This window comes from Lates calcarifer, linkage group LG16_LG22, assembly GCF_001640805.2.
Source record: "Lates calcarifer isolate ASB-BC8 linkage group LG16_LG22, TLL_Latcal_v3, whole genome shotgun sequence".
In the NCBI taxonomy this organism is placed as follows: Eukaryota; Metazoa; Chordata; class Actinopteri; family Centropomidae; genus Lates; species Lates calcarifer.
In genome coordinates, this window is record NC_066848.1 from 1,920,838 (window position 1) to 2,191,029 (window position 270,192).

General features: G+C 42.7%; 23 protein-coding genes and 5 long non-coding RNA genes across 37 annotated transcripts; 18 read left to right on the plus strand and 10 right to left on the minus strand.

The window, feature by feature from the left end:
- The first annotated feature begins 14,857 nt into the window (after positions 1 to 14,857).
- On the plus strand, positions 14,858 to 26,732 carry pik3ap1 (phosphoinositide-3-kinase adaptor protein 1). The gene is made up of 17 exons (XM_018681002.2): positions 14,858 to 15,077; positions 15,873 to 16,298; positions 16,733 to 17,007; positions 17,134 to 17,278; positions 17,373 to 17,515; positions 17,595 to 17,727; positions 17,829 to 18,025; positions 18,223 to 18,400; positions 18,484 to 18,546; positions 18,627 to 18,878; positions 18,987 to 19,043; positions 19,970 to 20,163; positions 20,249 to 20,318; positions 20,470 to 20,637; positions 23,116 to 23,186; positions 23,894 to 23,994; positions 26,302 to 26,732. The coding sequence occupies exons 1-17, from the start codon at positions 15,047 to 15,049 to the stop codon at positions 26,417 to 26,419; spliced, it is 2,622 nt and encodes an 873-aa protein (XP_018536518.1). The 5' UTR covers positions 14,858 to 15,046; the 3' UTR covers positions 26,420 to 26,732.
- Positions 26,733 to 28,570: 1,838 nt separating this feature from the next.
- On the plus strand, positions 28,571 to 70,216 carry LOC108886258 (sorbin and SH3 domain-containing protein 1). The gene is made up of 27 exons (XM_051076809.1): positions 28,571 to 28,740; positions 38,730 to 38,772; positions 38,949 to 39,035; positions 39,394 to 39,510; positions 40,238 to 40,344; positions 40,509 to 40,647; positions 43,785 to 43,927; positions 44,053 to 44,113; positions 44,256 to 44,330; positions 45,844 to 45,879; positions 46,023 to 46,125; positions 47,559 to 47,673; positions 49,655 to 49,738; positions 53,782 to 53,831; positions 55,624 to 55,802; positions 57,686 to 59,149; positions 60,251 to 60,315; positions 60,472 to 60,642; positions 61,491 to 61,537; positions 61,815 to 61,929; positions 62,462 to 62,587; positions 62,667 to 62,861; positions 63,038 to 63,559; positions 64,200 to 64,295; positions 65,502 to 65,689; positions 65,797 to 65,903; positions 66,838 to 70,216. The coding sequence occupies exons 3-27, from the start codon at positions 39,002 to 39,004 to the stop codon at positions 66,903 to 66,905; spliced, it is 4,407 nt and encodes a 1,468-aa protein (XP_050932766.1). The 5' UTR covers positions 28,571 to 28,740; positions 38,730 to 38,772; positions 38,949 to 39,001; the 3' UTR covers positions 66,906 to 70,216.
- Positions 70,217 to 71,991: 1,775 nt separating this feature from the next.
- Positions 71,992 to 78,284, plus strand: pdlim1 (PDZ and LIM domain 1 (elfin)). Its single transcript, XM_018680995.2, has 7 exons — positions 71,992 to 72,270; positions 73,146 to 73,297; positions 73,695 to 73,779; positions 74,779 to 74,963; positions 75,732 to 75,880; positions 75,968 to 76,085; positions 77,437 to 78,284. The coding sequence occupies exons 1-7, from the start codon at positions 72,178 to 72,180 to the stop codon at positions 77,621 to 77,623; spliced, it is 969 nt and encodes a 322-aa protein (XP_018536511.1). The 5' UTR covers positions 71,992 to 72,177; the 3' UTR covers positions 77,624 to 78,284.
- On the minus strand, positions 78,038 to 79,650 carry neurog3 (neurogenin 3). The gene has a single exon (XM_051076682.1). It carries the CDS (start codon positions 78,870 to 78,872, stop codon positions 78,273 to 78,275), a length of 600 nt encoding a protein of 199 aa, XP_050932639.1. The 5' UTR covers positions 78,873 to 79,650; the 3' UTR covers positions 78,038 to 78,272.
- A 3,987-nt stretch (positions 79,651 to 83,637) lies between these two features.
- On the plus strand, positions 83,638 to 93,220 carry sgpl1 (sphingosine-1-phosphate lyase 1). Of its 2 annotated transcripts, none has more exons than XM_018680992.2 (14): positions 83,638 to 83,807; positions 86,229 to 86,394; positions 86,901 to 86,968; positions 87,344 to 87,491; positions 88,137 to 88,216; positions 88,408 to 88,536; positions 88,615 to 88,703; positions 88,800 to 88,908; positions 89,007 to 89,105; positions 89,209 to 89,355; positions 89,542 to 89,780; positions 89,867 to 90,013; positions 90,104 to 90,224; positions 91,048 to 93,220. In XM_018680992.2, the coding sequence occupies exons 1-14, from the start codon at positions 83,796 to 83,798 to the stop codon at positions 91,189 to 91,191; spliced, it is 1,698 nt and encodes a 565-aa protein (XP_018536508.1). In that variant the 5' UTR covers positions 83,638 to 83,795; the 3' UTR covers positions 91,192 to 93,220. The 2 variants fall into 2 exon arrangements, with proteins under 2 accessions (XP_018536508.1, XP_018536507.1); XM_018680991.2 differs by lacking the exon at positions 83,638 to 83,807 and adding an exon at positions 85,446 to 85,839.
- A 289-nt stretch (positions 93,221 to 93,509) lies between these two features.
- pcbd1 (pterin-4 alpha-carbinolamine dehydratase/dimerization cofactor of hepatocyte nuclear factor 1 alpha) lies at positions 93,510 to 96,260 on the minus strand. Its single transcript, XM_018680994.2, has 4 exons — positions 96,104 to 96,260; positions 95,263 to 95,394; positions 95,100 to 95,180; positions 93,510 to 93,976 (listed from the first exon to the last, which is right to left on the minus strand). The coding sequence occupies exons 1-4, from the start codon at positions 96,104 to 96,106 to the stop codon at positions 93,884 to 93,886; spliced, it is 309 nt and encodes a 102-aa protein (XP_018536510.1). The 5' UTR covers positions 96,107 to 96,260; the 3' UTR covers positions 93,510 to 93,883.
- A 105-nt stretch (positions 96,261 to 96,365) lies between these two features.
- si:dkey-192p21.6 (uncharacterized protein LOC565246 homolog) lies at positions 96,366 to 121,354 on the plus strand. The gene is made up of 18 exons (XM_018680990.2): positions 96,366 to 97,136; positions 97,442 to 97,536; positions 98,423 to 98,544; positions 99,461 to 99,570; positions 101,407 to 101,476; positions 101,587 to 101,653; positions 103,371 to 103,453; positions 106,439 to 106,515; positions 107,770 to 107,800; positions 107,889 to 108,049; positions 111,060 to 111,172; positions 111,449 to 111,570; positions 112,024 to 112,147; positions 112,247 to 112,333; positions 113,554 to 113,631; positions 117,116 to 117,186; positions 118,217 to 118,329; positions 119,008 to 121,354. The coding sequence occupies exons 1-18, from the start codon at positions 97,055 to 97,057 to the stop codon at positions 119,187 to 119,189; spliced, it is 1,788 nt and encodes a 595-aa protein (XP_018536506.1). The 5' UTR covers positions 96,366 to 97,054; the 3' UTR covers positions 119,190 to 121,354.
- A 1,484-nt stretch (positions 121,355 to 122,838) lies between these two features.
- ret (ret proto-oncogene receptor tyrosine kinase) lies at positions 122,839 to 141,617 on the plus strand. The gene is made up of 20 exons (XM_018680989.2): positions 122,839 to 123,132; positions 132,777 to 133,013; positions 133,207 to 133,500; positions 134,071 to 134,309; positions 134,393 to 134,588; positions 134,679 to 134,878; positions 135,533 to 135,812; positions 136,018 to 136,149; positions 136,553 to 136,663; positions 136,759 to 136,872; positions 136,966 to 137,210; positions 137,298 to 137,445; positions 137,561 to 137,668; positions 137,753 to 137,967; positions 138,068 to 138,190; positions 138,282 to 138,352; positions 138,775 to 138,912; positions 139,027 to 139,126; positions 139,665 to 139,812; positions 140,619 to 141,617. The coding sequence occupies exons 1-20, from the start codon at positions 123,069 to 123,071 to the stop codon at positions 140,774 to 140,776; spliced, it is 3,321 nt and encodes a 1,106-aa protein (XP_018536505.1). The 5' UTR covers positions 122,839 to 123,068; the 3' UTR covers positions 140,777 to 141,617.
- A 912-nt stretch (positions 141,618 to 142,529) lies between these two features.
- Positions 142,530 to 147,972, plus strand: csgalnact2 (chondroitin sulfate N-acetylgalactosaminyltransferase 2). Of its 2 annotated transcripts, none has more exons than XM_018680987.2 (8): positions 142,530 to 142,681; positions 144,411 to 145,250; positions 145,328 to 145,544; positions 145,657 to 145,758; positions 145,844 to 146,022; positions 146,105 to 146,199; positions 146,279 to 146,360; positions 146,439 to 147,972. In XM_018680987.2, exons 2-8 carry the CDS (start codon positions 144,599 to 144,601, stop codon positions 146,729 to 146,731), a joined length of 1,620 nt encoding a protein of 539 aa, XP_018536503.1. In that variant the 5' UTR covers positions 142,530 to 142,681; positions 144,411 to 144,598; the 3' UTR covers positions 146,732 to 147,972. The 2 variants fall into 2 exon arrangements, with proteins under 2 accessions (XP_018536503.1, XP_018536504.1); XM_018680988.2 differs by lacking the exon at positions 142,530 to 142,681 and adding an exon at positions 144,053 to 144,244.
- Positions 147,756 to 154,782, minus strand: sec23ip (SEC23 interacting protein). Its single transcript, XM_018680985.2, has 18 exons — positions 154,522 to 154,782; positions 153,484 to 153,992; positions 153,190 to 153,403; positions 152,898 to 153,091; positions 152,722 to 152,811; positions 152,507 to 152,627; positions 152,222 to 152,311; positions 152,002 to 152,143; positions 151,710 to 151,918; positions 151,514 to 151,611; positions 151,203 to 151,376; positions 151,016 to 151,111; positions 150,763 to 150,939; positions 150,519 to 150,674; positions 149,990 to 150,092; positions 148,986 to 149,168; positions 148,740 to 148,902; positions 147,756 to 148,395 (listed from the first exon to the last, which is right to left on the minus strand). The coding sequence occupies exons 1-18, from the start codon at positions 154,652 to 154,654 to the stop codon at positions 148,314 to 148,316; spliced, it is 2,934 nt and encodes a 977-aa protein (XP_018536501.1). The 5' UTR covers positions 154,655 to 154,782; the 3' UTR covers positions 147,756 to 148,313.
- A 362-nt stretch (positions 154,783 to 155,144) lies between these two features.
- mcmbp (minichromosome maintenance complex binding protein) lies at positions 155,145 to 161,955 on the plus strand. The gene is made up of 16 exons (XM_051076665.1): positions 155,145 to 155,342; positions 156,007 to 156,098; positions 156,206 to 156,346; positions 156,487 to 156,528; positions 157,130 to 157,217; positions 157,327 to 157,467; positions 157,781 to 157,926; positions 158,004 to 158,101; positions 158,181 to 158,353; positions 159,056 to 159,179; positions 159,258 to 159,375; positions 159,473 to 159,638; positions 159,753 to 159,886; positions 160,540 to 160,707; positions 160,794 to 160,882; positions 161,739 to 161,955. Exons 1-16 carry the CDS (start codon positions 155,285 to 155,287, stop codon positions 161,863 to 161,865), a joined length of 1,905 nt encoding a protein of 634 aa, XP_050932622.1. The 5' UTR covers positions 155,145 to 155,284; the 3' UTR covers positions 161,866 to 161,955.
- A 911-nt stretch (positions 161,956 to 162,866) lies between these two features.
- On the minus strand, positions 162,867 to 175,830 carry inpp5f (inositol polyphosphate-5-phosphatase F). 2 transcript variants are annotated; one of them, XM_018680983.2, is made up of 20 exons: positions 175,296 to 175,830; positions 173,427 to 173,507; positions 172,815 to 172,951; positions 172,027 to 172,155; positions 171,695 to 171,880; positions 171,553 to 171,609; positions 171,117 to 171,315; positions 170,784 to 170,963; positions 170,581 to 170,648; positions 169,880 to 170,004; positions 169,682 to 169,759; positions 169,476 to 169,596; positions 168,469 to 168,597; positions 168,259 to 168,376; positions 167,972 to 168,170; positions 167,467 to 167,538; positions 167,311 to 167,384; positions 167,000 to 167,128; positions 166,829 to 166,916; positions 162,867 to 166,714 (listed from the first exon to the last, which is right to left on the minus strand). In XM_018680983.2, exons 1-20 carry the CDS (start codon positions 175,390 to 175,392, stop codon positions 165,556 to 165,558), a joined length of 3,426 nt encoding a protein of 1,141 aa, XP_018536499.1. In that variant the 5' UTR covers positions 175,393 to 175,830; the 3' UTR covers positions 162,867 to 165,555. The 2 variants fall into 2 exon arrangements, with proteins under 2 accessions (XP_018536499.1, XP_018536500.1); XM_018680984.2 differs by having other exon boundaries at positions 171,695 to 171,862; positions 175,296 to 175,829.
- Positions 168,606 to 172,941, plus strand: LOC127143409 (uncharacterized). The gene is made up of 4 exons (XR_007814788.1): positions 168,606 to 169,221; positions 169,430 to 169,607; positions 171,707 to 171,911; positions 172,806 to 172,941. It is a non-coding gene; the product is annotated as an uncharacterized LOC127143409 (long non-coding RNA).
- Positions 175,831 to 176,794: 964 nt separating the features above from the next.
- Positions 176,795 to 181,974, minus strand: bag3 (BCL2 associated athanogene 3). Its single transcript, XM_018680976.2, has 4 exons — positions 181,739 to 181,974; positions 179,396 to 179,737; positions 178,947 to 179,297; positions 176,795 to 178,855 (listed from the first exon to the last, which is right to left on the minus strand). The coding sequence occupies exons 1-4, from the start codon at positions 181,937 to 181,939 to the stop codon at positions 178,031 to 178,033; spliced, it is 1,719 nt and encodes a 572-aa protein (XP_018536492.1). The 5' UTR covers positions 181,940 to 181,974; the 3' UTR covers positions 176,795 to 178,030.
- Positions 181,975 to 183,929: 1,955 nt separating this feature from the next.
- tial1 (TIA1 cytotoxic granule-associated RNA binding protein-like 1) lies at positions 183,930 to 193,245 on the plus strand. Of its 5 annotated transcripts, XM_018680977.2 has the most exons (12): positions 183,970 to 184,256; positions 184,701 to 184,797; positions 185,019 to 185,117; positions 185,266 to 185,320; positions 185,407 to 185,494; positions 187,346 to 187,421; positions 187,709 to 187,817; positions 188,434 to 188,529; positions 188,672 to 188,756; positions 188,932 to 189,055; positions 189,216 to 189,358; positions 190,115 to 193,245. In XM_018680977.2, the coding sequence occupies exons 1-12, from the start codon at positions 184,228 to 184,230 to the stop codon at positions 190,239 to 190,241; spliced, it is 1,128 nt and encodes a 375-aa protein (XP_018536493.2). In that variant the 5' UTR covers positions 183,970 to 184,227; the 3' UTR covers positions 190,242 to 193,245. The 5 variants fall into 5 exon arrangements, with proteins under 5 accessions (XP_050932627.1, XP_018536493.2, XP_050932623.1 ...); XM_051076666.1 differs by lacking the exons at positions 183,970 to 184,256; positions 184,701 to 184,797 and adding an exon at positions 186,544 to 186,613 and having other exon boundaries at positions 185,023 to 185,117; XM_051076669.1 differs by lacking the exons at positions 183,970 to 184,256; positions 184,701 to 184,797; positions 185,019 to 185,117; positions 185,266 to 185,320; positions 185,407 to 185,494 and adding exons at positions 186,544 to 186,613; positions 186,832 to 186,906.
- Positions 193,246 to 194,141: 896 nt separating this feature from the next.
- Positions 194,142 to 200,782, minus strand: pkd2l1 (polycystic kidney disease 2-like 1). The gene is made up of 14 exons (XM_018680981.2): positions 198,651 to 200,782; positions 198,339 to 198,452; positions 197,417 to 197,544; positions 197,056 to 197,309; positions 196,758 to 196,982; positions 196,446 to 196,674; positions 196,185 to 196,355; positions 195,907 to 196,088; positions 195,703 to 195,823; positions 195,527 to 195,625; positions 195,322 to 195,443; positions 195,120 to 195,237; positions 194,866 to 194,996; positions 194,142 to 194,334 (listed from the first exon to the last, which is right to left on the minus strand). Exons 1-14 carry the CDS (start codon positions 198,937 to 198,939, stop codon positions 194,142 to 194,144), a joined length of 2,376 nt encoding a protein of 791 aa, XP_018536497.2. The 5' UTR covers positions 198,940 to 200,782.
- A 31-nt stretch (positions 200,783 to 200,813) lies between these two features.
- On the minus strand, positions 200,814 to 202,515 carry atoh7 (atonal bHLH transcription factor 7). Its single transcript, XM_018680980.2, has one exon. The coding sequence runs from the start codon at positions 201,709 to 201,711 to the stop codon at positions 201,280 to 201,282; it is 432 nt and encodes a 143-aa protein (XP_018536496.1). The 5' UTR covers positions 201,712 to 202,515; the 3' UTR covers positions 200,814 to 201,279.
- Positions 202,516 to 204,805: 2,290 nt separating this feature from the next.
- mypn (myopalladin) lies at positions 204,806 to 221,430 on the minus strand. 3 transcript variants are annotated; one of them, XM_018680972.2, is made up of 21 exons: positions 221,143 to 221,429; positions 218,372 to 219,466; positions 214,550 to 214,725; positions 214,404 to 214,455; positions 213,888 to 214,293; positions 213,722 to 213,796; positions 213,497 to 213,638; positions 213,118 to 213,141; positions 212,626 to 212,742; positions 211,774 to 212,536; positions 210,056 to 211,129; positions 209,840 to 209,972; positions 208,708 to 208,785; positions 207,613 to 207,834; positions 207,389 to 207,538; positions 207,224 to 207,303; positions 207,015 to 207,141; positions 206,732 to 206,939; positions 206,480 to 206,645; positions 206,260 to 206,393; positions 204,806 to 206,169 (listed from the first exon to the last, which is right to left on the minus strand). In XM_018680972.2, exons 2-21 carry the CDS (start codon positions 219,463 to 219,465, stop codon positions 205,991 to 205,993), a joined length of 5,400 nt encoding a protein of 1,799 aa, XP_018536488.1. In that variant the 5' UTR covers position 219,466; positions 221,143 to 221,429; the 3' UTR covers positions 204,806 to 205,990. The 3 variants fall into 3 exon arrangements, with proteins under 3 accessions (XP_018536488.1, XP_050932385.1, XP_018536490.1); XM_051076428.1 differs by lacking the exon at positions 208,708 to 208,785 and having other exon boundaries at positions 221,143 to 221,430; XM_018680974.2 differs by lacking the exon at positions 213,118 to 213,141.
- LOC127143387 (uncharacterized) lies at positions 207,035 to 227,079 on the plus strand. Its single transcript, XR_007814755.1, has 3 exons — positions 207,035 to 207,158; positions 220,086 to 220,132; positions 225,926 to 227,079. It is a non-coding gene; the product is annotated as an uncharacterized LOC127143387 (long non-coding RNA).
- cacul1 (CDK2 associated cullin domain 1) lies at positions 222,036 to 225,566 on the minus strand. Its single transcript, XM_018680978.2, has 8 exons — positions 225,091 to 225,566; positions 224,860 to 224,986; positions 224,649 to 224,751; positions 224,472 to 224,567; positions 224,278 to 224,380; positions 224,053 to 224,142; positions 223,805 to 223,943; positions 222,036 to 223,307 (listed from the first exon to the last, which is right to left on the minus strand). The coding sequence occupies exons 1-8, from the start codon at positions 225,440 to 225,442 to the stop codon at positions 223,268 to 223,270; spliced, it is 1,050 nt and encodes a 349-aa protein (XP_018536494.1). The 5' UTR covers positions 225,443 to 225,566; the 3' UTR covers positions 222,036 to 223,267.
- Positions 227,080 to 227,180: 101 nt separating the features above from the next.
- Positions 227,181 to 230,787, minus strand: sirt1 (sirtuin 1). Its single transcript, XM_018680975.2, has 9 exons — positions 230,354 to 230,787; positions 229,859 to 229,981; positions 229,532 to 229,767; positions 229,284 to 229,436; positions 229,045 to 229,192; positions 228,883 to 228,962; positions 228,326 to 228,509; positions 227,708 to 228,241; positions 227,181 to 227,614 (listed from the first exon to the last, which is right to left on the minus strand). The coding sequence occupies exons 1-9, from the start codon at positions 230,688 to 230,690 to the stop codon at positions 227,319 to 227,321; spliced, it is 2,091 nt and encodes a 696-aa protein (XP_018536491.1). The 5' UTR covers positions 230,691 to 230,787; the 3' UTR covers positions 227,181 to 227,318.
- A 387-nt stretch (positions 230,788 to 231,174) lies between these two features.
- On the plus strand, positions 231,175 to 234,839 carry dnajc12 (DnaJ (Hsp40) homolog, subfamily C, member 12). The gene is made up of 5 exons (XM_018680979.2): positions 231,175 to 231,564; positions 232,236 to 232,314; positions 232,584 to 232,723; positions 232,796 to 232,940; positions 233,905 to 234,839. Exons 1-5 carry the CDS (start codon positions 231,487 to 231,489, stop codon positions 233,985 to 233,987), a joined length of 525 nt encoding a protein of 174 aa, XP_018536495.1. The 5' UTR covers positions 231,175 to 231,486; the 3' UTR covers positions 233,988 to 234,839.
- Positions 234,840 to 236,852: 2,013 nt separating this feature from the next.
- Positions 236,853 to 243,555, plus strand: LOC108886245 (uncharacterized). The gene is made up of 3 exons (XR_001961406.2): positions 236,853 to 237,066; positions 241,876 to 242,023; positions 243,383 to 243,555. It is a non-coding gene; the product is annotated as an uncharacterized LOC108886245 (long non-coding RNA).
- Positions 243,556 to 244,524: 969 nt separating this feature from the next.
- Positions 244,525 to 246,605, plus strand: LOC108886312 (homeodomain-interacting protein kinase 2). Its single transcript, XM_051076429.1, has 4 exons — positions 244,525 to 245,594; positions 245,707 to 245,790; positions 245,885 to 246,057; positions 246,151 to 246,605. Exons 1-3 carry the CDS (start codon positions 245,475 to 245,477, stop codon positions 246,053 to 246,055), a joined length of 375 nt encoding a protein of 124 aa, XP_050932386.1. The 5' UTR covers positions 244,525 to 245,474; the 3' UTR covers positions 246,056 to 246,057; positions 246,151 to 246,605.
- Positions 246,606 to 255,014: 8,409 nt separating this feature from the next.
- Positions 255,015 to 255,937, plus strand: LOC127143427 (uncharacterized). Its single transcript, XR_007814824.1, has 3 exons — positions 255,015 to 255,182; positions 255,285 to 255,377; positions 255,806 to 255,937. It is a non-coding gene; the product is annotated as an uncharacterized LOC127143427 (long non-coding RNA).
- Positions 255,938 to 257,516: 1,579 nt separating this feature from the next.
- Positions 257,517 to 262,099, plus strand: LOC108886307 (homeodomain-interacting protein kinase 4-like). Its single transcript, XM_051076638.1, has 5 exons — positions 257,517 to 257,535; positions 260,245 to 260,378; positions 260,464 to 260,646; positions 260,738 to 260,916; positions 260,992 to 262,099. The coding sequence occupies exons 1-5, from the start codon at positions 257,517 to 257,519 to the stop codon at positions 261,212 to 261,214; spliced, it is 738 nt and encodes a 245-aa protein (XP_050932595.1). The 3' UTR covers positions 261,215 to 262,099.
- Positions 262,100 to 262,107: 8 nt separating this feature from the next.
- Positions 262,108 to 263,048, plus strand: LOC127143421 (homeodomain-interacting protein kinase 2-like). Its single transcript, XM_051076758.1, has 4 exons — positions 262,108 to 262,416; positions 262,529 to 262,612; positions 262,707 to 262,879; positions 262,973 to 263,048. The coding sequence occupies exons 1-3, from the start codon at positions 262,297 to 262,299 to the stop codon at positions 262,875 to 262,877; spliced, it is 375 nt and encodes a 124-aa protein (XP_050932715.1). The 5' UTR covers positions 262,108 to 262,296; the 3' UTR covers positions 262,878 to 262,879; positions 262,973 to 263,048.
- Positions 263,049 to 264,192: 1,144 nt separating this feature from the next.
- On the plus strand, positions 264,193 to 267,222 carry LOC108886311 (uncharacterized). Its single transcript, XR_001961421.2, has 3 exons — positions 264,193 to 264,360; positions 265,317 to 265,393; positions 266,491 to 267,222. It is a non-coding gene; the product is annotated as an uncharacterized LOC108886311 (long non-coding RNA).
- The last annotated feature ends 2,970 nt before the right edge of the window (positions 267,223 to 270,192 follow it).

The following is a 270,192-nucleotide window of genomic DNA, read 5'->3' on the forward strand; positions in this document are numbered from 1 at the left end:
GCATCTCTTTCTTTGGACTCACCTGTCACCCAAAAGCACTTATCACAGCAGTGAGCGATGAGTTGTGTTTGAACTGTTTTACAATATTGATTTGGAAGGCATGACATTTTAATTAATACTGGGTGTTAGCTGTCATATAGGCAGCCAGCCTCATTGGTTAGAGTATGAGACAGGCGAGGTGGGGGCAGCGGAGATAAGACTAAAGCACTTACTGTGAAAAGGCTGTAAAAAGGGATCAATGTGGAAAGGAGAGAGACAGTCATGGGCTGAATTTAAGGTGGAAAAAACAGTAATATCTGTTCCCACTGTATTCCTGTCAAGGTCTATTCTCTGCGCGATAACACAAATCATGGAGACACTGCGTGCCTTCTGGTTTTCCACAGGTTGCAGAGTACACGATGTCGACGAAGAGAAAGAAGAGAGAGAGAGGCAGAGACGACCAGGGGGGAAATTAGGTAACTTTGTAGCACTCCATTGAACAGCAATAAGCTTTTAGGGCTTAGCAAGCATAAACACATTAAACTGATGAGATTCATCAGCACTCTTGTGTCAAATCTGTTGTGCCCACAGGCAGAGCTCAGCAGCAGCAGCAGCAGCAAACTGCAGAGCGAGGGAAGACAAAACCGAGCGCTGTGTCTTCTGGATGTTTCCTGGTTTACCCCAAACTGAGTCAGGTGATCTTAACACACCTTTGGAAGAGCAGAGATATTTTAATATTTTTAATTACTCAATAAAAGACAGCCTCAAATAATATTAATAATAGCAGAAGGCTGTTAGTTAGCGGTTTCCAATCTTTATTGGCCAAATATGTCGACACACTTAAGGACAATGCACAAATAACAGAAGTTGTAACCGAACAGCAGAAATCCAGAGCCACACGAGGCATCTGTTCTCTCACAGTTAGTTCATCATATTTGATGTTTAATTGGTGTAATCTCAGAGCTGTAAAGCTGGAGGACCTTCCCCTGATAAAATAATACATTTAAATTGAATATTTCTTCTCAAAGGTAAGAAGGCCCTTCAACTCCATTTCACCATTTATCTGTTGTCTCTTCCTTTCCAAATCATTATAGCCTCTTTGCCTTTTGGATAGTTTCACTGCAGGCGACCAGATCAGCATGAAATTAGCTCAGTTTGAATCTTTATATGGTCCAATCAGATGAGCTGAGATTTAATCTCGGCTGGCCTGCCCTACCAGAGTCCGACCCCTCGGATGAAATGGACTACATATTCATAGGTTCACTTGCATGGTTGATTATAGCAGCGTAGATGGAAGGTACAACCTTTCTTCTGTTTATCTTTATTCCAATTTCCCTGTGTGAGAGGATGAAGATTGAATGTTGAACATGAATTCCCTCCAATGATTGAGTCCAAATCTGGGGACACAGTGACATGGTGCTCATCTTTCACACAACTCAGTCCATCCTTTATTGATTGTTTAACTTTAAATATCTCCTTTTTAATAACTCTCCCAGCCGTCTACTTTCTCATTTAAACTGACTTCCTGTGTTGTATTTTGTATCTAAGTCGTGTGCGTGCCCTCGTAGCTGTTCATTAGCTAGCCTGACATAAAATAATACCTCGGAATAATGGGGAATATTACCTGATGAATTAATTACGATGATAGCATCTTATGGTAGGAGGCTTAAATGCCATCCTGAATTACATGCAGAAACTTTCAACTTGTCTCATTTGCATAAAAAGAGCAGATGTACACATGAATGCGAAGGCTTTCTTTGGACAGAGACGAGTGTTTCTAAAGATTATATTGTGATTATTTTGACAGATATTGTGATCACGATGTGAGTCACGATTTTAGCGGGAATTTACAGCACGTATATGCAGGTATATCAGAGGCAGCACCCTATACACTACATTTGTTTTCACAATGAACCTCTGACAATTTTCCCATTATTTTATTTGAATGTCAGAAGTGATTGTCTCCCGCAGTAGTTCAGCATTTTTAATTGACTTAAAGCACAAAATGCCAATTTAAAAACAGGAAATGAAAGCGGTCAGTTCCCAGATAACATAACGCTCACTTGTACCAAATCAAAATACTGATTGTACTCTTTCATTATGCACACAAAGCACAGAGGACTAATAATATAACATGTAGAGGAGGTGTGGTGGAGGAGACTGTCTATCTTGTAGCTCTTCCTCAGGTAAATAAATAATAGTATAAATATGTAAACAAGCTCTTTTCATGATAAAAACAAATGTGTGTGTCTTGTCTTAAAAAAACATGATTGTTATGCTTTAAACGCGCCCTCCTGACCTCCATTTATCACATTAAAATGATAGCTTTAGCGTTTGAGTTGATCCATTTTGCCGCCACTTTCTGCAGCAAATGCTTGTCACCTGCAGATAGATCACACAGTAACGCTCATATTCAAAATGTCTCCCCGTGTGCTTCGGTGTCGTATTTATTTTGCAGAATAAATAATCTATTTTTCCTCCCTCACAAAAGAACCCACTGCTAATTAAGCTCACGTGCACCCACAGTACAGTAAGTTCACAGGTAAGCTCTCCATCACGGCATCATGGCACAGCAGAAGGAGGCAAAAAAAATATATTGTGGAAATCTCCTTCTCCTTAGAGAAAGAGAGAGAGAGAGAAAGTGGGAGAAGGAATGCCTTGCCTTCCTCATTACACTGCTGTCATTTACTCTTCATCCCCCGTACTCTTTAGTGGCATTAAGACGGGATGTAAATTTGACAGTTAACGCTGTTAGAAAATGGCTAGTTCAAGAAGGGCAGGAATTAGAGATGGGCATTAGGCGCTGATAAGCTCCTTTCCTCTGCCGCGGCGGCTGCTTAACATTCATGGGAAAGTCATCATCAAACAACGTTATCACAGCTCTGTTGACGGCTGAGGAACATCATCACTATGATAATTTTTTTTATAGCTGTGAGCCAAAAAAGCACTCTTTTATTTCAGCGGTTTGTTAATGAGATAGGAGCTTGTTGGTATGGGCAAATGCAAACTTGCCACTCTCCAGCATTTGTTTGAGTCCCTCACCCACAATCCGCCCTCCCCCTTCCCCATCTGAAAATGCCTCCCACTGCACCCCCACCCCCCTACGCTCTGTTTAATGTTGCAGGAAAGGGAGGGGAGGAGGGGGGGGGCATTTTTATGTACTCCTATCGAAGTGCTGTGTGTACATTGTTGAAGGAGGGCCTTTATGTGTACCTTTGCAGATCAGTCGCTCAAAGAGAGGGAAACACGGTTATATCAACAAACGCTCTCTCCTAACAGCCCTGTAGCTGGCACCTGTCACTCACCTGGGATTTAGCCATAGATCTGAATAGAGGGAGAGTGTTGATGGTTATTGAAGCTCAGTAAACTCCCACCACTAGCAAAAAGCATCGAGCGATCGACTCTGCTTTTAATCATGAAAAGGCGACTTAAACGCCCGGATCTTGAGGCCCTCTGTAAATTATTTGCATTGTTTTCTTCCTATTTAATCATCTGGGCTCTTTAGCAGCTCGGTTCAGAGGTTTCTTGCACTGGAGCAATTCACATATGTGCTAGCTGCCAAGGCTAAGCAGCTTTCTTATGGATGGGGATGCAAACTGTGGGCTGTAGATACCAAAATCTGATTTTGGCTTTATCGCTGTTTGTGTTTGTGGAGTGGGTTAAGAGAGATTTAATCTGGAAATCCTCACCAGGGGGAGACGACAAACCATCTCTGACTTGTTCTAATTACTTTAAAACTTTTTTGTTTGCACTACAGTTAGCAGGCGAAGGTGAGATGGTGTGTAATGCAGTCGTTAGACTTTAAGTTTCATTATTAGTATGTTGGTGACAGATAGCATACCTATTTTGCTTCTGCTACACTTGCAGCCATTTTTATGCTAGCTCTGGGCGATGCAGCCACAATTTTCATGTCGGTCAGTGTCGATAATTATCACAATAAATGTCCAATCATTATTTATTTCAAGTTTAAAGGTTGATTTTTGCTCGTGAGCGACATTTCTTTATGTTCAGAATGTGACAAACAGTGGAATATTTCACAAATCTGAGGAAGAAAAACAATAAAATCTAAGCTAACTAATCTAAAACCGAACCTGTTCCTGACTAATTTCCGTTCCATTTATTAACATTTGTTATGTTTGAGGGAAATTGTACATTTTACGTCGTAATAATTATCGTTTATTGCCCAGCCCTGTGTTATGCTTTTATGTTCGACAACTGATAAATGATCAGTTTCATAGTCTCTTGGTCAAATGTTATTAAAGGGAATTTCAAACTGTAGTTGGAGCCATGTTGGCTTATAATAAGGAACAAGTCAAAGCATGAAGTGGAAGAGAAGAAAGACCAGACCATACTTTATTAGAGGTTAAGTATTCAGTGAATCCACTTTGGTGTCAGAGCTACATCTTTACACATTTACTTTTTTAAATTCTTATGGCACACAGCACCAACATCTCAAACCCAGGTAGGAGAGCACACGGCAGCAAAATCTGCCACGTCTCCACGATGCAGCGAGGCTCTTGGTAATTATTGTGGCAGTTGTAAAAGCAGCAGAAGTCAACTCTGTCTGAGACACAGTATTATATGAGACATGAAAATTTCACCATGTCAATTAATATTCCGTGCTCTCAGGTGCTGTGGTGTTAAGAAGTGCTTTTCACAGCTTTTTGATGCAGAATTCATAATGATAATTGTGTGCTGCCTCCGTTTATAGGAGTTAAGCTAATGAATGAGCATTAAAAGAAAGGAAAACTTGTGTGATTTATGGCTGAAAATCCACCGGTTTGTTGCCACATTAATGTGCCTTCCTGAGTAGATAATTTGACAGTATTTGGGGCATGTTTTTGTACCTTATATGTGGTATAATAAGTGCTTCTAATTGAGCAAGTAAATGAACATTTCCAGTCTTTCAACTTAAGCAAAACTAAACTGATGTTATTCAGACTCCACAGAAGAAACAAGTCATTTTGCTGTTTATTCATCACTGGATTTATTTATGAACTGGCAGATATATTTCTGCCCTAATGTGCTTCTTCAACAAGCGATTCGAGTCGTGACAAAGCCGCAGTGTTGTCGTTCTGTAAGTCAGCTTGTTGCAGGAGTTTGGAGTTGTTTCACTCCTTGGAAAAACGAGCACAATGCAAATGAATTGCAGATGTGCCACAGTCCTTTTTGGACCCGCAGCAATTCTGTCTTTTCAGTCGATCCCGCAGCATTATCTCCACTTTGTAGTGGTCTCTGAGCCCTTTGTCATGTTAGTTCAATAGTCCTCTGCACTGTAGACCACCACTGCTCTGTTATGTACTGCCACTTTGGTAACAGGGAAACAGGACAGAGCTTGGTCTTGATCCTTTTTCTTTTTCAGTCCTGATACATGACTCCTACACATTTAATCAACCCGTTCATCTGTTTAAATGTTTGTTATTGTTAAACTATTCAGTGCGACTGACCAAAATCTTAAAGGAAACCAGCAGAATAAAGTCAATGTGTTGGAGGATCTGGGCTTTGAGTCTTGTAAACTCCTCACAACTAAGCCACAGTTTGGTTTTCCTTATTTATGATAATGAAATGTAATTCCACCCTTCATTGACATGCAGTGCTCTTACACTTGAGTAAATTATTCTTCTTTTTTTTACCATTGCTTCCATATTTTGAAACCATTACTTAATCACATTGTCAAAATCCCCATTTCCTCTCATCAATCCCACATTGAGCTTTATTTGTGATCCTCTCTTTCTTTTGCCCTCACCAATTTTATTCACTCCATTTCTCTCGTTCAATTTCGCTCCACATTGCTGTTTATTTATTTATTTATTCTTCTTAGGGATGACTGGATTACCCCTACTGAAATAGCTGTTACTCAGATTTTAGGTTATCTACCAAATCCATTAGGGGAAAATATACAAATAACCCCACTTTTCTCTGCCATTCACAGTGGTCTGCTGTGTCTCATCTTGTGGCTGCAGAGGCTTACAGTGCTATTAATAGTAGGTAATCTGCAACTATTCTGTCTCCTAATATATTTATGGTTATTGTGTTATGGAAAATAAACACTTCATGTGGATAAAGGCTGCGGTTTAACCGCCAGTGACCAGATACTAAACATTACTGTGTCACATTATTACTAATAACAGAGCGGGCTGTAGCAGTTCTTCCTAATGTATTAATTTGTAATTAGTGGTTTAATGAAACTGATACTGCAATATGAGTTATTAGGTGTACAGTTTCAACAGAAACAAATCCACTCATTCAGTACAATAAAAGTGGCCACATGAAAGAAATAAAGTGAAGAAGCAAAGAGCATTGAAGCTAACGAAGTGTATTACACACTTATTAAAGTAATTTTCACTTTGCCTCCCAGACCTGGCCAAAAACACTTTCAAATTCTCATTGTACTCCGAGGTAGGCTATGTGGAGGTTTTTTTTTTTCCTTGTTAACTTTGAAGTAAGCTCAAAAAATGTATAGGTAGACAGGGGTGGCATCAAATAATCAGCAACTTCAAAAAGCATGCTGCCACTTAGCACTCCTAAAGCTAATGTCCCCAAGACATTCAGAATGGAAATTATTCAAACTCATTTAGTGGCAGCAAATTGGTCTAAGTTCAATCAGAAAACAGACTGACACTGAACAAGAAGTGCAGCCTAATTATACTTGTTTGTCAAATGAAAATTTCATTTGGGCAGAAATGAAACCTTCGAGCAACTTCTTTTAAGGTGAGCTCCTAGTTGTATTATCAGCTAAATGCAGTAAAATCCATAATCATATGATGATAATGAAAATGGAGCCAATGTTAACATTCAGGCTTCCAATGCCCCGGGCACATGGCGATAAAAATTAAGTACCATAGTCCTCTGCCAGGCACGCTGACACCCGGGCTGGTCTTTAGCCTCTTAGATGCGTTTTTGCATTTTAAAAACTTTATCAAAGCACTGTTGCAATGTGGAAAATGTCAACGTGAAATGCACTGAAGGCAAATTGGAATTTCATTAATAGTAAAATTATTGCTTTTGACTGATGTATTACTATGCTTGTTAGGAGCTGGAGAGTGGAACGCTCGTCTGTCTGGTCGGCAGTCTTGCCTCTTCTTGTCCCATGCCATTTGCTGAAAGTTAGAGATCTAGTTTCCGACTGAAAATGGAAAGAGGAAGTTGCTAAAGTTGCAGGGGCACGTATCTAGTTAGGAGCAAGTCTCTAACCAGGATACATGTGAAGATACTGAGTGAAAAAGAGAGGATAAACAAAGGCTCTCTGGTGTTAGATAACTGGGTTGTTTCTGGAGCTGACGTTCACCTCATGATTGACCAACACAATGTGGATTTGTGCTGCAGAGCAGTGAGGTGTCTTCTCATTGTTAAGCATGGTGACATCTAATCTTAACCACAGAGAGCGGGCCCCGGAGAGCCCTGCTGTGGATCGGTATCACAGGCAAATAGACCTAACCTGGTGTGAAGGTATCACTTCACCGAGACTTGTGCTCATTCATGATGTTTATTGATTTACCTTGTAATCCTCTCAGAGTCAATGCCGTCAGTGATGGAGGAGGAAACGGGGACGGCGTGTCAGATGGAGGACGTTTTCTGACGGCAAAAAAAACAGACAACAGATTAGCTTTAATGGGATACTGGTATTCATGTTCTCCTGTGGGGTTTGGGCTATGTGGCTCTCAATCTGCAAGTGGACCGACGGTGTTAGCTTGAGAACTGTTTTTAAAAGGTTTATATTGCAGCTGGCCTGGTGGAGAGGCTAATCAATGTACAGTATTAATATTTTATAAGAGTGTAAATAGTCATTTTGTATTTTTTATGACCTCCATCTTTAATTTTCTATGAGAAAACCTGAAAACATCTCAGTTAGAAGTGAAAAAATATGAATTAGCATCACTGCTTTAAAGCACTCTAAGGTAAAAACTAGTCATGCTAAAAATGTTGTATGTATCAGACTTAAACAAAAAGAGAAACCAAACATATTTTCAAATTAAATAAACAAGATTTACAAGAGAATTAGCTCACAGGCTAATGTTGTCAGACTGAAGCTGTGGCTCTTTGCTAATTAAAGAAACAGGACGTTTTGCTGAAATGTTAGAAATGGCTGCTGCCTGTTTCTGTTTCACCAGCTTAACTGAGCTTGTGTTTTTAATTTTGGAAAGTTTTCATGATACAGGAACCGCAAATCATGATTTGACTTGACACTGTCTCAGACTAGGTTTCACATCTGCACTGTCTTTCTCTGTAACTGTTCACCTGAAACACACAAGTATTTGTTAAATGTTAGTTTCTGTTTCATATTTATTATTCTTATATATTCTATCACAGAGTCAGAAGAAACAAATAAAAGGTTTTAATAAATTACTATAATGATATATAAACAACAATAAACAACATATTCCTTCTTTCAGGCTCTTTTTCAAACTGAACCTTACTGCAGTGTTTAACACCCAGACTGAAGACACAGATTAGGACCTGTTCTATATTATTATATTAATATTTATTGTATTATTTTTGTTTTAAAAATAGAAACACAGGCTACAGTAATAGGCTTCCCTGTGGAAATACACAGATATATTACATAAAATAAATAAAGCAAATAATAACAAGCATGCAACAAAATGCTGAATATTTTTCTGTCGGTTTATCAGCTACAAATAAAGGTTTGTCTCCTGTGTATTAACAGAGGTTTTTAACTTGAAGCCAGTATTCTCTTTAACTTTAACTCGACTGAAATGAACATTTTATAAACAAGACTGATTTTACTGATCAGGATTTAGCTTCACTCTGCAGCTACATGTTAGAAACACAGCAGTAAATACCAGTCAGTAAAGCTTAAAGCAGCAGCAACGTCTACATTTAAACATCACTTGATAACTTAGATTGCTACCTGGTGTGCTGCAGCTCTCTGTAATTTAGAAAGAAATTTCAAATCACCCATTATTGTCACTCTTTTCTATCTAGTTTAATGACACTATTAATTGGATTTGTAATGATGTTTTAAGCAAACTTATTTCAGCAGACATCTTTCAGGCTTTGCCCTTAATGATAACGATGAGCAGTGCTCGTCTGGCATACACTCGCTGTGGATTAGACACCAGGGTATTTCACAGCATTTGCAGTGGAGCTCTGACCTCTTGTGCCTTATTGTGGAAGTGCAAAATCCTCATGCTACACTGGCAGTGGTGGCAATAACAAGCTCTGTAATACAATATCTTTGTAAGTATGCCCTTTAATTTAAAAAAATTAAACCTTCTCAGTGCCCCCCTTTCACAGCTCCTCCATATGCAGTACTTTATGAACCCCTCAGGTGACGTCCAGAAATCCTCCATAGTAGTCTCTGCAGGAACAGGTTGCTGATATTTTTTTGTAAAAAGCCCAAAGAAATGTTCCATAAGGATCCATTTATGGGCTGGAACTGTGAAGGACCGTCATCAGTTACCGGTGCAGGTCGAACCAGGCGACTGCTCCAACTTGTAATAAAAGAAAATTTCATCATTAAATCTGCTTTTAATTAACGCAGGTCGAGTGGTGGCTGTTGCTGAACGTGGTTCGTGACCTTTGCTGTCTTGTCATTCTTCCTGTCGCCCTCCATTCGTCACAGTTAAAGCATTAAACATTCCTTAATCCTCCAACAGAGCTGCTTTAAGTCCTGTTAGATGTAATAAAGCAGCGGGATAAGTGACCTTTTTTCCCATTTCTCTTGTTTTATTGTCGCTAACTTGGACAAACAATCCCTCCTGGCTTTACACCAACCTGTAAAACAATGGAAGTCTGTCAGTGATAGTCTCTCAGAGGCCATAGATAACTTTTTAGAAACAGACCAGCATCGATCTCGCAGTGCTGCATGATTTTAAATGCACCAGAGGACAAGGTGAAGCACTGATGCATGAATGGGTGAATGTGACCTGTTGTGTAAAGCTTTGAGCGGTCAATGTGACTTGGAAAATGCTGTATAAGCGTCAAACATGTCTGTGATTTGCTGCAAAGTGGCCACAAAAGTAAAGTAGACGCTAAAGAATGAAGAAAATACAGAAAAACAACAGGAGAGTTACGACATTTACAGTTGATTCTATACGATAACAACAATATAGTCTAATAGTGTTAGTGCTAAACCATCTAGCTTGTGATGGTTATTAATATTAATAAAAAACAGTTAAAATCCCAGGAAAGCTGGTCACATTCTGTCATATTGTTAGGCCTCTTATATATCCACAAAACACGACCTCTCAATTATTAAATATACAGCTCAAAATACCTCAAACCTGGTGAGTTTTGTTTTGAATTCAAAGAGAAATTTGCTTTAAATTTGAAACATGTAACACATCAGAGGTACTTCTCTTAAACGTTATGTTTTATTGCGTGAGAATTCATCTTTAGTCTCCTGCTGTCACCTGCGATCTGTAAATCTCAGGCTGTAAAGCACGTATTTAAACCCGCACAGGGAAAAGTAAAGAGATTCATGGAATCCTGCATATTGCTTTTGCTATTGTTGATTCATCTCATGAGTCCATCTCTGTCGGCCCGATGAATCCTAATGAAGCAGAAATCTGTCACATTTGCTCCACAATGAGGGTAGCTGGCAAACTTTCTCTGGAAAAATGAAACTATTATCTTCCACTAGACACGCACAGGGGCTCAATATAAATAAATAAAGTCACACTTATCTAGTGGCCGGCGTGATTACTGTAGCCAGAGCTGACATCCAAATTGACTGTCTTATCGTGTCGAAGTGATTTCAGCCGAGTGAAGACTGTAGATGAAAGCGAAATGATCTTTAAATAGTAGTTAAAGATGGCTGCTTGATAAGTTGTTCCACAACAGTTTTGATCAATGAAGCATGCATTCAATATATTGCCTATTTAGATATGTGAGATAAACTTAACTGGTCCTCTAAATGATTCATAAATTATATTTCCTTCAGTGCAAGGTAATGACTTTATGGCCTCGTTGAATCCTGAACACTGGGCACATTTTGAGCATATATTTCCTCACGCCTCAGCTTTTAATGCACGATAAAGTGTTTCACTTCTTATTTCACAATAAGATTCTGTTCTTGAGCCACACATATAAACGCTGACCACAGGTGGAGTAATTGAAATGGGCCTTTAAGCAAGTATTTCAGGCTTTGACTACCTCATGTCTAAAAGCCCGTGAATTGAATTTGCCGTGCTCTCCTACGACAAAGCCTGTCAGGTTTGGTGGTGAGCTCCGGCTGTGGAAAATGTCAAAGCTATTTTCCTCTTTACTAGTCAATGCAATGCTTGTTTAATAGTAATTGGAATCTTATCCTGCTGTTTGCTCATCATTTCCTCTGCCTAGTTATTCCACACCTAAACTCCATTTAAGTTTTTAATAACATTTTAGAATAGTTCCCATTCAGGTAAACAGAATCTGATTACCTTGATGGATTGAAAATGTATGTCTGACGGTAGTTTATTTGATTTATTTATTCAGGGGGCCTCAAATGGAGGCACTTTAACTGAGGCAAACAAATGGTGGCCGTACCTTTTCCCAGCAGCAGAGTGGTTCAGGGAAACGGTGAGATTTTATATTTTGTTAGCCTCTGCACTTCTCTGTTCTACACTGGGAATGAAAATAACGTCAGTCAGACTTGTTTTGTTTGTTCAAGCACTCTTTGTTTTTTTTGTTTGCAGCATAAAATGATGGGTTATGTCGTCTCCACCTGCCCCAGAGAAAAATACCGTCCGCTGGAGTCATTTGTGCGACTTTAGATATGTCTAAAAAACCAAATACATGCACGCCGAGTGGCTGAAGCCAACGAGCAGGAGTCTAAAACTATTCTGTGATAGTTTTGGATTTCCCTCTCTCCATAAGCCTCTCATTGTGTTGGAGGACCTGCTTTGTACGACTGCTTGCCAGCTGCTTACCAAATGAGGTTATAGTGTTTCCCTATCAACTGTAAATTTCAATAATTTGTTGGAGGGGCCTCTCACTGTCAGTTTTTATCATATTATCAATGACGACTCAATTTTCCTCTGCCACTCCATCTCAAGCACTGACCCCCGGCCCTATTACAGTCCTGTAATGAAGTGCAATGGAGTGGTAATTGGTCCACATTATACCAGATCAGGTAACATTAGACTTATTTTCTTATCACAATGAGCCCTGCTGGTGACTCTCAATGAGAAACCAAACACAGTTCCTTTCTTATGCAGGCTATCATCCAAATAACATTTCAGCTCTCGAGACCCTTTCCCCATTTCAGTTTTCCATTTCAAGATTGCGCTCCATCTCCATCTCCGTGTCCTCGGACTGTGCTTTGTTTCCCGTTTCCTGCGCTTTAAAAGTCTCCCCAAAAAGCAGCCTCACAGGCAGCGCAGATACGAGGTAGAGCTTTCCCGGGACGAGGGGGAAGTACAGTAAATGAAGACGGTAACATGACCATTATGTCTGCGATATTAGACTGGTACAGTTCCCTGCTCCCCCCTCCACCCACCCACCTCTGTTACAACCTCCTGCCTTGCTGTGCTTGGTGCTTAGTAACTCCAGTTTTAATATTTGTAAGATTACGCGCTTCTTCACGAGTGTTTCAACGTGCAAAAAAGCCACGTTAAAATACGGCTGCGTTTCCTCTGATATTACCTTTGTGGAAATATAAATATGTTGAGCTGGAGGTGCATCAGTAATCGTGTTCATGTCTCAGAGAAGCTGCAAAATAATTTCTGCCCAATTATCCAAAAACATTAAAAGTGCAGTTTCCATTAGAATAAACCAAACACAGTCAAACAGAGTCACGAGTCAAACATGTAGCCAGTTTTCCTCAGGTGGAGGGAAACTAAAAAATAATGGTCGCCTCGGTCAGCGTGAACTTTTGTGCTCTGCGAGGGCAGGATGTCAGGTCTCTGTTGTGAACTGACGCACAAGCAGACTCGCTCTGTGTGCTGAAAACACGCCGAGCACTGAAAAGACAGGATATTGGATAACAAGGTTAAAATTATAGGAGCAAAAATATTCTCTTATTAAACTCAGGCTGCAGGGATTTGATTTGAGCCACCTAATAGATAGTGGTTTCAAGGGAGCCCAAACAAAAGGTAACGGGCCGGTCATGCTTTTGGTAGCTAATGGCAGAGTTAGAAGAAATTAGGGGATTCTTTTTCTACAGGAAATTGTACTTAAAGACGGGTCATGGATCACCCTGCTCTTCACAGGCAGCTTCAGAAGTCGAAAGAGGTCAAATCAGAAACAAAGCTAATCGTATTATTGGAGAAAAGCAAATGTGCAAATTGATTTTGTGGCTGAAATTCATGGTGAGACAAGTGAATAAACTCTTGTCTTGTGATTTTCTAACTGTGATTAAAGAGAGAGGGCAGGGAAAGCCAGCACCTTCCTGCCAGAATAAACCAAACCCCAACAAGAAGCTTTAAACCACGAGCCACAGAGAGCAGCTTCTTGGCTTCGACTCGAAGTTTTGTTGAAGTAATTCTGCAAAAAGGATGGTTTTGGTGTTTTGTTGATGGCAGAGGAGAAAGCTGTTGCAGATGCTGCGAGCGCTCTGTGATCGGGTTCATCAATTCTCCTGATCGCTCGTGATTGCTGGCGTTTACCTCACCGTCTAATTGGCTCAGTGGGTCTGAGGCATGCCAGGAAAATGTACCTCCAGTGGTGCCTTCAACGCTTTTCACATGCGGCATAAATATGTGTAAAAACTGAGCCCAAAACTACCTGCTCGCATTTTAGATTTAGCCTCTGCTCAGCTGATTTTATGCACAAATATCACTGAGAGCAGACACAGCCATCCAAAGCTTCCCCTACTAAATAAAAAGTTCTTTTCTCTAACAACATGTCAGTCTCTCCAAAGAAAGCGTACTGAATGTCCATGTCCTTCCAGATGGATGTAGTCATCCTCCTGGCCTGCACACGTCCAAACAGTTCCCCTCTGCTGATGTGCTGTGAGGTGTTTTCTTTGGTTCTGTCTTCCACATCAATATTAGGTTTTTTTTCCAGTGCACAAACCAACTCCCTGTAACTCCACAATCTCTGATATCTCCTCAAGTAAGATTCTGTTTTAATGCTCACCTGTACCTGGATCCCTCACCTGTGTTCCCTCTGCTGTCTTCAGGTTTCTGCCTGCACAGCAGCCGGTGATGTGGACCGTCTCCCAGCCAGTGTAAGTGACTGTCTGCTGCCCTCTAGTGGCTTTTACAGCCTGGTGACTCGTGCTGTTGCAACCGGGTGTTTCATGTCAGAGGAGAAATGTTCTCGGGGGGAATCTGGACAAATAATGACAACACACACGATTCATTCAGCTCATTGACTCATTCAGGCATGTGTTCGCGTGCTTTCTGGCTTTTGCAATGCGTTGCATGACTGTGTGTGCGTACAGTTGTGGTACACTGATGCTTATCACGTGTTTAGTTTCACATTGCAGTATGATTAAGTAGTCAGGCTTAATCTTTACAGTGACCCAGCGACAGTGAACATGTTAGTAAACTGAAATATAACGAGAGTATCACCCTAACTGTGAAACACCTTGTTAAGGAAGTGAAAAAACGGAAGAAGCATGTGACTCAAACAACAGGTGAACTGATGCACTGTGTGTGTGTGTGTGTGTGTGTGTTTGAGTGTTTGAGAACAGAGAGCAAACGCATGTCAAAACAATTTCCTACATAAAAGACTACAGTCTTTGTGTTTGTTCTGTTCCTGCACGTCTCCAAATTCAACACAGTCACTCTGACCTGCACGACTTAAAAAAAAACTTCTATACATATATAGATATAGATATATGTTTTTTTTTGCTCATGAATGATCTCCAAAAAGAAACAGCTGAGGGCCAGAGCTGACAGCAAGTGTAATCGCAGACATGTTGCACGCCCTTTACTCTGTGGTGCATTTTCTCACTTCTTCAACTGTTTCAGGAAGTGGGGCAGTGTCACCAAAATCAGGAAACTAAGTGTTGCTATTAATACAACTGAGCAAAAGGCTGAAGCTGGTGAAAGCTAATGTACTCTCAGTTGAGGAGGACAGCGGTTTCAGTAAACTTCAGAAACTAAAAAAGGGTACATTTGGGCAAATGATGCTCCTCGTGGGGTGATTTTTGGGCACTTTCAAGGCTTTTACGACCATGGACGAACCCATCACAAGCACTGAATCAGGTAAATATCTTCTACAACTGTCTTTCAAGTTAGTTTCAGGTGTTTGGATGCAGCCAGAAGACATATTTACATAAAAAAGGTGAATTATTAATTACAGATGAATTATTCTTTAAGAATCTTCTCTTTTGAGATATGATGTGTTTATTTAATTAACTTTTTTTAACTGAACTTTCATTGAGAATTCTTCTGTGAGCTTATATTTTAAAAAAAAAGAGGAAGCAAACACTTTAGCTTTGGTGTGCACTCATATTCATAGGTCAGTTATGTTATAATTTCCCACAGGTCTAAATTTAAATCAGTCACGTTATTGCTCCATTAATAAACAGATGGCAGGTCTGTGTGCCCCGGCCGTCAGTGGGAACCGTGATGAAGGTGAACGCTCGCGTTGGGTTTCTTTCCCAGTTAGCGTGTACAGAGGTGAACTTGACCTGATTAAACACTGTAATGAGTCAAACAAAATTACTCTGACCAGTGTTGACACAGTGCAATGTTTGCACAACTCCTTGTTGACTCTGCGCTGAAATATCAAACAAATCGGACATTCATTCTCTAACCACAGTCACCTTGACGTTCCACAGCCGGACAGCTGGTACGTTGTGGATGATTTCCACGACAAACACTACCTGCTGCTACATGGAAACCAACACAGAATATCAGCAGTGTTGTATCATTAGTGTAATGTCTGAGCTGATTACAGGATTGTAATTCATGCTTTAAGAGTAACTGATGATTAAAATTTCCAGGTTAATGTTTTGGTAAGGCTCTCATGAGGCTGTAATGTGTTCTGTTTTTCAGCAAACTCTGAATCCCGTCCAGCACATGAGCTGTTAATTCTTCACACAGCCGAGGCGCAGGAATGGGCGTCATACTTGCAGCAGATTTTAAAATCCTCTAGAAAGTTCCGCAAAAGGTCTATCCTGCTGTACGCGGTCGGCCCGGCGGATCAGCTCCATGGATATAACTTTGAATACTTCGACAGCTGCAAGTGCATCGTGCTGCTGCTCACCGGAGCCTTCCTGGACATGCTCTATGACCCTGAACTGCACGGAGCGCTTCATAGACTCCTTTACCCGCCGCACAGAGTGGTGGTGCTGCTCTGTGGCATCTCGGACGATGACGTGATGTCGGAGAGTTTCAAGGACTGGCAGAGCTGGAGAAAACTGTACGCCGACGACGAGCCCCCTGTCTACATCACCACCATTTTGGAGTCCCTCACTGACAGTATGCAACATTTAATCAGACTTAATTATTTAGTTCTTGTGCCTTTAAAGAGACAAATTACAGGACAGCCGCAGGCAGATACCAGTTTTTAAAGCTCCACTACAATGGAGGTGAATCCAGTTTCTTCTGTACATGATGGTAAAGATTTGACAGCAAAAGCATCTTGCCTTTCCAGAGGTAACACCCTGGTAAATCAGGTTCATCCACAGAACAGTTTTCACTTGGACTTAAGAAATAGAAATAATAAATAATCAGTGGATTATTAAATGTCTTGAAAAACATAAATGAAACTCAAAACTATCTTCAGAGCTGCGCCATAAAGTGAGTAGTTTTGTGTGTAGACTGAGCCTCTAGCTGTTCCTGAATGATTAAAGGCTGCAGAATGATTAGTTCTTCTAAAAGTGATTTATTTCTTTATGTCTTTTTACTTAAAGGCAGGCGAGCGGCGGCTGAACACGCGTGTGAAGCTGCAGCCGCGTCAGAGTCGCACATCACAGCAGCAGCAGTAGCAGAAACAGAAACAGCCTCTCTGACCGAAAATCCCACCACAGCTGAAAAAGAGGAAGTGGTGTCAGAAGAGCAAAAAGAAACTGTCCTAGAGGATGAAGAAGAACCTGCGAGCACGGGGAATTCAGCAAGTGAGGAAATTGGTGCTACACCTCCACAGCTCACCTGTCTCACCGTCCAACCAAACAGAGTTCTCTGTGGGGTAAGACTGAAGTAATTACATGATAATATGCAGATACTGAGTGTAATGAGTGTGTTCTTAAACATTCATTCTCCCCTTTTTTAAATACATTTAATAGTGTGATTCTGTTTCCCCGTTTTGTTCCAGGAGCAGGAGACACTGTTCATCATTTTCACACAGAAATTAGACGATCAGTCGGTGCCAGAGGTGGAGTTTAAATCTGAAAGTGAAGACGCGAAAAGGGTGCCATGCAGGGTGGAGAACGAATACACAATAAGTGTAGCTGCACCTGGCAAGTATCTCCAGGAAGTGACGTGACCTTAAACTGTTAACCTGAGCTGTTAGTTGAGAGAGAACGTGAATCTGAAATCACTGTTTTCATCCAGATATGCCTGCTGGAGTGGTATCACTCACCATGTACACTGACTGTTCCTGCATCAAACTGCGTCCTGTTACATATTACACCAACATGGGTGAAGTCAGTCGGTATCTTGAAAATGCTTCTGATCCTATTGATTTCATCTGCCAGGTGAGACATCAGGTCTTACAGTCTGTAGCATTGTTAGATAAAAAAGCTCCTCTAGTTACTTCTTATTTTTTACTTTCAGGCCTTCAACTTGACGTCCAATGCAACAGAATCACTGGACACCATGCTAACTGACTCGCTAAAATCCAGATTGCCTGCGACTGGTCTTCAGCTGTTTGGCATCCGACAGATTGAAGAGGACAATATGGCGGCATGTGAGTATACGGCTGCACAAGAGCAGCAGCAGCTGTCAGCCAGTCAACACGCAGTCGTGTGAATGGTTCTACCTGTTTTCTCTTTGTGCGTCTTCGTGCAGATCAGCGTGACGAGGAGCTTCCCACACTGCTCCACTTCGCTGCTAAGTACGGCCTGAAGAAGCTGACCACCACTCTCCTCCGGTGTCCCGGGGCTCTGCAGGCTTACAGTGTCATGAACAAATATGGAGACTACCCCAACACGCTGGCAGAGAAGAGCGGCTTCTCTGATCTCAGACAGTTCATAGACGAATTTGTTGTAAGTCAAGTGATAAAAGCTGTGTAGCATCCAACAATGTGCTGCATATTTTCCTGACTCTGTAACTCAGTTCATTGTATTTTAAAAAGCTGCCTTTACATTTGCATCCTTCCTGTAAATGCCTGCGAGGCTGCATCGAAGGTTCTCGCGTTCCTTTAAACGGTGTCTGCTTGTTCCCCGTGTTCAAACAAATCTAGGAGACGGCCGACATGCTCAAATGTCACTTTGAGGACACCGTCAACACAGAGGAGGTTGCAGAGGTGTATGAACTAATGTCAACTACATCTCAGGACATCATGATGAAGTACTCCGGCTGCTCAGAGGACATATACGAGTCGATGCTGGGGATCGACCCTGAGTGTGCAGAGGACTTATGTAAGGTTTTGCTTATTGGAGCTTATGATAATGATAAGAACATGTGATTAGACTGTTACTGATGATCACGCTGTGTTTATCAGATGAGGTGATGACTGCGGTAGACGAGAACCCTGAGGAAGCTATGCTCAGGAAGTTTTTCCAAGGTACACCTTTGAATGAAAAAACAGAAACGCTGCTTATCTGTAATATATTAAATCTAATGTGATTATGTTCCGTCTTCCAGCGAAACCTCACGACAGCGTAGACGAGGACCACGACGAACACCTGAGAAGTGAAGAGGAGGACAAAGACAGTCACAATGACTTAGATCAGATTGAAGAGGAGGATCCATACAACATCTGTCCAGAGGATATCTATGATACTGTGGATGAAAAAAGCACCTATAACCCAATAATCCAGAACCGTCCACCAGCCCCCATCCCCAGACCCGAGTTCGAGCCCGAGGCTGAAAAACCCATGACCTACATCTCTAGAGGTATCCTGTAGTTTAATTTATTTTTATATCACCCAGTTTTCTTTGTAAACATCAGATTTGATAAAACTCCTCTCCAGGCAAAAATAGATAACTTGATGTTTCTGACAGTATTTTCAGATAAATGTACGACCCAGAGTAAAACGATGGAGCCGGGATATCCTGCAGGTAAAAACCCAGTAATACTTCACTGCATTAGAAAGGTGTTTGAGTCCAGTATGTTCTCAGTTTTACCTCTCTCAGTACCTGCTAGCTCTCATTTATTTGTGTGCTCCTGAGTGTATATATGAAAACAACCTTTAATCGCTTTAATGTGAACTTTGCTACCTTTGTGGTATCAATGTTGTGAGATGAGAGGCGGTCAGATAAAGCTTGCTCGCCCAGTGGTTACAGCTAATTGTGTGTTAGGGGCTTTTTAGCGTCGTCTCTAAGAGCGTGTGGCACATTTTGACTTTTTAAAGCAGGTGAAACGCAGGTGTAAATAACACTAATAACACTCTCAGTCCGTGAAATGTTCCAGTTAGTCATGACAACATGTCAAGATGTCTGCCACAGTCCAACGTAAAACTATTTTTGCAAGCTTAGCTGAGGGGGAAGCAACAAGAAGGAGGAAAGAAAGAAATGTTAATTGTGTGGAGACGACTCCTGCAGAGTCTGTCGGCTGAGAGAGCGAGGGAGGTGGAGGAAGGGTCTTATGGATCAGCTGCTAATGGTTGGTCAGGAGCAAATGATCGGTCTTGGGCTCGAGGTGTTGGGGGAGGCCCAGAAGGGTCACCAGTCTACCACAGGTCTGACATATAGAGACAAACAACCCTCACACCTTCAGAGTCACCAGCTAAACTACCTTGCATGTGTTCGGACTGTGGGAGGAAACCAGAGCACAGCTGGTGGCATAATCACCTTCTCGCTGTGAGGCGGCAGCGCTAACCACTTCACCACCCACAAGGCACAAACACATCATACTCTAGACGAATAACCAAAATATGTAGCTGTGGAGCAGACAAGCCCTTGTATGTTGCAACCAAATAAAGCTGGATAAACCAAACTTTTATTTTTTTATTGTATTTTTTACGCGTTTTTATGCTCACGTGCAGCTCGGCCTGTGTCAGAAGCCCCGACGCCACCCTATGACCCCTACGCCGGGATGAAGACCCCCGGACAGAGGCAGCTCATATCTCTGCAGGAGAGGGTGAAGGTCGGGGAAATTACCGTGGACGAGGCCGTCCAAGAGTTCAAGGCTTGGCAGTTTGACCATGAGCGGAGGGCGAACTCCATACGCTACCAGCAGGTAGATCAGCCACACAAACTTTATGGTCTCTCAGGTGTGGATTAATGGTGAAGGAACTAATGCGTGCTGTTTTTTTTGTCCTAAGGAAAATCTGAAGAGATTACGGGACAGCATCACCAGGCGTCACAAAGAGAGAGAGAAGACAGGAAAGGATGGTAGAGCAATTTCACTGTATCACACATATCTCCATGACGGACTGATTATCTTGATCGTCTGACTGTCTAATTATGAGCAGAACACAGAGGGAAGAAAACATCCTGTTGTTTTCACAAATGCTAATATTTGATGTGGCTTCCCCCCTCATAGATTATGAGATAAGCGCCCCGCTGCAGAGGAACACATACTGGGGCTCCAGTGTGACATTAGAGTGTGCCGTGTACGAGCCGGCGCCCCGAACGGTGGCTCCGCCCCCTCCTGTGGCTCAGGCAATTCAGAGAGGCAGCTGGAAGACGGGCAGCACGTCCAGCACATCCAGTGAGTACTAAGCCTTATTTTCTTTTCATTATGATGATATTTTTTGTCCCCAAATACAAGACTAGATAAAAACCTAGTATCCACGTGTTAAGTCGTGACGTCATGAGCAACGAAAACACTGTTTCCGGGTCCAACTTTCCAGAGACTCTCCTGGTTTTCAAATGTGGCAGTGCTGTGCCCTGTGTTGTTTAAATAGATCTGAGTCCAAAAACCCATTCAGAAGAGAAGTGGAAATGGCTGTAATTGATAAGGTAAGTTACAATTCTTAACTGATAAAGTTTGACAGTAGTGGGTGCTAATGTTAGCGTATCTAACTTAGCTAATATTAGCAACTGTTGGTAAAAGTGGGTACCCCTGATACAAGGTGTTTCTTGCTACGAGTCCATATCTTTGTGTTTCAGTTGTCAGTCCTTTTCTGCACTGCCCAAAAATAGCAAAAATAGCTAGCTACGGCCGTCTGTTTTCACCGAAGCTGGATGAAGATAGCTAGCTAAGGCCAGCTTTATTCACCTTATCTGGACAGCGCAGAAAAGGACTGACAATCAAAACATGAAGATGTGGGTTCATAGCAAGAAACACCCTGTAAAACCCACAGCTTATATCAAAGGTACCCACTTTTACTTTTATTTGCTAGGTTAAATTTGCTAACATTAGCGCCCGCTAGTGTCAGACTTTGTGAATCGGTTAAGAATTGTAGCTACAGCCTTTTTTTGGACACATACCTTTTTAAACAACTCAGGACTCTGTGAAGTTGGACCCTGAAACAGTATTTTCATTAGGTCAGATAGGGCTGGAACTTGTATGGGTGTGCAAAGTTATGGAAGTGTCTTTCCTGCCGGGCAGAGTTATCAGCTGCTGTTAACTCACCATAACACTGGAAGTTTCTGTTTTAGCTGTGGACTTTCCTCTGAAAGTGTTGTAATAGAAACTGTTGCTGCTGGATCATTTTGACAATGGGAAAAGTCCAACAGCCGGATGATCAATAGTGGAACTCTAACTATATCACTCAGTTAGTCAAAGCAGCAGGTTGAGGCAGATGTCTGCCAACCCTGAGTCTCATTCTGCTTAATTTCTGCCTCTTAAAAGGAAGTTTTTCCTCACCACTGTCGCCTAGTGCTGCTCATGGAGAGAATTGTTGGGTCTCTCTTTTGTAGATATAATAATTTGTGCTTCTGGTGCTGGCCTCGCTGTTCCAGTCAAGCTAAAAAAGTAAGCAGGGACTACTGTAGATTACAATCCTGGTCATCAGCCAAGCCTTTCTTTACATCACTGTCAAGGTTGTGGCTAGAAGAATCTCAGAGAGGATGCAGGAGAAAAGGTTTCTAATCACATGTTATTGGTGGAACTTGGAGGCAGTGATGATATTGGAAGCACCAGATGTGGATGCTGGGTGCAACCTCTTGAATCCATCAGATTAATCCAAAACTAGAAGAAGTGAACAAAGCGGGCTTGACTCAAGACTGTTTTTCGTAGCCTTTTCTCAACTTTGCTACACAATCAAAACACAGAACATTCCTTCGCTTCTTTATTCTGTTTTATTACAGTCTAGTTTATGATGCATCAGGTAAACAGAAGCAAATTAAAGTTTTCTGCAGGCTAAGGACATTGTTGTTCCATCTCTCCCACCAACCTGATTTGATAGATTTCTCACTCGGTTGATTTACAGTATGTGCTCTCAGTGACCTGTACCTGAGTGGGGGCATTTCCTCAGTTTCAAGAAAAACTCAGATTTCCTAGAAATAACGTTGTGAAATTTCTGTTAATCACAAGTTACACCCACCAATAATTTCGAAAATAGGTCACCCTCTGATCTCGACAGATGTCCCGTAACGTTGACGCCCATTTCTATGATGTTTGTGAATCCGTTGATGCTTCCTCTGGGAATGCAAAGTAGATCGAATGGTAGAAAGAACAGGGAAGTGAAATCTGTCAGGAGCTTTGGATATTTTGGTCTCAAGGAGATTCATGCATGGCATGCACATCTCAAATTAATGTCATTCACATGCCCAATTATTCATAGACAGAATTTCGCAAGTGATTTCCTGAGAACTCTTTGGTAAGCATGTCTGTGCCCTTTGAAAACTGGTCTTAGACATTAACATTTGTTTGAGATACTTCCTCTAGCACAGTTAAGCTAAAAAAATTCTAATGTTCGGGAAGAAGCAGGAATTTCCCACAGTCACATTAAAGTTTGGTGAAGGCGTCTTCATTAACAACAGACCTGATAAGATCTATCAAACACTGTGCTTTCACACGCATTTATAAGTTGTCTGTGTTGTTTCTTCTACTTAATCTCTCTCTAGTCACTTTTCTGGATGTGTTGTACAACTGTTTGTGTTGTGCGACTATTTTTATCCACATTTGGCGAAGTGGTCTTACAGCATAATTCACCACAAGCACTAACCTCAGAGAGTCTTGAAATCACGTGTTTTCTTGCCACATCAACCTGCTTTTTTTTTTTTCTTCTTCTTATGTCAGGTACTGAAAGCAACAGGCTCAGCACTCACAGCGCCTTCAGCTACAGCAGCGGGACCGAGCCCGACTTTGAGGTGAGTTCAAATTAACAACAGAGGCGTCACCATCCTCACTGCACGTAGTAACGTGAGAAAGAGCCAGACTCAGCTCCTTCCCCTCAGTGTCCATAAACCAAACTGAGCCTTCACTTTCTCTTCTGCTGCTTCACATTGTGACATTACTGCATGTTGCAGACAAAGAGTCTCCTTCACTTCTTCAGATCCTGAAATACTTACACAGCTACTGCTATTTTAGAATTACGCCGGCAAAGACTCCAACTGCAAGACCCACGTTTTTTTGTCCCTTGTGAAATCTTTGAATCTTGGCGCACACGTTGCTCAATGCTTTCTGAGAAATCACTTGTCGGAGTGTGATCAGAGCTGCAATGTTTTGTTCTGCGTATTTTAATTTTGACACTCTAACCCCGAAACCCCCACTCATATCACGAACATCTCACTGTATCTTAAGAAGGTAGATAAGCCTGTACACTACTATTTGCCTCATTGATTTATCTGACGTCACATTTTTTGATGACATGATTAATCACAAATGTCAGAAAATGTCATTGCAATCCCATAAAACTCCTGTCCAAAGATTTTTTGATTAAACTATTTATCAATTAACAAAAAAAGTTTAATTTAATTTCCTTTTGATCCATTAATTTATTAGTAAAGGTGGAGCATTGTGTTTTACGTGTGATCAGAGTATATATTTATTCTTTTCTTCTTCTTTTTTTTTAAAGGACTCAGTAGAAAATTTCCCTCCTCCACCACGACCTCCGCGGCCGTCTGATGCTGCACCCGTCATTCCTCCGCCCAGGATTCCCCCACGGATCCCAGAAAGGTCAGCCTAAAACCACTGATTCAGATTACTGATGCTACTTTGAAGAACAGTGCAGAACTGAGCAATATAATACAATATAACTGTATACAAAACAATAAGCAGTTACATTTACTTTAAAGGATACCTCAGATACGATAGAAATCTTTAGGAATTTTATCTTGCTCTGTTTTCTGCTCTGTAAAATTCCTGTTTTTGTCAATGGAGTCTGGTATTAATATATAGTGATGTTTCAAGTAACAGAAAAAGGATCTTCCTCTTTAATAAAAAGCTCTGTCTCTGTAGGAATCCTATCCATAATGTTTGACATGAATAATAGTCCATTGGTGGTGGCTGGGTACACAGTACTGTCGCTATTTTACATCAGCGACAGTACTGTGTCATTTTACACCCAAAAAGATGGGAAAAAAAGGTTAAAAAATACCAAAGTTATTCTTTAATGAAGGTTATAATGTTCAGTTTTCTGTGACAATTGCGTGTATCATGAAATGTGGCAGTGACTAATACCAATTATAACAGAGGTGTAGAAACGAACAAAGGGACCAATAAAGAAACTGCAGTGAGTGAGACGCTAAGAGGAAACGTTCACCCACCAGTGATTTGCAGCTGTGCGTTAGTGATGAAGGCGTTGATGTTCATGCTGTGTGAAGATATAAATATCTCCCATAGAACGAGGCGACAGAGTACATACTGAAAACGTTTTAAAATAAAAGCTAAAACTAAAGTGACTCTAAAGGTGGTTTGATTGTCTGAACGAAGGCTTTGGTGAATTTCTGTAACTCTGAGAAACACTGCTATCTGATCATTTCAAATGATAGCATTCTTATCTCTCTAAAACATACTGTGCGTACTCTTGATACAGCTTTATATGATATTACATACATGAAAAATCTTACTTTTTTGTGAATAGAAAGTTTCTTCCAGTTTTTTAAACCATTAGAACTGCAAATATAATTCTATCTGTGTGTTTTAGAAAGGAAAAATGTATAGTTACCACATAAATATATCAAATAAATAAAATATATAAATATATTATGGTTCCGAAAAGCACAACGATTTAAGTTTAATATTTAGAAAACAGTTTTAAAATCAGTAAAGTTCAATAGAGATTTTAGTAACATTTAAGTAACATCTCTTAAATACATTAAGGGCTATAATAATGGAAAAAAGTTAACAGACAGCCAAACCATGGCACGGAAGTTTGAGGTGCTGCAAACAGTGTGGCAAAATCTGCCCATGTGGGTTTCATGCTTGCTAGTTTCACCAAGTCTTGCTGAGTGTGTGTTCTCCAAGTGTCTAAATGAGTTCAGACAGAAATGTATAATATATAGCTGTAGCTTTTAACATTTTCAGTTACTTTAAAACAAAGCTAAAAACCAAACCACAGTAGTTGCACTCAGATTTGGTCATTTGTAGACGGGAGAACACCACATGCACTCAGAAACGTTGATCTAGCTTAAACAAAAGGGCTCCATCAAGTGAAAGCTAGCTGCTGAGCTAACCATGCCAACTAGCCTTAACTAATGCTAAAGCTGAATTTACAGATTTTACCCTGTAATAGCTACTGTTTATAAGTTTTAAAAATAAATATATATGAAGCAACATCTTGGTAATTCAGTTTATTTCTCCATATAGCTAAATGAGGCAGATGCTAAATTAAAAAAAGATGTAGGGAAAAAACTTAGCTACGCTCCCGCTAAAGCTAACTAGCATAGGAAAGTAGCAGTAACCAACAAAAGAGCTTTCATCTCTAGTGTGAATTATGTGATTTGTTGCAGTTTAGCTACTTTTTCCTGTCAAATCACACATTTAATGTGAAAATACAAACTGTTAAACAAGTTTGTTCAAATGAATTGGAAAGCTTGAGCATTCTGAAATAAAACATTTTGTTTGTAGAAACTTTGTGTTCTTCTTTTCATAACATTAATGTCCAAAGGCAAAGTGCTGTATCTGCATATTTCAATGTAGTGTAGGCTCCATTGCAATGATTTTGGTGGGTAAAATTACCATCCTTTAAAGGTATAAAAGGCTTTATAAGCTTTTCACTGCTTCTGTAGTAACTGCTCTCTGCTGCTGTGAACCAGAAGAGAAGAAGAACAATCTAAGTATAAAAATTCTGATTATAAATATTAAAAACTACCACAATTATATACACTGTTTGAAGCACTAGGTTCAGAGTCTGGCCGTATGCTATTTTTGCTGCTGCCTTTTCTTTTTTAATCACAAATCAGAGGTCACACCTCACCCTCCCTCTACTGTATATTTACAGCTTTATCAGTCACTAACTTTAGTGCTGTCTCTCTCTCATAGGGTGCCAGAGAAGATGATGAACGAGCGCTACATTTCCTACCCAACTCGAGCACTTCCCCAAAGACCTTCTCACAGTCAGTCAACCTCAGCACCTCCCATACCTCGCCGCCTGCGGTGATCGACATATTTTAGAAGGATGTATTGGAAAGACAGTGTGTTGTTCTATAAACGACCATCGGGATTTAACAGGACGAATCCACACAGAGACTGTACTTTTTTGTTTGTTTGTTTGTTTATGTGTGTTGCTTTTATAAATTGTATGTATTCATTTACCTTACAGAGTGATTCAGTTTATATAATATTTCATTGTGTGTGTGTGAGCCTGTGTCTTTGTGTATGTGTGAGAGAAATTTTTTACTGTAAAAACTTGCAACTGTAATAGAACATTTTTAATTACTGTGACATAACAATAAAACTTATTATAGGTTTTATTTAGTAATTTAATCATGGCTCTGATTGTTATTATAAGTGCCTGACAACATTATGGATAAGATTCCTACAGAGACAGAGCTTTTTGTTAAAGAGAGAAGTGACATATAGTGATGTCTCTGGTTAAACGAAAAATGATCTTACCCTGTTGGAATCCTAACCATCATGTTGTCAGACACTTATAATAGTCTGAGTCTGTCAGAATTTTGTCTGTGTCAGTCATTTACACAAAAACCCCAGAAAGAGTTATCCTTTGATGCATGATATTCCTGTTTATTAGTAGTACTTAACTGTGAGTTTTAATGCCATTATATTCCACTTATTTTTTCACAACACCATTATACTATTATATATAGTATCTTTGAAATTTTATGATATATAATAATCTTTAGGGAGTGTCTTTAAAAGGTCTGTTTTGTTGTACATCAGATTTCAGGTGAAATGTGATCATATTCTTTTATTTTATATATATTATATAGAGAGATTTATTATATATATGTTATACACTTCAATGCACCCTTACCTTAACTGGCTCCTGTTCAACCAGTGTTGATTTATTTCTTGTGCAATATGAGGTTTGGTCACTTGATGGTGCTCCATATTCTCTCTTTGACCTTAAACTGATTGACTTTTTTTTCAATGTATGTGAAAACTTTTTCCAGGTTGATTTTATCTCTCAAGTATGCAACGGTTTAATCATATTATATGTTTCTTAACTGATATAAATGTAAAGGAACAGTGACTGCAAAATCGTCCCCTCTGAGAAATAGATGTGTACAAAGTCTGAAAGAGTGTAGCCAGGTAGGACTTCCGGTCAAAACTTTCAAAGTAAAACCTTTACTGATACACACTACATAAAAGTGAAAAGGAATACAAGAAATATTATTCAAATATGGTTAACTTATATTGAGAGTCTGCGTGTAGATATGTGTCTCATGAACCCATGCAGACACCTGATGGATATGAGGTGATAAAAAAGTGTATTACAGTCAAAGCTGAGGGAAAAAATTATTTATTGATTGGAATGATTGGAAAGCAAAGTCTTAAAATGTATTTATTTTCGTTTATATCACAGTTTACCAGTTAAACGGATGTACTGTACAGAGATTGTCTTAAAACAAAGATGGCCGTTGTATATTTACCGGAAGTGATAGTCGTCATATGTAACAGCGATGGTCGCCCGCCAAAATATCCCCCAGCTTCTTTGCTCACTTGACTTTTAAAAAAATACGTTTTGCTTTCTTGTGTGTGCCTCCTTGTTTAATGCGACGTGTAAATTACGCAACGCCGATGACGGGTCCTCTTTCTGCAACCGCCATTTTCACAACTTTTGAAATTATGTTGGTGGTACAGATCGGGCGCTGACCCTTACATAGCCAAGATGGCGACCGTTGAAGGTGAGAAATGTTCGTCGTTCTACACTGAAAATTTTGACCGTTGACTGCACCATCCGGGTACTTCAGTCTGAAGGCAGTATGCTCTGAAAATAGCAACGCACAATTAGACGTTAACAGCTAGCTAGCGAAGCATTTAGCTGCTATAGAGTAAGATATTATTCTCAGGAGTTGGTGGCGACCCAGATTTGTATGCTAATTGCCAGAGAGACGACTTGGAATAGGCCTAAACGCTAATAATGCTGGCTGTGTAAAGGTAACGAGCTGAAAATACGTTAGCCCTTAAGTTTATACGGTGTGTTCACGGCTTGTTCAGTTGCCGCCGTGTAGCCACCACTATTTAATAAGTGCTACTTTAAGTAAGAATACTTTACTGAGGCTACAACTCCAACCTTTTTCAGCATGAAGTAGCTGAGTCTATGCTTTTATTGTGAAGGGACAGCGGACCGCCCCCACCGGTGGCCTGTGGTTGTGTTGTGCGGCGGTGTTGACGCAGCCGGCGCCGGTGAGTGTGAAGCGCTGACGGGACGCTGGTGGAGAGAAGCCGTCGGCGCACAGAGCTCAGTGAAGTGTGTCTGCTGCAGCGAGTACAACACTGGATTACCAACACACAGAGGTAAGCCTGTCCCTGCTCCGGATCTCTGCTCCATGTGGCTCTTTATTGGTTTTTATTTATTTGTTTTCTTATAATCCCATGCCCTCATTTATTTATTTATATTTTACCTTGGCACCGTAACAGCTGACTTTGTGTTATTATCGCATGGTGCAAAACCAGCACCACTTAATGTATTTCTTATTAATCACCCAGTCTTTTAAATGTCAATTCAGCACACTCAATCAAATACAAGTGCTTCTATGAGTCAGTCGATTTTTATTTATTTAATTTTTTTAACATCTCAGCAGCAGATAGGAGCTCTGGCTTTGGGACAGTTACTGCAGTAGAGTCAGATCCATACAGTGGAAATGCGACCCGCGCCATGGGTGCCGCACTCTGAAGCCCAATACCCGAGAGAGAGAGAGAAAAGCCTCAAATACCCAAGTCAGGGAATTAAAAGCCTCCTTTAGATTAATCCTCTCTGGTGCGGTTGTTTCTTTAAGTTGGCAGGTAGCAGTGGAGCGTCACTGTCAGAGGTTGTCATTGTGAGTCATAGGGAGCAGACTACTCCACATGCATACAATAAGGCTGTGGCATCAGGACCATGCTCTTTAATGGCATGCATATTATGCGGCATGCAGGTGTTGGGCAGAGTTTATTGAACTGTATTTATCACAGTGTTGTCAGATTAGATTGTAGCCATTGCCACGTTTGATTAGATTATTCTGAAGGTGAGAAGCGTTGAAATGCAGAAGAGTCCATGAGATATGTTAGCAGCTGTTCAGTGCTGCATTTTGAAGTTGTGATAAATCAGGGTGTAATGTTATTTTAGAGGGATATCTTCGACTTCTCATTCCAGTGGCATCTTTCTAGCTGAGCAGCTGTTATGTAACAGCACAGTAGTAATAGTGTGAGTATTGTCTGCAGTTATTGACACAGTGGACAAACAGCATGTGACATGAACGAGTGTGGACTGACAAAAAGTGAGGCAGACAGTTAAAATAATAGAGCATAATATTGTTCACATATTGTGGTATTTCAGAGCACTGTCAGAATACATTTCTAAAGTTATTTATAACAAGTGACACATTCTCAGTGTTGGGAGGGTTACTTTTTAAATGTATTTCACTATAGATTACAGAATACATGGCCTTAAATGTAATTTGTTATGTATTCCTTTAGATTACTCAAAGTGAGTAATGTATTTTAAATACATTGGAATATTTTGATGTCTTCTTAGTAAACTGAACCCAGGAGTCAGTCTGCATATTTCTGTGTATTTGTTGTCGATATTTCATATAACTGAAGAATAACTAACAAACAAACAAGGAAAAACCAGCCACTTTACAACATACATGATGTGTACTATATATTTGGACAGTTATTTAATTCTAATAATGTTTATCTACTTTCCTAAATGTCTGTGAACTTTTAAACAACTGTTTGAGAACTACAGCGTTTTGGTAGATAGCTAGCTTCCTCGCTCTATGTAGCATTTAAAACAAACTTTTCTGGTGCTATTTTTATTTTAAGAGGATGAAAGGAAATGTGCTATGGAACTGTAAATTATCATAGTTTTATTTTCCATTGCGTTATATTGGAGTGATAACTGAAAGATGAAAATAAAACTATGTGACTATGCTAACAGGCTAATCTGCGGTCAGCTAGCAAGGAGGCTAAGAAAGCAAAGTTATGTTATATGTATTCTGGTACTCCCCAACACTGCACTTTCTACACAATAATATGAATTTTGAATAATAAGTATATAGAAAAATGTTGATTATTGTGAGTTAAATTGACATCAAGGGCTAAAAATGTTACACTAAATGGTTTTTATATCCTAATATGTCCCTTCATCTTATTTCCTAGTCCAACAAACATGAAGCAGGAACTCTCCTTTCACATTAAGTGTGCTTCAGTTTATTAATGCCATTAAGTCCCAGTAGAAAATGGAAATAAATCACCCACCTATTTGCCAGTTTCCTCTGAAACCCAGTGGACGTATTTATCTCTGTCTGTGTTTTCATTCATAATTTTACCACCGTGATTATTTCTTTTTTTTTCCTTTACTCTAAGGGATGTGCGTAACATGACGCCACACAAGCTTGATTAAATATTAACCCCAACACAAATAATTAATCAAACTGCTTCGAGGACAGAGACAAAGTAGTCAGACTGATTTTCTCAAAACTACCTGTTTCAGTGTTCTGTAATGTAGATTATCACGCTCTTATCACATGGTCACTGTTATTAGAGGTACTTTATCTGGACAGTGTTTACTCAGAAAGAACAGGACATTCATTAGCTTCCTACATCTTAAAGGACTTTGTGTTTGTGTTGTGTGACAAAGCCTCAAAGAGTTATTGTTATTATTATGTTTAACTAAAGTATTTTGTCGCTGAAACAATATTTAAACCTCCCTGAAAGTACAGCTTGTGTTTCTGGAGGACGTGTTTTTCAAGCCCACAGGAGTATTTACTCAGTAGTAGTATGAAGCAGGAGTTGCAGGGGAAGGTAAAGGAGTTGTAGGTGTTTACACAGAGATAGTGATGGGTTTGCACAGACACATCAGTCATTAGTTTGGTACCCAGCGGCTCAGAGAGAGAAGCCAAACCCCTGTGACCTTTTGCACATACTGTTGTGCAATTTAAAGCAAGTAAACTATAAACCACGTGAAGTAGTTAGAGGAGTTACAAGAATACAGTTTGTCTTTCGGAGCAGGTAGTACCTGTTTATTTTAGATTAACTCTTGGGAAATATGTCTCAGCAGGATCTCAGGCTACAGAGTGCTGCTGCACAAAAAAGCAAAATATTAAAACAGAGTATGAACTTTGCTTTTATAAGCAAGCTCTTATCTTTTCAAAGCCGCAGAATAAATCAAGGTCAGAGGTGTTTTCAGTGCGTTTCAGTCTTTTAAAGCGTGATGTGACAAACAGAAGAAGATGGGACCTGTTGGTATGAACCCAGCACAGTTGTTAATATTGTATGAAGCTTGTTCAGAGTCACGTTACACAGATCCCCCAGATTTGAGAGGAGCGACCCTCAGAAACATAAATCTCAAACGGCAGCTGGCCTCCACATCAACCAGTGTTGATTTTACAAGATTACCTGTTTGTTTGATGACACATATGGCAAGACATTGCCTTTGCAGTGAAGGCCTGCTGCATCCAAACTGGTGATTAGCCTTTATTCAGTGCAAGTCTGAAGGGAATACAAAGTTAAACTGGACCATAGTGGAACAGTTTGATGAAAATCAGCCTTATTCATCAGTCTGAGTTGATGCAGTGTGTGTAGTGAAGTTGGATGTTAGCATGACAGGGACAAAAACCTCTGTAGTAGAAAGCAGTGAATAACGGATGGCTTTGGATCAGGACGGATGTTTGAGCCAGACACCAGGTTTCTGTTTTCACTCCATGTTAATGTTACAACAGGTTGCTCAGCAACCCCCTCGCCCCCCGCCTTTCCCCCGACCTCTTCTCCCCCCCGCCACCGCCCCCTCCTCGTCCACTTTCTCCATCTGCTACCATTGGCTGAAGTGGCTGGTGAAGTGAAGTGTTATACTTCGGCTTTTCAAGGTCCGTGACACAAAGAACCCCCCCATCATGGATGCATGTAAACAAGGCAGTGAAAAGACAATTTATGCTTTGGTGATGGATTTAAGCAGCACCCCCCCTCCCCTCCTCCCCCCTCCAACTGATGGAAAACAACAGCGTCACGACAGTTGTTGGCAGATATTTTAATAAGAAGCAGCATATGTCTGCACTCATCACCAGACGTGACACTGATGCACCGCAGGTTTATAAATCACTCACCATAAAATATAATAAACAAAGAAAATCTGATATGTGTGCTGCCACCTATGAAGCCCGGCCTGTTATTGATGGAGCTGCCTGTTGTGTTTGTGTCTGGGCGTAGACGTGACGGGACAGAGTCAGAGCGGGGCCCGGCATTCCTGAAATAGACGGATGATGGGGACCCGCTGGAGTCCTGCCGCACGCTCATTTCACACGAGGATACCTTCATAGCACTTAAAATTGCTGGATTATCACATCGCTGTTTATATTCACGTTTAGCCGCCATATCCTATGACTCAATTATCAAGTAGTCCTGTCGCACAGGCGCTCGGAGAGTTATATTAGGGAACACACTCAGAGCTTCCAATCCACACCGGAGTCAAAATATCCAGCAGAGATGAGGAAACGCTTTCAGCACTCTCTCAGACAATGATTTGAATTGTCATCGCAGCTCACCTAATGTGCAGTACGCCCTATTATCTAAGCCGGGAGGAATCTCTTGTGCACAGCTGAGCTCATTATCTAGTGATGACATTAAACGAACATTGTGCTTATTCATATTCCCAAATTAAATGCCGCTGCATTATCTCAATAAACTCATCTTTACATTCAGTTTTTCCCTCCGTTATCTCCTCATTTGCTTATGAGCTGTTCTTATTTTTAACTTTTCACTCAGCACCTACAAAAGTAAACTCTCTAAGAGTCCACCCTGAGGAGACGCCGCAGAGCTACTAGAATATTCAGTTGGATGTTTATCCTCACTCCGGGTCTGCGATCCAAGCTTTCTCTCTCTTGGAGTGTAGCCTGGAGCCCTCGCTGTGAAGATGTATCGTCCTGGGTAAACTGTCAGCTCCCTGACATTCTTATTACGCTGGCTCTAAAAGCCTAGCAGGCACGTTACAAGCAGCCTGACTCCCTTTAAACCAGCTGCGAGGAACCTTCACACGTGCCAGCCAAGTGTTCCCTGTCCCAAGGACCTGGCCATGGTCATGTCTCATGGACACACTGGCAGGCTTCAGGCCTCGCCAAGCACAGAGGAGGGTGTTTATAACCTGAAAAAAGGAGATTTTATTCTGATTTTACTCCTTCAAATATGACGGTACCATTACGTCTGTGTGTCTGTAATTCAAAGGCATAGAAGGAGGCTTCCTATAGACTCGCCTTAAGCTCTGTCCATTATCCTCATGAATGTATAATCCTGACCGCCGTGTGTAAGTTACATACATTTCCTTTTATGCTGCAGTTGTTTGAAATGAACTTCAAATAGCTGGGTAGAGGAATGTGTAGAATCCCAGGCTGCTGTCCACTGTGGAGGCTGTTTATGGAAGCGAGCTGGGAGGGAGGGGGTGGATGGGGGTCTCTTCTCAATTAGGAGGCGGAGGTTGGGGGGTGGATAAGCTGCTGCTCCGGAGCGGCCCTTTTCGAGCCATGTTTGGAGCTGTTTGGTGGGATCCACGCACACACAGCGCTGGATAGCTTCTCCCCTCTCTCTCTGCCATTTGTTGACAAAGCAGAAGTCAAACGACGTTACGTAACAGGCCTTTCTCTCCGGCCATGGTACAGCTGAGCGTGTGATGAGAGCCCTTTTGTGTTAACATAGCATAGACCCCCCCCTCCCCTTCATGTGAAATACATCATAGTTCAACTTGGTGCCACCACGCCTTTGAGAATCCAGAGAATCTGGAGCCAGTTATTGAACTCAGAAATCAATTTTTATAAAAATGTACCGCATCTACGACGGTTAGATGAATTTGTCACCATCCAGTTTATTTCCTCCCACATCTGATAAGTTTCAAGTTTCTCCCTGATCAAAAGCAGCCTTCGTTTACTGCAATTTAATGCTTTAATAATGTTTCCTGGTAAATGATTTCCTCAAAGTAAGTTCTGAGTGTTTTTCAGAAGGTGTGGTTAGTCACACAGCTTCATTAAAGACAGACACCAAAGGGGGAAATTAATTTTTGTTGTTAGATTTACAGATAAAGGTGCAAATATCAGCTTTGATAGAGACACACTGTCAAAACAACATCTATTTTAATGTTGAAATTAAAGTATCTTCCCTTAATGTGAAGGAATAGATGGGGAAATACACTGTTTCACTTTCTTGTGGCTTATCAACACTTCCAAAGCTCACTAACAAACACATTTTTCTTGTTGGTTTCATTCAAACACAAACACAAGTTGTCGGGCCAGCTGTGTCCTCCTGTTTCTAGTCTTTACTCCACAGCAGAGTAATGTTGATCCTCTTCAAAGCAAATAAACGTTCCAAAATAACTGAGTTTATCTTATGAAGCATCATCAGAAATAAAAGTTTAATGTCAACTGACGTCGATGATCATCAGGATAAATGTTAAATTTAAAGGCTGAGTTTTGCTCCGGAGTGAAAGTTAATGGTGGTTTTTATGGTCCGAACCTGATAAACACCTGAGAAACAGGTTCACAGATCTGAGGTAGAAGAACAAACATGACGATAAAATCTAACTGAATTAGTCTAAAACTTAACTTGTCCAGTGCTTACTTCTATCCCTGCAATGTGAGTCAGTTCATGAGCATGAAATGAATTATACTGAATATTAATCAACCATTTCTTATATTTTGAGTGTTTATTTCCCGGCCTGATCGCTACGATTCTTATCTGATCGCTCATTAACATGCAGTCCTCACATTGACTGAGGTTTCGAGACCTTATGGGCGGCTGAGTCATCCAGTAGCAAATTCCTCCACTGGTCTGTCTGTCTCTCGTCTACTGGCCCCTGCAGGAGCATTTGGAAAGGGGGGGTGAGGAGGAGGAGGAGGATTTTTATATGGTAGCCTGCACAGTTGTTGAGTGGGTGCCACATTCCCAGGTGGCATGTGGTGACAGGTCCATCTGGGCACGGCTGTTGTCAGAAACAAACAGACCCCCTGCTGCATAGCGAGGGTCAAGGTCAAAGCTGGGACCGTCCCTCCTGGATGAAACCCCTCAAAGCTCAGCCAGACGACTCAGGGGGGCTTCAGAGGGACCTGGACTCCGCTGTGCACATCACCAAGTAGGTAATGCATCTCCCTACATCCACTGTGATGCTTGTGCTGCTTGTTTTGGAAAGGTATTTTAGCTTAATACACCTCCCCCTGAGATCATTCAGCTGGAGATTTATGCATCTGTTTGTCACGTAGTAGTGTGACTGAGAGCTGTGGATGGGATGAATCATCCGGCCTTTGCTTGCGTATTACTGCTTTTAGACAGATAGAGCTGGGAGGAAGTTTCATCTGCTGTGATTTCCTGCAGCCTTGACTGATAATTTCACCGCACGGTTTGTCAGTTCAGAGAAATTTGCTGCTTCTTCTGCGCTCAGGAGGACTGTAATATTCTCCCTGTTAGGAGCCTGATGTCGGTCTAGACCCTGAATGTGGGCTTGAAAAATTAAACACATCTAACTTTTGATCTTTGTTTATCTGCCTATCTCACTGAACTTTGAGCTCCCCTGCTTTAACTTCACATCCGTTCAGCCCACATTGATCCTCTTTGTGGAGCGGAGACATCTAAAAGTCTCCTGGATTATACGGAGTGATGGTGCATTTAGGTAAACAGCACTTTTACAGGAGTTTGCCTGATAACGTCTCGTCTTTATTTTCCTGTTTGTCTTGGCCCGAGCGCTGCAGCCCGTCACAGAGCTCCTGTACCACTCTCCTGGATTGATGGCGTTCTCTGTGCCCGGCTCTGCTACCGAGGCGTCTCTTCCTAAAAAGGCCAGGGGGTGATCTCGGCCCTCCTGTGTTTATACAGTGAGCTGAGCGCTGCAAGCCGTCATCTTCCCATTATCTAATATATGTGAGAGGCTCAAATACTCCCACGTCTCTCTCTCTACTGTATATTCACCATGTTGGGGTTCGTCTGAGGATACAGCGGAAGTAGTAGAGTTGAGATCAGTGTGAGCGCTTCTCAAAGGAATGTCTCTTAATGGTTTTGGAAATGAGATCATGGATGCTTCGTCTCTCCGGGATGCAGGGGGTCAGGAAGCAAGCTGATGTTACTAAAGAGAGAAGAGAAATAAACACACAGAGTTTCTGATGCCTGGAAGATGTTTTAAAAGGTTTTTGCTTCATTTCCCCGTGGGACTTGTTTGGAATCGCTCCCATTTTCCCTCATCCATTTAGGCCTATTTGTGGAGGTTTCCAGCCGGAACTTCAGTCCCCTGCGTGTTCTGCAGGTCGGCTTATTTACTGCCATGTGTAAACATAGTGCGCACAGTTTCACACAAACCACAAGCAAAGCTACGACTTTAAACACAGCCTGAAGTTCATAGATTGAAGTCTAGATGGATTTCTACTTCTGAAAATGCAGTTTAAGTGTGTTTGTGTGCATGCATGAGTGACTGCATGAGTGCCTTTGTTTGTTTGTGTTTGTGTTTTGACTCAATCAGCCCTTTTCTTGGCATTTTAAACGGCGATGTCTCCTAAATTAGCCGTCCTGGCCGAGCCGGGCGACGAGGGAAAGAGTTTCACAGCTTCTCCTCTGGTGGCCTTGGTGTTTCCTCTACATGCTTCACTGATGCAGCTCAGATTAACATATGTTTGTTCTCTCTCACACTCACACACACCCTCTCCCTTTCTCGTCCTTAAAGGGGAACACAGATAAAGATTCTGAATTTGCATCAATGGTTCAACGCAGGTCAGACTTCCTCCCAAAACCAAAAGAGTTAAAGGCGTGACGTCAGCAGAATAAACTCCTCAATGAGCTGAGCTTTAACTAATTAGTGTCACCATCTTCAGCATATTTATAGCTTTCAGTGTCACATCCTGCATGAAAACACAGTCAAGACATAATCCTGAAACAGGCGTGTGTGTCCTGCCTTTTCTGTGACCAATAAAACATCATTATAGGTATTAGATTTAGTTAAATCAAACACTAGAGGTTATTGCTTTGATTTTTATTAAGTTTTTTTTATTAATGATGCAGCTCAAGCTCTGTGTCGCTTTGTTCTAGACTAGATTTAAACTGATGATTTCCTGTCTGGCTGCATTGTATTTTATTACAGTGTGTAACCCAACCATAGGAGTTTTACTGCAATTTCATTAGCTGTAAGCGTTCCCCGACAGCTTTCATTGCAGTGACTCCACTCTTTCTACGAGTAGAGGCTGAGAAAGTTTTCTCTGCTGCTTCAGTGCTCACTGTCTTTCATAAGTAAAATACTCTGCTGCACCAGAGCACTGGTCTGGTTCCCAATCTAATATCAGAGTCCATTTGATTTGAAGTTTCCTGAGTCTGATGCAACCGGGAAAAACAAGTTACAGAGCTTTTACATCTCCCCAGCTAAGGTCACGAGAAACCTGGGTGTCATGTTTGATGATCGGCACCAGGTCACATACAACGTGAGAAAAGTCAGGTTTTCTGACGGCCAATATGTCGGTTAATATTAAAGATTATAGAACAACTACTGGATATTACTTTAAATAGCCATATAGCAATTTACATTTAAACAGCAAGAAAGCACAAATGTTATGATGCAACATATTCAATTTATTTAAAGACGTCAACATGAATGAACTCTGCTTAACCATGCTGAATGTTAATATACGAGTCGAGCCGAGTCACATGACCAAACACATAATATATGTTTATATGTAAAAAGGAGTAACTGTTATCTTTGAGCTTGGATCATGGTTTTGGGTGTAAATGATTGATGATAGATGATTATAATAATTATCTGATGACATTAAGGATATGATTCCTACAGAGATTCACCAGAAACATCGCTTTTTATCTCAACCAGACTCCATTGACAAAAACAGTCATTTAACCAAACAGAATACATAGGCTGCTGCCTTGATCTGTTAGTTTGTGTGACTTTCTGTGGTGGAAGAAATATTCAGATACTTTACATAAGTAAAAGTACCACACAATAACACAAATAAACTAACTGATAGAGGCAGTGGTGTTCCAGCAACTCTTGTGTTTTTCTCTGTAAAATTACTGTTCTCGATCAATAACGCACCGATTCCAACAATTCAAAATCACATGTCGTCTGGGATTTTCCATTTGCGCAGCTGTTTCTTAGTAAAGGCTCAAAGAGAAGTAAAAACAGAAAAGCTTGAGTATAACAGTAATAACAGTAATGTAGATGTGATTATCTTTGTCTGCAGGCTGATTTTTATTGACGTATCACACTGACTCTCTCCAGACGTCCACTCTCCTCCTTCACTTCTCTGTTTCTTGTCTTCCTTGTGTTTCTTCCTCAGAGCTCTCCAGCAGAGGGCAGTGTAAGACCGAGAGCATCCCCCAGTGAGTCACCTCTCAGTCTGACTCCAGCACATATCTCAGTGAACTTATATAACCATATCTTTCATACCAGAAGGAAAATTGGGTGCTACAGCTACTTCCTAGTGCACTTGTTGTTTCGCTGTTTGTGAACAGGTGATAATGAGGTTTAAAACATTTTTCTTGTGTGTGTTTTAAAGTCCCACGAGGTCCTCGATCAGTCTGCGCTGTCAGGATCACTCCTCTGAAAACCATGAAAGGCTCTCCTGACCTGATTCCTGCCGCAGGTGACGTATCCCTCCGCCTCATCAATCTTTCAGGGCCTACAACTGTGGGACACCTCATACTCACAAAGAAAACCTAGAAGGATGCGTTGGTGTCACCGTAAAAAACATACACGACGAGCCACTCCAGCTGCTCCACTTCCAGCTCTGACAGTGTGATCATTGCAATTAGTTTTACAGGCCCACAGGATATTAATTTGGTGGCCTGGTTTTGATGTTACAGTTCTATTTTGGTCATTTGGGGCATGAGGTAGCAGATAACCAAGATTCCCAGCAGCTCCTCTGTAGAATATAACCCTGCTATGCCTTGAAAAACAATGAGGAGCTGTGGAAGTGAGGCTCTTATTTCGGATGTTTTCAGATCTGGACCCCAGCAGAGTGTGCAAGGGGAAAGGAGTCGTGACTCTACGGGCCACCCTCGTCCACATAGATGATGAGGGCTGCATCAGCGAGGAGCCAAACGTCATCACAGCGCCAAGTAAGTCAGCCTGAATGCCCCAGCTGTTTCCTAACGTCTCCGAAAAAACATTTGGAGGACGGCTACATGCAGAATGTGTACGGAGGATGTGAATGTTGCTGTGATTTAAAAAACATTTCATCATGTTCTGGCGTTGTAGAAATTCCTCACATGCCTCCCAGAGTTCTGTTTTGATGGCGGGATTATATAACTCGTCACGTTTTGAAATCTATGCTCGGGAGTTGCGATAAAGGGCGATTGCTCATATTTTCACGAGAGCGTCAAAGAGCTCTTTTGTTGCGGCCTGCCCACACTGCACTTTGGAGCAGGGGGCCTTGACTGTGGGCTTGTTTGTTGCGTCGAAGCACATTGGAACTGGACTGGAGGCCGGCCAAGGCTTTTGGGGAGATGCTTTAATTGTTGTAGAGCCTGAACATAAAGGCCATCGGAACAAATGGCCTTTGCAGCTCAGTGAATAGCTGCTTTGTTCTGATGACAAAGTTCAGAGATTGTGGGAGAATCTTTTTTTCTCCCCTCTCTTTCCTGGGGATATTAACAACCCAGAGCATGAAAACCACCAAAGCAAGCATTCACACCCTGTGGAATGAAATGGAGATTTATTTGATCTGTAATTAGCTATTATGGTTTTCTGGTTTCCTGCTATAAGTCGGCTGAAATGCTGTACTTTTTAGCGTCCACCTCTGTGTTTTTATTCTGCCAAACTGAGAGGGATCTGGACTCTTTTTAGGTGGCTGGACAAGCCAGATTAATGGAGACAGCTCTAAAGCAGGATTGGCTGAGGGAGGCAGCAACATCACAGCTGATTTACCCCCTGTAAACAACACTCAGTGCCAGGTACGTTTACTTCCACCCCATTTAACACGGGGTCTTTGTTGGGCTCTGTTTGGTTTTACAATCATGAGAACTGCATGATCTCCTTTATTTGATTTTCAGTCAAATTCCCGGGACACGTTTAAACACATTCATGAATTTTAAAGTGTGTTTTCTGTCGCTTTCAGGCCAACTCACCAGAAAGCCTAAAAGAAAACCAGGCTCCTTCCTCCACTGACTTTCAGAACTGCATCACATCGTCCAGCTCCGTCTACCCCAGCACGAGCACAGTTAACCCCACCATAGTCCTGCTGCAGCACAACAGAGGTGAGCACACCTGCCTGTGAGGTGGTGTTAAACTTTATACATCTGTGTGACGTTTTTATCAGCTAAGCTTTATGGCACCGTCGGCTACGTCTTACTGTAACTGTGTCTGATCCATTAGCCTTGTCTTGCTCTCTTTAACACATAATCAATGCTTTCCACGTTTGCTTTCATTGCTCTGTCACATTTCACTGTCCTGTCCTTGTCTGTCTTTTTCTAACAGAGCAGCAAAAGCATCTTTCTCATTTGAAAGGTATGCACCGAGGATATTTGTAATTATTACAAATATCCATTTGAATGCTTGTTCCAGTTTATTTATTATTATTTGGCGTCTCTTGCTGGAATGAGTGGGAATAATGGGGATAAGCTTCCTGAGAAATATAAGCCCAATCGGCCAGATGGTGGCGCTGTAATTAAGGCTCAAAAACATGGCTGCCATCAATCGAGGTGTCAACCAAAGTCTTAATCACCATATTGACTGGTGCGTGATGGCGTCGTCAGCTGGAACGAGCTAGAGACATGAAACTGTAACTAAATAATATCCAAATGCTTCACAAAAAATATGATCCCAATCAGCCCAAAGGTGGCACTGTAAATAACAGTCAACTGACCCTTCACTGTTGACTGAGAATGCATGTTTATCAGTATTACTCTGTATGTGTGTGGTGGGCTGAGTTTGCTGATACTAGACATGCATCGTAACCAGTAGAAGTTACGTAATCAGAAGTTTTTCCTCAATACTTTTATTTGAATTTTATTTATTAGCACACAAGTGAATGTAAAAAAACAAACGTAGCAAAGATTGTGCAGGAGATGTTAGAAACCTACACTGTAAAAATGAAGCCCATGGACAGTGCAGATAGAATAATTACACGGACTAATGTTTTTTTTTTTGTTTTTTTTGGTATTTATTTAATTTAATTTAATCACATATCACATGTCAGTTGGTTGTACTTACCCGTGGTGTGTACCCGGTTCAGGCTCTCACACTCTCTGAGAAGTCGAAGCAAAAACTGGCGCTGACGTTCACAAACTTAAAGGAAGTGGAAGAAACCTTGCAGAGATAATGGTCGTGTTCTGATTTAAACATTGGCAGAGAGGAGGGGTACGCCTGTATGGATTGCCAGTCCAATCATTCACACTCATATTCACACCTTCGGGCAATTGATTTGAGCAGTTAACCCTAATGTCTTTGGATATTGTGGGAGGCAGCCGGAGCACCCGGAGAGAACCCACGTAGGCACAGGGAGATCATACAAACTCCACACAGAAAAACTGTAAGGCGACAGTGCTAATCACTGCCCCACTGTGCCGCCCACTTTTTGTAACCCAGTGGCCAAAAAACCTAAACAACCACTGAATTCAGCTTTGAATTCTTAGTCATCTGATTCGACACGAGTCACAAGTGCAGAAGTTAATGAACCTCCTCCACTGTGAAGTCCTCCTCCTCTCTGTTGGTGTCGCAGGCAGCTCCTCGCTGCATCCACAGCTCACCTGTGAGGGCTGAGGTGATGGGTCAACCCTCACCTCCACCTTGATGTCCTGCTGCTCGACATGTGAGCTGCTCTGTGTTTCAAGTGTCAAGTTTTCCTCTTGCGGAGCAACCATATCTTCCTGTTTGGTGGTTTCTTGCATGTCCTTTTCCTCATATTGCGGTGCTTTTATTTTGTTGATCTTCTCCTGGCTGCTCTGACTTCCTGTGTCCCGGCAGGTGTTCTCCACCTGCCTCTCTTGTTGCTCCAGTTTTACCAATTCGTCCCGTACCTCAGTGGGGAAGCTCTTCTCCTTTTTCAGAAACAAACTGAGATCTTTTTCCAGAGCCTCCCTCTGTTTTTCATGCCTCTCGAAATTGTCACTGATCGTCAAGAGCATTTTTGCCACATTGTCCAGTTCCATGTTGAAGTTCTCCTCCCTCTCCTTTGCCCTCAGTTCTTCCTCAGCTCTGGAGGCTTGTTCGTTCTGCAGAATGTTTTTTAGGCTTTCAATTTCCTCCAGTAATACTGTCTGCTGCGTTGTGTTTTCCTCTGTCTGCGTGTCGGCATCACAGGTTTTTATTTCCTCTGGGTTCCTCTTTGTCTGCCTGATGATTTCATCAAATGTGATAAGCATTGTTTTCATCCTCTCCAGTTCCTGTTTGAGTTTTTCTTCGTTCTCCTTCGCCCTCAAATTTTCTTCAGCTCGTGAAGCTCGTTCGCTCTGCAGAGCTTTTTTCAACCGTTCAATTTCTTTCATTAACGCATCTTCTCCTATTTTATCTCCAGTTTCGCTCTCACACTTTTTATCCATCTTGGTTTTCCTCAGTGTTCATTCCGTTCAACAGAGTGATTCGTCTGTGTTCTGTCAATTTGTAATGTCAAAGGCTAGGGTAGGCTTTTCTGTAGGAAGGAATTCAGTGTCAGGAGGGTTGATGATGTCATAAAGAACCAATGTCACACATAAGTGATGTCATATGTCATATATGTTGCATTCCCTTTACAACAGAGGTTGGATGTTGGAACTGGGAATGACAGCGTTCGAGTTGAGAAGTCAGAAAAACATGGACGCTCACAGATCCTTTATAGTTGCTCTTTCGGAGTATAGACGGCTTCAAAACAAATATGCACTCGAGCTGAAGAACACCTCAGTTATTAACGTTAGGGTTAGGGTCGGTGGGGTTGCTCTGACTTTCCGAGTTGGAAATCTGACTTCAGGGGCGTTCCAGTTGAAACTTCCGACTAAGAACTTGGAAATTCTAACTTCCAAGTATAACTGGAACGCACCAGCAGGCTGCATGTGTGTGACAGCATATTTGTGACTATGATGTCATACATGAGGTAAACTAGTCATAAAATAGAGAACACAAATGATTAATATTGTATACCTAATTTTTAAAAATCTTATTTTATTTATTTTTATCGTTATTTTTTGAACTGTTGTAGTTGTAAGTCAGAGAAGTAAACATTTTGTGAATAACAAAAATCTCTTTTTTCTTTTTAATCCCTATATCAGTATTAACAATTTAATAATGTCATATAAAATCATAGATCAGTAACAGCAGACATTTTATTCCAGAATCACTGCTTTTTCTGCTGATACTTTAACTACATGATTGGAACGTTTTGTCTGGCTTACTCTTTTTGTGTTGTTTTTCGCGTTTATAGACCCAACTCCAGAACGGGACAAAAGCCCCGATCCTGGCAGAGACTCAGTGAGTCCTGTCCCTGATATGGACGGGAAGAGGCTGCGACTATCACTGCACTCCCCTGTCCTCAGTCCTCTCAACAAGCCCATTGTGCCTGTACGGGTGAGCGACAAAACCTACTGTCCAATATACAGACTTTATCAACTGACTGCAGAAGCTTAATGGCTGTTTTGTTACTGTTGTTACTGACATGTTATTGATTAAAAATGTCCACATCTTAATTCCAGAACACTGAAAAGTCCAAAGACTGGTATAAGACAATGTTCAAACAGATACACAAAATACCCGGTAAGAGAGTTCCTGATCATTTCAGCTCTTTGTACGTTTGATTTGTCATGTTTCTCTGTTGGTGTCCAAGCCCTGTGTATGTCTCTATATGTGTTTGAGTGTTATATCACGCTGTGCTCTGTCTCTCCATCACTGTGCTCAGAGCCTATTGAGGAAAACCCTTACCGCCCCACCTACATTTTCCCCGAGAACATTGACATTCAGATGAAATCAAAAGGTATCCGATGGCACTGTCGTTAGCTTTACTAATCTGCAGCCATCCTGGGCCCTTTCAAATACTTGAGCTGTGTTTAATCTGTCGTACAAGTACAAAACCGCATCCCTTGAAGATGTCCAAAGTATTTGAAAGGATTTACACCCATCAGCCACAACATTAAAACCACTAACAGTGTTACAATACAGTGTTCTGCTGGGGTCCTGACGTTTATCTGCCTGGTTTCCCAGCAGAACTTTGTACTGTAACTTCATCTATTGGTTTTAACGTTGTTGCTGATCAGTGTAAACTAACCTTTTTCCTCTCCACTTTTCACAGTAGAGCTACTGTTTCCATCAGTTTTAAGTACATTGCAAGTTTCGTGCTAATCCTGATGTAACTTCAAACTCAGAAAGCTGCTGTTTCTGGGACATTTTCCAAGATCAGCAGCTGCTGAATGAATTTCATGACACAAATACAGTCAAAGACACAATCTGTGATCCAGACTCTACCAAAAAATACCAAAAAAAGACATAAAATCATACTGCAGTCACTCTTAAATGGACTGGCAGAGTTTTAATACAATCATCAACACTTAGCAGCAAGTATGCAGACATGGGTAAAAGTCAGACACATACATCTTTTTACTTGTCTGGGAATTTACTGTAAAAACACAGATTTCCTCGAAGATTTAAGGAGGATGCACGAAGCCTTGTAGTGTCTACTTTTACTAAATGAAATAATAACATATAACGTATTCATGGCCTTCCTCTTTTTTTCTGCTAATCATCTAATATTAGAAATCTCCTAAATATTGCATTAATTGTAGATGCTAATTCATGAGCATGAGCCTGTAACCTGCTCTAACGGGGATGTAGTGCAGGGTCATCGCCACTAGGTGCTGCTGCAGGCCTGCACTGCAACTGGACTGGTTGTGGACGGAGTGGAGGAGGCTGCACATGACCCTCAGATTGTTTGTTGTTCATAATGAGCTTCACCAATTAGTGTTTGGGTTTAAGTTCTAGATGGTTATGGTTCGGGGTTTGGTTTATGGTTTATGGTTTATGGTCTATGGTTTTGGATCAGCGGCGGAGGCGAGATTTGCTGCCAGACCTCTTTCTTCAGTCTCAGCTCGACACAGTCACTTCCATGTGTAGTTGTGACTTAAAATATTGTCTCACAGATAATATATAACTTCTGCACAGTTCACTCTGAATGTGGCGGCTGTGGCCGTCTTGCTTTACGGTGCATTACTTATTCAGAGGCCTTGGTGCTCATCGATGCTCAGATCCTGTTTTAGCTCGGTAATGCTTCCTGGAAAATACTTTGATTTGACACTCTTTGATTTAATTTGGTGAGCCTGTAATGCCTGGCCCTAATGGAAGGTGTGAGGCGGGGGGACAGAGGCAGGAAAAGAGTGTTTTTAATGTCTTTTGAATAATTTAGCATCATGCTATATTCATTACTTTTCAAGTAACAGAGCTAGGCGCAGTGAAAGATCATAATAAATGACTCTTCTTTGATTGTTTTCTTTCAGATGATGGTCCCACTCCCTTTGGTTACTTGGAGGATGGTGAGTTCTGGTTCTGGAGTTCTGTCGTCCATCATTAGTATTCAGCACCCAGGAGTGCTGTCTCTTGCTTAGGTAACGTTTCAGCTACTGCATTAATGCACCTGTGCGTCATCCCTGTCAATATTTATGTGCCTGCTTTTCAGTGAAACCGGTCCCACGCTCGAAAAGCGACGCCGCGGTCGATTCGAGAGCCCGGTCGATGCCGGTGCCGACACGGTCCTCTTCCCTCAGACCCACCACCAAAAGGTCAGTGTCCTCCATCTGCTCCAAACCTTCTTTATAAGATTCAGTTTGATCTTTACAAGAGACAAGAAACGAGCTGTTTACAACTCAGGATACTTACAACAAAAAATAGGTAACTTGTCATAAATGTCTGTTTCTCTAACAGGCAGTGGTGATTGATAAGTTGGTGTCCTAAGGCAGAAGGAGATGAGTTAAACAGCTCTCCTTAAAGGCACGTACAGTTTAACTCTGTGAGTGATTCTGCAGAAAGTTTGAAGTTAATAACTTCTGTGGTTTTTCTGTTTCGGGTCGTTGAAAATTAAAAGTCAGCTCTGTCTCAGAAAATGGTCCACAGTGGCATCTCTGTCATCGTCACTGTCAAAATGGCGACTGCTGAGCTCCTTCTTCATCTTGGGGAAGAGGTAGCAGTCTGAATGGCCATATCAGGTGAACAGGGCAGGTGTCAGTAGCTATAAAAATGATAATGACAGTTATAATTGTAACAGCAATAAGACTAATACATGTGGGAGCAGCAGGAGGCATGACGTCACAGAACAGACTCTACAGCTCCGGCAGAAAGTGACAGGAGAGAGACAGAAAGTTATTCACTTCAAACTTTGTGCAGAATCACTCAAAGAGCTGAACTGTACCTGGATTTAACTAAAGCTGGTTCTATCTTAGGACACCAACGTATCAATCAGCCCTCGTATTTACACACAGTGCAAGCAAGTATGACTAAACATGACTGTGCATAGCAGAGCAAAAATCATCCTCAGTGGCCTTCGCTGCTGCTGCATCCTACAGTTATGATACGAAGTGTGATCAGTCCTCGTCCCTCCACACGTCAGCACAGGATGATCAGCTCCCATAGAAATGAGTGATAGAGTGATGAAGGAGGACAGGTGACGGAGGATAAACTGTTGCCCTCCGGAGCTGCAGATGACATGTCGAGGACTGACCTTCCTCCTTCCTCACTGGTTATATATGTCGGGCTGTAATGCTGCTGGATGTTCCTGACAGCGACAAGGAATTTCATTCATAAATAGGTGAATTGTGTGTGGTGAGATCAGGTGTAATGTTTGGTATTTCTTATCTAAGAGTCTCTTTTCAGTCTTTTTCTGAGCAGTAATTTTAGCGTCGGCTGTCCATTAAGAAATTCTCTCTGGAAATGAGGCGCTCTGTTTTTTGTCACTGGGTCCAATCTAGTTTACCTGATTGAATTACTGATTTGGCTCAACTGTGAATTGGATTTTCTGTCGTATCATCATTAGAGGAAGAGAGGGACACAGAGAGAGGGAGAGCAGGGATAACGAGGACAGACGTCATGTTTAAATTAAAATAAAAAAAAACATCTTAGCCTATGCCGGTTGCCATGGAGACTACTTGATAAGGATTGGCTCCCTTCCCGTCCCACACCCCACCCCTCCCCTCCGCGACGCCCGCCCCTCTCTCGACAGGAACGAGTGGGAGCCCCCGGATAAGAAGGTAGACACCAGGAAGTACCGCGCCGAGCCCAAGAGCATCTTTGAATACGAGCCGGGGAAATCGTCGGTGCTGAAGCTGGAGAGAACGGTATGCTAGCCTCCTGCCTCCTCACCCCTCTCCCTCCATCTCTCCCTCTCTTTCTGTGTGCATGCCGTGTGAGCTGTCCCCCACTCTCTCCCCCCACCTCTGTATCCAAGCTCCCGGGTGGCAGCTTCACCAGCAGCTTGGGAGCCGATGTATGTGTAGACTGATTCACCATGTGCACCACATTCCTAAAGGGTGTCCTGTTGCGGCGACAGATGATCCTGCTTGGCAGCGGTGGGTGGGGGTATCGCTTACAAGGATAGCCTTTGTCTTCCTGTCTTCAATTTAAGGTTATTGGGCTGAATCGGCTCGGTGCGAGAGGATCCCAGCGCTCTGTCTTTTCTTACTTTCATCTCCAGCTTTAACACTTTGCGTTGAATCAGACGCTGCAGCGTTATTCAGTGTCCTTGAGGGGCTGTCTTCTGAGGATTAGCATTGTTACATATAGTAGAGAACTGGCAGCTGCTGCCTGGATGCACAGAGTCATAGTCACCTAAAAGAAGGCTCATTTCCTCTGCGTTTAGCTTTCTTAAGTTTTTATATTTCCCTCTTACATAATAGGAGAAACTGGGATGCTCAGTATTGTGGTTAAATAGTTTGTTGATTATGTAATTATTCTTTGTCGGACACTCTGACATCACGCTAATAAATGTCGTTAGCTAAGATCTGGCTCGATCCCAGTGCTGACAAATATGCTCATTAGAGTTCGCTCCAGTTCATCCTGGGACCACTGTTGTTTTTCAATTACAAGCTCAGTTATCACAGGTCAGTGTCCCCATTGCTGGAGCAGGTCATTTATTATCTTTACTATGTGATGGCTTAAGTTTTGTTTCGACCCTCCAAAATATATATATTTCACTTAAACATGGTTATATCACATCGAAACGTAACATGTTTGCATGTTTTGTTGGTCTATGTCTGTTGATTACATAGATTAAAATTAAGTCTGTAAATATATCATTCACATTAAGACTTGTTTGAAGGATAGGGTCATATTTTTCAAGTGTGTTTTGCCACACTCATATACCTACATGTACACTGACTGAACCAGTTTCTGATGGCTGTAAACACAGAGATCCCTTCCTGAAACAATAAGGAATAATACGAAGGCTTTAGCTGTGTGTCTTCCAAAGTTTAAGCCTTTCTGATATGAAATTCCCTCTTTGGATTTGATCGGACCGTGTTGTCATTGCTGAGCAATCGTAGCATCCTGTAACTTTCTTAATATACATGTAGGTATGTGAGTACAGTATTTAAAGTTTGACATTTCTGCTTGTTTGTTTTCTTGCTGAGAGTTAGATGATGTCCATTAAATATACAGTATACAGACAGGTGACAAATTAAAGGAAAAAACCTGGAAAATGAGTGGAGAGAGACGATGAAGGATCTGATGAGCTCTCTAACACCATCATCTAAACACCACACGAGGGAGTATCTTTAGAGAGAATGGTGTCCAATCCCTCTAGTAGACTTGGAGAATCAATACATGGCGGCTCATCACGTTACTAAGACACCTTAATGTTGTTTTTACCTTTAATTTGTCACCTGTCTGTAGCTAGAGCCAGAGGCCACTTAGCTTAGCACGGCACAAAGACTGGAAACAAGGGGCACGGTGAGCACAAGACTAAACAAGTTAGATGATGAGCTGCTGTGCAGAGCCAGGCTAGCTGTTTCCCCTTGTTTCCAGTCTTTATGCTAAGCTAAGCCTCATATTTATCATACGTACGACAAGAACTCAAACACATTTTCCAAGAATATCAAACTAATCCTTTAAAAAAGACTTCAGAGAAACGTGAGCCAATCCTTTACTTTGTCATAAAGACATCAGGTATCCTTCCTCACTGATGATTCACGGTGTTGTATAGAGACATTGGCTCAGTCAACAATGTGTGCTAGGCTCATTAGCTCAGGTGTGTATTTGCTGTGCTGTCTGAACTGTCTTCTCTTTGTCTTTCTCCTCCTCTTCTTGTCGCCGTGCCCCTAGACTCAGGATGTAAGTCCAGAAGATGTAGATTTAGAGAATGAGCCTTGGTATAAATTCTTTTCAGAGATGGAGTTTGACAAAGCGGTAAGTGGTCACTGTCTTTAAGTGACTATTATACATATGTATATATATATATATATGTACATATATAAATATCTCATTGCATGTGATAACATCCATGTCCAAATAATGCCTAAACAAACTGTCTGTCTATAAAGACTACCCCAGTTTCTACTCCTATGTTTACACTGAATAATTTTCTTTTTAATTGATCCTGCACATGTGAAGTTATGTGACAGCATGTGTAAGAAGAAAATTTATTTCCTCTTAAACTAAATTTACTACCATGTGTCTTATCAGCGTGGTTTCATAAGACCACCCCTATTTTTTTGTCATAATTTCTCATATTTTTTGTTCTTTTTGCCATTTTTTCTGGACAGCAAACATTTCTTGATGTAGCTGCTGTCGTTCCTCATCGCCACCTCATACAATTTAAGGATTTTGTCCCCCAGTAGAGTCTAAAATAGTCGAGTGAGATCTATTTTTGTCTCTTTCAAAAGTGTCTCTCAGCAGTTTATTTGTATCTGTGAGGCTGAGTGAGCACAATCAGCTCAGGCAGCAGAAACACTCTGACCTGTTGTGTTAGCCTTTATCCCTGCCTTTTATTAATTTTTAATAAGACTGATTATTGATTAGGATTCATTACACTCTTGTAGTAGCACAGGTGTCCACGATAAAGGGCTGTAGGGATTTTTATCACCGTCGTATTTTCTCTTGCCAACCGCGGCAGCATTCCCCGTTCATCCGTGCCGTTAACTCAACACCCAAGAGCCACACTTTGTTTTATTCTTTTCGATATGCACCCTGCCAACTAGAATTCATATCATGAGCCGGAGGCCTGGGCCGGGTGATTCATCCAGGAGTCACTCTTCACTTGGAGAGCCTGCAGTTCCAGGCGAGCACCGGGCTCCAGGGTAATCCCAGACCCTTGAAATAATAATTGCTGCCCGTCTGCTATCTGCTAGATTTACCAAAATATCCAAAGTGGTGCGGGCGTGTTGAAGTGGTGTACGGTGTCATGACAAATCTACGCCTCGGGGCCGCGGTTGGCACCAGACCGGCCGCCCGCCAAAACAGATGTTGCTTCTCCTCGCTCTCTGTCAAGTCAGAGCCACGCCGCCCCCACCCTGGATCATATGAGGTGGCACTGCTAACTACAACATGAGGTCATGTCCTAGCATCAGCCAGAGCCTCCTGTTCCCAGGTTAGCGTATATGTGGAGGAGGTTTAGCTGCGGAGGCGGGCCCCCGGACTCTTGTCTGCCTGTCTCATAGCGGCCTGGATGTTTGCCAGATGAGCCGGGCTTGATGACTGGCTCCTGTTTAATGTCAAAGTCACTTCTAAAGCTGCACCTGGTATGTGCAGTATTTGACCTTAAGGCTCGGCCAGACACACTGGCTCATTGGGGTGTGATTGACATATCAGTACTCACACGGTATTTACCGGAGGAGAGATATAGCTGTGAAAAAACGACAGCGTTCGGGAGTTAACTGAAGCTACGCCTCTCTGGCTCTGCTCCAGTTTACTCCTGTTCTTATTAATAACCTCTGAAGTGCTGAGGAGAACCACTTCGACTAATGAAGGGAAACTGCTCCACAGTATTTAAAGTTCATCTTTATAACAATCTCCTTGTGGTTTCACATGGCTAATTAGCCAAAAACCTCTAAAGAGCAGGCTTACTGTCAGTAATCTGTTTGATAATCCTACAACACTGCACTCTTTTACTCTTCCTCTTGATCCTGTCCTGTCAGATCATCATTACTTGTCCACTAGCAAGTCATCTAATAGCCGCTGAGCAGGAGTGACACCTGTGCATAATCACAGTAATGGTCCCCTTGATTAATATTAACGACATCTACATTCGAGAAGAGTCTGGAAACACCTCCAGAGACAGTTACGGTCAAACAGAGGCTCAGCGATGACGAGCCGGAGCTGGAATTCCTCACATAGCTCTGGTCAGGACGAGCGTTTCAGGCCCCCTACGACCGACAGAGTGACTCCATCTGTCGAGCATATGCTGACGTGGGGGCTGCTGCCACACTGTCTCAGCGCCGAGCTACACACCACCTGACATATTCTAAAGGAGGCAACTCCGTAAGCCCCGCCAGCTCATTGTGCTTTCATATTTAACCTCTGTTATACACTTAACCTTTACCTTTAAGCATTTAGCAGGGAGATGAGACGAGGGCGGGGGGGGGTGAGCAGCTGTAACAGGCCCCTCACACTGGGGGAGCTGTTTGTTTTCATGAGAACATATCAACACAAATAAGGCGCTGGAAAGAATGGGATTCATGTTACCATGACCTACTCATGATCGCTATTTTGAATATGAAAGCGGCACACACAGGAGCCGGAGCTCTGAGCGTCCAGGAGCACCTGTTAGGAAACATGCACATGAAATTCTGCAGAAACGTAGTCATCTGCGTTCCACTGACTCACCATCAGTCATGTCCTTATACAGCTTCAGACCCTTCACACTGCTCCTGCTGTGAGCCAGTCGTCTCATCCTCCGGTTTTAGCATCTTTTTTTTTTTTTCTTCTGGATGAAAAAATGACGCAACTACCTCAGAGCAAAGTGATGTTAAGTGATATCAGTGTGAGATTAGTTTGAAATTTACCTTTTATATAAAGAAAAGTTCACATAAACTGACACTAATCAGGCATCTTGTAAATAACCAGATTAAGACTCCATCCCTTTACTCCAGATAAGCCTTCCATGCTTGTTTCCTGTTTACTTTCCACTCATGCTGTGTCTGTGTGTAAGCCCAATTACCCATGGGTGTCAGAGGACACTATCTCCTCTCCACCCCCCCTTGATATCAGATTTGAGGGGGGGTACAAGACGTAGCGGCGGCAAGGAAGAGCTGCAGATTATTCAATGACTCTGGCGTGTTCTGCAGGTCGACATGGAACATTTGGCTTTAAAAATAGATCAGTGTATAGACCTGCCAGCCTGATGTTCTGCTCTTATAAAGATAGGCATTTATTCTGAAGGGTTATTAATGATAGTCCTGCCCTGGCAACTAAGTGGAAAGGCATGTTGTGGCAGCCGAGAATGCTCCTTGTCTGGTCATCGGTGTGTGGAAGCGGAGGCTCGGGCCGTGCCGCGGGGAAGTGGATGTGGTATTAACAGCAGGGCCGGGCTGGCTGGCGGATGAGGGATTGTGCAATCGTATTTGCAAACAACACTTGCGCTCTTATTCATAGTGCCCGTGTCACGTCTGTTATTTTTACCTGCTGTGACGTCCGAAAGGAGGAAAGCAACAGAAACAGTGGGCTAAAATTAGTGGGCTCTAAACCATTCAAAATGCTAGTGGGTGCCACCGCGCTGAATGACCACCTCTCTCTGTGTGTTTTGAAGATAATATCTGCCCCTGAGTAACAACTGTCTTTATTCTTACAGCCCTTTAAACATGTATTCACTCACTCTCTTTCTTTCTTTCTTTATTTGTGCTTTTCTGTTTTTGTTTTGTCTCCATAACATCGTTATAATTACATTTCCTCAATGAAAATGTTTTGTTTCTTTAGCCTCTTTTTGACTCTGTAAGTGTGTGAGATAGAGTGTCGAGTGTGTGTGTGTGTGTGTGTGTGTGTAATTCGGCCTGCTCGCACCACCAGCTGGTTAATTGTCCCCTGGTCTGGTCCAGTGGTAATGAGAGCGACTCAATACCAGACAAAAGAGACGGGCTTCACTGGGAGACAGCAGCTCATTGGCTGAGTCTGTGACAGCCCCCTCCCCGCATGGGCGCCCCCTGACCGATGCACGCCCACCCTCCCCTCTCTCCCACCCTCCCTCCCTCCCTCCCCTGCTTCCCCCACTCTCCTCACTGCCGCTTGTTTTCTCCAACTTGCATGCAGGCCAAAACACACGCTTACTCCTCCATGCCAAGCCCAGTCCAGAGAAGCTAAGAACCCCGGGTGCTCGAGGCAGAAACCCAGAGCAGCGAGCGAACACAGAGAGGAAGAGAAGAGAGAATCTGGCCATAGCTAATGCTCCTGCCTCTGTTCTAGCTGGAGGAGACCTTCCTGTGGATCTATCAATGACTTCTTTGTTTGGTTTGTTGCAGAGTGCCCCCTCTTTCAGCCCCCTGGAAACAGCCTCCGACCTGCAGCAGTAGTAAGTCCACGCTTCTCCTTCTTATTCGGACACTTGTGCTTTGAATCTTGCCTCTTTTCTCCCAGGATATAGATGATAATTTAAGACACGTTACGAGGATAAATGTCAGTGAGAGATTTCTCCACCCTGTAGAGCTCGCCCGCCTACAGCAGGGGGGACTCCTGCTTCCTGAGGAGATCCTGTTAATAAGGCAAAAAGCTACCAGAACAGTGTGTCCTCTGTGTGTGTTTCATGGTGTTTTTAGAGGGGGTGGGTGGTTGTAGTGAGGAGACATGGCTGCTATGTGGCGATTTATTTAAAGACAGCAACCTGGATGTCACTGGGATAGAGGGAACTCGCACAGCTGCTGCATAACTTAAAAAACCGTTATCTCAGTCTGAATGGGTGTGTGTGTGTTTGTGTACAGAACTCCAGCAGCTGGATTATGAAGGATGATGCCAGCTCACGTTAAGACAAAGCTCTCGATCACTTTTGTTTTCTGTCTGCCGAGACAGGCTGACATCCCCTATTTTTGTTTGTGCAATAAAATGTAAGGAATTCAGGAGCGGGCCATGGTGACTGTCTCTCGCTACAGTCCAGAGGAAAATAAAATAAACTTCTCCCTCCTTTTCTGCTAAGAACTTTCCATCTGCTGCGATCATTATATCATCCTGGCCAAGTTTTTGAAAACAGATTCCTGAGCCAACTTTTTTTAATCAGCTGATTTGCTGTTAATTTTGCGGAGAAGTCATAAACTGACTTCTCTCAAAGTAACATATGTTAAAGGCAAGATGGTTTTTTTTCCTCTGGAGTCAGGATTTTCTTGTAAACACAATATTCGTAAAATGCCGAACCATATGTGCCTGTGTGGTGCCTTTAGATGAATGAATGAAGGTCTAAGTAGATGTGTATGTTCTCAGGCCTCGGTTAGACGCCCCGCTGTGTGTGCACGGTAGTTATTCTCACAGAAAACGCCAGAAAAAGCTGATATTTATCCCCACAATAGAAGCTGTCATCATAATCCAGCTGTAGCAATCAGCTTGCATCACTCCAGGTAAACTTTACACTCAACCTGCAATAAGCACTGTCACTGCTTCTCTCCCAGGCTGCTGATTTCACCAGAACTTCCCCCAAGACATCGACTTAAATCTTGCATGGCACATTTCCTGTATAGCATTTGTGTGAATTCTTGTGAGAAACCTAGAACCAACATGATTTTAAAGGCTCTCCACAGTCAGCAGAGCACATGTTTTTTTTCCCTAGGAGCTATGAAAGAGCTTCTTGTTGAGGTGGGAGACAGGGAGAGTAATGTAGCCATACATTTATGGAAGCTTGTAAAAGACATTTTCCTTCCCCTAAAATAAGGGTTTTTATTTCCCCTACATGACACTGCAGTCCGTGCAAATAGAGGAGCAGCGGGAGTAACACATGAGCGGGGTGATAGGGAGTAAACCTGAGAGTCGTACAGGTGCATGGCAGGGGTTGATGCACCATGTGGGAATGTTCAGGGAATATTTATAGAAATGTGTCCTGTTGGCCTCTCTGCAATGCCAAGATATGTGTGGAAGCTGATGCCTTCTCTCAACATCAGCCTCCGAATTCTGCAATCTCAAGTTTGGCTTTTTCTGTCTCTGATTATTTTGTCTCCCGCAAGTCTGCGGAAAAGACAGGAATTACCTCAAGATATGCTAAATAAGAACCATATGACAGCTCATTACTCAATCTGAGTGCCTCTGTTTATCATAAAAAACGTGCAACACAACTCCTCGACTGTGTTTAATTAGCTGTCTGCGTTCCTCTCGCCGCCGTCTAGCTCCTCGAGCAAGTCCGGACACAGCGAGGTGGAGAAGGACAGAGGATCATCCACAGGCGAGCCCGCGGCTCCAGAATGCGACCGCCATGTTTACAAGAGCGTCCTGGAGGGCGGCGACATTCCCTTACAAGGTCTACGGGCCCTAAACAAGCGCCACGGCAGCTCCTCCTCCTCTAAAGGTAGGAAATCAGCCACTTTACACATGGAAGGTGTGTGTGTGTGTGTGTGTGGACGTGGATGTGGGGCTAGACAGTACAGCAGGCCGTTAAAAGGCCTTTCCTGCTGAGACAGAACCAATGAGTTACAGACTCTGATGTTGGACCGTGTCAGACAGGGATACATGTGTTTCCGTTTACCTTTCTGTTGGAATCCACACATTTTCTTTGCTCCCAGACCTCACAGCATTGGCCCGTCACCTCGCAGCATTCATTCCCCTCCGCAGCTTTTGATTTATTATTGATGCCATGGGTGTTTTCATCGAAACGTGTACTGGCCATCTGCTTTGGAAAACTCATGCAGGGAGCGAGGTTGTCTTGCTAAGTCGATGGAAGCTAACCTTGGGGATTTTCCCCCCCTGCCTCTCCCGCTCTCGCCCTCTCTCTTTCCCCTCGCTCTTGCTCCAGTTGTGAGCGGCCAGTCGCTAGGCAGGCTTTAGGGCAAGTCTCCAGAGCGTTCCAGCGCCAGGGAGCGGGGATGGACGGAGGAGGGGGACGAGCGAGATAAACAGAGCTCTGCTCCTCGCAACCCCCGGGCCAGACAGGGGTGAGATAAACAGGAGGGACACAGAGGGTGGGCAGGCATGAGGAAGTCAGCTGTCAGTGTGAGGTCAGGGGCTGGAATGCCTGAGCACATGGCCTGGAGGAGGAGGAGGAGGAGGAGGAGGAGGAGAAAGGAAGGGACAGTGTGACCTAATAGGTGTCATTACAGTACATCTGGAAAGACACACAGCAGATGTCAAAGTTAAAGTTTGGTTTATTCCCACATTAGTAACTAAATATGAAGGAGTCGTTCATGTGAGCAGTCGACAGTACATCAAGACAGCTGTTGTTTTAGCTTTTACCCAGACGAACCGTGGAAAGACGCAGTAAACGGATTTGGCGCTCCAGTCAAATGACTAGCACGCTCTTTCATTAGCCTCCTGCCAGAGGCACCACCTTGATCATTAGAGTCACTCACTGTTCGCCACACACAAGGTAAAGAGAGAGAGACAAGCCCAGAAACCAAACACTTCATCATGTGTTTCTGTCTTGTGCTCAAAAAAAATATCTGTATAAATCTTTGTGTTTTTAAAGACCTGAGTCTCCTCGAGGGGCCCGAGTGATTAACTCCTTACTCACTACTTTCCGTGGATAAAATATCGCGCTTACTTCCTCAGTGTGTGTTTTCTCTGGCAGATACCAAGGCGACAGATGGATCACTCGTGCTACAGTAGTGTTTCGCAGCATGTGAAAGTGTCGTGTCATTTCCCGGCTCCATCTGTAGCAACATACTACAGCCAAGGAACTGACACGAGCATTTCTCAGAGGTCGTTAACGGTTGTATTTTATCGGCGAGGTTGAGTCAGGATACAATGTTTTTTTAATTTTATTTACAGCCGTGCAGAGGGCTCACTTCAGCTGCCTGTCTAATTGTGTAGAGTAGAGGTAGAGGAGGATATATGGAGGAGGTTAGAGCGGGACATGCAGCAGTTGTTTTTGAATTATATTCCTATAAGACGCCCAACATCACATGACATTTCATGGCATATTGCTGTTTTAAAACTTTCTGTTTCACTTGTTATGTTGCTGCTAACACTGATGCTAAAGCAGGAATCTATCAGACAGTAAATTTCATCCTTGCTCCATTTTTACAAAGCATAATCCCTCACTGCAGTACCATGCTGTTAGTATAAGTCATCTATCACTTGATGCTCAGTGCATCAAGTCTGCTTCCTCTTCTCATCTACTTTTGATGGAACTTACTTTAGAGATGTGCCTGACTCTGTTTTAGTGTGTATGTGTGTGAACCTGTGACCATTGTAATCTAATATGTTGTTTATTCTGTTGTCCTGCATGCTTGCCAGTGGATTATAAAGGTGGGAATGGCTATATAATTTCACCCTGCTCCTCTGTAAATAGTCGATCGGTTCTTGCCAGTAATGCAATAGGTAACCAGTGTAAGAGTAAGAAGCCTCTCTCTGCTGCCAAAGCCTGCATACCCCAAATCCTGCCTTCTAAGTTCAAGCCCAAGCTGCTGCCGCCCAGTGGTGACAGTCAGGAGAGCAGGACTAAAGCTGTCAGGCACCCAAAGGCCCACAGCTGCGAGGACCTGTACACCGGGCCATGTGACTCGGACTTTGCCGGAGCAGAGGAGACGGAGAGCGGTCAGTGCTCGGACTCCAAGTCCAGCTGTGGCGGCGAGTGCACGGACGGCCTCAGGAATGTTTCCCCCGCCATCAGGAGGAGCACGTCCGAGTTTTCCAGCCTGTACAGGAGCATGCATCACATCCAGAGGCCCAGCTCGGTCGGCTGCAGCCCCCACGGCAGCGTCCGGAGCCTGGCCTCCCTTTTTGAGAAGACGAAGGCCGACGGGGGCGAGAGGTCAGAGGGCGAGGACGGGGATAACATTCCACGGGATGCGGTGTCGTCACGGGTCAACGAGTTTGAAATGATCATCCAGAGGTCCAGCTCGGCGCCCAGCCGCTCCTCCTCCCTGCCCACCCTGAACTCCAGCCACAGCCACAGCCCCGACCACGTCCCCGCCCACCTCTACATGGCGTCTGCGGTGTCAGCAGAGTCCCTCCTGGTGGCCGACGCCGCCCAGACGGATGCCTGCTCCCCACCGGAGGCAGAGGGCAAGAGCTCCGGGGAGGAGGCCGTGTCGCCGAGCAGCGTGGCGGTGGAGGAGGCCGCTTCCTCCTCGGATGACGGACACAACATCAGGGCTGAGTCGCCGTCCAACACTGAGGCCGAGGTCGAGCAGATCTTCAGTAAAGGCTCCCCAGAACTGATCCACCAAAACGACGGCGCATCAAAGAGTCCGGTAGCACGGCTCACAGCGTCCCCACCGCAACACAACCACCTCCACCACCACCACCACCTCCTGCACCACCTGAACCACCAGCTCCTCCTCAAACCCAGCAAATGCAAAGGCTCCTGCCCGGCCTCCTACACCCGCTTCACCACCATCCTCAGGCACGAGAGGCAGCAGGCCACGACCCAACAGGAGAGGCTGCCGCCCCCGGAGAAGAAGACCACGCTGCCCGGAAACCTCTTCCTCATGGGCCCCACTCCCTTCAGGCCGCGTAGGAACCTGCAGTCCCAGCAGACTCGGAGAACCCTGTTAGCCACCAAGGTGACTATGAGCACCCAGAGGCCCTGCAGCCTCTCCCCCGAGCCCAGGCCTCTGATCCCTCAGCGCCTGTCCTCCCTGGAGGTCTTGGAGAGGCTGAGTAACGGAGAAGGAGGCAACACTGACCACCTGAGTAACGGGCAGGGCTTGGACGCCAACGGGAACCTACTGCAGCCGCTGGCAGCTCACCGCAGAGGTGGCTATCTCCATCACCTTCACCACTGTCACCTCCTCCTCCTCCTTCCTTCTGTGGTCACTCATTTACCTCGACTCTCTCTTCACCTCGTGTCCCTGTGTTTTGTGTTTTTGTTTTTTTCCCCTTCCACAAAAGCGCTGCCGCCGCCACTCCTCCATCTCTAGTCTGTGTGGTGTTGTTTACAAAGTGACAGGGAAGCCTCCATCTCATTCTGAGTGTGCTGTTTTGGTGCTCTTCCATTTTCACAAACGCATCAAAAAACGTCACTGTAGGAGGTTCAGGCCGCTTTTGGTAACGTATATATCTCCTGTCGACATCAGATTTGAGTTGTATGCAAGAGTGCTGGAGCCTGCATAAGCATTACCCCGATTCAAAACCTTAAACTACAAATCCCAGCATTCACCTGTAATGTTTAAGCAGGATATTATACAACATTGCATACGCTCTCTCAAACTGATGCCTCACCATGTCTGTATTTCTACTTTATGATTTATTTTTCTGCTTTTTTTTGGGGACTGTTCACGTCTGCCATCTGTCATTCTCTCACCATGAAGGGTTTGTTTTAGCTTTAGCCGGTGCTCGGAGCATCAGACACAAACCTGACACATTGACGATAGCTGTTTCCTCGTGGTTAATAAGGAGAAACTTCAGTAAACTGATGGATGCTGGTTGGTTGATCAGTAAAACACATGATGTTTATTTGTTTTCTTATGGCCGAGAAACAGTAGGTTTCATGTTTTCCCTCCTGCATATATTTTTTTTGTGTTTTCATGAACACACATCGGGTCATTCTGTGTTCATTCCTCTGTGCATGCAGGATTACATTTGGCTTTTTTTGATGTGTGTGTGTGCGTGCATTTTGTTTTTAGTGCCTCAGAGATGATGGTGTTCATTTAAAGCATGCATGGTCGTACAGTAGTTATGATTCTGTTGACTGGAAAACCAGGAGGAGGATTAAGGAGTTGACTTGCAGTATCATCATCTTGTTATTGGAAAGTTTGTTGTTGTTGTTGTTTTTTTGTTCTTTAACATGATTATGTCTTTGAAAGGTTGACGATGAAACGGCTTCACAGCGTAATCCTCTTTCTGTTTCTGTTCCAGACTCGTCCCCAGCTCACGGGGAGAGCCAGGATGAAGTGCTGCGGAGGCGTCACGGGGACAAAGAGGTGAATTTCCCTTAAAAAAAAAAAACCCAGACTTTCTCTTTAGCGAAGAGAGCTGTGGAAATCATATATTATACATAAGAAAGAATGAATAAAAGAGTAGAAGCGACCCATCCGTATCTGGAGGGGACAAACGGTTCAGTTGTGGTTTCCTGGCAGAAAATCTTGGAGGAGCAGCGGCGGCTGAAGCGGGAACAGGAAGAGGCTGACACGGCGTCGAGGCGACACACAGGCATCGTCCCGACGCACCACCAGTTCATCACCAACGAGCGCTTCGGAGACCTGCTCAACATCACAGATAACACAGACAAAAGGAAATCGGGCGTTGAGGTACAATGCAGGGCTTTGTCTTATCCTTCTGTAAGCAGAGGAAAAAAGACGACAGATGCTTTGTCAGTTTGTGTGTGACTCAGGCTGCAGGGGGGCGGGGGGGGTGGCAATGAGGGTGAGGAAGGGAGGGGAGGGAGGGGAGGGAGGGGTGAAGGGCTTGTCAGCAGGATTTTTGTAGACACAGATGGCTTTCTCCTCTAGGTCAAAAATTCAGAGGGTGAGAGCGGCGACACAGAGGAGAAAATGCCGTAGATTTCCACTCTGTTCACCCATCATGTAACTGCATGTAACAGAACTGGTACTAGTTGTGTTTACCAAGGTGTGTCCGCTTCTCTGAGAGAGTAAACAACCCCACAGCAGCTTCTAACTGGGCATGCTCCATAGGATAAGTAACCCAGTCAGTCACAAGCACGTCATTCCCGTCATTGCTGGAATATTTACGTCGGGCAGATTTTCAGCAACACCACAAGATCTTTATGAACACCGATCAGCCACAACATTAAAGGTCTGACCTGTCGGGGCGTGGACATGTGACCTCTGGATGAGTCACAGATGCTGGATCAGATTCAGGATCTGGGGAGTTTGGAGGCCAGGTCAACACCTGGAGACATTTCAGAGCAGTCTTTTGTTCTGTGGCAGGATAGTATCTAGAACTAATACTGATATTTAGGAGGATGGTGGGTGTCAAAGTCACTTTACATTAATGACAAATCACCAAAAAGATGAAGGTATATATATATTATTATATATATATATTATGAGATATAAGAGTGTTTAGTCCTTTGGAAAAGTTTCATTAAATCTTTATTTATAAAATAAGAGTAAATCAAGCTTCTTCTTTTTTTCAGAGAACTCCAGCCATGGCTCGCTTTGACTTCAGAGCAGAAACTCTAAAGTAAGTGGAAATAATCAGGATTCACTGCAGTCCATCCAGTGATGTTGTAATATCGCCTCCACCCTGTGTATTTTTACTCATGAGCAGAGGAGGCTTTACTTCAATGATTACTGGCTTCCCTTTTTGACTTGGAGTATCTCTGAGGTGGAGCTGGAGCCAGAAAATCTGACAATTCCAGGAAATGACTGTTCAGAAAAGCAGAATAAAAGTTAGAAAGAGTTATTGGCAGTGTGAAGCAGCTCCCCTGTCTCTAATGATCTCTTTTGAATATTTCTAGGGAGTTACCGTTTCAAAAGGGAGACATCGTGTACATCATTCGACAGGTGGATCAGAACTGGTTCGAAGGGGAACATCACGGAAGAGTCGGGATTTTCCCTCGAAGTTACGTTGAGGTGCGTGTGTGTTGTTGTTCACATTTACTGTTATGATATCTGATATCTCAGGATTAGAATTTGGTGGTTACAGGTCAAAAGGTCAAAGGTTAAAGGTCACCGTGACTGCATGAAACACGTATCTGGCCATAAGTCAAGAAGTCATCCGCCTGTCGTGATGCAATTTCACACAAATGTCACAGTAGGATTAAAATGAGGAAGTGAGGACATTTTATATCCAAAAGGTCAAAGGTCAATGTTCGGAAAAAAAACTCTTCTCGCCGTAACTCAGGAACAGATGGAGAGATTGTGACATATCAGAATCAGGATTTATTGAGCATGTTTCTCTCAGTGATCGTTCACACTAATACAGCAGAACAACAGCAACAAAGTCAAGTAAAATCTAATTTATTTCCTGCAACTTGACAGGTTGGCGGAGTCGTACAGCCGCGAGGCAGTAATTCTAGTCTGTAGCTGCGTTGTTAAAGATGTTTTCCACAATATGAGCCTCATTGTTCTTTCAGTTTGGTTTTTTGTTGTCTTCTTGTTGCAGCTCCTTCCCCCCACAGAAAAAGCCCAGCCAAAGAAAAGTGCCCCAGTTCAGGTCCTGGAATACGGCGAGGCCGTCGCCCGCTTCAACTTCACCGGGGACACAGTGGTGGAGATGTCCTTCAGGAAGGTGGGAGGCGGGAATTTGACTCAACACTGATTGTTAATTTGTCCAAAGAGGGATTTTTTTAACAGTATTTCTTGCGCAGGGAGAGAGGATCACGCTAATCCGTCGAGTCGATGAGAACTGGTACGAAGGCAAAATCTCAGGCACCAACCGCCAAGGCATCTTCCCCGTCACCTACGTAGAAGTGCACAAAAGACCCCGCGTCAAAAACGGCGTGGAGTATCCCGACCCTCCCGTCAGCCAGTCGCCACAGCGCAGCACCAACGCCTCTCCTCAGGTGAGGACTCAGAGCCAAGCTGGACTGGGTGGGGGTCAGTCCTGGACCAAGAGAGCTGACCCAGATTCTGTGCTTTCTTTTTTTGTGTGTTCAGCCATCTTGAATTCAAGTTTTTGTTTCATCTTTCGTTTCCTTTTCTTCCTCTCATCCCTTCTTCTTCCTGTTGCTCTAAAAAGCTGTATCGTAATCGCCTCACCACCTCCCCCCTGCCCCTCCCTCGCTCCCCCCGCCGCTCCGTGTCCCCCGAGGTCCACGCCGTCTCCTCCGAGTGGATCTCCCTGACGGTGGGAGGAGGGAGCCCCCCCGCCGCCCCTACCCCTCCCCTGCCGCCGCTGCCCACCGTGTCCTACCGCTGCGGCGAGTACCTGCCCCCGCCTTTCTCCGCCAGCCCCGTGCCTCCCATCACCGGCAGCCCGTACTGCGTCTCCCCCATGGCCTCCCCGTCCGTCTCCCCCCTGCCCCCGCCGTACCCGCCCAGACCCAGCTCCACCACCCCCTTCCTCACATTCACCCCGCCGCAGGGCGAGGACTTCCTGCTCTCCCCGCCCTCCCAGCGGCTGTCTCGCAGCGTCAGCCCCTGCGGCGGGCCGGTGCTGGAGGGCTGGCTGAGGGGGGAGAAGGAGTTGACAGAGGGGGAAGGCACAGAGGGGGACAGGGGCCGCGCAGCCCGGGGCAGCAGGCGAAATAGCCCTGCAGAGGTATCTCCTGCATGGTGTGTGGTGTTGCATCTCAGGCTGGAACGTGGGCTTTTGGCCACAGTTTGATTCCCTAAAACGGATGAAGTGCTGAAGACGTGACTAACTTTGATTTGACCTGGTGTTGATTTTTGAATCTGCTGGTTTAGTGAAGTCAGAATAAGTTTGTTACACCGCTTGAAGCTGCATGTTGTTGTGTGTGCTCCACTAACACGCAAATGATTTACAGTGTTTGTCTACTTCTATAAAAGACTGAAAGGGGAGTTACTGCCCTTGCATTTCCAGGGTTTATTTGCGAGCTCGAGTTACTTTGTCTTCATAAAATTCAGCCTATGGTTGCATGTTGTTGTTGTTGTTCCATACAGAGGCGTCATAACATGGATGCCACTGGAGGGTTGAAGTTTATTTAGGACAGTGACATATTTATTAGTGAGTATTTATAGGTTTCACGTGTTGGCTTCTGTTTCAAAAGCTGCTGCAAGGTTGAAATTTCCACCTACGTGGAGGTGCAGCCTGACTGTCCCTGAAGTATGACAGGAATTTACAGCAGGTGGATACGAGGAGCGGTCACCAGAGGAAAGCGATCATTTTGAAATGTCAATGAGGCTCATGGGACTTTTTTTTTTTTTTTTTTGCGTTGCAGTTTGTGAAGAATGAAGCCGACCATCATGGGCGGAGCTCCAGGAGCCCTGTGATGCTGTTTGACATCCAGGATAACAACAATGTTAACTCATTTGCGGTAAGGTGGTACAGAGTGACTTCATCTGTTTAACTCATCACCTTCAAAAATCCATTTAACTCATCTTTAACTCCCATGATGTCCTCCATATTTGTGTTACATGTTAAACATGTGAGATATTAGAGGGCTTCCTTTTATTAAAGGAAGTGTTTGATATTTTAGGGAAATATAATTTGACTTTCTTGCTAAAAGGTAGAGGAGAAGGTCAGTATCACTCTCACAGCCAGCTAGTTTTAGTAGCATAAAGACTGGGATAAAATCCACCTCTCAGCACCTTAATAATAAACATGATATATCTTGTTTGATCTATTTAGAGACGATCCTAAATAATTCATAGGACCTCTTGAACAGCCACTTAAATCATCTAAACAACCTATAGAACAACCTTAAACACCTTTAGAACCACTAAAACATCCTAAACTATCTGTAGAACCTCTTCATTGACCACTTAAACTTTCTAAATGACCCCTAGAATACCCTGAAGGGCCTTTAGAACCACTAAAACTATCCGAGAACCTCTTCAGTGACCACTTAAACTTTATAAACAACCTTTAGAACCACTAAAACATCCTAAAACCATCCATAGATCCACTTAAACCCTCTAAACAACCCTTAGAACGACCTTTAGAACCACTAAAATATCCTGAGAACCTCCTCAATAACCACTAGAACCTTGTAAGGGATCCCTAGAACCTTTTTTAGCTTCTGTAAATAATGTACTGATGTCAAGCAAAACTTAACTCTACTTTTATCGCTGTTTTCCAGCCGTTATCTGGCTGACAATTGGTCGACAGATATGAGAGTGGAGTCAATTTTCTCATCTAACTCTCAGCAAAGAAAGACAATAAGTGTATTACTTCCTTTAAACTTCCCTTTAATTCTGCATGTTCACACTCAACAGTATCTTGTAAAAAAGTGAACTAATATTTCATGTTTCCTGTCGACATGCTCTCACTCTGGTGTCTTGCCTTTTCATGCCTCTCCTCCCGGGCTCCACCAACATCTCTGCTTTTTCCTCCTGGCTTTTAACGGATCACTCCCCTTTTCTTCCTCGCTACTTACCGGACTTCCTGTCTCCCCCCCCTCCTCTCCGTCTAACTCCTCACCTTTCAACCCCCCACCCCTTCCTTCAACTTCACCTTCCGGGACTGTCGGTGGGCCCGCTGTCTGTCTGTCTCTGACGACTTCACCTGCTACTACTACTAGGAGGCAGTGTGTAATGAGATCTTGAATATAGCTGAGACCTCGGTGAGGTACTGCAGCACCCTGTCCCACCACCCTCATGACTCTGTCCATAGACTGCACCCCCACCCTAGTAAACAATCTTTCATCATTTCCCAGCAACCCCAGTCCCACAGCAGCAGTCCGGAGCCGGGTCGTCTCAGCTGTGGAATGTGAGTAAGCTCTGCGTTTCAGTTCCCTGATTTCACATTTTTCACAGTCTCCTCTGCTTTTTCTTTTTCGTTTTTTTAACGAGCGTATCCTCTGGTTTATCGTCCAGTTTCCAGGCTCTGTACAGTTACGTGCCGCAGAACGACGACGAGCTGGAGCTGCAGGAGGGCGACCTCGTCAGCGTCATGGAGAAGTGCGATGACGGCTGGTTTGTCGGTATGTGACGCATTAATCCATATAGGGTTTCTGCAGCACGACAGCAGAGAGCTGCAGGCGTGCAATGTGCATGCTCAGGCCTCCTGGAGAAGTAGAGTCATCTTCACTGTGTCACATCCTTCCATATAGGGTTTCTGAAGGATGACAGTGGATGATTGACTGTACATGCTTGGGCCATTTTAAATATAGCTCCGATGTGTTATTCCAACCTTTAGGGGTGAAACGACGCGTAGCGATTCAGATAACGCGACGATACGAAAAAAAACGTACCGCGAAGCGACCCATGAAGTGAGTGCAGACCGCTCGCTCTCCTGGTGACCTCTGATCAGCTGACCTCTGATCAGCTGACCTCTGATCAGCTGACTGAGTGACTGTAGTGACAGTTATAAAGACGTTATTTCCTCTGTGGCAGCAGAACATGTTACAGCAGCTTCACACACTCCTGCAGGTTAAACTGAACTAACCAAAGACTTTTAAGGCGGATTAACTTGGAAAAAGTTACAACCTCTGTAATGAATGAAAACGTAACTGAATAAAATATCAGACAACTCAGGGGAAAGAATATTGAGTTATATTACGGCCAATACAGTTCCTTTCTTTCGCTCTTTAATCTGCAGAATTAATTTTTACATTTTAATGTGAAACAATAAAACAAACAGTTGTTCGGGCAACAAGAGATTTTATTTTTGCAGTTTACAGTCAGAAGGAATAAATCAGAACTCTAAAGGTCTTGTCACACACAGCACAACACGAATAAAGAACGCAAAAGAAAGCAACAGTTCAGGCCTGAAGATCTTAGATTGTTTTCTTTCTTTCTTCATTAAATATCCTTAGATATGTCGAACTGAATCCTGAGTCGACTGTATCATTATACACCCACCAGCCTTTTACTTTCTTTTTCCTGATCAGCGTTTCTCTTTCTCTTTCTCCACAGGAACCTCGAAGAGGACAAAACAGTTTGGGACTTTCCCGGGGAATTACGTGAAGGAGGTGAAACTGTAAAGACGTCTAATCTGGCTGTAACACGCGGTTGCCTGTCAAGCTTGGGAAGTCATTACTATCACGCATGGCTGTTGGTTTAGAATAGTCGTTTATCCAGGCGAATCCATTTTGTCTGGGGGTGGGGGAGGCAGGGGAGAGTGGGAGGGGGGTGGCAAGTGATCAGTCCGGCCTGAGGTATGTCAAAGAGCACGAGGCGAAGACGGGAGGCGGCTCACTGCCCAAACCTCGATCACATTTCACACACTTTTGGTGACAGAAAACGTCCATCTCCACACGCAGGATTCCTTCTATCACAAATCTAGCTTTTACTGTACAGATAATAGCCTCCATGTCATTTTACAGTACACAAGTGTTTACGTAGCACCTCAGTCTTGGAGGGCCCGGCAGCAGAGCGGTGTTTATGGATCAAGGAGAGGATCTTATTAACCTGAACTGGACTTTGGAGGATGCAAAGAATGCATATTTTGTGTGTGACGGAGCTGTTTGTCACGAGCTACCTTCCAGGACCAGAGGTGTTTAACAAGATTAGCTAAAAAAAAGATTTAAAACCTTCAGTGTTTGGAGTCTCCTCAGTTTCAGATTTAAGAATTTGCCTTATGTACGACTCACTGTAAAGTCAGTATCGGCTCCTTTTCAGTTACATTTAAAAAGCTTTAGATACCGGTTCAGTATTGCCTTCATTTTCTATCCAAAGGTTGTTATACAACAGTTATTACAGTCATGTGCATGACTAGAAACAGTAAAATGTTGAAGTGTGCTTTTAGCTTCTCTTTTTCCTCACGTCAACAACACGTGGACGGTGTCGCATGTCTCGTAGAAGCTGTTTATTTGTCCTCCTCTGTGTGTTTGCTGATGCCTGTGAGGTAGCTGCCTGGCTTCAGCTCAACCACAGGACAGGCGTGGTAGCACTTAACTTCCTGTTTGGTGATTTAGGGAGATCCCACCTTAAAGAAGATAATAGAAGATTAATCAGCGACGACACAGCGTTTGAAGTGAAAGCCAGAGAGGTGTCTTAGAGAATAATCATACTGATTTTTTTTAAAAAAGATTTTAACCCGCGCCCTTACTGACAAGACTGTATGTTTAGCCATGTAAATGTGTACAGAGAACTTTAAGAGGCCTTCTAGATATGGCTGCATATTTTCATATGTGATGACGACGACAGTCAGTGGATTGAAAGGACAGCATGCACTGAGATCGACAAATCAAATCGGAGCATGAAACCCTATCATGTTAACGTAGAGGAAACAGAAGCGATGACAGAGCTGCTCTCTGAGCTTCGTCTTCCACCTGATGGAAGAGACTGGTTTGAATTCGGTTATCAAAGCATCAGAGGAGAAGAGATCTCCCACATCTCCAGTAGTAGCTATTGTTTATTCATCAGATTCCTCGTTGTCATCGATGTGATCATCAGTCCTGTCAAATCGCACTTTCTCAGCTCTTGTCACGACCTGCTCCGAGCTGCAGGCGGGTGTAGTTTGTAGGGAAATTGCTGCAAAAGTATTTTAAAAGCCAGATCCCGTTTTTTTCCCAGTTTCCAATCAAACGGTGCCAGACTATCAGCGATCCTACCTTTTAGTGTAGCTCTGACACACAATCTGAGGCGCCATGTGAAGAGTAGACAGATAAAACAGTAACACTCTGTAGATTTAAAGGCGTTTGTTTACTATGACTTTGTTTTTATGCACAGACAAACCAACCACAGACAGACGAAGTGAAAACTCGAACGTTCTTAAAAACCTGCTCAAACTTAACTGTTTGAGGAAAAAACAAACGTTCAGCCGATTCAAACGTATCTCTTGTCATTGCTAACCATTGTTAGCATTAACAGTTGATAACAACGCTCTACAAACAGATAAAAACTGAGCAGTACCATGTGTATGATTGACTTTAATTAACATTAGCAGAGTGCTCACTGTTGTTGATGTGAGAATTCTTATGTCGGGGGTTGGTGGGTTTTCTCCGACTTTCTGAGTTGGAAATACGACTTCAGGGGACGTTCCAGTTGAGACTTCTGTCTAGGAATTCAGAAATTCCTACTTGTACAACTTGAACGCACCACAAAAACTGACCAGACCTCCAGACTCCTCTAGATCCCAGTGTGATCCACAGATCCAGATAACGTCCAGATGAATCCCAGGACAGCAGAACATTGTATTTCCTCTTCGCCTGTCAGTGATTTGAATGTTGCTGATCAATGAAGTTTAATAATCAATGAAGTAAATTAATTTAACAGAACTCAGTAGCAGTGTTTCATCCTCTCTGTTTGCTGAGACAGAACCAGGTGTTGGTTAACAATCCTGCCAACATCAGCGAGGAATTATTGTCTCAGCAGGATAAAACAAAACATAATATATTGTGGGTTTGCTTGATGTAACGTTCAGGTGTTTTGTTACACCACAAAGCATGTTCACGTTGTTTTTCTCTTCTGCCGCTGCTGGCTAAACATTTTTTTTTTCCTGTGTAACTCCAGCTCCTCATGAATGTGCTGATCAGTCGGGAGTCTGTTGGTTTTTTCTTCCACGACAGAACAAAAGGAGAGAGGTGTTGTTCTGTCTCAAACAAATAATCACTCAGTTTAGGTCGTTTCTGTGATACTGTGCTCTCTGTAAAACATCACAGGATGTATGAATGTATGAATATATGAATGTGGCGCAGACTGTGTACACATAATTTGTATAAAAAAAGAAAAATAAATCTTGAGTGACTGAGCAGCACGGCACAAGAAGGACTGTAAATATGTAAAATAAAATATATACTGCGAGCGACAGGAGTGTCTCGGTGTCTCGCAGCGGTTTATTTACCTGAAGGATTTTTTTGTTTGTTTGTTTTTTGGCAAAGCACAGAGTGGAGCATTTACTGAGCACAGGAAGTTTGACGCATATGAACATTACGCTGCCATTTGTGAGGATCATAATGCCTTATGTCAGATGCAAAAATCGTGCCTCATTTTCATTTAATTCTTGTTTTGTTTTTTTGGTTTTCGACTCTCACTGAAATGTATCCATGACATATTTAATGTAACCATGGTTTTCCCACAAGTCCTAGTCTCTGTGATTGGGAGAACATGTACTAAAAAAAACTTGTCTGTGCAAGTACCTAAAAAGTGTGACACAATGCTTCAACCTTAATGATTAATAATGATAAGAATGGACTAGTTTAATGGGACGCACAACCCGCAACAGGTTTGGTTGGTTTGTTTTGCTTCAATTTGCAGTGCTGTTACATTGACAATATTAAAATAAAGATACTATCTATACACTGCTGTGACTTCGGTATTATGCAATATTTAATAAACCATTTAAACCATGTGGTGTGTGTTTTAATTTCTGTCATTTGCACTTAGTGTTTTTACACTGGTGTTTTTAAACCTGGATCTTGTCTGTCAACATTATGGATAGGTTTCCTACAGATAGAGGCCTTTATATTAAAGAGGAAGTTCCTTTTTGTTTAACAGGAAACATGCTATCTTTCAATACCAGACTCCATTGACAAAAACAGGAATTTTACCAGGCAAGAACACAGGAGCTACTGGAATACCACTGCCTCCATTTATTAGTTTTTTATGTTATTGTGTTTTACTTGAATTTATGTAAATCATCTGAATACTTCTACTACCTCAGAAAGTCACACAACAACACAAACAAACTTAACTGTTTAAGGCAGCAGCCCATGTATTCTGCTCGGTAAAATTCCTGTTTTTGTCAATGGAGTCTGGTATTGATATATAGTGACGTTTCTGGTTAAACAAAAGAGGATTCCAGAATCAGCACTTCCTTTGTTTTTATTTAACAATCAGGGGCAGATGTAACTCTCACTTGAAAAGATCTTGTACATTATTAGGGCCTCACTTTTAAACAGTTTCAAGGACACTTCTGGTCCAGCCTGAGGGCCTGTTGTAGATGCATGTAAACCCCCACAAGAAAGGACGTGTTTCATTCAGTCTGTCTGCTTTTTTCTCTCCACTTTCAGCAGAGATCCTCTGGCAGGAATTCAAGGTTTGGGAGCGGCACATTCCACATCCTGGGATTTAGCTCTACCATAAATGGTAAGCTCGCATATAACACGGTGACGTACCGGCAGACCGACATCCCTTAAACAAATACTGGAGCTCATCTGAGAGGAGCACGAAAAAAGAGAAGAGGGATCACTCTGCTCTGCTTTCACAGTACTTTATCACATGGAAAGCTAACTTGACAGAGGTCAGATGGATAAATTTCAGTTGTTTATGTCAACAAATCTCATGAAAACATCAAACTTAACAATGTAACCCAACTGGGCGTTTGTCCATTTAAATGTACATCTGCCAAATTGCTTGTTTTGTAACTGACATGCTCGGATTGTCATATGAAGTATCTGACAACATTATAGATATGATTCCTACAGAGACAGACCTATTTATTAAAGAGTAAAATCTTTTTTGTTTAAACGGAAATGTTTAATGTTAATGTTGTTTGTGTTATTGTGTATTCAGATCATGTACACAAGTTAAAGTACCACACAATAACACAAACAAACTAACAGATAGAGGCAGTGGTATTCCAGCAGCTCCTGAGTTCTGCTTGCTAAAATTAATGATTTTGTCAATGGAGTCTGGTATTGATATATAGCGATGTTTCTGATTAAACAAAAAACATATTTATCTTTAATAAAAAGATCTATCTCTGTATGAAACATATCCATAATATTGTCAGGCACTTATAATAACAATCTGAGCCCGTCAGTGGCAAAAAGAAGCAGTTTAATGGATGTATACTGGTGTGGACAAAGTTGAATTAAATTGCACTGATTCCAAAGATTTTTGTCCCCTTAAATCATTTACCCAAAAGAAAATAAAGAAAATATAAATAAAGTTTAAATAAAGCAGGTTTAAAACTACACATATAATACATATAATAAATTATTATTTGATTGTAAATTCTTTAAATCTGTGAAAATGAGTGAATGCGGAAGTTCCTGGTGTCACGTGACTTGCACTTGCTACGCTTGGTGGAGTGATACATCTTTACGTCAGGCGATCTTTGCTCTCTCACTTATCAGCGAGGAAACTTCAAAATCGATTCGTCCAACTGTAACCTGAGGGTCCACCCCCCTCCTCCCTGACTCCCCCCTTCTCCTTCCCCTCTGATGCTGCGGAGCTGTGCTCGGGCTCAAACCCACGACCAGTATCGATCACTGCACATGTCATACGCGGCGGTAGGAAGTGGACTGGTGGCGCTGAAACGAGCTCTTTAAACACACACAACTTAACTCCGTTTAAAAGTTCACCGACATGCCTCTCCGGGTGGTCATGCAGGGTCCCGGACCCTGGGGGTTCCGGCTGGTCGGGGGAAAGGACTTCGAGCAGCCGCTGGCGATTTCCCGGGTGAGTTAGTTTTGCTGTTTTTAGCGAGTTTGTGAACCACACCTGGGCGAAACTTTCACCTCCCGCCGCCTCCGCTTCTCCACAACTTTAGCTAACGTTAGCTTCAGTTTAAAAATGGCTACCGTTACTTCACACGAGCTAAAATGCTATATATTTAATTAAGCTAACATTAGCTAAAGTTAAGGAGACTTTTAGCTACAAATACGGTTGTTTATGAACCTCCTCATTACCCGACACAAGATATTTAATTCTTACCTTTTAGATAAAAGTATTTTTTAAAACTTTATCTTAATTTTTTTACATTAAATAGTATTTTTCTGTGCCCTAACTTCAAATTAAACTGAGGATTAACGGTTACCTGTCTTTTATTTTGACATCCCTCTGTCAACAAACCACTAATCCCTTCTTTCTTTCCTGTAAAGAGGACAGCTCTTTGCAGCCATTGTCCACACCAACACTAAGCTTTTAATAGGCAGCATTACAGTGTGACACAGGTAATGAACCACACATTATGGCTCTCCACTGTGTGTACTCAGTGTAAGTGGAGGGAGGCTGCTGCTCACCTCACCCCCTGCTCCTGTTGTAAATGTGAAGAGTGGTCGCTCCACTCCACCCATGGAAAAGTGATTAGGAATTCCTGGACTGTGCCAGAGTCTTTTCTCTCTGCTCCGAGGCTTTATCTTTGCTCGAGAGGCTGAAAACACCTCTCTGCAAGTGTTTACTGTAAACAAAGAAGTGAGTGTAAAGGTCCTGCAGGGTCGGGGTTAAATGGAGGAGGAGCAGTAGGTTCTGATTAGAGGAGACGCTTTTGGAAAGTGGGTTTAAATCAAATTAATCAAGTTATTTAATGCTGCAAAATGTCTCCCGTGTTGCAGGTCACCCCCGGGAGCAAAGCGGCCCAGGCCAACCTGTGCATCGGAGACATGATCCTGGCCATCGACGGCGAGCCGACGGAGAACATGACTCACTTGGAGGCGCAGAACAAGATCAAGGGCTGCGTGGAGGAGATGGTGCTCTCCATAGACAGGTACAGATGTGGCAACACGGTGTGCGTAGCCGCGGGCCTGAAAAACACTTGTGAGTAATGTGAGATGGCTCAGCCACAATCCAGGTGTTCGGGGGGGGTGACGTTATGTTTATTCATGCTTTTTAAAGGGTGGGGCTGCTCTTAAAACCTGAGCTTGAGGTTTGAGACGTGTACGTAGGCCTGGCTTTACCGCGGAACATCGTCATTTTCTGGTGGGCGAAGCAGCAGGGATGTTGAAACGGATTCAACAGGCAGGTTGAAGCAAATGTGCTCAGGTTATGAGAGAATCCGTCGGAGGTGAGGCGTGGTAAAGCGTCAAGGAGCTGTGATGCATTTACAGACAGAAGTAGGATGCAGGAAAACACCGTTTTATCTTCTCTTTTCCTTTGCTCCTCAGGTCAGAGACTAAACTGTGGTCGCCGCTCTCATCGGAGGAAGGGAAGACGCATCCGTACAAGATGAATCTTGCATCAGAGCCACGGGTGTGTGTCACCGCCGCTGCATCTTTAAACTTCCTCCCAACTCTGTCATTTAGATTAAAATCAGGGGAAACCCTCATATAGGTGGCTGCATACAGTAGTTTCTGGAAGCCAGCACATTCTTTTCCCACCACGCCCGCAAAGGCTTGTGGCTCTCCCTTTTCTTTTTCCTTTTTTTTTTTTTTTTTTAAACTTCCTTGATAGTGCCAATGATGAAGTCATTGTTTACTTCCCAACAGGAGGTTTCCTAGGAGACGGTAGTTTATCAGCCAAGCTCTGACGCAAGCCTCAGTTCCTGTCCGCTGAGTGGAAAGTTGAGGCCAAAGTGTGAATTCATGTAGGAAACGGTGTGATGCGTGTTTCACAAGTCACAGATGTTGCGTGTTTTATTTTCTCACACACACGTTTGTCTGGAGTTTGTCACTTTGATTTCGCTGTATCGTCGTGTTTTTTAAGCTGCTGTAACTGTGTTTTTCTGTCTGTGCTTGCAGAGACTCTGGGGTATTCTGTAATTTAGATGTCAGATGTTTAAAGCATGAGCTATATTTGGAGGCATTTCCGTGTTTCCACTGTGAAGCATGAGCTAGATTTGGTGGTATTTATGTGCCCGCTTTGATGGCATGCCAGCGTCATGACGTGTTTGTCTTTAAGGACCGTTAACCGGTTCGCTATAATTAAGGCCAGAGTACACAGTCGCACATTATCCTGATAAATTATGTGTGACTCTGCATCAAACTAGAAGCAGCAGTTTAAGGAGAAGAGACTGTGGCAACGTTTCCAAACCTCGTTGCAACATTACAGCTGAAAAAAACAAGTGGTTATGTGTTAAAAAATGTTGTGAAATATTCAGAAATCACATGATATCGACTGCATGTTTGTACATGTGCAAGGTGTCAAACACCACAACCGCTGCATCTCATTTCCACTACGTGTGTTGCATGTTTCAGACGGTCGTATATTTCATATCTGCACTCACAACCTTTCTTTTTTCTTTCTCCACAGGAGGTGAAACACATCGGCTCGACCCACAACAGGAGCGCTCTGCCCTTCACCGGCTTCGGCTCCAAAGTCGTCACCAACCAGTACAACAACCCGTCCGGTCTCTACTCCTCAGAGAACATCAAGGACTTCAACTCGGCTGTGGACGAGGTCAAGACCATGGCTACGGCCAACGAGCCCAACAACAAGTAAGAAAAAAACGCTTCAAGTGAAGATATAGAACCATACCAGACTCCCTTGACAAAATCAATGGTTTTACAGAGCAGAGCAGAGGAGCTGCTGCCTCGATCTTTCAGCTTGTTTGTGTTATTGTGTGGTATTTTTACTCATGTTAAACATCTGAGCACTTCCTCCACCACTGACAGTCACACAATAACACAAACAAACAACCAGATGGAGGCAGCAGCTCCTACGCTCTGCTCGGTAAAATTGGTGTTTTTGTCAATGGAGTCTGGTACTGTTATATAGACATTAAATTAGAAAGAGCAGGTTAAAGTTTAACAGCATTTTCTTACTTAAACTTTAATGTTCCATGTAGCACACTTATTATTATTGTTGTGTATTACTTGTGTTTCACAGTTAACAGATTCAACATTATTTATAGCCTTTTAACTTTAATATTAAAGCTTTAATATCTGCTGCTAACTGCTGGAATAAGCTGCTTGATTAGCAGAAAATGAGCTCACAAGATGTAGGCTGGCTCCCAAAAGGCAGGGTGATACATGTGTTTACAAATCATTAGTAATGTGGATATGAAGGCTGAGAAAGTAGAGCGCACTCAGCCACAGCCGGATTAAATTAAGAAACTTGTAGCAGCATTAAAGAGCAGGAACAGTCTCAGCTGTGCCCAGGTTTTGTGATCTCTTGCTCGGGGATAAAGAACAGACTGTTTGCCTCCTCTCTCGGGTCCTGGACGCCTGCAGACGGACTAAAAACAGACACATTTTACTTTGTAGAGCTCCATCAGATCCGTCAAAGACGGCCAAGCGGCCGCCGGTGGCTGCAGATTCAGAGGTCTACAAGATGCTGCAGGAGAACCAGGAGTCCGACGAGCCTCCTCGACAGTCGGCTTCGTTCAAGGTGCTGCAGGAGATCCTTGAGACCGGTACGACGTCTGACGCTTTTAAATTCAGAACCGATCTCTTGGGGTTCTTCTCTGTTTTTGACTCTAAACCTTGTCTGATGTTTGCAGGCGACTGTGATAAACCGTCAGGGTTCAGGAGCGTGAAAGCGCCCACGACAAAGATCGGATCGTCGGTGGGGAACGCGGAGAAGTTACCCATCTGTGACAAATGTGGATCTGGGATTGTGTAAGTATTTTACGATTCCTCAGTTAAAGATATGAGTGAGTGGTTTATGACTTCTTAACCTTCAGTGTCGTCGTCTCTGGTGTGAGTTTGTCTCCTCCTGGTGGCTGAATGTGGTAAAAGCTCAGTCCACAGCTGTTTTCCTGAACAGCTGCTACCAAGACTTTTTTTTTTTTTTTTTTTTTTTTTTTAAATTGCAGTGAAATTAACTTTAATTGGTTCAGTTTCCCTGTAAATATTTCCACCTTTTCTTAATCTGAGTGGACGTACCTAAAAATCTGCACTGTTATTTGAAGCAGATGTTTTTCAACAGACTGTATAATTAATATTTTTGCTCGTGCTCAGTGTAGTTAAGATCCTCTTACTGACTTTTAGGGGCAGTTCACACCTAAAGCTTGTTGTTAGATAATTTAACTGTATTTTCTCATGTTTTTTTATAAATGTTTTATGACATTATGGAGAGAGACGGACCTTTTCATTGAAGAGTAAGATCCTTTTTGTTTAACGAGAAACACTGCTAATATATTAATACCAGACTCCATTGACAAAAACACTAATTTTACTGAGCAGAACACAAGAGCTGCTGGAATACCACTGACTCCATCTGTTAGTTTTTCTCGGTTTCTGTGTGATACTTTTTACTTAAAGAAATGATCTGAATACTTCTTCCACCACTGAAAGTCACACAATATCACAAACTAAGAAACAGATGGAGGCAGTGGTATTCCAGCAGCTCCTGTGTTCTGCTCGGTAAAATTCCTGTTTTTGTCAATGGAGTCTGGTAATGATATTTAGTGATGTTTCTGGTTAAACAAAAAAGATCTTACTCTTTAATAAAAAGCATCTGACAACATTATGAATAGGATTCCTAAAGAGACAGACCTTTTCATTAAGGAGTAAATGTCACTATTTTAATACCAGACTCCATTGACAAAAACAGGCATTTTACCAAGCAGCCACTGGAATAGCACTGCCTCCATCTGTTAGTGTGTTTGTGTTATTGTGTGACTCTCAGTGGTGGAAGAAGTAATCCAGTCCTTTAAATAAGTAAAAGTACCACACAACAACACAAACAAACTAACAGATGGAGGCAGTGGTATTCCAGCAGCTTCTGTGTTCTGCTGAGTAAAATTGCTGTTTTTGTCAATGGAGTCTGGTGGTGATAAAAAGTCTGTTTCTGGCTGAACAAAAAGGATCTTCCTCTTTAATAAAAAGCTCTGTCTCTGCAGGAATCTTATCCATAATGTTGTCAGACGCTTGTGATAACAATCTGTCTGTGGTAAAAACAAACACTTTAGTGGACGATGATCCATAACTTGACTGGTTTAACATGATCTCTACGTCCATGTCTCAGGGGGATGGTGGTGAAGCTGAGGGACAAGTTCCGTCACCCTGAGTGCTACACCTGCACAGACTGCGACGTCAACTTAAAACAGAAGGGACATTTCTTTGTGGAGGACCAGATTTACTGTGAGACGCACGCACGGGAGCGGGTGACTCCGCCCGAGGGCTACGACGTGGTCACCGTCTTCCCCAAGTAGAGCGGCTCGCTGCACGGGCTCGGCCTCGGACTGCACGCCCCCCTGTAGGACACCCACCACATAATCCAAGACATTTAGCTCGTGCTACTCCTAAAGAAAACGGTCTTCTCTCACATTCTGCTTCAGCACACTCACCTGTAGGCAGGACTACGTTTTTAAAAAGATGATTTGCACATTAACTTTGGCTTCAAAAGGAAAATTACTGAATATTATGACTCATTTTCTCTCCCTCCTCTGAAAAAATCTCCTCTTTTTGAATGACAGCTGCTGTGTTTTAGTAATATTTGTCCTTTTACATGTTTGTTATGTTCCTTTGAATCATGGAAACAACGGAGAACCAGACTGCTCTTCACCCGCTTCATGTTTTTACAGTTTTATTAAATAAATAGACCTCCTCTTATCCAGAAAACCAGCTCAGAAACACATTTCAATCCATTAATGAATATTTTAGCTTAAACCTGTTGTCTTGTCCTGCTCCTCTTTTAAATACACGTAAACAAAGAATGAAACAGGTAGAAAACGCTGCTTCCCTGCTTTGGTTTGGGCTCATTTCTTGCGTCACAACAGATGAAACACCTGCTGTGACGTCGTTAATCAATCGCCACCTTTAAGTTTGTGTTGTTAAAATGTAAAAATGGACAAATAAACATCAGTAGTGCCACGTGTTGATGAGATGATTCTCACCACATAGAGATGTGAAATAAAAGGTGACAGGAAACGTGTTGGATTCACCTGTTCGAACAGGTTTACAGCTCATTTCATTCACAGGTGTGTAAGAGTTTCTCGGGTCGAACTCGGCTGAGGTCAGGTAACCGGACTCCGCGGATGAGACACTGGACGGACTCCCCAGGTCCAGCTCTGCCGCCGCCGCGTGTCCGTGTCCGTCCGCCATGCGCAGGGTCTCGGTCAGAGCCCAGATGTAGTTGTGCGCAAACCGCAGCGTCTCGATCTTGGTGAGTTTGGCGTCGTCGGGCAGCGCCGGCAGGATGCTCCGCAGCACGTCCAGAGCCGAGTTCAGGTTGTGCATCCGGTGACGCTCCCGGTCGTTCGCCTTCATCCTGCGCCTCCCCCGCGGCCCGGACCTCTCGCACTTCCTGGGGCTGCGGCTCGGCGGGGACGCGTCTCCTCCGAACACAGCCGGCAGTTTACGAAGATAAGCGTCGCCTGGTGCGTTCACGGGGCTGCGGAGCGTCGCTGAGTCTCTGGATGCGCGCAGGTCATCGGGTTCACACCGCACCAAAGGAGACATCCTGAGCAGGTAGAAGGATTATTGATCAGAGCTTTTCCTAATATTTCACAAAGTTTAGCAATAAAACAAAAACATCTGTTAATGAGTCATTGAATCAAACCTGTGTCCAGAGTCTGAAAGTCAGATTTCCTCAAACGTAGCATACTGCTCAGGTGAGTTCACCTGTTTCCAGTGCAGCTTTTTACCTTTTTAAATCATTTAAATGATAAAAAATAAAAATAAAAAGCGGCGCTGCTGTTTGTAAAATCCACGTGAGGAGGTTCAATAACTTCCGGCGGATGTAAATATTTACTCTTACCTGTGTAGTCGTGCCAGGTGAAGCTCGGATGAAGCGTGGCCGTCGTTAATCGTGGAGGCAGCAGACAGTGAGGGATGGATGCGCATCTCCTGTCATTTTATATGGCCGTTATCTTATCTCTCAGCCTGAATCAACAGCGCCTGTCAAGTGGCCAATCAGCTTCCAGGGAGCGCCTCCCTCACCCTCTCCCTCCCTCTCTCTCTACTTTATTTCTTTGTGTATTATTTGTTATTTTGCATGAATTAAATGTGGGTGAGGAGCTGTAGATGAAGCACATGTTAGAAAAATAATCATCACATTTTATCGCATTTTCTAGCAGAAAATAAACATCAAACATGAAACAGAGATTTTCTTGATTGTTTTTGTAAAAATATTGTTAAAATCAGACCAAAGCTGCTTCTGAGCTGCTGCACTGATGATTTTTATTTCTATTATTTAGTGATTAATCACATTTATCATATAAAAAGTGGTGATAACATCTCGTCTCTCGTCTCTCTCCATCTCACAGCGTCAGCGCTGAACGTCTTCTTCTGTTTCTGATGCACAGCACAGAGACACACACACGTGTGTTTTACGCTGAGTAAAGTTTACCTGCTGTTCATGAGTGAAGCTGCAGATCTGAAGCTGCTCATGATGTCGAGGAAACAGACGCTTAGATGAAGCTGGTTTCTTTCTCTGAGCTGCAGCTTTGAATTGTGGGTAAATATTTGGTTTGTTACTTTATTTTTTTAAAGGATGAAAACACTTTAAGCTCCAGGTGCCAGTTTGTTTTTGCAGATGTAATCAGATCTCTCTCGCGGAGGGCTACTTGTGGTGCCACATTTTACGCACTCGGGTTGTTGGCACGTGTCGTGCAGGCTGCTGCACAGCGCGGATGGAAACTTGGGAAACTGGCTCCTGGGATCAACTTCAAAGTCAAAACAGCGGCGTGAAAACAACAGAGTCTTTTCAAATACGCTGTTTCATGAAATATGAAGTTGCGTATTTTTTAAAATCGTGCGCTCATCACACTGAGCTGCAACGTTTGGCTGTAAAAGAACTTGAAACTGCAGTAAAAGGTTCCCAGCTGGGAGTTATTTTGAAGGAGGGACTCGTGTCTGTGTCAGCTCAGGAAATCAAAGCTGCATCAAAGATAAAGTTCATTTTAATCGCAGCACATATTCAGACAAACGTTTGCTCTCTGCGTTAGAGCGCAAAGCTCCGCTGTTTGGACAAAGACAATTACGCATGAGGCCACCCAACAAAGAGGAGCTGCCGGGCTGAAACCTGCTGTGTGGACCGACAGAACAAAGGCTCCTGTCGTGTCTCACAACAATAAAAGCTCGATTTCTCCCGTCGTGTGAGCCCGTGTCTGTGCGCCACGACATCTCCAAACACATGCCCACTGCGGCCACAGCTCAGCGGCGCGTTACACTTTTCTAAAGTAACGCTACTTTGAGGAGGTTAAAGATCAGTGGACATGTCAGAGTCGCTGAGGGGGAGAGGGGGGAGTGTGGCAGAGCTCCAGCATGATTTACAGTTTCCAACAAAGGATCACACGAACTCTCTCTCACTAACTTTCTGTCTAAATATGTGTTTTGGGAACAATCTGATAACCATATGCTTTCAATAAACTGGACAAATACGCCAGTGAGATAGGAGATGGTGCCTTGCTGTTATAAAAGGCACGAAAAGTCTAAAGTAAACTGAATATTACCACTTTACAAATAATAATCGATGCCAAATCCATACTGTGATATCGTGGACAGGTGTGGGTTTGAAGCTGTCAGTCTCTCTCCTTGATTTTTTATCAGTGTGCTGTAGTGTCCTGCTTGTTATGCAAAGTGAAGGCAAACAGAAGCGGCCAGTTGCTGTGGAAATAGCAGATATCGGAGCAGACTTGGTACGAAAAGTGATTTAACAATATTTAACAATAAACTGAGCAAGCTCCGGAGCAGGTGATACCTGCCCGACTCTCCTGATTAATACTTCCTCTACTACTTCACTTTACAGTCTCTTTTGCTTATTTATTAAACGAAATCTATTTATTATTATTTTAGCAAACAGAGGTACCAGGTGGGGCTTTATTTTCGTCTTCAGCTTTTTGTTTGAAGGACGTTTTGAGGAGGGCAATCAAAAGTCCAACAACTCGCTGACCAGATTGTTGTCATCCCAAACTAGCAGCGAAGCCTTTCAATGCGCCCCCTCCTCTTGTCCTTTCTGGCAAAGAGCTGCTGGGAGAGGAAAAAAAGAAAAAGGAAACTTCTTCAAGAAAGGAAAACATCTTAAAAAACATTTAATTGCAACCCGGATGCCATATGTACACCTCTTGTGAAACCCCTCAACAATGTGACTGCCTTTTAGAAAGTATGGAGTGCGCCTTTGGAGACGTGTGCGCTTTTGGAGAGGTGCGCGCGTCGTGACCAGAATGACCCCGAGCACACTTATAACAAGAAGTAATTCACATTTAATGTGCTTTGGAGTTTCCTTTCACGGGCAACGCATTGTACCTCTCACCTCAGCTTTTGAAGACAGTGTACACCAATTACAGTGGAATAGCTGTCCTCTGGAGGCAGTTTGTCTTTTCATAAAGATTCAACATTTTAAGCACGAATGAGTCTGTGGCTGCACGTCGCCTCCTTTCACATTTAAACTAATGCAGAATGTGTTTTTCTCTTTCTGCTCAGAGCTTGTTTACGATGCTGGACTTTTCCTTCATTAGTGGCTCTTTGTGGAGGAAAAAGAACAAGTGTGCATTTCCTGTAAATGGATGAACTCCTCAGAGGAGCGACATGAAACCAATGTTCATCTGTACATTTAAAAGTTAACAAGTGAACGCATCAGTGTGTTGTTTTTTTCCATAAAAAGCTCATTCACCAACAGGTTTTTTTTTTTCTTGTTGAGCTTTTTATTTGAAAAGTTTCCTCCAGAGATTCTGTAAATCTGTTTCTGACTGCTGCTAATTAAACAGAAAATGCCTCCAATTAAGCATTTTCTTATTTAAATTTCTAATACTCTTCACTGACACTGAATAAACAACATAAACAACCACTGACTGCTCAGAATATCTGGACCTGGACCTACTGCACTTTCTCTCACAACTCTATAAGTCAGAGAAAAGGTGAAATCAGAAGAAGAATTCAAGAAAATGTAAAGAGCAACAGCCTCTTATTAAACATTTAATTATAAAAATCAACTGTAATTAACATAAATGTGTATTTTTAACACAAAAAAAGAAGAACCTGACAAATAATAATAATTTTCCACATGTGCTCACAGATCTCAGTTTTATGATAAAACACATTCAGAGATATTTAAAAACTATATAAGACAACAAACCTGCCTGTAACAGGGTTCATGTGTTAATGTACAGTTACAGTGAGACAGTCAGACTTCACTGACTGTTACAATATGTTGCTTCATCCATTTTACACCAGAAATTATAATTTGACTAAGTTCCTCTGTAGTTTGTGATAGAAAGAGACAGAAAATAGAAAAAAACAGCTGCATTAATATTAAAAGAAAAACATTTGTTCCCTTAAAAAGACGTGAATTTATCTCAGGTGGAAATAAAACTCATGTCTGCAGCATCTTTATCTTCATCGTGTTATATATTGTTGGATTTACAGTTGTAATGTCGCTGCTCGGCTGCGCTGAGGCGCTGTTTCCACTCCTAACAAACATTAAACATTTCACGCTATTATAAAAGAAGCACCAAATGATGCCTTCAGGTAATGTGGGACATGTGGTATCTATAAGTAGATTAAAGGTGAACATCCCAACCCAACAGCAACAGCTCTTAGTTCATTGATAAACTTTAATGTCAGACACATTTCATGGTCACAGAAGAGTAGCTCTACCACGTGATCAATCTGAATCACACTTATCTCAGCTATGTTCAAGAGCAGTGTCCTGGGTAAATCTGTTTTATATTCTGGTCCCACTATTTTCACTTTTGACTGCTTTTAGACCAAAAATAACAAAATAAACAAGTAAAAACAATGAATAGATTTGTTGTTTCTTCATCAAATTATCATTTTTTAATCATTAATTTTTTTCTAAACTTGATGATTTTGAAGTTGAGGTAAGAAAGAAAAAGAATACACAAAGAGAAAATGTAAAACAACCTTGTAAAACGCAATGAAATGGTGATAAAATAAGTTAACTTTATTTTTTGTTTCTGAGGCAGGAAGGACTTGGATTCGTGGCCTCAGTGTTTCTAAAATCCCAGCTTCAGCTTTGGTTGTGCTGTATTTGTAATAATTCTCATTAACTTCTCTGGAAGCTGGAGTTTTCGTGGAGCCTTTGAACGCAGCGTCAGCTCTTTGCTAACTCATCCAGTCGCGAGTGTAAAAGCCACGCGCCGCTCCTGGTTCTTTAAAATGGCAGATCTATAGATCTACGCGTCACCACGCGAACAACGGGTTCCCGCGTCATTGGCCCCCCATCCGCAGCGTTGTCAGATCTACGCATGCGCTGGGCGCTGCGGCTACTTCCTGAATCGGAGCTAGCTTAGTGCTGCTGTGTTTGTGGTAGCAGCATGTAGATGAGAGAGCGGAGGACTCACAGGCAGGCTGCGGGAGGTGACTTTCCCGGGGAGCAGACGACAAAAAGAGAGGTTTTCGGCGAGAGTTAGCCTCGACGACATGGATTACTGGGTAGGTGTCGCTTTATTTTTGTCCGTTTTCACGCACGGGACGGTGACAGCGCTGCTACAAGACGCTTGAAAAGGGGGAGGACTTGTTTATCAGGAGTGAAGTGAGGCAGCCAGCCGACTTGTTTTGCTCTCAGGGATGCTCCGAGTCCACAAACAGCGACCTGTGTAATCTAAACCTTCCGTTACAGAGGAAACACTCAGACTACATTGATACTTTAACCCCTGGAATCTGAAATGGGACATGAGATGAGCCACATTATGTTTCCAAACACTCATTTAACACTGTTAATTAAATGTGCGATGTGTGCATTCGTATCTTTATTGAGCAAAAACCTGATTTCTTTGATGATACAGTGAAGTGAAGTGAAGTGTACTTCCCCTTTAGAAGGTCTAAAGCTCCCTCCTATTGTTTATTGAAGCACCCAGTGATTTAAAATTAGAGATCCTGTTCAACATAAACCTGCAGGAAGTTTTAAACAAAGCGTTACTCTCACAGCTGAGGCCACAGATCTGCAGGGGATTTTCTTTTTCTTTCTTAAAGGAGCAACTTTTATTTATTAGTCAGACACCAGCAGCAGATGAGACAGACAAAAGAGTCAGCACTAGAGGGCGGCTCGTCTGACACAGATCTGCTGTCAGGGCAGAAATTAACCCCCTCAGTCTGTCACTGTCTTCCTGAAGTGGTTCAGAAAGCTTTGGGCTTAATGTCAGCTGATGCCATGATAACCCACAGGCTGTGCAAACTTTTCCAGCCGGCACAGCTGTAATTACCCCCTCCCTCTCCTCTCCTCTGTTCCCTGATTGATCTCCCCCTTTTTCCCTATAAGCCACGATGATGTTGATGTATCCAGGAGCAGCCACCTCACGCCCAGTACATTTCCATGAGAACCTGACCTCCCCTCTGAGACAACAAAAGCTCTCCTTACAAGAACAGTCGCACGTCGTACGAGGGGGAGCAAAGGAATGGGCGTCCACTGCTTGACAATGAGCGAGGGACAATGCTGCTACAAGAGTCTTTGTGTGTGCGTGAACTCGGTTTGAAGTCTTCCCTGAGGCGAGGATGAAGAATTGAATGGATTTGGGAAGAGGTGTGGGTGGGACGTGAGGACAGAAGATGTGTTGGATCACAGAAACAGAGGCCTGTTAGATAAGACGGTTTAATCTTCTCTTTATGACCAGACGCATGACAGCGATCACAGACACCTGTACTCCACATTTGCATACGTGTAAATACTCCTCCTGACATGTCAAGCCCTCCCAGAGCTTATTTTCCACTGGTTTCCACTCGTCTCTACGCGACTGATCTCGCCAAACCTGTATGAGAACATGTTATCTGAACAGGCAGGTATGACGGCTGCAGTCCTTCATTCACTGAGAGAAACTCTGCAGATGATGCCTTTAATGACCAGGCTGAAATAACACCTGACATCCTCTCAGGTTGGAACAAAGGTGGAGAATCTCTCTGACATAATAAACAGAGGGGGACTCGCCTCATTGTCCTGTTACAGCGTGTTTATTCCAGGCTCTGATTACTTAAGATGTCGTCTTTTGAACCTTAAGCTTTTCCTCCATCTGATTGTGGCCTGAATAAGCGCCCTCACTATCAAGACCGCCTGCTATTGTGTTGTAAACGCACCACAGGGGGAGAGATAATGAAAAGATAATTCTGCTGCACTTATGAAATAACATTCATGAGTCATTTAGTCTGATTTTCAGCTCTGTTAAATCCTCTCAGGCTGTAAAAAAACATCGTACTCAGGCTGCTGCAGAAACATTTCAACACCTGATCAGGCTCAGAGCTGAATGTACAGCATAAGTCTGCTTAAACTTCCTGCCTTGTCTGATCATGATCGATTGCAAAACATCCTCTCAGCCGCTGGGGCGGGGGGGAGGAGCCTGGCGATAGTCGTCCAGTCAGCTGAGAGCGGCTCTCTTCACTCTCACCTGGGAGGACGAAGAGACGTCTGTCTGAGAGACAGAGTTAGTGTGAGGAGGAAACTGAGCTCTGTAGATCTGACACAATGACTTCTGATGTAAGTATTGATGTTGTTAGTTAATCATACTTGTGAGTTAGAGTCACTTCTCCGCTGCAGATATCCTTAAATCACGTCAGAATATGTTTAATATTAGTTACTTGCCTCTAAAAGTAACTAATTACAAGTCTGCTCTTCCTTAAAAGTGACATAAATGTGTTCAAATCTCTCTAACTTCAAGAATGATCACTGAATAATCTATTGCACATCAAAATGGAGGTCTTGACTTTAGCTCTACTTTAACATCCTTGTATCTGAGCTTCAGAGGGAAACATGAAAATCAGGCGTCTTGACTCATAAAAATTCCCCTGAAATTGAATTCCTGCATCATTTTGAATGATGACGATCAGCATGTCGTAACACATGCGTCTGTGTGTCTGTGTGTTCAGAGTGCCTTGGAGGTGTACAAGGAGATGGTGCTGCTGTACCTGGAGGAGGGACGGCGACAGGTGAACTCGCGCTGCGCCGACCTGGAGCCGTGGCAGATCATCGGGGCGACGCTCATCACCACGCTGGGGGCCGTCTGGATCAAAGGCTTCCTCTTCCAGCAAGAAAGTAAATCTGTGTGGGATCAAAGCTGCAGGCTAAATCAGAGATGCTGAGCCAGCAGTCTCTCTGAGAGGCTTTTGAGTCGTGCTGTAATTCACTGAGCTGTTGACATCAGGTTTAAGCTAACTTCTCTGTGGAGAAACGTGATCCGAGCTGTTAGGTGAATGGCTTTTTAATGAAAACCTTTCATGCTCTGCTACAGTGCTTGTTTCTCCTGTACGTGCGACAGAGAAACACCTCCTATCAACAAGACTTTCTAGATCTGCTATCAATCAATCAGTGGTTGAATTCCTCAGCAGCAGGGTCAGCTCCACCCGCCGTGCTCCCAGCTCTAACAGAGTGAAAGTTGGTCAGAGTGAGACTAGCTGCTCGTCTTCGAGGCTAAAACGCTTTGCCAGAGTGGCTCAGATTGGCGTGTGATTATAGGTCACAGTCAGCTGTTTTAATATCTGTGGTTGAGCGTGTGCCATGTTTCACCACAGCTGCTTGCTTTGTCTCTTTTTGCCCGACAGGTCTCACATCCCGAATCAAGAAGCAGTGCTTTCGACTCATCAGGAAAATACCCTTTGTTGGCGCGTCAGTAAGTATGAGTGGTGAATCTGTTCCTCCTTTTTTTTTCTTCTTCTCCCCCCCCCCGGCAGATGTTCACTGACTCTGTTGTCTAAGACTCTTATGAGTCACTCTTGGATGACTGTTTACAGCATGCATGAGGTGGGGGGGAGGAGGGGGGAGGTCAGACCTTTGGCTCATACTCTGGTGATAACATTCGGTTACTTCTGGTCATTATGTCACCAGCTTTTATCAAGAAGTATTGATAGCACAGTGGACATGTTGTCACGTTTAGTCCTGAACACGGTTCCTTCACCTTTTATCCATTTTACTAAACAACTTTTTACCACATCCAGACACAGTTTATGCCTGTAAAATAACTCCACTCTCTCTCTGTTTGTGGCAGATTCAGAGCCAGCTGAACAAGGCTTTGGATGACATGTCTGCCAGTCTGTGCACTCTGAAGAACGGGATGAGCTACGCTAAACAGCTGCCATCCAAAGGTCTCTCTCAGAGCCAAGTGCTGGACAAAATCAGAGAGTACGAGACCCTGAGTAAGTCTTTGTTCCTTCCTCAGCTTTGCCTCACGGTTCATTAACTTTGAAGCTGAGTCCCTGAGGAGTATTTCTTATCTGTTCTTCTACCATGTTGAAATGAGGAGGAGTAGATTTTGTATGCCAGAGTTAAAAGATAAGTCTGGTATTTGTGCCAGAAACTTCACGATATATCACTACCAGACTCCATTTACAAAAACGGGAATTTTACACAGGAGCTGCTGGAATACCACTGCATCCATCTGTTAGTGTGTGTGTGTGTTATTGTGTGGTACTTTTACTTATACAAATGATCTGAATACTTCTTCCACCACTGAAACTCCCAAAATAGCACAAACAAACTAACAGATCAAAGTAGCGGTCTTCCAACAGCTCCTGTGTTCTACTTGCCAAAATTCCTCTTTTTGTCAATGGAGTCTGGTAGTGACATATAGCGATGTTTCAGGCACCGATTCCAAAGATTTTTCACCTTTCTAATTTATTATTTACACCCACAAACATGGAAAAATAACTACATAACTACACCATAAACAACAATCTGAGTCTGTCAGCGACAAAAAAGATTAGATATAAAAACACAAACACAAAGAAATCTCAGCGGACCTTTTATTGAGTGATTTCTGATGAGACATTGTGTCGTTGCAGATGAGGTTCAGTGGGAGAAAGGGTGTGTTTCGGGCGCAGTGTACTGGGGCGATGAAACCCTGACCAAACTCCTGGTGAAGGTGCGTAATCTTTGTACACAACAAGTAAAGTCAAGGTCGAACTTGAGTACATTTTGACAGAGTTAGTTACAGTTACCAGTTATTTTTTTGTTTCTCCTGTTTGTCTACTTACTGCTGTGCTAGTTTGTGTGTCTGTAAACATTTGGAGTTCAGGCAAATCTTACTTTTCTTTTGTTTGATTTTGCTCCCAGGTGTATGGAGACTTTGCATGGAGCAACCCACTTCACCCAGACATCTTTCCTGGCGTGAGAAAGATGGAGGCGGAGGTTGTTAGAATGTCTTGCACGCTCTTCCACGGCGGGCCGAACTCCTGCGGCACCGTAAGTCATCAAACTGCATGAGCCAGCAGAGCCAAAATGGAGGAAAGATGGATTTAATATCTGTACTCCTGCTTCCAGGTGACGTCAGGAGGAACTGAGAGCATACTGATGGCGTGCAAGGCGTACAGAGACATGGCGTATGAACGAGGTGTCAAGTACCCTGAGATGTAAGACGGGCTGTGTGAGATGAGGGGCTTGTGTCGAGGCTTGTTGTTTCCTCAGAAGTTTTCTTACGCTTAACACATCATTTTTGTGTCCTGCAGTCTCGCCCCCGTGAGCGTCCACGCCGCCTTCAACAAAGCAGCACATTACTTTGGAATGAAGCTCGTGCACATCCCGCTCGACAAGAAAACTATGAAAGTGGACGTGAAGGTGCGAACACAGCGTACGCACACACACACACTCATGCTTGAACTGACTCTCTATCCCTAAACGTCACTTACTCCTGTGTTGTTTCTTCTCTTTTCAAGGCTATGAAGAGAGCCATCGGCAAGAACACGGCCATGCTCGTGTGCTCAGCGCCTCAGTTCCCTCACGGAATCATGGATCCCATCGAGGAAGTCGCCAAGGTCAGACGAGACACATTTTCCTCTCTGGATACGCTCTGAAATGAAAACAGAGGAAGTCACATCTCTGACACTTTCCCTCTGTGTGTGTTTGTGTGTATTCCAGCTGGCTGTGCGATACAACCTCCCGCTGCATGTGGACGCCTGTCTTGGAGGTTTTCTCATTGTGTTCATGGCCAAGGCTGGTTATTCGCTCGCCCCGTTCGACTTCAGGGTAAAAGGTGTTACCAGCATCTCTGCAGACACGCACAAGGTAAGGAGTGGCTGTTCTTTCGCTTCAGACCAGCGCTTCTTTTTAATCCTGCTTGTCTTTAAGCTGCAGACAGGCTCTGTGTTTAATGCAGCAGTCATGGTATGTTTACTCTCACTCTTAACTGGCACAAAGCCATACTTTTATAGTTATTTTAATGCGTTGTGCATGTGTCACATTCCTTTCCAGTACGGCTACGCCCCCAAAGGTTCCTCTGTGATCCTCTACAGCGATAAAAAGTACCGTCACTACCAGTACTTTGTAGCTCCGGACTGGCAGGGGGGGATCTACGCCTCACCCTCCATAGCTGGCTCCAGGCCAGGGGGAATCATCGCCGCCTGCTGGGCGACCATGATGCACATGGGAGAGAACGGATACATAGACGCCACCAAGAAGATCATCAGCACAGCACGCAAAATCAAAACAGAGTAAGACTCAAAGGAAAGCACCTGAACTCCTTTAACCGCTGTTTATCTTGTCGCCTCTAACGTTTGTTCTTTTTTCTCATTGGCAGAATCCGTAAGATAAAAGGAGTGTTTGTGTTTGGGGATCCGGAGGTGTCGGTGGTGGCGATAGGATCGGATGTTTTCGATATTTTCCGTCTGTCTAATGCACTGACGTCAAAGGGCTGGAATCTGAACACGCTGCAGTACCCATCCAGGTACACAAGGAACCAACAACGACAGAGATTTGACAGGTTTAATGGTTCGATAAATGTTCAGTAGTAACTGTATGATCTCCTGTGTTGCAGCATCCACATTTGCTGCACAGTCTTGCACACCCAGCCGGGGGTCGCCGATCAGTTTATTCGTGATGTCAAAGAGCAGGTCGCCATCATCATGAAGAACCCCAAAGAGAAAACCACGGGGATGGTGAGCTATGCATATGAATCCATACACTAAATATACACAATACACTCAAAGACAGATGTTTTTATATCACTACCTCTAATAAACGTCCATAAATCCACTCAGAAATCACAGAAAGAAGACACTCCTATGACTCAACAATGTGTCTGAGGATCATTATATTTCCTCTGTATCAAGTTATCAAGTGACAGGAAGCAGTCAGATGAAAAAGTTGTTTATTCAGACCTCTGTTGCAAGATTTGTACCTAAAACGAGGAAGAGAAACCATAATACTGCAGTTTTAGCTCCACTCCACTGTCCCTTTTAGAATAGATATAAAGGTTCTTTTACTTCTTTTCCCGTTTTCATTGCAGACTGTCTGTCCTCCTATAATCCATCACAAGCTCCTGGGCCTTTTAATCAAACTTTATTTAAACTTTGGAAGTTTTATACAAACATAAATGGCAAGTTACAGTTCTATACAACTTCAAACAGACAAAACAGACATTAGTCATAAACAAAGAATGATCACATACACAGTATTGAGGGAAGGGGGAATAAATTAAATAGAAAAATAAATCCTCTACTGCTTGGTTTTTAAATTCATTTTAATTTAAATTTATATGTAAAAATACAAGCAGCGCTGCTTTTTTAAAAAAAATAATGCTTCAAAACTGTGGATCACCCTGCCAAGAACTATAAGAGATGCCAACAACTGAAAGCTTCTTTACTTAATTTGGCTTTTAGTTAATGTCATTCACTCCATTCACTCTTGTTTCCAAGCCTAGACCATGATTCTTACTGTTTATACTATTATGAACTCATTCATGTCTTTGTGCTTCCTCAGGGAGCGATCTATGGCATGGCCCAGTCCATCCCAGACAGATCCATGGTGACGGAGATCTCCAGAGGCTTCCTCGACTGTCTCTACAGCACTGAGGTTTCCAAGACAAACACCAGCCACATGAACGGCAACGGTAAAGCCCACTGAAACAGGATTGGGCCCTCATGGTCCGACCACCGCCACCAACCCCACCACCGACACTGCACGCAGGGAAACACGCTCGCCTCCTCCCAGAGCTCTGAGATTATCACTCAACGGTTGCCTTATCTCGCATACCTACAAACATCTGCAAAGATCCTGTGAAGCACAAGCCATCGTCATTTTTTAATCAACCCGGAGAGAGAAGTGGTGACTGGTTCCAAACGAGTTTTAGTCTATTCATTTGATTTTCTTAACGTCGTAGAAGTGTGTTGAGTTGTTTTATTTGTTTTTAAAACGTTCATTTCAATTACAGCTTTTGTTAAATGTATAAATCTGTCATAATCTCTACTGATTTCATAACAAGACCATTCAGTTTTTCTTTTTTTGTTGTTGTTAAACTCCAGTACATTTCAGCTTGCCATCACTGCTTCAATATCTGTGATGACTCAGCAAAAACACAGACCACTGAAAGCTTAGAAACGCTGCGCTGCCCTCTAGCATGAAACCTGATGTACTGCACCAGACTGGCTCCACATGTGGAGGTCCGTCAAAGGTTATCAACTATCATTAACAGTTCTCTGGAAAATAGCATTTTGAATGAAAAAAGCACTGCAATGTCCTGACAAGAACATATCAGGTTAATCTGTAAATCACTTGAAACTACAGTTCTCTTATGTTATTGTATACGTTTTGTTTGTTAGCATGAACGTGTCGGTTCTATCCTTCTTTGTTAGCACTTAGTACGACGGCGTTCTGTTTTGTTTTAAGGCTGCATTCATGGTCCATGTGCAGTGGTTGGATTTGTAGACAGAGGGAGAATGATTTGGATACTGGGAGCTTTTAATGTCATTCATTTTCAATAAAATCCTCTTTACATTGAAATAAGGGAGAAGTGGTAACCAGGGTGGCCAAAGAATCCAAAGATTATCAGCCACTTTGATTATTTTAGTGATTGTCTTCCAGAATTGGATGAAGTAGTTGGGTTGTAAAGTAAAGCAACAGACCGGACTGAAGGCAGTTTCCAACCCTGGTTTACTATCAAGCAGCAGACACTCAATATTCCCTCTGTAGTCTGCATCGTCACCTGTGTACTACCTTTATATTTTAATAATTTGTCTCCTAATTCAATCTACCTCAGTTTCTACGCAGTGCAAATGACATTTATTCATCCACTGAAACACATTCTAACAGGGCAACTGTTTTATTTTTCCAATTTCTAACATAAACTTCACAATGTTAGGGCATTTGACAAACTGTATGTATTAAAGTGTTCTTACATTTACTGATACTGAAAGGAAACTGTCCACTGTGGTGGACGTCTCCAGCCCGTCTGAATGTGGATATACTTTGGTTTGAAATCCGTTCAGCAGGATATGTACACATCTACTAACAGGCTGATAACTCAACAAAACATACTGTAACACCAAAAGGACCTTGCTTTTCCTAATGTTGCGTGTTTAAATTGTGTATTTCCACGAAATAATTTCCATGTTTGTGCAATATGTAACTTTTCCTTTTGATGAATGAGAAACGAAGGGGAATGCTCTACTATTAATGTTTAAGAGAAGTTAGAAGCATAGCATTGAATGACAGCTTATCAGCCTCGTTGGTGTAATTTAACCAATTGTGTGACCACTGGGTGTTTTATTAATCACTTAATTTGTGAGTCTTTTTTCCTTGAGTCTTTGTGTTTTTACATACTGAGCAGTTTTAAAGAGATTAGACATGAATGTATTTAGGTTCTTACATGTACGGGGGATTTTTTTCCCATGTTTTAGTCAGTGCCTGGTGAAAAGACTGATGACAGACAGAGGATTTATCAGCACCCCCAACCACCACCAATGATTGAAGCTCATACCATCATCCGTGTCCATCCATCCATCTTTAAATTCATGACAGGATGTGGCCTGTGCAAAAAAAACAAAAAGACTTTTCCAACAATGACTCATCCTGTTTGGTTTGGAGAAATATCCTCAAAATGTGTGACGATTGAATGGCAGAGAAATCTCTTTTGAATAAAAACTTTTAATGCAAATTCTTGTTTAAGCATTAACCAACGGTGATTAACCTCTGTAACAGGTTCTACACAGAAAAATATTTAATATTTAATCTGTCCTGGGTTTTGCTCTTGTATTTCACAGTAATAATGAGCATTCGCCTCTGATGTACACAGGGTGAACAAAACACACTGAAGCATATTGCAGTCTAATTCAGCAGCTCACAACAAACAAAACCTTGTGTCAGGCTTGTAAATGTTGAATTTTGTGGAAACTGTTTCTGAAGTACTTTCACATTGTAATGTTGGGCAGATGAAGTGAATAACATTGATCGTTTATTTAGTCTTTAATTATCATCTGGTCATACAAAAACATTTGGCACATAAGACACTAGATGCAACAAAAGGACATGTACCTGTAAATTTTAGAACACCTGGAATGGTTTTTTAGGAATTACATGGATCCTCCATTTCCTTTGGGTTGATAATCTCATATTCACCATGTGCAAAACCAACAACAGCATATTTTCAAAAACACATTGGGCTCTTTACAGACGGCCACATTACTCGCAATGAACTCAAAGTAATTGGTTCGTATTCATTGGGTTTTGCAGGTCATATCTTCATAGAGTGGAATGAGATAAAGGTCTATGATTTCCACTTCCACAGTTTTCACAGTTGAAATGACTGATAACATGTTGGTCACATCAGAGATGCTTGGTCAATGAAGGTGGCCAAAGTGATGTCTCGCTGGGACAAACCTCCACAGTCATGGGTGCTAAGAGTGATCTGGACCTGGTGGAACAGAAGGAAGTTGACCATGTCTATGACTGATAGCCAGAAATTAAGCCTGAAGATAGCTGGATGATAAACTAATCTCACTTCTGGTAAAGGCTCCTTTCATTCATCTCTATTTTAACAGTCTAAACTCATGAAAAATTGTGTTTACGTCGTGTCAAATCCAGTTTTGCTAGTTTAATGGCGGGAGGAAACGTCGCAGCGCCAGGCCTTTTGTTCAACTATCTTTTAATTAATCATGGGTGTGTTTATGGCGTAACATGAAATAAACCGATGGCAGTGCTATCTCCCATTTTTAATAATATTTTTTTAAATGACATAGAAATACTGGGCCAGTTACTTAAGGTTTTTGTCTCCTGGCGCTTTCAAACAGACCGCCATTAGCAACTAGCACTGTGCTAGCCGTAGCCGCTGGGCTCGGTGGGAGAATCGCGCGCGCGCAGCGGTCAAAGGTCAACCGGGCTGAACTTTGACCGCGGTATGCGCGTGAGTTCGCCGCGGCGACCAACCGTTATGACGCGTCGTGTCTGAAAGCTAGCAATGTGCCGGCTAAATAACATCAGCGCTGGACGGGAAAACAGCGTCAGTCTGAAAGTAGGGAGTGTAAAGATAGGGCCCCCATGTTTCCTGACAAATGTAAGTCGACTGTTTACTTTTTTCATTTTTTATTTCAGCTCTGTTTTGGTCTTCGCCGGCTAGCAAGGGAAATATCTGTCCCTTTAGCCCCCAGTTCACCAGCTAGCTAGCTTAAAAACGTGAACCGAAACGGAGAAGTTGCAGGCCAAAAAAACTAAAACAAGAAGCTGAAACACTTAATAGTGTCCTTTCATAATTCACACAGTCATTGTTAATGTAAAAACACAGGGTATAGCAGCTTCAGTGAGTCCTGAAGTGCAGTTTAGGTACAAGACGCCTGCATTTGCAATTAAAATAGCTTAGCACAAGGCTCACACTTTCCCGAGAAGATATAATATCATACACCTGTGTGAGCTTGTAGGTTTTGAGACAGTAATCTCAGTCATTTAGGCATGGGGTGATGACAGGAGCAGTTTCAGTTCGCTGATGATCAGAAATAAGGACTGTAATCTGTTTTGAATGAGTCATAATTAGTCTTTTATACCTTATTATAGACGTTGAACCACTCAGGGTGATGGTCCATCTTCTCTGCTTGTAGAGCCACTCTGGACATGAAGCCAAAAGCCTACAAAGGTAAGAACATCATGCCTTGAAATCATGGAGTCATGTATATAGATAACACACAGTAGATATGAAATATTACAAACCTGATTGAAGTCTTTAAATACAAACTCTTTGTAGATGGCGTCCCGCCCCACAACCTCCACCCACTGAGCGTTGCGGAGAAGGGGGAGTAGGTGGGCCCTCTCTTCTTCAGTCAGAGTCTGAATCTTACCAGCCTGGTGGGACAGAGCAGGGGTAATAGTGTGAGTGAGTTTAGAGGGGGCAGTTTCACAAACACAAACTGTGATTGGTTGCACAGGAACGCATCTGGAAACAATGAGAAGCTGCATTCCTGGTTTAAAAAACTAGCCAGTTCAAAGGTATGTGGTGGTGGTGGGAGGGGGTGGGGATCCCTTTTTGGTCACTCAGTCCCTAATCTGTCACATGATGCAGAGTCACATGTTTTTAAAGTCAATTCTGCTCATTTTCATTCAGGCTTCATTACCCCTCTCCACCTTCCTGTACTGTCAACATTGCCCACATAGATGCAACTTCATTGCACAATCAAGAGGGGACTTTTGAAGGCTTTGTCCCCAGATGAGTAAACAGATGTCATGGCCACAGGCTGAAACAGCAGTGACATCAACAGGTATCATAGCAACGGTCTAATCTGATCTATCTGTGGAGCGAACAGGCTGCACACAAACAATACCCACCGGTTTAAACCTCATCTATTCATCTCACGGAGTGGCTTAATGCATGGACAGAGACATGGCATGTGTGTTAAATTTATCTATGTGAATATCTGTTTCTCAGTCTGTAGTAAAACATTATCTAGTGGATTTTTAAACTTGCCAGATTAAGTAAATGTCAACAGGTGTGCGAGGCAGTGAGCAGACCTGTGTAGCAGGTCCAACACACAGCGTAGAGAGGTTGTGTACTCACCATGTTTGCAGAGTGTTTTCATACACAGAGGAGGTGCACAGCTCCAGCTCCAGCTCCCTGTTGCACAGAGGCAAATCTGCTGTGGCAGCCAGTGAGAGCAACTGGAATGAATCCATCTGACACATGAGCCTTGGGTCCTGCTTAGCTGCCCCTGCGGAAGCCTGAGCAGAAATCCTCAGTGCTGATAGGTTACACGGCCACCTGTCAGCATGGGTTTAATCATCAAACTGTCATCTGTTGCACAAGGCATTCATGTAGCCAGCTATTGTAGCAACACAAAGGCCTGTGCAGCAGTGTTTACTGTGTGATGAAAGGATGAATATCTCTCCTGTACTCTCTAATAATCTACTCTACATTGTATATGCACATATATTAATCATGACCTTAAACTTCAGGATAATAGCCGACTGTAAATAATGTCTCCGTTCAACAGGACAGCAGATTTTATAGCAAGCTCTGCTCTTCATCTGAAAGGAGTTCATGTCAGAGGTTAATGAGGTGCTCCTGTGAGATTGCCCCCGGTGAACTCATCTGTCACAGCGAGTGCTCAGGGAAATGAACTGGTTAATGAAATGAGAGGAGGGAGAGGATGTGACAAGTGATCAGCATTTAACAGTCGACTGGATTGGGGAAATGAGAACGGTGCTTTAGTGTTTAGGTTAGAGAAGAAAGCACAAATTGTGTTTGGAAATGTAGAATATGTCTGACGTCTGCACTAACACACATATATGGAAAGAGTTTTCACTCAATCTTGTTTTATTTATCATCCCTTCCTCAAGTTATCCCAGTCCTTATTGATTATTTCTGGCCCAAAACTGACTCCAAACATATACATTAACACCAGCTAAAAGGAACCACGCATGCATTCTGCCCTTTGACCGATTTTTATATTGGTGTGAGAGTTATAAAGATGAGCAGCGGCTGTGTAGTGGCTGTTTTCAAGTTGACACCATGGAGCCCAGGATACTTCTACACACATGTCTAACTTTGTTAATCCTCGTAGCCAGCAGCTATGGACGACACTCAAAACCAGGTGAGTCTTTTGTTTGATTTGTTAGATGTTCAGGTGTCCACTCTTACACAGCCGGACATGGAAATGTTCCTGCAGTGGTAGGTTTAATTCCTTTTATGCTAATCCAAACAATATTTGTGCTTTTTTTAGCTTCTCGTGTCAGTGTTTGGTTCTCATAATCAAGGTTTAAATTCATTTATATCAACCAAACTTACTCATGTTACCATATTGAGTCTGTGATATGATCTGTGATCTGATACACCCTTCTCCTATCTCGTATTTATGATGTACAAAAAGCTTTGTGTACCAGCTGTAAATCTTTACAGGACCTGAGCTGAAGATGGATCAGGCTTTAATAACATTTCATAACCAGCTGACAGAAGAAGTGCGGGTTCTTTACACATCTGATTACTGCTACAAGGTAAAGAACGTCCACTGTCTCTCTGTTTGCATTTTCCCTCCTCCTCTGTCTTAAAGTTCAGTATGTTCCTCGTGCTGTTGTTGCTGCAAACTCCATTGAGAATTCTTGATATTTTCAAAGTTTCCTGGCTGGATATCAGAGATAAATGCTGTTTTTTTAATGACTTCTAAGTCTTTTTAACTGATCTACAGTTCAGCATCACTCTGGAACTTGCAGTTTAACTTGACTATCACTTAGTTAGAGGGAGATCACACCTGAAAAAACAAAGTTACATAGAGCAAGAACAGGTGTTCAAATTACAAAGGCTCCATTCTCCCTATTACAAGTCAGTGCACCGTCAAATGATTCTGAAGCTGTTGTTTTAGGGTAATTTAATGCTTCAGACTTCATAAAGACTCCTTCAAACCACAGAATATATTATACACCTAGGTTAAATGGAGTTTTAGAATGTAAGAGAAGATCAGCACCTGCTTTTCTAACATCCATACCAGTCATTCCCAACCTTTTCTGACAAGTTAATTTCTACTTGCGAGCCATTGCTACAAGTTCTGGTCCAACTGCACACAAGCATTTTTAACAGTTCTACTAAAAAAATGACCTTTTTCCTTTTAGATTGTTTCAGCTAAAGGGACTTTAGGAGCCCTAGGAGAATATTTCACAAGAAAAGGGAAAAAAAGGAAAAAAGTTGCAAAATAAAAGTATATTTTTAAAGTATATTTCTTCAGTAAATTCATTAAGTTGTCACTGATCTTTATTTTTAACACTTGTCTTTCAGTACATTCTCAGGAGCAGCCAAGCCTTGTCCTAGACCACAGGCTCTGTGATGGTTTTACATCTGAGTGTAAACTACATTAAATCAGTGTTTTGCCTCTTTTTTCCTTCTCAGTGTTTGTATCAGCCTTTGGTCTCTGTGAAGCCCAACAACAACAATGCATCTGTGGTGATCAGCACTAAATTCACTCTGACTCTGCGCGTGGACTCACAGACTGCGAATGCGACTCTTTGCAGGTAAAAAGTTTAATATTCTAACAACAACAACATCAGACCAGCTGTTGATTTACAGTCCAGAGAGGTCAAAAACTGCTGATTTGTTTCCGGTTTACTCATAATAACTCTGCCTGGGGGGAGTGTACTCTTCTTGTCTGCAGACATAATATAGTGTGGTGGCATCCGATGATTGCATCAGCAGTCAGTGTGATTATTTACAGGGGTTGGAGTTGGGGGGAGTAATCCTGACCTGCTTTCTGGACCTGAGTGATGCCCTCCCTTAAACCACCTCGCCGGGTATCGATCAGGAGCCTTTTTGGGGTTAATAAGACCCGACATTCCAGTATTGATGAAAAGGGCTCATTAAAGCTTCAAAGCTGCAGGTCCTGTGGAAACCTCAGCAGGGCTGTTAACTGGAGAAGACGGCTGCCATATTTACAAACAATCAGGACTGACAAGGTAGCAGCGGCTCAGCTCCATCTGTAAAAACACGGTGCCCGGGATTCAGTTGCAACACGACAAGCCTCTGGTCCTCCTGCCCTCACAGAGGCCTCCTTAGATCAATGCTGAGGTCTCTAACCAGACTGTGCTGCTATTGATTTCCTTCTCCCTTTGAAATAACACTCCAAGTGATAGCTAGTATGTCATCCCAACAGTGGATCAATACGAATGTGTAATGCATGTTTTTTGGGGCCTGAAACTGGAGATGGTGAGCGGGCAAAATGATTTAAGCCCACGGACACTAGGTGGTGCTCCTGAGCTTTACAGCTGCTGGGAAATCTTCAAGAGGAAAACAGCAGCAGTGGCTGGAAAAAAAAGTAATTACATGTATTGTGCTAAGGAAATGTAATCTCAGAGGGGATCAAATAAAAACAGCCTGTAGTTTTATGTGCTTTTGAGGGAGGCATCTCTCCATAATTCACTGTTTTGGATGCAGGTGGAGTCAGATATATGAAGAGGGTGGTCATTACTCTGTGAGGATCCAGGCCAGCAGTAATCCCAGCTGCACTCACAGCGTGGATAAAACGCCACACAATGCATACCTGCGTAAGTGCACAACACACGACATCTGGTAAACAGTTTTGAATAAATGACTGAGACTGAATGAGACACAGTGACAGTAAAGACACTGGCGTCCACGCTCAGGCCCAGGCCTTTGATCCGCTCTCTGCTTTAATTGAGTCAGCAAAGAGGAGAATCACTCGGCCGGTCCACATCCACCGAGCAGTAATTCTCATCCATCTCTCGGGACATGATGTGTATTGATCAAATAAGACGTGCTTTCTTGAAAAGGGATAAAAGAAAAGCTTTTCTGTTTTGTTTTGAAGGCCTGGCTCCGCGCGTGGAGGATTGTGGGAAATACATTAGGGAGTGTGGAAGGATTAGGAGCGTAATGGGATTTTGAAAGCGTCTCCCTCCATAATGTACACTCTACTTAACAATATTGCAGATTATGTTGTAGATCAGACTTTTAAGGCCAAGTAGCCATTATCCAAGCAGATATATGGTCAGTGTGACTGCACCCCTCACAGTATGATGAGCTTCCATTAGCTCCGCAGACCGGTGATTATACAAACTCCCTGTAGGACTTGCTCAGCTTAAGTAATGGTCTGGTCAGCAGCTCAAGACAGGTTAGAGTTGCCCTGCTAGGGAATTTCAAAGTTTACTTCAGCGTTCCTGATTGATCGGCCGCAGACCTTCATGAGGTCATTTGCTGGGCGCGGTATTCTTCAAGGATGTGTTTCCGTGCAGCAGCTATCAGATCCACCCTTTAATCGCATTAGTACTGTATTCTGCATTGTACCACAAACCACAAGTCACCTGCCCGAGGCCTTAATTCTTACAAAGAAATCCAAGATATCGACGGTTATTAAGTGTTTGACTCGACGAACTGAACTTAATCTGGTTGTTTCAAATGCCTCCATTAATTTTCTACTCGTTCTGACAGTAAATAATAGAGGGAGCGTGGCCGCCGCAGAGATCTAGTGTTGTTTCACTTCAGGTGCTGAGAGGTTTATGGTGTTTTTATGAGTGGACACGAGAGATGCCAGGACTTTCCCAGAGGCGATTAAGTGACCGCTCTTTGTTCAGAGTGGATGTCGTGGATATAGTGTGGATTCAGCTCGGGGTTAAAATGGCTTCTTTTTGTTTGTTTTTCCACTAAAGACAAACACTGCACATACTGCCCCTTTATTCCTCTGTGCTTTGACGCAAGAAGACCTCGCTGATATCTCCTGAGCTTATGTGTTATAGCTTTATAATCAGTGGCACAGCTGTTTAATGTCTCACTGATGTTTCAGTGCTGATGTGCGAGCAGTGATGCATTTTTGTTTGCAAGAAAGATGGTTTATGTCTAAGTTATGCAGTTATACAGATACAGGAACATAAGCTTTTTGTTTTACCCCAAACAAAAGACATCCAGGCCACCGTATTTGTGCCCTCTCGTACTGTAAACCTCACCCTGACCCCGATCCCATCTCCGACGCCCTGTGGCAGTCCAGCTCCTTCCCCTCTGTCTTTGTGTTCATCCTCCTTGTTCCAGTGTAGTCTTACATCTTCCCTTTTCGGACGCCCGTGGGTTTAGATTACCTGGAGTGATTGCTCTGTGATGGATCGACCGAGAGTTTTCCATTAGCCTCTTGTTTGTCACTTGAGGGATCCCCTCTGACACCGTTTGATTCCCACAAGGGAGCCTGGAGGCGAGTAATGCAGACAGTTTGGACTGGTTTATCAGGCCTTTTATCCCCCAGTCAGATTCTATTCTGATTAGAGATGTACAGTTTAAAGCGCCTGACATGGACGTGCAGATAGAGAGGCCATAAATCAGGGTGGTACAGTTCGATTACACAATGTAAACATTAACTTTTTGCATTGTTTTATCAGCTCTTCTGGTGGCAGCTCTCTTACTGTCCATAATTGCTCTCTTATTTGTTGTGGCACCCTACATCTACAGGTACCCATCTGCTTTATTTTTTTAAATAATCCCCAGTAAAATCACCATCCTACACTGTTTACGCCTCCATCAGAACCATGCAGACCAGACTTGTTTTCCCTTTTTTACAGGAGGCGTTGTACATCAAACTTTATTAAGACCATTTGCTGCCAAGGCCCTCGCTACTCAGTGGATAATGTAAGTAAAAAGGCTGCTGCTTCTGATGAATGCATTAGGTTAATATCTTAATAAATGCAATGAGATGACACAGAGGCATGATTTGATTGATTAGATTTAGATCAATCATAAACCAATCAAAGGATTTCCATCAAACGAGTGCTTAAGTGGCAGTCTCGTCAGTGTCAGCTGAGCGATTTTAAGCTGCTAAACATCTCAATATGCTCAAGATGCGACATGAAATCCACAATTTTGCTCGATAATAACGTGTTTATGAAACTGGTGTGTTTGGTATCTTTATTCCTGAAATTCCCATTTGTTTTTCCAGGATTTAAAGCCATTCAGAGACACATAACGCGAAATAACTGCACCATCTTTATTTCCTTACTGCAGGAAATGATTGACTTTATGCTTTTTTCGTAATCAAACATTAACATTGCCTTGATCCAACAGTTACATTGAATTATTTTCATTGGCCAACTCCGCAGCCAGAGATGCATACCAAAATTGCTCAGAGACTCCAGTTATCAAGCCGTTTGGGAGACACTAATGGAATGATTGATACAAATGTTAGCAGAGCCAATTGTACTGCAGACTTGCATAGAAGCGAGACCCGCCGTGTATTTCTGGTGAGCATGAATGGCTCCTCTCATTCTTCCAAGCAAGATGTCTCGGTCTTCCATATGCTGTCTGGATGGCAAGCAGATCCATCATAACGTATTAGTGCGGGTGTCTTCCTGCTCTGGCTCTTTAAACCGCTGCATGGAGGCCAGCGAGTCAGGCTAATCCAACTGAGAGGGCAACAGGCCAGAGTCCTCTCAATGCTGCCTTCACAGGGAGACAGGGAGGGAGGGGGGAGGCACTGCTACCCCCCCCCCCCCCCCCCTACCCCACAGAGAATGACCTGAGACATAGCGATGTTCAACATGATTTTGAGAGTTTCTGACCCGTGTGGCATTTTGGGGCTTTTGTTTTTGTCAATGTTTTTACATCTGAGAACAATTATAGTTGCGTAAAATCCTCAAACTGTTTAGCATTTATTTTTTGTGCAGTTGCCACAAGTACACAGTAAGATTGTGGACTTTAATTATAATTATATCATAACTAATCTCGGCTCCAAACAGGGTGATTTTAAATTTAATGGCAGTTAGCAAAAGAGGTAATCAGCAAACTAGGAGAAAAAAGTATTTAAACAATAGTCTTATTTTAACACAGGATGAGCTGATGAGAATTATTACCTGACTGCAGTTTTCCTGTTCTTCTTGACCTTAATTCCAGTCAGTGGTTGGTGTTCATGTACAGAAAACAAAGCTCTATCAATCTCTTGACTGGAGCTCTGACTGTGCAGTCCCACTCATTGAACGGTGTATATTACCCATGATCCCCTTCTCCATCTGGAGCAGGAAGTGCTGTTGCTGTAACAAAAACACCAAACTCCATTGAGAATTCTTGATATTTTCAAACTTTCCTGGCTGGATATCAGAGATAAACGCTGGTTTTTAATGACTTCTAAACTGATTCCAGAAGTTTAAGCCACTGACTATCACTCAGTTAGAGGGAGATAAAACCTGAAAAAGCAAAGTTACACAGAGTAAGAGCAGGAGTGGGAATGACAGAGGCACCTAGCATATGCTAACATAATTTAACTGAAGTCAGAAGTTGAAACAACAGGGTTTTTTGTGGCATTGTGTACAGTAGCCATACAGTCAATAAATGTTCCCCTCTGTTGTTCCTACAGGACAGAGCGCAGGCTTGTGAAGCAGAGCACAATGCCACCAAAGCTAAACCAACACGTCTGCGCTCGCTGGACACTTTCCGAGGGTATGTACTCCATCAACAACCATCCTGTTTATCAGTCTATCACCACATGCGGCTCGTTCACATGCTAATTCTTTTTGGAGCAGACCGAGGCACGATGAAGATCTACAGGCCTGGCATAAAGAATAATTACAGGGGTCACAGTCTGGCCACATGCTCCCCCAAGCTTTTGTTATCAGGCCGTATAGCTCTGGGCATGATTTCTGATATCAGCGCGTCTCGGGTTTGGAACAGTGTGTTTCTGTTGGACAGGAGTGATGCATGTGATTGAATCTGGGCTCCCTGCTAGCCTTAATTGTGGCCTGGGGGTAGACACAAAGCACGCCTCTCTGGAAACAGGATGCTGGTGTGGCTTTGACCTCCCCCTTGCCAAATAATTGATGTAATAATACCGTCAACATATCAGCACACATCCACACGGCCATAGATCTCCTGCCAAAATGGAGAGCAAGAGGAAATCCAGCAGCACAGAGGCAGCATCCAGCAGACGATTGGCATCTTCTCCATCTGTGGCTTCCTTTTGGATGAAGAGCCATCTGAAACCGCTGTGCATATGTACTGAATTCAAAATACAGCATCGTTTCTATGTAGTTGGGGATATTCACCAGAATTTGCAAAGGTTCAGGGAGGGGATACATTTCAATTTAATATCCTTTCACTCACACTTCCTGCCGCAGCACTGCTCAATCTTATTAGCTGAAATGTCACTCTAGGGTTACAGATATTTGTCCCATATTGATGTCCTGATTGGTAATACTGGAAATTCTCATACCTGACAACACACTTAATCAAGCTGTGACTCAGCGCTCAAGATTAACGCTGCGTGTGCCTCTTCAGCCCTGTGACTTATGATCCATACCCCTGGTAAGTAACAACTTCCTACAGAGAACAGACACATCAGTCATCTGCCATAAATGCTGAGACATTTCTGATGGCAAAAGGCTTTTCTTCTGAAGCTGAAAGGTTTTTCTGGTCATTGCTCAGGCCTCCACTGACATGATATACAGAGAACAGAGCGGGTTACAGTTAATTTTTCTAAAAGGATTTGGATTTTAATCTTGTGCCACACTGCTAAAAGGCTGTCGCCGGTTTCCTTACTGTTGGAAATCGCACCGTCAGTAGTTAGCAGAGCCATACAACTGAGGGAACAACTATTAGAGCAAAACAATGGATTGTCGGCTGCGTTTAACACCAGGTGGCTGACTCATTCTGTGCCTTATTTTGACTAAGCTCCAAGTTTTCCTCCGGTTCGGTTTCAGATATGCTCTCTAATGTTTGGCCACAAAAAAGAGAACCCTGGCATTTCTACTCAAGTGGTAATTTATTATGACTAGATTGGGTGTCCGTGTACATGATACGGCCATCACAGCAGGTAACTCAATACTCTGCAGTGATAGAGTGTAACTATCCATTTGCAACGGGGGAAATGTACTAAGCTAATACTCTAATTGGTAAAGCATGTACAGTGATTCAAATCAAAGAAGTCCATCAGCGTCTATCAGTGAGTCATAACCAGTTGTCACTGCTGCGAGAAAGACACGTCAGTCTGTAATCTGTTCGCTATAAATCATATGCTGGTTCCCAGACATGAATTAAATCTATTACTGAAGTGACAAATGTTCAATGGAGAGGCTTTAGAGGGATATTTACAACTTAAACCCGATTATGAACCGGGAAACGACGCCTGTTGTGCCTCAGCCTGGACATTATCTTCTCCTGTATTAACTTTGGTGCCACATAAAACAAAGTGATCTCCGCACACGTTGTATTAATTAAGCTCTTATAGTTTCCCTTAATCATAATTAGCAGGTACGAGTGCGGCGCATGTGTGTGGCATTCGTAATGCAATCTGCCTAAAATGGAGCTCTTATTCACAATCAGACACCCGGGGTGTTTTAATCAGAAAGATGGCCAATAAGCCACGATATTGCGGTGATTTTCACTGGGTCTCATCTGGATAGTGATTTAACCTTTGTCTTTGTCACTATGGCAACTAATGGATATGTTCGTCAAAAATTAAACGATAGCTCCTGTGTGTGTGAGAGAGAGAGAGAGAGAAAACGAGCACATGGACACATGCACCAGGGTTTAGTCTACTTTAATAGCCCTTTTGAGATGATAGTGGCCGATTAAAATCTTGTATCAGCAGGTTGGGGCTAAAAGAGCAGTAATGGCTTTGGTGCACCTCTTAATTGAATCTGGGCAGAAAAACAAGAGGAGGCAGAGGCAGATACAGTGCACCTTATCAGACAGTCTCATTCTTAGAGGTTGTGCTAATCTTGTTATGCCTCTTGAAGCCCCCTTTATGATTTATTTTTTCCTGTTTTTGATTAAATAACTCATGAATCAAAAGCATAAATCCAAGTATTTAGGATGGTGAAAGGATGGAATCCGCCCCGGGAGCAAACCTCTGCAGCTTCTTGCTTTGACCATTGCAGGCATTTACATTTGGTGTTGTGTAACGGCACCCACATGCAACGCAAACACCTTTTTTTTTTTAATTAATTTTTTTTCCTCCCTCCTTCCTCTTTCCCAGGGTCTGATTCAGTGAAGCACTCCATCACGTGTGCTGTGTTTTTTTTGTTTTTTTTTCCAGCAGTCTTGGCCGGTGCTAAAGTATAAAGTGTATCATATATTAGACGCAAAGCCTTTAGTCAGCACTCCTGTGTGAGGAGATCCAGAGGACAAGTGTTCATTTCCTGAGTGATTCATAATGCTTAGATTGCATTACCTTGCATTTGGAGTGTGACAGAATTAAAAAAAAAAAACCCACATACTCAGTTAATACTGAATCAGAATCAAAGTGTTGCTGCTGGATTTTAAGAAGAGGGTTGGAAATGATTATATTATTATGAATTTCATGTTTTTTTTAATCACAATCGTCCATTTTCACACGTTTCCTTCATTTACTCTTAACTGATGCGTGAAGGTTAATCCCATTATTACTGATTTACCAAGTAGTGCTTACTCATTGTTCTGTCTTTGTAGGTTTGCCCTGACAGTGATGGTTTTTGTGAACTACGGTGGAGGAGGCTACTGGTTCTTCCAGCATGCACCATGGAACGGTTAAGTAAAGTCACAACTTTAAAACCGCTAACAGGTGATGATCTCCTGCAGAGACACACTGGGTTCTGGGATGCATCTGGATGTTTCTTTGACACCTACCACCCACCTTAACATTAATGTAGACAGTGCTTCCACCACGCTACAAAAACCGCTCAGAAATGTCTGGTAGTTTTGTTACAGCCTCTGTGGAGCAGAGTGAAGGGAAATTAAAACTACAGGGACCATGATCCTTTGCGCTTCACTTGCTCCCTCTTGAGTGAAGCTGCCTTGTTCATTCGTCAGCAAACAGATTTTCATTTCCCAACTTTTTTGTCAACTTCTCATTCAATGATTTTCCTTTATTTTTTATTATTTTCTACATTGTAAATGGGGATGACATTCTCTCCTTTCTTTTGTAAAGGAAGCTCCAGTGTCTCCTCTGCTAAAGGAGATAAGATAGGAAGCACTGAAGTTCCTTTTTAACATTTAGAGATCTGATCATGGCCGCCACTGAGATACTTCTGCGTCTTTTCACTCAGTTAGAAACCTTCTTAAGCAAAAGAGACTATTCAACCTGTGTTTTACAGGCAGAGCAGCTCAGTGGCAGCTTTCCCCTCATGTCTGCTGTGTTTTCTGACCTGTTGTTGCTAATTATGATAAATGCCGTCTCAAAGCAAAACACGTGCTGCAATCCATAGATGTTTATTGTCATTAACAATCAGGGAGGAGAGAGGAGGAGGAGGAGGAGGAGGGATGAGTGTTTAAACGACAGCTGGGAGAATATGGGAGGAGGGTGGAGTGAATGAGTAACAATCCTCTGCCCTTGAGCAAGGCACCTGTGATCGACAGAGACAACTGCACAGTCCCTTTTTTCCCCCCTGGGTGAATGAAAGTTTTTTTTTTAAAAATACAAAAATGTCACTACAACTTTTATGAAATGCATGTCATCGTTAAGGGGTGTTCTCAATTTAAATTTTATAATGGGCTCCTCGCCACGTCTACAAGGCTGTATTGATTACAGGGGCGGTTTGATTTATCTTCTCTTCGCTGCAGGGCCGCCACTGTCACAGGAGCGAAGATATTTATTAATCACACCTTTTCAAAATGGAAAGTTAATAACAGAAGCAGCACTTTTGAGGACACAGCGTTGTTCTTAATTCATCTTGTTGTCCTTTAGAGGAGGAGGGCAAGAACTGTGAACTCTGTGTAATCAGCATCAAATTCAAGCATGTGTCTTGTCAATTAATATGAATTTATCTCTGGATTTGCTGCAGGTTTAACTGTGGCAGACCTTGTCATGCCATGGTAAGTGGTGCTGGTTTTTAACACACATAAATATGCGTAGTTTTGCATGCACATAACTGTGTTTTAATGATTCTGCCGTGTCCTCCAGGTTTGTCTTCATCATTGGGACGTCGGTGGTCTTGGCTTTCAGGTCCATGCAGAGGAGAGGAGTTAACCGCCTCCAGCTGCTGCGCAAAATCACCTGGAGAACAGTCGTCCTCCTGATGCTTGGCTTCTGCTTCCTCAACTATTCTCCAAGAGATGGACCACGTATGTGCAAAATATTCAGCACACACTGTAGCTGTTAGTGTATTTATACTTGTTACTTTTAGTTTGTTCTGTTCAGACGCCTGTGTGTCTAATAATAGGTCCACTTATTACATTTACAGCGCTGAAAATCATTAGCACCAGTGGAGAACAAATAGAGACGTGTTAATGCACAGAAATTAGATCACATTCAGTTTTTTCTGCCTGGTGTGGAGCTGTACAGAGGTTTATTACAATGTTTAGTTATGGTCACACAGTGTGCATCTGCAATAGGCCCCTGATAGTTTGTGGATGTGCAGACTGTTACTGTTTGTGTAAAAGGTACACAGGTGGAATGGGAGGGGGCAGTCACAGAGCCGAATAGAGTGGTTCAAGAATGAGTCCTAAAACCAGGAAGTAAGTTAGCATGTTAGCATGTTAGCTCTTCCTGTTCCCTCGTCCCACAGTCAGTGTGTTTCTGGTTAAATATCTGAAATAAGGTCTGTGGTTTTAACACAAGCTCAAGACATTTTCAGGTTTGATTCTCCGACATAAAATGGGTCAGTAAATCCCCCACTCCTGATGTTTGAAGCTTTTACGTGTCTTAAAAAAGGCGGTTGCTAACGAGTGTCTAAATAATTAATTTAAACACCAGAAATGTGGTGGTTTGATGGTTCAAGCTTCTAAAATGTGATAAATTGTGATTTTTTTAAGCCATAGTATTAAATTAAACTGATTATGTTTGGGTTTTCAACACGTATAATGACACAAACTTGGGTATAACAAGGATTTTTTTGTTTTCTGATGTTTTATAGACTAAAAGTATAAAGGATGCATCAAAATAAAAGATCAGCAGATTAATTTATCATTAAAACGTCACACGGGACAGGACTAATATACCGTACAGGTGATATTCATAATAGGAACAAGAGAACCTGCAGTTAGTCAGGTGAAAAAGACAATATGTTGAGATTCACATCTGTGATAAAAGCCAAAGCTGCAGAGAAAAGAGGATGAAAAATCCCCATTTTGTCATTCACCTGGGGATGCACTGGGCGCCCCTCACACATTAGCCATCCCCAGTGCTAATGGACTTTTTCGTGGGTGGATGTCTTCGTAACTGGGTTAACAAAAATATTGTTATTGTGTGTGCAGTCTTAAAATCCAGCACCAGGGGACACTTAACCGAGGCAGATTGAGCAAAAACAACCGCTGCGGTAATGGACAATTATAAACAGATAGTGTTACACCCTTCAGCCGACGTGCAGCTGCTGTAGAAGCTGCTGCTGCTGCTGCTGGAGCTGGAGAGCAGTGAGTTTTACCATAAACTGCAGCTCTGCCTTCGCGTCTCCAAGGACGTCCTCGGCAGTTCAGTCACCGGGGTTTGATCTAATAAGAGAATGGAGACATATCAGCTCAATATGTTGAACCGTTTCAATGTCAGATGAGACAGAAGAAGGTGTTAACCTTTGACATCAAGTATGAGTCATTTATAATAAATCCTGTAATGGTTATATGGTATAAATCACAGTGAAAGCAGCAGCAAAAACCCCCAGTTTGAGTAAGACTCACACTCTATTTTAACTGATTCACAAAAATGTTCTTCTAAGATTTTATCTCTGACCATCTGACTTTGTTTATTCTTTGCTGGATGGTGACAAGTTACAAAAATAAGATTCAAACCTTGCTCTACTTTTACTCAGTTCTGCTCACTTCCACCACAGAATCATTATTTTATTCAATCTATCACTGAAAGTGCTCAGGGATGGGAAGTAGACAGCACAGCTCTCACTTCTTAAATGATATTGAACGTCAAAAAAAGGTCTCAGTTTCCCACAAAAAACTACAGACATTGATCAGGAAGTGAAACAAAAGGTGTCACGGTGTCCTGCAGTTCACCTTAAAACTGTAACTTTCACTATGATTTTTATTTAAGTGACAGTTTAGTCGGCGGACGTGCAGTAAATTATCTTTGAGAGCGGCTGAAACCTGCATATTTAACAAAATGTGTCATTAGCAAGAGCTTCCTCTTTTCCTGTGAAAAGAGAGATTTCCGCCTCTTATTTGATTTGAACGGATCAATGATTGGGATTACACTGTTTTTACGGCGCCTCGTGTGGCAAAGAGGTTTTCAATTAACTAATGTGCAGATTACCATCAATCTCTCAACCAGAAGCCGAGCCGATCCAACCCAATTTGTCGAAGACCAAGAGATAAGTGGGAATCTTTGATTAGCTTCCTACCTTCTCAACGTGTCCCACATCCTGACGGCTTGCACCGTTTCCGTGTGTGTCGTGCAGTCCGTCATCCTCCTTCAGGAAGTAGAGGTGACAGGATGATTGATGAGATGTTCTCACGTTCAATATCATAAAACTCCTGATTTATAATTTGCTGAAATCAGCAGGAATAAGTTCTTTTTATTAAAGAGTAAGATCCTTTTTCTTTAACCAGAAACATTGCTATATATCACTACCAGACTCCATTGACAAAAACAGCAATTTTACTTCACAGAACACAAAAGTTGGTATCTATTGCTGCCTTGTTTGATTAGTTTGTTTGTGGTGTTTTTACATGAGTAAAGGATCTGATTACTTCTTCCACCACTGAAAGTCACACAATAACACAAACAAACAAACAGATGGAGGCAGTGGTGTTCCAGCAGCTCCTGTGTTCTTTCCCAGTAAAATTCCTGTTTTTGTCAATGGAGTCTGGTGCTGATATAAAGTGACATTTCTGGTCAAAGAAAAATGAAAGTATGTCTCTGTAATCCTATCCATAATGTTGTCAGACATTTATAACAGCAACCTGAACCTGTCAGTGGCAAAAACAAGAACATCAGTGATACTTTAATGAGAACAGTTTGTTTACATTGCAGCAGCTGTTTATGATGGCTGAGTGCACTGTTTGCACAGATTGCTAAGATTTTTGTCTCTATCAACCATTTATACCCAAAAACATGGGAAAATAAGGCCCAGGTTAGAAAGTACTTTAAGGTGCGCAGTGCTGTTGTGAGTATTGATGCTGTGTGTTGTAGTGTCCTGGTCCTGGCTGCGGATCCCTGGAGTGCTTCAGCGTCTGGGCTTCACCTACTTTGCTCTGTCTCTCCTGCAGACTTTCTGGGGCCAGAAAGAAATCCCTCTGAGATCGGTGAGCTGCTCTGTCAAGTTCAATTTTGTCATTACATACGAAAGAAAGGGGAAAAAAAACACACACACATAGAAGAATCTTAAACAACCTGAAACACACACATTTAAACTTGGCTGTACTTCAGCAAAGCGGTTGTTTGACTTAGCGCCAGCATGCTAACATGCTCAGAATAACATGCTAAGGTGTAGCAGGTGTGTTCACTATCTAAGTTTAGCATGTTAGCAAGTGTACTGTTATATCTTTTGTGACTTTTAACAAGACTTGTTTATGATGCAGTTTCACTGGTGGAACCCCGTCCAGGATCTGGTCCTGTACTGGCCCCAGTGGCTGATTATCATCCTGCTGGAGACTCTGTGGCTGTGCCTCACCTTCCTCATGCCTGTGCCCAACTGCCCCACGTAGGTCCAAGCAAAACTGAAGTAACCGACCGAGCCCAGTCTGCTCATTAACCCTCTGTACACATGCTAAAAGAGTAAATTTCACCCGCCTCTCCGTGCTGAGATAATCTCCAGTTGTGGGGCTGTTGCGCTGCAGCCGAGGCGTTAGTGTGCACCTTGTGTTGCTGGTGTTATGAACCGCCGTGATTTATGGGCCTGTGGTGGATGCTTCAGAGGGCATAATTAGCCAATCTCAGTCTGTCATGTGCAATAAGAGCAGCAGAGGCAGAGGATCCATCTTCCTCGCTCTGTGTCTTCTGCTCAGTGCTGCTTTTTCTGTGTTTTTCCCACCATTTCTGTGACCCTGCATGGCGCACTGAGTTTAAATAGTAGCACTTTTCTCCCCACAGCTTTTTTTATTTGCATTTTTTACTCCTTATTCCACTAATCATGATTATTATTGTTTGTTATCAGAGGGTATTTGGGAGCTGGGGGAATCGGAGATAACGGTCTTTACCCAAACTGCACTGGAGGCGCAGCAGGATACATCGATAGACTGATGTTTGGTGATAACATGTACAGATACCCCACATGCAGAGTAAGATCCTCTTCACACACCATTCATCATTAAACCTTGCAGGTGGAGTTAAAGCCATTAAAACATCCTTACTGCTTCTTTTCATTTTTCTTTCTCCAGGAAATGTATCACACCACGCAGCCGTTTGACCCCGAGGGGGTTCTGGGTACAATCAACTCCATCGTCATGGGATTCCTGGGGATGCAGGTCAGAGTAGAAGAAATGTTTTTTTTAATTATGGCACTTTATTTTGCAAATATATAGGTGAGCTTTAAGTAAAATCACACTTTTTATTACAGAGTAAGATCCTTTTTGTTTAACCAGAAAAAATACCAAACTCCATTGACAAAAACAGGAATTTTACCAAGCAGGTGCTGGAATACCGCTGCCTTGCTCTGTTAGTTTGTTTGTGTTATTGTGTGACTTTCGCTGGTGGAAGAAGTATTGAGATCATTTATTTAAGTGAATCTACTTCACAAAAACACAGAAAAACTAACAGATGGAGGCAGTGGTATTCCAGCAGCTCCTGTGTTCTGCTCTGTAAAATTTCTGTTTTTGTCAATGGAGTCTGGTACTGATATATCGTGATGTTTCTGGTTAAACAAATAGGATCTTATCCTTTAATTAAGAGGTCTATCTCTGTAGGAATCATGTCTAAAAAGGAAAAGCATGATTTTGACTTAAGTCTTGACAATACTGGCACCTGATTGGCTGAGAGCCTCTGCTTCTTTTATTCAAATGGAACCACACTTTCACAGTGAGGATTTCTTTAAGAATAAAAACCAGAACCATGTGTAGCTAAAATGTTAATTTCTTAAAATGACTCCATTCATTGATTCTTCTATAACATTATCTTAGACCACCTCATAGGCAGTAAGACTCTCTGTGCTTAAATGAAGGTTATGTGAAAGACTCTTTGCCGCCTAATTTAAGTGCACAGCTGCCGTCCTTTATTGACAAAATGTTGTCACAGAGCGAGGAGAGTGCTTTTGGTCTTTAGACCCGAGTCTCTGATGGCAACCGTGTCACTTATAACCATTTGTGTTGTGGGAAGTTGCCAGGCAAAAGCAGCCACATTGCTCAATTCCCAGTGGGCGGTTAGCACTGAGCCCTTCAGTCAGCGAGTCTTAGGCGACACGCCAGGTGTCCGCCGCCCTCCTCTGCGCTCGCCCCGTGCTAATGTCCTCAGCTGAAACGTATATATCATCACCAAATTAATCAGAGGGTGCGGATGACTTACACCCAACATCTGGCTTGGCTGGATGTGAGAAATGCGACCGACACGTCAGGGACGCAGCATTGACGCTCACATCCCAGGCCTATTTGGTTACCGGGGGGCAAATACACGGACGCGCCGTTTGTTGGTGTTTACATTGTGTTTCTCATTAAATATACGATCGAACTGTCTCTGCTTCCTCTCTCCACAGGCTGGGAAAATTATCATTTCCTACAAGGGGATGAACGTCCACATCCTCTGCCGGTTTCTGGCATGGGCCGTCATCCTGGTACGTTACATCATCACAGCTGGTAAAGTGAAAACGAGCATATAAGTGAATTGATCATTTAAAAAAAAAATCAACAAATCACTTAAAGCATCTTCCAGCTCCTGTGACTCACACATATATGAGTCTTTTACTGAGCTTTTACTTCGCCTCGCAGGTAAACTCTGCAACGTGGTTTCCAGCCGCTCGGGTATTAGTCATAGCCGCCGAAGCCATTTATTAGCAGGACTTAGGAGAGGACATGTGTGTGATCTCAGCTCAATTAAACAACATCCATGTGTGGCTGTGTTTCCGGGCAGACATGGGTATCCAGCTGCTTCGGGGGGATACACACTGTCTCTCACTGTCTGTCTGTGCCTCACATGTGGTTTTAGATTCGAAGAGTGTGGATATTACTTACAGTCTTCTGCAGGCTGTATACAAGCATTTGATTAAGAGGCAAGATCAATTAATTTATCTGCAGGATAGGTCATTAAAATCCAGAATAAAGTGTTTGTTTTGGATTTGTGCTCATCCTGGGTGGTCTTAGAGGCAAGCTGGCGTTTATTTTGTTTAGAGGGGCAACATGTCCCACAGGGAGCAGCCTAGTGTTATGCGAGATGTCCTGTTTTGCATCTCTAAACCTGTGACAGGAGGCTGTTAGTCTGCTCTAACAAGGCCAGACCTCTGTTGTATATATGTACGTACAGTAAGATGCTGCAGAGATGTAGCTCTCTGCAAAAATCGGGGTTAGTAGGAGCCCTGCATGCTGTGGAGGCAGACATCCTGAACTGGCAGTCCTGTGACCTGGAGCGATGATGGAGCTGCAGGAGCTGGCTGCGTCGCTCAGCCTTGGAAATCAAACTGTGCAGGATGAAAAGAAGAGGGAGGAGGGGACTCAGCCAGTGAAAAACACACAGAAAAAACAGAGACAGATCCCATTAGTTTGAAGTTATGTAGCTGATGCATACTCCAGTGCCTTTCTCTGTAATTTCAGATTTCAGATTCCTTCATCCCTGGCGTGTGTGCGCTGTAACTGTGTGGGATTCATTTATTGGACCCATGTGTTTAAACAACACTGAAGGTTCTTAAATCAAGGAAGCAGTTTCATTTGTTAACTTTGTCTTATCAGCACTACAGCTGTCAGGTGGTTGGGTTTGTCAAGTCAGATCAAGTTTATTTGTCTAGCTAAATATCAGACGCAATATCTTAATGGGGTTTACAGGCCCACAACAGTAATGGGTCTTCGTCCAGGCCATAATTTATAAAATGATAAGAAAAAACTCCCCTGTTTTCTCCCAGCAGAATAAGAGGGGGTAGCAGCTCTGTGAGACTGTACTTAAAGCAGAATCATGCAACTATTTTAACTTAAAATAACAGCTTCAAAGTCATTCTGATGGCACTGACTTGTAATAGGGAGAATGGAGCCTCTTTCATTCTCATTCCAGGACCCAAACGCCTGTTTTTGTTCTTTGTATCTTGGCTTCACCGGGTACATCACACATCACCAACTATGGGGCTGTAGTTAGCTATAAGATTTGGTTAAATGTCTGAAATAAGGTCTGTGGTTTTAACACAAGCTCAAGACATTTTCAGGTTTGATTCTCCGACATAAAACGGGTCAGTAAATCCCCCACTCCTGATGTTTGAAGCTTTTACGTGTCTTAAAAAAGGCGGTTGCTAACGAGTGTCTAAATGAGACTACAGAGGTTGTCGGGGACGTTAACATGAAAACCCATCTACTCACCAGTCCACCTTTACAGCCTCGTTGTGTTTCTACTCACGCTCTTTCAAACTCTCACTAACTTTCTAAGAAGAAAGGCTTTTGTAGAAGAGCTCAGAGCTAAATGAAATGACCAGTTGGAAGCTTAGTGGTGGAGTTTTATTTTCTGGAATAATCCAAAACACAATGAAAAAATCCCATTGGCTTTTTGTTGAGGGAACCAGGCTGATACTAACTTGGACTGAATGAACAGAAAACTGGTTGAAATATAAAATACAACATGATAACAGGTCTAATAGATATGTAGTAAAGCAGTAGTGCAGAAGCCCAAAAATGTGTCTTTTGTGTTTGGAAGAATCTGCTGCTTATGTAGGTGCGAATCAATTGAAATTCTGTTGTGAGAATTTAACATCATTAACCTCAATTCTTAAATGACAAATCTCCCCCATTAAGTCTCCTGCTGTTGAATCTTATTGACTATTATTGTGGAGTCAGTGTCCGGAGGGAGGTGAAATAAATTGGATCCATTTGGCTTCTCCCAGAGGCGAAGAAGAGGTGATAAAGTAACACACGACTAAATAAATAAACATAAGGCTTTTATGATTTTGTATCTCAGGGTTCACCCGTTAATGCTGCTCAAGATTATGATGTTGGAAACAACATATTCAGGATCATACAGTGTTCAGTGATGGATCAATACAGGGACTTAAAATCCTGGTTAACTGAAATAGAGAATAACAGTAAAATAGATTTTCTCACTTTGACAGAAGGAGCCTGTTTTTTATTGATTTCTAGGAGCAGATACAGACCTTGTGTTAAAGCATAAATACAGTAAATATAACCGTCCCTGCTCTGCTTTTGTATATTTGCTTTGGTTTTCCTCTGTAATCCCTGTGGCTGGATCTATTTTTACTCCCAACAAAGTGTTTTCACCCAACACAGAAAGCAAAATTAGTTTTAGTGATTGGCCTGTTCTTTGATATCGACCTTTCTAATACTATTTCGGCTCAGAGGGGAGGCAGGAAGCGGGGCCCAAGCCGCCTCTTGTCTCAGACATGTGCTCTTGACATTAGCGGGTCTCCTCGGCAGGAGGAAGGGGAGCTCATTTCTGCACGCACCCAACCACAGGATTGGCATTGCGGAGCACCAGAGAGCTTTTCATACAGAGTTTCACACCAGAGTTCACGGATTGATATTCAGGGGCCAGCCATGCATCTTCTTCCTAATAAACAACAGGCCCCCCCCACACTGTTAATTAAAGTCCAACGATCAGGCTCCAGAAGTGAGAGATTGAAATTGAGCGATTGCCCCACATACCAGCCCCATCCCACATCCTGCTGCCTGGATAGCCTGGAGACTTAATCCTGCCCCGGCTAGGCTATTTCCACACCATCGATTCTGTCATCTATACACATGATGGATATCCACCTAACAAGCATGTTTGGATTCTCATCCAGCTCCCTGGGTTTTTCTCTCTGGAGCACAAAATGTCCTGAGTATCTAAATCATATGTAAAGGTAAATAAATGAGACAATAAAAGCTTTTATTGATGTGGAGTTCATCAGATATTGTTGTTGATAAGCCTGTGGAGTCAGCTGGGCTCCACATGGGTGTGATTGTACTGTAGGTGGCTCTGAACAGTCCAGTGTTTGCAGTCCGATACTCTCAGATAATCGGTTAATCTGCCGGACTTGCTTGATTCTGTTGCCTCGTGTTTTAGCAGCTTGCTTTGCTTTGCTTTATCGCCCTCCATCGATTTGAAATCTGTTTCATTTCCACCCTCAGGGAATCTCCGCAGCCATCCTTTCTAAGTGCACACGAGACGGAGGATTTATACCTGTCAATAAAAACCTTTGGTAAGTGCTTCCTGACCCTCTAAATCCAGCCACTTTTCCTCACAAAAGAAAGGGATGGGCTTCCAACACGGCACAAATCAAGGCCGCTAAAACATGCGTTTACTTACCTCTAACAACAGCTACGACTGTAAATAATCACCCGGGCTGTCGGGAGTGTGAGGTGGAGCGGTTACACATCCTCTCGACATGATCAAGGATGCTTTATCCTCTCCACCCCAGGAGCACTCACTACATATTTCACCAGCCCTGCGTGATGGGCTCTGGGAAAAGCATCTGTATGAACATAGAGCAGCTTAACTGCTCCCAAACTATCACATGCCTTTTTGGAAAAGACAAGCCACAGCATCTTGATAAATGTTTGTAAAGATTTTGCATGAAATACGGCGCAATTACTACCTCAGACGGCAGATTACTTTACGACCTGTGCATTTGTTCCACTCCCACATTACCCTTAATATGATGTGAATCATTTTAATGTTTCAGCAGGAAGAATACCATTTCATCTGTGATGTGTAAGCAAATTCCTCATGATGTTCCACAGGGGCTTCGCCGCTAACACTACGCTCATCCCTCGCCATTACCTGCCTGGCTTTTATAGGCAGTTCATCATGCTCAGGTTATTGAGCTCTTGAGTACGAGTCCCTGCCTGGATGTCTAGAAGTAATTAACTCCCAGCCAAGAGTCCTTTTTGGCCCCACTTCAGCTGAGATATAAAAAAAAGCCCAGTGAAAGGAGGCAGCCATTTTACATTAGATGATATTACATCAAACATTCTTGCACTTAAGAACAGACAGGGACATGGCTGGTTGGCATGTCTCCATGGGGCACATGCCAAAGGATCCACTGCTGATGCTTTAGACCAATCCAACAAACTTGGATTGGCTCAAGACCCCTGGGTGTTATTTATCCGCAGCAGAGGATTGATAGACTCTGTGTTTTTACACCCTAGTTCACTAACATTTTAGTGATTCCCAAACGTACAAACGAGTAAAACATTGCTGTTGTTGTAAAGCATTGTCTGTTTCTGCAGGTCTTTGTCTTATGTGACATGTATGGGCTGTTTCTCCTTCCTGCTGCTGGGAGGCATGTACTTTGTCACTGACATTAAGGGCTGGTGGGGCGGACAGCCATTCATATACCCAGGTACTGTTTATTTTCTAAACAAAGGGACAAACAAATGTTCCCACAGACTAAATGGACATGGAGTATGGAGGAAGGAAAATATATAGAGTTACAAAATGTTGAACAATCATCAGGTTTTTAGATGTGTTGCATTTTGTTGGAATTAACTGTTTTATACACTGATGACTTTATTTTATTATACAGTAAAATAAACCTTCATAGTTTATTTTTTACACTAATCAGGTCCTACTGATCTGAAACAGCCAGGAGAAATTAAACATGCAGACAAAATCAACGCTCAGGTCTTAGGAGGTTGTGACAGTTTCCCACTATCACAAAATATCAGCTAATGCAGGTTTGAAGGCAAATTCAGGGTGGTCTTATTTGCATAATTGCAGCCTCTTTCTCAGCACCTTAAGCTAACTTTTCACTCTCCACCTCCACTGAAATTATTTGGGAAATTGAACCACAGGTTTGTCAGGGCAAATTAAATGTCAAAAATCATTTTGACCAAAAGTAAACACAGAAATTAGCTCCCTGCATTAGCAGCTTTAGCTAACTGCATAGAGATCTAACTCCTGGGGCAACTTGCCAGCTAACCAAGCTAGCTGTCTCTTCATCTGCAGCAATAACAAACAAAGCTTTTAAAAGCTGGAACATACTGAACTTCTGTTTGTTTCTTCTCTTACCCCCCCCCAGGGATGAACTCCATCTTAGTGTACGTTGGCCACTCTCTCCTTGGTTTCTACTTCCCGTTCAGCTGGGAGATGCACATTCAGCAGAGCCACTGGGAGTGGCTTTTCCAAAGCCTGTGGGGAACTGCCCTGTGGGTGCTCATCGCCTACCTGCTCTACAGGAAGAAATTCTTCCTCAAAATATAAACAGGACGATCATGTGTCCCCCTCATACTCTGTGGATGTCATTATTAGTTCTATTAAAAACAAACAATATTCATGGTAAGGTAGATCGATTATTTTAACATCTGTGGGAGTTTTTAAAAACCCGGCCCACTCTCCTTGGCCTAATCACGTCAGTTTACTTTTCGGTGATGCACATTCAACCCACGGACATTTAAATGAATTATACCGATGCTAATATCCAAGTCATCTGATGAATTAAGCAGCAAAGAAGAAGAAGCTTGAAGTTTTTATCAAACACAAGCTGTAGCACAGAGGAAAGAAGTATGAAAAGTATGAAAATGCTCACCCATTAAATCACCCTGCAGTTTCTACAGAAGATGTCAGTGTGGGCAGAGTGAGGTTTTATTTGATGCCACTTGTTTTGTGCACTGAATACACTGATTAAATCAAATATACTGAGGTGCTACTTAACAAATTAGGCCGAGTGATTCCACTACACACCACGCCAGCCATTATGAGTCTGTTGCCATGGCCACTTCTTCTATGTGTGTGGTGTGTGTGTGTGTGAGTACCATCTGCTGTCCGAGTGACAGTACTTTAATAGGGGTCAAGATGCACAGCTCACAAAGGAGTGTCATTAATGGGACTGAAACCTCTTGCACTCATTGTATTAGAAAATCAGGGAAATTACACAAGTCTAATTCATCAGAGGACGACGACGACAACTTCAAATTCATCCTGAGCCCTCTACGCATTTCACATTTTATTTATTTAATACAAAGCTACTTAATTATTGAAACAGTTTATTCTCAGACTCTGATTATAATATTTCCATGTGGTCGTTCTGGCAACAGCACTCCCCAATGGCAGGGACCTCCCAACTCAGTGCATTTAGGCTTGTAGACATGGTTCAGAAAACCTGCTGAAGTCCAAACCGAGCATCAGAATGAGGAAGAAAGGTGGTCAAACTGGTTTCTTGAACATGACAGTGAGTTCACTGTCCTCAAATGGCCTCCACAGTCACCAGATCTCAGTCCAGTAGAGCCCCTTTGGGATGTTTGGGACCAAAATCTCTGATGGTTTTTGTGTAGGTGCTAGAAAAGGTTCATGGTTGTGAGTCCTGTCTGTGTCAGACTTTTCGTGACCAAACTGGACAGTCAAAAACTGCTCAGGAATGAGCCTCCAAACTCTGCAGATCCCCAGATGTAGGTCCCCCTTGTGCCGCCAAAACAGTCCTGACCCGTCAGGGTGTGGACACAGGACCTGTGGTGGTCAAAGTAACATCTAGATGAATCCCAGGACCCAAGGTTTCCCAGCAGAAGGTTGTACTGTAACAAGATGATCTGTGTTATTCACTTCATCTGTCAGTGGTTGTAATGTTATGGCTGATCAGCCCTGCACAGATGAGAGTGCTCTCTCTTTAGAGTGAAGTCATATTGCCCTTATTCCTCAGAAGCCGTAAGAACATTGCGTAATACACATGGCGTAGCGGTTTTGGTAATTGTCTTATGCCTTCTGGAACAAGACTCAAGTCCATTACTGCTTTCCTAAACTACTGTGCCAGCAATGGAAATGCTCAGATGCTTCTTCATGGGATGGAAATGAAATCGATACAGATTCACCACAGAGATCTAAAGATATCTTTTGTGTGTGCATTTGCATGCAATGATAAAGCTTTTCTACTTAAATGTAAGCACCGAGCCGACTCACTCAGAGTGAGTTACAGTAACAAAAACCATCATAAAGTAGCTGTTAGCAAAGATCAAAAGGGTCAGAATAAGAGCGTCTAGACTGTGGAGGTGATGAATATTCTGCTTTGATTTCAGATTGAGTTTCTGCTCATCTCATCCTGCAGTGTGCTGAACTTCTTGTCGCTCGTCAGAAAAAGCCCAGTGTGGTCCCTCATACCACACTTCCTTGCCTTTATTGATTCTCACTGAGCATATGTCTCAGGATACCTATAGTCTGTCATATGGAAACTTTATCCCAGATGCAGTGTTCTCATGCAGACCCGCTCGGCTTCTTATATTCACATAATGATCTCCCTTGATACGGCTATCAGTGCTACATTTAGTAAGCGAACATTTGAGCACAGTATCTGTTTATCAGGTCATTTATTACAAAACGTATTAACATCAAACACAAATAAAGACGTGAACATGATATTTTGAAGCAAATAACAACTCTCAGAGCATTTTTTAAGCCTGTAACTTTATTTGTAAATGTATTTCCAGGGTGCCATCCACCTCCATGGCAACAGCACTCCCCAACAGCAGGGGCCTCCCCCAACAGGACGTGTGGTACGAGTCATAAAACCCAGTGTACACTGCCTGACCAGCACCAGACAAACAAAGTTAGCGACTAGATAGCCAGATATTCCCCTTGGTGGAAAAACAGGAAGAAGGAAAGCAAATATTGAACTGTGAGGTGGCCAGAAACACGATTCCAAATGAATGCTAACTTTGCCAGATGTGTAAATTAGCAGCTGTTTGCTAACGAGTTCACGATTTCAACATTTTTTAACCTCCTGAGAAACTATCCTTACATGAGGACATTAGTTTTTGGTACATTTTGCTAAACTTAAGACTTCTCGTCCTTGTTAGCTGACACTTTTTTTGTGCAATCAATGCACTCAGCAGAGTAAAAAACAAAATGGCGGCAATCCCAGTCAACACATTCAACAGCTGAGATCAAAAAAGTACAAGAAGAGCAAAAAACGACCAGAGTTTATGGTTGAAAGGTGTTTTTATGTTCACTAACATTTGTTGCTTGATATCACAACAGAACATTACCACCATGAGCAAGCAGAAGGTGATAGTAAAGAGGAAAAACCTCCTTTTAAGAGGCAGAAACCTTGAGTAGTAGCGGGCTAACGGTGGGCGGCCATTTGCCTCGACCGGTGGTGGTTGAGAAAGGGACATAGCATAGTGCAGATGGTATTAATCGTCAGTTATAGTAGTAATAACAATAATAGTGATAAGACTGATGAGTTCTGAATACGTGTAGATAGTCTGTAAAAGTTGCTGGAGCTCCTGAGAAGAAGCCCCGCCGTCCTGCTCTGCAGCCCAGTGAGCTCTAGTGTTATTTTTTCCGCTTCATGCAGAGACATTGATTGGAGAGCGGTTCCTGTGTGAGTGACTGGTGTCCTACCCCCCCTCCACCACCTCCTACCCCGAGGCTGCAGCAGTGCATCACTCCACACCATCCAAGCCAGTCTTAGAGAGAGATCACCACACTTTAACACAACCCTCAGCCCCCGGACGCGCTCTCAGACCTGAGAGGAGGAGGGATTTTCGTGTTTGGGAAATTCACCTGATGCTTGGCCACTTTTAAACCCATTAAAGTAAATGTATTAATGCTCCTAAAGCTGGATTAGACGTGAAATCATGATTATTTCAAAATAAAACTCATGCATAAATGATCAGAAGTCTGTTTCTAATGAAGCAGCTGATGCGCCTGTGCCTTTTAAAACGAGCCATTACACATTTAATGATAATTGTTAATAATTTTCCCCCCGCAGAGTGTTAATGACATGACTGACCTGCTGTTAAATTATGCTCTTAAATTTCCTGTAGATGCCTGCTGCTGCTGCGGAAGCGGTGGAGCAGTGAACCTCCTCCTCCTCCTCCTCCTCCATCCCCTCCACCACCACCACCACCCCCCTCCCCTCCGGTCAGCCAGTCAGCCCCAGCAGCAGCAGCAGCCGCCGCACACCAGCCCCGGTCTATGGGACACTGAGGACTTCATCTGGCTCGTCCCCCGGAGCCGCGCAACCCGGGACGCAAACTGGTTTATATACTTCGCCCTTTTTTCCCCTTCCTCCTCCTTATTTTTTCAAGCAAGAGGAACTTTTTTTGAATCGCGTTTTCATTCAGAAACTTTTACTTATGGTTCGCGAATATGGGGTTAAGTTGTGGTTTCTCTCGGGGAAACATCGCTGTGGTGCTGCTGCTGCTTCTGGAAGGTAAGGTTCACCTTCAGTTTTTACCGTTTAGACATGAAGTTGGATTTGACAGTTTAAAATTATATTCTGCACTAAAGTATGCAGCTGGAACAGATAGGACTATTTGTGCAAAAATAAAATAAGAAGATTTAAATTTGTGTCCCTGTTTGAGACATTATCTCTTCTGTCAGCTTCATTTTTTATTCCTTTTAAGCATCTTCTTCATCTCTTGCTCCCCTGTTGTTCAGAGAGGATATTACTTGTGGTGCGGGCACAGCAGAAACTAAAATATATTTAGTTTTGGATGCACTTCAAATACGCAAAATTTATGATTCTCTGCAAAACTAGATAAAGAGAAATACAGAGGGGGGAAAGATTTCAGAGCCAGTGGAGCTGAAGTCTAGATGGCAGCTGACAAATACACATGTGTGAGGCTGAATTGCAATATTTTGGAAGCTGAGTGAGTTTTTTTTTTCCTGTAAGTATCTGAAATAACAGGAACACAATGCCAGCACTGTTTTCACGCTGCAGAAAGTGATACTTTGCACTGTGCTGCTGCTGCTGCTGCTGGCCGTTATGCGTGGTATGGCACACTGAGACCTGGAGTCAAATGAATGCAGCCATATATCATAATATTATAATCCCATTCACAAAGCCCACGGCCCAACTGTACCAACACTGTCCACCCATGCAGTCTATATTTAAAGTGTCTGTCATAGCTCAGGAGTGTGCAGCAGCAGCAGCAAGTATGTCAGATGTGATGCTTGGACAAATATAGGCCACAGTGTGGAATTTTTTTAGAATTTGTTTCTGGACTTAAAATGTGTTTTAACAGAGGGATGCAGAGGTTAAAAATAAGATTATCATCACTGTGTTTTAGTGCAACTGAGAGGCGAGAGAAGCGGGTTAAATGCAGCCGCCCCAGGGAGCCGTTTTCCTGCAGAGTTGTTAAAATGATTAATGAAAATCTTAAAGGTGTGCGTAATGCTCTCTGATTGTTTTTCACTGTGGCAGACAGAGGAGAGTGGAGTTCTCAGCAGAAAGAGGCTGAGAGATGTAGATCTCCCATCACACACACCCCATGCGAACATTTACATCTACCTTGTGTAGCTGTCAGGCGACGCAGCCAGGGTCTCCTGATATTTATAGAGGAACACAGTTCGATTTCATGTGTCAAGGGCGAGACGGGTAATTAAACGTGGTGCTGAAACCCACGCACCCCTACGTTCGAACGCCGGTCGCCCCCCTCCCCAAAGAAAAACCCATCACCTGCCTGCTTTGTTGGCTGGAACAAAAGGAGCCAGACTTGTTCAGGGGAGGAGAAGAAGCAAAGCCACGAGCGGGCAGGTGTGCAGCAGCTGCTCCTATCTCTGGGCAAACACTGGCTGTTTGTTTTCTTTAGGAAAATATCGCCTGTTATACAAGTACACACACTGTTCAGATTGCAGGTCGGACGTTAACTGGACTCAAAACGACACATCAGATTGATTTAGTTGTTTACGTTCAGGCTGGTGATTTTGTCCCACGTTTGGATGATGCTCTGATTGTTGACATCTTTAACAGATTATCCACTTCCTGCTCTTTTTAAAGTCGCCAAATCATTTTACAGATGTCCCACTGCTCGTAATCTCAGTAATTTAATTATGTGTTGATGCACTTTTTGTATCACATAACCTCTAAAGTGAGTCTTTGTCACATTAAAGTCGTTTAATTTTAAGAAGTGGTTTGTTTAGTTTGCAGGAGGCAGAAGTTGCACCGTTACAGGTTACTGATTAGGTTAGTTTTTTCTTGCTGAGGTAATCAAACAAAGGAAATAGGCAATCAGAGCTCAGTATAAGAGCAATCAGCATTTTTAAATGTGGCTGCGACGTCGCCCTGCACTTACGAGTCGAGCTAAGGAGAAGTAAAGCAGCTCAAGACATAAATTAGGGTGAAGTGGAAGCTGGAGTCGTTGCAGTTTGGTTGTGAAAAATGTTTCCTTGTAGTCGTTAAGGAAAAGATCTAAAAAGGCGGTGGAGTCTGTTGGTGACTCACGGCTTTGTTAATGTTTGTGAGGAGAATATGGACTTAAAACGCTAGAAGAAGCTGGTGAAAGCCTTTATTGAAATGAACCAAATCCTCTCCTGTGTGATCCATCACCTCCTCGAGCAGATGTTTTCACATAAAAGCATTGATCGGTTTATCTTCCGCCGTGACCTTGCTACTCTATCTTTGACCCTGCTTTGACCTCTGACCTTTGAAACCTTAACCAAGTGGTAATCCTCAGAGATGACCTCCCTCTCCCCGCCTCCCTCCTCCTTCCATCCCAGAGGAAGCAGCCTCTTTAGCTGCTCCTCCTCCTCCTCGCATTAGAATGATGATTTTCATCAGCATCTTTTGCTCCTGAGAAGGACCAGACCAATAAATCTCATTTGATACATGCTGCTATTTGATTTAGCTCTTTATTACATTATATGATTTAGTAAAGCCTCTGTCTTGTGTTGCCTATGGATGCATTATAAATCTTGTCAATTTTCCACTCCTGTTGTCACTACGTCTCTTTTAGTATAATTGGAAAACATCACGGTACAAGTCGTTTGCTGGAGAGTTTGTCTTTGATGTTAAATTCCACAGGGCTCTCTATTAAAGCTGCTAGCAAAAAGAAACATGGGAAGGTTTTTTTCCCTTCAAGTTTATTCATTTAGAATAAAAATTTGGCATACGACGCTCGTCTCACCATGTGATATAAAACCACAACCATCTGGCCTCGGCTTCCCTCCACTCATTTCATCTCCACCCTCCCAGCGACTAAAAGGGCAGTTAGCTACGAATGCGAAGAAAATCTGCCAAGGAGAAAAAGAAGTTTTAACATTTTTATTTATTTATTTAACAGGGAAATCAAAAACTAATTTAATGAGCAACAGTGAACATGATGTCTGCTATAAATGCAGCAGATAGCTCTTGGGACAGTCTGTAAAATCATCAGCATCTTCTTGCCAAGTTTTATCAGGAATCAGAGCCGTGATGCAGCAGTTTCAGCCTTTTAAAGTTTGATATCTTTTTGCCAAGTTGTGCATTTTTAAATCAGCAAAAATGCTGGCACAAGTGCACCGTCCCGTTTGGTTGTTGACCAAACTGGACTTGTGTTATTTGAAATATCACGTTTGATGTAGAGACGCCGCCCCAATTCATTATCTGCCTTCTCTGCGAGTCCCGACCTCTTAACTCTGGACTGTTGCTTCTTCTGCTGCTGATGCTGGCGTTGTTGCGTGGATGCTGCTCCTACCTGTCAAAGCTCTCTCCCTGATCCTCTAGTCAGTTCAGGGTCACACTTCCCTCTCATGCATGGGTAGAATCTAATTTGCTGTGGTGAAAGGACAAGGAGACATTGATTGAAATTTCGCCCTCGGGGCATTTAGCTCTCTCGTTTCACATGGGTCTTGACAAGTTATTTTCCAGTCGCCTAGCGGTGCACGCTGCGTTTGACCCGTCATTTACAACAATCAACGAAACAAAGAACAAGCTCAGCTCATTTGAATACACATGGTTCGTTTGATCCTGCAGAGCTGAGCAGTTTTTAATAATAAAAATCCACTTTGCAGATTTATCATAATTCTCCAAACAAACTAAACCATTATGGCGAAAACTTGCTGCTCCACATTTTTCCCATCAACCCTGGTGCTTCTTATCACAAAGAGGAATGTTTCTGCTCGGCCCTTCCTCTGCCAGCCGCATCCTGGCATCGCTCCGTGTCCATTTGTTTGATCCCTCACTTTACAGAAAGTGGGTAAACATGTTGGAAATTATTTTTCCAACCGCGTTCCACCGCCACGCCAGGGCCAGAAACTCTTGAGAGCTTCGCTTTCATTTGTGCTGGAGGATCATCGTCCTCTATTTCTCTGCCACGAAGCAACACCCCTCCCTCTGTTTCCATAATGTAATCCATCATCTGCAGTGATACCTGATGTGGTGACACACGAGCAGTCGGACAATAACAAATAATCACTGCTCATCTCAACCGTGTTGTTTTCAGTTTCTCTGATTTTTCATTAAAAACTTTAAATTGATTGGTTCCATTAAAATACATAAGAATTTTTGAGCATTGGGTCATTTAGGTACCAGTGATCCACTAATGAAGGTCGTGCCTTTTATTAAAAACACAATTTTTGTTGCTGTGCTTTGTGTCTATATAAAGCCAGCACATGAAAGTTCTTCGGAGACAAAAATGGCTAAAACAAGGAACCTCCTGAAGATACAGATTCTCAGCCATGAAGGGTACAGCTGCAGTCCTTCAGCAGTTGGATACACTCTGCAGAAATACAGACGAACCAACAGCTTGAAAGACAAACCAATATCTGGACGTTCACCCGCACTGTACGTGGCCGACTTTTAGATCATGGCTTAAGGTCCTACAAGGCTGTCTAGATGCCCCTGATCAATGAGAGACCGAGGTCAGCCCGGTGTCGTTGGGCCCAAGCACACAAGAACTGGACAGGCAGGAATTGGAAGAAGATTCTGTGGTCAGATGAGTTCAGTTTGTACAGTGCCTACTGTCAAGCACAGTGGAGGCAGTATCATGGTTTGGGGATGCATGAGTGCTGCTGGTGTTGAACATTGAACTCTGCCAAGTACTGTGCCATTCTCGAAACCCACATGCTCCCTTCTCCGTCGGGGTCAAAACTGGATGTTTCAACAAGATAATGCCCCTTGCCACACATCCAGGGCTATGAGAACCTGGCTGCAGGAGCACAGTATCCAGGTCTTAGAGTGGCCAGCTCAATCCCCAAACATGAGCCCCATTGAAAATCTGTGGTGGATTATCAAAAGGTCTGTTTCAAAGCGTAAACCAAAGAATTTAGAAGAATTAAAAGCAGTAATTCAAGAAGAATGGGACAAGATTACCCCTCAACAGTGTTAAAGGCTCGAGGGGAACATGGCAGCCAGGATTTTAGCTCTACTGTGTGCTAATGGCAGCACTACTAAATATTAATTTGATGATGTGACGGTTTATTTATTTTTTGTTCACCAAAAAATATTATTTGTGTTTGTGTCTGTCTGATGCAGCCACACCTTTTGAAACACAAATATTTCATGCTAATATTTGAGATTGTGTAAAATTTTAAGGGTGTCTGAAAACTTTTTTCCACCACCTTTAACTCATCATTCTATTCTTTGTTGTTGGTGCTACTTTGCATGCTAACATGCTAAACTATGAACATGGATGTGATGAACATTAAACCTGCTAACCATCACAGTGTTAGCATTGTCACTGTTAGCATGCTGAGATTAGCATTTGAGCTCTTGTGCTGCTAGCCTGTTTAGATCTTCCAGTTTCCTTGGACACAAAGGTTTTGAAGAGTCTGTTTCTCTCAGTAATGATTGTACAGATGTTTCTGGAGACTGTTGAGTGAGTACTGGTCTCAAAATCAGTCATCTAGTGACCTGAAACCTTCATTAAACCCGTGGCAGTGAGCCATTTACACGAATATAAACGACTTTATTTTACTTTTGCTACTTCCGTGTACATGTCCGTTCCGATGAGGACAGAGATGTTTTATCAAGGCAGTCTAATGACTATTGCATCAAGCTCGTTCAGGAGCTCTATGATGCACCACGTGTTCAATTTTTGATGCCACTGTCACCCCCAGAGGAATCCTTAAACTGAATTTATACTCGCAGCTAACCCCTGAAGAGATGTTCTATTAGATTTCTTGATGACTGATGAACATGGTTCATTGGATCTCAGCTCTTGTATTCTCTGAGGGCTAATTGGATTACATTATAGGGTAATTGATTATTATGTTACGGTATGCATCGTGGGGTAAACTGAGTAATCTACCTGGAGCCTGACTCCCCCACCCTCCCTCTCCCTACAAACTGAGATCAGATATCGTATTACCCTGATGAAAAGTTTTGATGGCTGTGTCATCGTGACAGGAAATGACTTTCTTTTTCCTCATTACACCTCATTGTTTCGGGATTGAAAGCAGGACTATATCAGAGCCAGGTTCTGTGCTGGCACAGAAAACCAAGAGGGAGAGATTTCAAAACATTATGATCAATAATAGCTTTCATAAGTGGAATTACAGCCCAATGTGCAGCTTTTTACTTAATTGAATCCTTGAGGAGAACCATTCCCATAACTGTTACATCTCTGGAGGCAATCACGATAAGTTTCAGAGTGATTATGATATTTACTGTATTTATATCACCGTGATATAACAGGCTGATATGCTCCTTAATGCTGCTGCTTTGTAACGCATGATGGATTCTTTGGAAATGTGGATATTGATGGGAGCCGGAGCAACAGAGATGATTTGCTCACATGCAGCCATCGGCCTTTCTCCTCGTCTGTCTCATCAGTGGAAAACAATCAGCATCACTGTTGATTAGTACGGTTATTGATTGGTCTGCCGCCAGATACCACGGCCTTTCCAATAGGTCGTTACCGGGCAGTGGTGGAGGGGAGGTTGACCTTGGGAATCAGAGAGGGGGCAGCATGTGGTCGAGCTTTGGAACAAGATTAGCGAGGGGGGGGTGGAATGAATCATAACAGCAGCCGGGACTGGTTGCTCTTGACGAGGACGTCTGGGTTGTCCACGTTGTGTTTCACTGAGGTAGATCAGTAAGCTTTGAGGGTTACACATGAGCTCATAGCTGGTAAATCTATCAGCCGAAGCACGCATTGAGCTAATTGAGTTCCTGTCTTTGTCTGGGACGACGAGGAGAGAGGGAGGGCGTTCCACCCTATCGGCTCTGACCGGTCCCAGACACGCTGTTGGTCTGCGGCTGACTGAGCACGCGTGGTTTCAGATTTTGTGACGAGTTTTTGTCCTTTTTGTCCTTCCGCTGTTAAAAAATGAGACACAAACAAGACACAAGCCATAATTATGTCAAGGAAGCTGCCGTCGTCAAAGACAACCCCGGTTTCTTCCCCTCTTGTTGTTTTTCACCATTGCATGAGTCCAATTTCAACATCCACTCAGCAGTACATGATATCTTTTGTAAACACAGATTGCTACAAGAGTTCCCCCCTGTTCAAACACCGACTCTGTTTGCAAAATGACCTCCTCTGCCTTTTGAAGAAGTGACACTGTCTGCTGCAGCCGAGCATCAGTTTTATAGGTGTTCGAAGGCTGTAAAAGCTCTGCTTATGATGGGACTGTTTACACTCTTTTCTTGAGTTACAGCACATCAGAGCTGCTTCAAAATCAGAGAATATTTCTCACCGTTCCCAAGACATGTAGCAGTGAAGTAAAACAACTAAATCTTTATCCGTGTGTGGTATTCAGAGGTGAAATGTCATCGCTACTGGGTTTTTTTTCCGTCATTCTCGTGCATGATTTGGGGAAATAATGAGTCATGCTTCACAGACACAGGAGAGAGGGGCCCTGCTTGCTTGATCCATTCAATTAATTAGTTTTGATATAAACTCCTTGCTCTCGGTTTGGCTACAGTCCTGGAAAGAAATTGGATTTTGAATGATATAAACGAATTGTGTTGCATGGGGGTCCAGCAGCAAACCATGGCTTTGAGCCAAGGCCTGCGTTCATGGTTAACACGCTGGACCTTCTAGTTTTATTTTCTAGAGCTGCTGTCATCTGGTCTGTTTGATTCACGGCTGTATCATGTGTAAGATCAATTTCCTTTATTTATCTAATGCAGGGCTGCAGAAAGTAGTGTTTGTCCAGCTTGTTAAAAACACAAATGAACACAGGATCTTTAGCTTCTTATCAAATTAGCACAGACATCAGTCTAATAATGATAAATATTAAGGATCTGTTTCTAGCTATGGCAGGTTTGGCCCTGTGTTAGTGTGATAATAGCTCCCTCTAAAGGCCAATTTAGGTACAACACCAAGATTTCACTTCTGTGTAATTTTGCTCTTATATATTAATATAGAGCACATTCAGAGCTCATGTGAGTCACATTTAAAGTGTTTATTTAACATTTAACAGGAGCTAAACCCTGCTATATAAATATAACAAGGCCAGGCATCCGTGTTGAACCATTTTGTTTGTATTATTTTATTACATTAGAAGAAGAACAGAGTTATCAAACAACCTCAGGTGTGCGTCACTGAACAAATAGTCCCTCCTCCAGGTGTGGCTACGAGATCAGGACGCGTAATTCTCCACGCCAGACAATAAAATGACAGTAGATTCAATATTGAAACCACCCTTTACGTCATCTTCATTGTTCTGGTTTGTTATTTGTGGGTCAATAAAACCATATACATCTCTGCAAATAATTTAAGAAGAGACGTGTCCACTTTTCAGACAGAATGTAAATGAGAAATCATATGTTTTATTTTTACATTTATTTTAAATATGCAAATGGGGTGCTATCTACTTAAGTATGCTTTAGTTTGCATGTATTTACAGAACAGAAATCTGAGCATTGCATAATAATTCAAGCTGTTTCTGTTTGTTGAGTCAAAGGTTTTTACACAGGAGGATTTTGGATATCTCTTTTTATTACTCCATAAATCAGAAAACACTGTCAACAGCCATAAAAAAATCCATTTTCTTCATGTTTTTTTAGGAATTAAATGTGGTATACATCAGCCTGAGACTGATATATGACCAAACCTCTCTGTACAAACCTTCAGAATATAGACAAAAATGATAAGATAAAAATGGGAAGTTTGGTGAATGTAAGAGCTGCTGAAGTGGAGAATTGTAGAGTTGTAATTGAAATCTTTAGATGTAAACAGACAAAATGGAGTAAAATAAACACCTAAATGTGTATTTTGGATGTTTTCTTTCCACTAATCTTGCCCAAAATCTCCTTAAATGTTTCTACCTGTTGTGGCTAAATCAAAACAAACTGAGGACGACCTTAACTCAAATAGAGTCTCAGTACATGAGCACAAGTGGCTCTAACTCTGTTGTGATAGATTCAGTAAATGGGACTCCATCCCTAAAACGTTCTCAGTCGTAAAACTGACTCCCGGATTAACAAACAAGTGCCGTGCTGTTTGTTTGTTTTCTTTTTCTCTCAGGAACACTTTTAATAAAAAGGCGTCCGCAGCCTCCCCGAGTGTATCTCCATCTCTATCCTTCAGGAAGGACGGCCACATTTTATCCATCAGCCCGGCCTCCTGTCATCCAAGCCCGGCGAAATTAAATCAATGTCTGAAACCAGAGCCAAACCCTCAACTGCACCAACAGAAATAGAAAATCTAGTTTTGCTGCCTGCTAATGACATTAGTGCGTTCCCTAAATGGTCGCCCACTGTCGTCAAAGAGGAACATAACAGGGATATAATTACAGGAGGAACACTCACGTCTCCATTTTCCTGTAAAACACACAGCCTGCCATAGCTCTTACTAAACACACACATGCACACACACTCCCCTCTGGCAGGTAATGATTTATTTATTCTGCATATCATGTTATCCCTTGTAATTAAACTTCTCAAGGTGAATGCAAGGAGAATCGGAAACCACATGTTATTGGGCATATGAGAAATTCATTAAAGCAGCTGCATAAGTGTCATTTGAAACCCTCCTTTCAATTTCCGCTGCCGGGAAGACGTATCGGAGGAGAACCTGTCATATTCCATGTATGTGTTAATTTCCATTCAGAGCCCAGACAGCATTGTGAGTGGGTATTGTTGTTGCGATTAAATATCCAGGAGAAGATGTCTGATAGCTGCTGTAATAAGAAGTCTTCTCTCTGCAGGAGTGACGGGGCTGTACTTCCCCCAGAATGAGTACACGGAGACGGTGTATGTCGGCCAGCCCGCGGGCGCCCAGATCCTCCAGGTCCACGCCATGCTGGATCTGGACTCCGAGCGGCCGCACTTCTACCTGTGCTGGAGCTCCCTCAGACTCTACAGCTCCTGGTTCCACCTGGACGTCCACACGGGGATACTGTCCCTGAACAAAACCCTGGAGGAAAGCGACTTCATCTCCACAAGTGAGTTGGCCTCACTGCTGATGTGTATTCCTGTTTCAGTGCCAGGTGTGCTGCACACATGAGAGTGAATTAGTCTCCCTCTGTGCATACTAATACCACCTTGGCTCAGGATGATAATGTAAGTGCATCCAGGCTAAAAAAAAACAGAGCACTGACTGAGATTAAAATGTGTTTTTGTTTCGTGTCTCCTCAGATCAGCACTCGTGGTCCGTGAAGAAGTTGACCCTGCACGCCATGGTGTCACCCGACTTCATCAAGAGGTCCCACTGCATCAACAGAAACGCCCTGCGCATCACCCTGGACTTTGTCAACGCCTCGCTGCCGCAGTGCGCTCGGACAGACATGAAGGAGCTTTGCTTCCCGCACAGAGACACGTCCAACCCCCACATCAAGGAGAACAGGTTTCCCGGGGCCATTCGGCAACTCAGACGCCTCACCAGAGTCAACGTCTGCCCCAACTACACCATCTCCTACAGCGTGGAGTCAGGTTAGACACCGTAAAGAAACAACACATTCAGCCTCTTACAGATGAAAAGCTGAATTCATAAGCAACAAAATGAGCCACTGTTCACTTCAGTGCTCTGAGTGGTTTTCCTGCTGCAGCCTCACTTGGTCTGGTGTGACCTGTAGCTTCTGCTAGCATTTTAGCACTTCCAGTTCCCTTGTCCCAGATGTCGATGGGTTAACACAAGCTCAAGACATTTTCACATTAATTCTACATCATTAAAAGCATCAGAAAATACTCTGAAAAAAGATGGTTGCTAACAAGAGGCTAAATGAGACGACAGAGGTTGTCAGGGACGTTAAACGCCAACGCCTTTACACCCTTGTTGCGTTTATAGTCAAGTCAACTCACTTGTCACGTAGAGCAGATCTAGACTGCTTTCTTTATATTATTATAATTACAAACAACAGTTCCCTCCATGAGCAAGCAGTTAGGCGACAGTGGGGAGGAAAAACTCAAGGCTGCAAGCTTGCAATAATCCAGAAGCTAGGTGGCTTTTTTTGGCGGGAACCAGGGTGATGCTAACGTCTTTGTTCTTCCTCATGTCCGCAGAATCCCCCGCACCCTTCGCCGTCAACGAGAACACCACGGAGCTGGTGGTCACCGCCCCGCTGGACCGCGAGGAGAGCGAGTGCTACCGACTCCTGCTGGTCTGCACGGTGCGAACGGACTCGGTCATCACCAAGGTGGAGACCTCGCTGGACGTTTTCGTCAATGATGAGGACGATAACGCCCCGTACGTGAACGGGACAGACATGGCGGACATCGTCATCAGCTTCAATCGAACGAAGGTGAGAAGAAGAAGAAGACACTGCTCAGTTTTTATGTTTTATAGACACAACGTTGGCTAATCACTTCCTTGTTTTTCTTCCAGGGCGGCTCTTTTGGAACCTTGCTCGTCTTTGACAGGGATTTAACCCCCCTCTATCAGATAGACAAGAGTCACAATAAATATGTGGGAACCTTGCTCAGCAGTGATCCATGGATAAATAAAACATTTGACATTAAAGGCACCTTCAGGGAAAAGAAAACTGCACCTGGAGGCATTCGAGAGACTGTCCACGAATACCGTAAGTCACCCAGGAGGAGGAGGTAACTAAAATTCATCTGTTTTTAAGATGCATTTTACACATATCCATGTTTTTTTCTTTGATTTTCAGAGCTCGTCTTGAAGAGGAGCTTGTACGTGAATGAGACTCGCACCTTGCAGCTGGACTACCTGGTCAACGACACAACCTATCCCGGATTGGAGGGAACGGTGTTGCTGCACTTCAACGTCACCGTCTTACCGGTTCACGTCCGCTTCGCAAACATCACGCAGATGTTCACGGTGACACGCAGAGCCTCCGTTTACGCACAGGTACCAGACTTAAAGAGCATCCTCAACGTACCGACTGTGAAGCTCCGTCCTCATGTGATTTCAGTTCAACTGATGAACAATAATTCACATCCTGGCGTCTGTTCTGAATCCAGCTGCATGTCGTCCTCTTAAATAAATAAATACTGGGCAACATGTGTCTGAGGCTGAGAGGTGTGTTTGTATAACACATTTCAACAACAAGGGAATTCAAAGTGCTTTACATAAAATATAAAAGGCATCATTAAGATAAATAAGTACTAAGTAAAAGCAATAAAAGACAATATAAAAAAGCATCCAGGCTGAGATTAAAAAGAGACAAGTGGAGAATAAGAAATGCAGGATTATAAGTCACAGTGCAGTGTAAGAAATAAGTGATTATTTATTATTATAAATAAAAGTCAGGGGCGAACAGAAAGGTCTTCAGCCTTGATTTAAAGGAAATGAGAGTTGCAGACAGAAAACAGACAGAAAGCAGACCAGTCCCTGGATGACTTGAGAGGTCTGGATGGTTCAGAACTGGACCGATATGATCCACTTTCTTGGTCTGGCAGCGCAAGAAAATGACTCAACTTGACTTGACTCACGTTGCCTTCCGACAACTTAATAAAACAGCTTGTAAATCAGTTTTCAACCTCTCGTTCTGTTTCCTCTCAGGTCGGCAGAGTCTGCGTGGAGAACTGCCAGCAGTTTGACGGCTTCAGCATCACGTACCGGCTCGAGGTGCCGGATAAGAACGCGTCCGCCGACTTGCACTCCTGCTACTCGGCCGTAAGCATCACCCAGGCCCCCGACGCCATGTGGGGGCTGCTCTACGTGAACGACTCGGAGGCCTTGCGCAGGCCCGAGTGCCAGGACCTGCAGTATGTCGTCGTAGCCCAGGAGGAGCACACGCAGCAGGAGACCAGCATGCAGATCCACATCATACTAGATGAAGGTGAGACTGAAACAGCCAGGGTTAAAAACCTTTAATCTGCACGCTCGTGTATCGCTCTCTGTTATTCAGGAGACAGCTTGTGTTTCATTTCCTGACTAATTCAACACAGCCCACAGCCACAGACTCTTTTTGACAGTTTTTCCCCTTCTCCCAGATGCCTTTTAAAAGATTTGGTTATGTGTGTTCCTGGCTCTGTTGTGCATAGCAAACAAGGCCAGCCAGGAGAGCCAGCAGTTCCTGTCCTGTGCCGAGAACAGACGGCGAGGAGACTGTGAGTCTGTCCGAGGCCTGGGGGCGACGACGGGGAGATGCCAGTGGAGGCAGGGCACAGAGAAAGGTGCTTTTTATCAAATTAACACCCAGCATCAGCAAATAAAAGCTGTTATTTTTCTGTAGCGTTTTTAACATCGCTTAATCACGTCTGTATTAATTATGACTAATTTAACCAGAACCAAATGAGACCATGACTGAGAGCATGTTTCCCTCAGTGGAACAAATTAAAGTCCCCAGATCCAGCATGTGTACTCTTTTCACTTGCATCCTTTTTGCAACAGGAAGCAAGAGTCATGGAAAATGTGGTTTTAATTTTGATAAATACAAGCAGAGATCAGCCAGAGAAAGCCCCCACAGTGATGTATTTCTGTTTAAACCGCTATGTTTTCTGACTTTTTAGGACTTTGTTCCAAGACGAGTGAACCAAACCAAACGTCATCTGTTTTTACCCCCTTTTCATATTTCAGGAATATCTGAGAGTTACTCGACCTGCTCCCCTGACCTGCGGACATGCCCTGATAGCTTCTGTGACGCGGTGGAGAGCAAAGACGCATCAATATGCCCGCAAGACTGCACGAGTATGAAACACGTCTTTTCCTGCAGATGCTTAAAGATGAAACATGTGTAAATGTATAAATGAGACCGTGTTTTTTGTTTTTGTTTGTCCCTGAAGAGGAACCTGTTATCGGAGGTCACGAGCGAGGCTTGGGGAACGGGATCAAGGCCGGCTATGGCACCTGCTACTGCTACTCTGAGAAATGCTTCTGTGAGAAGGAAGACGTAGAGGGTGAGTTGTTAGAAATCACGTAAAACCCGTCAGGAATAAAGTGAAAAACTGTCCCCACAAAGGCCAGAAAGTGACGGCTGCTCTCTCCTCCAGAGGTGATATGTGACGACATGTGTAAGACCATCATCGCCACGTCGCTGCTCCTCTCCTTCGTCGTCTCCATCCTCCTGTCCTCGTACTTCATCCACCGGTACCACAAGAACTCGCCCAAGCCTCCCATCGCCTCGGCGGAGATGACCTTCCGTCGGCCGGCTCAGGCCTATCCCATCAGCTTCCCCGCGAACAACGTACGCCGAGGCTCGCAGGAATCCATCGAGACTGACACCTTTAAAATACCTGTAAGCCGCTTCTGTCTACCTTTTCACCCTCCGTGCTGACTCCTGGGTGATTTGAGGCGTCAGAAATGTCATGTTTTCTTTCAACAGGAGGATCCAAAGTGGGAGTTTCCTCGTAAAAACCTGGTACTTGGCAAGACTTTGGGAGAAGGAGAGTTTGGGAAAGTTGTCAAGGCGACCGCTTTCAGGCTAAAAGGAAAAGCAGGTTACACCACTGTGGCTGTGAAAATGCTTAAAGGTAAGAAAAGCCAGGCAAAGACCGGACAAGCCTGGAAGTGATGGTGATATATGAGGAGTGAATGTCTGAAGAGATGAATGGTTTCATCATTATAGTTCTTCCCCCCCCCTCACAGAAAACGCCTCGCACAGTGAGCTGCGTGACCTGCTGTCAGAATTCACTTTACTGAAGCAAGTCAACCATCCGCACGTCATAAAGATGTATGGAGCGTGCAGCCAGGACGGTGAGACCTCAGTCCTCCTGCCATCCTCTCGCAGGGCATGTGTGTTGCACATGGAGTCCTCTAAGTGCTGTTTTCTCTGAATAGGCCCATTGTATCTGATCGTGGAGTACGCCAAGTACGGCTCGCTCCGCAACTTCCTGCGCGAGAGTCGGAAAGTTGGCCCGAGCTACATGGGCAGGGACACCAACCGAAACTCCAGCTACCTGGAGAACCCAGACGACAGGGCGCTCACCATGGGAGACCTGATCTCCTTTGCGTGGCAGATCTCCAGAGGCATGCAGTACCTGGCTGAAATGAAGGTACTTGACTAGAAAGCTAGAGAAGGGTAAATTTTCTGTGCAGTATGTGGAGTTAGGATGGAAGGAGGCAAAGAGAGATTGAGTGTTTTTGGTCTGACAGCTTGTTCACAGGGACCTCGCGGCACGAAACGTCCTCGTAGCCGAAGGAAGGAAGATGAAGATCTCCGACTTTGGCCTTTCCAGAGATGTGTATGAAGAGGACTCGTACGTGAAGAGGAGCAAGGTAAAGAAAGGAAACAGAAAGACACAGATTTTAGCTTTATTCCCCGAAATGTTTAGAATAAAAAATAACAAGGTTTCTGTCTGTTTTCCAGGGTCGTATACCTGTTAAATGGATGGCAATAGAGTCGTTGTTTGATCACATTTACACGACGCAAAGTGACGTGTGAGTATAATCATCGTTTAAAGGACAAGTTTAACGTGTTGGGGAAAATGCAGACAAGAAGATTGATACCAATCATGTCTGCATGGTCAATATCAAGACGATTAGCTTAGCATGTAGCAGGAAATAGGAGGAAACGCCTAGCCTAGCCTAGCTTAGCTAACAGAATCTGCTCACCAGCACTATTAAAGTTCATTTATATGTTTTAACTTGTTTTTTAATCCATACAAAAGCAGGAAGTAGAGATATCATGTTAATTAGTGAGGTTTAGATGGATTTGTTACCTTTGGACAGCTGTTTCCAGTCTTTATGCTAAGCTACGCTAACTGACTCTCAGCTGTAGCTTCATATTTAACAGGCAGAGCTGTATCTGTTGGTCTATTCCTTTAACACACAAGTTTAAATACTCTTATATTTCCTCTAAGCTGGTCCTTCGGGGTGCTGCTGTGGGAGATAGTGACACTGGGAGGAAATCCGTACCCAGGTATCGCCCCTGAACGCCTCTTTAACCTCCTCAAGACCGGCTACAGGATGGAGAGACCGGAGAACTGCTCGGAGGAAATGTGAGCTCCACTGTTACTCCTCGTTTTGCATTTGTGGAAAAACGACTCCTCTGTGGGGGGAGGATTAAATCCGGCTTATTTCACCCACTGTGAAACCTTTTTTCCCCTCTGTAGGTATAACCTCATGCTTCGATGCTGGAAACAAGAAGCAGACAAGAGGCCGACGTTCTCAGACATCAGCAAAGAACTGGAAAAGATGATGGTGAAAAGTCGGGTATGGTGAAGCTATACAACACATTATAATAAGTTATTCATAATCGTCCACAGGAAAGAAATGAGGGGAGGTTATTAATCAGCCTCTTTCCGTACAGTTTGGACAAACTCTCAGCGATGCATCATTGTTCTCTGGCAGTCAGACGTTAGACTTTTTAGCTTTCCGCTCCTTTTTGGATTTGAATCCAGCCCAGAGTGAGCCGTACATCATTTCTGCTGGACAGCGTTTGCTCGTTAGGAGTCACATACACACCGACACATGCTGAAAGATCTGTCACTCTTCCCAGATGCTTTAGATACCATAATTAGCGTTTGAAGAACGATCCCTAAAATGTGGCCTTGGGCAGCGTAATCACAGAGCATTCCAGCTGGGCTCCTGCTAAATATAGAGCAATTTAAGGACAAGGGAATGCAGACGTCCCCAGAGTGCAGCAGGGTAGTTGTTCGCAAAAAGAGGCAGTAAAAGAGAAGGTTTCTGCAGGATCTGTGTGACCTTTAACCTCTCCTTCCTTAATCACATCCTCATCTGCTCTTGACAGGATTACCTGGACCTCGCGGCGTCCACGCCGGCCGACGCCCTCCTGTACGACGACGCCCTCTCTGAAGAGGACACACCACTAGTGGACTGTAATAACGCCCCTCTCCCTCGAACCCTCCCCTCCACATGGATTGAAAACAAGCTCTATGGTAGAATCTCCCATGCATTTACTAGATTTTAGAAACAGGACACACAACACAAGCTCTCTTTTTTGGCAAGTTGTGATTGGCTTTTTCCATAGTCCAAGTGTGTGTGACTGTGATCTAGGCATGCCTTTTGCTGATTAACGCTGACATATCTCCCATTTCATCGTAAATGAGAGGCTCAGTGAAAAAAAAAAGATCTTGTGTCTTGACTTTTTTGTTTTGTTTTATTCGGACCTGCTTCTAATGTACATGAGAAAATCCTACATTTGTAAATACTGAATATACCCTTCATCCTAATTTATACTCCATTAGACTCGTGCTTCACCTGCATTTTATTTGTACATTTTTCCCCCATTCCATCTCATCCCAACGTCCATTATTTGTTTTGCATTCGGAAGAAGCAGTGTGTAACATTTGAAACAGGTCCTCGCTGAATCAATCACTCACTGTGGTTTGAATTCTTTCTAATGTATATTAGCTCTTTAACCTATAATGATTCCACAATGCTGAACAGAGAAACAGTAAGGCTTTTGAACGCAACTCTGCAACAACATGATTGCACGCTGACAATCTGCATTTCTGAGCAGTTACAGGAAGGCAAACACAGGGATTTTAGCAACATTACGGCCTTAATTTGTCAGAAAAATGCTGATATTTTCTGTAGCAGACGCACATAAGCCATAACTTTACAACCCCGAGAGTCGAACCGGGACTCGTTTCACTGCAGAGTTTGATTTGAGAGCCTTACTGTGTCTGCACGCTGTTTATCTTTCACTGAGTGCAGAAAAATGATATGTTCTCGTTTTTAGGCATGTCATACCCGAACTGGCCTGAGAAGAGCCCGGTACCGCTCAACAGACATGATGCCACTAATCCAGTCTTTACAAGATATGCCAATGATAGTGTTTATGCAAACTGGATGGCTTTGCCTTCACCCGCAAAAGCTGTGGACAAGCTCGATAGCTAAAGACAAACCAACACTGTAGAAAAGATGACTAATTGGTAGATGTATATATTTCTATAAGACTGTACATATACAATCTGATGCTAAAGTTGGTTCCCTTTTATTTCTGTTGCATGGGTATTCAAGGTTTTAAACTGAGGTCTCGGCTGGATCAACATAGACCATGCTTCATTCTGCTCTTCACTATGTTAATTATTACCTCACGGGTCATGTTGGCCAAGTTGTATCACTGCATGACTATTGTACCAGATTGTATGTCAGTGTCAATGTCTCTTAAGTGCCTGTGCCGCTTCTACAATAGCCTCCGATTTGTTGTTAGTGTGCGACTGTGAAGATCTCGCTCCAGCCCAGGAATTAAAAGGGGACGTCTTTACCATCACCTGTTGTAGACAGCTGAGATTGAGTGGACAAAAAAAGCTGAAATGCTGAAGTTGTTCTGAAAAATGTAAAGTTTCTACTGTAGGAGGATTGAGCTCCTCGCAAAAGAAAAAACAAGTCAAACACCCATTTTGTGTTTCTCCCACAAGATGTTTTTGAAAACTGTTGTTGCCAAAGAAAAGTAACGCAGACATGTTCAGTGAACGGTTTTCTCTCACTTTTGTTCTTGTTCTTTTGTTTTTTGTTTTTTTTTTATATGAAAAATATCAACTAGTGAGTGCTACTCCAGTGTACGGACATGACACTTAATGTAGATTGTAACCATGTCCACCATGTGTCAGACTACAGTTTTGATTCACTTTAACTGCAATCTTTGTGGAAAAAGTTCAATTATGTAAACTAATGAGTGTTATTGTTATGTTATTATTTGATTATGTTCCAGGTAATAATAAACATTAAAAACGTGCAGTACGTCTGTTCACCTCACAGTACACCTTTGTCATGTTTGGTATTATTTACTGTAGAATGTTTAACCTCTGTCGGCCTCCACACACGATTTCTTCATTGATTATCTCTAAATCATTGTGAAATATTTGCAGTAGCGGCCTGACCTGGTGAGCCGTTTCATGTGTAAATATTCAGTGCTGTGGAATAATGTAAATTTTGTGTGCCTTTTCCAGTTCCACTGCGTCTCCTCTCTGGCTGTAGGTAAGGATTTTATTTTGAAAAACTGATAAATTTGGATTTTGAATGTTTTAGAGGCACTGTAAGTACAATCTTATTATTTCTGTGACATAAAACTGGTATAAAAATCAGGTTAAGTTTTGAATTAAGGTTGGAACTGATCCTGAGATGATCAGAAAAGAAAGAAAATTAGTTTAAAGCACTGATTGAAACAGGCCCGTCTGCCTGCCACCCTTAATGCAAATTAATAAAACCAAATTAACAAATGAATAACTAAAAATAGAACCTCATGGGGACATTTCCTCGTTTACTTTATGCACCACGGTGATAAGGGAGCCCATGTTTGTGCACAAAACAAGCAATCTGTCTCCAGTTACAGTCCACTTCACTGGTAATGCAGTTCAGAGTTGTCAGCTAATCTATCATCACAGATAAGAGGTTTGTTTTGCTGGTTAGGGAAATGCAGAGGAATACAAAACAGAGCAAAGAAAAACAAGTTCATAAAAAGAGGAAAAAAATCTGGCACCTTAACAATTATTGTAAAAAAAAAAAAAAAAAAAAATATATATATATATATATATATATAATTATTATGAACAAGGCTGTTAATTATTATTATTATTATTATTATTATTATTATTATTATGAACAAGGCTGTTAAGCGTGTTTGATGACGACATTCCCTCCCAAGCCTCTCATTGGCTACTTGTTGACCGGAAGTAAGCTACGACCCACTCTTTTCTCTTTGCTCCGTGGCATCTTGCTACAGAAGCTGCCCGCCGCCGCTAGTTTTCCATTAAACCCGCGGCTCTGAACACAGGCAGGAATGGACAAAGACTGGAAGAGGTGAGTAATTTATTTTTTCGCTCGCTATAACCCGGTTAGCAGGCTCGCTAACAGTCATAAAATAACACGAAAGCGGAGCGAAGCTCCGAGCGTCGCTAAGCTAGCTGCACAACCGCGCCGATATCCGGTTGTGGGTTTTCAAAATAAGTGCGCACAAAATGTATGGCATCGCAGTAAATAAAACCAGACAAACCAGATGTGATCATTTTAAAGACATAAGTTAGGGATTAGGCAGAATTACTTGTAGAAACCACAACTCCTGTGCTTCTGAGTAAATTGTGCAATAATCTAAACGCAGTTAAAGTCAGTGGAATTTATGAGTCCCTGCTGATTTGTGTAATCTTTAATTTACTGCCACCAGACAGAAGAGACATTCATACCAAGGTGATTGTATCACTGCGATCATTCACTGTAGCTGTTAAACAGCAGTGTATTTGTCTCTGTCCTTGTCCTTGACAGCCAGAAATGAAACAAAGCTGAATAAACTGAAACAGTGTCTGTTATGATGAGTGGGAGTTTCATGTGAATTTTTTTTCCCACTGCGTATGAGGGCGTTACACACAAACTGAGCTGTTTGTTTAGTTAGCATTTCCTACGTAGGATTAGTTTGGCTTTAAAAGTGACGGAGATTAAATGAAGTGTGTTTAGTATGACGATCATAATCCAGGTGTTACAGACAGATTGACTGGATTCTACTGGATTTAACATGTCTCTGTTTGTGTGACTGTACTTTGGGAAACATATGACTTCCTTTTTTTTGAAGTGTGAAGGGACTCTGCATAAAAAAGCCAAACAAGCATCTCTTAAAATACAGGTTTTGGTATTGTTTCCTCTTTTTATTTTTGACTATTTAAAACACTGACACTTTGCAGAATGACTCCTTATTTAAATTGTTTCTTAAGTTAGAGTTAAACAGCTGGGGCTCTGTATGGATTTGACCTTAAAATCAAACTTTCAAGCAGGAGACAGAAGCTGGCACCAACAGTTCTGTGTACTTTTGGATTAGAAAAAAAGAAGTATGTAGGTAAAACAAACAAACAAATAAATAAATAAATAAACCACCTTTTCCTATGAAGCTACAAAGAGTTTCCAGCCCTGGCGCCTCAGACTCCTGGAGTCTTGCTGGTTTTCATTAGAGCTGTCTTGAGACTGATTTACACCTGTGAGTCCAGGTGAAGACTTCAAGAAAACAATTGTGTCGTATGTGGTGGACAAAGGCTAAATACTGAAGACACCAATCAGAAAACGTGTATAAATAACAAGATTAGCAAGAAAACAGCTTTAAATATGGAGTCTAGCTGTTGTGGAGTGTGCCGCGCTTTTATTTTGAAGAGGGCTCCGTTCGGCCGGAAGTCGACCGTTAGCAGCTTTCTGGATGTGGCTGAGCTCGCCCACCAGTTTTCCTCTGTACTGTTGTTTAGCTGAGAGCTAGCCGCCGTGTGCTAGCCTGCCAGGACAGCCCAGGTGTAGGTGATTCCTCGGTCTGTCTCTGCTTCTTCCTCCGGCGTTAAATCGAATATTTAAAGCGTAAAATCGTCGTGGAAGTCAGCGGTTTACTGAACGGTACAGAAAAGTGATTACTGATTGATTGAATGAGATTGTCAGTTGAATGGTAACACAGTGTTGTATTATCAGGTGTGATTATCTGCTGCTTTAATCTGATTTAAAGTGAGTTTCCTGTGTTCTAAAATGTTTTTGTCTCATTGTTTCTGTGATTTTTTTCCCCCAGGTGATCACACATGGACCAATGTTTGAAGACAGTGATTCATCAGAGCCAAGAGCCAAGACCTTCACAGTAAAATGACATAAACAGCCATCCAGATCTCCTAAGATGCTGCGCAGAAGCTGGCTGTAGGTAATGTGATCCGCAGGGACAGGGAATGCAGACTTGTGAGCTATAGCTTGTATGTGAGCGTGATGCCCAGGCGGGGGTTGCCGCTCCAGGGCCGGGTTCGCTGGCTCTTCCTGGGGCTCTTCCTGCTGCTGGTGCTGCTGCTGTTCGCGTACCTGCTGGAGTGCACCCCTCCGGCGGACGTCAGCCTGGTCCTGCCCGGCCTGGCGGGAGAGAGCTACGGGAAGGAGTATTACCAGGCCCTGCTGCAGGAGCAGGAGGAGCGCCACCTGAACCGCGCCGCCAGCCTCAAGCGGCAGATCGCTCAGCTCAAGCAGGAGCTGCAGGAAATGAGCGAGAAGCTGAAGCTCCTGCAGGACAAGAAGGAGCTGCCCGGGGTGCAGGGCCTGACCGAGACTAAGGACCAGGAGCCGGGGGATCTGCTGGAGTACCTGCACTCTCAGATCGACAAAGCCGAGGTCAACACGGGGGCGCGCCTGCCCAGCGAGTACGCCCTGGTGCCCTTCGAGAGTTTCACCTCATCCAAGGTGTACCAGCTGGAGATGGGGCTGACGCGGCACCCGGAGGAGAAACCCGTCCGCAAAGACCGCAGGGACGAGCTGGTGGAGGTCATCGAGGCCGCGCTGGACATCATCAACAACCCGGACGAGGAGGACGGCGTGGAGGACGACATGCCGATGCAGAGACTCACCTACACCGAGGGTCACTTCACTGAGGGTAAGAGACACAGCTGCAGAGCAGCGACTGCAGCTGATTCGTCCTCTCACTGTTTTTCATCTTTTCTTATTTGGCAGGACTTTACAGGACAGAGCGAGACAAAGGGACGCTTTACGAGCTGTTCTTTGCCAAAGAGGATTCCAGCAGCTTCCGCCACGTCACGCTCTTCAGGCCCTTTGGTCCCTTAATGAAAGTCAGGAGCACATCTGTAGAAACATCAGGAATGATTATTAACATCATCGTGCCGCTGGCGGGCAGAGTAGAAACTTTCACACAGTTCTTACACAACTTCAGGTGAGAGGCAGCGTGCCGCAGCGTGTTCACCTGCAGACGTGTTGTGAAAGAAGTGACGCTGTGTTTTTGTTACCAGGTTGTAAAAACGTTTAATGTGTGCTAATGTTTCCAGGGAGGTGTGCATTCAGCAGGACAGACGAGTGCATCTCACAGTGGTTTATTTTGGGCAGGAGGGCCTACAGGAGGCAAAGTCATCATTGGAAAAAATGTCAAGGTTCGTCCTCTCGCTGAGAAAAAGCTCGTGTGCTGTTTCTTTTTGTGCTTAATGTGTCATGGGAGTTCAATAACTTTGTTTTCAGGGAGGAGAGCTTCTCCAATTACACCCTGATTCCAGTGGACGAGGAGTTTTCCAGAGGTCGGGGTCTGGATATCGGAGCCCACGCCTGGAAGAGAGGCGACGTCCTGATGTTTTTTTGTGATGTCGACATCCATTTCACACTGGAGTTCCTCAACACCTGTCGACTCCACGCCGCCCCGAGTAGGTTCCACGCAGATTTATGACGTTTAAAGTCTTTTTGAACCTGGACTGTGGCTGATATTTGGTTATTTCTGTGCTGCAGACAAGAAAGTCTTCTACCCAGTGGTGTTCAGTCTGTACAATCCTGCCATAGTCTACGGAAATATGGAGCTGGCTCCACCCATTGAACTCCAACTGGTGAGGACTGTGACAGCTCTGATTATTACGTTTTTCTTTATGTAAAACTTCAATTCAGTGATCGTCTGTTTTCAAATAGATTCACAAAAAAGATGCTGGATTCTGGAGAGATTTTGGGTTTGGAATGACGTGTCAGTATCGCTCAGATTTCCTGAACATCGGTAAGTTTTGATTATTTGTTTCATGAAATTAAATTAAAGCAGAGCTTCATCTCACAGACGGGTTTATAATTCCTCCAGGAGGGTTTGATCTCGAGGTGAAAGGCTGGGGCGTGGAGGACGTCCACCTGTACAGGAAGTACCTCCGGAGCGACCTGATCGTGATCCGGACCCCCGTGTCCGGCCTCTTCCACCTGTGGCACGAGAAGCAGTGCGCGGACGAGCTGACGCCGGAGCAGTACCGCATGTGCATCCAGTCCAAAGCCATGAACGAGGCCTCGCACTCCCACCTGGGCATGCTGGTGTTCCGCGAGGAGATCGAGGCTCACCTGCGCAAACAGGCCTTCAAGACTCAGAGCAAAGCCGAGGACTGAGGGAACCTCCGGCGTCGACTCGAGACTCTGAGGTGCTGAACCATGTTGACACGTTACAGCAAAGACACGTTTACATTGATCTTTCTGCATTTCACCGCACAGCTGTAGACGAATGAATGTACAAAAAAAACAAACGGCGATCAATGTTAAACTACAGCAGCATCAAACACGAGTACACAATCAAATAATATTTAACCTGCTGAATATCTCTCAGATTTAGGGGCTGACATCGTATCTTACATATCGCAGCATGCAGTTATTAACTCGGGATACATTAAACGCCTCATTACGCCATCGCTCCTGCTTTAAACACAGTCTCTCCACCGTGTTCATCCCTCTGCTGCTGATTTCAGTAAGAAGTTGCACTTTCTCAAAACAGAAGTTAGAAAAGATTCCCACTAGAGCCAGTAAGTTTCTACTGATTCTCCAGCTTTCACTTTATACAGTATCTTAGCAGTTTGTTTATGGAGCCATACTGTTCTGTTAGTGTTATATATACGGTATATATACACCTGTATTTATAGGATGTGTCAGGCTGGTGATGTTATTTTAAAAAGGGACCTTTTTGTGTGTTTCTAACGTGACGGTCGGTCACTTATCTTTCCTCTGCTGACGACAGTTGAGCATGTTGGAACAGTTAAAGAGCCAGGAGCTAAGATCTGCTTATAGCATGCAGCGCTACGATTATCAGGACTCCAAATAAACAAAGACCCGTCAATACGATTCCTGACACCGGACTGAGATTGAATGTTACAGCCGCTCTTCTTGTAAATACTTTTCTAATGTTCCTTCCGTTTCATAACGCGTGACTTGAATACTTTTGTCGTACGTGCCTACGTGCTTTAAGTGACATGAAGTGTGTTAAGGGAAGCCGTTTGTTTTATTCTGTTTCTTAACAACGAAGGTTCAGTCGCGGAGGTCAGAGGGCGCGATGTTAGCGAGTACAGCTGTCAAAAAAATCGTAGGTGGAGCCGGCAAGAAGTGCTTTATTTTTCTCACAAAGAAAGCAGGTTACTCTTGCATCTCATCTTGTACTGTAATTATTTTTAATCAATGGTTGTTTTTTTTCAATATTACAGCTTTTTTTTTGTAGATAGTCTTAAAAGTCTCCTCGTCCTGCAGGAGAAATGTTACATGTCTTCCTCTCAGCAGTTCACAACAATTCAAACAGAACTTGTGCAAGGAAATGATTTATTTTGACATTTTGGCCGTGAAATAAAACTTAAAGAAGGCTGCATTAACTGCTGCTGCTGCGTCATTTCTCCCGTTGGCATTTGATTTAATGATACATATTTTTCAGTAAACGTCATCAGTTCTATAATTTATACTATAAAAATGTCATATCAAACCCGTCAAAGTGTCTTTGAATCTACCAGCTCATTCATATGTTTCTTAATTTAAGACAAATGGCATAATACAATTGTATTATTCATCTGTATACAATAAACTACATGAATAGAAAATAAAAGAGGGAAAAAAATAATAGAAAAAAAGCATAATTGAAATCCAGGAGAGCTGACATGAAATAAACCAGATGGGAAAGTTTCAGACAGGCTTATTTTCATCTCAGGTACTTCATGTGTTAATGTGCGATCTGCTCTGGATGGATCCCCATGGTGTGGTAGATCTCTTTGAGGATGAGCAGAGCAGTGTCTTCAGATTGCCTGCAAAATAAGAACATGTGTTAATTACCTCAGAAAATTAGAAGAAGAAATGAGATTATTTGTGAGCAATTTTTTTAAACATGTCTGAGTTCGTCTGTAGTAAACGTCTGACTGATTGCAGCTTAAATGAAGAGGTTATTTTTGTTGAAATGTTGCTACAGAGCTGCAGGAATGATCCTAAAACCAGGAAGTAAGTTACGTCATGTGACCGTGGTGTAGTTGGTTTATAGCCTAACATTAGCTTTTTACTTCTGGAGGTTGGATTTAGGCTTCAAACATCAGAACAGTGGTCATTTTTGAAGATTATCTTAAGAGTTTATTTTCTGTAATAATTAAAGCTGTACCAGTAGCAGAGGTGACTCTGGAGGGCGAACAGGTACTCGTTGAAACTCTCGATGGGCTTCTCCTGCAGGACGTAGTCGATGCGATTCCCTCCGTTCAACATCCCGATCTTCACCTGAGGTTCCTCGTCTTTTTGTGGCTCGGGGCTCTCTGGGATCTTGTGCTCTGTGATTCAGAACAGAGTTATTCATCTGACACGATGCAGAAATAACTCGATTCAGGAGTCACAGATCGGGGGAGAAACTCACCCTCCTCCGCTTGCTTCTCCTGCTCTTCGATCTGATTGGCCACGATGGCCAGCTCGGCCTGAAGCTGGGCGGACGAGGTGTGAGCGCGAGCGAACTCGTTGAGCGTCTGCCAGGCGCTCCTCAGGGAGCTGATAAAACCCTGCTTCAGGTCTGAGCCCATCCTGGAGAGACTCTCCTTCAGCTCTGAAACACAGACACATAACATTACTTTACCACTCTGCATTAAATAGCTTTTTTAAATTAGAACCAAAACCAATTTCTTCCTTTACTAATTAAGTGCTTGTTTAACGAGAAGATCACTACCAGACTCCATTGACAAAAAGAGGAATTTTACCGAGCAGCTCCTGGAATACGTCTGCTGTGATTTTTTTAAGTGTGTTGGTGTTGGTGTGTGGCTTTCACTGGTGGAAGATGCATTCAGATCCTTTAAATAAGTAAAAATACCACACAGTAACACAAACAAACTAACCAGATGAGGCAGAAGTATTCCAACAAACTGTTTTCTGTTCTGTAAAATTCCTGTTTTTGTCAGTGGAGTCTGGTAGTGACATACAGCAATGTTTCTGGTCAAAGAAAAAGGATTTTACTCATTAATAAAAAGCTCTGTCTCTGTAGGAATCGTATCCATGATGTTGTCAGACATTTATAATAACAATCTGAGGCTGTACTACACTGGAGTTTTCCTTTTAATGTTAAAATCTAAAAAACAAGAAAGAGAAACTTCACTTTGACCTTCAGCTTATGAGTCTCTGCAGAGGCAAGAGAGAAATCACTGCTGCTGTTTTGCCACTTTATTGCACCATAGCATTTTCAATATAAGAATAGGTCCTTTGTATTTTGCCACCACAAAAATTAGGGCACCCCACCCATAAAGGGCAGAGGACTGAACTGAGGACTCAGCAGAACTAGTCAGCAGCTCAGTTTAGTTTCTTATGAAGACGTGTCACTGTGAAAGCATTTAGTATCAGCTTAGGACGAGAGGGAATAAAGAGAGAGTGTCGCACCGAGATGAAGCCTCTTCCTTCCTTTGTGATGAGGGATCAAGACAGGCTTCAAGTCCAAGTCTGGTATTATCATGGGCTCGATCCTGTACGCCACCGGGTCCAACTAAAAGAAAGAGAAGAAACTATTAGTTCATAAAGTAACTCAGCTGCACTTATTAAAGAGTAAGATCCTTTTTGTTTAACCAGAAACATCACTATTTGTCAATACCAGACTCCATTGACAAAAACAGGAATTTTACCAAACAGAACACAGGAGCTGGTGGAATAACGCTGCCTCCATCTGTTGGTTTGTTTGTGTTGTTGTGTGACTTTCAGTGTTAGAAGAAGTATTCAGATACGTATATACCACACAATAACACAAACAAACTAATCAAATGAGGCAGAATCTCCTGTGTTCTGTTCTGTAAAATTACTGTTTTTGTCAATGGAGTCTGGTATTGACATATAGTGATGTTTCTGGTATCTTCTGTAGGAATCCTTTCCATAATGTTGTCAGACACTTGATGTACAGGTTGGAGGAGCTGCATACCGGATGGTAAATATTGAAGAATCCCTTGCAGGTGGGCAGCTGGTACGTCTCCTCAATCTTCTCCAGTCCTCGGACTGTCAGGAACATGCCGATCGGAGAACCCAGAGCGAAGAAATTCACCGGCTCGAAGTCCAGAGCGTGGTAGACCACCGACACCTGCAGAGCAAATCGAACATCCAGGCAAATTCAGCACCTTTAACAACTTTTTAACAAGTTCTGTCTTTGTGTTTTAAGCCACGTTTACCTGTCCAGTTCCGACTTCAAAGTAATTATAGTCGACGTGGATGGAGGAGACGGTGTTGCCTGTGGGAAGCTTCTTCACAGCGGGATCAGGGAGAGCTTCGGCGACTGGTGGGGGTGCCGTGACCTGACTGACCTCCTTGGCTTCTGCCTTCTTCTCCTGTGCAGCCTGACGAGCAGCCTGCGCACAGGAAAGCCGCGGTTAGCCATCGCCACGGGTTCGCAAGCTGCACGCAAAGAGAGAAAAAGAAACTTACCTGCTTGCTCACTCGTTCTTTGACAAACTTGGCGATCTTTTTCCGCGGGCCCAGCGGGATTCCCATCTCTTTCAGGTCCTCGATCGTGCACATGAGCTGAGAGGACACGAGAGAAGGGGATAAAATTAGACACCCACCTCATCTTCTGTCAAAAAAAAAAAAAAAGAAAAATCCTTCCTTTTCTTACAAAAGATTCAACGTCAATCTTCTCCTCATCGAAGGTGCTCTTGTACTCGGACAGCCCCAGGTGTTCCAGCATCACAGAGAGATCCTCAAACTCCTCTCCGTCTTCTTTCGCCTCCTCCTCGACGGGCGGTGGAGGAGTGACGGTGTTACTGCTCTGTGTAACAGGAGCTGCCACCTGATAGGAGAAGCAGAACTATGGACATCAGGAGGCCAAATATCTGCATGTATCACACTCAGAGGGGAAATAAAAGCACTGTCTCTTAGCTGCTTATGTGATTAGCAGGATTGTAATTTAATGAGCTGGTGTCTGACCTGTTTGGTGTCTCCGTTAGAAGTGGGCATGACTGGCATAGAGAACGGAGGAGAGCCGTTCTTCTGATTTGAAAGCAGGTCAAAGAGAATCAAAGAACCTGCGAATACAAAGGAGAGAAACAACAGAATGAAGGTGAAGAACAGAAGTGACGACAGAGGAACCAGAGGAGCTGAAGCTACAGAGCTGGGTTTGTACCTAAACTGTGTCCAGCCACTGATATTCCTCCTTTGTAGTCCGGGTTCCTCTTTAAGAACAGGGCGTAAAGTCTGTTAATCTCCAGGGCGACTGTGTCCATGATGGTCTGGCAGTAAGTGGGACTGTTGTAGAAAAGCACATCTAACAGAGTCTCATTGGTAAAGTGACGTAACCTTCCAGTGCTCGGCAAAGTGATCTTCTTTATCCTCCTGCAAAGAGAAATAAGTTAATTAATGGTGTGGTGCTCTCTCAGAAACCCCCTACAGGTCGCGTAAACCCGGCCTCGCCTCACCTGTCCACCCCAGTGGCATCTCCGTGCAGAGCCGTGTGCCACTGGACGGGCAGGAACTCCACCCGGCTGATGGCGCTCTCATCCAGGGGTTTCTTAAAGTGACTGTGCAGCAGCTTCAGTGACACGTTGCGAAAGTCGTCCACTGAAAACACACGGATTCGTTTAGTTTCGCCGCAAGCACCAGCACTGGGAAATAACGGCACGACTGTGCGGTACTCACCACACTCCACCATGCTCCTAAACCTCAGGTCGCACACGGGGCCGATTCCATGAACCATGAACACGAGATGATCCACCTTGGCGAGCTCACCTGGAGACGATCGATGATCTTTATGATCGTGTTACATTTACTAGCAGACGTTAAAACACATCTCACAGTTAAATATGAATTTATTTCCCCTATTTTCCCCTTGCTATATATCAATACCAGACTCCATTGACAAAAATAGTAATTTTACTAGCAGTAACACAGGAGTTTCATGTTTTTGAGGAGCAGCTTCTCTACCATCGGGCACTTCATCGAGGTCATCGTCAATCCCCCGCTTCACCACTCTGGGTCTGGTCTGCCCGTCCTGAGTCGTGCCCCACTCGTCAGGCATGGAGGAGGGTTGAAACTGCACAATCACCTACAGAGGGAAGAGAGAGAACAGTCGTCACCGCTCCTGATAGGATTAATCAACTCAAGAACACCACTTAGAGCAAATCAGACGACGGTTTTACCTTTGGATTGTGCATGACAATGGTTTCTCCTGATGGGAACTCCAGTCTACGGTGCCACTGGTTTGTAGATACAGCTTTCTTATACTCTGCCTGTGTGTGAAGAGACACGTTTGACTGGATGTTGCATTTTCCTAACGTGGAATCTGTTCCCGGTCAAATTTAGCAGCGACACAAACCTCCAGCTTGTCGCTAAAGTCCTCAGAATAAGGGATGAAGCGACTGTCTGTGTCTCCTTTGTAGAACCAGGAGCAGCGGCGGACCTCTGTCGGCTCCTCCTCCCAGTAGACCGCAGTCCTCATGCGGTCGTAGAGCTGCACGTCGTAACGGCCTCCATCCGTTCGCACGATCACATTTTCTGGGTCTGGTTGAACTGGAAGAGCAAAAAAACAACAAAAAACAGGGACACAAAAACTTTAGAGAGCACCGGCACTGTGAGGAGTTTCTCTGGATTTTAAAAACTCATCTTACCTGAGTTGTATGTTTCCTCGAGCTGCAGGGAGTCGATGATACTGAAAGGAAGCCAGACGCTCCTTGACTCCACTTGCTTGCAGTAGAACCAGTGAGGCTGAACAGGTTCGTAGACATTGTAGTTGTATGGCATCATGGGGCCTGCGGGCACGATCGCTCCAGCTGTGGTGGCTGGAGGCGGAGGCGCAGGCGCTTGGATCTGTGTGGGAGGAGGCTGGGAAAAAAAAGCATCCTGATTACATAAACTCCCTCTTAAACGGTCTAATCATTAACTTAATGAGTTCTTCTCTCTACCCTTGTGAATGTGGGTCCTGACGGCGGGAATGCCTGAGGTGGAGAGCTGAGGGAGTAGGGGTTCTGCGGAGGTGTGTGTGTTGGCGGCAGGATCTCCGGAGCTGGAATATAAGGACTGGCTCTGCTGCTGGTGGGGGTGTGTCGGTATGGATTATGACTCTGCGGCTGCATCTGAGGAGGCGGTGGGGTCATTGAGGCGGGGGGAGGTGTGTGACGTCCCATGGGGCTGTGGTACAACGCGCCTCCGAAAGCTGGAGGGGGAGCGGGGTTCATGTGGGAGCCTGTTGTGGGCGGCGGAGCCATGCTGACGCTGCTGGGAGCAGAAACCAGGCCTGTTGTCGTCGGCGCTGCTGACAGGGTTGGTGGAGGGCATGGCGACTGTCCGATGGAGGCAAACGGATCACTGGTGGTTACAGGGCTGGAGAAGTAGTTGAAGGTGGACGGGGCTGGTCCATTTCCAGAGGTCTGACCCAGGAAGCTGTCTTCTTCTCCCACATCAGTGGAATCATCTAAAGAACATTAAAACAAAGTCAACCTTTAATTTTGGGCAGCACATACATCTCTGAGTCTGTGATGGACATACAAGTCACATGACACTTAAACACAGCAGGGAAACCAGGCATGTATTTATGTTAAAGATAATTTTACTAGTTTAACCATTAAAATAGAGCTCATTTAACATTCCCACAGACTAACATGACCCCTTTAAAAGTCTAAAAAAAAGGACTTTAAATGCCAGTTAACTCAGGTAAAGGTGTAGCCGAATTTAAGGTTATGTTTATATGTGACTCTTCCAAAATAGCAGCACATCCTCCTCCTATAATAACACATCAGATTGGGGGACAGTAACTAAAACACGCCGCTATCAATTAGCCTAGCTAGCCTGACAGCTGAGAGACTCTTTCTTTCTGTTTCTATGTCTTTTACACTGAATAACAGCTGACAGCAGCACCGTTAGCCAGCTAGCTAGCTAGCTTAGCCTGCTAAGGGCACAGCTAATGTTTAAGACACGTCCTCCGTCGTTTTCTTCCCTCTCACCTCCTGACAGCACCGCCGGACCGGTGGCCTGGCTCACGGGTATGAAAGGCAAGTTGAAGTTGAACTCCGGAGCGGCGCTGAACAGCAAGTTAGCACCGGTGTTGGGAACATTATTATTTTTTCTATCTGCCATTTTCCCCTAGAATTACACGTAGCCACTACCGGTGCAGCCAGGCAGTGCACGCGCACTTCTCCAAACGGCTCTCCCCCGTCCGCCCACACTGATTTTACAGATCCCTATAGCACTAACGGTAGGTTCACGCGCAGCAAGACGACGTCACACATTGTTTGCAGATCTACGGAAGCTGCGCAGGTCGTTTGACTGCGGTTCGTTGGTTGTGGAGAAAAACAAACAGTATTGCTCACTACTGCCACCTACAGGTTAGAGAGATCACACACACGGTGATGTTTAACCGTTTAAAATGAGCTCAAATAAGAAATAAACGTTTAAAATATTTATTTCATGTCAAGAATACATGTATTTTCTCATCGTTAGGTGAGACCACCAACCTTGAATTAAAATCAAAACACCCACCCCGCTGAAGTACAGCTACTGTGATACAATCCCCGTCCTCCGGGTTGTCCCCGGACACAAAACAAACGAACTACCCTCCTTCCCCTGGTGACGCAAATTTCCCGCCCTCACGTCTGCACTCCTCCTGTGTGTGTGTGAGGGGAAAGTCAACAAACAAGAGTTTTCACTGAGATTTTTTCTACGTTGGTATATTTTATATTTTTCAGACGGTTTAGTCGCCGGCTAACGATGCCTTCCACACACGACTGGATTAACAACCCGCTGGGTGTCGTTGAGGGGATGTTTGGTAAGAGACAAACCGGAACTTCCACTCCTTGACAGCTAACGTTAACGCGTGAGCCTAGCTTGCTAGCTTCACGGCTAAGTAGCATGCTAGCTGCCATGCTCATCATGTGTAGCCGCTGTAGCTTCTCTTTTCCTTAAAAAAAAACAGTAAATAACTTTATAAAGTTGTTGTGGGTTATTTAATTAAATGGCTAAAAGCTGTGTGCACTCATTCAAACTTAATTTTTTTGTGAGTTATTTCTAGAGCAACTCTTTTAATCCCCAAGTAAAAAGTCTTAATATATGCAAGCAGCAATTTATGAAGTACTCTAATAGTTAGTATGAAGTATTTTGTCACTTAGGAATAAAGTAGCTAAAGCTTAGATGTTTTTTTATTAATGTAATAAAGCTTTTTGCAGTGTAAGTTAGTTGTGTTGCTGCTTTTATAAGAAGAAAAATCACAAAAATGCTAGTTTCAGTTTCAATAAAAACTGATCCAGGGCCATAAATGTCTCCTCTTCATCTAAAACTCTTTGCTTACTTTGTGACCTTCTCTGTCTAATCTAATTTATTTGATAAACTAGTGCTCTCTGTGCTCTCAAGGTTTCCTGTTATCATCACGATCCACTTGTGTTCTTGTTACTTTCCTTTTCTAAATGACATTATGCTCCTGTTGATATTTTTAGCTGCCTCCCAGAACAATCCGAGCTCAGGATGGGAGGCGAAAGCGGTCGAGTTCTTCAAGGATCGGCTGAAAGAGAAGGACGCTCATACCTCGGTAATGCAGCTCTGGGATCCTCTCAGCATTTAAATTACACAGAGGAAACATCACAGCACACTCACCTGTAAATAACAACCTTTAATTTGTTTGTTTGTTTGTTGCAGGTCCCGTCTTTGAACGACGTCCCCCTGCACTACCTGAAGCCCAACAGCCTGGTGAAGTTTCGCTGTTTAATCCAGGATATGTTCGACCCAGAGTTCTACATGGGAGTGTACGAGACTGTGGATCCGTCGACAAAGGCTAAAGTAAGCGCTTCCTCGTCCTCTCCTGTGCAGCTGTTTGCATAAGTACACCAGTCTCACGTGTCTGGTGCATGTTCTTTGCATTTGACTATGCGTTAAAGTATTGGGTAATGATCTTATTTTACTGTCTGACTTCTCCCCAGGTGCTGCGATGTGGGAAGTACAAAGATGTGACAGAGTGTGGGGTATGTTTGCTTCTGTTCGATCATTCAAGGCATCGTTCAGTTGAGCTTCAGCTTGAATCTGGACCTTTTTTCTCATGTTTTTTGGTGTAGAAGTGTCTGACAGCATTATGGGTAGAATTCCTATTCATAAAAATCTTTTTATTAAGAGTAAGATCTTTTTTCTTTACCCAGAATCAAATGTTTTATCACTGCCAGACTCCATTGACAAAAACAGGGATTTTACTGCGCAGAACAGGAGCATGAGTGTTGTGATCTGTTAGTGTATTTCTGTTGCTGTGTGGTATTTTTTGCTAATGCCAAGCATCTGAATACTTCTTCCACCACTGAAAGTCACACAAGAACACAAACAAACTAACAGATAGAGGCAGTGGTATTCCAGCAGCTCCTGTGTTCTGCTCGGTAAAATTCCTGTTTTTGTCAATGGAGTCTGGTATTGACAAATAGAGATGTTTCTGGTTAAACAAAAAGGATCTTACTCTTTAATAAAAAGATCTAAATATGTAGGAATCGATCATTCACACTCAAAAAATGAGAAAATAAGGCTCAGGTTCAAAAATACCAGTTATCCTTTAACAACACTGACACATGCTTTTGTCTCCAGGTGGATTTCAACTCCAGAAACACTGTGACTGCAGAGAGACAGACTTTCTACTGCGTGCCAATCCCTGGAGAAAATCCCTGGGTCAAAGACATATCCTCATCATGTCATTCCTGCATGATACAAATACTTAAATGCATATTTGTGAGTATTTTTTATCTGTGCTCCCCACTCTCTGTAGTTTGCCTTAATTCTATCACACAGCTACGCCGGCTCCAGCCAAGCCAGAGTGGTCCCCTCCACCTCGTACGTGCCGAGCAGACAGAAACGAAGCTACGAGGAAGACGACGACATGGACGACATGGACACACAGCCGCAGAAACAGAGGGAGCCGCATACCGGTGCGCTGATGCTTGTAAAGTGGAGATAATGCAAAACAGAAGCATTGTCGATTCAGTATTTAACTACTTATCAAAGCGCTGTCTTGTGTTCTGTCTTGTCTCTATGAGGATGTTTTGCATGCATGTAAATTCAGACCAGATGTTAATTGGTGTTTGATGCTGTTCGAGCAGTTTCCTACAGAAACAAGTCAATTTACAAAGACGTTTTTACACCTACAGATGAAATTACTTGCACAGATTTTGCTCCAGAGAACACAGAAATAAACTGCAGTGCTCCTGTGGACATCATATGTGATCTAAACTCTCGCTGCAGGTCCTCACAGTCCCACAGAGCAACACGGCAACGGCGACTGTAAGCGGCTGGAGACAGAAGCTCCGTCCAGCCAGATGACGCCTGCCTCTCATCTCGACCTCAACTTCCCCCTGCCAGGAGAGAAAGGCCCCTCCTGCTTAGTGAAGGTACGTTTCTAACGGCGTGGGTTTCTTCTTCATCACCTCGTGTAGAACAGAAGCTGAAAGGTGTGTGTTGTCGGCAGGTGTACGAAGACTGGGACAGCTTCAAACTGAACGACACACTGGAGGTCTACGGGATCCTCTCCGTCAGCCCCGCTCTCAGCGCTCTCGCCGACGAGAAGTAAGACGTGGTTTGGTTGAGTTTGGTTTCTCCTGCAGTCTCAGCCTCACTCGCTCATTCGTTCGTTCGTTCTGCACAGAGACGCCTCCTCATCCCTCCTGGACCCCGCGGAGTGCATGGAGACGGCAGAGGAGCAGAGAGTGCACAGCCCGCCGGCCTCGCTCGTCCCTCGCCTCCACATGCTCTACGCCAAGACACTGCCACACAACAACCCCCTGCTGCCCTCTGCCCCCCTGGAGGACAACAGTGCCTGTAAGGACAAGGAGCATGAATCCTGCTTCACAACCAAATCTTTCTTTTCTCTCTCTGTAATCATGATTCTCGACTAGAAGGCTGTTGCACTGTTTCTTCACTGCTCTTTTTAAACTTACTAAGAGTACAGATGTACATAGCTCAGCTGCACTTCCTCTGATTTACATAAAGTGTTGCTAAATAAGATCCAACGTCAGGCTGTTTTGACACTGAGGCATCTGTCGAGAGGACAGTTTATTGTAGCTGCTACACAAATGTCCGAATCAGCTGGACCGGACAAACTGTAGGTGAGAAAATCTCTAACACAGACAGTCTCTGAATGTGTGAGAATGTCTGGACCAGGCTGTGGGTGTTTTAATTATTATGTGAGCCACTAACAAGCCTGTAGTACTTACTCCACCGATGCTAGGCATGCTAACTCCTGTAGCTGTAGCCGTTGATATCAAGACAGCGTCGCCTTGAAAGGAGCTTCAGTTCTTCCTTATTTCCTTCAGTACAAGGAGACACTAGAGCTTCCTTTACGAAAGGAAAGGAGAGAATTCTGTCCCACGATTTCCCGAAGCCGCAGCGTTTAAGGAAAAGTGACAAGAAAAGGACGTTTTTTGACTATTCAACCTCAACCTTTGACTTTTTTTGACCCCTAAACAGAACCGCAGATCTTTAAAAAAAAATCTGAGCTGTTAACTCTCTGTCCCTCCTCAGTTTTATCTTCGACCCTGAGCGAGATGGCCTCTGTGAGGGCAGAGCTGCTCACGTACCTCACTCACGTCCTCCTGGGAGACGCCCTGGCTGCCGAGTACCTCATCCTGCATCTCATCTCTAACGTGTACGTGTCGAATTGTTTTATTACGTTTTAACGCCAGCCTTCCTCCAGGAGCTAAAACCCGTTGTGATTTTCTCGCAGGTACACTCGGCGAGACGTTCTCCCGCTCGGCAAATTCACCCTGAACCTGAGCGGCTGTCCCACGGTCGCCTCGTACACCGAACGCTTCTACCAGATCATCCAGCAGCTTGTTCCCTGTGTGAGTGAATCTCATCGCTCCCACCAGCTGCATGTAATGCCACAGTTTATAGCTTGTTTTTGGTTCAAGTGAAAGACAATCTTTCTCCCTGATGCAGTCGTATTATCTGGGCATGAGCCTCCAGAACATGAACCAGATGCGGCTGGTGCCTAAGAAGGACTACGTGGCCAACCGGCTGGTAAGCGGAGCCCTGCAGCTGGCCAGGAACACTTCCCTTTTCCTGGATGAAACCCAGCTGGAGCAGGGACAGCTGGACACGACAGGTGAGGCCTCTAGAAGCCACAAGGGGGCGACACTGAGAGGACAAACTCTTGAGACAGTGCTAACCAGGCTGGATCTTCTTCTTTTGTCTTCTTGTGTGTGTGTTTGTGCTGCAGGTGTGCGTAACGTCACGGCGCTGGGCAACCTGATCTCGTGGCAGAAGGTTGATTATGACTTTAACTACCACCAGATGGAATTCCCCTGCAATATTAACGTGCTCATCGCGTCAGAGGGCCGCTCGCTGCTGCCGGTGAGGACAAAGATGGATGAGGCGTGCGACCGCAGGGGTGAAAAACTCACCCCCTTAAAAAAAAACAAACAAACAAACGCACAAAAACACCACCGCTCCAGCCCTGCTCTCTCCAGCAGGAGGGGTTAGGTTTCCTCCAGCCTCTCATGAGACCGAGTCGAACGCTGGAGGTTGTTTCCAGCCGGCGTCACGCTGTCATCTCAGCTGCCATTGGCCAGAGGCGGCTTTAGCCCCCGGGTCTCACTCGGCTGCGAACAGCCCGAGGAATGTGCTGCGTGCTATTCCTGTGTGTTTCTGTAACGGGTTGCTATGGCGGCAGCTGTGCACCACGGGAACAATCCCCGAGGAGAGGCGTCAGGCCCCCGGCCCGTCTGTTAGTCCGGCGGTGAAGGGCAGCGCGCTGTAAACAACTCCCAGGGTTGATTAGAAGTCACGAGTGCATGGCTGTGTTTACATTGAACAGCTATTGGTGGCTGATGAGCAGCTGGATCAGATCCCTCACAGTCCTGTCTGGCATGCGATGAAGTTTAGAGGGTATGCCAGACTGGGGCAGGGTCTGCATAGCAACACCTGTGGACAAACCTACACCTTTTCTCTGTACAAACATCTTCCTGCTCGATGTTAATGCCTCCTCTCTCTCTCGAACTCCACAGTCAGACTGTCAGATACACCTCCAGCCTCAGGTCGGCCCAGCCACCATGGAGGAGTATCTCAGCAGCATCCACATGCACCCGCAGGCCTCGTCACAGCTGAACAAGCTCCGGATCTACCTGAGCGTGGCTCGGCTGCTGGACTACAGCATCTCTGATGAAATGACGAAGGTGACAAATCTGCTGCGTCTGCTTCTTATTTTGTATTCCCTGAGAACGTAGCGCTTTAACCACTTGTCCTTCTCTGGTGTCCTCAGTCTGTTGAGGATGACTTTGTAGACATGAGGAAGGACGACCCCCAGAGCATATCTGCTGAGGACCTGCACAGGATGCTCGTTGTGGCCAGGTGGGCTTTGATTTTAAGTTTGTATAAGCTCCTTTACTTGACACTTTTTTCCTTTTATCTAGTAAGAATAATAATATTAGCCTGTAAAGTATTATTCAGAAGACAAAGTGTTAAAGCATAGGCATTTTTATTAAAGAGAGATCCTTTTTGTTTAACCATAAACAGTTGTTTTATCATTACCAGACTCCATTGACAAAATCAGAAATTTTAGCGAGCAGAGCACAGGAGCTGCTGGAATACCACTGCTTTGATTTTTTTTGTTTGTTTGTGTTATTGTGTGACTTTCAGTGATGGAAGAAGTAATCAGATACTTTACATCAGTAAAAATACACAAACAAACAAACAGATTTAGGCAGTGATGCTCCAGCAGCTCCTGTGTTCTGCTCTGTAAAATTCCTGTTTTTGTCAATGGAGTTTGGTAGAGATAAATCAGCTGTTTCTGTTTAGACAAAAAGGATTTTTCTCTTTAATAAAAAGCTCTGTCTCTGTAGGAATCTTATCCATAATGTTGTCAGACACAATCTGAGTCTGAACTTTAGTGGACGTCCTTTGATGTGGACAGTTACCCAGTGCATTTATCATCATCATCATTTACACTTAAAAATCTGGGAAAATAAGACCCAGGGTCAAAAATAGCAGAGTAATCCTTTAAATAAACACAACAATAAGTCATTATGACAACAATTGGAAATGTCAGATATGACATAAGCAGGATGACGGCAACTTCATGGGTCAGTGCAACCAAAATAAAAGACTGGAATCAGAGATGCAGTCACCTCATTTGGAGTGTCTAGGATTTATGGAAGCTGAGAGATGTGTGAGTGGGACGTGATCTGACTGTTCCTCTCGTCGGCAGGTTGTTGTCTCTGAGCCTGGGACAGACCTCCCTGTCCAGAGACAGCTGGCTGAGAGCCAAACACATCGAGGCGCTGCGGAGGAGTCGGATGGAGCAGCACAAGTGCGTCAACGGCAACGAGCCATGATTGCGCAGACAAGACGAGGTGGCTTTTGTCTTTCCTTTTGATACCTTTAAAAAAAAGTTTGTAATAAAGAAGTTTTTCATATGCCGTATAGTTCATGTTGTGTTCAGCTTTTTTCCAGGCTCAGTTGGAGAGAAGATTTAGATATATTTTCACCTCATGGATTAATAGTTTGTATGGACAGTACAGTAACATCTCAGCCTGCTGTGGGGTTCATGCCAGTGTTGCTGCAGACCAGAATTTCTATGTTTACCAAAAATATCTTCATTTTTTTTACTTCAAATAAGTAAATAAAGTAATGAAGTTTGGAGGATAATTTCTTAGAGCACAGCTTCTTCTTCTTCTTCCACCTTGAGCCTTCATGGATCTGGTTTGCACCCCACAGATTCTGGATCAGATTGGGATCTGAGGCCTGTAGTACGAAGCGAGTTAACTTCAGGTTTAACTCTGGGTTTTCAGTGGGAGCTAATGCTGAATGGCTCATCCACTCTGACCAATCAGAGCACAGGAAAACTAGAGTCATCATTCCTACAGGATCTCGACAGGGACAAAAGAGTTGTGACAAAGTTTGATAGATATTTTTATAGCTCGGTGGAATCGTTTTGGTGTTCAAGTGTTTCAAACACACTTATCACACTAACACTTCAGTACCTACTTGCCATTAATAATTAACATTATTAATTAGAAATTATTTCTTCTATGTTCTAGTCATGTTTCTCCTTGTTAAATATAATTTTTGGACGTTGCTATGAGCAAAATAACCTGCAGGTATCAGCGTTGCTTCTCATATTAGGTATTTAATATCCTGGGTATGTTGAACTCGCTTTGCATCACAGGCCTCTGGGGAGTTTAGAGGCCAGGTGGAGACATTTCTGAGCAGTTTTTGTGGAGTGTGTGCTTGGTCCCTCACAGCGTCTAGGTGGGTGGTACCTGTCAACCTACTGTTGGGAGATTCCAGCACTGAGATTTCCCGGTAATTGATCTGACAATAAACGCCACACTCATTCACTCATGTACTTTTTATTCCGATGGAATATCTTCCTAAACAAAGAGTGTACAGTGCACTTTGTTATCAAGTAACACACCCAAAAAAAAGATAAGAATAAATAGGATACTTTAATATACAATACAATCTCAGTACACTGTGGAAAACAATGACAACAACAGTCAGTTGGTAAAGAGGAGAGACATGACCACAGACATTCAGATGAAATGGTGCTAATGCTAGAAAAATGTGCTTGGAACAGTGCAAATCAAATGCTTTAAGGACCTCGAGTCACATGATAATTTGTCATGGTCTGGGGTCCTAATGGGAGAGGAAGGGGAAGACGGGGGAGACAACCACAGACGACAAACAAAGAGGTGGTTGCAAAAGCACTTGGTGTAAAAATAATAAGGTATGGAGACCAAAAAAAAAAAAATCTCACCCAGCAAATACAGGATTAAATCTTTTAACTATGTCAGCTTTTGCATATAAAAACACTTCTAGCATTGTGGTCTCTATCAGGAATGTTGAGGATTTACTGTTCCTTTTAGCTTAATACAGCCAGTTTAGGACAGAACAAGTTTCTGCTTTTGCTTGAGAACTGCTCCAGTGTTTGCGATCCTGAAGGAAATAAAAAAAAAAAAAAGCAAACAAACAAACAAAAAATTTTTTACCCTCTTTGCATTACAGCTGTATCCTTCAAGCTTTGGCAGCACCACACACACTATCAGCAGGTTCGTTAACTATATTATAATCTAGCACCCACAAAGCAGCCAAGGCAACACTCTCGTTTTGATACAGTTATATTATCAGATAAAATATACAAGAATCCCACATCCTATCTGCTGGTGAGCAAGCCGAATGCAGAAAGCAGAACACAAAATATTAAACGAGTGACCGTTTTATCTTGGGCTATTTCAGCTGGAAGCAAAACAGATTATCATCATTATTATTATTATTATTATTAATGAGGAACAGACAGATAAACACGTAAGAGTAGGATGAGGTGGTGTTTTAATTTCATCTGTGGGAGATTTTTAAAGTTTAACGGGCGCCTAACGAGGCAAAACCTCTCTCCTGAGGTTAACGCAAAAACACACCAACAGTTTAACAGTGTTTACAGCGTCGTAGCACATAAATATAACAACAAGCAGTCCAAAACACCAGCAGCAACAGTTTACGCCTCTTAAACCTGCTCCGTGGCAGCTGAAACATCCCAAGATAAAGCTCAATGACAGACAGTAACCCTGAACATGATCTTTTTTTAATATATATATACAGTACACCAAATGTAACATGTAAGAATGGACTTAAAAAGGTAGATTTTGCCATAAATACCTGATATACATAACCCCACTTCAGTTCCCTGTTTAAGGCAAATATGCTTTCAGTTTAGGGGAGTGCATAAAGCGTCAGTGTTTCTAAATAAAATCAGGTGGGTGCAATTGCATATATACCTACTATATGCTACTCTCCTGTCTTTGTCAAACATGCAACGTCAAAATCAACGCTGACTGAGTTCAAAAACAATTAGTACAACCATTAGCAGAATAGTTCTTTCTATATATATATATATCTATCAAAAACAACTCCAACCAGCAGGTTTCTGGTTTACTCGTGGTTAGCAACGACAGTGCTGGGCGTCCTTCTCCTTCAAAATATAATGCTCATACCTCTTTGAACACGTTAAGCTGCCACCCTACCATCAATACCAAAAAAGCTGAAGGGAAGGCTCTACTCAGGGAACAGTTAAACATACAATACTCACTGTACATATCAACAACCAGGATACTCTTACTTACTAAGGTCTTGTGTAGTCGTTATGTCTATAATCTTCTAAGTTACACTTGACAACATTGATATTACATAGGATTAACTACGTACAGTATGTCGTCTGGCTAGTTTCTGACAGCTATACAAAGGGTAATGGTTAACATGGAATCGTCCTTTTGGGGGAAAAAAAACCACGAAAGATATTTGGTCTGCTTCTACGACAACTGTTAACAAATCAAAGGTTGTTTTCTTTTTATATATCTATTTATATGTATCACAAACGCCAATAAGTGACCTGCACATACAGGATGACGGTACAGTACATGATAAGGAGTCGAGAGTTGGTCGTTTTCAACATGCAGCCTCGTCAAAAAATCTGATGTTACCGTTAACCTCACATGCAAGCATTGTGGGTAGTTAAGACTTTTCAGACCGAGCACAGCGACATGTTTACGTGCACAAAAACACCCTGCTTACGACTCTAGGAGTTTAAAACACCTTAAAAACCTAATTATCTTATGATGCGTTAGTTATTTATCTCTGATTTAATAGGGAAACTGTACTTTGACAAATCTAATTCAGCAGCTGCAGGATTTCTGGAGTGATTTTGGATTTTAGATGTGCATACGCGTTTCAGTTACTTATATTCATGACAACTGATCGTTTTAAATGAGATTGCAATGGCAAAAGGGTGAGCTCCCTTACGAGTAAAGGAATTCATAGTTGTGTGCATGTAAACATGGTCACCATCATGTGGGGCTTATGTTGTATGTTTGTAAATTCTGTACAAGAGTCGTTGTTAATACGGGCGAGTTTAACTAAAGGGCGAATTTAAGAGCGCGTTTTCTTGGCCGAGTAGTGACGCTATGTGCAAGCTTTTGCTACTGCTACCATACAGGAAGTTTGAACACGTCGGTACTGCTACAAGGAAAGCACTAGATCTGAATGATCCTGGTCTGGCACTGTGTAAACATTGCCTTCAGCTCACTCTCTTGGGCTTCGTTGACGGCGTCCGGCTCGGGGCTCTTCTGTACCTTTGCCACGGCGAAGTTGATGCCCTGGGTGAGTCCGGCCTGGGTGAGGCTGGCCACCTGGACCATGGAGCTCTTGATCTTGGCAAAGGGGGACACCACTCGGCTGCCGTTGCTGTCAGCGGGCGAGGGGCCGAGGCTGCCCTCCAACTGCGAACTCAGACTCCTCTGAGAGCCTCCCGAGACCGCAGAGCTGGGCTTCTGGACGGTGAGGAGGTTGGAACTGGAGGTAGTGGACTGGACGTCAAGCTGGGATGGCCTGGGGAGCTGGGGCTCTTCCTGCTGCTGTTGCTCGGAGCTCGGCTGCTTGTCTGATTCTGCTGGGGTCTTGTTCTGCACAGGCACCGTAGGGTTGAGTGGAGGTACTGGAGCTGGCGGATGCTCTCCAAACACCTCAACAGGTTTGGTCTGTGCATCCTGGACGAACTGGTGGCAGTAGGCATCAATGGGAGTACCAAAGTCAATCAGGATGGCTTCTTCAGCCACCGAGGCGGCACCTGGAGACTTGTCGTCGCCGACTTGAGAGGAGCTTTCCTGCACTCCGTCACAGCCAGTGACCCGGATAACGGAGGGGATATTTAGCTCCACGCTACCGATCGACTGGGAGCGGCTGCCCAGTCGTGGGTTTGATGCTACGATGCCGCAGCTGGGCAGCACATAGTCCACGTTCTCCAAAGAACCAGAGCAGGGGTGCTCCGGGTCAGAGTTATAGGAGTCAGAGTCGTCGGAGATCTCAGAGTGATCGTCACCGATGTCTTTCAAGGCTCCGGCGCCGGTGTTGTCCGACGTCTCTAAACTGCTGTCCGACTTCCACAGGTTGACGTGCATAGTTGGTTTTAGGAAATTCACTTTTACGTCAGGCTTGGAAAAGGTGCCGAGCTTCCCCAGCGGCTTGAAGGGGCCGATGTTTACATTCGTCTTGGTCTGTTTCACTTTCTGATTGAGGGAGGAGAATTTGTTGAGGAGGAAACTTTTGCCCTGTGCCAAACCAGAGCTACCCTGGACCTGATCAGCAGGTTTGTTCTGGATTCCCATGATGTCCTCATGAGGTCTGCTCTGTCGCCTGGAACAAATGGTGTTATAATAGCTGTAAATGTTTATCTTTGTTACATGAAATTACCTGTCAGAGAGACAGATGGATGTTAATCATCTTAAAAAAAAACAACAAATTACTCACCTCTCCAGCTTCTTTTCGACCACAAGCAGGTCCAACCCTGTGGCCTGTTTTGTTATGCGGAGCATCTCAGCTATGCATTGCAACGTATCTGAAATATTTCACAACGAGTTTATGATCTAAAATGTTCCCTTTTCCCAGCCTTTATAAGATTTAAATAAGTGTATATCCTACCTTTTCCATCGTCCTCAGGGTTTCGTGTTGCTGCCCTCAGAGTGTGAAAGTACCCGCTCGTCTCTTCGTTCCTGTAGTGCAAACGCATGCAGCAAAACTTTGGCTTCCCAAACAAAGTCGGCTCTGGACCTGCAGAAGAAAACACGACTTTTGACTTCCATTTTTAGCAATGTGCTTTCCTCGCATGAATCATAATCGAACAGAGATGTTGCTGAAAGGTTACTGAGAAACTGTCAAGCACACTTTTAGGAAGTGTCGAGTGACTCAGTGAGTGAGAACCTTCACTTCTCCTTTGACTCTGACTTTCTTACCAATCTCGATCTTTTCCAAACCCTCTAAATTGAGGCGCTGGTATTGGTTGACTTTATCTGCCTCCTCATCGTAGCTACAAGAAAATACAAACATAAGTGAATCCATGAGAAGTTGTTTTTTAAGGAACAATTTGGCAAAGTAAAAGTCAGACTTACTAAGCGATGTAGTAGGCTTTGTCGGACAGGAGTAGCAGCACATCAACGTCTTTGTTGGTTGCATCAATGAGGCTGAAGGGAAGTAACAACAGCACCATGAGAAGAGCACTTCTGAGTACTAACATAAATCACCTACAGCTGCAAGAAAAGTAAACTGAACTCTTGGGGATTATCTGCATTTATGTATAAAACCTCAGTTATACTCCATTGAGGACGTGCACAAGAACAACTGCAGACACCACAGACGTGCAGTTTTTCAGATTATACTCTTTGAAACCCACTTGGAGGATGCATCATCAGAGATACACCCAACGAAGACGAAATTTACGTCATGCGAACACTTGCGTACTTGAGCAAAGCTTTTCTGCATTGTTCCACATTGAAAACATCATTCAAACAATCAGAGTTCAGGCTGGAAAACGTCAGTGAACCCCTCAAAAAACAAAAGCTGACCGGAGGCAGAAGTTATCAAACATGGAGTCCAAACTTTAGACGGGGCACTAACCTCATGTCACAGTTGATGAGGGCCCAGCCACCGTGAAACTTCTCGTCATCCGGCAGCAAAAGCTGCATGTAGGTCTGCAGCAGGAGGCTGACCTGCTCCTGAGCTCCTCTCTGGCTCTCTTTCTCCTTCTCTTCGTGCTCCTTCTCTTTGCTGAAGATGGAGTACAGGTCCTCAGTCACCGGCAGGCCCATCATTAGGTCTGCAGGGGAGAGGTAGGGGTGATTTTAGGACAACCTGGGTACAGATGCACATATGTGGCTGTGATTTATGTCAGTTTTTTCCCATACCGATGACTGCCTGTCGGTAAGCGTCCCTAAAGCGGTTCAGATAGTAGCGGTTGGCTGAGTTCACGCCATCCTTCATCACACCGGCCAGTTTCCTCTCCCCCGTCCTGGTGAAATCTCCCTAAAACAGACCAAACAGTGTCTGTTTAATAAACATTTTGACCACCTCTATTTATCTTTCTGATGTGTTGATTTGTGAGACGATGCCATCACCTTGAGCGCCGCTGTGCCTGCATACTGTCTGCTGATGGTGTCTCCGTTGTTGGCCCACATGATCTGATAAATCCTGTAGCACTTGAGAGGCAGAGGCTGCTCTGGGGGCATCACACCCAGTTTCTTCAGCTGCAGGAAGAAGAAGAGGAGAGTCAGTCTATACCTGCTTTTATGACCTGCTTAAGTACACTTGTATCTGCTGATTCGATGTAATCCGTGCTGCATGTGGTGGAGCTTCTAGAAAGCTGAAAAGATTTGGACTACACGCTGGTGTGCACTACAGAGCTCGTCTTCTGTCTTTGTTGTTCAGTGCTGTTTAAACATCAACAGTCTGCCGTTACTGTGTGTGATCTGATGAACAAATGCGTGCAGATGTCTCTAATCTGTTGTACAAACACAGTTAACTGTCTTCACAATATCAGACTAGGCTCATGTTGCGGAGTGAACCTAATGCATCACGCTTACACCTTTTGTAAAGCACTTTGTAATCTCAGCTTTAAGGTCTTTACACACTGGGGGTGTTTGTTTTTTTTGTGTGATTAATTTGCATGTCAGTATATTTTTTCAAACTGTTTCGCACAGGAGGAGATTAATATTTCTGAGCTTTTGCACCAAGAACAAAGGAATCAACCTTCACAAAGACTGCCAGGGTCTAAGGATCCCAGTATCTGGTCCCAGCAAGACTTCAAACTGTCCCACAAATCCTGAAATATGTCGAGAACCGGCTGTGCTTCAGCTCCTGTTTTATCGCAGGTGAGTATTTCACATTTTTCATGTTGTTTATTTTTTAAAAATACACATTAATTCACAGCAATGTTGTTAAATGTGTATTTTCCCTGAATAACTATCTGATTATTGCAGTTCCTTACAAACATGATGGGTTTCTGGAAGAAGGAAGTTTAATTTTATGGGCATGAGAGAGTGTGAGGATGAGGAATCATGAATTGTGTTTTGAAAGCAGCAGATGAGGCGAAGCGTTGTTCATTTCTTTGAGGAAAACATCTCACCTGTTGCTCCATCACGACCCGAGCGACAGCAGCCTGAACCACATTGGTCCGGTCCAGACAGTCCATACAGTTGACTCTGAAGATTCCCTCCTGTTTGCAGATGACTCCTGCTTGGTCCACCCTGACAGGAAGGTACATTCAGAACAGGAGTCAGATTTTTGTTTCCTGTCTTGCAAAAATAGACAAATTGTTGATGTGACACTTACCAGGCCCATTTCATGTCAGTGATGATATCAGAAATTGCATCCGTCAGTATTTGTACGTTCTCAAACCTCATACCTCGGCTGTGAAACAGGATGTAAGACACATAAAGGGGAAGTAAATGCTTTGTGGTATACTATAATAACATTTCTCTGAGTACATTCATGAAGTTTCACAACTGGAGATTGAAGTGTTTCTCTCACCAGTGCTCGTGGAAGTCAAACGAAACATATGTGAGGTTCGGGTTGTTGTAAAGCAGGACTTGCTTCAGATACGCGTCGCCGATTATCTTCTCTCGTCCGCTTTGATCCACCAAGTTAATGATGACCTGAGCAAGACGATAGAGCGCTGTCATTTAGCCTCAAAGCCATTCCCGTAGTCGGTTTTACGCAGCTTGTTAAAGGTGGGAATGCTGTGCTATTATTCCACATCAAAGCGGCATTACACCGGCTTTATTCAGCTCAGTATAAAGAAGCAAAAGCGGTGTAATCAAAGGTTTTCTTAGTGCCAATATAACAGAATCTCTGTGTAAAAGAGGCTTCAGTTGCTTAATGTCAGGACAGACAAATGAACTGGCACTTTTAAGGTCGACAAAGTTTCCGTTTACAGTCTTTAAAAGGTTTAAATAGCATCTAGCATCTTCAAACCAACACTAATTTTAAATAGCTGTGGTGGTAAGTGCAGTCAAAGGTGACACCAGTGAAGAAACGGCAAAAAAAAGTCACCAGTTCTAGTCAGGATGTTCTCAGTTAGTTACACATGATTCACACGCCAGAGCCTCAGCTAGAACATCCAATTTACATGCAATCATGAGACTTAACGCAAGACTGGTGCATGCAAGGAACCGATAAATATGCCAAGCACAAACCCGAGCGTAAACAAGGGGGCGAGAAATGTGACTCACCTGCTTCTTGTAGAGTTTTAGCTGCTCTTCAAAGTGAGCAGCAAAGTAAGACATCGTCTCCTTCTCCCCTGAAACGTTAGAAACTTCATGAGATAAAGCAAATTCCTCATGTCCAATTTATAATCTCCCTAAATCCCAGTCAAAGAAAATTTACAGACAAGTAGAGGAACATGAGAACTGCTCTCTAATGTGGGAATACTGACCTTTCTCTAAGCGTGGACGGGGGTTGTAGCGGTACCCCGCCTGGCTCCAGAAGACCGGCACGGAGCCACGAGTCTGCACAAAGGACAGAGTGTGGCTGTGCACGTGGATCAGCTGCTCTGTCTCCACATAGTTAGCCACATGGCCATCTGTATCCACTCCTCTGCGTTTGTACCGCATCCCTTTGGGCGAAGAGAATGCATCAACATTCAGATTATTTACACACAGATCAAAACATAATTGTCTTCCAAGCCTCAGTCCCAATTACAAAACACAACCCAGGGCTGAATCAGCGTTAAAGCGCGACCTTCCTCTAAGGAAACCTGTCGCTCTACCTGCGCGGTGCCGGCTACGCCTGGAGATCAGGGCCACGGTGAAGCGAGGGTGGATGTCATCCACGCAGGTGATTTCCTGCGGCGGGGTCTCGGGGCTGCTCCTCTCCTCGTCGGACGTCTCGTTGTAGTTCACCACCAGCTCCTCCACTTGCACAAACCCCTGGATGATCGGTATCACCCAGAAGTCAACCTCCGGGACCTGGAGCAGAATCCAAGACGATTAAAATGCTATTTGCATACAAGCAGATAATCCTCCATGGCTCTGCTGTATTTTCATACTCTTCTGATAAAGCTCTGGTAATTATCAGCACATACAACTGCCATGCTTACACAGCAGGGCCAGCTACGCTCTGTGGGGCGACGATTGTAAAGAAAAACTGTTTTTAAGAGTCAAATCCAGGCATTTATTCAGCTCTAATTACTCAAAATGAGTTACCTGAAGGTCAATAAGGTCTTGGATCATGTGTTTATTCCAGAAGAAACGGTCATCCACCTTTCACAGAGATTAAAAAATACAATTAGTTAGATGTAAAGAGAGAAACCAGAGTCTAACTTGTTGTTACTGTTTCTCTCCTAACCTGTTTCCACAGAGGTAAGCCGGTCTTCTCTGAGTCTCCCTGACGCTGCACGCTGTTTGTCAGGTCGTAGGTCATGCTGTAGTAGAAGGAGTCGGAGTCCATGAATATCTTGTACAGCTCATCCAGCAGCCGCCTCTCCAGCCGCTCCTTCTCTTTGTTTTCCTTGACCTGGAAGGCAGGGGAATACTGGATTTGGGCGGGCGGATAGAAAAGAGCGGTGAGTTGACAAAGCAAAAGAAAGCAAAGAAAAAAAAAGAGATGAGAAGCCCTTGAAAGCAGGAAAGATCGGAAAAGTAGGGCGGTTTTGAAGATGATAAAACACAAATAAATACCTTTTTCTTGATGGGCACAGCCACGTTAGATTTGATCTGACTTAAAGTTTTCATCAAGAACTTTGACTCGTCTGGAGACTGGGCCAGTTTCTCTGGTTTGTCGATGCCGAAGTGATGCTTCTTGCAAAGCTGGAAAAGAGGATCTGCTGTCAAATTTATGCAAATACACAGATGAAAATTTTAAAAAAACGTATGATGTACCACCTTGAAGGTTTGCCCTCTTGAAAAATCCGAGATTCATTTCAAGAAACTAGGACACCACAAAAAAATAAAGGTTGATTCTACCCACTAAGTGCAGCTAACAACTACAAGCTCTCTACACAGTCCTCAACGCTCTACACTGATCTAGAGGATTTCTAGGACAGGGTCTAAAAACCTATCCAGGAACAATCATCCTCTCCTGTTTACTCACTTGAAAATATTCTGTCTCATCGTCCATGAAGAGCCCCTGAAAAGACTGAGATCTTAGCAGTAGTAAACTTCCTTTGAGATCTATTACAGCACATTTTATGCCTGCATTTAATTTCCACTCTACACGTGTGAGTGAAAATAAAACAGATCTTTTAATGAAATAAAAATATAACTCTGTTTGCACCACTGTCAGCCCATCATCAGGATGAATCACATGCTGACGCATGCAGGGTATTCTTGGGTGCATAAAAAAACAATTTAGGATTCTCACAAGTGCCGTTCTAATGATTGTCAAGGGGAGAAAGGGGGGAGGAGGGGGGAGCAAATGCAATAATTAAACCACACTGTCGCTCACATCTCATTTACAGAGTCAGTACCTCCAGCTCGAGCTCCTGGGGCTCCTCATCAGACAGAGGGATGACAGCTATCTTGGTGATCTTGTAGACTTTGTGGTTGCCCGGTAAATGGCCCACCAGCGCTTTCTGGCGGATTAAAACGAGGCCGAGAGGAAGATCTGCCAAGAAGAAGGAGAAGGAGAAGAAGAAGGGGGGTGAGCTGCGTCATGGGTGCAGAATTCCTCACATTCTGGGAGGTGTGAAGAAAGCAGCTGCACACCAGGCAAGATTTTTTTAATAAGGCAGCACAAGACATCTGGTAAATAAATATTTAAATGGTGTTAATGTATCTGATTTACCAGAAAAATACAGTTTTGGTCTTATATTTTCTCCTGTATAATCTCAAAAGTCGCACAGAGGCATTCAATAAACAAAATCAGATTCATCATCTATTGAATCGTCGCCATCAGCTCACACACATTTCAAACTTTGCACATTTTTTCACACCTTTTCCTCGTGAGTAAGAAACATACTAAAAGCACTGGACGATCTGGTAACGCAAGTGTCCAGAGCGTGCACACACAGGCACTCACACAGATGGAAATTACTGGCAGGAATGTGTCCGTTCAAAAGGTTTCTCAGTCTCCACCTCACCTGTGTGAAGCTGTATCTTTCCAATGACACCTTCCACCAAACCCAAACACACCGGGTTCCAGGCCAACAGCAGGTCTGTCGCTGAAATAAAAACACAGGGATGATGCATGAGTGGAAGCTGGATAAACAGCCAGGATTAAATGTTATATGGTTGTGAGAACAGGGCCGGAGTTCACTCTTGTGAATGTGAAGCTTTTCTGTCGGAAACAAGAAACAGAAAGTCACGGTCGGATGGTTTCCTGTCGACACTTGTTTTTAATTCCTAGTAGGGGGGAAGTAATTCTAAAAATCCATGCTTGAGTGCAGATCTTGATTTCTGAGCCACGGTTCAGTTCAGTCCTCGTTTTCGTGGTTTGCTTGGCGTGAGAACCCCATTGCCATTGGTAAAATAATAATTTTGTGATTTGTAATTCCAGCAGGGGGTATTGGTTCTGTATTCCCGCATCGTAATACGAGATTGTGGAAGTTTGTATCACAGTTTTGGTCTCGGTTTCAGAATTGCTGCACCTCTAATGCCCAGTGAAACCTCAGAGACATGAAGAGTTGGTCTAGAAATTGTTAAGACAGAAGTATGATTTAAGTATAATATGATTGAAGAGGAAAAAAATGACATTTTCAAGCACCAGGCCAAGTTGAAGGTGAGTTATAGCGAAGCACAAACTCAACAGGAAAACTGGAATTCTCAGCATTGGTGACGGATTAAACATCATAGCGGAGAAAATTGGAAAAATGTGAAGGGTGTGGCCAAGGGTGGAGAACACCAACTGTAGGCAGCCGTAGACAATGATTCTTCCTGTTCCACTATGTCCGAGAACTTCATGTACAGGAAGGTCTCGCAAAGAAAACAAAAGTAAACGCCACGGTTTCACCCAGAACGAGCTTCACGGTGGAAATACTTTGCTGTGTGCTTGAGAGAGAAGTGGAAACCCAGTGAGGAGTGGAAACCCTTTTTCCAATTAAATAATGAAACAGTGGTGCAACTAAAAACCTGTTCAGGATGGCTGCACAGCTATACAACTTCACAACTGACACAGGAGGATAACACGCACAACCTTTTCTTTTTCTTTTTTGTGCATCTAATGAAACTTTTCTTTTGAGTTTGGCAGTTCTTTTTCGCTTTAGCTGGGGATGTGTAATTCCCACAGCCCGTCTATAGTACTACATTTACAGGGGAAGCATGACCAGTTCTTTGTCACAGCTATGAGCAGCAGTGGTGCTTTATTTCTGCAGTGTAAAGGTGTAATAACAGGAGCTCCTTTACAGACTTTATCATACATAACAACCTGGTTTTCTCTCCTTTTATTTATTAATGCTTTTTTATATCAGAAAGGTGTTATAATTCAATAATAACTATGGCATGAGCGGTGCAGCTGTCTTAAGTGAAGCACATAGTGTTTTAGAGTCATGTTTTATGCCTGTTTGATTTAAATAGGAGCTGCAGGGTGAAATTCACCCTTCGGTGTGTAACATAAGAAGCAAAGCAAGAAGTTTGGAGCGTGTTTGGGGTGTTGGCACTCCCGGAATGAAAGCCAGGACGATGATTTCAAGACTTAGGAATGGCGCATACAGCTGTGTTTAAGTCTTATTTAGTTAAAAAAAAAAAAAAAAAAAAAAAAAAAAAAAAAAAAGCTTGTTGTGTTAGAAGCAGCTGGGTAAATGACAGTGACAGTTGCAAAAGAGAGATTAGACTATAAACCGCTGAGGTGTTTTAGACACACGATGACAAAACTGTGAGGAAAATCATATGTCAGCTCCAGACAGGTGAAGAAATACACCGTTTTTACTTCGCTCTAATGGTGTGTTAGTGTTAGTTTCAGGTAAATGGCCGGCTGCAGCGGGGGGAAAGCTGTCATCCGGTAACGTACATACCAGGTCTGACGGTCATGGTCCCATCTTTTCGGCTGCACCACAGAGCTCGGTCCCCGCTCTGGAGAATGTAGTCGTCTTTGGCTTGGAACAGCTCCATTTTGTCTCCTCCTTTTGTTTCCTTACAAAAAAATAAACAACTAGCTGACTTAGCAGCCAGGTAATTATCAACTTCCACGTCTTGGAGGTTTAGCTAGCCACGGTTAGCTCCCTTTCCCCCCCCGCAGGCTGCCGAGCTGGGCTGAGCTACGGTGGCTAGCTACCTAGCGAGCTAGCAGCGGCGGCGGCGGCAGCAGCTGGATGCGTGTCGGATTTGTTTATCCCACATCTACGCATGTTGGTAATCAGATTTCCCTTCTACCGGAGAGGCATCCCTTGCCGGACACGGTGAGGGGCAAATACACATCAGTGAGTGAGGAAAGTGTCCCGGGCAGCGGCTGGTGTGTGTTGCGTTCAGGACGTAACCGACGAGACAGTTTCCTGCTCCAAACAATGACACGTGATCTGTGACAGAGCCGTCATCACCGATGTACAGGTACTGTACATAATAAAAAGATATCATATCGACTTAAGAATTACAGTAGTTATTAACAATATGATGTTAATACATGTTTAAGACACTTTAATAATCGGACTAACTATTCTGGTAAAAGTCACGATCAGGCAGAATGAGTTTTTAATTGGCTTTTCCTTCTTATTTTTAATGTCCTGTATCTGTATAACAGAATACTTGCATTTCAGAGACGCGTTACTTTATAATATCAGTGTTATTAGGCTATTCACATTGAGCTAATTAAACTGGTCTAACTTTAACGGCAGGCGTGAACGCTCGAACGTGATTGGACCAAAGTAGCCACGTGATGTAGGCAGTTTGTGGGTGGAGTATCGCGATACGAGTTCTGGACGTTTGTATCGCGGTTTGTTGGTTATAGAATCATTACACCCCTATTAGTAACAGAAAGGCGAATACTAGATGAATCTCTTTAGGTGATAATATATGAAAACAATCATAAAATCTAAATAATTAAATCACTATTCTGATGTTACACATCATATCCAGTATATCTGTATAAAAAAAGAACTACTTGTTTCCGCACCCACGTAGGAATTAGGGCACAAACATGTTGTCAGTTATGACTCAGCTGGGCCCTGCGGGAAAAGAGCAGCTGACCTCAGCCAAAGACATAACCGTTAATCATGCCACTGAAAACTCTTAAAGAGGAAAACTAAACCAGACTCAAGACTGCTGCAGACTGAGTCAGGGACACATCTTTGAAAAAAGATTTGATTTTCTTTAGTAGTAATTGTCAGTGAATGACTATTCTTCTTCTATTTTCTGAAAAAATGATGAAATAATTGTTAATTACAGTCCTAAAAATACCACTACTCTCACAAAATAGGTAGACAACACAATACTACTACCAGTCTCTTAAAAATAATAGTAATAAATAAATCAGTCTCAGACTTTGAAGGATTTGTGTGAACCCAAATATTAGGCAAAATCCATGTCAAATACATTTTATTTTCAACCGTACCAACAGGATTGACTTGCTTTTAACAATGCATCAGCCTGCTACTCATAAACTGTGATCAACACTAAGCCACGATCCATAATTTGTAAATGCGTGTTAGGCAGTGACCCTGCCTCACAGATGGCTTATTACAGTGAAAAACTACTACACAAACAATCAGGGTAATCAGAAACATAATTTTTGGCCATTTTAAATAACAGATTTTAGTTTTCTTCATCTGTTTATGAATGGGGCATTTTCTCACAGTTGGCATTTTTAAGGCTTTCAGGCCATTTTAGTGTCCGTGTTATTACAGATTGTGGCTTTGGTAGATAAACAAGGACATTCTGACAATCTTTAAACAGTGATTCCTAATTAGCACTAAGTGCTGATTGTCTCACATCTCAAGTAAGATACGCCACCTCAACTCCATGTCATTACACATTCATAAATGTACCAAAATACTATATAATGATATAAATACTGATATAATGTTATGAAATAACAAGTAAACCAATGCACATACAAACACTCAAACACGTCAATCAAAACTTGTGTAACTGATATATTTCAAATGAAGTGCTGCTGAAGTTTCAGCATGATACATTTCAATGATGGCAAAGTGCAAAGATGGCAAAATCAGTAATGCACCAAAAAGCAGCATCTAATAAACATATTCACTGTGTTTTGTGACAAAGCAGCTCCAACATGGCCGTGACTGTGTGGCCATAAAGGGGAAAATGCTTTTCTGTTGACTGAGTTCTGCAGTGAGTTCTGCTTTAAAGCCCCAATGTTTGCACTCGTGTACTAACTGATGTGCTGACTGGATTAAGAAAAGCTCCATACAATATTTGATCAAGACAAAAGGCAACTACACATAACATTTCTTAAGAAAATACTTCTAGTTTTCTTCCATTTATTGATAAAGGCCTCTTATTCAAACTTTAATTCGACTAGAAATTGTTGTCAACACCTCGATCATGACAGCTGTCTTGTTATGAAGACGTTGGCACAACATAGAAGGCAACAACATTGGCTTGAAAAAATGATTGCACTGAGCTACCATCAATTATGTGCTGAATGGCAGGAAATACCAACACTGTTAATCAATGCATGCAACTTCCACAAATGCTGTAGACAGAGGAGGAGAGTTAGCCAGAGCAGACTTCTTCACTATCAAATATACAGCAGGTTATCCTTCTCTCCTCTTGATGAAGTGTGCAGTCATTATGAGATCTCCTTTGCCATCTCTACATTCTCCTTGGTGATCATGCTGGGCTCTCCTTTCTGCATCAGGTTGTCTCCCTCCATCGTGGCGTCGCCTACAGGCTTGGCTGGCTGCTCCTCCAGTTGCTCCAGTTCTTCCAGTATGGTCTGAACGCGACGGACTCCATCCCGTCTCGCCTGCCGCACATCTGCACGACCCTCTGGGTCGACCGAGTCCAGTGCTAAGAGCTCTTTGGTCAGCAGTTCCTCCAGCAGCAAGTACTTCTTGTCATTCTTCTTTCCGTCAAAACATTTCACCTCCTGCTCCAGTTTAGCAACCCGTTCCACTATCTGCTGTACCTTAGCCAAGCCTGGGTGCATTGGGCACTGAGCAGCCTGTTCAGCCTCTACCTTTACAGGTGGGACCTCTGGGGTAGCAGCGGTCATGTCCTGTGCCTCTTGCTTTGGAGGTATTTGAACTGTGATATCTGCAGTATGTTGCTGTGGTTGCTCAGGTTTCTGGGGAGGCTGGAACTGTTGCTGTTGCTGCTGCGACTGCATTAACTGCTCAGGCTGCTGAGGCTGTGGAGACGTCTGAGGTGGTGCCTGCTGGAAAAGTTGCGGCTGCTGGAAAATTTGCGGCTGCTGGAACTGCTGAGGTTGTTGGAACTGCTGAGGTTGCTGAGGTGGAGGCTGTTGGAAGTGTTGAGGTTGTTGAGGCTTCTGGACGTCGGCTTCTGTGTGCAATGGCTGGGGGAGCTGCGTGATCTCAGGTTTCTGCTGCGTGCTTTGTTGTTCCTGCTCCATTTTCTCTGGTGGGGGTCTTGTGAGGATATGCTGCTGAACCTTAGAGGTTAAAAAGAAATATAGATCAACACAAACTGGCGCAAAAATCAAAAGAGTTTTCAACATCAAATGCAGTGAAAAGCTAACTCACCTGTGGTCTGTCTCCAATCACCTGCGTTATAATAGGTGACTGGCTCCTAATATGAGGTGGGAGGTGAATAGAAGCAGTGTCGCGATGTTGGGGAAGCAGTATGGGAGAAGCTCTTTCCCGGGGAGGCTGCATTGCTGCAGAGTAACCAGGCCATTCATCTGTCTGAAGGCGATGGAAGGGCTGCTGGTGCTCTGAGAAGGGGACGCGCTGAGAGTAAGCAGATGGATTTAACTGAGCCTGTGTTTGTGTTTGGCCTCCTCCCCCCTCGTGGATCACCGGGATGGGGATGTAACCTGCTTGGAGACCAGTGCTGCTGGGCCGTGGAGGTTGGTGATGTGGGGTGGGGTAAACCTTAAGAATATAAACATCAAATTGAAACTGAGAACATTCAGTATTTGGTCATTTGAAAATATCTACATGCATCTTATTTAAAACTAGCTCAGTCTTACCTCTGGTGTTTGTGAAACAGGTGAGCTGACCTTTCCAGGTTCAGTGGAGCAGTTGTCTGAAGGTCCGTGTAAAGGTGACCTCGGCCTGCAGTGGATCCCCGGTGTCGGGGAAGGCGTCCGCCCGTCTGTCCGGATATTCTGTGCAGTGGCTGGCTGGATGTAGGAATAACACGGATGCTGCTGCGGCTGCTGCCTCAGCTCTGCGCCCTCGTGGAAGACCGGGATGGGAACGTAACCTGGGCGAAGGATGGGGTGCTTCATCTCCCTAACAAAGATCTTCTGTGGCTCCTGAGGGCTCGGTTCTGGTGGTATGTTGGGTCCATTTGCTGACACTTCTCTGACCTGAAACACAGACAATAGTATATTCATAAGATTGAGAATGTTAAATCACCATGAATTATATTGCGAGTATCCAGAATCTAAAACTAAATAAAATTTTAGGCAACACTAATGTTGGTTCTTTCAATTATCTTGAAGTTATTCAACTATTTAACCACAAAAATAGATATTAAACATTATTAGTGAATGTAGTCATCTAATTTATAGTAAACATTACAAACCTGGTTGACATTATTATCACTGAACCTTAGTAAATTATTAATTATTATTAAATATTGTTCAATATTTTTGCCAGCTGATGCCAATAGTATAGTATATAGTATATTTAGTTCAGTAAAAGATGTAACATTACTTTAATTAAGTAAATTATTTAGCTACAAAACTAAAAGTCAGTCACGTATTAATGGGTACAACCAAATTGTTTTCAAAAGCTGGAGGTGTTTTTAACAGGAGAGTGCTGTCAGTCCTGAGATAATTGCAAAGGTTATAGGTTAAAACGTAACATTTCCACAGAGGGATGCCAAAACTATCACCTCTTTGAGAATTTGATAAATGAAAATAACTTCTGATTAACAGAGACTGCAGCACATTTCCAGTCAGGCAACTCTGTGTTTCAGTTTGAGATTTGGCTCCACAATCAGAGAGACACACTGGTTCGGCACACCCTCTAAACTAACATGTTATTACCTAATCAACATTATGTCAGACAAAAAGAGAGAGAACTTTTTATGCTGTGCTGAAGGAGTTAATAATCTTTTTGTGAATTCTAACTAGGCTTCTTCCTTGTGTCAGGCTTCTTTGACATATATTATAGTGTAGGCTAATGGAAAAAGAACATAAATAATCCTGGAATACATTTGTATACATAAACTACCAAGAATCAGAACAGAAATAAGGCCCTGTTGGGAGCTTACAAAGAATAAAAATAGAACAATATATCATAAAGTATAATGCTGGCACTATCAACACATTCCTGGATGTCAGGAATAATGTTGTAAATTTCCATTAGCAGAAGCAGAATTGTTTTTGTTATTCTCATAGCGACTAAACACCTGCTGCTGACAGCTATGGAGAGGTACAAGCAACAGGTCAACTGATAGTCCAGGACTCTATCAATGATATATCTGGAAAGTGGTCAAAGTTTACCGCTAGTCTACAGAAAGAAAAACTGCATATATGTGTAAACCAGTGGCATTTCCACCCCTTTAAAGACAGAAAAAAGTTATGAAATAGCTGTGAACGACCCTTTGCCCTCTGCCATTTCAGTATGGGACACAGCACGTTGCCAGCACCATTGCACCAATTTTAAACCCCTGACAGCTGTGTCTTTCTAGCAGATTCGTCGGGACACTAACTTTGGACAACTGTGTCTCTTCCCTGAGACGAAAAGATTACCAACTGGCAGCCAGTGAATCTGGCTTCTCTCGGCCCACGGGATTTTCCTTTTTTCCTCTGCAGAACCCTCGTTATGTTTTCATAACATGTAATAAATAAAATACAGCTGAATATAAGGGAGGAGGCACCTCTGTTATGCAGTGGCTATACTCCACAGGCCAAAGTGAACCGCACCAGCCTCAATCCATGTAAGGGAAAAAGTTTAATATGAGCCGGACGTCGCAGTGTTTTCCCCACCGCGAAAGACGCGTTATTAAAATACTGGAAGATCATCATAGGTTGCCTTTACATACTGCAGAGTGAGTCATCGAGTAATAATAGTATTAGATCATGACACGGGAACATAACGGGGTTGATCACCCGTTATAATAGGCTTATGAGCTGTCTGTGAGGGGGAGGTGACGGTGCCAAACAAGGCCTATAGTCAACAAGATTAATTTATCCCAGTGATGTAGCGCAGCGCTTTAACAGCGTATCGAACCAAACACACGCGCTGAATCGAACGTTGTAAAATTCGAAAATAATCGTCACAGAGTTCCACGACCGTTAGCCTTTAACCAACTTTATCCCGCCGCTCTCGCTCTCTCTCTCTCTCTCTCGCTCTCTTACCTTTTTCGTGTCGTGTCTCGGGTCATTCCAGGTTGTCGTACGATTGTTGTGATCCACAAAGAAGGGCCATCCCGTGTGTGGGTCGATTTTTACTTCCCAGCCGAGGGGGAGAGGGTCGTTGTCATTGTTCGCCATGGTCAGTGTCGGCGACTGTGTCTTCATGCCGTTCATGTTGCCGCTGGCTGTCGAGTACTGAGACATTTTATACGGGCGACGGACGCTTTAAAGATTCCTTCAAGTGACGTGGGAAAAGTGGGCTGGAAGTTTCTCGAAATAGCAGGGTTAATGTCGGGGGCGGACACAGCGCTGGATACAGTGGCAAGGGGTTCTCAAACTTGTTATGTCGCAGATCACCCAACCGGAGTAAACCCCTGCTCTTCTTGTCGTTTATTTATTTATTTATTTATTTATTTATTTGCCTGAGGAAGCCCTACTTAGGAGGATTTTTGCTGCAGCTGTGGAGGAAGTGGGAAATCTTCAACCTAATTTTGCGGGGACTCCCTGGCCAGTGACTCCTGCACTTTGGGAACCATTTTCTGTATATTAGACAAAGGGAATCCCAAGCTTTTTTTCATAATAAAAAGACTCCCCAAATAGATGTGCTCAAGACTCCCACATGATAAATCTTGTCCAAGGGAACTCAGTCTGGGTTTGCTTTGATTTGGTACACAATTACATAACTGTGGTGGTGTGATACAGTGTGGGCACAGTGACACCTCTTAATGACAGATCTTCCTCAATCACAAGACTGAGCCAATACTGCCACATACTATGAGGGAAATGCTAGTAAATCAAAGTCATCCTCACTTGGCTGGTGACTGGAACCATCACATGGGTTTTTACAGATGATTTAGTGTGATAAAATTGACAATAATATAACCTGTGAATTGGTGTTTGTAAGTGTAAACAACATACAGACCATCTTTTAAAACCAAAAGGAATATTATGAGGATTCTTCTGCTTATTGTATTGTAGTCACACAATATAAGAGGTACAAATGAATCATGAAGAAGCCAGATTAAATCATGTATACTGTCACCCGTTTCTTACTGTGGTCATTTTGCTAGGGGAATATGTTCAGTGAGTCCTGCATTGTTCAGTTGTATGTGCCGTTACTCAGTGGAATCATTAATACTGTGATAAATCACAACAACAAATGATTATCAGATTCTTCACTCAGCGATGACGTTGATGTTTCCAGGATGCTGGCATGCTAAGACTAAGGGACATCTCTGGCTTTTGCAAACCTAGCAACTAACACTGATAGGATCTGGTAACCACCCACCCACCACCCGTCCTGCCTTGACCCCTCTCTGAGGTGGCATTTCGTGGAATAAAGACCACAGCGTCACTCTGCACAAGTTGGACCCACTACTCCTTTGATTGCGACTAGAAAGACATCTTTAGTATTCTTGGTGGGAAGTTTCTACATAATACTAGGTAATAATAACACAGGCGAAATCATACGTATCTTCCCTTTAATAAAATGACTTCAAAATAAAAGTACATGCCAAATACTTATCACAGTAACTAACTAAACAAACAAACCCTGTCTTTGGCGCCCCCCAGTGCTAGTGTCAAAACATAATGGCAGACAGTAATACATGCTTCCTTACAGACATACCTTTTTTCTGCATAAAATCATTCAGATTAATTTTTTCACAATTTTCCACGCGTAATATTCTTTTATTTATTTTATTTTATTGAGACAAGGTGAAGGAGAAATGTGATATATTACAATTTAAATAAAGAACATATCTTCATTTGTTTGTGTAAATGGACAGTCTTTATTTATGTGTAATAGACTAATAAAAAATGCATATATGCATATTAGATCATGTTCTTAATTTGATTTACTGTCCTTTTTATACATTAGCCATCACTAAATACACTTAAATGCTCCATTTGGACAGTTAGAATAACATTGCTTAAGACAGAATTTGCCAGTCAAATCATTAATGTGTTATTCAACACGTGCCCACACTGTAGCCTTCACGCTGACACCTGAGCTCGGATTCCAGAAAGGTCCCCAGGGTTCGAGCCACTGGGAACCGTCGAACACCGGTAATTAAAACAAGCCTACCCTTGCGTTCCATTTCAAAATAAAAGCCTCTCGTGCGAGACACCTCCAGACGTTACCAAATGTGATAAATTCAGAACTAAATGTGTTCGTTGTTTGGGCTTTTATATTGCTTAATTAAGCGGGAAACACAACTATCCTTAAGAAATATGCAATTTCTATTGTTGAAACTTGAAATGTTTATTTTCTGTTACCTCACCCTGACCTCGCCGGGGCTCTCCAACACGCACGCACGTATGCGCGCACGTCCTCCGGACTCCCAGCGTGACGTATGCCCTGGCGCCCGGTTAGCTAGCTTCTAAGCTAGTTAGCTAGTTGTTGTAGTTGACAGCGTACACAGGAGTCGGTTAACGTTAGCTAACTGGCTAGTAACTAACGTTTTCTGCCCTGGTGACTGTCGGCATCGGCCATGGACGACGAAAGCCACCCCAAAACCCTGTAAGTATTTTTAAATGTCTTAACAGTAGCGCGAGGCATCGTTTGCGTTGCTAACGTCGTTGACCGGTGGCTAACTTAGCTACCCGCCGTCTTCCTAAACCTGGCGAATACTGCCTGACAACACAAACATCCAATGCTTCACTAACGTCAGGGTAGTTTATATAATGATAAATAATAAAATAACACTTAAATATGATATGTGTGTTTAATCGGAACGCGTCGACGGCTAACGACTGTTTAACGTTAGCCGTTACGTTGTTTCGGCTTATAAATCAGTCAAGCTAATGTGAATTCCGTTACATTGATAACTCACCGTCAGTACCTACAAGGTAACACCTGAAGTAACCTGTGCGTCAGTTTTATTAAGAATAAGTATCACTACCGGTAACAGCTCATCAGCTAACCCGGAGAAAAGTGTTTCAGCTTTCACTATTTCCCCTCCAGGTATGTGGGAAACCTCTCCAGGGATGTGACAGAAATTTTGATTCTGCAACTCTTCACCCAGATAGGACCTTGCAAAAGTTGTAAAATGATCACAGAGGTAAGCAGCAGTGAGTCTTGGATCGTGCCTTTCCCTCTCTTTCCTTTTTAGTGTCCCATGCCCTGTAATTCACATCAGGAGAGTGACTATGTCCCACTTTTCACCTAAAACTTACAAAGAACTTTAATACAAATGTGAATACAATAAAAATGAACAGTTGTTTTGAATTGTACTCACTCTACAGTCTATAAAAACCTTCTGAACTCCTGTGTCCCTTGCAGCACACAAGCAATGACCCCTATTGCTTTGTGGAGTTCTTTGAACACAGGGATGCTGCTGCAGCCCTTGCAGCCATGAACGGGAGGAAGATATTAGGAAAGGTAGGCCAACTTGTCTGCTCTAAAATTAAAAAGCGAGGTTAGGCAGTTCATCTGTTGTCCCCTGTGATCCATGTTCCTCGTGTAGGTAGAGAATGACTATTTTTCTGGCAATTTTAAATCCCCTACTCTGTGAACTCTCTGCTTTCAGGAGGTCAAAGTAAATTGGGCCACCACTCCAAGTAGCCAGAAGAAAGACACTTCCAGTAAGTGCCCACCTGCTGATTTTCTGCTCTGCTGAAATCAGAGTTCACCAGAGAATCGTAAACGGTTTCTTTCCATTTCTTTCTAGATCACTTCCATGTTTTTGTGGGTGATTTGAGCCCTGAGATTACCACTGAGGATGTCAAGGCTGCATTTGCACCTTTTGGGAAAATCTCGTAAGTTCTCACTTTAAACGGGTATTTCTCTTTGTGAGCAGTACAATAAGTTCATTGCTACAGTGCAAGCATATTGATATGGTACCTAAATAATTTTCTGTAAACTTATACTGACTGGAGCAGCCATCTGTGACCATGTTTACATGCATATGACAATGGGTATTGACTTAATTGTAATATAAAAACACTAAGAAATTCAATGATTTCAAACACTAGAGATCCTAAAGGTTCTTGTTCCTCCTTGACAGTTTTCAAGCTACTGTTTCTGATGAAAACACTAGAACACACAGGTGTCTTAGGGGACAAGGGCCTGACACTGATGTCCCTAGTTTGAGTCTGGCCAGGGATCCACCTCCCCTCATGCCCTCTCATCTCTCTGATGGCCATAAACCACCCCACCCAAAATAATTAAACAAATTCAAATAACACTTACCAAAGAGCTCACAAGAATGAGATTGACAAACAGACTCATAAACTGTAAAGGGGGAAACAAAAGCTTGCATCACACAATGAGGCCTAAACTACTCACTACTTTATATTTTTAATTGTCTAGAGCTTTAATACAACATTCTTGAGAAAATAATTGATCAGGTGAACAAACCGATGTATGAGCAGGTGTTAAGATGCCAACAGAGGTGGTTAGTGTTAGTGACACCACATCCATGCATGTAAACATAGTTAATGATGAACCTGAAGATACTTTTAAAGATCATATGAAAGTAGATCTCCTCTTTTTATTACATGTATTGCTTTGTTGTTTTTAAAAACACTCTTAACAGATTAGAACAAACTCATTTAAGTAGTGAATTAAATAATTCCTGTAGGGTATCAAGTATTTTATTGCAGATATTTACTTGTGGTGTTTGTATTGTCTCTGTTTTCATGACTGAAGTGTCAGCTTTTAGCCTACTCTTTGCTTTTCCTTGCATATTTAGGGTGTGGTAAGTAAACTGTGCAGTGTGTCAGCAAAATGTAAGCTGTGTGTATGAACCTGAACAGCTTTTAGTTGTGGGTCTCAGTGAAGTAATAGCACTTTGGTTATTTTACAGAAATGCTCATAGGATTGGACAGGAGCTTGAAGGCTAACAGCAAGGAACTGTGCACTCTGGAGACACAGATGTAGTTTTTTTTCTCTATTTATTCCATTCTTTCCATATGTCTTTATTTGTAGATGCTATGTATTAACATGACCTAGCTTAGATTAACAAATTCCAATACTCTATGTATTCCTCTAAATCTATGTTTCAATTGTCTCATTTTGATTTGCATAGTGTTGTTTGTAGTGTAATGATCCTCTTCCAAAATTACTGAAAATGTCAATTTCTTAAAATTTGCAGCTCCCCAAACTCCATACTCCATATTGGTGGTAAAGAATTGACCAGGAAAAATAAAGAAATCTGTTAACAGGCCATGTATGCCGTTTAATTCCTTTTTTCTCTTTTGATATTTTCTATATATTTCTATTTGTAGGAAGAGCACCAACAGCAGATTTTAAGAATGCATGGTAATCCATATAATCTGTTCCTTTTGTGAATTTAAAGCAGTAGCCTACTGTTGAGAGGGTTGAACAAAAAGTGGTGCTCTAGAGGCAAGGATCCTTTAAGACATCTAAAAACAATACTGTAGGCTGCATGTATTTGTATTTCTATTAATTTTTTTTGTTTGTTTTCAAGTGTTGCTTTGAAGTTACCTTATGAGTCAGTGCTCAGTACAAGGTCATGATAGCTAATATACCTTAATGTAGGACAGAGAAGAGGATTCACAGTTCAGTGTGTTTTGCGTGGTTCCTTTTAGTTTGAAACATTTTAAGCTGAAAAGCGAAACTGAAGTTTTTTTAACGTTTCCCTCCAGGGATGCCCGTGTTGTGAAGGACATGGCGACAGGAAAATCAAAGGGGTATGGATTTGTGTCCTTCTACAACAAACTGGTAAGGCTCCAGTGCAAGAACACAGACTGAAGGTTATTTCTATTTTCTGTTTATTATTCTACTTTAATGCATTTGCAGTAATTAAGATAGAATTAATCATAATTAAAACCATAGTCACAACAACTTTAACCATCTAACATTACATAGCTTCTTGTTTACTGCCACTATTTTGAATATTACTTTAAAAACAGTAATAATGTATATTCTTAGAACTGACCATGGTCACCAATTAACTTTACAGATTAATCAAATCCAGAGTGGTAACTGTGTTTGATTTGGATTTACAGGATGCAGAGAACGCCATCATTAACATGGGTGGACAGTGGCTTGGAGGACGCCAAATCAGGACAAACTGGGCAACACGTAAACCACCTGCTCCGAAGAGCGCCCAGGACAGTAAGTTTAAAACGCCACACAGGGACTATCTCGCTTATTGTTGATGATTAGAGTTGGACTGATATCTTCATACATCTACACCTACAGATTTCCTCTGTCCTCTAACCTAGGGCAGGTGGATAGGGAGACAAAATTAGATAGTCAGTACCTCATTATTATTAATGTGATAATATTGTGGCCTTGCTTTTAGAAGATATTTATATTAAAATGTGATTAGACGACTCCTTAACTGCCGACTTGTTCGATTAATCTGCCTCACACTTCACACACACAGCCATGCTGCAGCAATAACTGAATGAATGAACTGAATCTTTAGAACCATCAGATAATCGGGCCTTTGCTGACTTTGTGTGGCTCGTTTCTGTAAGTTCTGCCTGCCTGCTGAGAACTGTCACGGCAAGTTAAAACATGTCAGCTTCCCGGCAGGAGAGACACTCCTGCGGTGTGGTAGGATTTTATAACAGAGCTATGACCAACACGCGAAATCCAATTTGACCGACAAAATTCTGAGTCAGGAGCTGATGTAGAACACATTAGTAGTGATGACTGAGGTTTGATTGTAAGTCAGAATTTTTGTGTATAAATATAGGTACGTCCCTTCTTGTTTTCATTTCAGACGGCTCAAAGCAGCTGAGGTTTGACGACGTAGTGACTCAGTCCAGTCCACAGAACTGCACCGTGTACTGTGGAGGGATCCAGTCAGGATTATCAGGCAAGTGTCATGTTCTCTAAAGGCTGCCGTTGTTAGAGCCCTTAGTCACACTCCCAACAGTACTCTCATTATTTCCCGTGCAGTTTCCTCAAATAGCCTGAAGAACTCACCACATCAACCTTTTTCTGTTTGTTTCTTTCAGAACACCTCATGCGACAGACCTTCTCACCTTTTGGTCAGATAATGGAGATCAGGGTTTTCCCAGAGAAAGGATACTCTTTCATCAGGTAGTGTCTCAGTCTGGCCTCTAGATGTCAACACAAACACTTTACATGACTCAGTAACAGGACAGTTAATACCTCACTCAGAGTCAGTGACCACAGAGCTTAGTTTTAATGCGCTTTATTTACTGAATTGCCTGATTGATAAGTTTTACTGCTAAGCCGCTGTTTTCCTTTTAAGGTTTTCCTCCCATGACAGTGCCGCCCACGCCATTGTTTCAGTAAATGGCACAGCCATTGAAGGGCACATGGTGAAGTGCTTCTGGGGCAAAGAATCTCCTGACATGGCAAAAAATCCACAACAGGTGGGGAGAATGTCACTGATGACAAAACCACTTTTAATTTGTACCTTTTTAATTAGAGATTAGACTATAACTAGGGACATTGCAGTCCCAAAATATGTTAAAAAGAATAGAATAAATGTGCCAGAGACTGTGCCCATATTTTCTTCTCTGTTGCTTTCAGGTTGAGTACAGTCAGTGGGGACAGTGGAACCAGCTCTATGGAAGTCCACAGCAGCAGTATGGGCAGTATGTGACCAATGGGTGGCAAGTTCCCTCCTACAGCATGTACGGCCAGACGTGGAACCAGCAGGGATTCGGTGTAGAGTGAGTGGCATATATGCAATTAATACATAATAAACTTTATCAGTGACTATACTGTTACAGTCCAGGAGGCTTATACTCATCATTAAATGCCTCTGGTGGATGCTAAGTTGTCCCTAAGATAAAAATAGAGGTGTTTCCCTCCGGCCTGGAGAGTGTTGATTTATTGTGCCACACAACTGACCTTTGTACACAGTGACCACAAGTCATACTAATCAGCAGGGCTGCCCCCACGACCAAGACTTTTCCTGGTCGTTAGTTCAAGCCTGTGGTCAACTATTTGTTGCGCGTTTATGATATTATTGTTATTATTAATGTTAATGTTTTTATTTATGTTTTTGGGGGGGCATCAGAAAATGATTTGAGCTCCAGAGTTGGGAAAGAGTGTTACAGGTGACGCTGTGACATTAAACAGAAAAACAACTAAAACCTGTAGAATATACATTTTAGAAGTAATTACCTGCCTGTTAATGACACTGGCAGAAGCAGTATTGATCCTGAATGTGTCCGAGCAAATAGCAAGGAGAACGCTAATGGCTAACGTTAGACTGCTGACACGTTTCAAACGGCAAGTTGTGTTTGAGGTCGACGAATGATAGCTGAGTGTTTGACTGCAGAGTTTGCGTGTCACCCTCTTGGTGGCGTCCTTTGCCTGCTCAAAATGATCACACACTTTGGATTTCTTTACTGTCGACTAAGACTCTTCTCCTTGACTTTGTTTTATCGGCTACTAACCGGTTATCTGTGGGATCTTTACAGGCAGTCCCAGTCCCCGGCCTGGATGGGAAACTTTGGATCTCCGTCAGCCCAGGCCGCCGCAGCCCCACCTGGTCCAGTCATGTCCAACCTGGCCAACTTCAGCATGGCTGGCTACCAAACGCAGTGAGCTGGCCCAAACCTTAGTGTAACACCGAGGGGATTTTGTCAACCCTTTTAGACCACACAGCACTCTTACTTTCATCTGGACAGCTGCTCTGGTAAAGAAGGGCGGGGGCCATATTCACAAAGCCTTTGTAGCTAATAGTTGCTCCTAAGCCAGTTTAACAAGTATGTTTTAAATGACTACGTTCATGTCACTTAGAACTTTTTAAAAGTTTCTTTGATAATAATTAATAGCTCTGTTATGGAAAAGTGCTCTTGGGCTTCTGAAGTAAAGCCACACCAACTGTCTTTGTCTTTCCAGTAGATGTTAAAAACATATACCAACCTTTTGAATGTTTGGCGCTTTGAAAATCATATTTAGGTGATCAGAGAACAGGTGTCTAACAGACACAGACTCTTTGATGCCTTTCCTCTCATCACCCAACAATGGGGCTAAACTTTTACCCTCTTAGATTTAAAATAGGAGCAAAACTTTATCTGAAAATCTTTAAAAAAAAAAACAAAAAAACTTATTTGTGGAGCTAAAGCACACTCACTACAAGCCATCATGTTACTCCAGCTGCTCACTGGAATATGACGAGGATTTAAATCCTTTGAAACCTCAAACTTTGTAACATTAATCTTGAAGTATCAAACTATAGCAATATTTCCTCTCAGTTTGCCAATATGGTTTTGTAATATTTTAATAGCCTAGTGGAAAAATGGTTTGTTACAGTCAAAAATGTTTATTTACTTGTCATACTTGGGGCATTTTTCTGTCATTTTATACAACAGAAGGACAAAAAAATTCACTCTTCAAGTCTTCATGCATTGATAAGTTAATTTTTGTAATATGTGTCCGTTTTTAAAATGGTATACAGCGATGACCGTGTTGTACAGATCAAGCAGGTATCATCAGTCATCATGAACATGTGTGACAAAGCCACAGGGATGAACCAACGTACCTAATGTTGGTCCGGGCTTCGCTTCAGCTCCTATAGTATCTAGAAATCCAGTCCTGTTTTGATATATTAATGAAAAATGCTTTGTGAATAGAGGCCCTGGGACCGTAGATTACCTCTCCAGTATATGTGAAGAGACTATTTGTACAAAAACAACCGTGGCTTTAAAGGAGATTTCAGTGTGAGGTGGCATCTCTTGGGTAAATTTTGTGTACAAAGAAAAAAATTTCACCCACAAACACAGCTCTCAAAGAAAAAAAAGAGTTTTTCATGTTTTGTATCGGAGTGATCAGCATGTTCTTTGACTTTTGATGGATTTTAGTTTACACCTTAATGTAGCCTAGACTGGACTAATTTATAATCCTGTGTCTCAAAGGAAAGGCTATAGCACATGCTCTCTGTATAAAGAAAATATTGTAAAAACAAAACAGCTTAACCCCCAAACTTTGTAAAGGTAACTGACGCTGTGTGCTGATTCTGGGGCTGGTTTCCTAGAGGAATATTGAATCTTTAAATATTTTCTCCCTTCTTCCTAATGGCTGTGAGAGTTTGCAAGGAACTTTAGACTTTATTTAGCACCAAAACCAGCCCCTAACTATGTTGCATCATGTTTTTATGTCATTAAAAATGTTGTTTTTGTTAATCATGCACTTGTGTCAAGACAAACTGTCCGATGTTTCAGGCTTGCTATGAATTGGGATTGTTTTATTTTATGTTCTTTCCGCTGAAAGTGGAAGGTTTCTTAAGTTCGCTGGTCAGCCACAACATTAAAATCACTGACAGGTGAAGTGAATAACGTTAAATACAAAGTTCACTGTCATAGACCAAGCACACCCCCCTAATGGCAAGGGCCTCCACCATCACAGCATAAAAACTGCTCAGAAATGTCTTTGAGAAACACATCAAGGAGGAGTGTTGACCTGGCCTCTGAAGTCCCCAGGTCCCAATCTGACCCAGCATCTGTCAGACCTGCCTGATATTATATAGATCCCCCTTGTGCTGCCACAACAGGACAAACTGATTAGCAAATTATTTTCACAACTCCTGACTCTGACCCAGTGGTTAATCGTGTGGGATTTTGATTCCAAACATCCCCCATAACGTCCTGGGGGAAGCTTCAATTAAAAAAATTGTATCGCAAATCAAATCGCAATGTGTGTCAGAAAAATCGCAATTAGATATATTCTCTAAATCAGCCATGGATCCTTTGGGTCTTGTGGATCAGATCGGGATCTGGGAAGTTGCAGGATGGTCTCCAAGGTTTCCCAGAAGAACTTTGTACTGTAACAAGATGATCAGTGTTACTCCCGTCATCTGTCAGTGGTTTTGATGTTGTGCCTGATCGGTGTAAATCATTGAGTCGTTAGGGTGAGTATTTGCAGACTTTTTTTTTTGGTTGACAAATTGTGACTAGGGGATTTCTCAAAGACATCCTGCAATTTGGATTTTATTTGCATATGTGCCATTCTGTACAGTGTCCTACACTCCTTTTCCTGTTGTACTAGCCAACATATTTGATTATGTTTTAGTTCGTTTTATTAGAGCTGGAGGAGTGGAAAGTGTCCAACCAAACAGGGTCATGTTGGCTGAGAGTGTAAATATAAACCTTGATCAAACCCTCATGAAACTTCGGAGATAATGTACATACTGTAGGTAGAATGTTATGAACGAAAATGCCATCATTAAATCAGCAATATAATTTATGCATAAGCCTTAATTGATTGTGGTTTGGAAATTCAAACATTGTGTTATTTACAGAGGCTCCGTTACAGATTATCTAAATTCTCTTCCACTGCAGATTTTTTTTTTTAAAGTTTGTGTGCCATTTTTCAGGACGTAGCAGGAGGCGAGTGAAGTTTCAGCTTGAACTGCACGCTTATGACATGTAATATATTTCTTGCTTAAAATAATGAATGTAATGGCAAATTTTGCTTTTATGACAACAATACATGTAAGTTGAACAACAGAAAGTGATGTTTAATAATAAAGGATGAAGTCAGTTTTTTCCATTTAACGGAAAAATCTCTCCCAAGAAGTCACTTAAAATAAAGAAACGTTTGAACCTGGTCACTCGGTACATTTATTGGACACTAATAAATTCTGACAGCAAAGCATAAATTCACTGAAAAATTATGTGTTTACCGTAATTCTACCAGACACAGTAAATAACATTTAATGATTATTAAACTGAGGTTCTGAGGTTTGTACATGTGCATCTGTTTCTATCTTTTTTTTTGTTCTGCAGTAACTTTCAAATGTCTTTTTCATCCATGTATTTTATATTTAATGTTATTCATCACGTTTGCTCTGTTACAGCCTGAGGTTCTGGGAGCTCAGCAGGTGGACAAATTACTGTAGTAGAACGTTTAACATTCATAAACATTAAATGACTAAAGCAAAGCAAACATTTAGTCATGTTGTGTGGCATTTGCACTGCCTAATATTGGATTATATTGCATTATTTTCATTCCTCTAAGATACTGTTAGCAATATTCAGGTCTCATCTACAGCATACATTGTAGTATCCTATAAATCTGAGCTTAAACCAGTTTAATATATCAGCTCTAGTGCAGTTGCCTATTAAGCAAACACATTCAGAAACATATTTGTACACTATTTACATATTCCCATGAATTGAGTGGCTGTAACTTAAGAGCAGTGTTGAGCAAGTGTTGAATGTGTAAGTCACACCGTCACATTATTGTTGATCTGATCACCTTAATTGTTTGTTTTCATTTTGACTACTTGTGAACATTGGAAAGTTGTGAAGCACAAGCTGATTTTCCAGATAACCCGTGATTCTGTTCCCCAGAGGTTAATCACATATGACAGTCATTGGAGGAGCGAACCGTTGATCCCCTGGACAACAGCTCGGCCTTCATGCCTCTATCCACACAAACCAGGACGCTCCCGTCTGAGGCAGTTTCATCTCTCTGGATAGGGGTAATTTAAAACACAGTATTTTAGAAAAAAAAGCAAAGAATGTCTATTGTCTTGATGCAACTGTAACCTATTTCCATACTCACTTCAGACAGTTTCCCTGCAGTTTTGTTCCCTTTAGCTTTCTCCTGTAATCCCAGTTTCTCCATAATCAACTCAATCCTGGTTGTGATGCCGGCCACAGAGGTTTCAAGATGGAGAACCTGCCTGGTCAGTCTGTCATGGTGAGAGAAAGGTAATTCAGGTGTTTTTGAAGCTGGGACTTATTTCCAATGTTTTTGGATGTAAATAATTGACAGGAACTTTATGGATAGGATTCCTGCAGAGACAGACCCTTTTATTATAGAGTAAGATCCTTTTTGTTTAACCAGAAACATTGCTAAATATCACTACCAGACTTCATTGACAAAAACAGCAATTTTACTGAGCAGAACAGGAATATGGGAGTGTTGTGAGCGGTTAGTGTGTTTGTGTTGTTGTGTGGTACGTTTACTTACGTAAAGAATCCGAATAATACTTCTACTACTGAAAGTCCCACAACAACACAAATAAACTAACCATTTAAGGCAGTGGTATCCCAGTAACTCCTGTGTTCTGCTTGGTAAAATTCCTGCTTTTGTCAACGGAGTCTGGTAGTAATGTATAATGATGTGTCAAGTTCTGAAATTTAAATAAAAAGGTAATTTTTTAAGAATAAAATAGTTACTTCAAGACATAAAATATGTTAACTGTAAAAAATGTTCCCACCTAAGAAACTGTTCACGATCTACAGAGGTTTGATTGGAGTGGTTCTTCTGCTCACTGGACGTTACAGGCTTCTCCATTAATTCTTTCCCATAATTCATTCCAAGATTGTTAAGTTCAGTGCTGAGAGCATCCTGATTTTAAAAAGAAAAACAATGCTCATTTAATTGCATGTCAACCTAGAGAAGAAGTTAGTAAAAAAAAAAAATGATGAAATTGATTACTACATTTATTTGTCAACAGACTATTACACAAACCCTCTTTTCCTCCAGCTCGATTTTCATCTTCTCTTGTTCGTCTTCGTCTAGAATTTGGTTCCCATCACGGTCAAACCGTGAGAAGGCTGCAGAAATTTCATGATCGGCGTGTCCCATCCTACGAGATCATCAGAGCGGTGAGGGTTATGTAACACTAAAGATAGCAAATGCTCTTCTTTCCTTTTGAAATATTCTCACTTACTCTTTCAAAGTTTCTCTGAAGTCCTTGAACTCGATTTCTCCAGATCCAGACCGTAGCGCCTTCTGAACATCTGATATTTTCTCCTTTTTGAGTTTCAGCTTCATAAATGTCTTCATGTAGCTCTGAATTACAAGGAAAAAAATCATATTCTTCGTAACTCATGTACAATTTTATTCATAAATGTGTATAATTTCATTGCCTTTACCTGTTTGATGATGTCCGTAATCTGCAACTCATCTTTTTGGGATGAGAGCTCCTCCTTCACCTCAGAATACGTGTCGTTTATGATGGCCAAAAACATGTTCTGAGAAATGAATGAGGAGATAATGAGTCTGCTAATTTTTGTCATTTAAAATCAGTTAATGTATCAGAATGACTTACCAGAAGAACAAAGAAAACAAAGAACACATAGGTGACAAAGTAAATGGGACCGAGAACTCTGTTAGCACGGTCGATGGCGTCGTAATCAAAGTCTCCGAGAATAATCCTGAACTGTGTGAAGCTGCAGGACGGAGAAATAAGAATTGATTAGTTGATGCTCATTTATCCTATTTAAATCCATCCTGCTGAGCTGCGACCTCTTACATGCACTTTACGAAGGTGCTGAACGATTCAACCTCCATCCCAAAGAGCAAATATCCAAGCTGAGCGTAAGCGAAGAAGACGATGAAGAACATGATGGCGAATCCCAGGATATCTTTAGCACATCGACCCAGTGTGGACGAAAGCTGAGTCATGGTCTTATTAAAACTGATGTATTTGAAGATCTGCAAGGACAAGAAGGAAACACACATTATTTGGGATGATGCTGGAGCCAGATAATTTTTGTGATGAGTTTGAAGTGAAAGATATAGGTGCTTTACTTTGATCCATGCGAAGAACAAGTTCACGGCATTCATGTTGTTGTACTGCATTTGCCAGAATGCCAGAAATTCAAAATCAGCGTAGATATCGGGTTGTTCCAGCAGTTTGCCGAGCAACTTGTCTACTTTGACGGTCCGGAAAATATTGAATATGATGGCGACGATGGCAAGCTGGGAAAGAGAGTTATTTAACTTTTTTGACATCAAGTTAAATCAGAGATAAGGACATTCCTGATTCACATAAGGATTGTGTTTTCTTACCATTATGACAACAATATCCAGTATGTTCCAGATGCTTTTGAAGTAGGAGCACTTGTGTATTCGCAGCTCAAGAATCTCTTCCACGATGTAGTAGAGGATGAATAAACAGAAGACCATCTCGCACCCAAGGATGAAGTAATCCCAGTTGGTGATGTAGCGAATCAATTTGACTGTTCTGATCTGGTAGGAAGGGATCGCTCCACCGGTCGCTGGGAATTCAACCACCAACCTGAAACAAGAAGGTGAAGCTTTGCTCAATCAATGAATGGACACCAACTAATTGGTTAAGTTGCTACTGTTTGTGCTCTTTACCTGATGATGCAGAACATGTTGATGTTTGCATTGTAAGTGGAGAAGTCGATGAAGACTACTCTGGTTCCTCTGTCCAGCCAAAGGTTGTCCACCAGCTCCATCAGAATGAGGGCGCTCTCCTCTTTGGTCCGACTCAGGTCTTGATAGTATCCGGCTCCACTGTAGGTCGTCAACAAGCCCCAGTGAGAGGAACCCTTGATCTCTTTCTCCGTGTGGTAGGTCCAGCTGCAGAGATACAAAGAAAACACTTACATTATGCTGCAGTTGTTGTATATAACAGCACAATGTCTTGACTTACGCAGAACCATTAATGAGTCCGAAGCTGAGGTCATCCTCCTTCTTCTCATTGTAGACACCGTAACATGCTGTGATCTCATCTTGGAAGTCGTTGTGGACCTTGCAGGAGTTGTTCTTGATCTTGATCTGCCTCATCCTGGGGACTCCAAGCAACATGTTTTCATAGTAGATGAAGGACTGGTCTCCGCTGTCTAGGGTCTGGTTATTGTACCATTTAGTCCAGTAGAGGCCATCCAATAATGGGCCCTGGGCGTACTGTTCACATATAAAAAGAGAGGGTGGATGCACATATATTGTGATTTCACATTCGTATTTCTCACTGTGGTGATCATTGGAGGAAATGAATATGGAGGAAAACTCACAGTCCAGAAATCAGCCATGGTGCCAATGGACTGAAACCTAACCCCGCTTTCACCGGCTGTATTCACAAACAGGTCCGTCATGGCTTTAGTGTAATAGTAGGTGCTCGAGCTGGTCATACCGTATGTCACTGAAAGACAACGTAATCGCACTGTTAACGCCCATAATCATTGATTCCTATCTGGCTTTGCTCAGGCTCAGCTCTAAACACTGCTCCATTCAGCCAGTCCAAGATAAGGCCTCATTGAAGACTTGTTATTTGTGCTGTGTTTATGTCGCTGTCGTCAAACAGATCCCGATCAGGGGCTGTAGTTTGTTTGAAGAGAGAGCACACTGGCATGACACAAATAGCCTCATCAAACAACGTAAATCTAACCCAGACAAAGCAACAATGGATGAGGCCTAATGCTCTTATCTCTAAATGGCATGAGAGCAGTGCCCATGTCCCTTTCACTCCTAATGCTCAGATGGACAATGGCTTTTAAGGCAGAGGGATGGGAAGGGCATTTGTGGTAGGCATTAAAGCAAGGTAAATCAACAGTCTAAAGTGCCCTATACAGTAACATCCTGCTAAAAGGTGAACGCCTCAACAAGTGATCAGCATTGCTTAAAACAAATAGCTGATTGAAATGTACTATACGCTGTAATGCATTTAATGTTTGTCAGACCCAGAGATACATTTCTTTATTGGGCCTTTAATTTGGGTTATTAATGATGATAATGTAAATTAAATCCAGGAAAGTGTTAAGTGTAAACCTAAAGCTAATTCAAAGATCACAACTTTCCTTAAAATAACATTTTCCAGATGTAGAGAAACACTTTCCTATTTCAAACGTAAGGAAATTGTGAAGAAGAATTACTTGGAAAACTAGACTCAAAACTGTCAAGATAAAATTTTTGGATGGTGTGAGTTCGAAAACTTACAGAGACATATGTCCACCAGAAACACCAGATAGACCAGTAACTCTCGTAGCGTTGTTCGGACAAACAGTTCCCTGTTGTTGGAGATGTTTTCGGTCAATGTTGTGCCCCACAAACCTACATAGAATGTCAGCGTAAAAACAGTTGTGTAATTATGACAGGTGTATTTTTGTAGGAGAGATAGTTTGTAAACACCAATAATGGAAGACAGATGATGTTACATGAAAGACCTAAATTATTTGGCCAAGAAACTAGTACTACAGTTGATATTCAAAGCTAACATACAGTGATAAATTCAGCCGAGTGTGTTCCTACCTTTGATAAAAGAGCAGCAGCCTCGTTGTTTCTTCACCAGACCTTTCTCAGTGGATGGTGGTTCCTCTGCTGGATGGTGGAACGGGCCGGGGGTGTCCAGTTTGTAAATGCTATCCATGGAGCCCTGGAAGAGAGGCTGAGGGTTGTAGATGGTGCTGACGACTCTGGGAAGGGGCGGAGGAGAGCCGGAGTAGCCCTGGTTCACCCAGGCGCCATTGCCCACGCTGTCCAACTCGTGCTCCACCTGCCCGGTAAGGTGGCTGTCGGCCCGGTTGTTCAGGCACTTCATGCTGCAAGGCACCGGTTGTGTTTCTCTGTATGAACCACTGGGGTTTAGATCAGAACAGAAAGTAAAGCAGAGCAGTGTGGGCAGCTTCTGAACACCTGCTGGAGGGATGATTATAAAGAGTTGATGACATAAGCTTTGTTGAGGGAGGAGCTGCTGGAGCTTTTGTAGTCTTGAGATTGACGTACTTGTGTCCAGTTGTGCACAGACACTTCACAGACATGTTTAACCTTATTTTGGTCAATGGGACCTTAACCAATATAAGACCTCATATCTAGTCTTAAGCTGTTTCAAACTTGGGGATATTTTTTGATTTGATTGTACTTTGCCAGGTGCCTCTCATGAATAATTTTCTTATCAGTAATAAGTTGTGCATTTGATAAGTACAATAAGCTGGCAGAGAAAAGCTGAAATGACTGAAAAATACCAAGTCAGATTTAAGGAATGTCATTCTATAGCAGGGATCTTTACGGTACAACACATCCACCTGTTCACTTTCTGGAAATATCTTATAAAAGAGAACATTCAAGCTAAATAATTCAGCAGTTAAAAGACATATTAATTTGTTTTGCCCTCTCAGTTACTTGCATGCTGAGCACATTGTTGTCACTATTGATTAACAACTCATCCAGCAACGCGCTCCTATTGAGAAAATCAATTAATTGCATGTCGATTATATTTTCTGCCACCAACTGTTCACCACTTGCGACTGAATTAATGAAGAGCCTAATTGCAGTGTCACTGATGGTCTTCGCCTCATTACCATTCCGCACTTTTGACTCTGTCATCTATTCATTTTTGACATGCCAACTGTCAGAAAGCATTTATTAGGTATGCAAACATTCATCGTGGCAGATGAATCATTACGACCATCTGTATCAGTGTTTGGCACCTCTACCCGGTCTCCTCTGCCAACCCAACCCGGCAACGATCTAAAAACAACACATAATACCACCCAAAATCAGCTGCGTGCTAATAAGATGTGTATAATGCATTAGCAGTTGGACAGTACAGTTCAAGCACTGCTGTAGATGTCTATTTAATGCGGATGAAGAGTTTGGGTCCAGCTATGGGCGTTCATGCCTCAGTGGCTCCAAACAGAGCGATTACACACAGCCATTACCACACAATAGAGTTTAATTTCTGCTCCCCCGCTGAAGCCGTGGCAGGATCTGGCACACAGGCTTCCTTAATCTGCAGCGGCTTGTGCCACCATTCAAACTTTTTCAAATCTGTAACAATCACTTTTCAGCGGCTGATGATTGCCATTTAAAACTGTAGCAGTGTGTGACTCCAACAATGGACAGCCGCACCTCATATGGCCTCCTCAACTTGAATTAACACTTTTAAAAATCCAAAGGGGATTTTTACAGAGGAAATTTGAGAATTAAATATTTAAATGATTGTACTTTGTCCTAAAAAGGAGTCTATTTCCAGTGTTTAGACTTTGGTTACCCCCACTGACGTAACAGTGTCTTATCTCAAAGCACAGGAGCTCTGGACAAAAGGATGATTTATTCCCCAGGGTGCAGATGGAGCCAGCGCAGGGAACACGACCTGTCATCATTTCTACTGAGGAACTGACACCTACAAAACAAAGTATGTGCTGTAAATTACTTGCTCCCTGTGATAACCTTTGTTTTAATACCAGACAAAGGAGACAAATAATTAGAAGTTCCTCCTGAATTGAGAAAATTCTGCAGTAAATTTAAGGTTTGCAGTATGTCAGGTTAATATTTTGCAGGATGTATATGGAAAATTTTCTTCAGAAACTTAAATAAAAATACAGTATAAAGTTGTATATAATATAAAAAAAATCCAGACAAAGAACAAGAGAAATGCTTTTCATATAAAATAGTTTTTATTTTTAATCAAAATCTATAATGAACAAAATAGAGGTCTGCATGTGAGAAATAACATCTATTTTTCAACTCTACAAACATTCAACAAAATAGTTACATATCAACTTTAACTTTGCAACCAAGACCACAATGATTTTCTCAGAATCCATTGAACATTGCACAACATTTTAGGGCCATATTAAAATAACTGATAAAAGTATCTTCAGTACAATCTAACAGTCATTATAATGACACTACATTTCTTTACTTGTTGCTATACTTTGAACAAAAACATGCTCAACATTGCTGGGTTTCCTAGAAAAAAATAAATAAGACTTCAAACTTAAAGAAGTCTTTCTGATTGTCATACAAATACTAGATAAATAAAAAAAGAAAATAATGCAATACAAATGTATTTACTGTCTCCTAGACTGGAGGAAAAATATTCACATTGTCACTCACATCCAACAACATGACTGATTGTCTAACGAATGGCACCAGTTCATACGTTGACCTGATGTCCGTCAAACTGATAAGAGAACGACGAGTGGATGTAGTCCTGTCCGGTTGGAGAGTCGTACCTCATGAGGCAGGGGTAGTTTTCAGGCTGCACGCAGTCGAACTGCAGGTCCAGCCACTGCCTGTGAGGAGCGTTGTGCCTCCTGGCATCCGTCAGGATCCGGTTCAGGGCCATGATGTAGCTGAGGGCCATCTGCAGGGTTTCATACTTGGACAGTTTCTTGTCCTGGCCCCACTGGGGGACCACTTTACGTAGGCGATCGAAGGCTGTGTTCAGACCCTGCATCCTCTTCCTCTCTCTGGCATTGGCGGCCATCCGTCGCCTTGTGGCCGTCTCATACTTCTCAGGGCTCTTGGAGTCCAGCTCCGAGGACTCGGATCCAGAGTCGGTGCAGCTGGGTCGACGAGACTTCATGGTTTTTGTTTGGAAGAATCAAACTGGTGATTGTCCTCAGATCAGAGAAGTTTCCAGCTTCAGTTTTGGGGTTCCTCAGAGGTTTCCTTTGTGGCTGAAGTCCACGTTGTGTGGTCCCCCTTTGTTGTCAAGCATCAAATATTTGTAACCCCAGATAGTGGAGAGCCTGAGGAGTCCAAGGTGTCTGTGATCCTGGAGACAGTGAGGGAGCAGCTTTTATAAGACGGAGCAGATGAACAGGTGGCAGCAGGTGGAGTCCCTGCCCTCCCTCCCAACCCCCCATCCTCAATATTACTCATAGAGAAACACACCCATACAGACTCATAAACACCCACACCCACTCTCAACACACACACACACACACACACACACACACACAAGGAGGCATATATGCGCACTCTCAGCACACACACAAACAAAACCTTAATGAAATTCCAATTATCTCGGGCTGGGCTATCTGGCCGTGGCTTCACTCAGAGCCATGTGTCACAAACACCAAAAGTCCACCATCTGGTAACTCAACTCACCACAGCTGATGGTGCAAACAAACTTTTAAAAGCATAAGATTATGGACATTTCACTGTTAAACTTAACTTTCCCACCAATTATGTACAAAAATAACTAAAAACAACAACGATTAAGGATTGAACTCTTAAAGTAAAGCAAATATTGACAAGTTATTGCAGGTATTAGCAAAATAAATAGCGCATATGTTGCTAAAATAGTGATAAAATCACCAGTTTCATTTTAATCTCATTTAAAATTCACTTTACTTTGTTTGATTTTATATGCAAACATGCAGTATTTCACCTCATTTTATAATAAAAAGTTATATATTTCTCTTTTAATTAGTATTTTACAGGTTAAAAAGTTTTTATCCTCTAAAATTCAACATTTTTTGTTTGCAATTTTTTAAATAAATTTATCACTTTCCTGCATCTCAGACATAAATCTGTAGCACAAATTAAATAAATATTAGATTAGATATGAACTATTTGGAAGCACATTGGCTATAAAATCTATTATAAAGTTACATAAGCCACCAAGAAGTCCTCCTTTCACTTCTCATGTCTCCATGTGATAATAACCATAATCTGAGATTAGCCCCAGGCAACAGAAGTGTAAGTGTGGCCTGTAACCTGAGGGATTTTAACAGCACATCAGGGGATTATGAGTCTCTAACAATATGCTCCAAGATGGTGCAAAGATTACTGCACCATCTGAGGTTAGGAGAGTAGTTTGTACACAGGTGTAGGAATATTAAATTCTTCTGCTTTATGTCTTGAAAGTGTGTTTATCAGTGCTGTGGTCCTAATGAGTCACAGTATGTGGGATGCATTAATGTTCCTTACGTAGTGGGGACCACATGTGAAATAAATAATTGATCTGTGTAGTGGTCCGAGAAAATGAGACCGACAGAATAATTTGTCTGTCTGTCCTTCCCATCTGCCAACATTGGATTCTGTAATACAAGAGGGTAGAGTCCTCTGTTGCACACGCACAGCAAACACACTATTTACTGCCACAGAAATAACTTCTCTACTCTTTGTTTACTTAAATTTAAATGTAAAAATCATGATAAATTCTTGTTTATCTGCACAAAATATGCACAGGACATTGAATATTTCAATTAAATTCTACTTTGTACTTTGTACTCAACTACTTTCTAGAGAGAACTATTGTAATTTTACTCTTTATTTTGATACAATTATCTGTCAGCTGTAGTTATTTATTTATTTTTTTTACCGTACAAAATAATGAGCTTTTAAAATATAATACAGAAATAACATACAATTTAGTTAAAATTAATCAGTTGAGTGTTTACTCATTAATGCATCATAATAGTAATAACAATTAGATAATATATATTTTGCGCTGTAAAAATGGGCCTTTCACTACTTTTACTTTAGTAAATGATCTGAAAATGTCTTCCACCTCTGCTCCTTTTATTTCTGCTGCCTTCCCTTTGTCAGGAAGGAGACTCAGCTCCCGTCAATGTGTATTGACAAACTCAAAGCTTGGGTCTAGAGGCAGGTTATGAATGATTAATCACTGTCAGAGGCCCAGAATAATGCCCCGTCTCTGGTACTGGGTCATGCACACAAGCTGATGCTGTCTGGTCATTTTGGGGATGGACTGGTTAGCTGTGCAATTAGGCATATAATCCCATCTACCAGTTGGTTCATTGATTACAGATTGATGTAGTTTGCCAGCTGCTGCTTGTCTTGTCTGTGGGCCTCGTCTCAGACGTGGCCCGGCCCTTCCGTGTGTCTTCCAATCTTTTTTTTTTTTTTTCCTCCTACTTCTTCTTCCCTTTGCAAACCCCTCATGATTGGCTTGTCTGATGCACCAATGGCTGAGCCCTGCCCTCTGTCAAAAGCCATATGTCACAACTGAGGAGCTGACCCGTCTGCACTGACAGAAACATAAATCCAGATCTCCTTATGGAGAAATGGAGATTAGGGCACACAGCGTATGTTTCAGCCCAGGAGAAAGTGTAAATCTCATTATCATCACAGGATTATTTTAAAATGAGCAGCGTGAATAAGCTCATATTTACTTTTAATAAGCATTGCAGGTGTGCTAGTACTTTTAAATTGAAAATATATTTGAGAATCATGAGTTAAAACAATGGTGCAAAAATCAAGACTAGTATGCTTAGAAAACATAAAATATAACTTAAAATATCATAGTAATCAGTATAAGTAAGAAAAAATATTTTAAAATTAAAATTTAAGTTTCCAAAACACTGATTTTTTTTCAAAGTCTGCAGATATTTACAGCACATACAGCATCAAGTAAACAAGTAGGTCTGGCAGCTGGTGAGATGAGGCTGCGAGTATAATTAGGTCACGTAAGGTGAATGTAATTTTATGCCTATTTGAACTCCCTTCCCCTCTAATTGGACTGATTAGCAATGCTTAATTGGCTTCTGAGCTTTCCTGTGTGTTTTGAATTTGGCATCACTTTAAGCTAATAGGGCTCTGATTACAGCACAGTCAAAACAAGGTCTCAGTAATGACACAAGAATGTGTATAATATAAATACAAATTATTTCCATTGTCAAAACATTAGTGAAAAGTAAACATATCACTTGTTTGAATAAATATAACTTTATTCTGAGAAGGACAAAACTATTTTACAATGTGCAACTTTACATCAGTTGAATATGTGCTTTCAAACTTTTCTCCAATATGTTTTCAAACTGTCTTGAATTTGTTTTAACAGTAACCTCTGCATGATACACTTGACTTGTGTCATTTGCTGAATCACAAACCAAACTTTTAGTCTAATCTGACTAATTCCTCTGATAATACATCCAAACTGTAGATGCAATTAAGGAGATAAATCTTTGTCAATACAAAGATGATTTAAATAGCCTGAAAGCAACAAGAAAGTGTTTCAGTGTTTCAACTACAAACCATGAATTATACTCACCAAACAGGATATTATTATTATGACTGTGAGCAGGCACAGTGTGTTTGTATGATGAGTTATACAGTATCGCATCTTCGTCAGCTGTTGGCATGCATGCACTTGAAAAACATGGTGCAAAACTGTGAACCAGTGATGAACGTAAAGAAATAATTTAGTTAAGTATAGAAACCTCGTTGGAGCCATTTAAACTGATCTAAATGGCACATTCAAATGTCTATTAATATACTCTAAACTATTTCTGATTATTCATAAACAATAACTTATGACTACTTTTTAATATAAACTTTAAAAGAAACTAGTACTACCAGTACATATACAGTGGCTTCAGAAAGTATTCAGACCCGTCCACTTTACAGTTTTTCTCAATCCTGTCACGTGTGCAGCAAGTGACGGGGTCTGAATACTTTCTGAAGCCACTGTGCATGTGATTTGCAATAAAAATAAGTAGTGTTAATACCACTTTGAGAATAGGACTAACTATTAAGAACACCAACATTCAGCCAGTAGCTAAATATGATGTAGAAAACAAACGTGAATCATTCAAACCTGTCAGAACAATATTCAACTCCACTGATGGCTCATGAGCTAAGACTTTGCAAATCTGTCATTTTCTTCTGTGAAACACTCTTCATATGTCTTGAGTAAATAGGAATGGTGTCAAACCCACTATCAGTGCTGATAGCTTTAATGCAGTAATTCTTTGCCGTTCTATTCTGAATGTATCACTTCAAATGCATCACACAAATCACATGACAATCTGCTCAGATAATCACTCTTCTTTAAGCCTTCTACTGTTTTGACCTCAGGGTCAGGTCACCATGCTGGAGTGTTTGCAGGCAGCTCACAGCTCCTCACTCTCCAGCATGGCCTCAGGAGGGGAGCTGGAGAACAGGATGGGGCTGGTGTCTGATGTGGGGAAAGCCGACTTGATGTCGAGCCCCTGGCCAGTCAGAGCGGCGTAGCGGCTGCCCGTGCGCGGAGCTTTCTTCATGGGTGCAGGGATGCTCTGATGCCACTGTGCTGAAGGTGCAGCAGACAGCTCGTCTTACTACTCAAGAGTGTGGCACATTTTCTTATACAGCCAGTTAAACAGCTATACAGAATATTTACCATAGATATCAAGCCTGCAGGTGCAGGACACAATTCCAGCCTCATTTTTGGCTGACACTGTGTACCAGCCAGCATCATCTTTTGTTGTTGGCTGGATGAGGAGACACACGTATCCTGTGGCATCCTGGGTCATGCTGAAATAAACAGATAATGGAGAAGTCATCAGTTTTACTCTATGGTAGTGAATCAGCCACAGGAGAGCCAGAGAACTCCTACTAACCTGATTCTGTCCTTAGTTTTAGGAATGGTGTCATTGTCTTTCTTCCAGAAGATGACCGGCGGAGGCATACCCACCACCCGACACTCCAGCCGGACTGGAGTTCCTTCAGGAATTCCCATGTTCTGCAGCTTCTCCAAAAACTGAGGAGGATGCTTCGTCTCTTTTTCTAAAGTGAACAAGAGTTAGATTACCAGAAAGTCCAAACAGTCGAGTGTGCACACAAGTAAGTCATTGATTGTATCCGGTCCTTACCCACGACCTTCAGTTCTAGACTAAAGGAGCTCTGTCCTGCTTTGTTGCTTGCGATGCAGGTGTACGTGCCGCCGTCATTCTGCGTCAGAGGGTCGATGACCAGGGAATGGACGCCGTTCTCCCGCACCAACATCTTGTGGTAAATGTCCGGATAGATTGGCCTCCCGTTGACCAGCCACATCAGCTCTGGGTTGGGCAATCCACTCACCTGGACGACAAAGAAGGTGAGGCAAACAAGCAGTATTTTAATGATTCTATCACATGGTCAGGGCCTGTTACCTACCTTACAGTCTAATCTGCACAGTCTTCCCTCGTGAGCCAGCATGTCGCCCGGAGCCTGGAGGAAGTGAGGCCGGAAAAAGCGCTCCTGGGTTTGCTCACTTTCAACTTCCTGTATGCGGGCTCGCACCCTGGAAAACAAAAAGAGGTGAGCACACACACACACACACACTCTTCAACATTTTTTTTACTGCAGTTGATCCCACTGCTCACCTCTGAGAGTGAATAGGTGTCATTCGGCTTCGCTGAGGTCCCGTCTGGACTATCAAATGACCAGAGCAGCTGATTCGTCCCTGATGATCAATAGATATCAAATAGCAGATCAGATTTTAAAGTTGTAGACAAAGTGACAAAGGGAGCCTGAGACTGAGGTCCTACCTGTGGATTAGCTGCCATGATGGTGTAGTTACCATCATCGTCACTGGTTGTGGATTCTATGTGTAAAGCACAGGTCCCATCCCCCTCTCTTATCTTCTTGTAATGGACGTTCTTCCTCAAGATCTGCTTTCCATCCTTGAACCAGTAAACCTGAGGAGAGAGGCAGACAAATGTGAAGGGATGAAAGTGAAAGATCCTGCATTTGTCAGTTGTTGACCCCTCACCTTTGGAAGCGGGATTCCCACAACTTTACATGAGAAGGTGACGGGCACACCCTCCATGGCCCTGAAGTTCTTCAGTTTCTTGTCGAATATGGGCGCAATGCATTTCCCAGAGGGGACGTCGTCGTGCTGTACCTCGTCGTCCGACTCCTCCACTGGCGTTCGCTCCAAACGGAACTCGATCTCGCTCATTAGCCTCTGCTCAAAATTGGACACTTTGTACTCCTGCAAAAGGAAAACCACTACATCAAAGTAATCGCCACTGTTGGTGTTGGATTACTGCATGCACCGTCTGTCTTTCCCTGAAAGGCGATGAGTACAATAACATGCAGATATTGTACATAAAAGCAAAGCAACATTCTCTGAGATGTAAGCAACAGTAGTGTTAAAGTAACAATCCATAACTCAGTACAAAGAGGAACAGATTGTGACTTTAAACCACTTGATCATAAGGATTGTGCAGTGGCATCTGTTTGACAATTTCACTCCTGAATGGTAAAAAGAAAAATTGTGCTCATCCAACTAAACAAAATAAGGCTGAGGGTAAAACAGAGAACAGACGAAGATGTCGAGAGGTGAACTGCAGAGACGAGAAACATAATTTCTAGACATTTAAACACCTTCTTCTTGGTAGGTTTCTCATCTTTGGGGCTTGCAGAAAGATAAAACCAGGACGGGATTTTGAGAATGTGGGAAATATTAAGGGATAATATGCAGAGATGTGAGATGAGTTCTTCAGAAAATTCGAGAAAATCTAAAATCTAAAATCAGGAAGGCAGGGCTGCAAGCTTCAGTGGGAAAAGTGTGAAATAAATTAACGGAAAACTCTGGAGAATGTGCTAGAATTAAAACAAACAAGTAGAATTGTTACATTTCATTAGCTAAATTAATTTAAATCCTAGAATATGTTTTGATTATTCGTGCAGGTTATATATTAGTTAACAGAAGCTTGAATGCTTGATTAGAGTTATTAATTAACCGTGATGTTTAGATAAGTATATGAGAGTATCCAAGGTTTCGTAATCTTGGTCTAAAACATTTGTAATAACCCATACAGCCTCGAGCAAAGCAGTGCTTGGGACGGGAAGATCCTTGTACCTCATCATAGTTAATGACAGTAGCAGGAATGTTTGGTCCAAGGGGTCTGCTCGCTGTTTTCCCCTCATTACTCAGCTTCTATGAGAGGATAGGGATGGATGATGAACAACAATGACGACACACAAACTGTACATACAAACATATACTGATGGAATAACACGCAAGCTATTGTTATTCACATGCATATGTTGTTATTGTACATTGACACACAGTGATTGATGAATAACCATGAATGACCAGGGGGGAGGGAATGATGGCGGACGCTTGCTGAACTGAAGCAAGTTATTCATCGCCTCTTAGTCCATTTTATATCCCTTTATGATTTTACATTTTTAAATATCTGTTGAGGGACAGTCATCCTAAAAAGGCTACATAAGTAGACTATGGAGCTCCAAAGTCTTCAATATTAAATAAATAAGTAAATAATCATACAAATATATTGTGTAAAATATATCCGTACTCAGTATTCCAGACTCCATTGACAAAAGCAGTTCTTTTACCGAGCAGAACGCAGGAGCTGCTGGAATACCTCTGCCTCTTTTGATTAGTTAGTTTGTGTTATTGTGTTGCACTTTTACTTGCGTAAAGGATCTGATTACTTCTTCCACCACTGAAAGTCACACAATAACACAAAGAAACTAACAGATGGAGGCAGACATTCTGCAACAACTCTTGTGCTGCTCTGCTCTGTAAAATTACTGATTTTGTCAATGGAGTCTAATTATACATTAAATATTGAAGACTTTGGAGGTTCCATAGGAGACAGTGAGAAAGCTGAACAGTCTTTGGTTAATATACAGCAAAATCCCATCTTTAACTGTATATATATATATTTTAAAAACTACATTACAATAGTTAGTTAGAAATTAGCAATCACATACTAACAACAAACTGAATGTCAACAAACTGATCATTTGTTGACATTCATATTCACACAGTCTAGTATCTAACTGAGCAGAGATGTAATAGAGGCTGAAGAATCCAGTGGACCCACCTTCTGGGCTGAAGTTAAAGCAATAATTTTTGTTTATGCCAGTAGCTGTTAGCATTATTATATGTATTCGCCACTACATCAGTGCAATTTAGAGAGGACAAATCAATCACAGCTGCAGAGCTGGAGGCTACCTAGTACCTGTTGATGTGCAAACTGCGGAGTGTCGTCTTTAAATCTGAGCTTTTTCTCGATGTCCTGGAGGAGAGTTTCTTTGCTCTCACGAATTTCTTCAGTTGACGGGAGGCGCACCTTGGGTACCTTCTTTTGTAGCCTGAAGAGACAAATAGGAAAAGTTTATTACAGCATGTTAGAGTGAGAGAATCTCATGAGTATTGTCCATCAGAGAGGACGTACCCTAAAGGAGCTCCCCTGGGCAAGCCCATTGAGTTTGTGGGCTGACTCGGGGTCAGGGACGGGAGGACAGAGCTGAGGAAGGCCACAGGGTTTTGAATGGGGCTGGGGGTGGAGCTGCTGGAGGTGGGAGAAGAGGCCTGGGGAGGCGACTGGGCTCGTATGGCGAATGTGTTGTTCAGGAACTGCACTGTCCCCGGTGTGGGCGAGGACACAAGGGAAGGAGGGCTGGTGGGAGACTTCAGCACCCTCGTGGGGAAGATCCTGGGTGGTGGGGAAAATGGCGGGAGGGTGGGAGAACTGGCCGCGGAAGAGTTGATCTCTGCAGCCAGCTCCTGGAGCAGGGGCACCGGGGATTCAGTCGGGGATGGACTCCTGACCGGTGAGAACGTCTGAGCAGCTATGAACTCTTTAGGCCGGGTGTAGTTGAAGGTGTAGGAGGTGGCGGTGAGGTTCATGAGGGAGGCGTGGGTGCTTCTCAGCAGGGGAGCAGGAGAGGTGATCTGCTGCAAGGCCGGAGTTGAATCTGTGGGGACTGTACTGAGCTTTGGTGCGGGTGGAGAGGAGAACTGGAGGGTGGGTGCAGATCTGGCAAGAGCTGCAGGGGACAGGTTGAGGTGGGAGGCGTGGATGGTGTTCATCTGGGTTACTGTAGTTGTGCTGAGTTGTGGGGCAGGCGGAGGCGAGGTCACGAGTGAGGACATCTTTAGCTGAGGGGTAGAAGGCAGGGAACTGAAAGAAGGAGTAGGAGCAGTGTTGAGAGGAGGTGAAAAGGTGATGTTGAGTGCTGGAGCAGGTTGGGCAATGGTGGTGGTCAGTGGAGGCGCCGAGTGGGGCGCCTGCTGAGGGGGAGTCGTGGTGCTAAGGTAGGGCGGGAAAGGCAGCAGTTGGGGTTCACGGTGCATTCTGGGCGACCACAGCAGACCTTCGTGAGAGCTTCGGACCTCGGGCAGAATCTGGATCTGGATTGGGGTGTAGGACTGAGGCTGGGTGGTGTGGGTTTGGGTTGGAGGTTCAGTCTCCTGCTGCTGCTCCAAGAGGACTTGGTTGTGCAGAAGCTGGAGCTGGGCTGGGTCCCTGCAAAACAAAAATAAGAGATCAACTTCCAGAAAAATGACACTATACATGGTGAGGATGAGAGCTCAGTGCACTGGTCTCATAAATTAAGTCCACACTGTAAACCCCAGCAGGAATGAGCCAAAGTCAGCATGAAGAATACTCTGCCCTTTTATGGGCTACCAACAAGTAGCTCTACGAAGAAAACACAGTTCAAGTTCAAGACACTTTCACTCTAAACAGGAGGTTCTACTTTATCTATCATCATATTACTGCAAATAGGAGTAGTTAGACTAAACAATACAGAGCAAAGTGTCAGATTTATCTTTGTCGTTTTAAGCCCATGCACAAAACCAACATCAAGCCATTCAAAATTTCATTTACAGCATAATCTGAGATAATAGATACAGAGCATGAAAGCAGAGAAGTAGACTTACAAATAGAAAATGCCATCCTTTGTTTTAGAAAGCCGGAACGTCCACATTTGAAGTCCGCATGCATTCATTTATGAATTGCAACTGATTACAGCTGCTGGTTGAGCGGGTGAAAGAGGAACCTCCCACCTCTCAACACAGCCCATCTGATTCACTTTGATGCAGTGCAAAGTAAGGACATGATCTCCTCATGCTTTACTGTTGTAGACCATTTTCTAAGACTCTACTCACAGTTTGGGTTTAGCCAGCACAGGTGGTGGTTCTTTGTTGGCCAATGCCAGAGCGGCGTCTTCATCTTCACACCGGCTGGATGCGTCACTTTGTTCGTCCTCCTCATCCTCGGGCAGTTTGAAGTGCACGCGCAGACCGACACGACCGGAGCGAGAGTCTTTGTGGTTTGTCAGGGTGCCGGACTTGAGGCAGGAGTTTGGAGGAGGGTCAGGGAGGGGCACCACAATGGGGCTCCCATTCTGATGGTTCGGGGTCCCTTTAGCTTTAGGGCTCGTGTCTGGCGACGTCATCGTAGGTGTGGACACTTCCTGCTCAGCTGACGTCTCAACCACAGATGGAGACATGAAGGGTTTTGGGTATGAGAGCACCCCTCCACTGCTTTGTGCTCCACTGGATCCAGAAGGGTCATGGCGCAGGTGTAGAGGATCTAGGTTTGGGGTGCTGGTGCTTCGAGAGTTGAAGGAGGAGCTGGTGCTGCTGCTGCTCAGGCTGGATGGCTCCAGACTAGACAGGCTGGTGCGCAACATGCTGGAGCTGTGGGGGTCCAGGCGGAGGGTGCTGGTGTTTAAGGGGTCCAGGCGTAAGGTGCTAGAGACAAGCGGGTCTAGGCGAATGGTGCTGGAGTGGGGCTTGATGCTGTTGGTCACAGTAACCTCTGGTTGGGGGTTCACAGTGGGAACTGATGGGGATGGTTCTTGGATTCGACTTGGCTCCGTCGTCAAACTGTTGACAGGCCTCACGTGGTTGGTGTTTCTGCCATGGCCTGAAGAGAATCAGAGAGGTGGATGTACAGAAATTTCAAGAATATAAGAGAACTGTTGGTGTTTTTAAAAAGCAAAACAGAAGTATTACCTCTGACCCTCAGTGCAGCAGTGCTGGACACGGTCCCATACTTGTTGCTCGCTGTGCAAGTAAACACCCCCGAATCCTCCGGAAAGACCTCAGCAATGACCAGAGTACATATTTCCTCTAGAGGCAGTGGTAAAATAAAAGTGATTCTATTAATTTCTTAACTGGAGAGGGTCTTAACAGAATGAGGAAAGATGCATCGGTTTCTTTGCATCACTGGGGCAGAGAGTCTATCTGCAGCTAAGGCAGGTTGAAATGATCTGCCATGGTGGTTTGACACAGGATGAGAGACTACCTTATATGGTTCAGAGTCAGGGGGAAAGCAGCCCTGGCTTATGTACAGAAGGAAAACAGAAGCCTCGGCCAACGACTATAAACACTTCAGTGCAGTAATATGTACACACTGCAGCATCATATACAGAGGGGCGAGCTGCTTTAGTTATGTGCAGTCAACACTTATGTTTTTGACAGATGAGGATTTCGTGAAATATGTACCTGATTCAGCCGGAGTTCTTGGCTCTGAAATGAAAACAAGTGACAAAATCATTATGAAATAAAAGTGCAGCCGCTGAAGTGCAATCAGTTTTACAAAATCATAAGACATTAGAGTATTAAAGCTGCAGAGATTTATGCATAAACACATCCTGGTATATCAACATTTTTCATCTTTTTTGGCTCTTAAAAATTCCCACAGCTCAACAGCTGTTTTATATAAATGAGTGTTTTTATTGCACGCCAAGGTTCTCAAGGAATATATTTGAATTAAGATGAATTAAGATCACTTATTTAAGATGCAGTTTATATCTTTGTATTGCCTGTTCTTTATGAGACAAGACATGTCAGGCTGCAGCTTAAATCATCAGGCAGAACTTACTTTTCTGCAGGATCCTGAAGTCAGGAGAGTCCTCTATGGTCTTTCCCTCTCTGTACCAGTCCACCCGAGGTGATGGTGTCCCTTTCACACGGCACTCTAGCACCACCAGCTGGCCTTCTGATACAAAGAGGTCTTGCAGGCTCTGGTGGGAAAAGTCAGGCTCACTAACTAAATATACAGTAAAACAGACAGCAGCAGTGTCTCTGCTTTTGAGGGTGATCCTACCTTTGTGAATACAGGGGCAGCCATGATTGGTTGCCCGTTTAATCCCTGTAGGTAGTTGAGGTTGGAGGTTTGGCTCTGGAAACACACAGAGGACATGTTGATTAAAATAGACAAACTAATCAAGGCAGGAAAATTACAGTGGAAGGACGTGTTTCAGCTGTTTTACCTCAGGTTGGGGTGTTTGTGTTGGTGCTATCGCCGTGGCTGTCTGCAATACCGGTGGTGTGGATGTGACCTGGACTGATGCCGACACTTCCTGGGCTTCTGAAAGTTCTGTATTGGCCTGTGACAAAGTGGGAAATGCCTGGACGGGCAGCGCTGTCGACTCCTCCTGAGCGGGTTGTGCTGCAGATGCCACAGATACTTTGGAGAGCTCTGGGACGGAAAGTACTGTGGTGGTTGTCTGGCCCAGTAGAAGAGGTTGATTAGTTGGTGGTAAGGACAGCTCCTCTACCGGTTCCTCGGTTGTTGCTGTGGGTTGGGGCGACAGAAACTCTTCCTCCTCTGCAGGGATGGTTTGGCCTGATGATGGAGGTGAAGTTGGGGCTGACGTTTGGGTTTTCCTCTGCAGCCTTTGGAAATCACAGAAAGAAGAAAGGAATGGTCTTGTTTAGAATTGCAATGAACCAGCTAGAGGTTAAAATATGGGATTAATTAAAGTGGCAATACGCCAAAAACTCACTGGGCTACATGTTCAAAGCGTTGCTCCCCTTCAGAATCTGAAGAGGAAGCACCTGTAGCATCAGAAAACAAACAAGAGTACACATTTAATCTCTAACAGTGTTTTGCATGAGCCTGTAAATGTGTTAATCAAGCAAAAAGAATCACCTTCGACGTAGATCTCGGCCGATGTGGAGTCAGTGCCATAGAAATTAGATGCGAAGCAGGAGTAGCGTCCGGTGTCCTCCTCGAACGCCTCTGCGATGATCAGGGAGTGCAGCTCTCCGTTGGTGATGATCTGAATGTCGGGGCTGTTCTCCAGCTCCTTGCCCTCACAAAACCACCTGTAATTGAATATATACAGAAAACTGCTCAGTGCAGCTCAGCATTGTCTGTTTGTTTGTATATAACACTTTTGTTCAGACCTCTACTTTTGTGTCATGGTTTCAGTCTGGGTTTCAGAGTCATTAATTGTACTGTGTTTGAGCATGAAGGCGGCAGTGAAGAAGAAGACAGGTGGCTGCTAAAGATGGATGTAAACAATGCACAAACTACTACTAAACTATTACCATGCCCCCCTATAGTCAGACTCCATTAACAAAAAGAGGAATTTTACCGAACAGCTGCTGGAATACGGCTGCATCAACTGGTTTGTTAGTTTGTGTTATTTTGTGGTACTTTTACATATATAGAGGATCTGAATACTTCCTCCACCACTGAAAGACACACAATAACACAAACAAATTAAGAGATGGAGGCAGTGGTATTCCAGCAGCTCCTATGTTCTGTTCGGTAAAATTCCTGTTTTTTTTTCCTGGAGGTTTTTCAAGTTTGTCCTTTAATTTACCATCTGCCTGTATCATCCACTGTGATGATAGTACTGTCATGTGACTCATTAGGATATTTTAAGACTCTCCTACCCACGCTTTATTATTAAAAACTCCATCTTTACACAGTTCTCGTTTTTTTTCCCCTCTGAAACTGTTTCTGTGAGACTGGTACCATGTGCTGTCTTTCCCAGTTCCCTAATAGTGCTTCTGGCCTGGTGCCACCCAGCAGAGTTATGCACTTCGAGAGGAAAACGTTTTGATGAGCAAGCTCCCTATCCCTTTTCCCTGTAAGACAAGAAGCAACACCAGCACGCCATGCCCGTTTGGAGGCTGCTTTGGTGCACTGTTGATGTTATGAAGATGTAGAGCATGAAATAGTAGAAGTTTATGAAAAGTTTTTAAAGTTTATTTTTCTATATTTATGAAGGGAGAGATGCAGTAAACTTGGTTACATAAGCATCCTAAACCTAATCAATATTGCATATATCTATAATTTTATACTGTCAAATTAGGTTCAAATGGACAAAAATAAGATTAAAACACGTGATCAAACTTTTTGCGTGACTAAAAGTGCATACCTGGCATTAATACACTGCAATGGCAGTTGGCAACAGCCTATTTTCATTGTAAAACTATAAGTAAACCTCTAACTTGTTTCCTGTCCTGACCAGCAACATAGGCAGCAGCTTCTGCATTGAAGTACATCTATTTTGAGCAGATGAGGCCTTGATGCTTTATTAAAATCCAGCCAATAAACAAACAGGAATGAGGCGATGTGTTACCCTCTGGCAGGACGTCATCACACAGTCATAAATCTCATCCGCTGCTGTCGTCAAGCTCTTAGATCACCAAGATCAACACGCTTTTTTGACACACAAAAAAGACAAAGACAAGCCAATCTCCCAGCAGCTTCTCACCTCGTCACATCTACAGAGAGGAATTTATTTAAGCTTTGGTATTAAAAAAATTCCTGGCGGAGTTTACAGAGAAAGCGCGGAGCAGATATGCAACAGAGGCGAAGCTGCAGGAATGTGCTGCCGGCGTTCTGCGTGAGCCGAGCGGTGTCCTTTCTAATGAGTAAGGGTCTAAATTGAAAGCATGAGTAGTAGAGGAGGTGGCTGTTTCTGTGAGTCAAAGACCCCCCTCTCCTCCTCCTGCTGCTCGCTGCACCTGTCGGGGGCTATTTTCCCTCCCTGAGATCAGAACCACAGAGAGGAGATTCCCTCTGGAGCCCAGGAGCTGGCTGACCCAATCGCACAAAGCTAAACATAGAGTTAGAATACACACAATGCTATACTCTGACAGTACACCACCTCAGTTTGATGGTGAAATATGAACCTGACGACTCTATTTTGACTCCTTTAAGTCAGAGTCACACACGCTGTAGCTGCATGGGCAGGGAAAACAGGCACAAACATCACACTAAAGTCAAAGAAAAACACTTTTTACACAATAGAATATGAAAAAATAAGAACCAAACTTCAACACAATTTTAAGGAAGTGAGTACAAACTACAGCAACAGAACTCAAATCCTCAGACTTGTTAGGCCCAGAAACAAAACCATATAAAGCTATACACCGAGCAATAACTGTAAATCATCAACAAATCATCTCACCAAACTCTTCATGCCTCTGTTGAGACTCTCAGTCGGTTCCATTATCAGACGCGACCACAGCTCACAGTGCCAGTCCAGTCTAAAAATGGCTGAGAACTACATTCTCCCCCCGAGCGAGTATATGTTAGTGGCTCAACAATGTCCAGTAGGACTAACAAGCCCATGCCCCCCTATAGTCTGACGCCTCAGCATTCAAGACTCTGTCCCTGGGAGGGAAACTGCAAGTCCAGCCAGAGTTTTAAAACTTATCTAACAAATAAAGAGACAGGCTCCAGTATTTTTGAACCTGGGACTTATTTTGTCGTGTTTTTTGGGGACCAGTAAAATGGACAGAGATAGACCTTTTTTATTTAAGAGTAAGACCCTTTTTGTTCAATTGGAAACACCACTATTTATCTCAGCCAGACTCCATTGACAAAAACAGCAATTTTACAGAGCAGAACACACTGCTGGAATACCACTGCCTCCTTAGTTAGTGTTATTTTGGTTTTATTTTTAGTATCTGATTACTTCTTCTGCCACTGAAAGTCACACAATAAAACAAACAAACTAAGCCACAGAGGCTGTGGTATTCCAGTGACTCCTGCGTTCTGCTTGATAAAATCACTCTTTTTGTGAATGGAGTCTGGTACTGGAACATAGCAATGTTTCTAGTTGAACAAAAAGAATAAAGTATGTATAAATAATAAAGTATATGAATAAAGGGTGTAAAGATGCCAGTAGTTGATCACTAACTAGGACGGCGCCCGTTTAAAAACAAACTGTTATTCTTCTCAAGAATGACAGAAAGCCTGCTGGTGATTATTGTCCCAGACATAACCTATGACCACACACAAACACCTGACCACACACACTCACACAAACACACACTCACACCATTCAGAATCAGCTGTTGGCTATCATCACATGTCACGTTTGTCTGTATCTCCCAAGCAAAAACAGCATCACTCATTTTAACTCACACTTCTCAAACAATTATCTGAGTTTTATGCACAACATAGCTCATAATATAGGTCACAAATTATAATAAGAAAACAAAATCTGATAACTATATATCAGCTGCTATTTGTTTGATATAAACACATAATATAAACAAACATTTTTGGGGTATTTTACAACTGAAAAATAAACTTTCTGTATAGATATGTACACCCTGTAATTCTATGTATATAATTTAAAACCATCAACAATATGGTTATAAAGTTATTTCATCTGCAAAATGACTTGCATATAATATATAATAGAAATACTGCAAAATAAAAATCTCCATGATAATTTAAAGTACTACATTGAAAATATCACAAATTATAAGTAGTAATTAAAGTAGTGGAGTAAAAAGTAAATTTCTCTCTGCACTGTAGCATAAGTACAGTACTGGAGTACAGGATTACTTTATGGTACATTTCCCCCCTGACACCTTACCCTGAACTCTTCTGTGACATCTTCAAACTGTAGACTGATTTTGAAAGATCCAGGAGGCAGAAAGTCTTCCTGCAAACTAAGAAATGAACTAATAAGAGCTTAGAAACTCAGGTTTCTCTTACCGGACTTCGGGCACAGGGAGTCCTCTGACGATGCAGTCTAGCTGGACCTTGCTTCCCTCTGGAACCTCCCTGCTTTTCAGTTTCTGGATGAAACGAGGAGGCTCGCACACAGGCTCCGTCGGGTATGGAGCTTCTGTCAGGGCATGGCTTCCAGCCTCCTCCTGCTCCACCTCCTGGGAAGCGCAGTCGTACCGCTGCTGCTCCTCAGTAATCCTGCAGTCCTGAAACTCCCCGTGTCCAGAGTCCAGTCGGACCTCTGGTTGGTGGCTGACAGCAGGGCTGGGTCTCTCCTTCTCCACCTCTGCAGGCAGGACTGCGCGTTCCCTGTTCTCTGAGCCGAGGGGATAAACTGTCTCCTCGTTCTGGCTCTTGTTCTGGACCCTGCTCCTGTGAGCTTTGCATGTTCTCGGTCGTATCCGTTTGGAGCTGTTGGCTTTGAAGAGGGAGGAGAGCTCCTCAATGAAGTCTGCTGCCTTGTTGAGAAACTCCTTCTTGGACTGGGTCTCCAGACCGTACGGGGCGTTCCTCGCTGACCTGTTGAAGTCATTGAATCCGTCGCTGGAGTCCCTGCTGTTCCTCACCATGTTGTCCTGCCGTGTGGAGGCTTTGTGCATCTTTCTGTCCGACGTGAACGTTGTGTGTTGCTCTTTGAATTCAGGAGTCGGCTGGGTGAAGGGGGCGGCGGAGGGCGCAGCAAACGGAGCAGGAGATGGGTTAGCGAAGGGAACAGACGGGGGTGTAGAGGAAGAAACCGACACTGAGGAGATGTTGGACGGGGTTAACGGCACGACAGAGGCCTTGACCTCTGCCCTCTCCTCATGAGGCTCGTGTCCGATGGCCTGGCGAGCCAGGTTCACGCTCTTATCCAGCTCCTCCTGGCTCAGGAAGGCTGAGAGGTCTGGGAACTGGGGGTCACTGTGGCCCACAGAGTCCTCTGCTTTGCCTTTGAGCGACCCGTAGATCTGGAGACGTGTGGAGGAAGCGTCCGACCGGCTCATCTCGCTGTGGCGCTGCTGGGCTCTGGCCTCTGCCAGGTAGCTCTCTCTTAAGAGCTGAGACAGCGACGGCGGCTGGTCAAGGTTGTTCTCTTGCATTCTGTGGAAAAAAATCACAAGTCAAATCAAAGTGAGGCACTTTTCATATAGAGCAGGTCTAGACCGTACTCTTTAAATTATATTTATAAAGAGAGACCCAACAATTCCCACCATAAGCAGCACAGGAGCGAGGATAAACGAGACATTTAAGTTCACTTTCAGTCTGCCAACATGTAAGATAAGTTTTTAGAATGATTCCCTACCTTCTAAGAATAGTCTCACTTGTGAAAGAATCAACAAATCCTACACACTGTCCATCACTTCTGCTCATTTTAGACACAGCCTTTTCACGTATCACATGGTAATGCAGTCACTGGTGTGATTAACCTTTGTTCCCCTGTGTAGTAACTTCAGTCGATCAAATCTTTGTCAGAAGAGCTAAATATTGTGAGCAAACAGCTGATAATATAATCTCTGCAAGTTGATTTTCATACTGAAATTGACTGAAACAAGCAGGATATTAATCTTAGCAGCAAAGTTGAAACAATCAGTCAATTAATTGGCAGCATTTTCCTAGTAAAATTTCCAAGTTTCACCTTTTCAAATGTGCAGATTGGTTGTTTTCTTTGTCTCCTGTCACAGGAAACTAAATATTTTTTGTTTTTTTGACGTTTTTTCAGACCGTTGAGCGAACAAGACATCAGTGTGAGCTCCGGGAAACTGTGAGGTGAGTTTTTCACTTTTTTCTGATATTTTATAGGACAATAATTTATCAATTAATCTGCAAATTAAGTTGTTAGTTGCTGCCCTAATCAGCAGCAGTGTAAACTGTGCACAGTTTGTAGTAAATAGAATAAAACATGCATGGTCTTTGGAGTCACTGACAGACCTTTAAATGAAGAAACTAATGGTCTAGCCCTTGTTCTGATCTTTACGTCAATATTAAACATTAAAACAAAACCTAGTGAAATTTAAAGAGCAAAGATAGAACGTGAATACAGAAACTAGAGTTAAAAGCAGGGGATAAGTGGTAAAAATAGCTTTTTATTTTAACCTAATTATAGCCAGCCTCCAGCCGTCAGAAGGTATCAGGTTCATGTGCCGACACCAGATCTGATGGGATACAGGGGGCAGCTTTTTTGCCCCCATGTCCACCTCACAACCAACACTTATATGACGTTTAGTCTTTGCACAAGTTTTTGACACTGGGTATGAGCAAGTTATTGAATACAGACATGAGATAGGGGTGCACATATGCTACTGACACTCAAATCAGCGCAATTAAGAGAGACAGCAATGCCCTTCCAACAGACCTGAGGCTGCAGCTGTTGTGTACATTAATCCTTTGCAAACAGCCTCCAGCCCCACCAAGTCATATCTAATAATAGCGAGGGGTCAGTTTACATGAAGAAAATCAACAAAAAAAAAAGAAAAGGAAAAAGGCAGCCCCCCCCCTCATCCTGTGTGCCCTTGTTATCGTGATTTTCATCAGTCATTAATCCACTCATACTGTAATTATAGTAAATGTGGTGCTGCTGAGTGAGCAGCACCACACACATCCAGCCAGGTTAAGATAATTCAATTAAACACGGAGCATAACACTCAAACAGAAATAGACTCCAGCTTGTCCAAGGCTCGGTGTCAGGAGATTTTCTGAGGCTATACACGGCATATTAGCCCGATGCCAGAAGACAAGACAACTGAACAACAATTAAATCAGGGGGTGGTGTGTTTTACCTTCAGAATAAACCCAGCTGTCCCCCCCTGTGACGGACTGGTAAATCCTCAGAGTGCACCTGTGCTCAAAGAGGGAGATTCCGGTCTTCCTCTGCTGCTGCTGCTGCTGCTGCTGCTGCTGCCACCCACCTGAGGAAAAATCTTGGGGGACGCACAGGCAGCTGCCCAAGCCCTTTCCCGGTTTTCCTCGCACTTAGAGTTAACCTTGGGAGTTTACAGGGGAAAAATATGGAGCCCCGAGTAGCTAGGGTAACCTGTCACCAGTAAAAAGTAGCAACATTTGTCAGAGCAGTAGTCGCAGGTTATTTTTGGGGGGAGGCCTGGCCCATGTGTCTGGGTGGCGTCCCTGCTCATTGGCCGGGGGGGCGGCGTGCTGTAAAGGGATTCCTCCTCTAGCGATCCGTCAGAGAGACCTCCGTCCTACAGAATTAGAAGCCCGTCGTCGAGCCTCTCGCAGATTAATAATCCGGTGGAGAAACATCACAAATTTCTGAAACACCATTTGAGCCAAGTGGAACTTTATTCAGTTGTTTTGAACGTGGATATTGTTGTAGCATGTTATGAAGAGAGAGTGAGAGTAACATAATACATCCAGTGTTTGGCATCTGCAATGATTCTGCTTCATTAGGGTTATGATAATATAATAATGATATAATGCCTGCTGAAGTGGAAGAGAACAACAATTCTCAGGATTTGAGATTTAAAAGTACTGAAGAGTGAAAAAACAAAATCACCTGTGTCCCATGATTAATGAAATTAGTTTGAGAACAGTTTCCATGTCCTGCAGATAGAAAAAAATGCAAGCCTGAGCATCTATTTACACTTAAAACAGTGTAAGACCTTGTATCAAATATTTCTATTCAAGTGAAGCTCGTGAACACTGACCCACTAAGCAAAGACAAAAAATATATATTTACATCATGAACAGGTGATACATGTTAGAACAACCTTTGCATATCATTTGTTTCATTAAATCCATGAAGCAACAGATTCAGTATATTTACAGTTAAGGGACGATTTAGGTTATTTGTACATTTAGGAAAGGCTCAAACACGACTCTGTTGTTGTCTAAGGTTTCTGGCACTCTGTGTAATGTAATGTCCTGCGTGGCAATCCCTGCCAGTCCTACATGCAAGGCTAAAAACAAACAGTATTTAAAGTTAGGGTCAACCAAAACTGAAAACCTGTTAGTATAAAAAACTGAATGGCTCAGTGACTCAGACCACGTACAACACTAACAACGTCAGCTTAAATCTAATGTATTATATATATTTTAAAAAAAGAAGAAGGGAAAAAAAAAAACTGCAAATCCTCTTTGGCATAACTGGAAAATACAATCCGGTTTACCAACACAGTAAAGGCAACATGAAGAAGAGAGGTCAATGACTTAGTTTCCATTTCTTTCCACTGGGTTACAGACACAGATTCCCCTCCCTTTTCCACCAACCTAGCTCTGGTTCTTGACCCGGTTCTGTTCTGGATTCTTCTCGTCACGGTTTGCACTTTAAAACCTGCGGTGTTCTTGGTTCTTTTCAGGTCCAGAACCAGTTTATTTTTTGGTCGAAATGCTCTGAACAGTTCAAATTTAAGTGCACAAACCAGACCAGAACCCGCTCCGTGTTGGTGGGAAAAGAGGGTGAAACCAAGGGGTTTGTAGTATCAACACACAGACAGTATTATGTTATTAGCAGCAATAGAAAGTCTTGATTAGCCCAGTCTTACCAAAACCACACAAGACACTTCCATGTTAAAGGTTAGGAATGAAACATCCACCATCAGCCAACAGACACCACGAAGGCACTCTTCAAACGAGGAGAACGAGGGGAAACAAATGTCTATAGCATCCGACAAATACTGAAGCTGGATGCATCATAATCACAGAGGAAAGCACCATAATGGAAGTCTGTGTGCTGCTTCTTTTTTTTTCCTCTTAGTGCAGTAAGTTTAAGCTTCTGCTCGACAAACCAACATCGCGTTCTCGTTGTTGTTCACAGTGTTTTGTGACCTTGAGTCCAGAGAGATGAGACATTGTTAATATTGTATCTAGTGCAGCAGTGAGCCAACTTGTTGTGATAAAGATGAGGAGAGGCACAGTTATAGTTCCGCAATGGATCTGGCTCAGCTATCAGGAGTCATCGCTGGCACGCTTTCGAGACTGGTCACCTCTGGAAAACAAGAACAGAACATTAGTAAGCCTTAATCGCTCATGTTGCTCAGTGTGTTATTTTTAAGTGTCTGACAACATTATGGATAGGATTCCAAGAGGAAGATCATTTTTGTTAAACTAGAAACATTGCCAGATATCAATACCAGACTCCATTGACAAAAGCAGTACTTTTACTGAGCAGAACACAGGAGCTGTTGGAATACCACTGCCTCTATTGGTGAGCTTGTTTGTGTTATTTTATGACTTTCAGTGGTGGAAGAAGTAATCAGATTCTTTACATGAGTAAAAGTATCACACAATAACACAAACTAACCAACAGATGGAGACAGTGGTATTCCAACAGCTCCTGCGTTCTGCTCGGTAAAATTACTGTTTTTGTAAATGGAGTCTGGTACTGATAAAACTGCTGTTTCTGGTTATACAAAAACAATCTTTCTCTTTAGTACAACAGTCTATCTCTGTAGGAGTTATATGCTGAAGCTTCTGCAAACGGACCGTGGAAATCCGTTCATGGAGAGTTCCATCTGCAGCTTCTGGTCGTGAGCGGCGTAGTCAGACAGCAGAGACTCCACAGCCGGAGGGTTGATCTGGGGAATAAACCCGGAGAAGAGAGCTGGGGCTAACTGGGCCCACTCTGAAAGAAGAAACCAGAGATCTATGAACCAGAGGAGCAAGTGTAGAGCAGCTGATTCTGGTGGAGAAATACATGAACTTGTCGGTTTAGTTTGCTAAACACAGCTCACCTGGTCGGAGGCTGTAGAGGCCCTTCACCACACTGGCCATTGTGGATGGCTGCACTTGAAAAGGCATGGAATGGGCTTCGATGAGAAGAGCTAAACGAGAGAAAAGACTGATTAAAACAAATATTTCAGAAGTCATTTGTGTCGGCAAGGGATCAAGACTTCTGGAGGCAAGCAAAGGAACAGATTCAGATTTAACAATGGCTTCAAATGAAGCGATACACTCACGCATCAGTGTGTTGACATGTTTTTCTGCAACGTGATCGGCAAACAGCTTCATCAGATCCTCCCTCAGGTCTCTGTTCAGCTTTGACTCGATGTAGAACTTGTTCTGAAAACGTTAAAAATGTTGAGAGGCCCTCAACACAAGGCAATAATCTGTGCAAGGAATTTTATTTACATTCAAAAAGAAAGATGCTTACCAAGTACATAAATACAGGAACGATGCATTGAAGAGAGGCTGTGTACTGAGTCAGTGCAACGTTGAAGTTCTCAACGAAGTTTTCAGGAGGGCTGGCCTGGAAAACAATAATAAGAATCAGTTAAACTGATGGTTTCTGTGTGCCTATAATAATCTTCTTATGTTTGGATTTTCTTACTTGTAGATGGGTGGAAACATGTTGCAGATGACTTGTTATTTTTGATGTTAAATCGTTGTAGAGCAGCTCAGAGTGCTGCTGGCAGACACACTTGTAGACATAACTAGAAAAAATAAAAACATAAAATAAAACTACCAGTGGCAGCTTTATGGAAGTACAGAAATCACAGTCTGTAGAAAAAGCTACACGTGTTTACCTGTCAAAGTCTTACCTGTATATCTGTGCATAAGAAACAGAGATGTGGTCTGTGGGGTTCTGAATCAGCAGTCGGTCAATTGCCATCTCCAGGTTTGGCCAGTGGTTTTTGCGGTAGTCTTCTACTGCCATTGCATTGAGGACTGGGTGAAAAGAGGGGTGAAATGAGCTGTTAACACCGTGCATCACTCCGCAGTAACAGGCCGGGCAGCTACAGGATGTCAGGCCCTGCTTTAAGTCAACTTACGGAACTTGGAAGTAGAATCGAGGGTGAATTTTCCCTCGGCGGCGGTGGCAGCAGCAGCCGCTGGCGGAGCCGTGCAGTCCGCCTCGCTGACCTCGCTGCTCTCGCTCCCTGAATCCGAGTCCACGAACTTTGACCCCCCGGTGCTGCTGCTGCCGCCGCCGGTCCTCCGCTTCCCCCGTCGAGCCCCCGGTTCCCCGCCCGGCACCGGTGGACAGATTGGCTGCGGGACCGTGGTTACATCCGACAGGCGGCTGCTAAGATACGTGCGGACTTTACTGCCGCTGCTGCTCGCACAATAGTTGTGATTATGATCGTCTTTTATGTCCAAACTATCATCTTCCATCGCCTCCATTTTCACAACTGGACCTGTGTCTCACCAGATAACGCGAAACATTTCAAATAACAAATAAGGATAAAGATAGAAACTGTCAGGCGTCTTTGGTAGTGTCCATCTCGGTTGTTGACTGGAGTTTTACGACGTGTCGTAAAACCGGACGGCGAAGAGAAAACTGGGAAATGTAGTTCTTAAGACTGAACGCGTACAGAAAGTTCAAAACATTTGATTTGTAAATCTGCGAGGCCTAAATATGAATGTGCCGATTAGTAATAGATTGACTAGCTTCATATAACGGCTAAACCACAAAATACAAGCCTCATATTGCCGTACTGCGCCTGCGCAAACCACTAACGGTTAGCGACAGCATTCCCCAAACTTGATTTCTTTTCCTCGACGGTACCGATTAACGTTAAATGCTTACAAGTTGTACCCTACTGTTGCTATAAAAACACGTTCCTCGGAATATAACAATGTTTAAATGACTATTCTCTCTTGCAGACACCCTCACCCTGAAAGTCCCATCAAGTGGAAAGAGGAACTGGCACTTTGCGTTCGGGGCCGCTAGGTGGCGCACTATCCACACTCGGAAGATACGGATGTGAGCATCTGGCAGGTGTGTTATGAAATAACAGAGATGCGTGGTCACTGTTTTTTTCATCATTCTTGTTTTTTTACTGAGAACCCCAGGAGAAATAACAACTATAACGATGTAAAAATTTCTTATTTTCCTTAAATCGTAAACAAAACATTACCTTGTAAATGGCATGTGAATTATGTTGGCGTAGACATTTATCCGACACATTGGCTCAAATATGTCTATCTACCAACACTTAATCTTTACAGGCAGCAGACTCCTCTGTATGATGAAGGAAACTGTTTTTAACTTTATACTCTCTGAAAACTGACATAAACAACAAAACCGATTTTATAAGAAGGAAAACAAAAAGTGCCGTTTTTCAATGTGGACTCATTGAATACAGTATATTCCTAAGGCTTAATATCACAACTTAGTATAACTTTGTACAGATAAAATAATCTACTCTTCGATGAGTATGGTCACATCGGAGTATAAAAATAAGAGGCTTGACCATAAAAAGTAGCTGCCACATGTCAGAAGGAACACCTTGTCAATATTTTTTTCTCCTCCAAGATTTTAAACGACAGGTTAAACAAACAAAGCTTATGACAACGTAGGAGCGTGTTGATAAAAGTGTTCTTTGGTCTAAAAATTAAAGAGTACTGTTCCTTCCTTCCAGCATTTACCCTCATCAAAGAGCACAGCTGAACTTTTGAATATTGCAAGTTAGACAAATGCCTTCAAGTAAACCATCTGAAGATTTATGTATGTGTCTGAAACTCATAGTACCCACTATTTAGCAGGCAGTAGGGCTTACATATTTACATGTTTCCCAAATGGTAACATGAACATGAACCAGCTGTAAAACACATGTGGACTGATATTAACATCTGAAATTTGCTTGTAATGACTGCAATTTAGGGATTAAAGCTTAATCTAGTGTTGCGTTTGTGGTACGTCGCAGAAGTCGAGAGCATGAAATGAGAAAAAAAAAAAAAAAAAAAATCAGATTAGCACGTGGAAAGAAATCCTTAAACAAAAAGAAAATAAAAGACACAACTACTGCATTCTATTTAGTAAGTAGTATACAGTATGAGGTTTCAGACACAATGCATGTGACCAAACTGGGCACAGGAAAATATGAGGAAAAAAAACTTGATGCATATTCACACAAAGTTGTCACGCAATTTCAACTTTATGAAAAATAATAGTAAGGTTGATGGTCAAAAATATACGAAACATATATATATATATGTATATATATATATATATATAAAAAGACAATTAGTGCTTTGTTGACTGGGTACTTTACATTTAAAGGTGTGTGGTGCTTTGAGTCTTTTCAGAAGTATTGTCTGTCTCCATGCTCGACATGGCCTCGTTGGCTAAAGTGTGTTGTATCGTGTCTCTGAGGCGCGTCTCGTCTCCGTCCGCCATTTCGTCGGCCTCCTCCGGCTCGCTGTCCTCCTCCTCGTCCACCCCGTCCCCACTGCATTCGGACTCCTCGCTGTCGCTGCCGCATGAGCTCGACGTCTCGTCTTCGGAGTCAGAGTAAACCTCGGCCCCATGGAAGATATAGTGATTTGGTGCTTGGAACAGGTACTGGCCCGCTGTAAGAGGAAGAAAACAAAGGATTTACTGAGCTGAAAACAACATTTAGGGAAATCTATATTTGCTAAAAACACTTGTGGTCTAAAGCTTACTCTCAAGACGTTTGCTGATTGGACTTCTGTTGATTCGACTCATCCAGCATCGTCTACGAAATTCAAGATTGGAGGTTTGGTTCTTCACTTCGGCCGCCTCGTCTTTCGGTGCGTCTTCTCCCTGCAGCTCCGAAGGCTCAGCCGTCTCTTCGCTAGGACACTGGGCATTTGGACAAGGCTCTGGAGGTGCAACGTTACTACCAGCAGTCTCTGTGACATTCGGGCTTTCCGTCTCCTCCTCTGAAGGCTTAGTTACTGAGTCTGTACTGTGCTGCTTCTGCTCCTCCTGAGCTGCGTCGCCGGTGGAAGCAGGCAAGGCCTCGCTTGGTGGCTGTTCTGGTAACCGAGGGGGTTTCTCCGTGATCTCAGTGAGTCTTACAGTGTTGTAGCAGAGCTGCTCAAAGTCTCCACCCAATCGATGGCAGAGCTCATTGACAATGACGTCGCAGTCCCCAAGTAGCTCCACGTCAAAGTTGAGGTGAGGCAGCTGCTCCCTATTGATCAGGACCTGAGGCACTTCATGAGGAATGGAGTCTGGATGGGATGAAGAGAGGAGAAAACTTAAATGTACTGCAAGGACAGAGGGAACACACTGCATTCATCTGAAGGCAAACATACTTGGGATGAGGGCAACTGGTCGGACTTTAAGAGAGGAGCCGATGACAATCAAGAGGTCCACTTCATCTTTATCCTGCTTCATGGCTCTGTGGAACATTTCTGGAAGGTTCTCGCCAAAGAAGACGATGTCGGGTTTCATGATTGCCAGGGGAATATCTGGACACCGTGGACAACGAGGGACAACCTGCAGGAGGAATTTATTTTAATAGAACTGTAACGAAATGTGGCGTTAAAAGAACACCATGCTAAATTTAATTAATCGGACTAATCGCAGTTGTTGGGTCTGCATCATTGCAAAGTGTAGCTACATTTCTAAGGAGGTGCATGTCTTTCCAAAGGGTGTTTTATTTTTAATTTGGATGAACAAAGGCATTCCAAGCATTGTTTACAATACGTTAATGAGGATAAACAAACCACTTTTTCACTGTAATAAATATCACACCACCACTACAATCTAAAATTGATTGATTGTTATTGACAGTGGTCAATTCTTACAATTTGGACAATACTGATGACATAAACATAACTTGATAGTGCAGTTAGTAATGAATAAATACCTGGTTAAAAATGTCTTCCCTTATAGCCTCACAATCCACTTTGTGTTTACAGACGAGACAGGATGCAGTTGCAAACGAGCCTGAAATAAAGACAGTTATTAATGACTCTTCATCATCACCACAGACAGAACCATACAGAACATGAGCAGCTGTATCACTCACCGTGACACTGGATAATCCTCTGAACTCCAGCCACTTGTTCTAATGTGTCAATGTTTTGTGTGTAGTTGCGCAGTAGCTTCCCTTGCTTATCCAGCATAGATATAAATTTGTGACACGGCGACGGCTGGAACTGACCAGGGTAGATCTCCTGTAACAAAGAGGAGGTGTTCAGCACTTGTGGACAAAATGCAACCTGCAACCTTTGTATGCACAAGTCAAAGTGGACACAGCGAACCAACCTTAGCAAACTTGAAAAAGGGTCTTGGGTCCCGTCTGAAATATTCAATGTCAAACATAGCTTGAGGGTCAGGAAGATCAGGAAAATCTACAGCGAGCCGTGCATATATTCCATCTCTGGAGCGAAAGTCTGGTATTCCACAAGAAACGGACACCTACAAGAAAAAAGCACACAAGGATTCTGACTTAATAGCATGAACTCTGATGATAGGTATGAAATCAAAGATGTAGGATCAATGTGAATGCCTACCCCAGCGCCAGTCAGCACAAGAATCCTTTTACTTTCATGGAGTAGCCGAACCACGTCCTCTAAGGTGTTTATGTCCTTCCGCTTCTTCCTTTTTGGAGGTTCTGAGATGTTGATGATGATCTGCCACAGAGTCATGTCGTCTAAATCCGGCGGGAGCACGGTCTCAGGCAGCAAATCCCTCAGGATGGTCCTTGGATCGGTCTCTCTGATGTGCTGCTGGATGAAGCTGTAGGAGCCTGGCCAAGAACACAACATCTCAGCATGATTTGTACTGGTTGTATCTGCCAGAGGTGCTAATGTAATGGCTGATCGGTGCACATGCTTTACCTATTTGAGGCTGGGGAGTCCAGTCGCTGGAGCTTGCATGCGAGGATCTGTCATCTTCCTCGTTGATGTGATCCGGTGTGACGGCCAGCCCGTTGGAAGGGAGATCATCATGGTCGAGAAAATCTGGGAAATTGACAATTAAAACCACAGATAAGTTGCGTCCATCTCTGATAACCACCACCATCAATTTACAACCTCTTTCCCCGACAGCAGCCTCTGGTAACACCGGCTAATAAATGCTAGGTTGCTATAAAAGTTTAGGGATGTGAGATACTAAGTTCAACAATAACTTTTCTCTTTTCTTTTCAGCTTTAACAAAAGTTCCGTCTTGAGAAGTACACACCTCTCAGCAACCGCACATCTTTACTGTGTTTAACGTTGGATAATTAACTTATCTTCTGTTTCACATAAAGCTGACTCGCCGGTTAACTTAGTAAAACAAGCACCGCCAGGAAAACGAGCTTTAGTTAAACCCGGCCCCGGCTGTTTTCATACCCGCGCCCTCCTCCTCTGTCGTCCCGAGCACAGCGCTGTCGTCTACCCTCACGACTGGTTTGTGTGGCAGCAGCCCCAATCCATTGTCTCCGCCTAGCGCTGCTGCGGCCTGCTCTACCGCCATCACCGGCTTTGCTTCCCTCTCCGCTGGCTGCGCACAATTCACCGCCGCCTCCCAGCTCCCCGTGTCCGCGGAGACGCACGAGAACTGGTCCGCGTCGGCGACTTTGAATCCGTAGTTGGTTCCCGGACTGATTTTCGACCTTTTCGCGGCAGGCTCGTCCATTTCGGAGGCGCCTGAAAAGCCCGTCCCGAGACTCTTCTCTCCGTCCGCCATCTTCAGCCCGCAGAGCCGCTGAGCAGATCCTTCCTCCCGACAGCTGGCTCATTTGCATGCACGTGACTCGTTTCCACCAGTAGCCACGGATGGAACGTCCCCTTGGAACGTCGATGACATAAAAACCATAACAAAATATTGCTGCATTCAGGGCCCGTACGGAGAATTTTGAGCGTCGTGAGAGCTTGTGAATGACGGCATAAAATTGAGTTAAACACAGACATCGAACGTTTTTTTAATTAATAGAATAAGAGTATAACATCAATAAACATATTTTTTATACATTTTGTATTAAATGTGCACTTTGCGATTTTAGTGATAACCTCAATTACACGCCTCGTGCAAATTCCGTTTTTGTTTTACTACAGTTGCTAGCCGCAGTGTGGCCCAGTCATCAGAACAGAATGTTATCACAAACTCATTCATTCTACGTTTTTAATTATTTTCATGTCCCTCTAAATGTTGGAAATTTCGCGCCGAGTGGGTCTTTTACACAGATACTTGAATGCAGCGTACGTCATACAGTATAAAAGCTCAAATTTCCCAACAACTTCAGGAGAGAATTCCCTTGATAATTGTAACCATTTGGCATTCTATCTATTAATTATCTTACTAAATTATAACAATATAAACTTTAAGAATCAGTCAGTGATTGGCCCACAGCAGCAGCAGCGGCGGCGGTGGCGGGGGTGGGGGAACCCATCAGCAACCCTTGAACCGAGCAGCTGTGATCCAGGGTAGCAGATAAGCTGCACCGTTACCAGAAACCACTCACATTTCCCTCTAACTGATTTTTATGGAGGCTGTTCTGAACTGCAAACCAGAGGACTTGGAGGATTACTACGGGTTACTAGGCTGCGATGAATTGTCGTCGGTAAGTTCTTTTCAGTGGCTTTAGGGCTCAGCCTATTTGCTGGATGACATTAGTGTTTGTCTATATAAACAAACCAATATAGTGGTGTAAGAGTTGAGAAGTGGGCGATGATATAACATGATAGATGTACATAAACAATCAGAAATATTTAAGTTGTTAAACCAGAGGATCCATTAATTATGTAGCTTCACACCAGAGGTTAGTCCAGACCACCAGAGACCTGTTGATGCTTCAGCAAAAGATGTCAGAGAGAGTCGTGCGTCATCCAGTGCGTCTATTGTGTTTCAGTATTGGTGCTTAATAATTCATCCTTTAAATATAACATACACATTTAGATATAATGCACGCTTAGTATATCATTAGCAGAGTCTGACAACAGCAACACATGCTAATGCGTCTAATAGACAAAATTAACAGTCAATGAGCTGATGAATTTAAAGGCAATAAAATAAACTGATCAATATATTTTTCAACATAGTATAAAGTAGAGCTGTGTCAGATGATCACTGGGTGTATTTTCCTCTAAATATTGTCTGAAAAAATGAGATTTGTTTTATTTCCTCACAGAAATGTGTGTAAATTCAAACGTTTTGCCAAGATAAATGATGTGACTTAAGTTAAATGTTTGTAATGGCTGTACATGTGTATTTATTGAGTCTTTTTCCTTGCAGACTGAACAGATTCTCAATGAATACAAGATCCGAGCCTTGGCATGCCACCCAGACAAACACCTAGATAACCCGAGAGCAGGTGAATATGTGGATCATTGCAGAGTTGTGATTTTAAGTCACTGTGAGCCCAACTTTTTATGTTTATTACCTTTTTTAATGATGTTTTTTGTCATTGAATCTCATTTTTCTTGCTCATCCCACAGACAGTGAAACCCTCTTTCTGATGTCTTGACTTCAAAGCAAATTATGTTAATAGACAGCTACTTAAAACTGCATACACTGAGGAGGGCATTCATTACTCATTATTCTGAAAGCATAATAGACTCATCTTTTCTTTCTTTCTGACAGTGGCAGATTTCCAAAAACTGCAAGAAGCCAAAGAGGTTTTATGCAACGAAACCAAAAGGAAAAACTATGACCTGTGGAAAAGGAGCGGAGTTACTATTTCATTCCACGACTGGCAAGCCTTGAATGACTCCGTTAAAACTGTACGTAATGTCTCATCTTCAAAAATCCAAAATACTGTGTAATCTGTGTAACAGAGAATCGCCTGTTTGCAGTCAATGCATTGGGCTGTGAGAGATAAGAAGGAACCAATGCTGGAGGCTCCAAAGGCAGAGATACCCGTCACTTCCCAAGCAGAGGACCTTCACTGTGAGCAGGACGAACCAGGGATCCCCTCATGTGATGCCATGCCATCCTCAAGTAAGTATATTTCAAAATGTTCTCAAATCAGTGGGAAGTGAAGAAATAACTCTTGTATTTTATTTTTTTACCTGGACCAGATTCCATTGACAAAAACGGGAATTTTACTGAGCAGAACGCACAAATTTCTGGAATACCACTGCATCACTCTGTGAGATTGTTTGTGTTATTGTGTGGTTCTTTTACTTCTGTAAGGGCTCTGAATATCTCTTCCATCACTTAATGATACAATAACACAAACAAACTAACTGAGGCAGTGATATCCCATTAGCTCCTGTGTTCTGCTTGGCAAAATTCCTGTTTTTGTCAATGGATTCTGGTATTGATATATAGTGATGTTAATGGTTAAACAAAAAGGATCTTACTCTTTAATTAGAAGGTCTATCTCTGTAGGAATCATATTCATAATGTTGTCAGACACTTATGGGAACAGTCTGAGCCTGTCAGTGGTTAAAAAACAGCATGGGGCAAGGGGCATTCTGGGTGACTGGAGGAAAAACGTGTGGTGTTGAAGTGCCACTCTGGTGTGACATTAAGCCTGTGGAATATAAAAAAAGATGCACATTGGCACTTATATTAAAAAGGGCTTTGTTCCCTCCCTCTTTTTCTGTGGAGTGTTGTGTTTTGCACTTCAAGGCAACCACTTTAATGCACTGACCTTTGAGAGTTGTCCCTGAAAAGTACAGGCAGCATTTCTGTTCAGTCCCTCCACACACAGGACAGCTTTTATTCTGGTTCAGATGCTTTGTTATTGTGATTTGTATTGTTCTAGTGAAGGACCATTTTTAGCTTTAGAAGTGGTTCCAAACTCGTCTGTGGGACTTTGTGATTATTTAACAATGCTAAACATATTCAACGAGCAGGTCTGAACTTTTTCTCCTCTCTTACTTTCTAACATGTATCTATTCTTTACACAGTTTTAAATCCAATTAAATTAACAGAGTTTTTTCTCATCACTGTCCAGGTGATTACTGCCATCGACGTTTCCGCTGGGCTGCCGACTCTCCATCTAGTCTACTGCGGAAGTTCAGAAATTATGAAATCTAAATATATGAACGGTTTGATTTTTGTTTAAATGTTTGTGTTGTGTGTCTTCTTCTTGTCACTTTATTCACTCACTGCGATGTGAATGTTTGTTGAGATGTAGCTCCACTGAGCTTCCTGCATAAAATGGAAATCGTGGGCTGTAAATGTGTATCAGATAATATAAGAATATAATAATGTATGTTGATATTTGTCTTGCTCAGTCGTCACAAACACACAATGGAGATATGATCATTCCTGGAGTATCTTTAATGCTATAAAGTGTAAGCATAAAACTCAAACGTGTATTATTTGATGTCTTCAGCTGTAATGGAGGATATAAAATCATCATTTCCAGTTTGTTGCTACTGTGCATCTGCTTGGCATCATTATACCTACAGTTTAAATATAGCACCACTGACTTCCATGTTTGCTTTTGCCAAATGAAAGATGCAAAATTAGATTTAGTTTGTGGAAACAAATGTTTCACCCTGCTGGCAGATGACGTGTCCTTAAATCATGTCAAACCTCTGCTGTAACTGGGAAATTTAGTTAGCTAGCAAATCATATGAAATGGAGCCTGAATGTTACATAGCTGGAGTTGCTGCCATTAAATGCAAATGATACTCAGAGGGTTATCTTCAGTCCATGTCTCTGAATATTAAAGGATAACTCTGCCATTTTGTTTAACTGAAAATATCAATACCAGCCTCCATTGACAAAATCAGGAATTTTACAGAGCAGAACATGAGAAGTGCTGGTATACAGCTGCCTGAATGAGATACATTGAGGACTGGATCAAGCCTCTTAATGAATGTCACTGCAGTACCTTTTCTAACCCCAAGAATAAACTGTTCCATATGATTATAATGGCAATATTTGTTGCTGTGTTCTTGTTTTGTTTTTGTTTTTTTAACGTCATCACTACCTATAGGATCCTGCACTGTCCTTCAGTGGTTGGTGTTAAACAGAAAACTCCTATATCCAAAGAGGAGGGAGGCCTGCTCCTGTATGGATACTGCAGAGGTCTGTGCACCAAGTCTGAAAGCACAATGTAGTAGCTGCCATCTGTTTACATCTTGATTTATAGCAAAAATATAGCACAACATCTCTTATTTATTATATATCTACAATTATCCTTTTAAATTTTACATGAGGTCAGAGGGAAAATGTCACATGCAGTTGCAGCAGTGGTGAAAGAAATACTTGGCTGCTTTTCTTGAGTAAAACTACTTTTTTTTTCAGTGTAAAAATACCAACTACAAATGAGAGCCCTGTATTCAAAATATTTCTTCTGTAAACTACATAAATATTACCAGAAAAAAAAAATTACTGTTTCTTATAATTTATTTATTTATTATACATCATATTTGTCCGTAAATGTCTGTAAAATTGACCTATTAAGTTATTTAAGCTCAAATGTGAACGTGAAACCATCAGCACTTTCAAATTAAAGTCATTTTGTTGCCAGTCAGTGAATGAAAACTGTTCGAATGTTTCACAACCGTCGCCACCAGATGGCATCAGCGCTTTTTTGATGACGTCATTTTTGTAAAAGCTAAAAGCCCGATAACTCCTTCTGTCTCTCGCCGGGTGCGGTGGCGCGCGCCTGTAATCCAAGTCACTGGGAGGCTAAGGCTGGCGGATCGTTTGAGCTCAGGAGCTCTGAGCTGCAGCGGACTATGCCGATCGGGTGTCCGCACTAAGTTCGGTATCGATATGGTGCTCCTGGGGGAGCCCGGGACCACCAGGTCGTCTAAGGAGGGGTGCACCGGCCCAGGTCGGAAACGGAGCAGGTCAAAGCCCCCGTGCCGCTCAGTAGTGGGATCGCGCCCGTGAATAGACGCTGTAGTGCAGCCTGAGTAATACAGCGAGACCCAGTCTTTTTATGCTATTTACATCAATCAGTTAACAACAAACAATCAATTACTGTGTGTTTATATGATTCAACACCTCTATCTTTGTTTCTTTATCTTTGTAGACCCACAGAAACCAGCGCCGTCTGTGTGTCCTACAGCGACTCCTACTGAGAGAGAGGAGGAATTACACCAGTAAATGCAACACAGTGAGCGTAGTGTTTAGAAAACTAAATACATCAAGGCCACGTAATTATTATCGATTACTATGATAGAAAAAAAGGCAAATACTTGTAAATATGTAGATCATGGTAACGATAAAGATTAGTAAAGGTGATCTGGTTTTATTACTGTTATGTTGGCCAACAAGGTCTGAGCGTCATAATCCAAAATTCATTTGTAATTTAAATCCGTTACCCTAACCTTTACCGTACTTAGTATCAGGGGAAACCTTTTGTAACTTGTTTTTCTTTTTCTGATTTTCTTTCTTTTCTTTTTGGATAGAACGACACGCAGACAGGTGGCGCGGAAGTAAAAGTAAATATACCAAAAATAAAAGTCAATAGATAGATAGATGGATACGAAAGCTACATGAATAAATTCTCTGTTTCGTTTTGTTTTGTTTAATCCAAATAAACATTCAGTAATCTAACCTTATGATGGGTGGAAATGCTCTCCTTGCAGAGCAGTGTTGTCAAATGACCAGTAGAGGTCAGCTTTCATCAACTATTAGTGGTGCTCGCACTACTAGACTACTAGACATTTGACACCAAATATAACTACACCAGGGGCCTGATTTGTTTAGTCTGTCCTAGGGAGTAGACCAGCCGCAGGGCAGCAAGTGGCATGATCTCTATTAGACGGTAAAATATGTATCTGTTACTTATTATATTACCGTTATATACCGTTATTATTATGTTACAGTGGTGCAGATATGTTTTCAGTGTTCTAAGCTAAGTGACACTTTATTTTTACAGTTCCAAAGCAAATCATACACCAAGTTGCTCATAACATGATGCTATATATAAACTATCTATACTACTAATAATGTGCTTGTGTACGTATATCTGTCTGTCTGAAGGTGACCCCTGACTCAGAGGTAGCAGAGGGCGTACTGGAGGATGTGGATGAAGAAGAAGGTGTTTCGGCCCAAACACCTGGTCTTACTGTGTCAAGTCTCCGTGATGACCTGGACTGAGTTGACTGTTGAGGAACCAGTCCTCTCTGTCCCTCACCAGCCGGGCCAGGTCAGGAACATTTTACTGTTTTGTTGCTTCACCTCTGTGCTTTGACAAACAGGCATGCAAAAAACGAAAGTACACCCTCTTTGACCCTCTTCTATGGTTTTAAAATCATCTGGTCCTCAACCGGTTTTAAGATTAGGTAAATACAACACACGACATACAGTTTGTACAGAAAGTTTTCAGACCCTTTCAAGTTTCCCCACATTTTCTTATGTTCTAATCTCATCTTAAAATGGATTCAGTTCATTTTCTTTCTCATTAATCTAAACAGAATTCTCTACAATGACAGAGTAAAAACAAGTTTTTGATGTTTTGTAAATTTATTTGATAAAAGATAAAAGTGAGATAAAAGATAAGATAAAAGTATTCAGACCCAGCTGAGCTCTGGCGCATCTTACTTCTATCAATTGTCCTTGAGATGCTTCTACAACTTGATTGGAGTCTGCTTGTGCCTAACTGAATCCACTGGACATAATTAGGAAAGGCACACCTGTCTACATAAGGTATCAGAGCCATGAGCTTGAGAGAATTGTCTGTAGACCTGTGAGACAGGACTGTGTCAAGACAGAAATCTGAGGAAGGATACAAGAAAATTTCTGCAACTTTGAAAATGCCCAAGTGCATGGTAGCCTCCATTGTTGTCACATGGGAGAGATCTGGGACAACAAAAAGTCCTCCTAGATTTTGCCGCCCAGCCAAACTGAGTAACTGAGTGGAAATCTTTTCCAGAGAGCGAGGAATCTCCAGCTGGAGCGAAGGTTTGTATCTCAACAAGACAATGTAAAGGAGAGTGTGCCAAATTCCTCCACACTGATAAAGTCACACAGGAAATGATGGCTTCAAATTATTGCTGCTAAAGGTGTTTCTACAAGCTACTGAATCATGGGGTGTAATCAGTGTTTCACATGTGGCCTCTCCATTTTGGTTTCATTTCTGTAACTAAGTAAATAATGACACAGTGGAATCTGTTGTCATAATTATGTCCTGCATGTTTTTTTTATGTTATCTATAGATGTTCCTAACCTGCTCTAATCCCCACTGCTGCTGTCAAACCCTGAGCCTTTGTTTCCTCAGGCAACTTCAAGGCTCCACCCACTGTGGTTTTGTTACTGATTAGTCACCCCTCTGTTTGTTTGCTACTCTCTCTTCCCCCCCACCCCCCCACCCCCATTCTCTGTCTGGATCACACAGCCAGCCACTGTGCAGACTAGGATTCAACTTGACCATGGTGCGTTTTATAAAGAGTCAGAATCAGAAAAAGAATAGGCTTTATTGTCATTGTACAGTAGGGCACAACAAAATTGTGGTTGCTCCATGCAGCAAACAGTGCACTGTAGAAAATATATGCAAAAAGATACAAAATTTACACAATAATACAAATGTACACAATGCAGCAGAAAAGGAAAAATTGTAAACAATAAAATAGAAAAATAGAAACAATTGCTTTGACATACAGGCATGCAAGAAAGAAAGCCCACCCTCTTTCCTATGGTTTTAAAATGATCTGGTCCTCAACCAGTTTTAAGATTAGGTAAATACAGCATATGACATACAGTTCATACAGGAAGTTTTCAGACCCTTTCAAGTTTACTCCTAATTTTCTTATGTTTCAGACTCATCTTAAAATGGATTCAGTTAATTTTCTTTCTCATTAATCTACACACAATTCTCCACAATGACCTGCGAGATAGGATTGTGTCATGACACAGATCCGGGGAAGGATACAGGAAAATTTAAAGGCACTGTAGCCTCCATCATTGTCACATGAAAGAGATTTGGAACAACCAAAAGCCCAGCTGGGCCAAAGGTTTGTATCTCAACAAGACAATGGCCTCCTTCATATTGCCGAGAAAAATAGCTTCAGGAAAACTCAGGGAAAGAGTGGCCCAGCCAAAGTCCAGACTTGACTCCAACAGACATTAAAATGGCTGTGTGCCGATACTTCCTATCCAGCCGGGTTGAGCTTTAACAATTCTGCCAAGAAAAATGGGAGAAACCTCCAAAAGAAAGGTGTGCCAAGCTCGTAGGATCATTCCCAAGAAGACTTGAGGCTGCCATTGCTGCCAAAGGTGCTTTAACCAAGTATCATGAAGAGTCTGAACACCTATGTACATGGGATATTTCAATCTTTATTTTCAAAACCATCCAAAAGCCTGTTTTCTTGAGTATTGTGTGCAGAAAACAAATGAACTGAATCCATTTTAAGATGAGTCTGAAACAAAACAAAATGTGGAAAACTTCATATGCACTGCATTACACCCTGTCATTTATTTTACAGAAGCTTAAATTTAAATGCAGAAGCAATGTGTGAAAAATTAAGCACACCCTCAGTGTTTCCATTAACTGATCCCCCGATCAAGTGATTATCAAGTGTGTGTATAAAAGAAGAAGTTGTGAATAGTAAGTGGAAGTGAAAAACATTCAAGACTATTGCCGTGTTTCCTGGGAATGAACGTCCAAGCAACTTTACCCCAAGGTCAGACCGTGCAAGGCTCAGAGTTGCATCTGAACAAACCACAAGACTTATGCAACAATGTCCTTTTAACAAGACCACAGATGTGGCTTGTGTGTAATGCACAGCACCATGTTTGGTGAAAACCAAACCCAACATATCAGCGCAAACACCTCATAGCAGCTATTAAGCACAGTGGTGGAGGGGTCATGATTTGACATTGGCAACTACAGGACAACAGGGCAGCTTCCAGTCACTGAGATGACCATGAACTCCTCTTTATACCAAAGTATTCGTGAGGCCATCTGTCCGACAGCTAAAGCTCGGCTGAATCTAGGTCACGCAACAGGACAATGATCCCAGCAAATCTACAACAGAATGAAAGAAAAGAGTCAAGGTGTCGCATTGATCCTGCAGGAACCTTTAGAGAGCTGTACGTAAACAAATGCCTGCAAACCTCAATGAACTGAGGCAAAGTTGTAAAGGAGAGTGTGCCAAATTCCTCCACACTGATAAAGTTGTACAGGAAATGATGACTTCTAAATATTGCTGCTAAAGGTGTAAAAGCTACTGAATCATGGGGTGTAATTACAGTGGAATCTGTTCTCATGATGATGAAGTCCTGCTTGATTTTTATGTTATCTATAAATGTTCCTAACCTGCTCTAATCCCTAAACACTGCTGCTGTCAAACCCTGAGTCATTTGTTTTCTCAGGCAACTCAAAACATAGAGAAGGAGAAAAAAAAAAGCCTGTGAGAGAGAGAGAGGCAAAGGGAATGCCAAATGGCTTTTTTCCTTCTCCTTTTCCACCCCCCAACCCCCACCCCTCTCTCCCCTGGGACTGGCAAGAAGGGCATTCCCTGTCTTGATCATGCAGCCACTCTGCAGACGAGGACTCAAGATGAAAGGCCCTCTGTAACAGGGATGCCAACAATGGGAACAGTGGGAATTCTGCTGCTTTTGGCTTTGACTGCACATGTGCCATGTTTCACAAACTCTGTCTCTTAATTAACTCAGGGTTGTTCAGGAGCTTTAGGTAACCAGGAATGTCCAAGCTGCCAAAAGAGGAATTTTTCTGAATGGTGCACTGGGTGGAGAGAGAGGGAGAGAGAGTGTGTGTGTGTGTGTGTGTGTGTGTGTGTGTGCGCTTTGCAACCTGCATGTATATCCTCCTTGGTTCTTTGCCACTGAGGGGAGTCAGAATGAAATGCTTGTGGTAGCACCATGAGAGAAAGGCTTCCAGCATGGGCTGTTATTTTATTTTGTGTTGCTGACTGTTGTAGTCATTGATTTAGTCTCTTGGTTGTTTTTGTCAGCTTCTGAGAGGAATACAAACAATGGGGAATTATGTTCCTTTGGCTTTGACTGCACTGAGACAGATCCTTTCCCAACCTGCTGTGTTGTTTCTATTAACCTGGTGGCCCGTGCAAGCCCTGTGGCCTCAGCACTCCTCATGGACAGAGTTGGGCTTTTTTCAAGGGAGCCAGTCTGGGAGCAGACCGGGCGTAAGAGGAGAGCAGCTCCAGCGACGTCTCGCTGGCCTGGCATGTGGTCTGGCTCTGGCTGTGCTGTGTTTCTCCCCCTGATCTAAATATCTGCTCACTGGTGCAGACGCTTCCTATAAATGGCTTTTTAAATTTTCCCCCTTTACTGATTCTTATCTGTTTATCTCATGTGGACACCATCAGCAGCCCTCTGTCAGGTTCTTCTCTTGTTCACTGCTCTTCTTTCCACATGTATAAGTTGCCCTGATTCCTCGTGTTAGAGGACAGATTCTGTTAGAGTTAGAGTGGGAGATTAGGAGATCATCATCAAAAAAAAGCCTGTGAGAGAGAGATTGGCAAAGGGAATGCTCAGCCAGCCGCTCTCTCTCTCAAAGCCTTTTTTTCCCCGTCTCCTTTTCCACAACAGCGCCCCCCCCCCCCCCCCCCCCCCCCCGGACTGGTGAGAAGGGCTTTCCCTGTCTGGATCACACAGCCAGCCACTCTGCAGACAAGCACTCACGATGAAAGGTGATGATAAAATTAGCCCTCTGTAAGAGGAATGCCAACAATGGGAAGCAAGAAAGTCTTCAGATCTGTGATAAAATGTCATGTGCCCTGCACCCTGTACAAAATCTGTAGAGAGGAAGGCAAATTTCATTTCATTTCATTTCAACCTGCCAAGACTGAAGTGGTGAGTTTCACGTGTTTATGTGGTTTTTGGTTTGTGGACATGAAGAAGAGTGTCAGCCATGCTCACCTGCTAACACACAAACACACAGACAGACTCAGCACTGGGGAGGGAAAAGGAGGGAAATGTGAGTTCCTCACATGTGGATTAAGGACTGAAGCGTCTCCCATCTTTAACCCTGACTCAGAGGGGACAGAGGACATGCTGGAGGACGTTGGTGATGGTGGGCGGGAAGAAGAAGAAGAAGAAGAGGACGGGGGCCAAACACTGTCCTTGATGACCTGGGCAGAGCTGACAACATGGCAGCTGAGGAACCAGGCCTCACCACCCAGCAGGTCAGACACTTACTGCAGCAATCAGAGCGTTGTGTTGAACAGCACCAAAGCAGACTGTACACACAGGGATTCAGGTTTCCTAAGAGGAGGTGTGGGGTCCCACTCGCCATGTGACCAACTCCTAGATGAAACCTGATTGTTTAAGCTCAGCGCTGGCAGTCAGTGTGTCAGTGTCAGGGTGTTTTGTTTTGAGGACTGGTGGAGGTCAGCAGGTGGAATGATTTCCCAATGTGGGAAACAGGGAAAGAGGAGGTCAAGCAAAGATCCAGAGATTTTAACCACCTCCAATTATGTCACAAGACAAACACAATCATTATCTTTCATGTCTTTATTAAACAAACTGTTTAGACGTTCACAGTGCTGCTGGAAACTGTGAGCGATTGAAGTCCGTGCGGCAGCAGGGAGCGAAATCCACACATTCAGGAATTCATCTTTTCTTTTCAGCCATGTGCTGGTTGTACATGTGTGACTAAGGTCATCCTCTAAAAATCCCTGAGAGAGATTTTGTTTTAACAGTAAAAACTAAATGACAATGTGAATGAGAAATTAACTCAGGGTTGTTCAGGAGCTTTAGGTCACCAGGAATGTCCAAGCTGCCAAAAATAGGCAGTGTAGTTGAACTGGGTGGCGAGAGACTGTGTGTGTGTGTGTGTGTGTGTGTGTGTGTGTGTGTGTGTGCTTTGTAGTCTGCATATATGCCCTCATTGGCCATTATTAATAGGAGGAGCAGAAGGATTGCCAGTCCTATCTTAGCCATAGAGAGGAGGGATCTGTGAGCATTTTGTTGCACTTGTGTGGAAATCTTATCTGAAAAACGATGTCAGGATCAGTCAAGCCTATGGAAGTGGATCAACCCGGTAAGAAATAAGAGCTTTTTTATAAAAATAAAAAAACTCTACTCGCTTTGTACTTGTACTTGTTTGCAGTTGGTCTCCAGTGGATGTATTTAGGAAGGGCTGTTTTGTTTTTTGTCTTGTCTGTTGCTGATTTAACAGATTTTTGCACTCAGATATGATAGTAATAATTGCCCATATATTTAGTACCACTGCCTGCGTTTATTGTCACAGTTTTGGAGCTGCCTCTGCACAGAACGTGGAGTCACTCTGGCCTGATGTTTCCATGTTTCCACTGACAGGAAACCTACAATATTACCTGCTCCTTCTGTGCCTTCTATACACACATAATGACTTTATTTAATTTCTAGTGTTGTACCATTTGCTGATAGTACATACAGGATGTGCTACATAGAATTTAACTTGTGGCTAAATATTTTTTAAGCTGACATTAGGATCAGCTGCAGATGAACCTTTTAACAGAATATTTTTTCTTATTCTGTGCATTGTTCTTTTTGCACGTCAGCACCATTGGAGGGTATTGTGATAAAAACTGGCGACATATTGAACGGTCGCTATCATGTTCTGGACGTCTTGGGTGAAGGATGCTTCGGCAAAGTTACCAAGTGTGAGGATATACACACAGAACAAGTCGTGGCCATCAAGACCTTAAAAACTCAGGAGAGTGCAGTCACCAACAGAGAGGTAAAGTCTTTTCAAAAATGGAGGTTTCATATATTTATTTTCTGTTCTGTCAGTTCCTAATCCACCTGCTGATATCCCTCCACAGATTGGAATGCTCAGGGTCGTGAGTGCTCTCGACCCAGACAAGAACGTGGTTCAGTTCTTTGGAGGGTTTGAGCACAGAGGGCTCACCTGCCTGGTTTTTGAAATGCTGGACAGAAACCTCCAGCAGACAGCAGCAGAGGATGGACCCTTGTCCTTGAGTGAGATACGATCAGTGGCACAGCAGGTAATGAACCTGTGGCTGCTGAGTTCTGTTTAAAACTCATTCCTCCAGTGGAGTCTTTAATCCTTTACTTTTCCTCCTCCTGTTTCTGCAGCTGCTGACGGCCTTTGATGCCCTGAAGGAACTTGGTGTGATTCACTCGGACCTGAAGCCAGATAATGTGATGCTGAAGAACCGTATGAAGCCCTACAGAGTGAAACTCGTAGACTTTGGTTTGGCCTGTTTTACCTCTCAGGTGAAACGTGGTATGACCCTTCAGCCTCTGGGTTACAGGTTGGTTTGGTGTAAATGATCCAGCAGAGGTCTGTGTCAGTCCCATGTTGAATCTATAACACACTGTACAAACAGGGCACCTGAAGTCATCCTGGGCCTCCCCGTCTCCGAGGCCATAGACATGTGGGCTCTGGGCTGCGTCCTCACTTTCCTGTACCTCTGCTACCACCTGTTCATGGTACAGGGTGAGCACCAGATGGTGAGTCAGATATATTTCCATTTAACTGCATTGCCTCTGATATACTGCTGCCAAACAACTGTCCTCACTCAGACTTGTTGAAAGGTGTCTGCTGATGCTCTGTCCTTTTCCTCTTCTGTCTTCTCTGTAGCTCCACCCAGTTGACACCTGATGAGTAATCAATAAGGTGAATCTGGTTGTGAATGAAATGCTTGTGGTAGCACCATGAGAGAAAGGCTTCCAGCATGGGCTGTTATTTTATATTGTGTTGCTGACTGTTGTAGTCATTGATTTAGTCTCTTGGTTGTTTTGTCTTCATGTTGATACGTCTCATGGATTAGATTTTTTTAATGTGTTTTCTGTGGTTGCTTTGACTCACTTGTGTGTGTTGTGTGTTCTAATAGCACCACGCAAACATCCATGAACTGACAATAATAACAATAGTTAGTTATTGTTAAGAGTTAACAATAATTTCAGCAGCAACCCGGTGGAAAGAGCAGAACAAGTCAGGGTGAAATATAAAAGCTTTCTATTAAGTGTAAGTTTATAAATTCCATGTAATTTATTGTGATCTGAGGCGCTGGGTTCACTAGCAAAACACCAAGTTAACCACGGACATAAGTTGTGGCCTGAGGTTTGCTTTGTGCACTGTAGCAGCTGCACCGTGCTCTGCTTCACCAGTGGTGAATTTATTGAGTGAGTTTATTATTTGAATGAACTATAACTCTGGTGTCTCTCCACTGCTCGTCCTCTGTGCTGCAGCTGACTCGCCTTCTTCCAGTGCATCTCCTGAGCCTGTTGCTTATCTGCTTATAACCTCCCTCCCTGCCCTGCCTTCATAAAAGGAGGAATAACGTTCTCCCTGCTTCGTGTCAGCTTTTGCTTCTATGCCTAAACAGTGACATGTTGAACTGAGCAGTTCACACACAGCCTTGGTAAGTAAACTTATAAATATTATGGTGTAAGTGTGTGTGTGATTGATAAAATATTTAATGTTTTAATGGCAGGGGGTTTGCAGCTGTGTATTTGTCCCTTTCCTCTTCAGTCAATTCAGTCTCTTGGTTGTTTTGTCTTTTTGTGGATTGGACTGTTTCAAATGTGTTTGGTTGATCTGGGTCAGTTGTGGAGTGTTGTGCGTCCCAGCAACAACACCTGAATGTGGGGCGTAGCATATGATGCTTTACATTCACTCTTAAGATGAGAAGAATCATTGACATACTGGACCAGCCAGCTGACCACCTCCTCTGTGATGGCATGTTCACCAAGAAATTCTTCAAGGTGGTCCAGCAGGGGGGGCACTATAAATGGCAGCTGAAGGTACATTAACATAATTTTGCTCACATCCACTAATTAGGCAGCAACCCTTTTTTAAAATGCTTAAAACATTCAGGAAGATGTATCTGACATGTGCAGTGCTTTGTACCTGTAGACTCCAGGTGAGTATCAGCAGGAAACTGGCACTGTGGTGACACAGTATGAGAACTCTGTCAGGTCCCTGGATAAGCTGTTAACAGTAAGTGGGAGAGTTCATCAGTAAAGAATGAATTCATTGGCTCGGACGCTGACACAGGAAGCAGAGACTCAACTGTTGTCTGCTTTGTTTCCAGCTCTACCCAGTGACACAGGGCTCCACTGAGATGGAGGATCGCAGAGCATTTGTGGACCTCCTGAAGTGTCTCCTGCAGGTGGACCCTGGACAGAGGATCAGTCCTCTGCAGGCCCTGCAGCACCCGTTCATCACCAAGGCCCACCTGGAGGAAGAGATGGACACCAGCTAATAGTAAGTGACTGTGTTATGGCATCAGTAGAATTTGCAGAATACATGATTGGATTTACTGATTGATCCATGAACTGATTATCATGTTGTATTCAGTGTGGAAGACTCCTTAAATGTTGGCCTGCCAGTGGATGACTTGGTGCAGGAACCTTGACCAACACCTGAAAATGAGGCGGAGGAACCCAGAGCTTCTCCAGTCATCCCTTGTTGTAACAGCACAGGCTCAGCAGCTCCTGCATTTCACACCAACCTGAGCTCCAAACAGAAACATGGCTTAGATTTCTTCTCGTGCTTCCTGCAGATGATGTTCTGATCTTTTCATTTAGTCAATAATAACTGTAGTAAGTTAGAGATGCATCAAGTGTAATAGTCAGTTTTTAACATTTTAATATAACCTTAACTCTTTTTGTGTGTGTTGCAAGCAGCATTAATAAAACTCACATTTAAATGCATCACATTAAGAAGAATGCAATGCAATTAAAAACAAACTAATTGTTGAATCATTAATGCTTGATAATTAAATACATCCTTGTTAGCATCACTAACTTGCTGCTTGTGTTTGCCTTTCATTTATACTTGGTGAACTGGTGTTAAGACTTTGCAGTGTTGAGTGAAATCTGTGTGCTCATCAGAGCAGAGTTCACAGAAACATCATGAAACAAACAAATGAATATTTGGATTCTGAATGTGTAATTTGAACAATGCTTTCTTATCAGATAGTATTTTTTTTACATTTCAGTTACAGTCAGTTCACCAGTAGTTCTCATTAGTTTCAGTGACTGATGCTAAAATTGATGAAGAAGCTACAGTAATGGATGTTTAAATTCATAAGGACTAAGTCAAGTAAAGATTAAAGCTGCGAGCAGCGTTGAACGGGCCCTCGCACCCGGCGCCCGTCGGGGGAGCGGCGACCGCGGGACCCCGGCAACCGCGGGGTCAACGCAGGTCGCAGGGCACACGCTGGCGTAACAGTTCACACTTCCCAGATGTTAAAATTTTAAATAAAAGCTTTTACGCTAATTATTTTCTGTGATAATATTTTTCAGAGCTCATCATCTGTGACAGCTCTTGGCTCTCTTGACTGTAACCTCTCTGTGGCAGCTTCTCACAGACTCAATCAACTCCTCTTCCCCTCCCCCCTCAAACACAAACACAAACACACCCACACACACACACACAAACACACAGAGAAATACCCCCTCCCAAAAGGAGATAAAACTCAGTTTTAACTTGAGTTTACAAGCTTTGAGCTTTGAGCAAAAGCATTTTTTTAAGTTCTGTTATTGGGTGCATATATAAATCATTTATGCTTAAACAAGGCTTATAATGAAGTTATTTGAACAGTGAATATCTCATCTGCCTAAAGTCAGGGCGAAGCCACTAACCAGCTGTAGGGATGGGTATCATTAGGATTTTATCTTTATCCATACAGACCCCTATCAGTCCAGCTCAGACTGTTACTGGTTTAAGAGAGTGAAGTTTATAGCAATTTGCAAAATTTGGAGATTAGTGACAAACTAACCAGTTAGACTACATACAGACAAGCTTTCATTTTAGCTGTTAGTAACAGTTTGCCATGAGCTTAACCAGCGTGCTGTGCTTCCTGTTAAACATGTCATGAGACTGTGGACAACGCTGAAAATATTACTTTACTAACTACTGGCCGAACAGGCGCTTTTACAAAGAAAAGGTAAAGGCCAGCAGCTTTTACTTTTCAATGCACTTGTCGTCAACTTGAGTGGCTTATATTCAGCTGGTTCACCTCGACGCTGGAGGACCTAGTGAACTTTTCCTGTCGCCGTACACTGAGTAAGACGAAAAAATCAGCTGACCCCGTGTGAAATTTCCTAACTGATCAAAACCAAACTGTAAAGACAGCATCAATCCACGCTCAGCTTTGGTCAAGGGGAGACATATGGTAAGATTACATGAATTCATGTAATCTTCTTTGAGACTACAATTTCAGACTTAACTAAGTCATTCACTAGTGTCTTGGCAGCGTTTATGGGTTCTTTAGACAGGTCTCTAACTGGTTTTCTTTCCAGGGTCATTGAAATCTTTGGCTTCCTACCTCTGCCAGGCTTGTTCTGCACAGTGTGGCTCTCCTTGAATTTCTCGGTGACGCTTCTCATTTGAGTTCTTGACGCTTGGAAATGCTGTTATAACTTTGTATATCCTTCTCCTGCTTCCTAAGCATCGACAATTCTTCAAGTCTACAGTGATTTCCTTAGTTTTTGGCATGATGCTTTCTCAAGTGACAGCTCAAATCTTAACTGAAGTTTTTATACCGCGTGTAAAGCAGCTCTTGGCTCTCCTGACTGTAACCTCTCTGTGGCAGCTTCTCACAGACTCAATCAACTCTTCTTCCCCTCCCCCCTCAAACACAAACACAAACACACACACACACACACACACACACACACACACACACACAGACACACACACACAGAGACCCCCTTCCAAAAACCCATCAAAGAGTAATACAATGGCTCCATCTATAGGATAAAGTAGAGAGTCGCAACAGGAAGTTACCCCAAAATCTGAGGTTTCAAACAGGAAGTTGGGTTTCCGAACTTTGACGGGCCAGAACCGGCACATGCTTCGACCAAAACTCACAATTTTCGGAGCCAGTCTTCCAAAAAATTCCTCAAGGAGGGGCTGACAACATTTGAAGTGAATCTGGTCACCCGTCTAGAAACTGGACATCACACTATAAAATATGTCATTTCCTGCTATAAATAGGTGGCGCTACAACAATTGTATGAATATTGACATATGGATGTGTGCAGATAGGTACCATTAACAATCCTGTAAAGTTTGATGCAGTTTGGACAAAGTATGGCCGAAATATAGCAAAAATAAAGCAACTTCCTGTTTCGTGGCGAGTAATCGAACTTTGAGGGGCCATAACTTCCACGCCCTTCAACAAAAACTCAAAATCTGCCGCAATTTAACATCGTCTATGTCTTAAGAACATACTATTAAGTTTTGAAGTCAATGGGATAATGCGTCTAGGACTAGTTCGCGTTCAAGCGACCCCTGGAAATGGCCAAAAACACACAATTTTTTCACCTTCCGGTCAAAATAAAAATACTTTCTGTTGGGTTTAGAATATGGCTCCAAGAGACTTTTTGGTGCGTCATGGGATGTTACATATGTGTGCAGATTTTCAGATTTTTAGGCGCAACGGGCTTGAGGGGCTGTTCCGTTTAAAAATGTAGGTGGCGCTACCGAGGCCATTTTACCACACCCATGCTCAAGACCCCTAAATTATTAAATTTTTCGCCGTGCCTGACGCGTCTGCAAATTTTGGTAAGTTTTCACGCATGTTAAGGCCCTCAAAAAGCCGATCTAAGAGGCGGAAAAAGAAGAAAAAAAATAATAATAATAATAATAATAATAATAATAATAATAAACAGACCGAAAACAAGAGGGTCCTTGCAACTCGTTGCATGGCCCCGTTGGGCCCACGCAACTCGTTGCTCGGGCCCTAATAAGGACCATTGACCAAGGAACCAGCTGTTTATTGGTCCTACAGTGCCCCCACCTGGACAAAAGAGGTAATGATCAGTCAACTTTTCACATGGTGAATGAACCCAAGTAGGTGGTAATTAAAGAAAATGCACCCACATCAGTATCACAGACACATTGTTCTGTGTTGTTGTAAAGCTGCTGTTGTTGTTGTTGAGTGATGTCAGTCTCAGTAAGGATGAAACAGGCTAAAGTTATCAGGTCAGGCCTAACTTGTTTGAAGTTTTTTTTTTCTCTGCTTTGTGACATAAACTGATTTTTCTTCTTTTCTGTTTTCATTGACAATGACTTTAATGATTTTAAAATTTAGTTCAATTTTATTATTATCACTCTAAAACGAGTCAGTTGGCAGTCAGACTGAGTATCACTAAAGCCACTGAAGGTTGGCCAAATTATTGTTTTGTTCTTCCATTCTTTCAGATTTAAACCAACCTCTCTTTCTTCAAATCTGAGGTGCTGGATCTCCATGAGTCAGCTGAGAACCCAGAGTCAGAGACCGGAGATGTTACATGATCACCAAGGTAAATAAAGTGTATTAATAATGCAGCCACAAACCAGCATCTTTGACTATAGCTGGACAAGGCATATGTGATGGCAGCAAATAACGTCTGTAAAGAGTTTCTCACTCAACATCTCCCAGTCTTAATCTTTTCTATTGGTTAGAATCCTTTCCACCAATCAGAAGCGGCCTGTAGGAGGAGCAGAGTCAGCCATCCAATCAGCGTTCGCTTGTCGAAGGTTGGCTGGTGTGTGTCGTCATTGACCGTGAGCGTTCGAACGGGAGAGCAGAGTGGGTGAAACGCAGTCCGACAAATTAGTGAAAATATGGCGTAAAAGAAACGTTTGATCGTCGCTTCGGTTCGTCTGCACCGTGAGAAACTCGATTACTGAACAAGTCTGGATGCTAAAACAAGCTCTGGAGCTGGTTTTGTCGAACACGAGTGAGGCTGGACGCTGAACACACCTGCGGGGCGAAGGTAAAGCTAGTAAGCTAGCTAATTAGCAGCGAACGTTAGTTTTAGCTTTAGCGTTAGCCTTAGCCCTCTTTTGTAATGAAATCCTATGGCTGCATTTTTATTTTCAGTCGTTATCATTACGTGGGTAAGTGTTTGTTTGTGTTGTGTTTGTTTTCCTTTGGCGAAAGCTCCTGTGTTTCTTCTAAACTCCGAACATCAGATGTTCCCTAACGATGTTACCACAGTGAGCTTGTTAGTTTGTTCGTAACTCTCAGTGTGTCTTTTACCGACTCTGTAATTTTGTGCTGGTGTTGGTTTGGGGCAAAGAAGGTAGTGAGTCTGTTGCAGGCCTATTAACCTCAAACATGGGCAAAGAAACTATTTAGCTCCTCCAATGACATTCACAGTGTTGGTGCTGTCTTTGTGGTTGGTTATGGGCTGTAACCCTGTAACCCTCCGTGAGTCATTATGTGTCAGGTGGTCTTCGATTCTCCTCTTGATCTTCATTCCAATGTTTGTGAGCTTTATCATATCACAGCCTTTTCAACCTGTTCCCCTTCCAAAAAAGTGGTTTCTTGGCTTCTACCCTTCCACCAAGACCATTCCTGATCGAGCTTCTTCAGACTGAAGGGTCAATCCTGATGAAACTTCCAGAAGCTGACTCAGGTCCTTGCTGGACTTCTTCAAGCCTTTCAAAGAAGAAACTTTGAGAAACTTCTCATCAGATTTTGAAAGTTTTCTTTGCCATTCCAATCCTTTTTGTGTCCTTGACCTCTCCTGATTCTTCAGATTTATGTAACAGCAACATGACCTGTGGTCTTGTGCAAATGTTAATTGTGTTGTTCTAATGGGTTTATGAATTAAATTCTATTGTCGCACTGCATCAACCTCATAATGAAAGACAGACCAATACTACATTTTGAGTATGGTACAAATTCTGATTTTATGTTTGTCTTATTCTCTGATCTTTGGCATTTTGAATGTAATGATGTGATTGAAAGTTGGTTTTATACATATTAGCAAGCTTCCAATGAGTTCGCACAACATGAATATGTAATGTTCATGCATGTCTTGCACAAACCTGTTGTAATAGACCTTTTTCACTTAAATACAGGTGTTAGCAATGATATGAATTAGGGTTGAATTCCTGCTGTTGCTCAAGTGTAATGGGAGGTCACACTAAATACTTGTTTTTCTGATTTCTTTCTGTTTTTAAATACCGCATACACATTTTCTGTATTTTCTTGTTGTTTTCTAACAAAGAGACTGAGAAATAATAATATTTTGTCATTACAACATTACTAAAACAGCAAATCTGATATAAAGTTCACTAAAAACACAATGTATTCAGTCACTGAAGAGCATGTTGGGACAACAAGTTACAAAATAATATGTAATGTGACACTAGTTTACATCAGCTCACGTCAGATTAAATTAATCAACAAAAATATTAGTGTTTTAGTTATTAAACTAAATCAGTGTAAAACTGTAAATTGGATTCAACTTCATAAAAGTCTGAACATTTCAAACTTGCAACTTCAAGGTGCTGTGCAGGATGTCAGAGCTTTGAGCTTTTATATCTTCCTGTGATATGGCTAAATCAACTGTCAGTCATCCAGTCTAACTGATTACAGCAAATTTGGGGTTTATTTCCATGCAGGAAACTTCGAACGACTCTGGATTGATCAATAGATAGATTAATACAAAATCTACATAGATAAAGATTCTTTTTTGTTTTATCTTCTCATTTAGACATGAAATGTATTTTATCCAAACAGCATGTGATACATTATTTAGTTGCGTAATGTAAATAAAGAAGCAATTTATGCAACTAGACTGTGTGGTCCTTAGTGTTACCTAAAGTGACCAGCAGAGGTCACCCTATGACAGCCTTTCATCTTGTCAGCTACTGAAACTTCCTGTATGTTATGATTGCAGCTGTGCCAACATTGGCCTTAAAGGGAAGGCCACAGAGCAGCAAGTGTCGTGACCACTATTAAAAGGTAAAGGACAGTAAAATGTGTATCTGATAAGTTATCACAGTCGTCATTATGCAGGTCATTTGATAAAAACTGGGCAATACAATGGTGCATATATGTTTTCAGTTTTCTAACTTGAGTTAAGCGAGGCTTTATTTTTTAGACACTGAAATTCTAGTTCACACTTTCATTTTCTCTAGACTTGATTATTGTAATGTTTTGTTTTCTGGACTACCACGTGCAAGCACTAAAAGGTGGTACAAATGGTTTAAAATGCTGCAGCTAGAATGCTAACCAAGTCAAGATGGTTTGACCACATTACTCCAATTTTAGCCTCCCTTCACTGGCTCCCTATTCATGTTAGATCAGACTTTAAAGTTCTCCTAATGACTTATAAAATTCTAAATGGGTTAGCGCCCCCATACCTGTCTGATCTTCTTAACCCTTATATTCCCTCCCGTGCTCTGCGTTCTCAGAGTGCAGGGCTGCTGTCTGTCCCCAGAGTTAAAAAGAAGTCAGCATGCTGCAGGGCCTTTTCCTTCTCCTATTCCAGGATACCATTTTTCCCTCGGCAGGTTGGGTCAGTCTCAATGCATCAGTTAAGATTAATAGTTAGTAAATGTTGTCCATGATGTCCTGCCGACGAGATTACTATTAACTGTCTTAATATCGCTGCATCACTTTAACTGTGTGTTTCTTCCCTCAAGCACATCAGTGCCCAGGCTGTGCTTCTCTCTCTCTCTCTGCTACTGTCTCTCACTGCAGGGTTCTGCCTCCAGAGCTGGAGAGGCTCCTGCTGCTCCCATGATCCAGCTCAACCCATGATTTTACATTTAAACATTTATCAGTGTTATTGCTATTAATGTTTCACTGTTCTGTCATTATTGTCCCTTTAGCTATAAATATTATTATTATTACTATTTACATTTTGACTTCGACTGTGTATTTGATATGTTGTCTTTCTCTTATCCCCCCCCAGCCCTCTGTCTAAACCCAACCGGTCGAGGCAGATGGCCGCCCACCCTCAGTCTGGTTCTGCTCGAGGTTTCTGCCTCTTAAAAGGAAGTTTTTCCTTGCCACAGTCGCCTAGTGCTGCTCATGGTGGGATCTGTTGGGTTTCTCTCTGTAAATTTTGTAAGAAAAAGAGTTCGGTCTAGACCTGCTCTATATGTACAGTGCCTTGAGATAACTTCTTGTGAATTGGCGCTATATAAATCAAATTGACTTGACTTGATGACTTGTTTTGTCTGTATATTCACACACTTGATAACTTTGCCAAAAGATCCTTCACCCAAGTCGTCCAGGACACGATAATTCTCAGAGAAAAGGAGGACAATGAAGTCACACAGCTTAAATACTCATAATACCCATGTAAATGAGTGTTTGGTTATTATTCTTTCACCACATAAACAAGACAAATGTGTCAGACAGGGAGGGGGCAGTCAGAAATGTGAAGGGAGCATTGTGGATGCACATCATGCTCTGCTGTTAGAAGTTACAGTGGAGAGTGAATAAACCTGGTAAAAATCACTGTGATTAGATTCTTTAAATAATGTGAAACAGTAATAATCACTGTTGGTGCAGACTCAGAGGCTTAGGCTTTAGGAGGGGGTCTTGCAGACGCAGCTCATGTGTTATATTTGACTACAAGTAGCAGTGTGATTCCAGATATAGGCGATTGATTAGAAACATTAAACTCAAATGTAACTGACTAGAGAGAGAAAATACAGGAATAAAATGTAGTGAAACTCTTGTACTTTCACTACATCAAGTAGCCCACAGTATTTTAGTTAAAAGAAACAAACATCTTTACTCAGTCATTCTATCAGAGCTGTCGGAGATTCTCCACTACCCAGTTTTCTTACCTGGTTTATTGTCTGTAAAATGTGCCATCCTTGATGAAGTGTCACCGCAGAAATGTAGGATACTGTGCTGAAATGTCGGTTAATATCTCTGACTGAAAAGAGCGGACGATGGAGAGCTCCTACCTGTCTTTAAGAAATGGTACTGTACAGACAACTGTACTCTTTCCTCTCCTGAGCGGACAGCAAGCGAGCGAGCTGGACTTATAAAGGATCACCCTGACTGATATTTGAAGTCCAAAGAACAAACGAAAGAAAATGTGTGAAAAGCACGTGTGTAGGTGTGAATTTTCTGAAAAAAGTTGCCATGGCAGCAGAGAACAACCTCCTGACAGAAACAGACAAAAGAGGAAATATGTTTGCTTTGTTCAGTGCAGTAGTTTCATGTCTCTCTATATATATATCAGCAGCTTTTTGAAAATAATAATAATTATAAATTGCTTTTAAGTTGAAGTTTTATTTTTTAGTCATTTTGGAAACATGGTGTAGGTAAAAACACGCATTTGACAGAAAGTTCAGCGTTCAGTTCAGTGGCTGTACATGACTCACGGTAAACATAAAAACATAAAAAGTAAACTCAACATGAACCAGGACAGTCAGGCATGTGTTATATTTTCTGCATTTACAGAAAATATCCAGTGCTGATGTTCCTCAAAGGGAGAGAGAAAAGAAGGGGAGATGGCCTTTCCACCGCAGCCCTCAGGCCTGCAGCACGCTGGTGTTGCCTCCAAAGGTCTCTGCAGCTCGGAGCACCACACTGGACATGGCTGTCAAAAAAATGAGTCTACTAAATGCGCCAGGTAATGAAAAATATAGAAATTCACTATAAAAGGTTGCTTATTTTTTCACGTTGACATTTTTATTTATCCACATCTGTTGCATAAAATGCCATCCCGGAGCAGCAAGACTACAGCCGGCTAGCACTGGAGAGCAGCATGCCACTGGGGTCTGCAGCGCTGAGCAGGGTCTTATGAGTCATAGTAGTGGTTTATGGTGTAAGATTATGGTCAGATTCTTTCGTTTCCTAATTCCTTATCAATTCTCCTTCACATCTTTCAATATGTTTTCCATGTCTTAAAATCCATCGAGGAAAACTAATCAAAAATTGGACATTTAAAAAAAAACAAACATGGTTTTCTCATTTTTCTTTTTGAAAAAACGAGGTGTGGTCATTTATACTGTTTTTACCACAAGACAAAACGTGTGACATAAATCTCACGAAGATTTAAAAAAACAAAAAAAAAGTTAACTTCCCCTTTTAATACAAGATCTTAAATGAGTCACAAGAGAGACGTGAATGTTGATGAACACCATCCATTTTAAGATGAAACACACAATCACTGAATAAACTGCTGTTTGATTCATGGGTGCAACACAACCATTTTGATACAAGTGTTTAATTACGGTTTGTTTTTCTCTTTAGATTTTAAATAACGTTGTTTGTAGACTGGACCCCTACAGTTAACCCCAGTTATCAAGGAGCTAAACCCATGTCGGAGGCAGCGACGAGAAGAGAAGGTGAAGTCCAGAGACATCGTTCAATCAGTGAACGATTGACAAGGTAAATGAATTGTACTAAACAGTGTGTATAATAAATGAATTGAATTAGACTGACACAGTAGGTTTGCAGCAGTGGTATCTATAAGCCACTGAAGAGCAGCCATGTTATTGTTGTTGTTGTTCCTTTAGGTAGATTATGCTTCATTATAAACATGCTAAAAAAGATGTTTAACATCAGTTCACTTTAATGTGAAGACAGAAAACAACATGTTCTTTTCACTGTACATTTTTGCACTTTCCCACACTGCTTAGAGATCTGGCTGTGCACTGGACATGATATTAAGAGGAGTCATGATTCCACATCCAGGCACAGCTACACGTTAATGATGTGGTTTGGGACGCAATGATATTTTTGTTGGGTTTCTGTTTAGGAAGTGCACACACGTTATCTTGGTGGCTTTGAAATGTAAATTAGAGACATGAGATGTGATGAGCCAATGCTGGGATCTTAGTTTCCACAGTAGGTTCACAGTCTGTCCAGTTTCAAGAAACTCAAAAGATTAAAATTGTTTCTAGTTATTTGAAGTCATGAAGTTAGCCTACTGCAGGTATATCCGTTTCCTCTCATACTTTATTTAGCACTTTATTACAGAAGACAAAAAAAGGGGTGGGAAAGCGTCAGAAGAGAACTGAAGGGAGACCACAAAAAAGACTTTTTCCCTTTCACCTTAAAAAAAAAAATCTGAGGTTTCTGTGGTATCTCTCTTGTTGATGCTTATAAGTGTGGTGAGTTTACCGAATCATGATGTTTCCTGTGCGGTCTGTATCTGCTGTCTGCTCCTCACTGCAACTTTCTGCGCAGAAAACGTTAGTGTGACATTTCGTGATATTTTAGGACACGTTTTCAAATAAATAATTGCATGAGTGGGAGGTCAATTGATTTACAATATTGTTGATTTTTTTTATTATTTTGGGCATTTGTTTGTTAACACGTAATAAAATCTCCATTTACAGACTTAATGTAAAATTAACAGGCGTTAACTTATGTGGGCTCCAACAATAAGAAACGTAAACAGTCACATTTTCAAACTTATTGTTTGCAGTGTTTGTATGTCCGCTGTGTGTCTGTGTATGCGGGTATTAGTCAAAAAAAAAAAAGAAAAAAGCAAAGTTTCGTAATGATAAAGAAAGCTTCTATATCGAATATCTGTTGTTCACATCTGATTATTAGCTGGGAGTTTCACTTCTTTTCTCTGATGTGCACTGTGAATGAATGCGATTTTCTATATAGACGTGAACAATGCGATGGACTTAGATGAAGATCTCACCACATTTTCATGTACAGCCACTGAGCTGAACGCTGAACTTTCTGTCGAATGCGTGTTTTTACCTACACCATGTTTCCAAAATGACTAAAAAATAAAAGCAATTCAAAGTAATTTATAATTATTATTATTTTCAAAAAGCTGCTGAAATATATTTTGTTTTTGAAACACCCATGTATTAAAGGAAGTTCCTGTGCACACTGTACACATTCTGTGCAGACTTGTGGTTTTAAGCAGTGGTTTTAAGGTGGTGTTAATTAAGTCTGAGCATTTGGCTGAGCATTTGGCTTGACACAGGCAACTGAGAGGATGATAGTGGATGAACCAGGTAAGAGAAATGAATTAAAAATAAACTACACAGACAGTAAGTGACATTTTACTAAAATACTGGAGGCTACTTGTGTTTTTACTACTATCTTTACTACTCAGAGTAACAATCTCTCTACTCCACTACATTTATTCAGCATTTCAAACCTCTTGTTACTTTACATGTTTTGAAAACCTATAACTCATTGTCACACAGCTCATTGTGGAGAGTTTTGTCTTTAAGTTTTTTTTAGGTGTGGTTTATCTGTTGAAGCTTTTCAAAAGGTCTGTACACAGACATGTTAATGGTAATGGCCCACATGTAAAAGTGGTTAGTTGTAGTGGAGAGACTTTTACAAACTTAGGGAAAACGCTGTAATGGCTTATTTTGGCATCTCGCCTGATGTTTATTTACATGGGTATGATCGAGGACGCTGGATTAATCACATTAGAAATGCAGGGCAGACAGTAGAATAATAATAATCATATTGAATAACAATTCAGTGTCTTACTTTTCTAAACTTGCTCAATGCGCGGATCTGCCCTGAGCTCACACACCTTTAGCACCCGCACACTGACAGAGGGAGGCAGCTGCCAGATTATTCCCCTACATACAGAGGAAGTGACAGGAAGAGCGTAAATTTGAACAGTGGTGTTAAGGTACATGGTGCTTCAAAACTCGGCTGAACAGGAGAGAGGAGAAGCCCGCATACAGAGGGTAACAAACATGAAACTACATCGTGTAAATTCTTCCTTGGTAAATAGGAAGTGAATTCATCCTGCGGTATCTGAAATATACTTGTCTTCTATCCCACACCAAGTCTCATTTCTGAACTCACACCTCAACCATCGCTCAGTTATTGACATGAACGGTGTGTGGTCATGAGGGCCTCATCACCGCGTCTTATTTCCTCTTTTGTCTATCGCCGTCAGCCTGGTTTTTCTCTGCAGTTTTTGTAGTTGTCTTTGTTATTCTGGTCGCAAAATCATTACTTAACTTTAGGCCCACTGCTGTCTCTCTGTTAAAACCACTGAGTTTGTTTGCCGACATAATATTATTTTCTTTTCTGCACCTACACATTTTCTTTCGATTGTTCGGCACCTTGACACCTGCCATCATGCTCCCTCTGACTTCTATCAGTCACGGTGATCCTTTATAGTCCAGCTCGCTCAGATAAACTCAGGTAAACATTGTCGCTCGCTGTTCGCTCAGGTGAGGAAAGAGGCATTTAACGGTGTCTCTGTTATAAGGCATCGTTCAGGGGAGTTTGAATTGTACTTTGTGAATCTCTCTCCAACATAACTGAAGTTTATTATCGTCCTTACATCTTTAACTTGTGTCAACACATTATCAAAATAAAAATAGACAATGATATAGTGAGATGGTTCCAAGTTAGATTTCTCTCAAATAAGAAAACAACATGGAAACAACATATCCACATCAACTATCAAGCTCCCTAATTACCTAATAAGAAACACAATGCAAAGGAGCCACAGACATATTTCCACATCCATGACACCTGCCCGCTCTGTATCGCGAAGATGGGCGGGCACCTCTTGGCACAGCACATTTGGGTGTACAGTACAGTCATCTGTACACCGTTTCTTAGCCTTAGTTAAAGACAGGTAGGAGCTCTCCATCGTCCGCTCTTTTCAGTCAGAGATATTAACCGACATTTCAGCCCAGTATCCTACATTTCTGCGGTGACACTTCATCAAGGATGGCACATTTTACAGACAATAAACCAGGTAAGAAAACTGGGTAGTGGAGAATCTCCGACAGCTCTGATAGAATGACTGAGTAAAGATGTTTGTTTCTTTTAACTAAAATACTGTGGGCTACTTGATGTAGTGAAAGTACAAGAGTTTCACTACATTTTATTCCTGTATTTTCTCTCTCTAGTCAGTTACATTTGAGTTTAATGTTTCTAATCAATCGCCTATATCTGGAATCACACTGCTACTTTGAATAAGTAGCATGAAAAATAAATAAGTAGTCCAACATAACACACTGTTACATAGTAAATGAGGGTGAAATCATTGTGGATTGAATCAAAACTACTTAAATGACTTTTCTCAGTTCTGATGGTTGTAGCGTGTTTCCAGTGAACATGCTGTTTATACTCCACATTTATGCTCTACACACAGAATCGGCAAAGTGTGTCCCCATGACTCACCCCCCCCCCTCGTCTCATCTTTCAGTGAGCAGGAGGCAGCACAGTTAACAGCCCCGGAGGAAGCGGTGAAGCACCGTCAAATTCACTAAAAACAGAAGTAAATTAACACTATATTTATTCATGCAACTGAGGAACAGCTTACTGCTGTTCTCCCAGTGCCTGTTGGAGTGGAGCGTCTCTCAGAAAGGAGTCAGTGCCACTGCATTTAACGGACTGAAGAGAAATTAGCTGCGTCTGCAAGACCCCTTCCTAAAGCCTAAGCCTCTGAGTCTGCACCAACAGTGATTATTACTGTTTCACATTATTTAAAGAATCTAATCACAGTGATTTTTACCAGGTTTATTCACTCTCCACTGTAACTTCTAACAGCAGAGCATGATGTGCATCCACAATGCTCCCTTCACATTTCTGACTGCCCCCTCCCTGTCTGACACATTTGTCTTGTTTATGTGGTGAAAGAATAATAACCAAACACTCATTTACATGGGTATTATGAGTATTTAAGCTGTGTGACTTCATGTCGTGATATTCACACATTCTCCTCCTTTTCTCAGAGAATTATCGTGTCCTGGACGACTTGGGTGAAGGATCTTTTGGCAAAGTTACCAAGTGTGTGAATATACAGACAAAACAAGTCGTGGCCATCAAGACCTTAAAAACTCAGGAGAATGCAGTCACCAACAGAGAGGTAAAGTCTTTTCAAAAATGGAGGTTTCATATATTTATTTTCTGTTCTGTCAGTTCCTAATCCACCTGCTGATATCCCTCCACAGATTGGAATGCTCAGGGTCGTGAGTGCTCTCGACCCAGACAAGAACGTGGTTCAGTTCTTTGGAGGGTTTGAGCACAGAGGGCTCACCTGCCTGGTTTTTGAAATGCTGGACAGAAACCTCCAGCAGACAGCAGCAGAGGATGGACCCTTGTCCCTGAGTGAGATACGATCAGTGGCACAGCAGGTAATGAACCTGTGGCTGCTGAGTTCTGTTTAAAACTCATTCCTCCAGTGGAGTCTTTAATCCTTTACTTTTCCTCCTCCTGTTTCTGCAGCTGCTGACGGCCTTTGATGCCCTGAAGGAACTTGGTGTGATTCACTCGGACCTGAAGCCAGATAATGTGATGCTGAAGAACCGTATGAAGCCCTACAGAGTGAAACTCGTAGACTTTGGTTTGGCCTGTTTTACCTCTGAGGTGAAACGTGGTATGACCCTTCAGCCTCTGGGTTACAGGTTGGTTTGGTGTAAATGATCCAGCAGAGGTCTGTGTCAGTCCCATGTTGAATCTATAACACACTGTACAAACAGGGCACCTGAAGTCATCCTGGGCCTCCCCGTCTCCGAGGCCGTAGACATGTGGGCTCTGGGCTGCGTCCTCGCTTTCCTGTACCTCTGCTACCACCTGTTCATGGTACAGGGTGAGCACCAGATGGTGAGTCAGATATATTTCCATTTAACTGCATGGCCTCTGATATACTGCTGCCAAACAACTGTCCTCACTCAGCCAGACTTGTTGAAAGGTGTCTGCTGATGCTCTGTCCTTTTCCTCTTCTGTCTTCTCTGTAGCTCCACCCAGGTGACACCTGATGAGTAATCAATAAGGTGAATCTGGTTGTGAATGAAATGCTTGTGGTAGCACCATGAGAGAAAGGCTTCCAGCATGGGCTGTTATTTTATATTGTGTTGCTGACTGTTGTAGTCATTGATTTAGTCTCTTGGTTGTTTTGTCTTCATGTTGATACGTCTCATGGATTAGATTTTTTTAATGTGTTTTCTGTGGTTGCTTTGACTCACTTGTGTGTGTTGTGTGTTCTAATAGCACCACGCAAACATCCATGAACTGACAATAATAACAATAGTTAGTTATTGTTAAGAGTTAACAATAATTTCAGCAGCAACCCGGTGGAAAGAGCAGAACAAGTCAGGGTGAAATATAAAAGCTTTCTATTAAGTGTAAGTTTATAAATTCCATGTAATTTATTGTGATCTGAGGCGCTGGGTTCACTAGCTGTAACACCAAGTTAACCACGGACATAAGTTGTGGCCTGAGGTTTGCTTTGTGCACTGTAGCAGCTGCACCGTGCTCTGCTTCACCAGTGGTGAATTTATTGAGTGAGTTTATTATTTGAATGAACTATAACTCTGGTGTCTCTCCACTGCTCGTCCTCTGTGCTGCAGCTGACTCGCCTTCTTCCAGTGCATCTCCTGAGCCTGTTGCTTATCTGCTTATAACCTCCCTCCCTGCCCTGCCTTCATAAAAGGAGGAATAACGTTCTCCCTGCTTCGTGTCAGCTTTTGCTTCTATGCCTAAACAGTGACATGTTGAACTGAGCAGTTCACACACAGCCTTGGTAAGTAAACTTATAAATATTATGGTGTAAGTGTGTGTGTGATTGATAAAATATTTAATGTTTTAATGGCAGAGGGTTTGCAGCTGTGTATTTGTCCCTTTCCTCTTCAGTCAATTCAGTCTCTTGGTTGTTTTGTCTTTTTGTGGATTGGACTGTTTCAAATGTGTTTGGTTGATCTGGGTCAGTTGTGGAGTGTTGTGCGTCCCAGCAACAACACCTGAATGTGGGGCGTAGCATATGATGCTTTACATTCACTCTTAAGATGAGAAGAATCATTGACATACTGGACCAGCCAGCTGACCACCTCCTCTGTGATGGCATGTTCACCAAGAAATTCTTCAAGGTGGTCCAGCAGGGGGGGCACTATAAATGGCAGCTGAAGGTACATTAACATAGTTTTGCTCACATCCACTAATTAGGCAGCAACCCTTTTTTAAAATGCTTAAAACATTCAGGAAGATGTATCTGACATGTGCAGTGCTTTGTACCTGTAGACTCCAGGTGAGTATCAGCAGGAAACTGGCACTGTGGTGACACAGTATGAGAACTCTGTCAGGTCCCTGGATAAGCTGTTAACAGTAAGTGGGAGAGTTCATCAGTAAAGAATGAATTCATTGGCTCGGACGCTGACACAGGAAGCAGAGACTCAACTGTTGTCTGCTTTGTTTCCAGCTCTACCCAGTGACACAGGGCTCCACTGAGATGGAGGATCGCAGAGCATTTGTGGACCTCCTGAAGTGTCTCCTGCAGGTGGACCCTGGACAGAGGATCAGTCCTCTGCAGGCCCTGCAGCACCCGTTCATCACCAAGGCCCACCTGGAGGAAGAGATGGACACCAGCTAATAGTAAGTGACTGTGTTATGGCATCAGTAGAATTTGCAGAATACATGATTGGATTTACTGGTTGATCCATGAACTGATTATCATGTTGTATTCAGTGTGGAAGACTCCTTAAATGTTGGCCTGCCAGTGGATGACTTGGTGCAGGAACCTTGACCAACACCTGAAAATGAGTCAGAGGAACCCAGAGCTTCTCCAGTCATCCCTTGTTGTAACAGCACAGGCTCAGCAGCTCCTGCATTTCACACCAACCTGAGCTCCAAACAGAAACATGGCTTAGATTTCTTCTCGTGCTTCCTGCAGATGATGTTCTGATCTTTTCATTTAGTCAATAATAACTGTAGTAAGTTAGAGATGCATCAAGTGTAATAGTCAGTTTTTAACATTTTAATATAACCTTAACTCTTTTTGTGTGTGTTGCAAGCAGCATTAATAAAACTCACATTTAAATGCATCACATTAAGAAGAATGCAATGCAATTAAAAACAAACTAATTGTTGAATCATTAATGCTTGATAATTAAATACATCCTTGGTAGCATCACTAACTTGCTGCTTGTGTTTGCCTTTCATTTATACTTGGTGAACTGGTGTTAAGACTTTGCAGTGTTGAGTGAAATCTGTGTGCTCATCAGAGCAGAGTTCACAGAAACATCATGAAACAAACAAATGAATATTTGGATTCTGAATGTGTAATTTGAACAATGCTTTCTTATCAGATAGTATTTTTTTTACATTTCAGTTACAGTCAGTTCACCAGTAGTTCTCATTAGTTTCAGTGACTGATGCTAAAATTGATGAAGAAGCTACAGTAATGGATGTTTAAATTCATAAGGACTAAGTCAAGTAAAGATAAGGACCATTGACCAAGGAACCAGCTGTTTATTGGTCCTACAGTGCCCCCACCTGGACAAAAGAGGTAATGATCAGTCAACTTTTCACATGGTGAATGAACCCAAGTAGGTGGTAATTAAAGAAAATGCACCCACAGTAAGTACATCAGTATCACAGACACATTGTTCTGTGTTGTTGTAAAGCTGCTGTTGTTGTTGAGTGATGTCAGTCTCAGTAAGGATGAAACAGGCTAAAGTTATCAGGTCAGGCCTAACTTGTTTGAAGTTTTTTTTTCTCTGCTTTGAGACATAAACTGATTTTTCTTCTTTTCATCTCCCAGTCTTAATCTTTTCTATTGGTTAGAATCCTTTCCACCAATCAGAAGCGGCCTGTAGGAGGAGCAGAGTCAGCCATCCAATCAGCGTTCGCTTGTCGAAGTTGGGCTGGTGTGTGTCGTCATTGAGCGTGAGCGTTCGAACGGGAGAGCAGAGTGGGAGAAACGAGTGAAAGTTGGTGTAAAACAAACGTTTGATCGTCGCTTCGGTTCGTCTGCACCGTGAGAAACTCGATTACTGAACAAGTCTGGATGCTAATACAAGCTCTGGAGCTGGTTTTTGTCGAACACGAATGAGGCTGGAGGCTGTACACACAAGGTAAGGCTAGTAAGCTAGCTAACTAGCGGCGACCGTTAGCTTTAGCTTTAGCTTTAGCTTTAACCTTAGCCTCAGCCCTCTTTTGTTATGAAATCCTATGGCTGCATTTCTATTTTCAGTCGTTATCATTGTGTGGGTGAGAGTTTGTTTGTGTTGTGTTTGTAGTGTTTGTTTTCCTTTGACGAAAGCTCGTGTGTTTCTTCTAAACCCCGGATATAAGATGTTCCCTAACGATGTTACCACGGTGGACTTGTTAGTCTGATTGATCTCTGTGTCTGTCGGTCTCGTGAGTATTAATAATCTGCATCGAACTATATGACATCACCAGCAGCAGCTGCAGACACAGGCCAATCAGAACTAAAGCATCTTTATGTCATTTCAAACGTTCTAGTCTCGTTTGGCCTCAGCACTTTACTGTTACTGGTTAAAATGAGCTCGATTTTCATAATGAGGGATTAAACCTTCAGCGCAGCGGGACGCAGGACGATGCAGCCGTGCACTTTGGCGATTGTGTGGGCGTTTAAATAAGATGTTGATACACCAGTGAGACACACCTAAGCTGGGCTAGTTGTGTGAAATGACAAATTTTGTGGCTCCTTGGCCCCCCTAGTTCCAGCGCCCTCACCCGAACCCTAAAAAATTAGTTAAACCTGAAGTTACCAATCACTGTTGTTACAGTCTCAGATCTTTGGAAGGTGTTTGACATTTGCAGCTTGTGTTTGAAAAACATTTATTATAAAGAAACATTTTATGTCTGATTACCTGAAGTTTCATGTTTAGGTAAAGTTGACGTATGAGACGGGGGGGCTGGGGCTGGTTTGTCTTATTAAGTAAAGTTCACAGGAATTTGCCCACATTTTTTCATGTGAGTGTGTATTGATGGAGTAATGTAACAAACTGATGTAATTATGGAGCTGTACAAGCAGAAGCTGCTTCATAAACGGTCTGTTTTTCAGAGCTCGGAGGACGAGGACAGATCTTCAGCTGAGCTTTTCTTCAGGAGGATTCCTGGTGTCCCTTTAACGCTGTGGAGGTAAACATTATTCTATATGTTTCTATGACAGTTGACAGGGATTGAAAATGGCCTGTAGGTGATGAAATGTTAGACCAACCCAAACACAGATTAAATACCTGTGCCCTGTAGATGTCACAGAAATGATCATTCTTTAATGACCCTTGACCCCAGATTTGTTGTGGACAGTTATTGTCCATTTCCTGTGTTTATTTGGAATCTTCTCCAAAGTCTTGGAGCTGTGGTGTTTCCACAGCTTTACGTTTGATTTTGTGCCTGTGGGCCAAATCTGGCCTGACAGATCAGATTATTTTTTACCTTTACAATAAAGCTGTAATGTCCCAACAGAGAATCTCCCCTCACCTGAAGAATTCTTAGGATATTCTTTATCCACATTGAGAGTGAATGACAGAGACATTCAGGCCCACAGTTACACACAGAATCACTTCCTCTAATGTGATTTTTGCCCACAAAATAAGTTTGTTTTTCTGATCTCCTGACTTTTTGGGACAGATCACCCAGTAATTTCTAGCTTCATTTTTGCTCTAATACACATTGCTGCTTAAACAATTACACTAATATTTCAAATTTACACTGGTGTGACCTGTCACTTCACTTTTGTATACAACATTTTAATCAGTCAAAATGAGATTGAAAAATATCTTAACTTTAGTTTGATTGATTGATTGATGAAATGAATCAATGAAATGTATGTGCTACACATACTAGACTACACTGTACATAACAATGTCAATTCTACAATTGAAATATTATATAACACATAAGACTTTTTACTGAAGTATAATAAACAAGTTAAAATCCTGCATTCAAAAATTGACTGAACTGATTATTACTGATGTGCAGTTCACAGTAACATACACGATTGCTTCAATGATTGGTTGATGGACACACAAAAATCATTTTTAAGGTACTTTTTCCCAAATATCAGGACAGTCAACTGTTGATTTTCTGAAACAGCCTCTAATGTTTGTTAAATGTTGTGGTTCAGCTGTAATGTTGAATATTTCTCTGTGTTTTCATGGTTAAACTGTTGATGAGGAATAGGTAGTAGTGTATTGATCATTTTCCTTTGTATGTTTCTCTTTCATTTCCTCCAGGTGTCACCACTTCATCCACAACGTCATCCATGATCAGAGAGACATTGTCCATGATCGCAGAGACGTCATCCACGATCAGAGAGACATTGTTTTGATGCCCTACCATACAATGACTTTTTTGCCAGGTTTAGATACCTTGCTATACTATAATATGTAGCTCAGGACAAAGGAACCATCTTAAAGCAGCCGCCTTGTATGAAAGTGAATATTTTTAGTGAAAGGTCAGGGTTACTTTTTTTTTTTTTTTTAGCCATTTGTATCTGGAGGTTAGGGTTACAGCTTTAATTTGTTTGAAAACAGAGAAACTCAAATCAGAGGTAAGTGCTTTTGTTGTCCTCTCCTCCTCCTGTAGAGACAGAATATGTTAATCACAGAAACTGTCCAAAGCTTCAAGTCCTGAAACTATTACAAATACAATTAAAGAAGAAAAAGAAAGTTTAATTATCCCTCAAATGTTCCTATTACCACTATAACATTTCTTAATTTGTTACTTGTTGTATTGCAATTCTGACCACGCAGTTTACTAGCAGCCATCTTGCCTTTGTTTTCCACAGCTGCACATATATACACACACTCCAATCTAATTCATTACTATGTATATAGTCCTGTTTATACTGTTCATATTGTTTACAATTTAAAATATATTGTTATATATTATCTTGTTTAGTATCATGCCCTTTTCTGTTTTTGCTGCACTGAATTTCTGTGAGAATAGTGAAGGATTATCTTAATCTTATTCTTGTGCAAATAAATACTTTTCAACATTGAATATTTTGCCCGTCTGTTTATTTAATTCTGTATGAATGTGATTATTTTTAGCAAGAAGGGTCTAGAGGTTAGGTGGGTTTTTTTTAGCTACTGTACTCCGACATTTTTTTGACAATTTTTGACACTTTACTATGAAATTTTTTGACATCTTACTATACTATGACATTTTTTGACCATTTTTGACATCTTACTATACTATGACATTTTTTGACCATTTTTGACATCTTACTATACTATGACATTTTTAAAACATTTTTCATGCCTTACTATAGTATGACAGTTTTTGACACTTTACTGTACTTTGTCATTTTTTGATGCCTGACTATGACATTTTTTGACTGTTTTTGATGCCTTACTATATGATGATGTTTTTTGACAATTTTGACACTTTAGTGGTTAGGGTTAGAACTTTTAGCCAGTGGTTAGGCTTTTAGCCATTTGTAGTCTGCTTAGAGTTTTTAACCACTTTTAGCCAGTGGTTAGGGTTACAGCTTTTGGTGAGTGGTTAGGGTTAGGGTTATGGCTTAAGCCATTTGGAGTTAGGTTAGGGGAAGGGGACACCACTAGATGTCACTAATGCACTGGCAACATGTATTATTTTGATCTTTAATCTTTATATATGTATATATACATACACACATATATACAATGTTTTATATATATATATATATATATATTTTTTATATTAGGTTCCATATTGGCTCATGGAGAAAAAGCAGGTTGATAAATAGTCCGGAGCTGGTTCAATGAGAAGAGAGTACAGGTTTTAAAAGGATATGAAGGTAAGTAAGGGGAGGGGACAAGGAGGGGTGAGAAAAACACAGCCTATTAGGACAGGGAGTATTATTTGTGAAAATGTTGAACTTTTATATATCCCTGATAATTTTTTTTCCAAATTTTTTTAAGCCATTTGGAGTTAGGGTTAGGGTTAGGGTTAGAGTCTTCAGCCACTTTTAGCCAATGGTTAGGGTTAGGGTTAGGGTTACAGCTTTTAGCAAGTGATTAGGGTTAGGGTTATGGTTTAAGCCATTTGGAGTTAGGGTTAGGGTTAGGGTTAAGCCATTTGGAGTTAGGGTTAGGGTTAGAGTCTTCAGCCACTTTTAGCCAATGGTTAGGGTTAGGGTTACAGCTTTTAGCAAGTGATTAGGGTTAGGGTTATGGCTTAAGCCATTTGGAGTTAGGGTTAGGGTTAGGGTTAAGCCATTTGGAGTTAGGGTTAGGGTTAGAGTCTTCAGCCACTTTTAGCCAATGGTTAGGGTTAGGGTTAGGGTTACAGCTTTTAGCAAGTGATTAGGGTTAGGGTTATGGCTTAAGCCATTTGGAGTTAGGGTTAGGGTTAGGGTTAAGCCATTTGGAGTTAGGGTTAGGGTTAGAGTCTTCAGCCACTTTTAGCCAATGGTTAGGGTTAGGGTTAGGGTTACAGCTTTTAGCAAGTGATTAGGGTTAGGGTTAGGGTTACAGCTTTTAGCAAGTGGTTAGGGTTAGGGTTAGGGTTAAGCCATTTGGAGTTAGGGTTAGGGTTAGAGTCTTCAGCCACTTTTAGCCAATGGTTAGGGTTAGGGTTAGGGTTACAGCTTTTAGCAAGTGATTAGGGTTAGGGTTAGGGTTAAGCCATTTGGAGTTAGGGTTAGGGTTAGGGTTAAGCCATTTGGAGTTAGGGTTAGGGTTAGAGTCTTCAGCCACTTTTAGCCAATGGTTAGGGTTAGGGTTAGGGTTACAGCTTTTAGCAAGTGATTAGGGTTAGGGTTAGGGTTACAGCTTTTAGCAAGTGGTTAGGGTTAGGGTTAGGGTTAAGCCATTTGGAGTTAGGGTTAGGGTTAGAGTCTTCAGCCACTTTTAGCCAATGGTTAGGGTTAGGGTTAGGGTTACAGCTTTTAGCAAGTGATTAGGGTTAGGGTTACAGCTTTTAGCAAGTGGTTAGGGTTAGGGTTAGGGTTAAGCCATTTGGAGTTAGGGTTAGGGTTAGAGTCTTCAGCCACTTTTAGCCAATGGTTAGGGTTAGGGTTATGGCTTAAGCCATTTGGAGTTAGGGTTAGGGTTAGGGTTAAGCCATTTGGCGTTAGGGTTAGGGTTAGAGTCTTCAGCCACTTTTAGCCAATGGTTAGGGTTAGGGTTAGGGTTACAGCTTTTAGCAAGTGATTAGAGTTAGGGTTAGGGTTAGGGTTGCAATTTTAATTTGTTTGAAAACAGAGAAACTCAACTCAGAGGTTAGGCTGCAAAACTTTATTGACTCTGTTCAAGACAAAATTTAACAGACCACAGCAAATGACAAATGTTTGACCACTTTGAGACACTTTTTTATTCTCTCATCACACATTATGTAGCAATGAGCACACATAAGAATGAAAAACACAGAGCTCAAAACATCTTAAAAGCTTTTATTGTCCTTTTCAGGTGATGTGATCCTCTCCTCCTCCTGCAGAGATACAATATGTTTATCACAGAAACTGTTCAGAGCTTCAAGTCCTGAAACCTTATGACAAGTAAAATTAAAATACATCTTATATTACACCTTATTGTAATAAAACCTTTTTTAAATGTTTTTCATGCCTTACTATACTATGACATTTTTGAGCGTTTTTCATGCCTTACTATACTATGACATTTTTTGACATCTTACTATACTATGACATTTTTTGAGCGTTTTTCATGCCTTACTATACTATGACATTTTTTGACCATTTTGACATCTTACTATACTATGACATTTTTTGACCATTTTGACATCTTACTATACTATGACATTTTTTGAGCGTTTTTCATGCCTTACTATACTATGACATTTTTTGACCATTTTTTGACATCTTACTATACTATGACATTTTTTGACCATTTTTGACATCTTACTATACTATGACATTTTTTTGACCATTTTGACATCTTACTATACTATGACATTTTTTGACATCTTACTATACTATGACATTTTTTGAC

What these genes read in the sequence shown, in the direction of transcription:
- pik3ap1 (XM_018681002.2), top strand. Translation starts at nt 15,047, where the DNA reads ATGGACGAACCCATCACAAGCACTGAATCAG. An exon ending in CATCACAAGCACTGAATCAG is followed by an intron (nt 15,078 to 15,872) that starts GTAAATATCTTC and finishes TCTGTTTTTCAG; the next exon opens with CAAACTCTGAATCCCGTCCA. An exon ending in GCTCAGGAAGTTTTTCCAAG is followed by an intron (nt 18,547 to 18,626) that starts GTACACCTTTGA and finishes TCCGTCTTCCAG; the next exon opens with CGAAACCTCACGACAGCGTA.
- LOC108886258 (XM_051076809.1), top strand. Translation starts at nt 39,002, where the DNA reads ATGAAAGGCTCTCCTGACCTGATTCCTGCCGCAG. An exon ending in TAAACAACACTCAGTGCCAG is followed by an intron (nt 40,345 to 40,508) that starts GTACGTTTACTT and finishes TGTCGCTTTCAG; the next exon opens with GCCAACTCACCAGAAAGCCT. An exon ending in GCTGGCAGCTCACCGCAGAG is followed by an intron (nt 59,150 to 60,250) that starts GTGGCTATCTCC and finishes TTTCTGTTCCAG; the next exon opens with ACTCGTCCCCAGCTCACGGG.
- pdlim1 (XM_018680995.2), top strand. Translation starts at nt 72,178, where the DNA reads ATGCCTCTCCGGGTGGTCATGCAGGGTCCCGGACCCTGGGGGTTCCGG. An exon ending in ATCTTGCATCAGAGCCACGG is followed by an intron (nt 73,780 to 74,778) that starts GTGTGTGTCACC and finishes CTTTCTCCACAG; the next exon opens with GAGGTGAAACACATCGGCTC. An exon ending in GCAGGAGATCCTTGAGACCG is followed by an intron (nt 75,881 to 75,967) that starts GTACGACGTCTG and finishes TGATGTTTGCAG; the next exon opens with GCGACTGTGATAAACCGTCA.
- neurog3 (XM_051076682.1), bottom strand. Translation starts at nt 78,872, where the DNA reads ATGTCTCCTTTGGTGCGGTGTGAACCCGATGACCTGCGCGCATCCAGA.
- sgpl1 (XM_018680992.2), top strand. An exon ending in TGACCAAACTCCTGGTGAAG is followed by an intron (nt 88,217 to 88,407) that starts GTGCGTAATCTT and finishes TTTTGCTCCCAG; the next exon opens with GTGTATGGAGACTTTGCATG. An exon ending in GCACGCAAAATCAAAACAGA is followed by an intron (nt 89,781 to 89,866) that starts GTAAGACTCAAA and finishes TCTCATTGGCAG; the next exon opens with AATCCGTAAGATAAAAGGAG.
- pcbd1 (XM_018680994.2), bottom strand. An exon ending in TATTTAAAGACTTCAATCAG is followed by an intron (nt 95,181 to 95,262) that starts GTTTGTAATATT and finishes TTACCTTTGTAG; the next exon opens with GCTTTTGGCTTCATGTCCAG. An exon ending in GGTTCAACGTCTATAATAAG is followed by an intron (nt 93,977 to 95,099) that starts GTATAAAAGACT and finishes CTGTTCCACCAG; the next exon opens with GTCCAGATCACTCTTAGCAC.
- si:dkey-192p21.6 (XM_018680990.2), top strand. Translation starts at nt 97,055, where the DNA reads ATGGAGCCCAGGATACTTCTACACACATGTCTAACTTTGTTAATCCTC. An exon ending in CATCTGATTACTGCTACAAG is followed by an intron (nt 97,537 to 98,422) that starts GTAAAGAACGTC and finishes TTTCCTTCTCAG; the next exon opens with TGTTTGTATCAGCCTTTGGT. An exon ending in TCGCTGGACACTTTCCGAGG is followed by an intron (nt 103,454 to 106,438) that starts GTATGTACTCCA and finishes CTGTCTTTGTAG; the next exon opens with GTTTGCCCTGACAGTGATGG.
- ret (XM_018680989.2), top strand. Translation starts at nt 123,069, where the DNA reads ATGGGGTTAAGTTGTGGTTTCTCTCGGGGAAACATCGCTGTGGTGCTG. An exon ending in TCAGCTTCAATCGAACGAAG is followed by an intron (nt 134,310 to 134,392) that starts GTGAGAAGAAGA and finishes TTTTTCTTCCAG; the next exon opens with GGCGGCTCTTTTGGAACCTT. An exon ending in CCACATCATACTAGATGAAG is followed by an intron (nt 135,813 to 136,017) that starts GTGAGACTGAAA and finishes TGTTGTGCATAG; the next exon opens with CAAACAAGGCCAGCCAGGAG.
- csgalnact2 (XM_018680987.2), top strand. Translation starts at nt 144,599, where the DNA reads ATGCCCAGGCGGGGGTTGCCGCTCCAGGGCCGGGTTCGCTGGCTCTTC. An exon ending in CGAGGGTCACTTCACTGAGG is followed by an intron (nt 145,251 to 145,327) that starts GTAAGAGACACA and finishes CTTATTTGGCAG; the next exon opens with GACTTTACAGGACAGAGCGA. An exon ending in CAGTTCTTACACAACTTCAG is followed by an intron (nt 145,545 to 145,656) that starts GTGAGAGGCAGC and finishes TAATGTTTCCAG; the next exon opens with GGAGGTGTGCATTCAGCAGG.
- sec23ip (XM_018680985.2), bottom strand. Translation starts at nt 154,654, where the DNA reads ATGGCAGATAGAAAAAATAATAATGTTCCCAACACCGGTGCTAACTTG. An exon ending in AAGGAAGAGGCTTCATCTCG is followed by an intron (nt 149,169 to 149,989) that starts GTGCGACACTCT and finishes TCTGTGTTTCAG; the next exon opens with AGCTGAAGGAGAGTCTCTCC. An exon ending in CAGAGTCACCTCTGCTACTG is followed by an intron (nt 148,396 to 148,739) that starts GTACAGCTTTAA and finishes CTTATTTTGCAG; the next exon opens with GCAATCTGAAGACACTGCTC.
- mcmbp (XM_051076665.1), top strand. Translation starts at nt 155,285, where the DNA reads ATGCCTTCCACACACGACTGGATTAACAACCCGCTGGGTGTCGTTGAG. An exon ending in AGAAGGACGCTCATACCTCG is followed by an intron (nt 156,099 to 156,205) that starts GTAATGCAGCTC and finishes TGTTTGTTGCAG; the next exon opens with GTCCCGTCTTTGAACGACGT. An exon ending in ATCCGTCGACAAAGGCTAAA is followed by an intron (nt 156,347 to 156,486) that starts GTAAGCGCTTCC and finishes ACTTCTCCCCAG; the next exon opens with GTGCTGCGATGTGGGAAGTA.
- inpp5f (XM_018680983.2), bottom strand. Translation starts at nt 175,392, where the DNA reads ATGGAGCTGTTCCAAGCCAAAGACGACTACATTCTCCAGAGCGGGGAC. An exon ending in CTCATCAACTGTGACATGAG is followed by an intron (nt 167,539 to 167,971) that starts GTTAGTGCCCCG and finishes ACTTCCCTTCAG; the next exon opens with CCTCATTGATGCAACCAACA. An exon ending in TTTGGAAAAGATCGAGATTG is followed by an intron (nt 167,129 to 167,310) that starts GTAAGAAAGTCA and finishes TTTCTTCTGCAG; the next exon opens with GTCCAGAGCCGACTTTGTTT.
- bag3 (XM_018680976.2), bottom strand. Translation starts at nt 181,939, where the DNA reads ATGTCTCAGTACTCGACAGCCAGCGGCAACATGAACGGCATGAAGACA. An exon ending in CGAGACACGACACGAAAAAG is followed by an intron (nt 179,738 to 181,738) that starts GTAAGAGAGCGA and finishes TCTGTGTTTCAG; the next exon opens with GTCAGAGAAGTGTCAGCAAA. An exon ending in TGATTGGAGACAGACCACAG is followed by an intron (nt 178,856 to 178,946) that starts GTGAGTTAGCTT and finishes TTAACCTCTAAG; the next exon opens with GTTCAGCAGCATATCCTCAC.
- tial1 (XM_018680977.2), top strand. Translation starts at nt 184,228, where the DNA reads ATGGACGACGAAAGCCACCCCAAAACCCT. An exon ending in GAAAGCCACCCCAAAACCCT is followed by an intron (nt 184,257 to 184,700) that starts GTAAGTATTTTT and finishes TTTCCCCTCCAG; the next exon opens with GTATGTGGGAAACCTCTCCA. An exon ending in GTTGTAAAATGATCACAGAG is followed by an intron (nt 184,798 to 185,018) that starts GTAAGCAGCAGT and finishes TGTCCCTTGCAG; the next exon opens with CACACAAGCAATGACCCCTA.
- pkd2l1 (XM_018680981.2), bottom strand. Translation starts at nt 198,939, where the DNA reads ATGAAGTGCCTGAACAACCGGGCCGACAGCCACCTTACCGGGCAGGTG. An exon ending in AGCACCTTCGTAAAGTGCAT is followed by an intron (nt 195,824 to 195,906) that starts GTAAGAGGTCGC and finishes TCCGTCCTGCAG; the next exon opens with CTTCACACAGTTCAGGATTA. An exon ending in TCGAGCTGGAGGAAAAGAGG is followed by an intron (nt 194,997 to 195,119) that starts GTTTGTGTAATA and finishes TTTTAAAATCAG; the next exon opens with GATGCTCTCAGCACTGAACT.
- atoh7 (XM_018680980.2), bottom strand. Translation starts at nt 201,711, where the DNA reads ATGAAGTCTCGTCGACCCAGCTGCACCGACTCTGGATCCGAGTCCTCG.
- mypn (XM_018680972.2), bottom strand. Translation starts at nt 219,465, where the DNA reads ATGCAAGAGAACAACCTTGACCAGCCGCCGTCGCTGTCTCAGCTCTTA. An exon ending in GGCCGAGATCTACGTCGAAG is followed by an intron (nt 214,456 to 214,549) that starts GTGATTCTTTTT and finishes CTGATGCTACAG; the next exon opens with GTGCTTCCTCTTCAGATTCT. An exon ending in TGCTGCACTGAGGGTCAGAG is followed by an intron (nt 212,537 to 212,625) that starts GTAATACTTCTG and finishes GATTCTCTTCAG; the next exon opens with GCCATGGCAGAAACACCAAC.
- cacul1 (XM_018680978.2), bottom strand. Translation starts at nt 225,442, where the DNA reads ATGGAGGCGATGGAAGATGATAGTTTGGACATAAAAGACGATCATAAT. An exon ending in TCTTATGCACAGATATACAG is followed by an intron (nt 224,752 to 224,859) that starts GTAAGACTTTGA and finishes TATTTTTTCTAG; the next exon opens with TTATGTCTACAAGTGTGTCT. An exon ending in ACATGTCAACACACTGATGC is followed by an intron (nt 224,143 to 224,277) that starts GTGAGTGTATCG and finishes TCTCTCGTTTAG; the next exon opens with CTCTTCTCATCGAAGCCCAT.
- sirt1 (XM_018680975.2), bottom strand. Translation starts at nt 230,690, where the DNA reads ATGGCGGACGGAGAGAAGAGTCTCGGGACGGGCTTTTCAGGCGCCTCC. An exon ending in TTGTGCTGACTGGCGCTGGG is followed by an intron (nt 229,437 to 229,531) that starts GTAGGCATTCAC and finishes TTTTTCTTGTAG; the next exon opens with GTGTCCGTTTCTTGTGGAAT. An exon ending in AATCAGCAAACGTCTTGAGA is followed by an intron (nt 227,615 to 227,707) that starts GTAAGCTTTAGA and finishes TTCCTCTTACAG; the next exon opens with CGGGCCAGTACCTGTTCCAA.
- dnajc12 (XM_018680979.2), top strand. Translation starts at nt 231,487, where the DNA reads ATGGAGGCTGTTCTGAACTGCAAACCAGAGGACTTGGAGGATTACTAC. An exon ending in GCTGCGATGAATTGTCGTCG is followed by an intron (nt 231,565 to 232,235) that starts GTAAGTTCTTTT and finishes TTTTCCTTGCAG; the next exon opens with ACTGAACAGATTCTCAATGA. An exon ending in CCTAGATAACCCGAGAGCAG is followed by an intron (nt 232,315 to 232,583) that starts GTGAATATGTGG and finishes TCTTTCTGACAG; the next exon opens with TGGCAGATTTCCAAAAACTG.
- LOC108886312 (XM_051076429.1), top strand. Translation starts at nt 245,475, where the DNA reads ATGAGAAGAATCATTGACATACTGGACCAGCCAGCTGACCACCTCCTC. An exon ending in ACTATAAATGGCAGCTGAAG is followed by an intron (nt 245,595 to 245,706) that starts GTACATTAACAT and finishes TTGTACCTGTAG; the next exon opens with ACTCCAGGTGAGTATCAGCA. An exon ending in CCCTGGATAAGCTGTTAACA is followed by an intron (nt 245,791 to 245,884) that starts GTAAGTGGGAGA and finishes CTTTGTTTCCAG; the next exon opens with CTCTACCCAGTGACACAGGG.
- LOC108886307 (XM_051076638.1), top strand. An exon ending in TACGATCAGTGGCACAGCAG is followed by an intron (nt 260,647 to 260,737) that starts GTAATGAACCTG and finishes CTGTTTCTGCAG; the next exon opens with CTGCTGACGGCCTTTGATGC. An exon ending in CTTCAGCCTCTGGGTTACAG is followed by an intron (nt 260,917 to 260,991) that starts GTTGGTTTGGTG and finishes CTGTACAAACAG; the next exon opens with GGCACCTGAAGTCATCCTGG.
- LOC127143421 (XM_051076758.1), top strand. Translation starts at nt 262,297, where the DNA reads ATGAGAAGAATCATTGACATACTGGACCAGCCAGCTGACCACCTCCTC. An exon ending in ACTATAAATGGCAGCTGAAG is followed by an intron (nt 262,417 to 262,528) that starts GTACATTAACAT and finishes TTGTACCTGTAG; the next exon opens with ACTCCAGGTGAGTATCAGCA. An exon ending in CCCTGGATAAGCTGTTAACA is followed by an intron (nt 262,613 to 262,706) that starts GTAAGTGGGAGA and finishes CTTTGTTTCCAG; the next exon opens with CTCTACCCAGTGACACAGGG.